Here is a 288,358-nt window from a genome sequence, read left to right on the forward strand (position 1 = left end):
TCTCTGTGATAATTTTTTTTTTATTCGCCATTAACCAAGAGCTTAACTGCAAAATACTTATTTCTTTACAAGAAATTAAAAACATGTTGTTGAATAGGTATCGTGTACTAATACTAATAAGATAATAAAAAAACAAGGCAAAATATAAACCCCGCCCACCCACCCCTTCTCAATTGTGATGATTTATTCTTAGAAACTTAAAATGCATTTAAAATGGTAAATTTTTGTAAGGAAATATGGATTTTGCAATTAGGCTCCGTCCCTAGGTCTGTCAACGAATGAAAACTGCATTACGATACTCAAAAACATGTCATACATGGTAATTTCTTCTAGAGAAATAATAAAGATTTTGCAATTAAATTCCGCTGCTTTGGCTCTGGACGACTAAAAAAAAATCATCACAATTGAGACAAGGTGGGTGGGCGGGGCTTATAGTTTGGCTTTTTTCTTAATATACTTAATCGTCTTTTCAGAACAAGAAAATTAAAACATGTTTAAAGTGGTCAATTCTTATAGACAAATATCGATCTTATTGCAATTATGCCCCGCCCCTCGATCTGACAACGAATGAAAAATTCATCACAATTGAGAATTGAGAAGGGGGCGGGTGTGGGTAGGGCCTAATCTTTGGCTTTATTTTTTTCTTAAAATACATGAACAACACGAGACTCACAAACAGGTTTTTAATTTCTCATGGAGAAATAAGGATTTTGCAGTTAAGCTCCGCCCCCTCACGACGAATAAAAAAAAATCATTACAATTGAAATAGGACGGGTGGGCGGGGCTCCATTGTACGACAACAAGAAACTTAAAACATGTCTAAAATGGTAAATTTTTATAGCAATCAACTTAAATCCTCCACTTTTCTTCTACAACCCCTTTAAATGCGGCAAGAGTTGAACATCAAAGTTACTATCAACGACAACTTGGCAACGGAGTTTATAAATGTCCATCTTCAGTTCTAAAAGTAACGTCAGCGGGAACAGCAACTGCAGTGGGAACTTCAACGTCAACATCAATTTTTTAAATCCCACTTTATCGTTCTAAGTAGTATAAAACATTTTCAAGTATGCGTCAGGGTTCCGTTCTTGGACTTCGATTGTTCACTATGTTTATTAATGAGATAACAAGAGAATGTCTAATATATGCCAATGATAGCAAAATCTTCTTACAAATACCAAGGGCGGCTGGTGCCAAGGGCGCAAGAGCCGGTATCCCTCCCCCCCCCCCCCCCCCCCCCCCAAAAATTACAACGTCTACAAACACATTGTACATAGCAAAATAGTAATTTTCAATATTTAAAAAATTATCCGGAAATTTGTGTCATGATTATCAAAACTACTTTCTTTATCTCGTTCCACGTGTATAAAACGTATCAAAACTAACATCCACTTACATTTAAAAATGTTGTGTCTTGGATATATAATATGTTATTGCTGATGAAGTGCTGATAAAAGCGGAGACGGAGACCAAATCATGCCTTATTTAGACGTTTTGTTTACACCGTTGCTATAGAAACCGTGCGTCTATTCGCGGTATTGCTCTGGAATCGGGTCTTGTTCCGACAGTGTCCACTAGCAGTAACTCAATTGCGGGCTTTAATTTTCATTCTGCGCGATTGAAAGTGTTTGATTTTAAATAAAAATAATTAATTCGGTTAAATATTTAATAAAAAATCATCCTGTGTATCACAACGGCAAATGTTACTGAAAAATTGACCCCCGATTTATTAATAAAAAAAGTGTTCATGGCAAAACTGACAAATACTAAATCCAATTGAGTTCAACGTAATCTAGATAGACTCATTGATCGTTAAGTGATAATAATTTACCACTAAATTATTACAAGTATATTATGTATACTATATATTATTTATATATTATGTTATCACTTATACTAAGAAAGCAAAATAGGGGTTACTTAACTTCAACGCTGAGTGGAAACCCAGTGGGGTAACTAGTTCGTTAAGCGCATAAACCAAATATCTGGTATGTGACAGTTGCGACAAATATTGCACAAATATTTTTATAAAGTAATTATGAAAAAAAAACAAGGCGTACTCATAAACCTCAAGTAAAGGAATCCCTTATTTTATATAAGTTATATAGTATTTACTATGAAACAATTAGGGGAGACATCGTCACATTGTTGATGGGGACGATTTGACAAATTTGGTTAACGTTTTATCACGGACACGAGATTTCTAATACACTTATAAAATTTAACACGTTTCGATACTTTCGAAGATTATCTGTCTAATAACAATCGACACAAACAATAAACGACAGACGGCAGACACCAGACAGACAGACTGGTGGAAACGGGGACCTATTTTTTCACACTCTAGGGAGTCATGAAACGTCGAGAAAACCTGAAAGTAACCATTCCTCGGATAGACCTTATTACAATATTTTCTTAGCTTACACTCGGGAAGTAAAAAGCAAAGCAAATACTTATTGGAACATTAAATTTCTCTGTTTGATTAATTATACCTACTACACACAGTTCCCATCAGCAATTTGATGACGTTGCCTCAAAATTTTCTTCATTACACATTATTTAAATTTTATAAACTAATATACTCCAATATTAGTGGTTTATGAAACCGCCTTGAGTTTTCCCCCGAAGTATCCAAATTTTCACAAAAAGTCCAAACGATCTTTTATAAGCGGCGATTCGACGATGCATCAGCTAAACTCGCCTACCTCAGACTCGCAATGCGAAAACGGTTGCGCGTTCGATCCCCTCAAGAGCCTTTCTTTTTTTTTTTCTTACACTTTTACTGCTACTATCTATATTTATTTTATGTATAGATAGTAGATTTTATATATAATAAATAACATGCAGCAAAATCAAAATTTATAATTTTTTACAGAAGGAGGACCAGTTATGTTACTTTATGTACTTATTTTGGTTATTGTTATTGAATTACATTCTGTTTACAAAGATACTTGTTTTTGTTATTATTACAATCAGCATTACTGGTAAGGCATTATCCGAGTTGCATAATTACGCTCAAGTAGGTATGTTAACAATGCGTCGTCCCAAGTTAGTCTGAAATTTTTGTGTACACCACTTAACTGGTTCATTTGAGCGAAACAGGTTAAACAAGTAGTGCAACTCAACTCCTAAGTCAAACGTATGCGGTAAGTTAAATTTATCCAACTACTTATTATACGCAAATTATGTAAAAACATATAGCAGTATTATTTTGCTACGCTTTGCAAAAATCGTTTTCTAGGTATAACTAACCAGGAAACATAAAACAAAACTATCTACTGAAATTTTGTCGACTTTTTTGCCTATTATTATTATTAGAACTGTTTCAGCACCCAGTTGGTATTGCAGCAAGCATATCCGCCTTTTCTACGTTTAGTTCAAGTTTCCAAGTCGTGTAATGTGGAGACACTTTAAATCATGTGTGTTGAAGAAAACTTCTAAACGAGTTTCCTACATTTATATGAAAACACAACGAATATAAAGTTAACGTATGCCGGCAGAAAACAGGGAGGTCTGGCGCTGAGAACAAAATAATATAAAATTATGGATTCTAAAGAAGAGAAATCAGCTCAAGTATGATGTTCTGCACTTCTGAATTTTCAATTTCCTCGGAATTTATTGGATACAATTTTACTTTTACGGCTTCAGTAGTAAAACGATTCAACGTCGTTTTCGTGATTGAAATAAAAGCCTTAGTAAAGGAAAGATGTGTGTCTATGCGTTTTGAACGATAATCTACAAAGTCTGTTTAGATACATTATGTGCACATGTTCTGTACTCATTTTGTAAAAGAAATTGATGTGTGAGGAAATGTTCAATGTCTGTGAAATGCGACACTCTTCTGAATAAAACAATTTCCGACCCAAACTTACAGTTGTTACGCACTACATTTGAGGTAATGACAGCATAACTTCCAAGACTTTTCCGCACAGGCTTTCAGTGCTACGCAGCATAAATATTTATCAGAAGACGTTAGCAACGTAATTTTAAAAATACACTTTCTACAACCGTTTATGATAATTTTAAAATTAGTTGGTAATAATTTGTTTTAACAGGTACACTTTAGAAACACATATTTCTCCGTTTTGTCTGTATGAAACTCGCAATACAAAAGTTGCTATTTCTAACGCAGCCATTTTATTTGCATGATGAAAATGAAACTGTGATTTAAAACAACCCGCATATAGAGTTTAGACATAAAACTTGGCCTTATATGAAGGTCTGGAACTTCCTTAATAACGCAAAATGTCGAAGTTAATGACATTTTTATGTAGTTTGTTAAACGTTCCGAGGCAGAATTTTATTTTTGTAATTTTTGTTTTAGTGCCCTATTCCCTCTGCGAGGTAAAGTTTTGAGCATTTACATAATTATTTTTGAAATTTATTTTGTTGGCTATATTTCACTCGTGTTCTTTGCGTTCTAGCTTTTATTAACTTTGTTCACGTCGAGTTTTTAATCACACAGAATTACTTTATGGCTGGATAGTTTTCAGTTTTATTAACGTAATTACTAACTTTCATCAAACTTCTATTAAATCCAATTGGAAATTAACATATTCCTCGCTGTTGTTAAACTCAATTTAAACTAATAATTATTAAAAAGATAAATAAATAAATCTGTCAACTGGAGAACTTGTTTTCTGGACTGAAACTGAAATATCCGCGAACAGTGGCTGCATTGGTCCGAACGTCCTGCGATATCACAGTTTTATAGAAGCAAACTTTTATTTATTGTTTCGAATGGCTTATAAAACTCTATTGGGAATCGAACAAGGACACCGCTAAAAAAGTGAAAATGGACCATAAACACCGAAATCGCCGACATTTCTCCGAACATGTTTTAAAATGAAAAACCATAAACCTAAATCGCCGCGCTCTAGGGAAAGTGTTTATGTCTTCCCTTGAATAAATTAAAATCCCGGCGCATCCGCCAAAGTTAACAACTCTTTGAAAAGAAAGCAGTGTTGGTTCTTGTAGAAAAATTGACAAAAAAAATCAAACTATAAACTCGTTATCACAGTTGAACGAACGTTCAATATTTTTTTCCAAAATTGGAATATGAGGAATGTGAATTATGTTTAAATTATGTTTATTGACAATCCATCAGTAATGTGACTAATGTGACAGGTTCAAGCTTTTTAAAAGTTTGAAAGTGAGCTATTACATACTCCGCTTCCATGTTAAAAGTGAAAAGTGGCATATGTCACTTATTTGTCACTTTGCACCCAAGAGATGGAAGTAAATGTCACTTTCCACCCTTGAAACGGAAGTGAATGCCAGTTTCTAACATAATGCTTGTTATAAACGTCAATTTTTGTTTTAAGAGCTTTTTAAAACGAAAGTAATGAGACACTTTCCATCTCCATATACTATTTATATTTATTTACCTTGAACTCACATTTCTTATTTCGACGAAAATAATAAATCTTTTCATTTTTAACATATCCGAAAATGATATTAAGATCATAGAAAATGAAATAGTGTTTATACTTTCTAACCAATTCCAACGCAATCTATTAAATGCAGACAATAATAGTTTCTAATGAAAAAATTTGAACAAATTCTTATGTTTTGAATATGCAATAAGAAATTATTTTTTTATTTACTTTATATCATGTAAGTTTTGTAAGTACATACATAGTTACATTTAATTTTGAGTATGATAGTCCCGGTTGTATCTACCAACCCTTTTGCTTACCTCTGTTTCGAGTATACGGAATAACCAGAACATTTACACGGAAGTAACTCTCTCAAGTCACGAACACTCAAAAAGACAGCAGTAACATTCATTATAGTAAGTTCTGATCATTCAAGCACTCGCTTTTGTAATAAATCACTTGACTGCTAAAATTCGTTTCCTTGTAGCTTGTAGCTACACATTTATGTCCTCACACCTGAACACAGAAATCAAAGCATACGTTATCGTTAGTTATAATAATTATATTAATAATAATACTGACCTAATCAATGCATATCATTTCTTAGTCTTACTTAGTATAAGTCTTGCCTGAACTTCCGGGTCCGTGGTGGGTCTATAATAATATTAATAATTTAATTAATGTATATTCCACTTGATCTTATGGTACCGTAATCTTGCCTAAATGCCGGTCATTTACCGTTCACTGATAGGTTTAAATAATAATAATATACTTTATTGTGCAACAAGAAAGTTCCCAATTACAGGACAACAATATATAATACTAAACTTCATATAAAAATATGTCAAAAAAATAATAATAATAATACAATAAAAAATTAACAAAATATACCTATATTCTATACAATTATTTGCAAATATTGTATGTAAACGTACACGTCGTGGTACTTTAATACGGGCTCTTGGTATCTTAAATATTAATCATGAAATAAAAATCAACTGTTATATTAAAAATAATATGTATAATTCAAACGTAAACCTCTGTATAAAAGAATAATATATCAAGAAAATTAATTTTCATTTTAATTCTCTTTTCCCTACCGGGAAATTAATATAACAGGACCCTGATATATGTAGCTATGTCTGTATGCCAATATTTTTAATTATACTTGTACAAAATGATAACATAACTCTATTGACAATGTTATGTTATCAAACGTTTTTATAAAATAAAAATATATATATATATTTATTTACTATTTTTATAAAAATTGAATTAAAATTGTAATGATTAAATAATTCCTTTTAATGAGAAACCAATCCAATCATTACTGTATGTTATGATATTTGGACAACTGAAAATAACTGTAATCTTCAGGTATTATTTATAGGTATTGTAACGGGTATTCAATTGAAAAATCACTCAGAGTAGGTGTTGGAATATCATTTGACGGAAACGGCATATCTGTTCTTACGACATATAAGATACAACAGGTTATGTCAAATGGATGTTATAAAAACAGACATGCCGTTTGTGTCAAGTGAAATTCCAACGCCTACTTTGAGTGATTCTTCAATTGAACACCCGTTATTTCCCTTCGAAAACACAATACATTGTTAATGATATCAACATTTTATTTAAATTCTTCTTTGAAGTAGAAACTAAAATCGTCCAAAGAAAATATTCAGTCACATACAATATCATAAAATATAAATTAACCAGAGCTCATCAACGTAGCGAAACTTTCTTGTTTTCCAAGCAGTTTACTGCGTGGTAATACGGGTTGTTTATTTTCAAAGAGGGAGAGTAAATGGATTACCGTTCAACCTTAAGGTCTTTTGATATAAGACTCGGATTCCCAAAGCTAGTTCTACTTTAAAAAATTTCACATAATGTTAGGTAGTTGTTGAGCAATAGTCTGCAGTTACATCAACATTAACGAAACTAGTCATAATAATCTTGATAATAATATAATACTTTGGTACATACAGAGATGGCTAAAGAGTCTGGCTTTATAACATTTACTCGCAGAAAATATCTTTTTTATGTTTTTTTGTCACTTATTCATGAAAATTTGCTCTTTTCATTTGTATTGCTAGTTTTCTTAAAATGATATAATATTTAAAATATGATAAGTAAGAGAAATGCTATATTATAAGCGAGTGAGAATGTAGGGTCACGAGAGCGTTAGTGCGAGTGATACTGCTCTCACGAGCTTACAATGATAGTTTGCTCGCATATGATATACCTACGACGTTTTATCTGACAGTAGCAGCTTTTACGTAAAAGTAGGTATAAGATGAATCCAAATTGACACCTCATTTAACTTAAAAAATCGTATTGTCATTAGATGTGTTAGTAATATCCATAGTTACATTACATAACATCATATTGAATTTTTCTCTCCCAAAACAGTTGTATAATCTACCACAAAACCTGCTACTGTAAGATAAAATAGTATTAAGGTATACGAAGACAGTTAACTAAATAAATGTATATACATTATACACGTAAAAACTTAATAATTTCGGTTTAATTTCTATAGTTCAACACAACGCTGACTGTTCATAAAATATCAAACAAGTTTATTTTGTTGTCTTATTTACTTTATCGTGAATAACAGCGTCGCAGTGATGACGACAAAACATTCTTATTATTTTTTATGAATTTATCTGAGCGTATTTCAGAGATAATTATTTACTCGTCTCAAAATAAGGCATTCCTAAAAATGTTTTTCCGACATTATTTCACTTTGCCCCGTTTCTTATTTATCTCGTGTCTGCGGTTTGGATCAAAGGAATGCAGTGAGTAAACGGTAACACGATTGCTTTACATTCAATCGCAGAGATTGCTTTCTATTGGAATGTAAATAATTACATAATCTAAATCGGGTAAAGAGAGCGGTAAATCTTGGGATTCGTCGGCAAAATGCGTATATCAGAGTGAAACTCACGAAATTCTCAAATTTAAGATTGACGTTTTGTTGACTTTTTCTGATCGATTTATCGTTACGCTTCAATACAGTCTGCTTTTTCACGATCTTTCGTCTTCGTCTGCCGAGTGTTTTGGTTTAATCACGTAAAAACAAAATTTATACAGATCGTTAGCTACTAATAATTACCCTTCACGTTTTAATTAGCAATAAATTAATGAGACGTATTGAACCTAAAAGCAAACATGCTGTAGAAATTTACCGAAGACATTGTAAATTAAATGGTGCTTTATTAAATGTTAAACTCGAGCTTCATGGTGCAGGTTATTAATATATTTTTATTTGGCTTGAAACAGTTTGGATCCTTGTTAGTAATTATTTTATTTTATAATCACTGTGCACGAAATGAAAACTGATTGAAATTTTAGAATTTAATTAAAACACAGTTAAATTAAATGTTAAATTGGTAAATGGTTACATTAAGTTCCGACTAATTTGCGTTACACACTATATTCCAATACATATATTAATAAACCACTCAACTGAATTCAGTTTGCTAAACAATAATTTCGAACTCAGTTTTAATAAACCGCATATGATGAATAAAATTATTTAATACTACTCTTAACAACTTGGTACAATATCTAAGTTTAGTGAAAATAAGAACAAAATAACTTGTATAAACAATTGTGAGTTGAAACAGGTACATAATTTTAAGTTGTACATAAAAATACGATACACCTGCCGTTAATACAATGGAATAACATATTGTTATTAACCACTCGTATCTATATAAATCGATTTTGTTCATAAAGTTTCTTAAAATATCATAAATGTAAACAACCTAAAGGAAAACGATTTTATCGCCCAGCATTGAGTATAGAGATATCCACTTACATTACCCATAAGAAATCCATACGCCGTCCCGGTACGACGCCTATGGATTTCCAGTGTGTGCGGGGATAATGGGTGACTCATCATCGGTGACGGCGGCCGGGCGACGTTCGCATAAAGACAAGTCTGGAGCCGGTTACCGGAAGTCTCGATTGCAGGGTCCAGAAAAACCTAGAAGCAGCATTGGCGACCCATCCAGAGAAATGTATGGATTTCAATAGAGGCCAACGTCGGGAACGAGTTTCCAGTTAACGAGTCGAGTCCAGTCAAGTTGGGCCGGAATTATTTTGTACATAATCGCTGTGTAATCAGTCGTGTAAATTTGAGTTATTAAGAAATATATTGTTGAATTTTACCCACACCGATTTTTAATTACCGATCATCGTAACAATATTGTATTAATTCAAGTAAAAACATTAGCCACACACAAAACTTAGTAAAGACGCGTCAGTTGCGTCAACATTTTCAGAAGATTTGTATATTATAAGCTATTATCAGAAATGTGAGCTTAGCACAATGTGGTAACAATTTAGACAAGTGTCACTTAGTTTTCAAGTGAATATTGAAATGCACATCAGATCTGTCACCTGTCATTCTATTTTGGTACTTAAAATGGTGGCTAAAGTTTCAAAATTTTGAGAAATTAAGTGTAGGCTATTGTTGCGAATCCACTTTATCACTAAGTGTCTGCAACTTTATGTGTAAACAGCACCAAACATTAATTTTCACATAGGAATTCTAACTTTCCTCCATTTTTATTTCCCGAACGTAAGCTAAGGAAGTATTGTAATCGAGTCCATTGGACGACTGACTGCTTTAATGTTTTCTAGACGTTTCATGACCTTTAGGGTACCAAAAAATAAGTTTCTCGTTTCCATCTGTTTGCCGTCTACCATCTGTCGATTTTTATTAGACAGATAATCTCCGAAACTACTGGACCGATTGTTGTCAAATTTTGTGTGTACATTATATACCGTGCAGATGGTAAAACGCTAACCCAAATTTGTCTGATCATCCCCACCAAAAATATGGCGTTATTTCCAATTTTTACAATAGTAAATGTTATTTAAATTTTATAAAATAACATACTCCTCCCTTGTATTTTATGAATCCCTGTTGAGTTTTTGCTCTCTCTAGGCATCCAGATTTTTGGAAAAAAAAATAAAAATTAGGTAACAACATTTTAGAATAAGGTTATCGCAATATCGTTAATAAAAATTGATGATGTCGTAAAAAATTAGTTAACACTTTTTTAAATATACACTTGTTTAGAAATTACGAATATAAGAATGATAAAAATGTTTGAAAAAACTGATTGAAAGACATACCACATTTTAAAGAGAAAATCGCTTTATGATCTCATCACTGGATGTCATTCCGACAAAGAATCCAGTAAAGTTGCTTTGTAAAGGACAACACAATTTGCTATATTTTTAGAGAAGAGAAAACGAGGTAAATGTAAAATTTTCAGCCAACAAATAATAAATCAGTTCATGCACTGATTACATAAAACTGCTAATAAAAAACTGCATTTTTGTTCATTGTCTACCTACGAAGTTTGAAGTAACAGGAATAAATTTTGTTTGATTTTATGACTGAAATAAAATACACCTCGAGAGTGGCATAATAATAACAGATCAACTGGGAACAACCGAAGCATATACTTATATAAAACAAAGCATTTCAAGCAGTAATAACGGCACGTGTCATCCATGTTTTCTCAGTATACTAACTAAAAATAGATGTTATCAGCAATAGTAAAAAGAAAATTTCTATGGAATACCTTATATTACATCTGCAGTACGCGGCAGTTGTACTAATTTCAGGTAACACGTTTGAATTATTTTTAAATCCAATATATATATGTAAGTTATGGATGGACGTTATGGTAATACTGCAGCAGCACGCAAATGTCACAAGATCGCAGAAGACTTGAACACAGCGTCTAATGACATTTATATTCTGCTGCTCAGCTTTGATCTTCTTGAATTTTCGATTCTCGGTAAAAAGTAATTTACGGGAGAAAACTAACGAACTTCTGAATTTTAAACTTAGAATAAAACGTAATTTCAACTTGGAATAAATAAGCAAAGTTTTCAAACGAAATCTGCGTAACAGTGTAACACAGTCTGTTTTCCATGAAAAAAATCTGTAAAATTATATACACAGAACCTTCCTTGTTTTTATAGTAGGTACCAGTGTTACTGTTTCACACATAAAGTATCATTTACCATTGTAGGTGAAAGTGCAGTTTTTACACAGCTGGGAGCATTTAGTTATTTATTTGTTTATTAATTTATTTAATTACACTGGATAAGTAATTCTAAAAATATGAATGGATTGATAAACTACGAGTATCCTCATAGAGTCATAATATTCTGCATATTTAGATACATTTTGATTAAGGATTTCCCATTCTTACGATAACCTTAAAACTTTTGCAGGATATCAGAGCATTCGGATTTGCAGTTTCAAAGTTAAACTGCAAAATATTCTTATACAATTTCGAATTTTTTTTTCTAAAACTGTTGTTGACTATGGTGAAAACTCAACACGGATTCATAAACCACAAGTGCAAAAATACGTTATTTTATAAAATTCAAAAATAGCATTTCCTATTGCAAGATTTGGAGATGACACTGTTGGCGGGATCAGCATTTTACCATATACATGATATTCCTAACATACGTAATAAAATTTGACAGCAATCGACACAAACAAACAACAAATACACAGAAATGCGAGGTCTAGATTTTTGTACCCTAAGGAATCACGAACGTCGAGAAAACCTGAAAGTAGCCATTGCTGGATGAACCCTATTACAAAACTTCATCCCTTAACTTACACACAGCTAACACACAGGTAATCAAAATTCCAAATTCTAATATCGCTGTTGTCACTAATCTTATTCAGTTCTAACCAACTGTTTTAAAAGATGACTTAAACATAATATATCTATATATGTACTCCTTTTTAATAACTAATTATTTGTTAGCTGGAATTACCGGAAATACAATTCTATTAAAATTGTCTAGAGAAACAAGATTCCAAGATCCTGATATATTCAAAAATAGTATTTATACTTATTTACAAAACCTAGAGTCATTTTCAAATTATCTTAATATATATAAATCTCGTGTCACAATGTTTGTCCTCAATGGACTCCTAAACCACTTAACCGATTATAATAAAATTCGCACACCATGTGCATTTCGATCCAACTTGAGAGATAGGATAGTTTAAATCTCAAATTATAGTCGCAATTTTAATTTATTGCTAATTATTTGTCTGTTATTATTTGACAGTCACAATTATCTGTTAACTCCAAATGATTCTAACAGATGTCGATACCTTTCGACTGGGTTGAGTAAGTAATCAATAGATGGCGCTGCTATGGTAAATCTACGAACGTGTCATATAAGCTACATTTTAACAGCATAATTACCACGTGTTGTTGACGCTATAAAATTAATTAAATTTATTTTGTAGTGAACGTGTCTGTTATTATTTGACAGTCACAATTATCTGTTAACTCCAAATGATTCTAACAGATCTCGATACCTTTCGACTGGGTTGAGTAAGTAATCAGTAGATGGCGCTGCTATGGTAAATCTACGAACGTGTCATATAAGCTACATTTTAACAGCATAATTACCACGTGTTGTTGACGCTATAAAATTAATTAAATTTATTTTGTAGTGAACGAAATATTGTGTTCAACGTACTTCCCCTTCAAATCTCAGTCCAGTGAATTTGTATACCAACATCAACATTTTCGTCTTTGTTCGTAAATAATTTCATTGTACTAAAGGGTTATAGTAGTAGAAAGTCAAATAAGGAGATCACCATATTTTTTTACAAATACCATCTGTGTGAAAAAGCATAGTGGACTCCGTGACTGATGTTCTCTTATTGTTCCTCTTAGATTGTTTACTATAATGTAATATAACAAAAACTTTAGCCACAGCAACGCGTGGCCGGGTCAGCTAGTAACTACATATTTCTAAGTAACCGGTGAGGTAGGTTCGATAATTATCTCTCTAACAACCTGTAAGCAGACAAGTCAGAGTGACATGGACACAAGAAGTCCGTATTTATATTTTACAGTCTAATAAGAAATTTCAAGACAACATGAAATTAAGAATTTTTTTATTAAAATTATCCTAAAATAGTAAAATCCTTGCATACTAAAAATATTCATCTGGTACCTCTATTTTTCGTGTGAACGAGTTTTAGGTGTGAAATGAGCAAACAATCTATGTCCATCCGAGTCTCTTCCGTTTTATAACAATGTCTTTTAGAGTTGATTTTTCGCTCTGCGGATTCCCGTGTTTATATAACAAATGAAGGACGACAAAGAAAACAATGGGGGGTGTTGAAATAAGGGCTGCATGGGTCAAACGTGGGTTTGTTTCGACTTGTTTCTCCCCGGAGGTGACTCTAGTGGTGTAACGGCTAGGATTGAATACCAATGCCGGTCTCCGAGGTCGTTTATTTCATTTTTTTGTTTGACTATTGACATTCCATTATTCCGGAAAGTGTTTCGACACGTTTCTTTATGCAGCACCACACACACCATCAAATCCAATTCCAAACAATCGGATTTTAATTATAGGGTAGGTGCCCGAGGGAGCAATGCGCTTGCATTTCCGGAGTAATGGCGGTGATGAAGTTAGCAGTTGATTTTTCTGTTTTGTCGAGGAATCTCTGTGAAGTTGGCGAGATTTAATTATATTTTCTTTCTTATTATAGGCATAGCGCATAAAAGTTATAACTCGGTTTCGGTAATGCGAACATCATTGTTTCAAGAGATAAAGCGAGTTGGTAAATGCTGAAGTTGAAAAAGCACAGAGAGACAAAGTTTTTGAGTCGCTCAATCTAAAGTTTGACGTCAAAATGAAGTGTTCTGCAATGTTAGAACGATGACAGGCAATTTACCGTGAGATAGATAAAGATAACCGCCTCAATATCCAAGCTGGAAGGGGATGGATGTGGAGAGTAAGCCATTTCACTGATTACCTTTCCTTTTTACAAAAGAGAGATGCAATTACCCGGGTCGAACTTGGCAGACAGAGACCGACACTGAACTTTACTTCCTTCCATAAATTCCGCCACTTTTACAATATATTAAAAAGTTACCGACGAATGATATAGTATTTAATTTTACTACTGTGTATCCGAACTTTCCAAGAGCGAGAGATCGCAAATTTTCACCATAACCACCCAGCAAAAAATACAAACGCGCCATTAATTCCTCTTTAATGCTCAATCAAAAATCCGAAAATAAAAACGCATTAAATATGATTATTAAGGCAACAACTCCATTACCCAACTTCTAAATGACCCGAAATAACAATTTCCTTTTCCGCATTATCAGTTCCACCCGAAATATAATTTGCGGTTCGTGAATTTGTAAGTAGCCGAATACCGAGTGCTGCATAATAGCCGGGGGACTAATGACGTCATACCTCACTCACGCACTGCTCCGGAGCCGATTCCGGGGTCACAATTCCGGTCAGCTCCGGAAATGCGATGTCGAGATGACCTGAGGCACGTGATCATCTAACTCGAAAATATAACTACGGGAACGACTTGAATATTAAATCCTCAACTCAACTTTTTATGACGTTTCATAACATTTGTACTGTCGATACCAAACGGATATTACCGATAATCCTAATCCCGAGCGAGACGCCGCACGAATCCTTGCAATGCCACCCCTGCAAAAACTTCGGCTTGAATTTTTCATCCGAAAAATACATTACTTTTTTCAAGTATTCAAACCCAAAAACGAAATAAACGCTTTTTAAATCGGCAAAAACCTTAATCGCCGCGTTATTGGGAAACTTTATTGAAGCCCGGGGTGGATTAATTCAATTCTACGGGAGTGCTACGAAATAAAAAATAATTATTTAATTAACACCTGTAGTTTAAATAAATGATTCCTTTTTTACTTCAACTATTTAACTTGTCAAATTCTTAACGTTCCCAAATGGTCAATAAGGAAAAACTCGCATATAACGCTATCGGATATATTTAAACACTTGTCTTTTTTCTCTCTAAACGCAAACTAAGGAAGTATTACAATAAGGTCCATCCGGCCAACAGCTACTTTTATGTTTTCTCAACGTTACATGACCCCTAGGGAATTCCGTTCCCATTTGTCTGTGGTCTACCTGTGTCGATTTTATGTATATGTTAAATATCGTGTAAATGGTAAAACGCTAACCAAAATTTGGCTAATCATCGCCACCAACAATGTGATGACGTCACCTAAAAATGTTATATACTAAATGTTATTTAAATGTTATAAAGTCTGTGTTGATAGATTACTTTCAACGTCCAGAATTTAATTTCCGTAACAACATTTTACAATTAATTAATTAATTGCAAACATTCTACGGTTATAATAATAATAATAATTGACATTGCTATTCCTAACACAAACAACATTATTCAAACATACCACACCAAGATTTCAAAATATCTACAATTATCGATAGAAATGAAATCCATGTTGAATCTTAAAAAAATTTCAATTCTACCCCTAGTTATCTCTAATGTAAGTGTAGTTCCAAATAGCTTAGTTGAGAATTTAAAGTCTTTGCATTTGAATGATTCAATAATTGTCAAAATTCAAAAAGCTGTTTTGTTAGGAACATGTCATATTGAAATTAAGCGAGATATCAAAACTAATTATAATGCTTATGTTAATGATTTGGAGACCAAAATCAAATCAGACCCTAAGAAATTTTGGTCATTTATTAATGATCTGAAAAAGTCGAATGGGCTTCCCTCACAGATGACTTATGGTAAAGATTCACTAGCCAATCCTGAACAAATTGTCAATGCGTTTGCTAAACATTTTAGCTGTAACTTTAACAAATCTGCAGTTACTGTTCCTAGTGGATTATACGACCACATGTCCGATTTGACAATCAATTTACCTTCTATTTCAGAGTCTGACGTCTTGAGTGCTTTAAGAAAGATTAAACCAAATTTCATCTCTGGTCATGATAATATTCCGGCTTTTCTTTTGTCTGATTGTGCTTCTGCGTTGTCATATCCTCTAATGATATTATTCAATCTTATTTTAAAAACTTGCACGTTTCCGAACACCTGGAAATTATCAATGGTATCACCTATTTTCAAGAATGGTAAAAAGGATAAAGTCGAGAATTATAGACCCACCTCGCTGGTTTGCAATTGTGCTAAAGTTTTTGAGTTTGTATTACACAAAATTCTTCTTTTTTCCCTGCACAGTAGAATTACCGAATTTCAACATGGTTTCGTGAATGGCCGATCAACGACCACAAATCTGTGTGCATTCACTCAATTTGTTTCTGACGCCTTTGAATCGAAACTGCAGGTGGATGTAGCATACATTGATTTCTCGAAAGCCTTTGATAAATTGAATCATAATATTCTATTAGCTAAACTACTGAATATCGGGCTTTCTGATTCTTTTGTGAAATTAATTCGATCTTACCTATTTAATCGATCTATGATTGTTAAATATCAAGGCTACCAATCCCATGAAGTTGAAGTTTGTTCCGGAGTGCCTCAAGGATCTGTGTTAGGACCTCTCTTTTTTGTGATTTTCATTAATGATATTATTGTGAACATTAAGTCCAACGTTCTTATATATGCTGATGATATCAAAATATTTAAAACGATTTCTAGTATGGAGGACTGCCTTATTCTGCAGAGTGATCTTACTACATTTCTTCACTGGAGCAATAGTAATCTACTTCCTGTCAATTTTGACAAATCCTATGTAATGTCTTACACAAATAAAAATTTCCAGATATTATACAATTACACGTTAAATAACATTTTCTTATCTCGGGTTGATACTTTTAAAGATCTTGGTGTTATCTTTGATTCGAAACTCACTTTTCATAATCACATTAATGCAGTTACTTCAGAAGCTTTCAAATCTCTTGGCTTTATTATACGATGTGGTTATCATCTAACAGATATAAATTGTCTTCGTATCTTATATTTCGCTTACGTGAGGTCAAAACTTGAATACGCTAGTGTCGTCTGGTCTCCTTTTCAAAAAACCTATATTGATTCCTTAGAAAAGATTCAACGGAGATTTTTAAAATATTTAATGTTTAGGGCTGATGGAAATTACCCTCCTAGAGGATTTCCTCATGTATCCTTGCTTCAGATATTTCACATTGATGATTTGAACACCAGACGGGTCAAGGCAGCTTTAAACTTCCTAAAAAAGCTTATTGCTTTTGACATTGATTGTTCTTACCTTCTTAGTAAAATCTGCTTTTATGTCCCACGGTTATCCTCACGTAATCGGTTTTATTTTTATCTTCCCACTCCCCGTATTAATATTGTAAAACATTCGCCTATTTATGAAATGTGCTCATTATATAATCAAAACTTATATGATCTGGAATTATTTCGTTAAGAAAAACTCCTCCTATCTGGGTAAAGTAGTAATCTTATAGCTACTGACATGATTTTAGTTACTTTCATTGCACCTCCATCGTTACTAGTTGGTCTGTCATTGGGTTTGTTTTCAACCTGTTGACCAACTCACACATAATAATAATAATAATAATAATAATAATAATAATAATAATAATATTGTTCGTAAGTTTCTTGAACAGTCTGATCATGTCAGTCAGATTAGATTAGCACCAGTAGGTCAGAGTAGTGTAGGTCACTTTCCAAGTGATGCGCGGATAAATAGTCGGTAGTTACGCTAGACTTTTGGGGATGGGGTGAGATTAGAGAATAATAGCAGACTAATTTGTATGCTGTAATTCTAGAATCTCGAAAGTTGTTCTGTTAATCTAATCAATGCATATCACTACTTGGTCTTAGTACCCGTAATGATAGAAGTCTTGCCTGAATGCCGGTCATTTCCGGATCAGTGGTGGGTCTTAATAATAATAATAATAAATCCTTTATTTTCCAACCCAATAACAGAAAATATTTAACGACTTAAAAAATTGGTTGAAGATTATTTCTACAGAACTTCCCTCGCCCGTAAAATACAGTCGACAAATACAACTTCGAAAATTTATAAAGGATATATATACAAGCATCTGTGCATCATCAACTTTTTAGCAAAACGTGTATCAGTTTAAATAGGATAGGAATAACATTAATAGTAGTATATTATATCCTGAAATTTTCGGGAAAATGGGATGGGCAATAAAACATGTCTCATTCATAAATTTTTTTGAGTCACCTTGTGTAAGCAATTCTAAAAAATGCGTTGATAAAACACAAGTATTGAGTTTTAAGAATGTGCATATTAGATATATTCGGTAAAATTTTGAGATGACGTCATCAACTTTTTTTGGGAGGGAGTAAACGGATAAACTTTGATTAAGGATTTACTATGCTTACGATAACCGTAAAACGTTTGTTTTAAAGGATTAGATTTTGCAGTTTGAAAGTCAATCTGCAAAATGTTATTACAAAATTTTGATTTTTTTTTCAAACATTTGCATATCTAAGGTAATAACCAGAGCCATGCATTTTTAATCGAGGAGATTCCCATTTTCGGTCACTGTAATCGCCGCATGACACTGGCCTTAACAATGATAACAAGGAGTGGGAAAACTCTTCGAGCGCTTAGACTAATTTTGCCTGGCTCTAGTAATCACTCAAGATGGATTCATAAGTCACACATGCAGGAATATGTTATTTTATAAAATTTCGCCATAACCTTAAAACGTTTGCAAGATTTCAGAGCATTTGATTTTGCAATTTCAAAGTTAAATTGCAAAATGTCATATACTTTTGATTTATTATTGTAAATTTTGGAAGTGACGTCTTCACAGTGCCTAGAAAAAAAAACACAGCACGGATTCATAAACTACAAATGGAGGAGTACGTTATTTTATAAAATTTAAGTAACATTGACTATTGTAAAAGTTGGAAATGACGGCACATCATTCGTCACTAGAGGTACTCCAATTTTAGAACAACATAAAATACTGGAAATAGCAATAGCATATTATTAACTAAAAAGTTTATAACACTACAGTTATACAAACGCAGCAATTATGATAATTATATAAAGCGAATAATAAAAGAAACTACTTAAGTGACAAAATATTGTTATAAATAGAATAAGCAAATTGTGACATTCTGCTAGCAGGAGAGTTCCTGAAAACATTAGTCCATGGACGTGAGACGAAAAAACTTATAGAAAAACGCAAACCCATTGTCGGCACCAAAAAAAAAGACTTCTCTTAATAGATCTTGACAGTCAATTTTGTTGGAAAGAAATTTGAAAACAAATATATATATATATATATATATGTATGTAATCCCGGAACTTTGGCACGGTCGGCACACTATGGCAACACTGTAGTAGACCAAACTCATAAACTAGTCAGTTTCGCACATAAGGAAAATACGGCATAGTTCAGCCCCTCGACGATAGATGGCCAAACAAAATTTAATTATATTTAAAAGGCACTTTGGCATTTATATTTAAAATGTTATAATTAATAAAGTTTGCGGTAAGTTTCAACAAAATTGTAAATCCAAAAAACAAAAGGATTTGTGTTACGTATAAGAATATTCTAAGTACGTCACCCTTAGAATTACTTTTTTAAAAAATAAAACATTTCGACACAATTGTTTGTATCTGGAAATTCAAAGTGGTTTTAGATGTTCCAATAGCCCAAGTCAAGCGGAAATTGAAACCTTTAACAAAAAGAAAATACTAGGGAAGTAAAGGCATTATTTGTTGTCTTTATTTCGCATTTTGCTAACAGTGACCGGGACTAAAGTGTGTGCCAAACTACCTGTTGTATGCGTTCGGTACGCATTTAACAGGGAGTTTCGCATGACATTTATTTTTCCCCAAAATTTTAAATCAAAAAGAAAGTGATTTTTAAGAACAAAACACTCTATGTTACTCATAAGAATATTCTAAGCACGCTGATTATACTGTATTTGCTTAAAAAACTAGGAATTTCTATGGGATAGATTGTATCTGGGTGTGCTAATGGTTTTCGATGTTCCAATAGCCCAATTCAAGCGGGAATTGATATTACCTACAAGATATTCCTAATATAAATACAAAATTTGACAACAATCGGTGGCTCGTAGATTATCTGTATCATAATTCATAAAAATCCGGGACCGCAGACAGATGTACAGACAGACGGCCAGACAGACAGAAACGGGACACCTTCGTACTGTAGGTGTCACGGAAGGTAGAGAAAACGTAAAAGTAGAGAAAACCGCTTTTTTTAGATTTACAGTTTTGTGGAAAAATACAAATCATGCGAAACTGCCTGTTAAATACGTACCGTATGCATGCAACAGGCATTTTGGCACAAACTTATTTACCTGACAATGTCAGCAAAATGCGAAAATTATGACAATTAATGACGTTTTTAGTTTCCAAGTATGCCACTCTTGCTGAAATTTTAAATTTTTGCTTGAATTGGTCCATTACACCATTAAAAACCTCTAATTAGTTTGTCCAATAAATACGTAAATCCCTGGCAATTTAAGCAAAATGCTAAAGTAGTGAAACTTAATTTTGTTTTTACTTCCCTAATCACTTCTGTTTGCTAAAGATGTCAATTTCCGACTGAGTGGGTCTGTTAGGACACCAGCACCCACTTAACATGTCCAGACACAATTCATAAAGTGGAAATATTCTTTTTTTTTTAAACACATTCTGCAGACTACTTACATTTAACTTGCTCAGAATATTCTTATGCGTAATATGAAGCCTTTTGTTGTTAAAAATCCCTTTTTTTGATGATGAAATATTATAGGAAAAAAAAACATGCGAAACTGCATGTTAAATACGTACCGTATGCATGCAACAGGCAGTTTAGCACCAAAGATACCTGTCAACGTCATCAAAATACGAAAATTATTCCAATTAATTACACCCTTACTTCCCTAGTATCTCCTGTTTGTTTAAGATGTAAATTACAGTTTGTATTAGGCTATTGAAACATTAATAAACCGATTATTACGTTCAAATACATTACTTACTACAGAAGTTGCTTGTTTTCGAAAAAATTCAGTAAGTACTGCATTATGCGTACTGTACGCAAGCAGCAACAGTTTGACACACACGCTAAAATTTATCAAAATGTCATTGTCAGCAAAATGAGAAAATTATGACAATTAATGACGTTTTTAATTTCTAAGTATATCACTTTTGCTGAAATTTTAAGTTTTCGCTTGAATTGGACTTTTACACCATTAAAAACCTCTAATTAGTTTGTCCAATAAATACGTAAATCCCTGGCAACTTAAGCAAAATGCGAAAGTAATGAAACTTAATTTTGTTTTTACTTCCCTAATGACTTCTGTTTGCTAAAGATGTCAATTTCCGACTGAGTGGGTTTGTTAGGACATCAGCACCCACTTAACATGTCCAGACACAATTCATAATGTAGAAATATTCTTTTTTTTTAATAACAAAACATATACAGCATAATACTTACAGTTAGCTTGCTCAGAATATTCTTCCGCGTAATATAAAGTCTTTTGTTGTTAAAAATTCCTTTTTTTAACGATGAAATATTTTAGGAAAAAATAAAAATCATGCGAAACTGCCTGTTAAATGCGTACCGTATGCATGCAACAGGCAGTTTGGCACCCAAGATACCTGTCAAGGTCATCAAAATACGAAAATTATTACAATTAATTTTACTCTTACTTCCCTAGTATCTCCTGTTTGTTTAAGATGTAAATTACAGTTTGTATTAGGCTATTGAAACATTAATAAACAGATTATTACGTTCAAATACATTACTTACTGCAGAAGTTGCTTGTTTTCGAAAAAATTAAGTAAGTACTGCATTATGCGTATGGTACGTAAGCGGCAACAGTTTGACACACACGTTAAAATCTATCAAAACATCATGGTCAGCAAAATGCGAAAATTATGACAATAAATGACGTTTTTAATTTCTAAGTATATCACTTTTGCTGAAATTTTTTGTTTTCGTTTGAATTGGACCATTACACCATTAAAACCCTCTAATTAGTTTGTCCAATAAATACGTAAATCCCTGGCAACTTAAGCAAAATGCGAAAGTGGTGAAACTTAATTTTGTTTTTACTTCCCAAACCACTTCTGTTTGCTAAAGATGTCAATTTCCGACTGAGTAGGTCTGTTAGGACATCAGCACCCACTTAACATGTCCAGACACAATTCATAATGTAGAAATATTCTTTTTTTTTAATAACAAAACATAGACTGCATAACACTTACACTTAGCTTGCTCAGAATATTCTCACGCGTAATATAAAGTCTTTTGTTGTTAAAAATCCCTTTTTTTAAAGATGAATTATTTTAGGAAAATATAAAAATCATGCGAAACTGCCTGTTAAATGCGTACCGTATGCATGCAACAGGCAGTTTGGCACCCAAAATACCTGTCAAGGTCATCAAAATACGAAAATAATTACAATTAATTACACCCTTACTTCCCTAGTATCTCCTGTTTGTTTAAGATGTAAACTCCAGTTTGTATTAGGCTTTTGAAACATTAATAAACCGATTATTTCGTTCAGATACATTATTTACTGCAGAAGTTGCTTGTTTTCGAAAAAATTAAGTAAGTACTGCATTATGCGTACATACGCAAGCAGCAACAGTTTGACACAGACGCTAAAATTTATCAAAATATCACAGTCAGCAAATTTTTTTTTTATTTTATTTTATTTTATTCAAATGAGAAAATTATGACAATTAATGACGTTTTTAATTTCTAAGTATTTCACTTTTGCTGAAATTTTAAGTTTTCGCTTGAATTGGACTTTTACACCATTAAAAACCTCTAATTAGTTTGTCCAATAAATACGTAAATCACTGGCAACTTAAGCAAAATGCGAAAGTAGTGAAACTTAATTTTGTTTTTAATTCCCTAACCACTTCTGTTTGCTGAAGATGTCAATTTCCGACTGAGTGGGTCTGTTAGGACATCAGCACCGACTTAACATGTCCAGACACAATTCATAATGTCGAAATATTCTTTTTTTTTAATAACAAAACATATACACTTAGCTTGCTCAGAATATTCTTCCGCGTAATATAAAGTCTTTTGTTGTTAAAAATTCCTTTTTTTAACGATGAAATATTTTAGGAAAAAATAAAAATCATGCGAAACTGCCTGTTAAATGCGTACCGTATGCATGTAACAGGCAGTTTGGCACCCAAGATACCTGTCAAGGTCATCAAAATACGAAAATTATTACAATTAATTACACCCTTACTTCCCTAGTATCTCCTGTTTGTTTAAGATGTAAATTGCAGTTTGTATTAGGATATTGAAACATTAATAAACCGAATTTTACGTTCAAATATATTATTTACTGCAGAACTTGCTTGCTTTCGAAAAAATTAAGTAAGTACTGCATTATGCGTATGGTACGCAAGCGGCAACAGTTTGACACACACGTTAAAATCTATCAAAATGTCATGGTCAGCAAAATGTGAAAATTATGACAATTAATGACGTTTTTAATTTCTAAGTAAATCACTTTTGCTGAAATTTTAAGTTTTCGCTTGAATTGGACTTTTACACCATTAAAAACCTCTAATTAGTTTGTCCAATAAATCCGTAAATCCCTGGCAACTTAAGCAAAATGAGAAAGTAGTGAAACTCAAGTTTGTTTTTACTTCCCTAACCACTCCTGTTTGCTAAAGATGTCAATTTCCGACTGAGTGGTTCTGTTAGGACATCAGCATCCATTTAAGATGTCCAGACACAATTCATAATGCAGAAATATTCTTTTTTTTTTAATAAAAAAACATATACTGCAAAATACTTACACTTAGTTTGCTCAGAATATTCTTACGCGTAATATAGAGTCTTTTGTTGTTAAAAATCCCTTTTTTTAACGATGAAATATTTTAGGAAAAAATAAAAATCATGCGAAACTACCTGTTAAATGCGTACCGTATGCATGCAATAGGCAGTTTGGCACCCAAGATACCTGTCAAGGTCATTAAAATGCGAAAATTATTACAAGTAATTACACCCTTACTTCCCTAGTATCTCCTGTTTGTTTAAGATGTAAACTCCAGTTTGTATTAGGTTATTGAAATATTAATAAATCGATTTTTACGTTCAGATACATTATTTACTGCAGAAGTTGCTTGTTTTCGAAGAAATTAAGTAAGTACTGCATTATGCGTACTGTACGCAAGCAGCAACAATTTGACACACACGCTCAAATTTATCAAAATGTCACAGTCAGCAAAATGAGAAAATTTTGACAATTAATGACGTTTTTAATTTCTAAGTATATCACTTTTGCTGAAATTTTAAGTTTTCGCTTGAATTGGACTTTTACACCATTAAAAACCTCTAATTAGTTTGTCCAAGAAATACGTAAATCCCTGGCAACTTAAGCAAAATGCGAAAGTAGTGAAACTTAATTTTGTTTTTAATTCCCTAACCACTTCTGTTTGCTAAAGATGTCAATTTCCGAATGAGTGGGTCTGTTAGGACATCAGCATCCATTTAACATGTCCAGACACAATTCATAATGCAGAAATTTTGTTTTTTTTTAATAACAAAACATATACAGCATAATACTTACACTTAACTTGCTCAGAATATTTTTACGAGTAATATAAAGTCTTTTGTTGTTAAAAATCCCTTTTTTTAGAGATGAAATATTTTAGGAAAAAATAAAAATCATGCGAAACTGCCTGTTAAATGCGTACCGTATGCATGCAACAGGCAGTTTGGCACCAAAGATACCTGTCAAGGTCGGTCATCAAAATACGAAAATTATTACAATCAACTACACCCTTACTTCCCTAGTATCTCCTGTTTGTTTAAGATGTAAATTGCAGTTTGTATTAGGCTTTTGAAACTGTTAGAATAAGTTTTTATTTGTGAATTTAAAGTTTGCTTGTTTTTGTTGGGAGACGAATGACGTCAGACGCTGCAAAGCGGATGCAGGTGTCTCGCTCCCTACTCTTTGTTTTATGTCGTTGGAATGTAGTCGAAGTAAGTCTCTGATTGTCGTCGCAAGAAGACGTTTCAATAAAGCTAGACAAGTTTATTCTCCTCAATTAGTTTTGGCCAATTCCAATGTATTCACAGTAGTATTCACAGAAACATTAATAAACCGATTATTACGTTCAGATACAAAATTTACTGCAGAAGTTGCTTGTTTTCCAAAAAATTAAGTATGTACTGCATAATGCGTACTGTACGCAAGCGGCAACAGTTTGACACACACGTTAAAATTTATCAAAATGTCATTGTCAGCAAAATGAGAAAATTATGACAATTAATGACGTTTTTAATTTCTAAGTATATCATTTTTGCTGAAATTTTTTGTTTTCGTTTGAATTGGACCATTACACCATTAAAAACCTCTAATTAGTTTGTCCAATAAATACGTAAATCCCTGGCAACTTAAGCAAAATGCGAAAGTGGTGAAACTTAATTTTGTTTTTACTTCCCTAATCACTTCTGTTTGCTAAAGATGTTAATTTCCGACTGAGTGGGTCTGTTAGGACATCAGCACCCACTTAACATGTCCAGACACAATTCATAAAGTAGAAATATATATTTTTTTAATAACAAAACATATACTGCATAATACTTACACTTAACTTGCTCAGAATTTTCTTACGCGTAATATAGGGTCTTTGTTGTCAAAAATCCCTTTTTTTAACCATGAAATATTTTAGGAAAAAATAAAAATCATGCGAAACTGCCTGTTAAATGCGTGCCGTATGCATGCAACAGGCAGTTTGGCACCCAAGATACCTGTCAAGGTCATAAAAATACGAAAATTATTACAATTAATTACACCCTTACTTCCCTAGTATCTCCTGTTTGTTTAAAATGTAAATTACAGTTTGTATTAGGGTATTGAAACATTAATAAACCGATTATTACGTTCAAATACATTATTTACTGCAGAAGTTGCTTGTTTTCGAAAAAATTAAGTAAGTACAGCATAATGCGTACTGTACGCAAGCAGCAACAGTTTGACACACACGTTAAAATCTATCAAAATGTCATAGTCAGTAAGATCCGAAAATTATCACAATTAGGTAATGACGTTTTTAATTTCTAAGTATATCACTTTTGCTGAAATTTTAAGTTTTCGGTTGAATTGGACTTTTACACCATTAAAAACCTCTAATTAGTTTGTCCAATAAATACATAAATTCCTGGCAACTTAAGCAAAACGCAAAAGTAGTGAAACTTAAGTTTGTTTTTACTTCCTTAACCACTTCTGTTGCTAAAGATGTCAATTTCCGACTGAGTAGGTCTGTTGGGACATCAGCATCCATTTAACATGTCCAGACACAATTCATAATGCAGAAATATTCTTTTTTTTTAATAAAAAAACATATACTGCATAATACTTACACTTAGTTTGCTCAGAATATTCTTACGCGTAATATAAAGTCTTTTATTCAATTTTGACATGTAAACAAACGTTATTTTGCCGTCAGTGGCCACTAAAGCTTTGGTTTATCCGGTAGCACCATAAAATTTTTAAACCGCTAGCGAAATAAAATTTTTATTTTGCTGTTTTAAAACCATGGTTACCATTTCTGTAATTTCTCCAGTGTCTTGCTGCTCTTTCCATCTAAGGAACTTTTGATACACTTTCTGATCTGGTCTTTTCTGGGAGCAAGTTTTGTCGTTAGAATCTTGCATGATTTTGTAATTTTTCGATCATTTTAGTTTGTTTAAAATAAACAAACACCGTCGCCAGAGTCACATACTAGGTACACACACACACCTGATATTGTGCACTAAATTCTACGCATATAAAACTTTTATTTGGTCGCTGTCAATTCTGACGTTTCTCGACTCTGAACTTTGAATCACCAATTTTTTCACAATTTGGGACTTGGGGTTGTCAAAATTGAATAAAATTTTGTATTACACTCGCGTTTAAAATGAATGTGTAACTCGCGGTCTTAAGGTGCTCGCGGCATACGCCGCTCTCGCCTTAAACTGACCGCTCATTAAACATTCACTTTAACCGCTTGTATAATAAATAACTATTGTTGTTAAAAATCCCTTTTTTTAACGATGAAATATTTTAGGAAAAAATAAACATCATGCGAAACTGCCTGTTAAATGCGTACCGTATGCATGCAACAGGCAGTTTGGCACCAAAGATACCTCTCAAGGTCATCAAAATACGAAAATTATTACAATTAATTACACCCTTACTTCCCTAGTATCTCCTGTTTGTTTCAGATGTAAATTGCATATATTAGTCTTTTGAAATATTAATAAACCGATTATTACGTTCAGATACATTTTTTACTGCAGAAGTTGCTAGTTTTCGAAAAAATTAAGTAAGTACTGCATTATGCGTACTGTACGCAAGCAGCAACATTTTGACACACACGCTAAAATTTATAAAATGTCATAGTCAGCAAAATGAGAAAATTTTGACAATTAATGACGTTTTTAATTTCTAAGTATATCACTTTTGCTGAAATTTTAAGTTTTCGCTTGAATTGGACCATTACACCATTAAAAACCTCTAATTAGTTTTTCCAATAAAAACGTAAATCCATGGCAAGTTAAGCTAAATGCGAAAGTAGTGAAACTTAATTTTGTTTTTACTTCCTTAACCACTTCTGTTTGCTAATGATGTGAATTTCCGACTGAGTAGGTCTGTTAGGACATCAGCACCCACTTAAGGGGATGTTTGCTAAAAGAAAACTGTGGGATTTTTAATTTTGCCGTGTTATTGTCTTCACAAGAAGTTTGCGTGTAGAAAAATAAAGACGAGAAGTAGTGGTAAGCTGGTTGAAACTCAGGAAAGCTGGGGTGTAATTTATGACACCCATATTCTCTGGTAACAGTTCGGCACCCGCTTGTCGTGTATTATTGTTCAATTTTCGTTCGTCAACAGTTCAATTTTCATATACGAATTTATAAAAATGACCACAAGAAATTAATAAGAAATAAAAATCTGAATGTGTACAAAAATGAACTTCGAAAAATTAAGACAACAAATAGTAAGTTCAAGCAATTATAATCTAATTGGGAAACTGATTGATTTACAACAAAAAAAGCACTCAGCCGAATAATTATAAATGCAGTTATTTTTCGGACACAAAACAATCACTTGCACAACACTTAAAAAGATTTGTGGCAAGTAAAACAAAATCAATTTTAAGTGTCCAAATGGTTCTACTGAGTGTGTCCCTATACTGAAATGCAACGAGAAAGTCACCAATTTCTGCATCAGTACGTACCTATATGTCATGATGTAGTGCAAATTATAAAATAAACTAGAGACCAATAATTTGTTTCGTTTTTATTTATGCGTATTTATAAATATACCCAATTGTTTTACTTAAAACTAAGTACTTCAATTATTTGGTTTACATATTTCAATTATAACTGGTTCCCTATCTAGTTAGTATCGGCCAAGTTCAAACTAAAGAGGTATAGAAACTACCTGTGTATACTGAATGGTTATCCGGCTAATTATAAGGTTTATGGTAATCTTTTATTCAACAAAATAAAATTCTTTCTGGTAATACACTTTGATCTTTGACAAAAAGCCGAGAAGCAATAGGATTGGTGATTATATAAAGTAACAATAATAAAATTTCTATTAGTAAAATTGACTTACAGTTTATGTAAGTGTATAAAAACAGCGGCGGGTCTAAAAAACAATAATATTTATATGTACAAAAATTAGGAAATAAAAGCATAATAATAGTAAAACTAATCAAATGATGATTAAACTGCATTTTTTGTCTGTAGTTTTAGTAGGTTTTTGACATAATACTTCTGATAAAAGTTTTTTCGACTTTTTCGTGGCTTTGAAAGTGGAATCTTCGACTTTCGTCCCATTTCAAAATTTACTCTTTATATATTTCAATGGTCACAACGAGCTCACTAACTACACTGAAGTAAATTTATGCAAAGATTAAATTTGTCACCGAAAAGATGTCGGAAGTAATAAATTATCCCATCGGTCCAAGAACGTTCGGTGGGTGTTATACCCCAATCCGAGAGAGACCGCAGTAAGAGACAGCAAATGGAGCGAATAAAATAAAGCTTCAAACATGATCAGTTTTAAATCAAAATTATGAAGTTTTACAAGTCGAGCATTTTTTTTTCTTTTTGAAATATCATAGTAAACACTTCAAAGAATGTCCATGACTTACTTTAATGTGAATTTTATAACTATAGTCGGCACAGTCGGACCTAATATTAGCGTGATTTTGAGCATATTTGCGATTTTATTAGAGCAAAACAAGTCATTTTTTCTCCAATTTTATAAGTTCCGGACACTAATAGCATATCAAAGATATTGTAAAAAAAAAATTGGGTTCAGATTCCAACTAGTTGTCTAGTATTTGTGAAACAAAATCTACTGTAAATTATTCACTGAAAACTCAACCGATAACATCACCTTAACATGTCCAGACACAATTCATAATGTAGAAATATACTTTTTTTAAATAACAAAACATATACTGCATAATACTTACACTTAGCTTGCTCAGAATATTCTTACGCGTAATATAAAGTTTTTGTTGTTAAAACTCCCTTTTTTTAGAGATGAAATATTTTAGGAAAAAATAAAAATCATGCGAAACTGCCTGTTAAATGCGTACCGTATGCATGCAACAGGCAATTTGGCACCAAAGATACCTCTCAAGGTCATCAAAATACGAAAATTATTACAATTAATTACACCCTTACTTCCCTAGTATCTCCTGTTTGTTTCAGATGTAAATTGCAGTTTATATTAGGCTTTTGAAATATTAATAAACCGATTATTACGTTCAGATACTTTTTTTACTGCAGAAGAGTTGCTTGTTTTTGAAAAAATTAAGTATGTACTGCATAATGCGTACTGTACGCAAGCGGCAACAGTTTGACACACACGTTAAAATTTATCAAAATATCAAAGTCAGCAAAATGAGAAAATTATGACAATTAATGACGTTTTTAATTTCCAAGTATATCACTTTTGCTGAAATTTTAAGTTTTCGCTTGAATTGGACCATTACACCATTAAAAACCTCTAATTAGTTTGTCCAATAAAAACGTAAATCCATGGCAACTTAAGCTAAATGCGAAAGTAGTGAAACTTAATTTTGTTTTTACTTCCTTAACCACTTCTGTTTGCTAATGATGTGAATTTCCGACTGAGTAGGTCTGTTAGGACATCAGCACCCACTTAACATGTCCAGACACAATTCATAATGTAGAAATATACTTTTTTTTAAATAACAAAACATATACTGCATAATACTTACACTTAGCTTGCTCAGAATATTCTTACGCGTAATATAAAATCTTTTGTTGTTAAAAATCCCTTTTTTTAGAGATGAAATATTTTAGGAAAAAATAAAAATCATGCGAAACTGCCTGCTAAATGCGTACCGTATACATGCAACAGGCAGTTTGGCACCAAAGATACCTGTCAAGGTCATCAAAATACGAAAATTATTACAATTAATTACACCCTTACTTCCCTAGTATCGCCTGTTTGTTTAAGATGTAAATTGCAGTTTGTATTAGGCTTTTGAAACATTAATAAACCGATTATTACGTTCAGATACATTATTTACTGCAGAAGAGTTGCTTGTTTTCAAAAAATTAAGTATGTACTGCATAATGCGTACTGTACGCAAGCGGCAACAGTTTGACACACACTTTAAAATTTATCAAAATATCAAAGTCAGCAAAATGAGAAAATTATGACAATTAATGACGTTTTTAATTTCCAAGTATATCACTTTTGCTGAAATTTTAAGTTTTCGCTTGAATTGGACCATTACACCATTAAAAACCTCTAATTAGTTTGTCCAATAAAAACGTAAATCCATGGCAACTTAAGCTAAATGCGAAAGTAGTGAAACTTAATTTTGTTTTTACTTCCTTAACCACTTCTGTTTGCTAATGATGTGAATTTCCGACTGAGTAGGTCTGTTAGGACATCAGCACCCACTTAACATGTCCAGACACAATTCATAATGTAGAAATATACTTTTTTTTAAATAACAAAACATATACTGCGTAATACTTACACTTAGCTTGCTCAGAATATTCTTACGCGTAATATAAAGTTTTTGTTGTTAAAACTCCCTTTTTTTAGAGATGAAATATTTTAGGAAAAAATAAAAATCATGCGAAACTGCCTGTTAAATGCGTACCGTATGCATGCAACAGGCAGTTTGGCACCAAAGATACCTCTCAAGGTCATCAAAATACGAAAATTATTACAATTAATTACACCCTTACTTCCCTAGTATCTCCTGTTTGTTTAAGATGTAAATTGCAGTTTGTATTAGGCTTTTGAAATATTAATAAACCGATTATTACGTTCAGATACATTATTTACTGCAGAAGTTGCTTGTTTTCGAAAAAATTAAGTAAGTACTGCATTATGCGTAGTGTACGCAAGCAGCAACAATTTGACACACACGCTCAAATTTATCAAAATGTCACAGTCAGCAAAATGAGAAAATTTTGACAATTAATGACGTTTTTAATTTCTAAGTATATCACTTTTGCTGAAATTTTAAGTTTTCGCTTGAATTGGACTTTTACACCATTAAAAACCTCTAATTAGTTTGTCCAAGAAATACGTAAATCCCTGGCAACTTAAGCAAAATGCGAAAGTAGTGAAACTTAATTTTGTTTTTAATTCCCTAACCACCTCTGTTTGCTAAAGATGTCAATTTCCGACTGAGTGGGTCTGTTAGGACATCAGCATCCATTTAACATGTCCAGACACAATCCATAATGCAGAAATATTCTTTTTTTTTTTAATAACAAAACATATCCAGCATAAAACTTACAGTTAGCTTGCTCAGAATATTCTTACGCGTAATATAAAGTCTTTTGTTGTTAAAAATCCCTTTTTTTAACAATGAAATATTTTAGGAAAAAATAAAAATCATGCGAAACTGCCTGTTAAATGCGTACCGTATGCATGCAACAGGCAGTTTGGCACCAAAGATACCTCTCAAGGTCATCAAAATACGAAAATTATTACAATTAATTACACCCTTACTTCCCTAGTATCTCCTGTTTGTTTCAGATGTAAATTGCAGTTTATATTAGGCTTTTGAAATATTAATAAACCGATTATTACGTTCAGATACATTTTTTACTGCAGAAGTTGCTAGTTTTCGAAAAAATTAAGTAAGTACTGCATTATGCGTACTGTACGCAAGCAGCAACAGTTTGACACACACGCTAAAATTTATAAAATGTCATAGTCAGCAAAATGAGAAAATTTTGACAATTAATGACGTTTTTAATTTCTAAGTATATCACTTTTGCTGAAATTTTAAGTTTTCGCTTGAATTGGACCATTACACCATTAAAAACCTCGAATTAGTTTGTCCAATAAAAACGTAAATCCATGGCAACTTAAGCTAAATGCGAAAGTAGTGAAACTTAATTTTGTTTTTACTTCCTTAACCACTTCTGTTTGCTAATGATGTGAATTTCCGACTGAGTAGGTCTGTTAGGACATCAGCACCAACTTAACATGTCCAGACACAATTCATAATGTAGAAATATACTTTTTTTTAAATAACAAAACATATACTGCATAATACTTACACTTAGCTTGCTCAGAATCTAATTACGCGTAATATAAAATCTTTTGTTGTTAAAAATTCCTTTTTTTAGAGATGAAATATTTTAGGAAAAAATAAAAATCATGCGAAACTGCCTGTTAAATGCGTACCGTATACATGCAACAGGCAGTTTGGCACCAAAGATACCTGTCAAGGTCATCAAAATACGAAAATTATTACAATTAATTACACCCTTACTTCCCTAGTATCTCCTGTTTGTTTAAGATGTAAATTGCAGTTTGTATTAGGCTTTTGAAACATTAATAAACCGATTATTTCGTTCAGATACATTATTTACTGCAGAAGAGTTGCTTGTTTTCAAAAAATTAAGTATGTACTGCATAATGCGTACTGTACGCAAGCGGCAACAGTTTGACACACACGTTAAAATTTATCAAAATATCAAAGTCAGCAAAATGAGAAAATTATGACAATTAATGACGTTTTTAATTTCCAAGTATATCACTTTTGCTGAAATTTTAAGTTTTCGCTTGAATTGGACCATTACACCATTAAAACCTCTAATTAGTTTGTCCAATAAAAACGTAAATCCATGGCAACTTAAGCTAAATGCGAAAGTAGTGAAACTTAATTTTGTTTTTACTTCCTTAACCACTTCTGTTTGCTAATGATGTGAATTTCCGACTGAGTAGGTCTGTTAGGACATCAGCACCCACTTAACATGTCCAGACACAATTCATAATGTAGAAATATACTTATTTTAAATAACAAAACATATACTGCATAATACTTACACTTAGCTTGCTCAGAATATTCTTACGCGTAATATAAAGTTTTTGTTGTTAAAACTCCCTTTTTTTAGAGATGAAATATTTTAGGAAAAAATAAAAATCATGCGAAACTGCCTGTTAAATGCGTACCGTATACATGCAACAGGCAATTTGGCACCAAAGATACCTGTCAAGGTCATCAAAATACGAAAATTATTACAATTAATTACACCCTTACTTCCCTAGTATCTCCTGTTTGTTTAAGATGTAAATTGCAGTTTGTATTAGGATTTTGAAACATTCATAAACCGATTATTACGTTCAGATACATTTTTTACTGCAGAAGTTGCTTGTTTTCGAAAAAATTAAGTAAGCACTGCATTATGCGTACTGTACGCAAGCAGCAACAGTTTGACGCACACGCTAAAATTTATCAAAATGTCATAGTCAGCAAAATGAGAAAATTTTGACAATTAATGACGTTTTTAATTTCCAAGTATATCACTTTTGCTGAAATTTTAAGTTTTCGCTTGAATTGGACCATTACACCATTAAAAACCTCTAATTAGTTTGTCCAATAAATACGTAAATCCATGGCAACGTAAGCTAAATGCGAAAGTGGCGAAACTTAAGTTTGTTTTTACTTCCTTAACCACTTTTGTTTGCTAATGATGTGAATTTCCGACTTAGTAGGTCTGTTAGGACATCAGCACCCATTTAACATGTCCAGACACAATTCATAATGTAGAAATATACTTTTTTTTAATAACAAAACATATACTGCATAATACTTACACTTAGCTTGCTCAGAATATTCTTACGCGTAATATAAAGTCTTTTGTTGTTAAAAATCCCTTTTTTTAAAGATGAAATATTTTAGGAAAAAATAAAAATCATGCGAAACTGCCTGTTAAATGGGTACCGTATGCATGCAACAGGCAGTTTGGCACCAAAGATACCTGTCAAGGTCGGTCATCAAAATACGAAAATTGTTACAATTAATTACACCCTTACTTCCCTAGTATCTCCTGTTTGTTTAAGATGTAAATTGCAGTTTGTATTAGGCTATTGAAACATTAATAAACCGATTTGTACGTTCAGATACATTATTTACTGCAGAAGTTGCTTGTGTTCGAAAAAATTAAGTAAGTACTGTATAATGTGTACTGTACGCAAGCAGCAACAGTTTGACACACACGTTAAAATTTATCAAAATGTCACAGTCAGCGAAATGAGAAAATTATGACAATTAATGACGTTTTTAATTTCTAAGTATATCATTTTTGCTGAAATTTTAAATTTTCGCTTAAATTGGACCATTACACCATAAAAAATCTCAAGATGTCAATTTCCGACTGAGTTGGTCTGTTGGAACATCAGCAACCACTTAACATGTCCAAACACAATTTATAATGTGATGTTTTTTTTTTAATGAAAAAAATATATATACTGTACGTATAATACTTACACTTACCTTGCTCCGAATATTCTTACGCGTAATATAAAGTCTTTTGTTGTTAAAAATATTTTTTTTAATGATTAAATATTTTAGGAAAAAATAAAAATCATGCGAAACTGCCTGTTAATTGCGTACCGTACACATGCACCAGGCAGTTTGGCACACAAGAAAATAGCTGTCAGTCACCAAAATACGAAAATTTAAACAGTTAATAATGCCTTTGGTTCCCAGTACTAGAATTGTTTGTTAAAAATTTGAATTACTGCTTGAATTGGTCGCCGAACTTTGGCATTATTCACTATTTTCCGATTTTGCTTATGATAAATATTCTCATATTGCCATCTACCTGTGGAAAGAAGAAATTCTGCTTTCAATTAATGATTTTCTGTTGCATGTTTGTCGATCCTTTACCATGTTGCCAGATCACGTGCCGAACTGCCGACCGGGTGCGGTGGTAGTTTGGCACCAGTGCGAAAGTGCACAAAATATGCCAAACTGACTGAAATTTACTCGAAAAATGTGCGGAAAAGCCCACTTTATGAACATATAACTGTTTGTTGATTACATTTTTCTATAAATGATAATCGTAAAGGAATATCTTTGTAATAAAAGTGTATAATCCTTGCCTCTTAATACAGGATAAACTCCATCAACTTTGAATGACATGTATTTAAAAAGAGTTTTCTGCACACGTTCTAACTGAAGTTCATTGTAGTGATACAGTGGGGACTAGATCACAAGCATGTTCTATTCTGTTCAGAACAAAATAATTCATAGTATAGATGAAGGGTTCTTATCACATTACTGTTCTGAAATATTTTAGAGGTTCTTATTATAAAACCAAGTAATTTGTTGGCCATTGTGTAACACATATCAATGTGGCTGGTAAACTTTTTGTTAAAGATCGCACCAAAGTTTTTTATCTTCTCTTTACGTTCTAAGTGAGAGTGTAATGTGTGTTACTTAGCTGGATTTTCTTTGTGTGATACAAAGTAGCATTTTTCATGGCTAAGAGGAAGTTTGTTGAAGATGCACCAGTTAAGCAGTATGTTCATGTTATCCTGCAGCAATAACATGTCTTCATTACGGATAATCGATAAGCTTGAGATCATCTGCATAGGCTGAAATGTTGCACGTAATAGAGGTAAAGAAGTCAGTAATAAATAGATTAAATAGGAAGGGTCCTGTAAAAATGAAAATCTTTTCACAGCAATTCTTTCTGAATAGTGCCAGTTGATCAAGTAGGATAAGAATTTAAGACAAGTTTTTTGTACAGATTAAGACGGCATATTCTAACCATCTAACCCAGCGGATCGCAACCAATGGGTCGCGACCCAATTTTGGGTCGCGAAACTTTAAAAATGGGTCGCCAATATTTGAAGTGAATCAATGTCTATATACATATATAGTAATATACTTGTAATTTCAAAAAATAAATGCTCAAATAAAAATTATTTTTATAGTTATAGTTTGTATCTTATAGAAAAATAACAAATTTTAAAGGCTAAAAATTAATTTTATTCGAGATAGACATTTTGTACCGGTCTTGCAGTTTTAAGTAACCCCATACCTCCTAACCCCCACACCCCTCCCTTTACCATATAGGTCGCCTTATAAATCCTGTTAATATTTTTGGGTCGCTAGACAAAAAAGGTTGCGGACCGCTGATCTAACCTATACTTAATTAGCGAGTAATAAAATAGTCTATTGTAGTGACATTCCCAAAGTTTTTAAAATTTCGGTGAATGAGACCTTAATTTGGAGCCAAATACTCGTACTATACCTAAATCCTTAATTTTATCAAATCGTTTGAATTTAGTGCCATTAATATAGAATAGTTATATACGAAAGGGACAGATTTCCTGGTATGGGTAACTATGTAACACTTGAGTTCATTAAATTTTAGTCTATTATTATTACCCCATCTTGTGGAAGAGTTAATATTAAGTTGTAAATTCCTACAGTCCTTCTGAGTATTGATTTAACAAAAAAAATTAAATCATCCTCAAATATAAGTTTATTTGTAGATGTAACTTCAATGTTGTCATTTATGAATGACTAAAAGAGTAATAGACCACGTTTCGACCCCTGTGGAACAACTGATGTTGCAGTGTAGTGACTAAAAAAAGTTTTCATATTTTATACATTGCTTTCGATTTCGCACATATGATTGGAATAACAAAGTAAGGTCATTTGAAAAACCAAGAGAGCCTTATTTTTTATTATTTCGTGGCGGACAAATTGGCCGAAAGCCTTATGAAGATCTATATAAACGACATTCAAATGACCATGTTAATGACAGGAAATTAAATGTTTTAGCCAAGTGTATTAACTTTTGTATAGAATTATATGTATATTTCGAATATTTTAGCATATAAGAGAAATGGGACTTGTTTGTGATTATTAGGAATTACGTCGAAGGACCAAAATGAACAGTGCGACCGTTATACTTGGGATTTATTCCAGAACTCTGACTACATAATTGTGTGTACCGGTACCGACTAAATGGGGTGGGTGGGACACACCCCCACCTCTCACAACCCCAGGTACCTGCTAAAGATTTTTGGATATGGTTATTTTAGGACCAGGCAAACACAAACTACTTTCCACATTTTTGAAAATGTAGAAATCAAATTAAATAGTTTAAATAAGCGTTTTACAAAAACTATAGCACAGTCCTTAAGAAAAAAACTGGGAATGCCAGCAGCCCTTTGCGTGAAGGAATTTTTGCTGTGCTTTAAAATACTTTCAAGATTACATCTTACGACATCGAATTTAAAGAGTTCTGTGAAGGAATACCATTCAAAGCAGAGTTACCAGAAATCGGGGTAATGGAGATGCTCTCAAAATAGTTCACAGAAGTATTGATTCTGTTTATTGGTGTAGTGAGTTCTTGGTCAATTTTTTAACCTACTTAAGCCTCTCCTGTATTATTCTCAATAACCTGCCGACTGAAATTAAAAATTTCGTAAACATCGAAACAAAATTCAGTGACTCAGCGACAGTGAAAAAGTGAGAATACTCTTATAAAATGTCCAATAAAAAATAATCTTTTAATTGTAAACAATCCATATAACAATCTCGTGCATTTGTGTGATTAGTTGTCAAAATATAAACATTTTAAAAGAATAAAATTAAAAATTCAGATGATAATGATAATTATTTCATCCATTAAATTAGACCTTTCAGACAGCACAAAATAATAACAATTTAGCAATTAAAAAAACGCTTAGTTGTCAAAATATAAACATTTTAAAAGAATAAAATTAAAAATTCAGATGATAATGATAATTATTTCATCCATTAAATTAGACCTTTCAGGCAACACAAAATAATAACAATTTAGCAATTAAAAAAACGCTTATTTCTAATCGGTACTCCATTTTTGTTGCGCACTTCATTCTTCGTGTGCTTTTTTGATGATCATGGATTCTGGTTTGGTAAACACATTCATACCACCGAAGATTGTTAAAAAAGTAGTAAATGGCTTCAACAAGGAAAATAATGATCTTACGCAATGAGCAAAAAATTTAATATTTTATTTGCAGTGTAACACTAATCACATAACGTTACCGTCTTGACGAAATAATTCCAGGAACCTTTTCAGAGATAAAATTTTTCCCATTTTACCTCTTTATTCAATTTTACAAATTGAAAAGTGGATTGTATGCAATATCGGAGCCTTGGCCCTATGTTTCACATATGGTTTTTACCATTTCTATTGAAATACCACTTGTTGATTGTAAATTTTCTAACTAAAAACCACTCTCAATCGATTGAAAGCTGTCACCAATTGCTAAATTTTAAGCAAAATCAACAAGTGGTATTTCAATAGAAATGGAAAAGACAATATGTTTTATATTTTATACAAAATATTACTAAAGCATAAGCAGTGTCTCATCTGAAGACATACATGTCGCTTAATAAATATCTACTAATATGTATCTAAAATAAAGCATCAACTTTTCAACAGAATGAATAAATGAAGTGGGACAATATTCTGTAAATGCTATAGCGAAATGTGCATCTTAAAAAAAACTGTAAAATTTGATTATACAAATTTATTTTTCCGCCTAGGCACAGTTCTGCACGCTTCAAATGAGATTTACTTAACAAAGTTTTGAAATGATGTTATCAGATTTTTAAAGGACGTAAACTGAGAATGCTTGATCAGCATTTTACCCTCTTTGTAAATACATTTAGCACTTTGTGGTTATTAGATGTGGTGGTTTCGGCGATTCAAAAATTGAGTTACAATCATCGCTGATTGATTATTCCTTCTACCATTGTTTCAACTGTCATTAGAAAAACTAATGTGCCACATGTGTGACGAACACAGAAGGCAAATAAAATATAGTGCTACTAACAATGTTATTAAAAATACATAATAAAAAATTTGTATGCAATTTGAGGAAACCACATAACATTTTGTGTCTTAACATAGGAAGTATTGTTACTTAATAGAATATTGCACTCAAAAATAAAAAGCTAGTGGAATTAGATTGAAGTCTGTTACCACTGCAAACTTTCAATGCAATTACTGTTGTATAAGTACTACTCAATATTAAATGTAATCTTATTATTATACTTGCTCTCTTGCATGGGCATGGATCCACAGTAATAAACAAAATATTTTTTATAAAATAATAGAGGAGGCATTCGGTATATTTTGCAGCAATTAGCAAAACATTTAATACACTGCCGGTGTCCAGTTAAACCTGGTCATTTAGATCGATCAGAACTCAGATGGTCGACCCTTTAACGTTTGTTTAATCTTGCCAAATTAATGTACACCCTCTTGGTACATATTCTGACGGTATGTATTTTAGCCAGTTAGGCTATTAGGAAGTTCTGATTTGGAACTCCTGACCGGGATTTGTGATTGAAAAAATTGGCTTTAGTTAGAAATTGCCAACCCTCTTTATAATGCAAATCTGAAAATGCTGTCCCTTGAATTTCCCAGGCCCTTGTTAAACTTTACACACTACGTGTGAGTGCACTAGCATGAATATTCAAGTGAGTATTTGGGGTCCGCCAAACATATGCATGCATACGTGTTAGAAATATTATTTTCAAATACAAGGAGGTGTATAACGTTGCAAAACTGCAATTCGTTAAAATACGTGTCAAATTATAACGATTCTAATCAACACCCTCGCTTAGTAATAAAACAAAGTTGGTTGGTTTAATTAAGCTTGAAAGTGACTTCATTTAGGTTTTTCCTAGAGGAGTATTAGCTCGCATTTTATCGACCTGGTAAAGTTTATAAGGCCACAAACTTAAAACCGCCAAATAAAAATGTTAGAGGAGTAGGAATGAATATTTCACTAACTACATGCTATTAACAAAGTTAGAAGAATGATCGTAGCGCAGTTTATCGAAGTTTCAACAGATACGAACAAAACATCAGACGCAGGATTCTTTTTCAACAAGTAGGAAGAATGTTCAAGAGTAACTTAGCGATAACTCTTTTATTTACATAACAGTTTGCTATTAAAAGTTATGTATTAAAAGAGAGGAAATTATTAGACACTTTTTGCCGAAGAAGTTACGACCGCTAGGAAGTTTAAAGAGATTTTTAGACTTCATAAAACTTCCCCATATATATAGCAACTTGTGGGACAAACTTACCGAAACTTTGCCCCGACATACACTGTGTCATTTATATTTTATACTTCGATTCATTTTTTGTGCCTGAATAAATCGTTTTACTTTGACATATACTGCACCAGAACTCCCTCTTTTAGCTATTACTAGCCGTTTGCTCAACTTACTCAGTAAATAAGAAAATGTTTAAAATCTTTTTGTATTTCCTGATATTTTTTTAAGGCAAGATAATTCGTTTTAAATAACAAAGTTATTTGGAATATGATTTTTCGCAAAATTTGTTGTAAAAATGTTATCGACAATGGCCAATATTGAATTACTCTTCTCAAACAAATTTGATTGGCGTACGCCTGTTCCAGAGTTTGTTCAATAATTCAATGACTTCGATAAAATTTGTGTTGTCGTCATTTCCTCTAATTCTCCCTGAAATGTGTTAATATGCGCACAACGACCGACATCATCTAACAAGTTGAAATATTAGCTATTTAAGCTAGCAATGTTTATCTGCAGCGCGTTATAAAGTAGATATTTTTAATTTAATCATCGCGCAAGGATAATTTTAAAGAGAATTTTAGATAGGAGGGAATCTTCCGCCATTGAAAGTTAATCTCGTTTTTTGCTTCTTTCTTAATAAGACTACATTTTAGAATTTCCGCTCTTACGATGACAGGCCAAAGATAAACGAATTAAGTTAGAGAAAAGTTATGCGAATATGGTAAAAGGTACGCTTTCTACTGAAAAACTATATTATCTTTATGTTGTAAATCAAAATAATGGCTACAATGAATTTGTATGCATCACGGGATAAAGATAATGTTATGGTTTGTAAGTTTGATAAACAACGTGAAAAAACAACCAACTTCTTTATTACCGGCCACAAATTCCAGCTAACTTTATTGAGAAATTCTGAATTGTTCTATGCGAATGCAACTACTTTTTTCTTCATTGCATATTCATATTACATTAACTGTTAAATGAGCACGTGCACTTAAAATGTAAATAACGATAAATACCTTCGTTGTGTATACCTATAGGTATTGATTCATCACAGCTAATATTGTTTTACAGTAATATCACATGCTTACGTTGACATAAATTGTAGAACATATGGTTTAACATAATATCGCATAGTTTAAAAAGACTAACAATAAATTACATGAATACAACATGTTGCAGCCCTCAGACATATACAGTATAATATTAGTATAATCTATATAATACATAACCATATCACTATGTACACATTCTGAACTATTAGGGTACAATTTACATAAGTACAATTTATAAATTACATAAAATGTAGGTTACTGTTAATGCCTTGCTAGTTTTTTTGCTTTACAGAATTTTTCCTATTTGTTCATTTTTCATGTCTGTTTTGATTTAGCTCTTCCTTTCCTTATTTCTGTTCTGACTGCGTACACTGTTTTTAATGGTAGTGGAACGAGGGGCTTGTTGTAACAGTTTTTAGGAAAACGAATATAATTTGGTATCTATTGGCTGTTTGACTATTATAAAAGTATCTGTCGGTAATCTTACTATTCCCCTATTGGACTGAATAGGCAAAAGGTCAAAATTGTTCATATTCACTTCACACCAGGCATTTTCTTTAAAAAAGTGCATTGGTACAACTTGCCCTGTGTTTGGGGCTAGTTGTAACAGCCATGAGGCAGGTAGAAACAGTAAATTAAATCTGATGTTGATACATATTTAAACCCTATTTTTCAAAAATCAGCACAACACTAAACTTTATTAGGTATATATAATATTTATCAGTAAAACTGAAAAAACTTTCAACATTAAAGATTTGAGTTTTCTTTTTCTTTTTCTTAATATATCTGGCATAGGTCAAAATTTTGGCTCACTTTTCGTATGGCACAATTATGTTGTAAAACTTCGGTTGCAGCTAACTCATGCACGTCTTGACTGTGTGCCGTCCTTCCTTTTATACATGTTACAACTTGCCCCAAGATATTGTTGCAACATGTCCCGTAGCACAATTTTCTACATTTAATTACATTTCGACAAAATTGTATCGCTTAGCGTCAAAATGTGTAAGGAATATCAAAGCTGAGTAATTTTTTAACTAATAGATGCAAAACTAAAAGTTTTAAATTAATTAATAACAGATACGAAAAACCAAATTTTACTACAGCAATATTTTACATTATTTGGCCAAAACGAAACACGCACACACATCCACTCACTGCGCTAGCTGAAGGAACAGTGGTTGTAATGGCATGATGTCTTATGGTGCAAGAATTAAATTCAGTGTTACAACTTACCCCTGTTACAACAAGCCCCTAGTTCCCCTACTACTTAGTCATTCACAAATATACATAGGTACTAGTTTATTAAAAAAAAATAACAAGATGAATAAAATAGGTTCCTATAGATAGATCAACGAAAAGCAACGGAAATAAAAGACGTTCATGTCACTGTCATTTGTCCAGTTTTGTTTTTTTTTTTTTTTATATAAATTAGTACACAAAACCTAATAATCCATCATAAGTTAAGCATTAAAATTTTTATTTCAGATTAGCCTTATTATTTTATTAACGTTCTTCATTGCAACGATAATAAAAAAAACTAGCTGATGGTTATTTTGACAGAACTTTTCCATCGCCTATAAAGTACACTCCAACAAACAGGCTTCTTCGTAATTTATTTTGCAAATTTTATCTTTTAATAATAAACCCTATACCCTATACATTATTATAAAGATATGTATGGATTGTTAAAATGTAGGTAAAAGAGTATGCTATGCGTATGTGTGAAGTGAGTTTTTGTGTAATAAAATTTTATAGTGACGTCATCAACATATTATCAAGGACTGTATATCAGTTTGAGTAGGTGCAGTACTGTATACTCACATTTTCAGAAAAATCGAGTTAACCGTTTTAGATTTGTATATATAATATTAAAAACTATAAATCCATTGATAAACCACGAGTAAAGAGTCATAATATTTTGCATATTTAAATAGGATTTATTCAGCAAAATTTTGAAATGGCGTCATTGTATATACCCGTTCATCTACACAGAGACAAAAAAAAGACAAGGCTTTTGAAGTTGCAACAATAGGTAGGTACCTACCGAAAATACCCACTGAACAAGACAAGTTTTAGCATGATAAGTGCTTCAGTGAAAATAATGGTTTTATGACTCTAAATTTCCCAAGACCCTCATTCGAGAACAAAAAGCATTTTAAACTAACTTTGGAAGTTTTTTAAATGAAAGTAAGTTTAAACCAAACAGAATTCGTGTCGTGCAGCAATTAGCCCAAACATTGTGAATTTTTGATTTTGACTTTCGAGCTTTTGGGTCCATTTCATGATTGCCTATTTTCATGTTTTCTTGTCACAAGGTCTAGAGTATGAAAAAGCAGGTCCCCGCTTCCGTCTGTCTCTCTACTGTCTTCTGTTCGCGATTTTATCAAACACATGTAGTCTTTGCCATTTCTATTGAAACACCACTTGTTAATCGTAAATTTGGCAACGTTCATATTCAGACAATTTTCTAACTAAAAGCCGTTGTCAATCAACTGAAAGCTGTTACCAATCGCCAAATTTTAAGCAAAATCAACAGGTGCTGTTTCAATAGAAATGGCAAAGACAATAATCTCCGAAAGTATAATGGTGAAACCTAACCAAAATTTATCTAATCATCTCAATCGAACAATTTGACAACGTTATTTGAAAATATTACTAGATGAATCCTATTTAAGTTTGACAAAATGATATACTTATTTCTATACATGTGGTTTTCTAATTCGCCTTTATTTTTTACCTTAAACATCTAGATTTTTGAAGAATAAATAAAAATCATACAACAGCATTTTACAATTTAACTTAGAAATTACAAAACCAATTATTGGTCTGAAATGTATTTTCGTAAACATGGTAAATATATATCTAATCAAAATTTATCAATGTATCCTCTCCAAAAACTAGATGACGTCATTTCAAAATTTTACTAGATAAATACAAACTAAAATGTGGAAAATATTACAGGTCCAAACTTGTGGGTTGTCGTTTTACCCATATTTTTTAGAATTGCTTATACAGAATGTCTCAAAAAATTAATAAGGTATATCAAACATCAAGTGATTAAATCAAAACCGGTTACCTTAGTATTTTCCTAACATTTTAGAAATGCAGTACTGTTGTTATTACTTTTACACTGTAATTAGAGAAACTGATATATTTGCCCTTCCAAAATTTTGATGGCATCGTCACAAAATTTTATTACGAAAATTTCATTTGAACAGTCCCTATTTTTCATTTACGGAATTGAATCTTATAATACATCTAATAAATTTGAACAAATTGTATCTAAAAAACTTTAGCTCATTTTACATCCCAAGCGCAAGCTAAGGAAATATTGTAATAGGGTTATCACGCGAATAGCTACTTTCACGTCAGATTTCATTTGATTTGTATGATTATCCCCAACCAACGATGTAATGACGTCAACTCAAAATTTTGCATAGTAAATGTTATTTCAATTTCATAAAACAACATACTAACAACAGTACTAATTCGTACTTGATGAACGTCGGACGACGTACTTTGTACATTCTGAACACCGTGCTATATGAATTTCAAACATCGTAATTTTAATTTTTAATGTAGAAAGTTTGTAAATTCTGAGGGCCGTACCTTTAATTTAGAGTTGCTCATTCAAAACTACTCAAAAAAATTAATGAATGAAGCAATTTATTTTATTGATCAAATCAAGAACGGTCACTCCTAGTAAAACCTTGGAATGCTAGCACATTAGTTAACGGAACTGAGCGAGATCATGTACACTATTAATTGGATAAATAATTTTTTCCAATTCCTGTTAATAAAATTTAAAATTCACACTACCTTTGAAATTTCCGTTGCTACGAGTATGAAAAAATTTAGGCAAAAAATGTAAATTTAAATGAAAAGTCTGGAACTTCCACTGCACTTGACCCTGACAAAAGTAGAGTCAACTTTCTTTCTTTAAGTATTCATCGAATAAGTAATAGTACAATTAACAATTATGTCAATGAATTACTTAACCAATATTTTTTTTAATTCTGCGAAATTGGAAACACTATTGTATAATACACGTGAATAAAGAAATTTTATCCACTCAAAACCATTATCGTATTCGGCTTCGGCTCGTACGGTAAACTATTTTTTCGTGAATAAAATTCGTCCTAATTCACTTATATACCATAAATTAGGTACCATGATTAGGTACGTATCTAGTTTTCTTTCTTAGTTCGGTTTCTTAAATTGTCGGCCAAATATTGCATTCCATGGGTCTTGCTAGATCGTTTCTAACTAGTTTCTGCTGTTTTTTATCTAATCTTTAACTTTCTGCTATAAGTCTTTAAACCGTATAGCTAAAACTTAGTTATAAATTTTGAGTTCACATAGCAGCAAATTGGGAATTTAATTGACTTTTAATATGGGTCGTCGTATAATGTTTCTCGTATAATTTTCGAAATGTTTCCAGACGAATAATTATTGTTTTTTAAATGTTGCTTCAAATAAAAATATACTTGTTCTGCAAAATAGTGGCTTGAAAAGTATCATCTAACACATAAAATAGCGAGCCAACTTTATACTCGTATTCTTTTAACGTCACAAATTATGTATATGGTCTCATCGCAATAACTCTCTTGCCCTTCGATACTAAACTTCTAAAACAACTTTGGCAAATTCGTCTGTTTCTTATACTCCTAACAGCATAACCAGCACAATTGTAAGTGAGTTTTTTTCTTTTCTAGAAAGTTGTATTCTATTTACGTTCCAATCCAAAGGTATATTCGGAAGTAAATCACTGACCTTAATTTTTTCTACGCCATCTTTTCTGTTATTTCTGATATAATTTAAAAAACCAGCCAAAGGTGTTAAATATTTCATCAGTTTCATAAGGACTGTTCATTGTGTTATGTCTATTAAAATATAGTGACAAGTACAAAAGTTATAGATTATTAAAATTTAAATTGAATTGCTATCAGCAAGGGATAGCGAATTCGAATTTGTGAAAAAACATTTTCCAAACAGTCTGGCGAAAATCTGCATGTTAATAAGTAGATTTTTTTAAATACATGTTAAAGATTCAAAGTTGAAGTGGTTGTTAATTGTTATTAGTACAGGTTTCCACGAAGTTTTTCCGAATCACTAAATAGATTTTCAAATTAAAATTGTTTACTTTGCTCTTCGATCTAGAACTAATTAATTTAAACCATTTATATACCAGGTCAATAAAAAAGCTGTTATTAAAAATGTATCTTCCATTACTTCGACATCAAATTTCATGTATCATCTGACATTTTTGTTGATAACATTTAATGAAAAGAGAACTCCAAAACTTTAAGGTACTTTGCTCTATGATTTTACTTCTCAAAATTTTTACAGTCTCACTTTTAGGCTTATTAATACATGCAAAATCAGATTACTATCATTCAACAATAATATAATACATATATATAAAAATAACAGTTATTTTAATACAAACATTATATTTACGTTATGATTTAACTAAATAATATATGCCTAACTCTCCCAATAAATATTCATATATTCCACATTCAAATTCATCGTAGTTTTACAATAATATGCCATAAATATTATAATAATATAAATAGTAGGTATATAAGTATAACCACATTTTACGGCAAATAGAAAAAAAGTTTTATTCTGTCGCCTTTGTGTTGGAAGATTATCTAAATGTAAAGCACCGAATGACTTTCTTAATGACGACAAAGCCTCTACATGTTTGGCTGTAGTAAATCTAATAAAAAAAGTTGCAAACAGATCCTCCAGCTTGGAGAAACTTGCGTGCGCCTCCTTTTACTTACAACAAAAAAGTTCTTAGCTGGCCCCATTTAAGTAGGTACTGTGAGAAAATGACAAAGTGTTCTTATTCTCGGCGACATTATCAGGCCCAACTTGCTCATAAAAATGACCTGGCACCCTTAAACGTCATGTGTAACGCCCATATTCATATGTCATAGCGTCGGCAGTCTACGAATAAGGAGTTGATGACATATTGTAGAACATCCAACTTACTCCATGACTTTCATATTTCAAATTAAGTGAACGTTTTATTAGACTTTCAGGTCGAGTGGTTTTTTCGCTTTTCATTTTCTGCCTTGTGAATAACTTATGGTCTATAACTAGAGCCGGGCTAAACAAATGTGTTCACACGTTAAACCTATTATTCAGGTGCGTCTAAGTTTAAATTGTATGGAATCAACTTCCGAGTTTGCATATGAATCTTCTCAAAGAGATAACTTCTAAAACTCAAACACTCACCAACGCCTTTACAGCGTCATGTAATTTTCTCTTTAGAAAGTCGACAGCTTTACTAAAACACTGGCTGCAATTAAAACTAGAGTAAGAAAAAGCGAAATTCTATAGAAAACTGCATTTAGTTTATATCTTTACCGCCATTAAGTTGAGTGCTGTAAGAGTATGTGGAATGTATAATGCCTTATGTTACTTCAGGGAATTGCGAGATAACCCAACCGCGTTGTGTAATGTAATGTAACATTATATGCATACCCTAACACCAAAGCAATAAAAATTGCAATAAATTTTACTAATTAGATAAAACAATTGGTTAAGTTTCTGTTCAACTTCGTATTGTGAAAAACATAATTTGTGATTAAATTATCTATAACACAAATCAATTTTTTTAAATGTTAACGACTTGATCGCTTTTTCAAATATTACTAATTTTAGTCGTTATCTATGTTTAGTTTTTGAAACATAAATGATTAAATAAATTATAAATTCGTCTAATTTTTCAGGATATCCTGCTTGTCATACTTGGCAGTAGGTAATAATAAATTATATTTTTTATAAACTTGAAATAAAATAACCATTTAAGAACAATGTAAATATATATATGTACATGCTTATATTTCTCTATTTTATTTAAAATAAAATAAAAAAAGAAGATGAATTATTTTATATCGTTTTTATCCAACAATTTTAATATGTTACTTCTATGAGTGTAATAAAGCAGGTATGTTTAATTTTAATAGGTATATCTCAAGATTAATTTGCAGCTGCAATAATGGATGCATAATATTTGCCACGCAGGAAAACTTTTTAAATTATATTATGCCTCTAGGATAATAATCACTATAATTTAATTTTATTATAAGAGGATATTCCTCGAACTTGGCGACAATTCGTGTAAAAAGAAATAATTAAGCTCTAAGGGTCAACAGCATTCAAAAAAATAAATAATTCATAGGTCTGGTAAGTAGCTCTACAATAAGAGCGTTTTATAGAAAGTCACGATAACAAAGCAAATAAAGCCCTCATTATAACTCATAATCATAAAACATTACTTAATACCAAATGTGATATAATCTCATACGTTTCTGCTACATGTTTTTTTTATTACTTGTTACATTGACCTACTCTAACTATAAACTGTCATAATAAGTAATGTTGGATTAACTAAGTTAACATTCCGCGGAGTGTTATATCCATACTTTTTATTTAGTTGTAACTTCTATATATGTTGTCTGAATATTAGGTTTTTAAATTGTTTTAATTGTAACTACGTTAATCACGCTTCACCTAATGGAAAAACAAGTGGAAGCAAACTGAATAAAAAACGTAAAACTCCAAAATGTTATCTACAAACACAAAACCAAGGTTATTACAATCTTTCAACTGTCAAATTAGTATCAGGTTCATACCCATCGCATCGCTCGCTAAAAGAAAACACTCGGAACCAGCAACCCTAATTAATACATAGAATGGTGTTTCCAAGGAAATACATTAACGTTATAAGAAAACCTTAACAGAAAAATTTTAGACTTTTGACTGAAACTAAATAACGTGATGATTGGGTTATTGTTTTTTACAAATACTTGATGCAAACATTTTAACAAAATTTTAAAAAACTGCGCTCGCATTGTGTTGTGCAAGTTGTGGGCAGTTTATATTTAAAATTTCATAACAAGAAATTTATTACAAAAATAAAAAATTTCAAGAAAAATTTGTGACAGCAAAAGCAAGGCCATTGCGTGTGTATTTACTATTTGTAAGTGATTACTGATTACTGATTAGAATACACGAGAGGGCAACTTGTTGGTATTTTTTCTAAGGTTCTAATTTTTGTTTATACACTGATACCACAATAAGCAGGCAATCGTATACTTTTTTCGATAGCAGAACGTATTTTAAATTTTGTGTTTTTCTAATCTAACTAACAAGAAATTTTCTATTAGCTATAACACATGAATCAAAATAAAAATTTTATTTGCAGTTTAAGAACAATTCTTCTCTTTTGTTACTTTTGTTTCTAAAGTATTTGATAATATTCTAAAAAATATTTTAATGGCTTCAAAAATAAAATTTTCTTCTTAAACATAATAAAACTTTCCAGACTTTTCAAAATTATTATGTACTTAGTATTTTAATAATTGTTTACAGTATTCTAAGCCCTCCGTCTACTTAAAATATACGCTTTCCCTTTGTTCACTAAACCACATTAAAGTAAAACAAAATACAAATAACATCATCCCTGCTTTGCATACAGTTCACGAGCACGCTTTAACTAACAGAAGAAGAAAAATCGTAAAAAAGAAAACTTTCTTTAAAATGATATGCCTATTTTAATTTATGCTGTCGGTATATTTGGCTAGATTCTATCATATCAACTAAACAAGTTTTATAGAAAAGATACCGAAAGATAAAATACTTGTTAATGATCACTTCCACCGTTTGACATAATCGTTATATCCGTTCTACAGTGAAAATAAATATCGGTGTTTGGACGACCAAAAGAAATTAAAAACACAGAATATTTTTATTTAACGTAAAGTGTACCTATTATATACGGATAGTATAAAACCTAAATTATTTGTTAATGTATCCGACAATTTACTAGAAGCTTTTTATTACAAAAATGCAATAAAGTAAGGTACATAGCTAGTTCAAAGAAATGAGTATCGAAGAAGAAACCTGTTTCAAAGAAGATGTACACTCATTCAATGAAGTATACATTAAAACCACTAGTACATCTCATATAAAGTGAGTGAAATATAGTAGAACATGTGTAGAAAAGTTAGAGAAAAATACAGAAATAAGTTTTAATTAAGTAAATAAGCATGTTAAAAACAAACGTCATTTTCTGCTAAAGAAAGAAATGAATAAACAGAACATTCAAGAAGAGAGAAAGTCTGGGGTTGATTGATAATAATTTAAGGATAATCCCAGCGAACACAAATATAACATAAACATAATCATATAGCAGACAATATAACAAATTATCTGACTTTAATAATTTTATAACACTGTCTAGCAAAAGTTTGATGTCACTTCAAAAATTTGCTAAATAAATCCTATTTAAAATCTATAAAATAATATGCATATACTCGTGCGAATGTGTGGTTTTATTAATTCACCGAAATTTTTTATAAAAATTTTTCTTAAAAGAATTAGAGGGAAGTATGTACTGTCTAAACTCTTTAGACCAATCTTTTATTATATTACAGTTATACAGAGTTGCTAAAAACTATGGAAGTAGTTGAATATCTCGTCTTGGGAAAAGTTAATTCGATCTTCTAGAAATTTAGGCTATACTTTTTAAATACGCAAGCTCCATTTTCTGTAATTTTTTAAACTTTAAACTTCATTAGTTTTTAAGATGCAAGGCTGACTTTTTTTTTTTTTTTAATGCACCACTAGTCAAGTCGTCTATTGTTCAATAGAATAGAAGAAGAATATAATGACAAATAAAATGATAAATTATTATTTATTATGAATAAATTCTGAAATAGAAAACTGTAATTAACTTTGAAAATACTGTCAACGATTTATCAGTGTTTAGTACTGAAAAGCAAACATCTTCATCCAGGTTTAGAAATATTTCCATAGAACACTAAAATGACACCATTAACAGACATTGTACTAAAAAAAATCTTGATAATGGTAGCCTATGGCGACGGACGGCGAAGCAATACTTACTAAAGTAGCAGCACTTTTTAATGAAAGTCATCCCAACCGACAACAAGTCTCTAGGTCGAAACTGGTAATATTAGAAATCGTCAAAGAACCGGAAGATCAAAAAATGTTGCAAATGACGAAAACTCTTTTAATATCATGTTAGATATAACAGAAAATCCAAAAATTTTCAGTGCAGCAATTGGCATTAAAGGTAAGTATGAGTAGAGGTTCAGTTCAAAAAATACTCAGACGGGAAAATATCATCCATACAAAATTCATTTACTACAAGAACTGAGTGAGGATGGCTGACCACAGAATCGAATTTTGCGAAATAATGGCAGATAGATTAGATCAGGATGGCAACTTCCTAAACCAGTTATTATTCTCTGATAAAACTACTTTTTGTTTGAATGAGCATGTTAATCGCTATAACTATAGGTACTGGTTCAATACAAATTCACACTGGATGGAGGAAGTTCATACATAGTACCCCCAAAAATTTAATGTTTAGTGCGGCATTAATGGTCGCCACATTGTAGGTCCCTTCTTCATTAACGGAAATTTATGGTCTGACAAATAGCTCCAACTTTTGCAACAAATTATTATTCTTCGACTTAGACAAATATTTCTCAACTATGAAAACCTAAATTTACCTGCAGAGTCCATCTGGTTCCAACAATACGGAGCACCACCTCACTTCGGATGTCAAGTACGGCATTACTTGAATGAAACTTTTCCTGGAAGGTGGATAGGACGAAGAGAAGCAGTTGAGTGACCAGCTAAATCACCCGATTTAATCCCACTTGACTTTTTTCTGTGGGATTATGTAATAAATTGAGTGTATGTTAATATGAAGCATGGTAGATCTGCAAGAAAGAATATTATTAAATGTGATTGTTGATAGTCCTCCTATAGAAAACTGTAACAGTACTCTAATTTCTAACAGATTCATTTGAAAACTTTGTGGAACGTATTTACTATTGCCAGGATGTAAATAGAGAACATTTCGAACATTTGTTGTAAAATTATTGTTTTTTTAATGTTACTTTGATCTTTTTTTAAATAATGTAATTTTTTTATTTAAATTTCTCTAAATTGTGAGTATTGTTATTTCTAGAATATTTTGTAAATTATTTGGAAATAGCATTTAAATCAATCTGTTACACTGGCACCTTTATTTCAGTTTATATACCATTAGTTCTATCATTTTTACAATGATTCGGTCTAGTATAATTTTTGAATTGTCCTACGCCAGAACTATGAAAGGTGATAGCACTGTCATGGCTAGCTACGATTTTCTGACAATTTATTTTACCATGTTGGGAAATAATAAATAATACACTATTTAAAAACGGAACATTTGACTACTAGTTAGTGCTGTTTAAAAAAAAAAATCAAGTTAGCCCTGCATCTTAAAAAAAATGAAATATGTATAAAATTTGAAAAAATTGCAAAAAATATAACTTGAATATTCTTAGAGACAGCCTTAATTTCAAAAAAGATTCCACATACCATTCTCGCGATATTCAACTGCTTCCATACTTTTTAACGACCCTGTATAACACTAAAAAAAAATTGGCCTAAAGAGTTTGAACAGTACTTCCCTCGCTGTCGGAAACATGACGACTGCATGCCTATTATGTTTTTTTCTCATTACATTTTTGTAGCGTAAATTTTCGGGAAAATGAATTGGGTCGTCTTGAATATTGATTTATAATCAATAAAATAACGAAACAGTTTACTCACGTATGCCGCGTGTATTAGCAGAGACGACTCAAAATCATTTATGTATAAGCATTCTTAATTTAAGACAACAAGCGGTAACACTTGTTGAGATTGTACACGTGAGAGTCAAACAGACAAACTGCAAACAATACCGATGGTCACCCAGACTTTTTTATTGCTTCGACTTCCGATTATTAGGTATAAAACATCGGATTTTATTTTAATTTTTGATGGTTTAATTCACAATTGGTTGATTATAACTTGTTTATACCACATTCACGGAACCTAGTCAGCGCAACAAAACAAATGCACGTCTGTAATGTTAACGTAAACGTAAATAAGCGTGCTACGCCTATGTTTCAAATGAGTTCTTACTTTACAAAATTTTGTGTCTATCAAATTAGGTTGGTGCAATGTAATACTTATAATAACAGTGTTGTATCTCCAAATTTTCGGGAAAATGGAGTGAACTATTCCTGATTTAATCACTAAAATAAATTGACCCATTCATTTAACTTTTTGGGGTGACGTCATCAATTTTTTAGGGGGGATGAGCAAATACATTTTGATTAAAAATTTACCATGCTTATAATAACTATAAAACATCTCCAAGATTTCAAAGCATTCGGTTTTGTAGTTCCTGATTAAATAAATAAAATAAATTCACGCATTTATAATTTTTTTTTAGTCAATCTGTATCTGCAAATCCAAAAAATATGAATGGAATGATAAATCACAAGTATTGTCTCATCATACTTTGCACATTTAAGATAGGATTTATTCAGCAAAATTTTGAGGTGACGTCACAATTTTTTTAAGGGGGGGGGGGATGAGGAAATATATTTTGACTAAAAATTTATCATGCCTATGATAACTGTAAAGCATCTCCAAGATTTCAAAGCATTCGGTTACGTAGTTCCTGATTAAATCAATTAAATAAATTCACCCATTCATTAATTTTTTTGAGTCACCCTGTATATGCAAATCCAAAAAATATGAATGGAACGATACATCACAAGTACAGACTCATCATATTTTATACATTTTAGTAGGACTTATTCGGCAAACTTTTGAGGTAACGTCATCAATTTTTTGGAGGGGACAAGTAAATATATTTTGAATAAAAATTTATCATGCTTATCATAACTGTAAATCATCTGCAAGATTTCAAAGCATACGGTTTTGCAGATTCCAAATTTAATTACAAAATGTTGTTTCATTCAATCAATAAAATATATTGACTCACTGATTAATTTTTTTGAGATACCCCATACAAGCAAAACTAAAAAGATATTAATGCTGTGATAAATCACAAGTAAAAACTCATCATGTTTTGCACATTTCAGATGGGATTTATTCAGCAAAATTTTCAGGTGACGTCATCAATTTTTTAGGGGGAATGAACAAATACACTTTAATCAAAAAATTACCATGCTTATGATAGCATTAAAGCATCTCCAAGATTTCAGAGCATTTTTGCAGTTCCTGATTAAATCAATAAAATTAATTCACCCATTCATTAATCTTTTTGAGTCACCCTATATAAGCAAATCTAAAAAATATGAATGGAATGATAAATCACAAGTATAGACTCATCCTCCTATTTTGAACATTTTAGATAGGATTCATTTGGCAAAATTTTGGGCTGACGTCATCAATTTTTGGGAGGGGATAAATAAATATATTTTGAATAAAAATTTATTATGCTTATCATGTGTTTAAAACATCTGCAAGATTTCAAAGCATTCGGTTTTGCAGATTCAAAATTAAATTGTAGGTGAAACAAAGTTCACCGGGTCAGCTAGTATTATATATACTTTGGAAATATCGTGAAAATCATATACCTATCTAATAGTACTATTGCTAACTGGCCTCAAAAGATTCCGAAAACATAACGGTAGAGCAATATATCGGACCTCTCTGTCTCTCTGTGGTACTAAACAGTACTGCGCATGGACTCGTACTTGGTTGATTTGTAGTGGATAGCGTGACTGGATGCGTTTTGACATTTCGTACTTTCGCTTCTATTTTGTGTACATGCGCACAGACCCTCGGTACTCTTATAGACAGAAAACAACATCTTCTGTCTCTCTCTGTCCGTAAACATCGTTTCTATGTTACTTCTGAAGAGCTAGCAATATAGTACTATTAGATATATGGTGAAAATGGTAAAACGCTAACCAAAATTTGTCTGATCATCCTCATCAAAAATTTGGTTACGTCATCTCAAAATTTTGTCTAGTAAATTTAATAAAATAGCATAGTTCTATACTTGTAGTTTATGAATGACTCTTTGATTTTTTACCCTAGGCATCTAGATTTTCGGAAAAAAAATCGTACACATGGTAAATCACTAACCAAAACTTATGTGTTTATTCCACCACAAAAACTCGATAACGTCACCTCAAAATTCTGCTGCATAAATCGTGTCTAAAATGTGCAAAATATTATGAGTTTTTATCAATACATTCACATTTTATAGAAATGAAAAAATTAAATTCACAAAATAAAATTTTATGATTTTCCAAAAAAGATGGATATATGTATATATGTAAGGACGAGAACCCCTGACCAATTTTCAACATTTTAGTGGTATAGTGTACAGTGGCATTGATTTAAGGATTACAGAACATCACTTAAAATTTACATATTCATATTGTGGTTGTGTTACATATTCTTTTGTTCTAATCACTGGTTCTAGGTTCTACCCATGTTCTACCAGTGTTCTACTAGCAGAATTGCTCCAGATAATACTACATAATTTATGTATTTTTACGTTGTGATTCGTACAACAAGTAGATTTACGTGCGGCGACAGTGTTCGTTTTGCAAGGGTTTCGATTGCCTGCATCTCCACTTTTTTTTATTATTTTAAAAACAACCCATTCTATTTTCCTGAAATTCATAGGACAAAGTAACACGTCATGTAGTATTTGCATTACACATATGTAAGTAGCAATTTGTAATAAACTCTGTTTGGTCATTTTGTGATGTATGAACACTGCTGCATTTGAATTTACCGCCTAATGTCCGTGTCTAACCAACTATTCACACTTAACTCCCTAGAATCAGTATCACTACAATCACAGTCTTTTGTTTTGTTTTAAAAGTTGTGCATGTTCATCATCGAGTCATAGTTTAGTTTCCCTCTGGTTTCCCTGGTTTTGTTAATAACAACAGGCCAAGTGCCAAACCGTGCCAAGTTTCTGGTTACGAGTCAAAATCATAAAACATCATACAATGGCTGCTGCAAGTGTTGTCTTAGGAATATGGGATTCTTTCCAATATGAAAACCTTAAAGTAGAAAATTTGGATCTGGAAGACAAAGTAGAAGTATTGAAAAATGAAGCAGTGAAAAAACTAAATACTTCCAAAGTGGCAATAGGTAAGACGATGACAAAGCAAAAAGTTTTGGATTGTAAAATTGACTTTTAGATTTGATCTACTGTGGACTTGTGCTTGAAGATGACCACTCTCTATCTTCTTATGGAATTAAATCAGGAGTCACAATCCATGTAGTTAAGAAAAATCTCCCGCAAAATGTGACACGGGGACGGGCCCTTACAGAAACTGAAGTTCAGCAGCTGGTAGTAGCTTTTAGAGCTTTCACTTTATCATCAGGCTATCGAGCTGCTCTACAAGTATGTAATTAAGACATTTAATACAGTAGCTGTTTGTCAGCTAGAGCTTATTCCAATACTTCCTTAGCTTACGCTCAGAGAGTAAAAACGTTATTATTTTGAGTGAATGTTTCAGAGACTGGCCCGACCTGAGGTATTAGAAACAATAATTGCTGCAACCCCGGGGCTTGCTGATGATCCTTCAGCTATTGCTATTATCCAAGATCCAGAATTAATAGTACACATGGCAGATCCAGATACTGTTCGTAGAGTGGCAGAAAAACATCCGTCATTGATTGAAGCAGCAAATTATATAGCAGCACATATTCATGAAGAACAAGCAAATGTTGATACCTCTCAAGCTACTACAAGTACTGGTTACTCATATTCACTTGAGGCACTCTCTGATGATGAAGAAATGGATACTTCAATTCGTGAACCACATCCATTGACTCGTAACACATCCTACAATGCTATTACAGCAGCTCAGCTAGCTGCAGCAATTGCTAACGCTACTAACACTGCATTTAACACTAATAGTGCTGGCATGCCGTCAACTCCCACGACTTCGGGCAATGTCATTACAAATGAAATGTTTAGCAATGCAATTCAACAAGCTCTAGGATCAGCTAATCTAGGTACTACAAGTGCAATGACTCCAAGTAGGGGAGAAATTGAAAGTTTGGAAAATATCACAAGGAGACTACAACCACAACTGCAACAGATGCATGAAATTGGTTTACGGAATGATTCTGTTAATATCAGGGCACTTCAAGCCACCTCAGGCGATGTGGAAGCTGCCATTGACTTGGTATTTAATGGTGCAATTGACTGAATGTACTCATGTACTCAGCTATATAATCTCGTTTTTTGTAAATTTATATGCCCTTAGTTTGTAATAAAACACATAATATCTCTCAAATAAGTTTATTGTTGAACTTACATTAAAAAACAAGGTGTTTACTTGAGAGGAATGAACCTAGAACTGTGGGTGGCACCAATACCAGGCCTACCGTGTTTTACAGGTTTATATGTAAGAGAAAACTCTCCTAAGTAATGTCCAATCATTTCTGGCTTAATTTCGACCTGAGTGAAAGCTTTTCCGTTGTAAACGCCGACGATAGATCCTACCATTTCGGGAACGATGATCATGTTGCGAAGATGAGTCTTCACAATTTCGGGTTTTTCTAGTGGAGGTGCTTCTTTCTTAGCTTTTCGCAATTTCTTTACCAAAGCCATTGGTTTACGTTTAAGACCACGACTGAAGCGTCTTCTGGCCCGACAATGCATCAACTCCATAAGTTGCTCACTGAAATCACAGTTTAAATAAACATTGACAGTTTTGAGGTTAAAATACTGACTTTGGCAAATCCAAAAGCTGGTCTAAATCGACACCCCTGTAGGTGAACTTTTTGAAGGTCCTCTTCTTCTTAACCTGTTCATCTCCCTGAAACACATTTTTTTATTAAAGTACGCATTTCTGCACATGCCGTTCAAACAAAAAACATTACTGAAAAACCGCTCAAACGTAAAACAAGTATTAAAATAACATCTTACTTTATCTGCCATGTTGAACTAATTTATAATTACACAACTTTTAACTAACAAACTCTAAAGATGATGCTTATTCTTAAAGATTTTTGCTGCTAGCAACAAAGATCTGCGTACGCCATTAACTTTGACGTAAAAAGACCTGTATTTTGTTTTTCCCCCAGAAATGCCTACCCTGCTAATTATACACGTAGAGCGGTAAATTCAAACGCTGCCAATAGGTTTAACAGTTTTATTTAAAAAAATTCATGTTAGATCAATAATTTCAATTACACTAGGTTCATCTTTTTTTAACATTTTAAATTCTTTTTTCTTTTTTGTTTCCAATTTTCTCTTCTTTGCATTTTTGCAGTACAAATCATACAAACCTTTTATTTGTTTTATGTCACTTTTGGAAATATTCCAACCACGTGTACCATGTTCACAATTCATTCTAGTGGGATCAGTTTGTTGCGAATAATCATCAATTTCCACTCCTAACCACTTTGTAACCTTTTCTAATACATCATCAACATATGTATTTATAATTAGGTCAGCCTTTTTATCCTGAAATAATATTATGTTTAGGAACTCATTACATTGTTGAGATTCTTACATGTTTGGTTGGTTGTAAATTTATAATAACAACTTTTCCTCCATATTTTTTGCATCTGAGTGGCAAATTTCCACTAGGTACAATTTGTAACGTAGTCCCTAAACAAATATTCAAATCTGCTACACTAAAATGAGTTAATTTTATAAATTATATGTACTTCAAATTTATAAATCCAAACCTTGAATGATAATCTGACATTTCTAAGTCTTTATCTGGCAAGTTATGTTCCCAATCTAATATAGTGTCAAATAATTTTCCCCGACATGGTCTTCCTCTCAATATTCTTTTGCAATCTGTGTCAAGACATTTTTTCCCAACTGTTGAAGTTGGCGTATTTCTCACAAACTGGCTGTCACAGAAGTTGCACTGTTCAATAAACATGTTGCCATGCAATTCTGCTATAAATTTTCTTTCAATCCCGCTGCGTAAGTGCAAGCCATCAATGTTCTGACTTATAATATAACGGACATAATTTTCATCAATTAATTTTTTAATGGCCATATGAGTCTTTGTTGGTAGTGCATCTTTAAAAGAAATGTCTATATTAGGCTTTTTGCCTTGTTTCTCCAACGTCCAGACACCACTGGGACCTCTAAAGTCTGGAATCCCAGCTGATGTACTAATCCCTGCACCTGTATGAACAACTACATGCCTGGCATTTTTTATCCACTCTGCCAGTTTTTCACACTTCTCTTGTACTACATCAGGAGGATCGAATTGCTAAACGATTTATTAAAAGATAAGACATTACTATGAGGATATTATGTTATTTTACCTCAGGAACTCCCAGTACGCCTTTATTTTCATAAGGAGACAACCCATCTGCATAATTGCATGACATTTTAATCCTATAATTACTTAACACCACATTCTTATAATCAATGAGAGATAAAATCGTGATGACTGCTCTCTATGCTTGGTACCAAATCTATTAATAAAGTGGTAAATATTGGTTTCTAAATGTGATTTGAGGGTACATTGTTGCCTTCTAAAAAAGGTAAACAAATGCTAGTCCTATTCATTCATCAATTTGTCGTACTACTTACCCAAAACAACAATTAAAACAATGACAAATGGCCAAAGGAATATAATAAGACATTCACAACAGTAAAAAAGAAACAAAAGGTTTTTTTTGATTAATTTTATTTGTATAAAATTAGAGAACAACAACCACTTTAGTAACTTTTCATTTTCCACTAATTGACATTTATCTGAGGTTTTTGACAGTGATCACTGATCAGTGACAGTTGCGTGTGAAGTGCGTGACGGCGTTGACGACGCCGAATTTTTGGTTAAATGGGTCGCAATTGATAATTATCACTTTTTACTCAAAACAAGTGTATTCTTAAAAGTAAGATGAGTCGCAGGCGACCCCACGAAGAAGAGGACGGTTACGGTATTTAACTTACATAACCTACGTCACAATTATCATAATGTATAAACTTCTTCACAGACCGTGCCTATCGCAAACGACGACGTGTATCCGAAAACCAAGAAATAGAAGACCGCTTGGAGTCTCTGATTTTGCGTGTAGGTGAAAAAAGCACCTCTTCCCTCGAATCAAACCTTGAAGGTTTGGCTAGTGTCTTAGAAGCAGACTTGTCGACTTTTCGTATTAAGATATTGAGAATTCTGACTGATTGCGCTATCAAAATGCCAGAAAAATGCACTATTTATACCACATTAGTGGGTTTATTGAATGTAAAAAATTATAATTTTGGGGGTGATTTTGTTGAGTACATGGTTAAGAATTTTAAAGAATCTTTGAAGAATTGTAAGTGGGATGCTGCAAGATATGCTTTGCGGTTCTTGGCAGATTTGGTAAACTGTCATGTGGTATCAGCACCTTCACTTCTACAGTTATTGGACAACATGATTGACGCTGCTAATGAAGATAATGTCCCTCAAGTACTTGCTGTATTACATTACTTCTCTAGACTAATTTATTTATTTTAGGTACGCCGCGATTGGTATGTTTTTGCGATTTTAAGCACATTGCCATGGGTGGGGCGAGAATTATATGAGAAAAAAGAGCAATCTCTAGAACACCTGTTGGTTCAAATTGAAGTATTTCTAAATAAAAGGACCAAGAAACATCATAATGCATTGAGAGTATGGGCAGTTGATACTCCACATCCACAGGAAGAATACCTTGATTGTTTATGGTCACAAATCAGAAAACTTAGGCAGGACAACTGGGCTGAAAAACACATCCCAAGACCATATTTAGCTTTTGATTCAATACTCTGTGAGGCTTTACAACATAGTTTACCATCAATTTTACCACCACCTCATCATGATTCATACCAATACCCAATGCCATGGGTTGTTTTCCGTCTATTTGATTATACAGACTGCCCAGAAGGCCCTATTTTACCAGGTGCTCACTCTATTGAAAGGTTTTTGATTGAAGAGCACTTGCATTCAATAATTGAAATGTATCATCTGGAAAGAAAAGATTGTGCAGCGCATCTATTGAATTTTCCATATAAATTAAAGATTCCGCTCGAATATTGCATAGTTGAGTGTATTTTTGCTGAACTGTTTCACATGCCAACGCCTCGATATCTTGAAATTGCTTATGGAGCCATTTTAATAGAACTTTGCAAATTACAACCTTCAACTATGCCACAAGTATTAGCTCAAGCAACAGAAATGCTCTTCATGAGAATTGATTCCATGAACGTTTCATGTTTTGACAGATTTGTGACTTGGTTTTCATATCATTTGAGTAATTTCCAATTTCGATGGTCTTGGGAAGATTGGGATAGTTGTTTGACGTTAGATTTGGAACATCCAAAACCTAAATTTATAAGAGAGACGATGTTAAAGTCCATGAGGTATGTGAGTATTTACAATGATAACAAAAAGAACTAACTTTATTTTTAAAAAGGTTGTCGTATCATCAACGAGTGAGGGAAATCTTACCAGATTCTTTTAGCTGCTTTATACCTGTCAAGCCAGAACCTGATTACAAATATGCTAAAGAAGGAGCAGGTAAGTTAATTATAATCTTGTAATTTTTTTTTGTATACTGTAAAAGACTTATTCTCCTAAATGTCAAGACAATTGTTAATAGTTCCCTTTTTGTATCAGTTAACCCTCTTTACCGCATTTTAGTGAATTTTATTGCATTTATTATCAAACTTACAGCAAATACTATTTAGGGCAGATCTGTTGCTCATGCTCACCATACCTAATATTTTTTATTTTTTCATTTTCGGCTACATTCCTATTGAGTTTTAACTTTAACACTGTGATCTAATGCGCTGTTTACTGAGTTGGGCTTAAACTGTTGAATTAGAAACGCATTCATTATTTTTTAATTCTTCCTTAAGTTTTAAATCAGTACAAAAACCAAAATATCATCAACACATGCAGTAACGATGATCAGGTTTGGCTCAGTAAGCTTGAAGTAAATATAGTATACAGTAATCTCCCTTTGACTGATGCAGCTTAATGTTCTTGAACACACGCGTCCATTTTCATGTTCCAGTTTCATCCACTCTGCTTTAGCCATACACAGATTTCTATAGTTTGAAAACGTTACTTTTCTGGCGTTTTCACGTAAACTTCTTCTAGATTGTCTTCTAAAAAAACTGATACCGCATCCATGTGATCTAGATCTAGATCCGGGGCTTACGCCAAGTACCAAGCTTGGAATAGCTCGCGATGGCAATATCACGTTCGACATGCATTAAAACTCAAAATCACAACCTATTCTCGACTTTTTAAAATCAGTCGTGGATAGCAAATAAAGTTGGTACAAGGAAAACTTAATTTGGCACAAGTAGTTAAAGTGCAAAATACAATCTGGCATTTCGTTTGCAAAATAGGTACATTTTAGTGAAAATTTTAAAATTGAGGATAGAAGGTGTATGAAGCTACACATTACGCAAAGATCATCGCATTACAAACTCAGTTTTATAGAGGAAAATATTCAGGGAAATGTTAACATACATGGTGTAAATTCAAGCGTAGTTAACCATTACTAAATGCAGCGAGGACGCGAACCTATGGGAACTTGAAAGTTACCCTCACGGATCCGGCTTTGGTAATAAAATCAGCCAAAAAAGTAGTTTAGAATTTCGATACTTTATCTTCACAAATGAAAAGGTTGAGTACAAGCAAAGGTGAAACACCCTGTGTAATGCCCAGTCATAGGGTTCTGGTGAATGAATGTGTTGGGTGAACTACTTCAATTTGATTCTAGTTCTATTTAGTAGCACGTATATGACTTGTAAGTCTTGTGACACACAGAATTAAATAATTTGAATAGTTATTAAAGAATAAAAGAAATAATTAATGAGATTGTGTGTTCATTCATTTCTAAAATGTAGTTAAAATATGCAAAAGGTTAATAATGAGCTGTTAACGTTGCACACGATTTTTCTGATATATGTATTGGCTGAAAGAATAAAAAATGGTAATCAAAATATATTTATTATTTATTTATACAATACATATAACAAAATAAACATTTTCAAATCTTTTCGAAATCTTAAGTTTTTTTACATAATTATTTTTTTTGTCGTTACAAACATCCGCATAAGAAATTAATAGACCTACTAATGATTATTTAGTTGTTATGCGTATCATAAAATTTTTAGTAATTATTAACAATTCCATTTTAAGAATGTGCTGTTTTAAAATGTCTTCTAAAATTTTACAATCTGAAAGAGAAAATTTTAAAATAAAGTTTTAAGATTTTATCACAGAATGGTAACTAGACGTACACTTTTAGTGTTCTAATTATTTCCATACACATTTACGATGAGCATGATATCATAATTGCTTGATCAAATGTGATTTAGATAATCTGTAAGCTAGTCTTTTTTTTTAATGTGAAATGGTATCTATATACCACATTGAGTAAATAACTTAGTTAGAAATAAGTTTAAATATTAAATATATGTTCTGAATTTAGTTCATGCCCAAACATAACTTACAAATTATTTTAATCACATCAACATTATTCGCTTAATTTTTTTTAATGATATATTCCGCTCAAAGTAAATTAAGGACGAAAAAACTGGGACACGTTTCTTACTATACCGTTTTTAAAAACTAAAATCTATGTATCTACTTTTTTTGAGTTGTTATTCTCGTGGACGCTACTTCTCCTCAGACTTCTTTGGGTTGTAAAACTTCGTCGTCTGTATTTGGGTTGTCTAGATGTTTTTTTATGCAAATAATCAATTGTTTTTGCATGATTTACCAGTTGTTGGGCAGCATCATCAAAAACTTTCTTTGTTTGACTTTTACTCCTCTCCGTTGTAATTTTCCCAACTTCCGTGTTTCGCGGTAGTTGTGCTTTATAAAATTTAGGTTTTCTATTACTTCGAACTAAACTGGCTTTAGTTGTTGATTCTAAGGCATTCGTAGATTTAGTGCTCTTCCTTTTATTTACCTCAAAACTGATTGACGTACTGTAACTTTGATCTGTTGAAGGCCTAAATTCTGTAGTACCTTCGAAACCAGTCGTAGTTTCAATTAAACCGTTCCTGGTAAGCGAAGTTTGTATCGACGGCACGTAAAAATTTGAGTAAATTATTTTGGTGGTGTTTGCTGTTGGTGGTCTTCTTGTTATTTTTGAACTAAGTTTAATCTGTTTCGATCGTCTACCACCAAATAGAGCCCTATCTAAATCAGACTGAAATGCGCGTTTTGTAGTTGTTTCTGGAAGTGTTGTAGTTGCTTTAGTTGGTACTTCACCAAAAATATCGTCTTCATTAAAATCTTTTCTCGTGTCTAATACTGCATTTATGTGCGTATTTATTTCAGAATCTACCAAGAAGTCGCTGGTTGTTGTAGAGGATATTTTTTGCTTTTTTGTGGTTCTTGAAGTTATTCCTTGTGTTGAAATCGTGCTTTCTTCGTCTTGATAAGTAGACTTGTTATTCGTAGTCGATGCTAATGTAGTACTTTCTGTTGTGACCGTTGATTTTGGTACATCGGTTTCAAAAGTGTAATAGTAGTGTGTGGTGGTAGTAGGAATCGTATACTTTATTGTTTCTGTGCTTGGAAAATGATTTGTTGTTGAGGGTAACGTATTGGTGGTACTACCAGAATTTCCGGTAGTAGTTCTAGTTATCGAATCAAAATTATATTCAAACAGTGTGGTTGGTTTTGTATAAATCGTAGTTGTTTGAGTTGTTGGATTAGCAATAGTTGAAGGTATAGTTTCTTCTGAAATCGTGAAAATTTGTGTGGTACCTCTATCAAAAATAGTTGTACCGGGAATAGAAGGTACACCTACAAAGGTAGTTGTTTGTGGAATGGAAGTAGTTTTTCTTTCGATTGTGGAAGGTGTGGCTGTCAGCGTGTATATCTTATCGATCACTGTGGTAGTTTTTGGTTGTTCGGTGACACGACCAAGGGGTGTTGTTCGTTCCTCTTGTGTTGAAGGTACGGGTAAAATGACAGTAGTTCTCTGTTCTGTGTATGGAATCTTTTCAATAACGGTAGTTATTTCTTCACGTGCAGATGGAGCAAACGTCGAAATCAATTTTTTTGTAGTTGTCGCTATTTTAGTCTTCTTCGGTGTTGTTGCAGCAACCGTCTCCGTTTTGAAAGTAGGAGCTTGAGTCACCGTGCTTGATATGTATGCTATCGTTGTATCCGTTCCGTTGTCTGGTGGCGGCAGTTGTTCACTTACAGAATCAGGACTTGTTTGTTTCGAACTTTCCGTAACCGGTTTCATCGGTTCAGTTGAAGTATTAAAAGGAAATAGCTCAACTTGTTCTGCTTCAGTAGTTACAGCATGTGTAGTTTTCTGAGCTACCGTACTAGATTTTCGGGTAGTTTTTCGTACAGGCTTAGTTGTGAATATATCGAAGTTATCTATTTCTTGCAAGGTCGTCGGTTTTTTCGGAATTTTGGAAGTCGTAGCGATCACTCTTTTAGGTGTAGTGGCAGTTGATGGTTTACTTGTATCTTCAACAGGAGTATAATAATGAATTGTTGTTGTCATGGGTACTGTAATAGGTTTGGGTGGTTCTAACGTTGGTACCTTTGTTGTCGTTGTATGGTAAAGTTGATCAGGTTCCGAATACTTCGTCACTTGAGCTGGAGAAGTTGTTGGAAATCTCACAAGCGTAGTGGTTGGTTGGAACGTACTCTCTGTCAGTGGTACCAACTGCCCGTCAAGCACCTGAACAAGTGTTGTTTGTAAAACTGGTACAAACGTTGTAGTCAAAACACCAGGCTTCGTTGTTTTCTCAGAGGTAACCGAGAATCTATGAGGCACATTAGAAGTTTTTGCTGCTAGCGATTCGATCAATTTCTTATACAATTCGTATTCTTTTGGATCGATTGTAGTCTGATCGTTATGGTAAGATGAGTAAAATCCGGGAAAACTATGCAATACGTGTTTGTAACCATCAGGACTGACACCTATCAAGATTCCCGGTTTAAAATGCCCACTTCCGTGCTCTTTGTAATCTCGATGTTGCTCCGCAGGCTGTTGGTTCTTGTACCATTTATCACCATTCCCGTTCAGATAGTATGCGGAATTCAAACGAGGGTCACTCTTAACCACGAAAATATGTCCAGGAACATTGTAATTGAAATAGCCGTGTCTTCGTACCAACTCTTCACTAATAACAGACGTTATTGGAGATATTGTGTATTCTATTTCAAAAACGTGTCCATAATGTGGATCCCTGTGTCGTATTCTCTTCACAGTCCACAACGAAAGCAGTTTATGGTGGTGGCCTAGACTCGTCCACAATTGACATTGTGATGATGTAACGCATCTTGGATTGTGACAATCGCAATCTTCTTGATCTGAATCTTGCACGAATTTGAATCCATCAGCTGTGATGTAAAGTTGGCCTCTGGCAAGAACAGCGATGTCGCCAAACGGACTTGCGTTGTTTTGGCGTCCTAGTAGAGGTGCTTGAAGTAGCTGTTCACGAAGGGTGGGGTCTGTATAATGTTCCCTTAAAAGGGCCTGATGGACGGCTTCACGTAGCCCTAATTCCCAATCTGTGAAAGGAGGGGGTCCAGTGTGGCGACGAAAGTTTCGCACGGGTTGATGGTCTATTCTTGTCGTAATGGATGATACTTCACAAGCTCTAATTAACTGAAAGTAAAACTGAGTAAAGTGGAACGAAAATGGAATTATTTAAAATATGCAGTTGCCTTTTAATAACCTTGATATGATATGAATATATGTGATCAAAGTTTAAGTACAATCTTCGAAAGAAATACGAAATATGTCTTAAATTAATTTTGGTATGGTTAGTTATTGCATTTATCAATGCGTGTTATGTTTACAAATTTTATTATAATTATATTTCACTTTGTTTCTTACCAAATATAAAAAAATATAAATTGTGGTAAAGTATCCCATGCTACGTTTAGTGGAGCCCTCGAGAGTCACTCATGTCACTCACGCGTTACTATGATACACTGCTTTTCCTCTTAGCGCTGGAAGACCCATTCAGCAACCCCACCGATGGTACCATGAGCTTTCGACATAATTGTTGATATCTACGCGCACAATTGTCTACTTTTCTGCGCACTGATGAACAATAATTACTTTTTTATGTGTGCAATAATCTTACCTCATTCAAACACATGCCGAGATTATTATCTTATTTTTTTAATTTCTTCTCATCTGATCATCGTGATTAAAATAAACGGTTTTGTGTTAATGCATGCTTGCTAATTTCTACGACAGTAGGACCATAATTATCCAAAAAATGGCCTCATTAAAGATAATTTCGTTAATGTAATAAAGATTTGGTTTTTTTGTAAATTACTATTGATATTTGTGGTGGCGGTTTGTTAAATTTGACCTTCTGTATTGTACAAGAGTAACACTGGGATTTTTTTTAATTATTAATAAAGATGTTTTTCATTGGCTACTCGATTATAAATTTTGTATTGTCGCAAGATCTTGATAAGTTCAAAACTTCATTGTTTGTTAAAACTGTTGACTAATATCGTGTCAGAATTATCGCTCTTCATTTTATAATTAACGTCATTGACTGACTTTTTTAGTGTGTTCTTACATAAAATATTTTGAGTTTGTTTTATATTCACGGGTTGAAAATAATTAACAATTATGTAATCTTTCCCACCTTGTATTTTTGCTAACAAGATGTAAACGTATAAAACTTTATCGTCTTTTGTTATAAATTAATTAATTCATAATTCGCGTTTTAAATACAATAGGATAGGACATTTTTCTAACTTTTATTTTATCAAGACGAATAGTAAATTTTTCTTGAATTAAATAAAACTAAAAAGGCAAGCACTTAAAAATGTAATTGATGATTTTTTCGCTGTTTTTAAAATTAGCATGAAAAATTAATTTATCTGCCGAGATCACTAATAAATATTTTAAAATGTCGCTGATGTAAAAAAAAACGAGAAATATTAATGAACTCAGAAATAATTTGAAACAGTAAGGACCCAAATTAATTATAAAAAATTATTTATGAAATACATACATCTTTGATGTAATAATGAGGTATCAAAGAATAAAGAAAAGATGAAAAGCAATTTGTAAAAATAAATCTGTTATTTGCGCCGAACTTCTTGGACCTCTGAAGTACGAATAATATTAACTGCATATCAGAACAAAATTTTTAGTAAAAATGTTGATACATTTATTTATTTTGATATATATTTTACAATAAAACAATAACCACAGTGTACCATGTTTCCCGAATTTCAACTTAAATAAATCGTAATTGCGATAACCGATAAATAAACTTTCTTCTTTGTATGTTTTCTGTCGAAAAATTGTTTTGGACGGATAATTTTCAAAATCCCAAACCAATTATTCTGAAATTTTTTTCGTCAAGATGGCAAACCGCCAAAAAAATTTTGTCCATTCACGTTGCTCACAAAATTACTGGCGTTACCTTCTTACTAAATGGAATACCAGTCAAATCACGAATTTCACTAACTGTCAAATTTGCCAAATAAATATTTGACAGATTGTTACCTATTGTCTTTGCCATTTTTATTGAAACACCACCTGCTACATTTTGCTTAAAATTTAGCAATTGGTAACAGCTTTCGGTTGATTGACAACGGCTTTTAGTTAGAAAATTGTCTGAATATGAACGTTGCCAAATTTACGATTAACAAGTGGTGTTTCAATAGAAATGGTAAAGACTATACATTACTCGAGGTTGACCAACAACAAAACTTCTATACATTCTACTTTAATCTATTTTTATTTTTTGGAATTTACGAAGCCAAAATAGCGAGCTTGTAACCAAAAAAAAAAATTTCAAACACTTTGTTCGATTTCCAAATAAACATATTTTTCTTTATGGAAACCACGTCCTGCACTCTTGTTACGTTACCTAAAACCCTATTTGCGTAAAATTTAACAGTCCTTTCCCAGAATAAAATATTTTTATTTTTATTGCACAAATTCATTAAATCTGATGATATCCATCTCGTACTTGTGAAACTTGTATTAGTGAAGACTTTCCTTTTTCAAATTTTCATTCAGTAGAAGTTTTTTCTGATGTCTAAAACACAATTTGTATTTAAACCACGTCTGGTCTTCTACCTTGAACTTAATTGCCCCGTTAAGAAAAAACGGACTCTGAATTAGCGTGTTCGTATCTGAAAGTCGCATCTTCACGCTTGTGGGTTTCGAAACGTAAAAAAAAACAATAATGAAAGTGCATGTTACATGATGTAGATTACAATTGTCTTAAGCATCGAAAACAACAAGCGCACAATCATAACAATACGCATTTGACATAACGTCACGGTAGAAAAAGGTTGCGTTCTATAATAATGCGGGAAAAGTTGACAGAGCAAGCATGCTTAAATTTTTGCAATAATTATAACGTTAAAATACAGGGAAAATTCGATTTCTTCGAAATTGTATGTTATTAAAGTTGCGTAATGAAACCGTTAAAGAGAAGATAATCTATTTTGTTTGTTATTAAAAACAATGAGTACTTATTTAGAGTACTGCAATGGACGCTTCCATCACAATTACTTGAAACTGTGTTGTATTATTGGAGTGTTAAATTCCGGTTTTATGAACTTTGTTCGTTTCCGTTTTAATACAAGTTGGTTAGTAGTAAATTCGAGGAAGTAAAAATTTGTTATAATAATAGGCAATTTGTTAGTTTTGTAAGATTACGATCTTTTCTATAAATGTATGTAAATTTTTGTAACAATTTCTCAATAATATTATGATAAATGACATTGAAATGTCTACTCTAGTAAGTAGAACACAGAATTAATTTATTCTGCGCATCAGTAAAATCATAGGAATTGTGAAAAAATGCTAAGCAACAGTAGCTTCCTGCGATGGTGAAATCTTTCCGAAATTATGAAATTTTTGTGATGCATAACGAATCGTCTCTTAGTCGTTTTATAGTTGTGGAAAATGCACAATTCTTTTGTTTTTGTAACATTCTCTGCAATTTAGTGCATAACTCATAAGTCATTGTTTTTAGCATCTCTTCCTGGTACGTCGGCTGCTCATCAACTCGTAGTGTCAATCCGGCAAAAATGCACTCCTGAGGAAGTTCTGGGAGTGTTAAAAGATCTTCCTAACCCACGTTCAGAAGAAGAGACTGACAGCAGATTTAACCCACTCAAAATCGACGTGTTTGTCCAAACTTTATTAAACTTAGGTTCCAAAAGCTTTTCACATAGTTTTGCAGCGATATCTAAATTTCTCTACGTGTTTAAGGTACTTTGATATATATTTTATGTTTTCGCTATTTTATTTTTTGTGTAGATTTTAGCAGAATCTGAAGAAGCCCAAATTTGCGTGTTACGAAACATGTTCGAATTATGGCACCATCACCAGCAGATGATGGTTGTTCTAGTTGATAAAATGTTAAAGATTCAAATTGTTGAATGTTCTGCCGTCGCCAACTGGATTTTCTCCAAAGAAATGACTGCTGAATTCACAAAAATGTACTTATGGGAAGTTTTACACCTCACGATTAAGAAAATGAACAGACACGTCATTAAATTAGGTGGTGAATTGGCTGAAGCTAGAGAAAAGTTAGCTCGTGCCGAAAGTAGCGAGAGTGAATCTGAGGATGACGATTCGAAAAAAAAACAATCTGAAGCAGAAAAACCTACTGAAGAATATGTAGAGAGGATGGAAGAGAAGTTAGAAGCAGCACAAGCGGATCAGAAGAACTTGTTTTTGATCATTTTTCAGCGATTTATTATGATACTTTCAGAACATTTAGTAAGGTGTGATACCGATGGTAGAGACTATGCAACACACTGGTACAAGTGGACCATTGGAAGACTGCAGCAAGTATTTTTGGCGGTAAGACAAACTTTTAATGAAAACAATTGATGTTTTATTGTGACTGTTACAGCATCATGAGCAAGTCCAAAAGTATAGTTCTACTTTAGAGACGCTATTGTTTACGCAAGACTTGGATCCACACATTCTCGAGGTATTCCAACAATTTGTGTCATTGCGGGCTTAAAATTTTTATATATGCTTTGTAATTATAATTATGAAAGAGCGTAGTTTATTAATTTCTTGTACTAAATTTAAAAATAAAGTAGGCGAGTACTTTATTAACTTGTGTATTTTTAAAATTCTAAGCGTATTATTTACAGTAAAATAATGAAAACAACAACTAAAGAAAGACATGGTGCGTGTTGTACCTTCCATTTTTACTTCCCGAGCGTAAGCTAAGGAAATGTTGTAATTGAGTGTATCGGACGATTTGCCACTTTTTTAATTTCGTTTAGAGGTGTTGGTGTGGGATTCTTATTTAATGCGTATATAACTAGTTTGTGTTAAAACTGGCTTTTTATTTGGGTAGAACTGTTTTGGTTACTTAACTTTTTGAAATACGTCTTCATCTAAATCTACACAGACGTAAATGTGTCGTGCATCTTATCATAAAAATTGGTTGAAGGTTGTTTTAAGAGAACTTCCCTCGCATCTAAAGTACAGCGAAACATCCAGCATTTTCGAAAAACTATAAAATTTAATGTTGTATGTTTTTTTATGAGAATTATATTTTGGTAAGTTGAAATAAATATACGTATGTGATGTTAAAGTAAAAATAAAGAAGCGTGCTGCGCGTATGTTTCAAATGAGTTTTTACTTTACAACATTTTTGCAAGGACACGTAACTATATCAGCTTGGATTGGTGCAGTGTAATACCACAGTATATGTAATACTACTAATAATAGGATTGTATTCCCAAATGTTCTGGGAAAATGGAATGAGCCATTCGTGACTTAATCAATAATATAAATTGTTTCGTTGATTAATTTTTTTGGAGCACCCGTATAGGCAAATCTAAAAAATATGAATGCAGTCATAAATCACAAGTAAAAACTCATCATATTTTGTACATTTTAGATAAAATTTATTCGCCAAAATTTTGAGGTGTCATCAATGTTTGGAGGGGATATTTTGATTAAAAATTTACCATGCTTAAGATTTCAAACCATTCATCAGTTTTGCAGATTCAAAATTAAATTGCAAAATGTTATATAATTTTGATTTGTTTCGAAAAATAATTTATACGCGTGTGGGACTATGTAATTTTATACAATTAGAACCCATTAGTAAATGTCATACATTACATAGTAATGTACAATTTTGAGGTGACATCATCACATTATTGGTGAGGATGATATTTATTGTAGCGGTTGACGGTTAGACGCCTAGGGATTTTTGGATCCTTGGGTTTTCGCAGCTCCATCGAAAAGAAAATCCAGTTGGACGAGAGAACAGATCGCTGTCTTGAGTTTTCACCACGACAAGTCGATCCGGCCGTACACCCGAACTTCCAGAATAACCTGTAGTCATCAATAAACCTATTAAAACCCATGACCGGTGACCCCGACGTGATAGCGAAAATGACTAACGGGGAAGATTGAAACAGCCAAAACCACGTGGACCGCGTTATGGCCATGAAAGTACCGCCACTTTGTCCAAAAATCCCTAGGCGTCTTACCGGTAACTCCTCCATTCATAATAGATATATAAAATTTGAAAACAAGCGGTCTAGTAGATTCGAAAATTATCTGTCTAACAAACGGACAGTGACAGACAGAAACGGGGACCCATTTTTTCGTATCCTAAGGGTCATGACCCACCGAGAAAATATGAACGCAACCAGTCGGCCGATAGACTCGATTACAATACTTCCTTAGCTTCAACTTGAGAAGTAAAAATTACAAATGTATTAATAAAGAACAAGAAAAAGTTATTTAAAATATAGTCTATTCCCGATATATCAAAATAACTATATATAAGAGACAATACCATCTTCACTACACTTGTAATTCTACGAAATTGAATGGTAACAGAAAAGTTATAATGTCATTATTGACCACTATTGACATATAAAAAAATGTACGATGCAAATAACCATACGTGTTTAGAACAAATGTTTCTATTTTCTTCCAGTTAATCTCACAGTAGACCAATGCTTAGATAGTGCTGCAAAATTTAGTTTTCGTATTTGATTATTTCTGTGATTTTCAATGCTGGTACGACAAATGTGAGCAAAGACGCCCATTTTTATAAATGGGAGTATAAGGACTTAAAAACACATTAAAATTGTTAAAAATTCTTCAGGAAAGTCATCAAAGTACAAAATTACAGCATTTCCCGGGATGCAAAAGAATTAAAATTCATAATGAAGTCTAAAAAAAGGACATAAAAGTAGATGGCGCGTCCCCACTTATTTTAACTTAACTTATACTATTGTAAGAAATGTCTTGATTTTAAGCTTAATTTTACAATAATAAAAGAAAGATTTTTTAATCTTTTCTTAAGGAAACATAACAGGGTTGTAATTCGTTTATTTTGTAATTCTTTCATCTGATCAAGTCATGTATTACCAACATTTAATGCAAAATTTCGAGAATCGTATAGAAAATCTAAATATAACAGACAAATTGATAAGAAAATATATACATACATACATACAGGCATACATAATCCGTATCCAGTTTGCCACTCAGCGTCAGCGAAGATGGCGAAGAGAAGGCACACACTAATCCGTACAACAGATGGACGGGCGATTCAAGCCTAGTTGGTCACCCATCCAAGTAGTCTTGACTCCAGGTAGAGGTGCTTAACTGGCATGATCTCTACGTCGAGACTTTGACTAGTACCGTACCGCACTCCTTGATAAGAAGATAATTAAAAAAAAGAAATTCATACATATATATACAGGTATTGGAGGTTATTAAAGTCAACATGTAAAGTATTTTAGTCTTTGACTTTTCGTACTCTCTTCTTCCCTTTCCTTGTTGTGCTGAACTGAATGTGGTGTCCTTTGTCGTGAGGAATTTACACAATTCAGGAAGCTTGTCAAGAAAGAAATTCGAGTAGCCTATGGAAATTTTGTGGCTGAAGCTGAATCAAACATAAAATCGGACCCAAAAGAATTCTGGAAATTTGTGAAGTTAAAGAAAGGGAACTCGGGTGTCCCTTGCAATATGACTTATTTGAATAAAACAGTCTCTGGAGGTACCTAATCAAATTGTGTATTCATTTGCTAATTATTTTAAATCAACTTTTCAACCATCGAATATTTTTGGCCCAGTTAACAACGGGGACTCTATGTCTTACAATAACTTTTCTGTCACTGAAATATCTGAAGACGAAGTGTTCTTAAAAATAAAAAACTTAAAATCTAATAACACTGCGGGTCCCGATTCCATTCCTGCTTTTTTGATCAAAGATTGCGTCGGAATTTTTTCTAAACCACTAACATACCTCTACAACATAATAGTGTCAACACAAACTTTTCCTGTTCAGTGGAAAGTATTCAAAATTATCCCCCTCTTAAAAAAGATGACAAGTCGGTCATAGAGAACTACCGTCCTATTTCCCTTCTGAATAATTTTGCTAAGATCTTTGAATCTCTTTTGCATGACACTATCTATTACCAGATTAAACATCATTTAAGTGATGCCCAACATGGATTCGTTCAAGGCCGCTCCACAGTTACGAATTTAATGACCATATCTCAAGATCTCGCTAGCAATTTAGACAATGGCTATCAAACTGGGTACCGCGTCAATTCGTCGTGCACAATTCGTCGCGCGACAATTGATCGCAAACAACTGATCGCAGCGTCAATTGGTCGCAGCGACAACTGGTCGCAACGACAACTGGTCGCAGTCACAATTGATCGCAACACAATTCGTCGCAAGTACAACTGGTCGCATGCGACAATTGATCGCAGGCGAAAAATAATAGCGTTTATAGAGAAATAAGTAATTGTTATGAATGAGGAAAATAAATTAATGTGCTATATTCTCAAAAATTTCATTATTTCTAAAAAAAGTGTCAAAATAAATACATACGAGTTCCATAAAAACGGTAACTATTAGGCTCATTTCCGACTAAACCAAAGTGCAAAAAAGTGAAAATATTGTAAAATATTTTTTTTAATGCTGACACATCTCGTCGGTATGCTACTGTAATGTTCATTTGGATTATTCGTCTTATTGATTAGACGCTCAAGTAAGTGATTCAAGCTTTTCTTCTCACAAGTTTAAAGTTTGTCAATTAAACGAGTGAAAAAAATAGCTTTCAAAACGTGTTGGACGTCATTTTTCTTTAATAAAAAATGGTTTTAAAATTATTACAACTGTCAAATTAAAAAGTTATAGATAAATCGTGAAAAAACTCTCGTTTCAGTTTTAAGTGAAAAAGTATTATTTTCATTACGTTTGTTAGTTTAAAAAATTAAATATATACCTATATTTTTTAATAAATTTGCTGCGTAAAAGGAATTTTTAGAAATAATTTTCTCGTCATTAATCGGTTGCAAAAGATCAAGAGGCACTCGAAGCAAGCCCTGACAAACTTATTAGCGGCGCCAGCGGAGATCTCCAATTGGCTGCGGTACCACCATGGACACTCGCGTAACCTCCTTTTCCAGAATTGTCAAAATGACATTGCCAAACTCAAAGCAATCATGAATTAAGCATTTCATTTTAAATTCTGTTAGTATCAAGTGGTACATGGTATTCGTATTTTGGGTTGCGTAAAAATAATTTTCAGAAATAATTTTCTCGTGATTAACCCTGTATATGTATTTTTTACACCCACATATGGTACAACTGAATTTTTCTTCAGTACAATACTAGTCACATAATAATTAAAAAATAAGTTTTTAGTTGCATAAGTACCTACATTTCTTAGATTTCCCGGTAACACAAAATTATTCTTGACGCTCTAACAAAAGTTTTTGCAATATATATTTACAATACACGTAAACCTTTCTCAAACCCTGTAAAAGATCCGTTGCAATTTACAAGGTATTAAAATAAGTATTATATATCCGTCCAGTGGAATTTATATTCGCTGCATATGGATACTCTAGATGTACTATTATTATTCTGTATCAAAATGTGTTAAAATTTAAAGGTTGTTAAAAATATGATTTTTTAAATAACTGTAATCTAGTTAAGAACAATAAACACTTGTTTTTATGTTGAGTACTTATTATAATGAAGCTAGTTCCTATAATATAATAGGTAAAATAAGAAACGAGATAAATAGAAACAATCTCTTAAAAAAAATAACCAAAATGACAATTTATTAATAAAAAATCTTATGTAACAAGGTGTTTACGCTCGTATTTTTTAATTTTTAAAGTGCAACTACAAACTTCGTCACTTATCTATATTCAAATTGTTTTTAATTCGATATTTACACCTTACCTGGTTGCTAAATTTATTGCAACTTAAAATTCAGAATACAAAATATTTAGTTTTAATAAAAGAAAATACTTCCCGATGAATTTTACCTTGCGATCAATTGACGCTGCGATAAATTTACGTACGATCTATTGTCGCTGCGATCAATTTACGTGCAATCAATTGTCGCTGCGATCAATTGTCGCGTGCGACCAATTGTGCTGCGACGAGTTGCTTGCGATCAATTGTCGCGCGATCAATTGTTTGCGACCAGTTGTCGTAGAATCAACAATAACAACTGATGTTAAATTACGGTACAGTCGAAGCTCTATAAATGACAATGATGCTAAAATATGAACTGCGATTATTACTTCGGGGTTAAAGACAGAAAACGTTAAGCCTTATTATAATCCGTCTTTACGGTATTGACAAATTGTGCCAGAAAATTAAAAACCATATAACTATAGGCATGGGTTGCTAATTCTCAGACTTTTATCCCCGCTTTTATCTAAAGATTTAACTGTTGATTTAAGACTAGTCAACTATAAAATAGCGTATTATATTGGTTTATAATGGAGTTCGTGAAATTTTTTACCACTGCTATAATCCCTCACATTATAAACTCCTTTAGTAATTAAAAATACCAAATTTTTTGTGATAGATTATAATAATTTATTGTCAAGATAAGAGTGATTTTGCCAAATGATATACTTTCTACCTTTCATTTTTTTAGAGAGTAGGTCATTTGCCGATATCAGTCTTATGTTAGCAGCTACTAATAAGACTGATTTTGGCAAATACCCTACTCTCTAAGAACACAGAGGGTGGGTGGACGGGGCTAGTACTTGCTAAAATAAAATTGATATTGCCAAATAGCGTACCTTTGACGAAAATAAAGGGTGGGTGGGCAGGGCCAATACTTGCCAAGATAAAATTGATTTTGCCAAATACCCTCTACTCTTCATTTTTTTAGAGAGTAGGTCATTTGTCAATGTCAGTTTTATTTTTACAGCTACTAGCACGGTCCACCGACCCTCTTTTTTCTTAGAGGGTATCTCATTTGCCAAAATTAGCCTTATCTTAACACGCACTGTATTGCCTGGCTTATAGACGAGCGGCAGCATCGAAATTTCTTCCATCACACTTTCTAAAGTTAAAAGCATATCGCTTTTTTTTCGGAATTCAAAAACATTGTTAGCAAAAGTTGAATAAAATTTAACTGCAAGAATTAATTTGTCATAATTTTGGTGCAGTCTGTACATAATTATTTATAACTTATAACGAATTATGGGCCCAATGGAATTTTTTTTAATTTTTCATTTCGCAAACAGACAGTCGAGTAAAATTAATCAAAAAACGAAAAACTATTTATTTAGATACATGTTAGCAGATTCATCTAACTGGAACTGAATGAACCTGTCTGGTTATAACTATATAGTAATACTGGTTGCATATTTGGAAACGAAAACACATAAAAAATTTTGGCCACGGGTGGCGGTGAGAAATCTCAAAGAAATGAAAGTCCCTAGATTAGTAATATATCATTGGGGACTTTGGAAACGAATAAGAAAGTAATAGTGCAATTGAGTATTGAGTTACTGAGTTGGTATTACGATTGTTACGAAAATGACGTTCAGGTGATAGACATTTGTGACATTTTTAAACAAACTCCGGTATTAGTGGATCTTCTGGAATGTACTGATTGTATCATCAAAAATGTCATATTTTTCACGTGCACTTGGACATTCTCGCATTCTGCCTCGCTCGCTGCAACGGGTTGAAGCAAAAAGAAATTTTTATGTATATTCTTCAAGCTGCTTAACCTCACTTCCATCGGGCTTCATAACCAACTCACCAAAGACATCAGACTTTAAATTATACAATAGTAACTTAAAATTGTCGAGGAATAATTATTTTAACGCAGCAATCGGTGTTGGTGTAAGGTTTTTTAGTTCTAAAGATGATTCTGATGGTGATGGTCGCCCCCCTGAAGAAGACACTTATAACACTCAATTACCAGCCACTGTGGCGGTGCCCGAAGTTTGGCCACATGTACCGGTTATCGCAATAAGTCGTAATATAGTCTTCCCACGATTTATCAAATTAATAGAGGTAAAAGGTTAATGCAGTAAAGTTCATTATTTTAGAAAAAATTTTTAGCTGACTCAACCACAGCTAATTGAACTAATTCGTCGAAAAGTTAAATTAAATCAACCATATTGTGGGATCTTTTTAAAGAAAAATGAAGAAAGTGATGTTGAAGTCGTAAATAATGTTAATGATGTTTACAATGTTGGAGTTTTTGCTCAAATTCATGAAATGCAAGACTTAGGAGATCGCTTGAGGCTTGTGGTAATGGCACATCGCAGAATTAAGATTACTGGACAAATTTTGGACATTGATCAAGAAACACCTAAAGGTATAGAAACTTTACTAACAATGTATTGTATTGCAAAACTTCAAATAAGCAAGATGATATGAAGCCTCACACTGTGCTTACACATACAGTAGCGAAACATCAAAACCTATGAAAAATAGTTGAAAATGTTAACATTTTATTAGGTATATCAATTTTAATGTCATATATCACTTAATTTTGTGTTGTTTATCATCAGAACAAATTAATTTTGGTACGTCATTAACAAGGTTCTTTTAAATAAGCTGTGCTCCAATATTGCCAGTGCAACTTCATCTCTAATCTCAATAAATGTAATTTAACCACGCGAAACGCCGACGAATTTGATTTTAATGTTAATAAATGTCGCTTATTTGTTTTAAATAGTTTTAACAACCACCAATTTTTGTAAACTGCATTGACTATACTGTAAGAAATTACAAAGCAGCCCGTTTTGCTGCAGAAATGAAACTCACCTTTCCACTTTTTAAAACAACAATGAACATATTTGTAGAGGAAAATGACGCAGAGAAACGTCGACGAAAACATAGAAACAATCGCGTTAAGAAAACAGCAGATCCAAAAACACCAGAAACTAGTCAAACCAAACCAGAAGAGAAAAAAGAAACAAAGGATCCATCAAAAGAGATGTTTTTGATGGCAGAAGTTGAAAATGTGGTACACAATAAATTTAAACAAACTGAGGAAGTTAAAGCGCTAACTCATGAAGTTATCAAGACTATACGTGACATAATTAGCTTAAATTCTATATATCGAGACAGTTTGCAGCAAATGATGCATCAAGGTCAAAGGGTTGTGGATAACCCTGTTTACCTGAGTGACTTAGGAGCTGCACTTACGGCTGCTGAAGCTAAAGAACTCCAAGAAGTACTAGAAGAAATGGATGTGAGTTCGATACTTGTTTTTTCTACTAGAGAGATAACTTGCATCTTGTAGATTCCAAAAAGACTTATGTTATCTTTATCCCTCTTGAAAAAAGAGTTAGAATTGTCAAAACTGCAACAAAAAATTGGGAAAGAAGTTGAAGAAAAGGTTAAGCAACACCATCGCAAATACATCCTACAGGAACAACTTAAAGTAATTAAAAAAGAGTTAGGATTAGAAAAAGAAGATAAAGATGCTGTTGGTGATAAATTTCGGGAGAGAATCAAAGATAAGGTTTTGCCGGAAGCTGTGAGCTCTGTTATTGAAGAAGAGTTAAGCAAACTCAATTTTTTGGAGAGTCACAGTTCGGAATTTAAGTGCGTATAGTTGTTTTTGTTTGTACTGCTTTAATTTAGGTATATTTAGTGTCACACGAAACTATTTGGACTGGTTGACATCTCTTCCATGGGGCATATATAGTGAGGAAAATTTAAATTTACAAAGAGCATCAGAAATTTTAGACCAAGATCACTATGGAATGGAAGACATTAAAAGACGAATATTAGAATTTATTGCAGTTAGTCAGTTGAAAGGTTCTACACAGGGAAAAATTTTGTGTTTCCATGGACCTCCTGGTGTCGGAAAAACTAGCATTGGTATGGTAGAGAGTTTTTTGTAAAATAATACCTTATTAATTTAATGATTTTAGCGAGGTCTATAGCAAGAGCTCTTAATAGGGAATACTTTAGATTTTCCGTTGGTGGTATGACTGACGTAGCTGAAATTAAAGGCCATAGGCGTACTTACGTTGGTGCAATGCCAGGAAAAGTCATCCAGTGTTTAAAGAAAACGAGGACTGAGAACCCATTGGTACTAATTGATGAAGTAGATAAAATTGGCAAGTACGTATTACTACACACTATCAGCGAAGCAATATTATAGTTTATAACAAAAAAATAATGGAAAATATCTGACGTATATATGTATTTGAAAAGTTGTAAAGAAATATACTTACTTTACTACATATGTGTAATGGAGGCAGCGTTTAAGCAGTGATGTCTTTTTTTTTTCAACTTGGACCTATTTTGACCTTTAAAATTACATTCAATTTTATTTAATTTTTTCTCTACATGTTATTACATTTACAAAACATTAGCTATTAATATATCAGGAAAACAGTTTTTTTAAGTATTTTTAACAGTAAAAAGTAAAATATGTTATAAAAACTGCACAAAAATGTGAAAATGTTTTTTTGGAATCTATACCTCGTACTTTTTAAATTAAAATGATAGAATGGGGGTAGGTTAATATAATATTTTGTATCTACATATGTACAAAAAACCAACTGTTAGGATTACATCTTACTTGCAGAGGTTACTCTGGTGATCCAAGCTCAGCCTTATTAGAACTTCTAGATCCTGAACAAAATGCAAACTTTCTCGATCACTACTTGGACGTTCCTGTAGATTTATCAAAGGTTCTTTTTATATGTACAGCCAACATTGTTGACACCATTCCTGAACCTTTAAGAGATAGGATGGAAATGATAGATATGTCAGGTTATGTAGCAGAAGAAAAACTAGCCATTGCAACTAAATACTTACTTCCGCAAGCAATGAAAGATAGTGGATTAAATGACCAACATATTAAAATCGACGATGCCGCTTTAAACACCCTTATCAAAAGCTATTGTCGTGAATCAGGTGTTAGAAATTTACAGAAGCATATAGAAAAGGTTGTTAGAAAAGTTGCTTACAAAGTTGTAAAAGAAGAAGCCAATTTTGTAGATGTGTCTGTGACAAACTTGCAAGAGTTCGTTGGAAAACCTGTATTTTCGCAAGAAAGAATGTATCCTACAACACCACCAGGCGTTGTAATGGGATTAGCATGGACTGCCATGGGTAACTTTCCTTTTTTTTTTCTTCAACTATATAATAACTTTTTGTATAGGTGGATCAACGTTGTATATTGAAACAACGACAAGAAAGCCTCCATTTGAGAAAGAATCAGAAGGTAGCTTAGAGTTAACTGGTCATCTAGGAGATGTAATGAAAGAATCTGCAAAAATTGCGCTCACTGTTGCCAGAAATTATTTGTACAAAATAGATAAAACCAATAAATTCTTACAAACAAGGTGTATTTTAGAAATATGAGTAAGTTCTGTTATTACTTTTGTTTGTTTTAGTCATTTACATTTGCATGTGCCAGAAGGCGCTACTCCTAAAGACGGACCTAGCGCAGGTTGTACCATAGTAACTGCTTTGTTATCATTGGCTAAGAATGAACCAATCAGACAAGATATGGCTATGACTGGTGAAATTTCTCTAATGGGTAAAGTGCTGCCTGTTGGGGGAATTAAAGAAAAAACAATCGCGGTGAGTTTGATTTTCATTTTTATTATTATTATTTTCTTACATATCTTTATAGGCTAAAAGGTCTGGAGTTAAATGCATCATATTGCCTGAAGAAAACAAAAAAGATTTTAATGATCTTCCAAAATTTATTACAGATGGTTTGGAAGTACATTTTGTTAGTACGTTTGACGAAGTGTATAACATTGTATTTAATAAACCAACCCCAACTGTTCTTTAATTGTGGTTGAACATTATTATTATATTTCTCCTGTTGAAGAAAAGGTGAAATTTGTTATTCTTATCGCTATTTATACACAGAACTGTTTAATTATCTTGTTCTGAGACCTTAAAAATGTTTGCATTTTGTAAATAAGCAAAACTAATTTGATTATTTTGTTGTTTTGTATGACTCTTTTTAAAATAAAATATTTTTGCAAGTTTTAGCGACTGCACGTTTTCTTTCAAAACCAGCACACATGGCAACAAATAAGTCTATAATTTTATCAACTGTTGCGTGTAGGAAGTTGTTAGAGTTGGTACAAAATTGATGAATTTATTCATACGAAAATTGCTGCCTTTACTTAATTCATAGTCATACACATCATCACGGTCAAATGGAAGAACTTATCTTCAAGAAATATTACGACGTAGTGTTGTTCTTCAGACAGATATTTGCTGATTGTCAAAACGGCAAGGGCTAAGTGTTCAGTGCGCTTTCTTAATTAACAATTATTGTGAGTAAATGCGCTACGGGTTCTGTTTATTTCATATCTGAGGTACTAAGACCATAATCCCTTTCTATGAAGCAATGTTATTGTTTGAAGGACTAAAAGTATTTAGAGATTTATATTGTATCACTAGTAATCCTTTGTTTGTAGGTATTTTTATTCAGTACTGTAAATGAAATTCTAGTGTGAATAGGTACTTTTTGGCTATTGTACTATGCTTACCGGCCAGAAACTACTAAAGGGTAAGTAACTAGAACATTACTTTCGGTTACAGTAATAACTAAACAATTTCTAAGCTAGTGACAAGATTTAACGCCATGCTTATTACAACGAAATTATTAAGGAAATATTTATAACTTTGATAGACACACTGATAATGATTTCATTAAAATAAATTTGTACATATACTTAGTAAGTACATACTTAAATTATTGTTCTCGCTAGTAGGTGTAGCAATGTATTGAAATACGTGTTGTAGTAATTAGATTTTAAACACGTTTGTTAAAATGTATTTAACATAGTTTCAAGTTTAGAAAACAACCAAAACTGATCTTACTATCTTTGTCATTTTTCTGCTAAATTAATCAATATTAATGGATTCATATAATCGAAATCTAATGCTAAAGTGTGTAGTTATGTAAATTTGCCAAATAGTAAAATGTCAGCGTTCATTTTGTCACTTACTTATGCCGAGTTTATTCTGACCTAGATCGACTTAACTTGTGTTTAACAATTAACACAATAAAATTAATGACCAAATATTTACGTCTTCATACTATTTAACTATCTTACGCATTTTCGCCCACAGGCGACTCAACTCACCGCATGATGCTACTGTAATGAATCTAGTTTTCTCGAGTGTTGGAGGTGAAATACTAATTAGCACTTTTTCTTGCAGGTAAAAAGAGACTGCAAAACATCACGTGAAATTAAAACTTATTCGGAATATTAAATCACGGTAAAAACTTATTTTTTAATAAGTTCGTGGCAACTAAATACTTTTTACAATTTCTAGACGTTTTCGCATCGTGAAGATGATAATTGCAACATTAATGTCTAATTATTTTCATCACTGATGTGAGAACATGAAGTGAATTGTATTAATTGAACGCCACCGATACATCTAAACAAGTGTAAGCAAACGTTTATAGAGTTAATTACTATTTGTGATACCTCTGAAGTAGACAAGTGTTTGTTTTTGTTAGTTTAATTAACAGTAGATAACTAGAAAATGAGTAACCGAAAGTACTATAATTCGATAAGTGTAAGACCTTTTGAAGAGATCCCGATAATTGTAGTGGACCCACCACCAATGGATCCTAAAGATTCTAAATCGAGTGATATTTATGAAACAGCTTTGAATGTGGGAAATGATAACGATAGTGATTCCGAAAATGTTGATGGGTCAGGAGATGTTTCTGAAAGAAGATTATCGCTTAGGAGAAATAGCATCTCTCTTCCGAATTTAGATGATTTACAGACCCTTAAACAACACGTACAAGTAAGTGACTTTGTTGTATAGACGTATATATTTATAGTTCCTTAACTGTCGCTATTTGGTCAAAATGTTAAATTCAAATTAGGAGATTTATAATTTTAAAGAAAATAGGAAAACAACATAATTAGGAATTTTGTTGTTAATTTTTTGTAAACATGAATTTGTACGTTACATATAATATCGCAGTAATGTTGTTACATAATAAACTATTTAAGTTTTTCGAGTTCGAAATTTGAACAACTACTGAGAATGGAAATTAAAACATTTTTTAATGGAGTAAAGTTGTTTGCATACATTTTTACCATATGAATCTCTAAACATGTAATAATTTCTTGTTGAAACTAGATTCGTGACATACAAAACTAATTAATAGACAAAGCGAATAATGACTACTCCTATAAGTTAAAATTAAGGAGAGTAAAATTGTTACTTACCCAATTAATGTGTGAGATGATACTTAACGCACGAATGTTGGCAGTTGTGCTTTTCCTTTGCGATGTATTGTCATGTCCAACGTTTTTATTTAATGGTACCTAATAAATTAATTTTTGATCTTCTGATGTCATGGCTGCATGCCATAGAACATATTTATTACCTTGCTGCTACACAACTAGAGAATTTTACATTATATTTGTTTTATTTTACTTTTTAATTCATATTGTTTTCATAAAAATAGTATCAAGAACTGTTTTTAAGCGTGAACTGCATGCTATTTTTTTTATTAACTGAATATTATATCTTTTGTATATTTAATAACGCTTGCAAGCTTAACATAGCTACATTTGCTACGACTTTTTTTTTTAATACATATGAAATTGCGTTGAAGAACCAGATTTAATAGATTTTGTTGTTAATCAAATTTCTAAAGTTATTTGTACTGCGTTTGAAGTAAACCCCAATACATCCCAAAGCGAAAATAAAGATTTATTTGATACATTTTTTTAGATGACATCTTACCTTTCTAAAAATGAAGAAGATATTAATTTTAAAACATATTCATCATTAGGTACGTTACTAACTACTTCCGAAATTCTATAAATTATATTACTTAATAGCTCCGAAGAAATTTGTTTTGTATTTTCTAATACCCTGGGAGTTTTAAATTTTTGCTCTAGCTGGCCATGAAGCGTACATCAGCAGTGAAATTCAAACGACTGGTGTCAGCGCCATGTCCAACTAGAGTAGAAATTTAAAAATTCACCCGATATAAAGTGTCATATTTGATAGCCCAAACTTATTCTTATAAGATTATTGTCGAACACAAAGCAAAAATAAGACGGTATAAAAACACGTACTTTGAAAGAAATTAACACATACAAATTTTTGTTACCGTTTTGCCGTTTTTATGATAATGTTTAGATACATTTAAGTAATTGGCTCTTTATTTGGCATATTCTTTCTTGAATAAATGTTTTGTACTACGCGTTTAAAGTGTATAAGCAAATTTACGAGTATGTACAAATCTTTTAAAAGAAACTTGAATTTGAACATATATTATTTTATAAACGTGTTTTTTAAGCTAGTTTTTACTATTTTACCATCATGATGATGATATTGATACATATTTCCTTAGTGTCACGCAAGAAAAAATAAAATTATTTTCAAATATAGTGCGTGTTGTATTTTTGGGGAGCAACATACAATTGAGTTTTGTTTTAAATATTTAAAACTTATAGGTACCTATATTTTTACATATTCTGATTATTCTTTTCTTAGGCCTTAAAAACATATATTTTATTTTTGAAATTCTTTTGCCTAGTGATTCCAAATACTTGTAAAGCCCAAGAAGAGATCAATTACTAAATGCAAAAATATATATGACCATTCGTTTTAAAAAAATAAGTTGTAGAATATTGTTTCTCAAAAACATAGAGTATTTTATATAGTTACAAGTAATTTTAGTATCGGTTTAATGTATGAAGATAACACTTATTAGAAAAGAAAAATTAGAAATTTTAAAAATGTACGAATTAATTAATTATTAATTGTGTTGATGTTTTCAGTTATAATCATGATTTCGTAACATAGTGAACAATAATTTGTGTCCTATATCGAGTTATTTAATAAAAACGATGAAAAATAAATAAGAAGAATGCCAATGAGGTTTTTATAAAAACTAATATGCATGCAATATAAGATCTTGCGTATAAAATTTTATGGTCTACCTTGACCTTGGTGCGTCTATAATGTCTAGTAGACAATAAACAAAGTTAGATATTATAAAGTAAAAGTTTGTTTAAGTCATGTTTATATTTTTCACAAATAAATTGTGATTTTAATTAGGTACGTAATATCTACTTGCTGACAAAAAGAAAAGGTACTCCAAAGTCTGAAATTATATGCACATTGTCCTTTAACAACAAACTCAAATTAAAATAATATTCTATTTTCCAAAATAAACTCTTCTTAGTATTGTCTAAGGTGGGTAACAAAGCCATCATTTCGAGATATTCTTATATTGTTAAAATCACTAAAATTTTTAATGCAAGAGTAATATTAGGAAGTCACGTTACTTATTATTAGTCCCACAACTTGACGCAGTAGGTAGTAGGTTACTCTCACTCTATCTTTGACTGATGAAGCTTCACATATACTGTCACAATATACAATAACTAGTAGCATTATTATCAATAAAAATGAACTGGGTCAAGATAATCCCAGCAATAAAAAATTTGCAACATCGTCATATAATTGAGATTAATAAAAACCGCTTATATAGTATTTATTTACCTCTCTGCTTTAAATAAATTCATCCTAATAAATCGAATTTATCATACTCGTACTAAAAGTTATGAAATATTATTTTCATTGATTACATTTAAATTTACAACACATTTCTCAGAATCATTCTTATTTACAGTTAAAAAAAATGTGCTGCTGAATCAGGTCTTACACTATCTGAATTTAATAATATGTTTTACAAAGGTATAATTTAGGTGTCGACTTTGGTTCTCTCCTCACATCAAGAAGTGTTGTTATGGTTTGTTAAATTCATCATGACCTTGATTGAGTTGATCCTCTTAAACTGCATTTATTTATCGTGATGAAGTGTTGTGTGGTGAATTTAAATTTTTTTGGTACATGTACCTATAGGATATAATTTTATTACTAAATAATCGAAATAAGTTATCACAAAATGGATTACATAGTGGTGATTAAAACAAATTCGCATTGCAGCGACGAAGGAAACCTTTCTGAAACCAGTGCAGAAAGTGACACTCTTGATTCTTACAAGGTGTATTTTATTTATTTATTCTTCACTGTTGTCTGGAAAAATAATATATTTTATTATTGCAGATCGCAGAGGATGCAGAGGACGATACGGACAGTGACTATGAAATGCCAACTAGTAGGTAACTATCTCACTTTTTTCTGATTTATTAACATTTTATTTTGATATATTGTTTTATGACTAAAAATTTAATTTTATGCAACTACTGATAGGCAGATTTAGATACACTAACTATGTTTCATGCCACTTATTTTAACTGTTGCAACCTAAAAGTGCACAGGAACCAAATTTGTTACAATAATTTCTGTTTTGTGTTTTTTTGTAACCATGTTTTTCTTATACTACGTATTACTTATTTTTCGCTATTGTTGTGATTTAATGTAAGTAGATAAACAAAAAAATAATTTATGGTTTACAAAATTTTTTTCACGTGCGTAGGTATATATAGGTAATCAATCTGCCACATTTAATGGTTACATATAAATCGTATCCATTCTGCACTTAAAACGATGACAGATCAAAAACAATAAAATATATAGTGCACCTTTGTTTAAATACAATATTGGGTAAATGATAAAATGATCTTTTCTGATGATGTTGAAAATTTGCGACCTCGACGGTTAAGTACCTAGCTACATTGGAGATAGGTTTTAATAAGATTGTTTTTGATCACATTACATATTAAAAATATGCGTATTTATTGTTGTGAAAACATATGACTCAAGCTTGGTTTATATTTATGGTGCAGTTAACTGCAAACATAATTTTGGTTATCACAAATCAACTAACTACTTTACGTTCATAAACAAATTTGAATAAACATCTTCTGATGTCACTAACTAACAAGATGAGTACATAAATGGAAGCCAAAAGACCTGAGGCCACCTGTGAGTTTCAATAATTTATTACTTATCAGACAGGAAGTCACCTACATACTTACTATAATAACAAAATCATATGAGTAGGTACCATTTTATCGCAGGGATGTAGTAAGATTAAACCACTCAATCACAGCTCGATGTAATATTTATGACTGACACGATAATTCTAAAAAAATTCCGTTGTTCTGTGCTGAACCTACAATGTTTATTTTTTAAAATGACACATTATCCGCTATCCGTACACTTAAGAAAGAGATAAATATTAGATAAGGAATTAATGCTTGTTAGTCTGCGAGTGTTTTCGTGAAACCGCTGATGTGATTTATTAAATCAGTAATTAGTATCTTAGAAGTCTTGTTCACCATGAGTTTTTCAAATGTTAATTTAGACGAGTTGCAGTATATTGATGACGACGGTAACAACAAAAGTAAAAGAGATGAAGTCAAGTAAGCTAATTTTTTGAATTAAGAGTAAAAATTAAAATGAATCATTTTTCTTGAAAGCTGTTTTAATAAAGTGTGCTGTTAAATCCGGAAACACCTACGAGACGTTACAATATTTTATTACAATTATCTCAAGTGCAAATGCAGTTGCTAGTGCGGATATTGTAATAAGTGTAAGGCAGACAAGGGTCTAGATCAGTGCTGAGTTCAGATAGAATAATAACCTGTGTCAATCTTAATACTAAATAAACGTACTCGGTACTTTCGGTACGTAAAAAAATGAATCTTTCACTAGAAAAAAATAAAAACTGTATTTATTTTTGTCTTCATTGAAATTTTATTTTAAATTCTCTGCGCTTAACTTTTTATTTTTATCCCTTTGTGTAAATTCGCATGTCGAATTTGGCACAATTGAAGCTTCCTTTTCTGTGGTCTCACAGCTTCAGGTCATATGCCTGTGACAAAAGGCAATGCCTCATATATTATATACATTACAAGATCATTTATTACCGTGGTAGACTCTTATTCTAGCACTTAATCTAATGAAAGTGTAACGAATTGTTTAGTGTCTTGATATCTGTCCTGTGTGCTTTACGAATGATTCTCTTAAAGGACGCCTCTGCGTAATGCTAGAAGGAAATCTGTCACAAGCCCACCGAGAATGCTTAAACCACCAGGTGAAGATGAATCCGGAAGTAATTCGCCAGCTAATTCAATCACTTCAATTAACTCGTTGGCGAGTTTGCTCAGGGAGAAAATGCAGGTATGGCTAATTGAATTTATAAGTTTTTCAGTATGAGATATAGCAATGCATAAGTTTTGTTTTATAAATAACGATGGAAAATTTTTTATTAAGTAGTCAAAATGGAATTGGTTAGAAAACAAAGGTAGTAATGAAAGGTGCAAATAAAGAGTTGTTAAAGCAAATACAGAAATTAACATATTACTCAAGCGTACATTGAAGAAAAGGTCATATACGAGAAGAGTGTACTTTTTACAGATTACATTTCATCAACTTTGAATTTTTTTTTACACAACATGAACTCGATTTTTTCGGTAATTGTAAAAGTTATAGTAAGAAAATAATGAATAATATATTTAATACAGTTATTCCTACCGAGATCTATTTAAAATTATAGAATGTTTTTAAGCCATTTTTTTCTTTAATACTGATATTTAAGAAAATTTGTCATTTGTATTACTTCAGTGATTAATAATGTAGCAATTGTTAGTAAATGGTGCATTCCAATTCAAAAGTCGAAGTACAATATTGAAAAGTTATTTGCGTGCACGAGGCTGTATGTAAGAAGGGTCACGAGTAGAATTACTATCCGCAAAACATTCATAACTATCACGACCCTTTACAACATTATTTGTTTACGAAATAAACTGCTAAATGTCAGCGTACCTCTATTACTACTATTATTTAAACAAAACTATTATAATGCAACTTATATACTAAATAACAAAAAACCGTTTCTAAACGCTGTAACTTCAAAAGAGTAAATTTTTCGTTAGTCCATAATGTCCTTTTTTTAAAAAGAAGGCTTGCACCAAAAAATGTCAGCAAGAGTTGAGTTTTATTTTATCTCACATTTCATAAACTATCTGAAAAATCTGCTTGCATAGGTACTTCACGATAATGAGAGTTGTTGTCCACCAATGTACATATAAGATTATTATCAATTTATCTAAAACGTAACAGCATAAATTTTATTTGAATATTAAAAAAAATTTGGCGTAGGTAATATTAATATTGTATAATAATATTCCAAAACCGAAATTGCACACTTTAAAAAAAATAAAATAATTTTATTTAAAATACTTGACTTGTTAAGCTTATTACTGTATTTACAGTGTGCGCACCAAAAATAAAATAAATCAAAAATGCAGTGCACGAGTTAAAAAGAAATTGAATTAGAAATTTTCTGAACACTAATTTTCTGGCAACATTTTTGGCATGACATTTTAAATGTGATTCTTCAGTTTAATAAACAGGAAAAACAGAATTTATTTCAAATAACTAAACTGAACTAATGATTAAATAAAACTGTGACTAAAAGTCAGTTTAGGTGACGTAATATTAGCTGCGAATAAAATTGCAAATCTATTCTTAAAATATGATCTTCTTGAAATGGTGCTTCACCTGTCTAGTATTTTTGTTAATTCTTGTTTCTTACTCATTAATGGAAGTTGTTCCATTTTTTATGGATAAAGCGTACTCTTTAGCAACGTTCTTAGTTTTAATTGAGGTAAAACTGCATGATTGTTGCTCATTGAAAGCTGTGGTGCCGTATAAGCAAAGACAGTATGTAACGTAGCAATTTCTTAAATGAAAACAAAAAATTTGATGCTTAAAGTAAGTTAATTTTGATTAAAGTTTAAAGGAAAATTTTATTTAGTATCAAAGCTTGTTTCATTAATTATTATAATTATATGAAATATTTTGTGGTTGCTAGATATCTGTGCTGCTCAAAAATAACGTGTAAAACTGGTACATTTTGTTTACAAAAAAGCAACCTGTTCATTGGCGGCTCGTGACCTTTTGAAATGGGGGGGACACAATTTTATTGATGAGTTAAATATAAAGATATAAAACAGGTTGTTATTACCAATTAAGTAATAGACGAAATTGTGTGACGGAAATACAAAAATACATTCAATAAAAGTAAAAAAGGATTTCTCCACGTACCTTTTTGGCTTCGGTTAAAATTTTACGTTCATGGTATCTAAAAGTTCATTTTGAACAGTTTTAGGCGTTCCTTTAAAAACCGTTACTTCTTTCAAATGATTTGATAAGGCAGAGTCAAATTCAGCCGTAAAATCAGACCTCGATTTTGTGATTCCCTACTTTCGGCATGTCCACGTAAAGCAAGTTCAAACACTCTTGCGTCATGTGCCCCAATATTATTAATATAGGCGGTGTATAGTTGTTTCCGAATGTCTGTATTACCGAGAAGATTATCTAAGAATATTTATCATACGTGTTCGCGCAGAATGAAAATTAAAACCTGCGATAGTAACTCAATCCTGCCGAGCACGGTCGGAATGGGATCGCAGTCCAGTTGTATCAGACGGCTAGGACGTGTGGTTTCCATGGCAACGGTGTAAACAACAATATCTAAATCAACCATGATTCGGTCTCTGAACCCGGGTTTTATCAGCAATAACATATCATATATCCAAGACACACATCTTTAGATGTAAGTGGATGTAAGTTTTGATACATTTTATATAAGTGGAACGACATAAAAAAATTAGTTTTGATAATTATGACACAAATTTTCGGAAAATTTTTTAAATATTGAAAATTACTATTTTACCATGTCCAGTATGTTTGTAGACGATGTAATTTCGGGGGGGCACGTGCCCTTGTGCCCCCCAGCATCAGCTGCCCCTGCCTGTTTTGCCTATTTCTTACTGCATGAAAAATGTCGCTTTTCTGTTCTGAGTTAAATTTATACTATTGTTTTATCTTTCTGTGAAATACTTACTGTATTTAGTCTTCACTCCAACATAATTATTGGATTCGAAAAATTATGAACTGTTAATGTCAATTTTTTTTTAATAAAAAATGTATAATTTAAGTTCTATTAGCATCTATCTAGGTAGCAATTTGTTTAAAAAGCTACGAAACATTAGGTTGTGCCAAGCTATCCCTTAAAATATTTTAACCGGTGCTGTAAGTGGTATTTCGAAAATTATTGTTAAAAGTAGCAATTACATATTTGTTCATTCTAAAAAAGTGTTTGTTTGAAAGTTTATGCAAACTAATGCGACCTAGCATATTATCTGCATCTAAAATCTTGGATTAGAAAACGTTAAACCATAGTTCCGTGATGTAGTGGTCAGGATACCTGTCTGGCAAGCGCGAGGCGTGGGGTTCGTTTCCCACCGAGGCAGCAACATTTTTCTTCACTTACCTACATACTCATTCATCTATAATATCAACAGGGCCGGCTGGTGCCGGGGGGCACAAGGGCACGTGCCCCCCGAAATTACAACATCCACAAACATATTTGACATAGCAAAATAGTAATTTTATTTTTATCTGGAAGTTTGTGTCATAACTAGGGCTAGGCGGTTGAAATTTAAGCACATTATGAGAAAACTAATGTTACCTACACGTCGCCGTCGGTTGATGATTTTAAAATCCATATCCACGAAATAATAATTGTAATAATTTTAATAATTTTCAAGCGTTGGTCTCGTTGAAAATAAAACTATTTGTGTAAATTACCAAAAATGATGCACACTTGGAAAGCGAGAAACGAGTAAGCAGCGAGTAAAGCAAGGTTGCAGCGGCCGGCACTGCTCGCCCTGATCCGACGGGTAGTGGGGATAAATAAATTTCGACCGCCCAGCTCTAGCTCATAACTATCAAAACTAATTTCTTTAGCTCGCTCCATTTGTATCAAATGTATCAAAACTTACATCTACAGATGTAAGTGGAGACCGAGACTAAATCATGACTCATTTAGACGTTTTGTTTACACCGCTGCCATGGAAACCGCGCCTCTAGTCGCTGTGTTTGGCTGAAATCAGGTCCTGTTTGAGCAGTGACCGCTAGCAGTAATTCAATTTTAAATAGAAATAATGAATTCATTTGAATATTTAATAAAAAATCGTCCTGTGTCTTATTACAATAAAATTGTAGTGAAAACTTTAGGGAGAGCCGTCCGTGATTTATTAATAAAAAGAAAGGATTCATGGCAAAACGAGAAATAAGACATAACACGTATGATAAATTTCTATGGATGTGCGATTGTGAAAAACATAATAAATTGTTTTGTTTTGTGTGTCTCCTCAGTAATGCTAATGAGTTGAAACCATAGCACCGGATTAATACTGGCGTAATCTACGACATCTAAAGAAGAGAGCAACAAAACATGAAGGAAATGCGAAACTTTACATTATGTAGAGGATTACTATCTTCTTGGTAATACGGATATTGGGAAACAACTACACACCGCCTATACATATTAACAATATTCAGGGACAGAACGCAAAGGTCGACAAAAATCGCCATATATTACTAAATCACAAAAACAGAAGATTAGACTTTATTTATAAACAAAATTACAATCTAGTGATAGAGTGGAAGACAGTATAAAATATAAACTTTCTACGCATTGTGACCTGTATTTTTATAAATTCTTAAAGTCTGTGAAAAAATCAAACGTTTCAACATCATTTGAATATAAAATTTTGACAGAAGGCAAAAAGGTATGTGGACAAATATTTTTTTAGTTTTACTGAATGTGAATGTATTTTTGTATTTATTTCCGTCACAATGGAAAGTACAGAGTCATCAAAATTGATTGAGAGAATTGGTACTCCCTGTTTTTGCCGTGAAGTTTGTCAACCTTATGACAGATTTGTTTAAGGTTATATGGCAATGAATTCAGTGGCGTGACAAGAGAACTGGGGGTTGATTGTCGAACTCCCTGAATCAGTTGTGAATACGAAAGTTACCTTCTTGCAAAGTTGCAAACGGTTTTGAAGTTTGTACGAACAGCTTTGTTCGATGCGACCTTATTGCTCCTCGCATCTTTGCGAACAAACTCCAAAAATGAACGAATCTAAAATTCGAAACTTCAAATATGACAACTAATATTTTTTACAAAAAAAAGAGACGCCACTGAGTTTTGAAATTTGAAACTTCAAATCTGACAGCTAATATTTGTATACAACTTAATAAACCAAATTATTCTAGTTCAGGTTTACCAACTCTCTCAATCAATTTTGATGACTCTGTATTGGGAATATGACTTCCATGTCAATGTTATTTGTCAGAAATTTTTTGGAAATAACGATATGTATCTAATAATTTTATAGATTACGAATAACAATTATTTCTGACAACTTGTGATACATCTTTCTCCGTAGCATTATATCAGTAGATTTACATCTGTAACTTAATGCACAAAAAATAAAAATCGCAGTATATGAAGATCTTCAAAATTATATTCTTCTACAACTGTCAAAAAAAAAATGGCAATTTTTAATAAATATATCACTAAGGATATGCAAAATGTGCCATTCAAGTTCTAGTTAAAAAATAATTTATTTTTTCACTGTTACGTTACGTTTCTTTTTTTTTACTGCTACGTTACGTATTTTTTTTACTGTTACGATACTATTTAAATGACATATTTTACAAGCAGAATATGCAATTTATTTCAAAAACAAGTATTGCAAACAAATTTTTATTAACATTAAAATTAATTTGAACACTGGAATAATTATTGCCAATTTGAACCATTTGTCTACTAGACACTTACGTAAATTTTCCTCAATATTTTCTTCTATAATGTTTTTCATAATTTGGTCTCTCTTCCGAGTAGAATCTCCGGCCGATGTAGAGGATTGGTTATCAAAGATTTGGTTATTTATATTATCTTCAATGTACCACTCCGCCACGGTGTTAGATTTTGATCCCCCGTGACGTTTAATAGAAATTAGGTCTCATCGTAGCCGCAGAGCTCTATTTTTTCAATATATTTCTATACATTCAGGGCAAGAAACTATACACGTTCTCTCAGTATTCAGGTAAGGAATAAATTTTGGAAATTTCGTCGCATCAATGTTTCCCTTTATATTCATGGTATTTTTTAACATAGAGTGTGCTCCATGGAGTAAGTGGTTTAAATTTACTAGATTTTCCCTCCAAATATGCAAGAAGCAATTTTTCTGTGATTTTCTCTTTTTCTCTTTTGCTGCGTACCATCCACGAAACTCGCTGTAAACTTTTTCATAATGTCCCTTAGATTTTTCGGGCAGCATGTTTGACACGACAGCATTTGCAGCTTCCCTCACATCATGTGGAGTATCGCTATCACTGCTGTAGTCCTCCATTTCTTGCAGAAACTTACTTCCGTGACACTTTATATTTTTTCGCAATTTTTTATTGAAACGAATACAACAGCTTTTCTTCGTTACACTTACGCATCAGTCAACTATTTTTTTTTAGTAATGAAATTATTTTTAAATCAAATTTTTCATTTTTTTCGAAACAAACAGTTGAAGCGAAAACGTTGTTTGTATTTCCTGCACGAGTTCTGTTTTTTTTCTTTGCATTCGAATGTGCTGTAAGCCTTGACCTTCCGTCTCGGCTACGATTTCGCGCACTTAATACAAAAATAACTATTTTATCATTATTAAGAAATAATGCAAAATATGAAAAATAAATCAAGGTTTTTATATTTTCAGATGCTCCCAGCAACACTTCGTAAGAAGAAAACTACCGATTATAAAACCCGTATTTTCGTAGCTTTGCTCTTTATAACAATCGTCGTTTTAATTTTCTGTGCATACTTTTTGTACCACCAAAAAGTTCTCCAAAAAGCCTATTTCCAAAAAATCAAATTCAATAAAATAAAACGTATTATGAAAATATATAACAACGAAGGTGCTGAAATTATAAGAGCCAGATTAGGAACTACTATTAATTATGATAAAGCATTACCCTGCTTACCTATCGACGAGAAACATGACGGTAGCATCTGTTCGGAATGGATGGGTCATGCACGTCTTTATATGCAACACCACCAATTTAATTCAGAAGTGAAGTGTTACAATTTCCAGTGGATTTCTTTGAAGGATTCTATGGCACCAACCGATTGTTTCGAATTGTCGCAACCCAACGACCATTGGTACGGTGGTGGACAAACGGCAGAATCAGCTTGGCCTTTAGAAAACGGTAACCACGATTTTGCACCTTTTATCACAGGTCGTGTGGACAAACATGAATACGGTAACGTACTGAAACGGTATTTTCTGAGTTCTAAAGGCGTGGCTATTATTGTGGACGATCAGACGCCTCTATACGTTTCAGTAGCAGGTGTTAACACTAAAGAGTTGTGTTTAAAGGCCCAATACGACGACTTTGCTTATGTAAATCGATTAATGAAGACGGCGCAGTTGAATTATAGTATTTGTACGAGTTCGGATATGATGAAACTGCATTCTAATTTAGTCGAGAATGCATTATGGGATGGACTAAAACGGGAAGACATGAATGTGGTCAATTCGTTGTTAACCGAACCACTGTGGGAAATAACATCGTCTTCTAAGAGCGAACTAACCGAGGAAACTATTTCAAATTACACAGACAATGTTGTTAATGTTTTAAGTTTTTTGAAATTGGGCCACGTTTTGATAAATGAGTTTTGGCAGAAAAACGTTGGAGACTTTGAAGTTGATTCTGAACGTTTCCCGGGACTAGAAGAAGTGATAGAAATAATGCACAGACGCGGTTTTAGAATAGTTTTTTCAATTCAACCTTTTATCTCTACAGAAAGTTTCAACTTTTACGAAGCCGTGAAAAAAAGGTTACTCGTTTCGGAAAGATTTAGTGACAGAAGAATTCCGGCACTAACAAGATACAAATCTTCGCAGAGTGCGGGAGTCTTAGATGTTACCAATGATAGAACAATCCCTTGGCTTGTAAACAAGCTGAAGTCAGTATTAGCGAAATATAAATTTGACGCATATTATTTAGATTTAGGTACCGCGTATAACATGCCCCACTACTATCAATGTGAAAAACCTTTGATCAACCCAGATCAGTACAAGACGTTTTTTATAAATAGTCTACAAAGTGGAGTTAGTTTGTTTGGTGTCAATAGCGCCGTTGAGCGACCAAAACCACCAACTTTTGTTTCTTTGCCTCAGTTTGAATCATCGTGGGAAGGTTTGCGTAGGGTAATTCCCACTATACTTACCTATGGATTGCTGGGTTACCCTTTCCTAATCCCTGGTGCTGTTGGTGGCGATGTAGAAGCTCCAGAAACTCTCTTTTACGCTAACTATAGTTCTGAACTGCTTCCTGATAAAGAACTATACATTCGATGGTTACAGTTGGCTACCTTTTTGCCAGTTATTAGATATACTCATCTGCCTAGCACGTTTGGCGATGACAGTGTTTTAGATATGGCGAAAACCCTGACATCATTGAGAGAAAGTAAAGTTACACCGCTTTTAAAAAAATATGCTAAAACTTCTCTTGATACTGGCCTTCCACTTATACGACCTTTATGGATGTTAGATTACAATGACACAGCGTGCCATGTAGTTGCTGATGAATTTTCGATAGGTGATGATTTAATTGTAGCACCTGTTTTGTATTCAGGTGCTAGAGAAAGAGAAATTTATCTTCCCGCTGGTGTGTGGAAGGACGGGATTGCTGGTAGCTTGCGAAAAGGAAGCCGATGGATCCATGATTATAAAGTGGAACAAGAACAAGTTGCATACTTTGAAAGGATGCCGGATAACACCAGATTTTGATATGTACGGCTTAATTAACCGCACATAAAAAACGTACTATTTTCGTTTTAGGGAACTCAGTGACGCTTATTCTTTAAATATTGTATACTTGAATAAATATTTGTACGATTTTATTGTTATTTTTACGTCTGCTTTGGGGTGGTAAACGAAGACAAAGGAAATTGGGAACAAAAGGATGTTACTTTTTAATTTTTTAATCTCATACATATCCCATACATTAATGCGTTTGAATATATTATTAACTTTATAACATTTTAAGCTAAAGGATCAGATTTTTGACTAGAAGCTATATTATGTTTTAAATATATAGATAATTTAAAGTGAAACTTGCACATAAAATTACAATATTTTTCATGTTTTCAACGTAAGTATAAAGTGACTTTTCCTTAAAAGTATATATTTCGGTATAAACCAAACTGGTAAAATGTGCGTTAATAAATAAATAAAACGAATAAATAAATAGACAATAATTAAAACGTGTACGAATAAATAATTTTTAAAGTTTGGTTTAATACAGAAATATATTTACTATCTCAAATATCTTTCATGCTTTAATTATTAATTTATCACACACCAGATGTCGCACATTCGCAGTATTATGAAAATCCTCCAAAGGCATACTTCAGTTAGCACCATCTTACATATATAGTTAACAATAAATCTTTATTGTGTACTAGGTACAAGCTCAAAATTACCAATTTTTTAAGAACACGTTGAACATTTTGGTTTTTTTGAGTTCAGCTCAGGTATCAGAGAGATTTATGGCCCCGTCTACGACAATACGGCGTCTGAACTATCCTAGGCTGATAATAATTTCTTCCAATGAACAAATATTATGTTTAAATAAAATAATACCGTTCGCAAACTATTAACTCATCTAGCATTTGCTTTACAAAATCTGTAAAGAGATTCGAAGAGTATGTATGAGAATAAAAATGGCTACAAAGAAAACCATGAACACCAAACTGAACTCAAAAAAAAGGTATAGGTAATTGAAAGCACTAAATCGTTCCAATCACACCTTATACTCATAAGCTAAATCCATAATGTAGGCCACGAAAGGAAACGATTACTCAAAAAATCAAAAAGATTTTTTGCACCGTTAATACAAGGTAAGAAAATCTATTGCGTGTAACTATACTATCTTTGGCATATAAATAATATCCAATAAAGCAAGTGGAGTATAAAAAAATGCACAAACGGCCTCGATTCTTGTAACCGTCTTTTATCTATATTCTTCATCAAAAACCTAACAAAAAGTCTATGGGTATCACATCAGATATATAGGTTTTTTTTAATACATATAAAGCAAAAGAAATAATTATATAGCCCAAGCATTAACGTTTTATCGTAACTTAAGTCTGAATGTTGTGTGGTCTTATTATAAAGTATAAATGAGCATTTAGCGATCATCTAAAAAGATTGTCTATGGGTCGTTTAGATTCAGTTAATGCACACTATTTAATTATTTCTCGCATTCTATAGCTATTGATGTTGATAGCTCACAAATTATTTTAAAATACCTACTCTAGAATTTAAATTTCTTATACACACAAAATTGACGTTCTCTTTTCGAAAAAAAATCAAACGTCAAAAAATCGGTGCATTCGTCCTTGTACTACACACTGACGTGAAAATGGACAACATGCACCTTGAACAACATTAATTTTTATTTTTTGTTCGATAATTTTAAAATCCTAAATTTGTTTTTGTTCGTTTTGAACCAGTCTAAAATTTTGAAATTTTTCAAAAAGCTAATTCGAAAGTCTAGTCTAGATGAAGAGTGTATTTAATGAAGACTGTGTTTATGTTTATTAACAATTAGATTTTTTTTCTTTTTAATCAAAGAGGTAATAACAAGGAAGATGTAAGGTATATTATCTTGGCGAATTACAAATATATGGACGTTTACTTTTGTAGAGGATAAAATTTTGGCCTTTTTTTCCTTCTTCTCGTCGAAATCTCATTCGTTGTGATTAAATCAATCATTCTACTTATTGCTGGAATTAAAGTTTTGGGATTTTGTTGGTCTAAAAATGTTTACGATTTAAAACTCCAAACGATAAGCAGAGCAAGATGTTTCATGGTCTTGTAAATTTATGGTGCAGCGACTGGCTGAAGGCGACAAATCTATCTTGTACTTAGTTAAAAGTTCTTCATTTTCAGCTACCCAGTATCCTAATATATCCGTATCGTAAGTTGGGATGATGGTTACTTCTGCAAAAGAAAAAACGGAAATGTATATGGTTTATTACTTTTTCCGAGCAATCGGAAAATAAAGCGAATTAGAGTTGGTATGAATCTAGTTGTGTAAGTGGTGCTACTACACAAAAGACACAGACATCATCGTGTCAGTTGACCGAGGTTTATAAAAAATGGAAGACGTGCAGCAGAGATAATGTATTTATTTAGGTCAAAGTAGGGCAGTAGTACCACCAGAAGATTGACAAGCAGTGCCAATTCTAATTAGGCTTATTTTCGATTACGCGGTATAATTACCATACATACCTAATTCTTTATCTTCCCACGTTTGTTTAGCTTCTAATAGGGCATTGTAAACTTCTCTACTAGGCTCAATTCCAGAAAACACATAGTATCTTGCTCGAACTCGTTTGAAAAAATCTACATACGAATAATAAGAATTTCCATGATGAGGTACGTAAGTTAAATCAACATAAACAGGATTAAGTTTCTTATTCTTATACTTAGAAGGTGATTCCGATCTCTTCTTGTCGTCGTTAAGCTTATTTTTAGCTGTAACATTTGATGGTAGTTTTCTTTCCTTTTTAGGAGTTCCTCTGTTGTCGTTAGGAGGGGCAGGACTAGGCAGACCCAGAGGTTTTCCCCAAGAATCAAGAACGTCCTTTTTGGCTTCGCTTGCCGTTGTCGATGTTGGTAAATCTCCGATAAAACTAGCTGTCATTACATTGCTGGATCCATTTTTATTGATTTGATCCAACTGCGACTGGCCACTTGCTGCCTCCGGTTCTGGAATTCTTGTGGAATATTTAGCTTTGGTCAGTTCATATAAATAACTTGGTGAATCTTCTGCAGATGTAACCAAATCTTCGCCGCGGGTTTGACGGTGTTCTGCCATAGCCTTTTCAAAATCTAATTCAGTCTCATCCTCATCTGGCAGAGCTCCGTAGAACGACGTATTCATAGGATCCATTTTTGTGCCTATTCTCTCATCTTCGAAATCGTAACGTGAGGATGATCGAGAATGTGCTACTTGTGACGTTACACTCATTGGGGATCCTGGAACATCGTCGTCTTCATCACTTTCTATTCTTTCACTTTCTAGTAAATGGGGAGCTCTGGATACTTGACCAGAAGAGATATCGCTATGTGTAGAAGCACCAATTTCGTAGTCATCGCTTCCAGGTGTACAGCTCCTAATATCACTGTCTTTCAGAGAAGTGACGGTTGAAGACTTTATTGGTGTTGGAGATGAAGTTTTTGTTTCCTCGGGTTGTGTACTTGATAATTCTTTAACAATGGGACTAACAGGCACTGTGGGTGGAGTAGAACTACCAGGGATATGTTTATCGCGTTTTTCTTGAATTTCTTTCATTTTTTCTACTTCCGCTATATCGGGAGTTGATTTGCCACTAAGATGCAAATCTTCGGTTGATGTTTTTGCTGGGCTTAATGATGTATCATGTAGGGAAGCGGAAGGTCCAGCTATACTTTCTTCTTTTGTTCCCACTGGTTTGGCGGAACTATCTTGATCTTTTAATGTTACTGGTTGCACAGATGACGCTGGTGTGTCAACGTCCTCTGATTTTTTTAATTTAGCTTCGACTTCTGTTCCTATTCCTGAATCAATACTGTCTACGTCTTTAGTCTCTACTTTTTCATCCGAATGTTTAGTGTCTTCCGGAGTTTCTAACTTGGAAAGATCAGATGTGGATTTTTCAACCACTTTTTTTTCTTCAGAGACTTTCACAGCTACTTGAACGTCCGATATAGGCACCATTTTTTCTTTCGTTTCTTCGACTTCCGTCGTTACTGTCTTTGAGTCTTCCGATTGTGTCTTACTTTTCTCCGTTTCAGTCTTTTTCTCTGGAATTGATACTTCTGCAGATACGTCTTTACTTTTCTGGCTTATTTCCTTCAATTCTTCTTTAGGACTAACTTTTTCGGAGTCAGTATGTTCAATAGTCAGTTTCTCTGTTTTTATCTCTTCCTTGCCTTTTTCATCTTCAACAATTTTTTCTTTATCTAATGTAGATATAATATCTTGTTGAGGTGAAATTTGACCGCTTTTTTTATCATGTGTATCTTTATCTGTTGGTGGAACTGGTGAAACTTTTCCTTTTGTTAAATCATCCTCCTTAGTTTCAACCTCCATTATTTTTGAATCTTTGTCTGCTTTTAATTCAGGTGAAAGTTTTCCACTTTCTGCCTTGACTTCTCCACTTAAAGCAGGCGACGTCTTTCCAGATGCTGCTGGTGATGATTTAGCTGACAAAGTTTCTTTTACTTCCGTGGTTAAAACTTTGTCTTTTTCATCTGGTTTAACTTCACTTGGTAACGGTGGCGATGATTTCTCTGAAAGAGAGGATTCTTTGCTGTCAGGTTTCGTATGCTCTGGTGACGATTTATCTGAAAGTAATGAATCTTTGCTTTCTGCTTTGGTGCCCGGTGAAGATCTTCCAGACAAGATAGGTGAAGATTTACCGGATAGACCTGGTGACGACTTTCCCGATAATAAAGAATCTTGATTATCGACTTTAATATGGTCGACATCTTTAAGATCTGGAGTTGATTTTCCAGATCCTTCTTTCGTCACGTCTTTTACCTCGGATGACAAAGCTGGAGAAGATTTACCAGAAAGTTTGCATGCAAGTTCTTCTTGAACTTCTTTGGTTTCTAATTTTTCTGGAGACGATTTGCCGGACATTTTTGGACTGTCTTTTTTGTCATCAGCTTTACTTTGTTCGAATTTAATTTCAGAAGTTGCATCTTCAGACTTGATTTCTACTGCATCTGCTGATGGTAATTTACTATCTGCTTTACCAGAATCTGAAACTTTCTTCTCTTCTTGCATGTCAGATTTTAAATGTTTTTCAATTTGATCTTCTACTTTTGGAATTTCACACTCATCAAATATAACAGATTGAGCCATATCTGACACAGTTTTGTAGTTTTCTTCTACATCTTTCACTTGTTTCTCTAGAACTGCTTCCTCTTTCTGTACTTCGGTCAATGGTTTTTCGCATTTCTCAAACACAGTTGATTTCGCCATATCTGACACCACTTTATAATTTTCTTCTATATCTTTTGCTGATTTTTCTAAAGTTTTCTCTTCTTTTTGTTCTTCACTTAAAGGTTTTTCACATTTCTCAAATGCTATTGATTTTGTCATATCTGTGACTCGTTCGTATTCTTTTTCTAAAGTTTGTGCAGACTCTTCTAGTTGTTTTTCTTGCCTCTTGTGATCTTCTTCCGATGGTTTATCACATTTTTCAACAACTGCTGATTTTGCCATATCAGATACAGTTTTATATTTTTCCTCAGTATCAAGTGTTGATTTTTCTAAGACTTCTACTTGGCTTCCGTCACCTTTGAAAATCGCTGTTATCGCGTCTTTAGTTTCCTCAACGAACTCTTTAACTTCAGCAACACTTTTAGTAACAATACTTTCAACATCACTTTCGACCTTATGCGCCACACCAGATACAATTTTCTTTTCATCTTTTTCATCACACTCAGGTTTAGACAAAACTCCTTCTCGATCAGCTGTTAGAACATCAACGACCATTTTCTCAACACTTTCTAAACCATTGAATAAGTCATACTTACGTTCAGACACATCTGAATCACTTTCTTTGACTGCTTCGGCTACTTCCTTCTTAAGTGAAGATATTTCAGTTACTGTACTTTCAACACTATCATTCAAGCTAATTTCAGCTTTTGTTAAATCATCACTTAAATGTTCTAATTTTTGTGCCAGTTTTTCTTTTTTCTCCTCAAATTTATCTTCAGCTTGTTTAACATCTTCGACGGTATCTTTTACAATAATATCTTCTTTGGTTTTTACTTCTTCTAAAACAGCTTCTGCTTTTTTCTCGATTTCTTTGATTTCGGTTGAAGCTGTATCAGTTATTTTGTCCTTAATTTCTTCTAACACCTTTTTACTTCCATCGACTGCTTCTTTGGTATCTCCCGATTTCTCGTCCATACTCTTTTTCAGGTCAGCAACTTTTTCATCCACTTTTTCTGCAATTAACTGACATACTTCTTCAATTTCGATTTTGGATTTTTCTTTTGATTCAGTGACTTCTTTTTTTAAGTCGTCGATCTTTGTTTCAATATCTTTGGATACTGAGTCTTGAATATCAGTAATTACCCCAGCTGCAGTTTCCTTTTGTGTTGCTAATGTTTCCTTGATATCTTTAATTTGTTCGTCTAAAACTTTTTTAGCAGTACTTACTTCCTCTTTAACTTCTTCAGTTGTTGCTGTAGCATCATTGACTAAAGTTTCTTCAAAATCTTTTACAGTCTCAAGTAAGTTTTCTTTTTTCTTCGTTACACTTTCCTTTACCTCTTTTGATGTTTCTAATGAAGCTTCTTTTTCTTTCATTACAACCTCTTTTATTTCATCCGATTTGGACTTCACAGAATCCATAACTTGATCTGTCGATTTCAACAATTTTTCTGTGTCTTCTTTCACAATTTCTTTCAATTCACTTAATTTTGTTTCAGACGTTTCAACGACACCTTTAATTGCATCTGTCATTTCTGAAGTAGTAGTAGATGTTTCCTTCAAAGCAGTGTCCTTAAACTCTTCAACAGCATTTACAACTGCCTCTTTTTTAGTTGTTATATCTTCTTTTAATTCTTCAATTTTGTATTTTGTACTATCTTTAATCTCTTCCACTTGTTTCTGGGCGCTCTCTATCAGTTTGCATGTATCATGTAAAAGACTTTCACCAATATCATTGACGAGTCCACCGAGAAATGAACGTTTTTCCTCTATTTCTTTCGCAACTGCTCCAACTTTTTTATCAACGTCGACTTCAACCTTTTTTATTGTTTCTTTAACAGTTTCTAACGCAGTATCTGCTTCTTTTGTTAAGGTTTTTGTGAGATCTTCAACATGTTCTTTTTTACTTTCTGTATCTTCCAAAGACTTCACCCCAGCTATTTCAGTTTCCTTCTTTTCGTCTGATGTCTTTTTAACATCTTTTATTTCTTCTTTTATATCACCTACAGTTTTCTTCTCAACGAGATCTTCAACAAATTGAGCACCTTCAGGTTTCTTATGCTCAGTCAACACGTCATCTTTTTGTAATAAGGTATCTTCAGTTTTAATTGACCCTTCTCTAATTTCTTCAGTCGGTTGAACAACTGCATCTTCTGGTTTTGGTTCAATTTCTTTACTTTCTTCAGTCGGTTGAACAACTGTATCTTCTGGTTTTGGTTCAATTTCTTTACTTTCTTCAGTCGGTTGAACAACTGCATCTCCCGGTTTTGCTTCAATTTCTTTACTTTCTTCTTTTGTAATTTCCATCTCTTCTGGTTTTGTAGTTATTATTTTAGCTGTTTCTTTGACAGTGTCAACTGTTTGTGGTTTATCTGCAGCGACTTTGTCGACAACCTCTTTAGTTTCTTTGTCTTCTTTATCTGCAGTTATGGCCTTTTCCAGATCATCTTTCGTTGCTTGTTCTACTTCTTTGATGCTCGCTAATGTTGCAGTGGTTTCCAATTTTTTATCATCAAATTCTTCTTTAGGAGCTATACTTTCCTTAAGTGGTTCCTCCTTAATTTTTTCAGTCACAGAAGTTAACTCTTGTGGCCCGTCAAGTTGTTTTGATGACACAACTATATCTACTTTTTTATCTACTGTTTCCACAGCCTTTTCACTTAGATCTGGAGAAATATCTTTGCTTTCGACAATTTTTTCGGATTTTTCCGGGCTTTTCACACGTTCGGTGTCATCTTTTTTACTATCATCGTCACCTTTCTTCTTTTCGGGTAACTCATCTTTTAGTTTATCGGATACAACAGTGGATTCGATTGATTCATCAACTTTTTCCTCCGACAGAGCTGTTTCTGTCTTTGTGTCCAGTTCTTCTTTAATAATTTCCGGACTCTTTGATTGTTCACTTTCAGCCTTTCCACTCGCAGCAGTTTTCGTTGCTTCACTCACTTTGTCTAGTTCCGTAACATCTTTTTTTATTTCTTGTTTTTCAATATCTTCAACAAGATCTTTTTTTATGATTTCCTCAAGTTCTTTTGTATCTTCTACTTGTTTATTAACGTCATCTTTTTTCTCTTTGTCACTAATTGTTACTGTATCTTTACTTTCAGCTAATTTATCCACTACAGATTTATCCACAATTTCTTCAACTACTTTTTCTTTATCACTAACAGCATCGTCAGTTGCAAATGGGGATTCTTTAACATCTGCTGAATCTTCGATAACTTTGGTTTCTTCTAAACTGGATTGTGTATCTTTAGTTAGAGATTTAGTTATAACTGTAGCTTCTGAAAAAGTATCAGCAATTGAAGATTTTTGTGATAATTTTTGAGACTGAAGTTCAGGAGAAGATCGTCCCGAACTTTCAGAACTTCTTGAAAATGTAATCGTACCTGCTGGACAAATTTCCGTTTCTTCGCCACCGTCTTCACTGGAAGCTGTCACTAACATTCTATGTACAGTCCCACCATCACCTTCTTGTTCTTCTTTAGTAGGTTCCTCATCAATTTTATCATCTTTGGGCTGTGAGTGTTTAATATCTTGAATCATTCGCGAAGTGGCTTGCATTAATTCATTTGAATCTTTAATCATCTTACTAATTTTACTTTCTTGAATTTCTTGTTCTTCATGAATAGGAGCGATTTTTCTTTCTTCTTCTATAAAATAAGTACTGCTAGCTTTTGGACAAACAATTTCTTCAATCGCCTTTATAGTTCTGGCTTCATCCGTTACTGGAGACTCTACAGTCGTTATGTGAGTTTCTCTTAGTTCAGTCGTGTAACTCTTATACGGTATATTGAAAGGAATTTTTCCTTCAAATTCTTCCAGTGGTGCATCTGATTTTAAAACTTCAGCTACACTAGCGACTATTTTAGCTACATCTTCCTCCCTTTCTTTAGGCGATTTTCGTCCTAGTTCAATCTTTTCTTCTATTCTTTTTTCTTCAACACCAGGAGACTCAGGAAGTGAATCAGTCGTAATGACAACCGGTTCGGCGTGTTGTGGTTCTTCAGTTTTGTGTGTAACAACTTCACTTACGGCTTTAACTTGTTCTTCACGAGCTTCGTCTTTGAGTTTTTGTAGTTTTTCATCGATTTTTTCAATGGTAGTAATATCCTCTTTAAGCTGTGTTTCTTCTTTCTTGGGTTCTGCAGCTTCTTCATACTTCTTCACCTCAGTTGTAGAAGGTTCGCTTACTGCAGATTCGGTAATTTCTTTGACTTCCGGCATTTCTTCTTTCAGTTTTTGTAGTTTTTCTTCAATCTCGTGGATTGCACTTACATCTTCTTTAAGTTTGAGTTCATCTGCAGGTTCGCTAATTTTTGATCCATCCGTAACTATAATTTCATCTTTTGGGACCTCTGGTAGTTGTTTCAAATCATCGATTTTATCTTTTTCTTCTGGTATGATATCTTTTGCCTCCTTTTCCTTTATGTCATCTTTTTCTTTGACTTCGGTTTCCGATTTTTCTATTACCTCCTCTGTTTTTGATTGATCTTGTGTTGGACTTTCTTTTTGTTTATCAACTTCTTCAACTTTAACGTCTTTTTTAAATTCATCAGTTTTCGGTACTTCTTCGTGTATGAGTTTTTCACCATCTTTAACTTCTGGTGGTTTTGCTCCTTTTTCTGCAGGTATCTCATGTTCTTTGATTTCAGATACTTTCGAGTCATCTTTTGGTTCTAATTTAACAACTTCTTCCGGTTTAACAGTTATTTTTTCTGGTATATCTACTTTTTCATCTTTGACGGTGGAGTCTTTTACTTCTTTAATAAGTTCTTTTTGTTCTTTAATTGGTTCTTTTTCTTCTTCAACCACTTCTTGTTCTTTCGCAATAGGTTTACTTTCTTCAACAGATTCCTTTTCTATTTTGGGAACTGTTTCCTCTTTAACTGGCTCGACTTCAGTTTTAACGACTTCCTTTTCTTCTTCTACTAATTTGATTGGAGAAGATGATTTAATCTCGGCAATTTCTTCTTTTTTGTGTTCTAATTCATGTTCGTCTGTATCTTTTTCTTCGTCTGGTGATTTGGATAGTTCTTTTTTATTTAAGTCTTCCGGTATCACAGTCTTAACTTCTGGTTCAACGGCTTCCTTTTGTATTGCTTTTTCTTCGGATATCTTCGCTTCTTGCTTGATCTCAGTTCTGGTTTGTTCTTCCTTAACAACTACATCAGTCTTTTTAGTATCACCAACGACATCTTTTTCTATCACGGTTTCTTTCTCCATCTTGTCTTTTTGAACATCACCTAAGTCTTGTTTTTCATTTATTTTTTTATCCTCTTTTTCATATGCGAGTTTTTCTTTCGTATCACCTTTTTCTACTTCTTCCTTTTTTACCTCTTCCAATTCTGATTTGGTTTCGGTCGCACTGGGGTACTCATCATAATGGTCAAATTCGACTTCTTCATGTACTGGTAAGTCAGCAACTTCATCAGGTGTTTTTACTATGTCTCTAATATGAGACTGTTTGTCTAATCTTATTCCTACTACAGGAGGTAATTTCGTAATATTTTCAAAAGTCTTTGGTGGTAACTGTATTACTGGTACATCTTTTTCTTTGGTATCTTCTTTAACATGTTTTTCTTCGATTATTTGGTCTCCGTTATCTTCTTTAATTTCGTCAAGTGGCATTCTTTCATCTTCTGGTAAAGTCGGTGCTGTTGTAGTAGCACCAGATTCAATATTCGCTGAACCTTTTTCATCGGGTTGTGACTCTTGAGCAATCTCCTTTATTTCTTCAATATCTTTTTTATCTGTAGAATTATCAATTTTGTCTTCAGGACTTGTCACAGATACTTCTTTGGAAGCTTCGACAACTTCTTCTTTGGCCTTAACAATATCAGTGGCGGAAGTTATAATTTTTTGGACTTCATCTTGGATTTCCATGCGTTTTTCTTCAACCGCAGTTTCCTTTTCTTCGCTAAGTTTTCTTTGTTTTTCTGATTCTTCACTATCGCGCGCAATCTTCTGAGTTTCTTCTTCTTTGTTCGGTTCGTTAACCAAGTCTTGTTGAATTTCAGTCTTTTCAATAATCAGATATTCTTCACTTTCTAGTTTATCGTCAATAGATACATCTTTGACTTTTCGGAAATCTGACGGTTTATCTTCTTGAAGCTCTCCTTTTCGGAAGACTGCTTCTATTTCTTTAACAGCTTCTTGTTCCTCTTTTAAGTCGGCTAGCTCCTGTGCTTTCATATTTTGAATTTCATCAGAAGTTAATTTTGATATGTCTTTCTTGAGAATACTGTCCTGTTCGGCGGACGGAGTACTAACGGTACTAGAATCTGTGGTTCCTTCTTTGTCTAATTTGCCTCTTCTAGATATACTGTCGGGTTTTTGAACACCGTTGACTTTTTTCGAAGGACTTCCGGCGAGTTTAGAAATATCTTTTGGTCTCCTTGAAATTGGTTTACGTTCCACTTTAACTTCTTTCTTGTCGGAAATAGGTTTAGGTGGTTCTTTCTTAAGAGGCGCCGCCTTAATTTTCGATTCTACGACTTTTCGATTATTTGCATCTTTAGCGCTCTTCGCTGGAGTGGAAGTGGGAGAAGGTTTAGGCTTAGGTTTATGCGGTTCATCGATTTTGTCAACTTGCTTCTTTGGCGTAGTAGGGGAAGGTTTCTTTTCAGCAGTTTTGACTTTTCTTTGTTGTGATTCGCTCCGGGGTTTGCTTCTAAATTCTGATCTAGGTTTGGGTTTCGATTTGTCGATTTTTTCTCCATTTTCGATGATTTTTTTAGGTTTCGAGATACTCTTTTCGCTCTCCGTGGAATCTGATTTTTTCACAGGGACTCCTTTTTCAGTTGGCTGAACACCATTGATTTCACCGTTTTTCATTTCGGTGTCTATAACTTCTGGTGGTTTATGAATTTTTTCTTTTTTGTTATCGAGGGGTATTTTCTTTTCCGGTTGGATAATTCTTTCTATTACAGATTGTTTGGCCTTAATGATAGTCGTCGGCGCTAAAGATTTTTCTGAACACACTGGATGTTTGATAAACTCTAAGCTCTTAATTTTATCTAAACCTTCAAAAATTTTATTCTGTGGACTACTCCCCGGGAATAAAATCCTCGTTATTGTGTCTTCTGGATTTGCAGGTTGCCATACCAAAAGCGCACAAATCGAAACGAGATTTTGAAGGGGGAAAACAAACTCTTTGTTAGTTCTCAGATTGGCAAACAGTTTTTGGTCATTATTGTTCCACTTTTGTAGGAACTCTCTGACTTCTTTTGAGTCTTTGGCAGGACTTAAAACGTACATATCTAAAGTACCGTGACCTACTTTATGGTATAAATTGATGGGCTCGGAATCACGATAACAAACCTGAGGAATGAGGCTTAGGTGCCGCAGGTTTGAGACTATGTCTTGACCTTCCTCTAGTAAATTTATTAGAAGAGGATCTTTGTCTTTATCACCGTCTGGACTAAGGATGGCTTTTCTTTCCTGTAACAAAAGGAATCATTCAGAACGTGGGTTTAATTTTAATTTTTAGGTGATTAATTGAAACTGCATTTTAATACATCTACTGCAAAAGAGGTACCTATATGAGCTTTACGGTTAAGGAAACATCTAAAAATGGTATTTTTATCGTCACAGTTGTTTAGTTTTGAACCAAGAGCGTATTATTTAAGAAAGACTGATAAAATATAAAGAATCACTGACAAAACAAAAGAATTATAAAAAGCTTAAAGATTGTAAAATTGTGATCTAAACTATAAATGCTCAAGGGAATTGGAAACATTTGACGAAGGAGATGGAGGAAAAACAAAACATAGTTTTCAAAGACTTGATCTAAAAGTGACTGCTAACTGAGAGAGAGAGAACAGACATAAAGAAAGATATAAAAAAACAACGGAGAAATTAACAGAAAAAGACTACTAGGGAGTGGAGAAAGCGATAAATTAAATAAATGGAGTAACCATAAACCAATATCTTTTTTTTATGTTTTTCAGATAAAATTTTCAGTATTTCTGTAAGTCCCATAAATATAAACAATTATTCTTCGGTCGGTATTATAATATTAATACATTCATTCCATCTCGAAATTATCAACGATCATACATAGACGAATTAATAAACATTTCCAGTAATAAAACAGAAAAAAATAATGAAAATAAATACTAAGTCTTTTGGAAATAATCCGACAAAAAAAAAACGCAAATACATAGATGAGAAATAAAATATACACTATATTCCAATGAAAATTCATGCAGCTATTCAGTACCGATTCAATGCCTAAAGAAAACCGTTAAAAAGGAGCTTAGCCAGCCTGAACTAGGAGAAATTATATTCACAGATAATTTACGAAATATCTCTATATCAGTTTTTTTTTTTAATGAAACTACTATCAGGTGGTACATGCTTCGTTTGAAAGCTGTTCTAACAATTATTATAATAAAGGTCGAAATCGCAAAGCAATCAAAGTTGTAGTGTAAAATATTGTTGTACAACTTATTTTTTTTTTTTACAAAAAGATACATGTATGTATAAGATTGAACAAAATAGAATAATGTAGTCCTGTAGTTCCAGAGATTATATATCCAATAAAATCGTTAACAGAAAACGGATTACAGATGACAGACAGAGGGGCGGAAACTAGAAACCTACTTTTTCGTATTCTGCACACTAGGAAACTAACTATTCGCGAAATAGATCCTATAACAATACCTTCTGTACGCTTGGGAGGTAAAAATGTACTACCAAAGCAGTAAACTGAAAAATAGAGATAAATTTGTTTGCTTTAGATTTTTATTAACTGCAAAAAAAGTAAACAGTTTCTAATTAGGCATTAACCTGGCGTAATGGTACCTAAGGGTTATTTATAGCATTGGTATTAATTATAAAAAAAAATGTTTCTGATACTTCCCGAGCATAAGTGAGTTTGTTGTTATTATAATTGAATACAGTCTTTTCTATTAGTCTCAGCTGGTGTTGCTCCCGGTATATTCTGTAATTGTTGTCATATTATTTTTTTAACTGATTATCAAATTTAAAATAAATCTTTTGATGATGCAACGTGAAGATTTCGATTTTTAAATTTTGTGTAAAAAAATTAAAAATATTATTTTATGTATGCTGACAGCTTTTAAATGAACTCCTAGAAGATTTAAAAAAATTAAGGCCGTGAGAGGAGCTGAAAGATGGTTGAGAGCTTTTTTTACTTACAAAAATGACAGTTACAAAAATATGCTCATCAGAAAGTCTCGCAAAAATACTTTATAGAAAATAATTAGCATGAAGAGAAACGATTAAGCAATTTTTGAGCAAACAGTAATGAGAAATAGGAGGTTCCAAGCATATGAATCAGAAAAAACACTAGAGCAAGACGAACATGCCATAAACTACGTATAATTTTGAAGAAATACTTTAAATTTTTTATAAGCAGAAATGAGAAATACAAGTTACGGAAGTGCTACAAATTATTTACTGCAAACAAGATAGCTGGTAACAGTTCGTTCCTAGAGAAAGTGAGACAGCAGTTAACGAATGTTCTGAGTGATGAATTGTCTAAATTATATTGTATTGAATGTATTCATTTTGCTGTATAAGGCAGAAATTAAAATTTGTAGTTTCACCTGTATGTTGCAAAAGAAGTGGCCGATTTGAGGGTACAGGGCATTCTGTCTTTTCCTTCGCAAAACAGCACTAATTCCATTAACGTTACTATTATTCAGTCTCGTGAGTAAAACGGCATCCAGTCTATCCAGATGTCTTACGAAGTCCCAAAAACACGCCTTCCGGGAAAATCCGCCATCTAAGAGCATGTTGAAGCCGTTGATTCCGAACAAGGCAGCATCTCCTTGTCCTCCAGGAAAGACATAGAGCGTGGGTCTCGAAAACCGAATATTCCCAACAACATCCGAACTTTCTAAGATACTATCCAACTCAGCCGACACGAGGAACGGCTCTAAATAATTGATAAAACTGCTGATAGACGGTGATCCTGCCGTCAGGACATCATTGGGATTCACTCGAACCTTGCAACCTTTCGCGAACGGCTCTTTAGGCAAACGAGTCCAGTCGCCTTCTGGTGCACAATGGAGGTCTAACGAGATGCCGTTCTCGTAGGCTCGTATCACTCGAAGGACTTCGATTTCTTGGAAAGCTTCCCAAAAGTCTGTGGAGGAAAAGGTGCCGTCCTGAAAAAGGCCAAGTAATTGGGTTATTTTTTTCCGGCAGGTGTTGCGAAGGTTGTACCTGCAATACCCAAGAACCGTTATTTGCAAATGTGTATCCGGCGTGAATAATATGGCGATGTCGTGTGAAGCTGCTTAGAAGGTTTCTCACGCATTGCGCCAACGTGCTCACCACCGGATGAATCAGAATTTCCGTCACCAAGTTTTCTGATGCAAACTGGATGAGGCGCTCGCCTGTAAACAAGTTTACTGAATCAATAACGGGAGGAAGCTTTTACTTTTTGAACAAAAGCCAAGTGGAAAAGCGGAAAATTTTATATCTTAATTGCTTCAAGAAGTAAACAATTATTGCAGGACGTATAAATAGTCAAAATGTTTGAGGAAAGTTTAATATGATTAGATTATTATCGTATGAATCAATTTAAAACGACTCATTTAAACATGTAATGTTCCACAATTTTTAGAGGAACTGCTGAACAATATTATTGCTTAACAAAATCTGTTAATGTTGTCAAATTTAATTTAAATCTTGTTGAGTTTTTTATATTAATACATTTTAAAACGCAGATTGTTTAAATTTCTAATTTTTAAAACGTAAGTTTTCGTATCATTTATTCACAATTTTGGTAATTTGAAGAGCTGTACAAAAATAACCAAAAGATTATGGTAACATGAAGAAGAGTCTCTTCAGTCTATTGGATTTAAATATATAATAGTTCCCACTTACGATGCAAACATTTTTTACGATTACAAAATATCAGTGTAATAGAAGATCAACGTCACATGCATTAGATTTCTTACCGATGTCCTTTTTCTAGTCTATATAAATGAAAAGCAAATGACAATATTGCAAACCACGAGTGAAAAAACTCACTTTTTCACGTTTGTTGAAACTTCTTGTCATTTTTAATGATAGAATGTATTTATTTCTGTATCTTATAACAAACTTTAAACCCCCAATACATATTTCGATTTGACTCTGTCTGCACAAAATACTAGACAAGATAAGATATTATCACTTAGTAAATCTGAACCCAAGAAACAGAACAGTTTATTCAGTTTTTTTATGTATTCTGAAAAATACAAGTTACTAAAAAATATTCTGTAACAACATTACTTAAATTTAAAAAACCTGAAGGTGACTTAATGTACAAAATTCAATCCTAAGAACTTTATAAATTTTACTACATTCAGCACAGTGAAATAACAACATTATAATAAAAGATAAAACCATAAAAAGTAACCTGAGGTCAGAATGTATTAATGTTTTTTTATTGACAAAAAATGAATTGTTGAAACAACCAAATTTTGTATTTTATCTAAGTAACTAACTACACTTGTTTGAAATTTTTGATAATAAATATTGTTTGTGTTTATGGAATATTAACAAAATTGCATTTCTTCCTCCTAAAAACTGATGACGCCTTAAAATATAAACTCATTACAGAAGATATCTAAACATAATGAACATATATACAGAACCGTAAAAGATGTGACATTTTAAGTATTGGTTTAAACTTTCCTTTACACCTTAAAATTTTTCGTTTCAAAATATGCAACGAGCTATTACTAGAACCTATCACTTTCAATGGGGTGGATTGGCGGATTGTGTACTCGGTGATAACAAGTTAACAAGGATCTAAGCTTTGTTGCTGCTGTGAGATAGACAATTGCAAACAATCCTGTGTATCTATTTTGCATCATTTTAAACATGGGAAAGGAAAATCAGAATTTGCAATGAAATAAATTTCAAGCGTAAATGATTTCAAATAAACGTTACCCCTGTTCTTTCTCACAGAATCTACGGTGATATGTGGTTTATTGTACTATGGTATTGTACAGATTATATAGATTATATATAGGCGACAGATGATACACGTGCGTCCCCTAAATTTGGCGAATAATTGTGTTTTCCTGATACGAGTATATTAAATGGATCTCACTGGTGACGACACTGAAAATCGTACGACACAAATACAGGACAATAAGAGAATAGAATTTAGGACTGTTGCCGCAGCAACCAAAAAATTTCCTGGAAATTTTTGTCGCCTTACTAACCTAACAGAAATTAATAAGTGGAAATTTTTTGACACAATCACAATTGAGATAAAATTTATTGTTGATTTAAATAAAATATACAAGCATTGCAATTATGAATAACATTTTTGTTAGAACGGTCTGTGGTATTAGGGATTTGAATAAAATGGCTCAAATTAGGGCTGTTTGTGTCTTGTACGAGTTTCTTACCGAATACGCCTTCGTGCATTGATTAATATCATGAAATTTTATTCTCATGCATTTTAAAAACGTAATTAGCCCTCGTGTTCCACTCGGGCTAATTAATACGTTTTCCAAAGGCATTCGAAAAAATTTCCGGAAATAATCAATGCGCCAGGGATATTATAAGTGAAAATTACAGATTGACTTAAATCTTCAGTTTATGGGATCTGGATCATCGTGTTATAGTGTAGGAGCTTTTATATCTTCAAATATTTAAGCAATTTCAATGTCTTGAATACTACAAATAACGGAAGACACAAAAATCTTAAATATATGTAGTCTTTATGTGGCATACATATCAAGATTCTATAAACTAAAAGTGATTTAAACTTATCGATAAATGCTCATTATATTAAAAAAAAAAAAATGGTTTGTATTTTAAATGACTTAAACCACAAACTATTGTGTCATTTTTAAGTTTTCGACGATAAAATAAGTAAAAATATTCGTTTTAGAAAAAAATCTGATTTGTACCCTTAATTTTTTAAAATATGGTTAAATATGACTTCTTATTCAATTTATCTAAGTTAAATAAAACAAGGTCTGAAATTAAGAAATCTAACCACATCTTCACGAGTTGCAGAAAAACACCACGCATTTTGGTGGATGCGCTGGGTTAATTTCCGCTAAGATCGCGATAGTACAACCAACAAAACCTGAAAGAAAAAATGTCTCGGCGAAAAGCATAAATAATTTGAGAAACGCACTTCTCCTCAGCAAACAGCCTTTACAATAATTCGCAACTGGTGCCACGTTTAGTGTACATATTTTATGGGGAAACCGTTCTATTTTTTCTACAAGGAAAGAGAATTCGAGACGATGGCTGTTTAGGGAAATAAAAACTTCACTATGCTATTATTTCACCTAGTTAGATTTTTTATGGCTACACTTTTCTACAAAGTTGTTGCCATATACGACGGTCATGTTTGTACGTTATAACAAATGAACACAAACCCATTTGCACTTTTGTTTTATGCGGCTATAAAATATAACTACTAATCGCTTTATGTCGGAAATTCACAAAGCATATCTTTATTGCAATCGATACGCTTCTGCTGACCTTTCTCTGCAATTTTCGCCAATAGTTAATCATTTAACAAAGCGTGCAGGAAGGCCGTGAAAAAAGAATCGAAAAAGTCTATACAGAGGAAGTTTCATTTGACATAGGCTTGAAATGGCCAACAATACACTTCTTATCACCATCTCGGTAGATTACTCTGAAATGCTACAATGGCAGGTTTCGGCGCTTCGAAACAAGAAAAGCCGTAAAAGATAAGCAACGACCACTCGAAGAACGAGTACAATACAAATTGCTGCTGACGTATAGATCACGAGTTAACTTCTGGAAGTTATTCACTGCGAACATTAGAGCAAATATTGGTGTTTTGCTGTAATTAGATCATAATGAAACGAAGTTGGGTATTCTGATATGCAAGAGTAGTAACATGCATCTAAAGAGGAGTAGTTAAAGTTCTGATGCACTTCTAAAAGATGTTATACAATAAGATTAATCTTGTTTTTGCGTGTTTTGGGAACTCATAACGTGCTATAGGTTCTATTTAACTCATAAAAAGCTGGTTGAAGGACGAGAGCTCCCAAAGCAATATAGACGCTTTGTATGTACTGTGGGGTCTGTTTGCTTTCTCCGAGTAATATTTGATCCTTTAAAGCTTCCGGAAAAGCAGGAAAGATCGGGAATGTTGTTGCAAAGCGATCACAAAAGAAAAACACAACTTTGTTGCTAAGTAAGGAAGAACCGTGAAAGCAAACATAAGCAAAGAAAAACATATTTTTAATAAAACTGTGTCACCATGACGAATTTTAAAGAAGATCGATAGAAATTAAAATTAGTGTGCGCAAGAATTGGACACAATGTATCTCAGAAAGTTTGTTAAAAAAAAGATCTCACAAAAGATTACGGTCAAAAATGTTGAATTATATGTCAATGTTACGAAATTTCTTTCCCTCTGTAATCAAATTACTCGTTGATTGTATTAAGCTAATGTATATCGGGCGATTTTCTAATTCTAATTCAATTGGACTGTTGACGTACGTGTCATGACCAACTAGAACAGATTTAATTAATTAAGTAGACTCTTCTCAACAGTTAATATATTTTTTATGTTTATGTAGCAAAGAACAAGTGAACTGATTTGCTTAACAAATAAAAAAAAAATCGATGCCATTAAAGCCCTAATCTATTTTTGCGAATTAAATATTCTGAAATTTCCTTCACTTTTTTAAATATAATACATGTCAAAACAAATACGCAGGCATTCAGTTTATAAAACCAATAATTATTACAGTTTCAGACATAATTGTAACACTAAATGATTCAGTATGAATTACCAAGTGTGTTCAGTAGTTTTTTCGTGTTGTTTAGAAAAAAATTTCATTAAAATGATCAAGAATACATTTTGATCAAAAGATTGTGTTACTCTCTAACAAAATATTCTAGTTTTACATTTTTATTTATTAGTTTTTGTTCCTTTAAATTGTTTTCAAGTTTTGGACGATGTAGACATGATTATTGAAAAAAAAAAAGATTAAGATTTATTAGTCCACTTAATCCACAGTATGCTATTTTGCTTTGACTTTACATTACAGCGTTCATGAACATGATTTTTTACGTTAAAATTTACTTCACTTTCCTGGTATATTACAAAATGTAAAAAATTTAATATATGTTTGGTGAATGTTTATTGCTCGTGAAACTGTATCTGACTTAACACCACAAATCAGCTTGAAGAAGAACACAAATAACAAATCTAATGCGTGCACTGAAACAAAAATTATTTCACTAGGATTCACTTTTCTTTTCTTCCCTCTTTTCTTCATAGAATATAGTTTAATGTCTTGTAAAAACTTGGAAACTAAAAATACAATTCTTGGATGAGTGGATGAACTCGTAACAGAAAAATATTTGAATTTGAAGCATAGATAAACAGAGGATGAAAAAACTGCAGAAATTAAAAAAAAAATCCATCCAGTCGCAGGCAAAATTCCAGGTTTAATATTATAATTTTCAAGTGCAAAGACATTCGTTTTGTTTACATTTTTAAATTATCCGAATTCTTAACCTGTTCGACTCGCTATTCGATATTTTGAGTGAGAATGTAACGTTTAACCATTATGACAAATTCTTATCACAATCAACCCGCTAGCTTTTTTTCAGTGGAGCTTGATTCCCACTCGCAGCTTAAAATCCGTCAAATTGTCAGTTTAATGGAACGTCTGAGTATTAAAGTATTTGCAAGTGAATTTGCAAAAGCTCGCTCGAACGTTACTCGAGCTTTATTTAATCCAAAACTGTCTAATTAAATCCTGTTAACGATTATTAAAATTTTACTGTAAGACTTTCCGAAACATTTGTCCGTGCCCCTATTCCACTAGCTCTCAAAGAAACATCTCGCATCAAGAAGTTTTTTCAAGCAGAACTTTCCAGATAAAAAGAACAAGAATTTAGAAGTTGGTTGGAGTTATGAGAGTCTACAAGTATATATCTCCTCTTCCATTTTATAAATTCGAGTACATTTAATGGGCGTAAATAATGTATCGAGATAACTCTAAACTGTGTACGTGTCAAAGAAGTATGATTTGATCCTTTGAAGTGTATCTGATGCGATATTTATGCTATAATTTAGAGAAGTGCTTGTTGCTTACCATATCTGGCTTCCTCTCCTTCGAGAGCCTGTTCGGTTATTATAGCTAACTCCTTTTCTAGATCGACGAGGCAGTCGTTTACGTCCCAAGACAGTAATCCTGAAACAAGAAATATAATGCTGTTAAATTGATGTTTGGGGATAGAATCTCCCACAAAATACATTATAAAATTTCATTTTGAAAGCCACAACTAATTACTTTCCACTTTAACGACACTCATAAATTTATAAATACAACCAAAAATTTTTCCGTGCAATCTTAGCCTGGAAAAGCTTTCTTTGCTTCTTAATTATTGTGTAAATGCGGTTTCTCCTTTAATTAAACTTTAATTAAATTGACGCTAATCAAATTAAGTTACAAGCCCTCTAATGAAACCAGCTTGTTTAAATAAGTTTCTGTGATTTCTTTAAGGAAATGTTTGTATCTGACAACTCGGAAGTCTTTGTGAGAATACAAAGAAATCCAGGGCTATTGCTCTCTTCCGCGTGACCTTTCAACTGTAACATCTGAAAAATGCGTTAACACTGTGGAAAAAAGATATGATTTGAAACATCAAAGATTCGTTTCACAGCCAGTGAGATTAGTAACAAAAAAAAATCTAAAGATCATTATTTTGTATGATCCGTCAGACTGGTAAGGCTGAAAGCGTTACCCTTCCTTCGAATTCGAAGTAAAAGTTCTATTGCTCCTAGAATATCAAATCGAAGTCGTGATCCGGCTTTAAATATGTGACGATCCATAATATTACATTTTCCAATAAAATCCGTTTTTGGCAAGTTGAAAATAAATATTTTGACAGGACAAGAATTGGGACATCTAATTCATATACTTCCACAAGTCTATCCACTAAAGTTCGGAGGTGATAATTTCGTGACAGCTGGAAGAACGAGATAAAACTAAGAAGTTGTGGCAAAAGTCATTCTCACTTTTGTGTGAAAACCTTCTAAGTGAATTAGATCAATAAACTTTTTGTAACTATATATAGATTGGTTATCGGCAGCGGTTATCTTCCTTGTGACTAAGAAATAATAGCAACCTTGTTAGGGTGATGGAAATAGCTACGTGTACCTTATATAATTTCATTAATGCTACATTACTATTCAGTTGGTATGCAAATGCGCAATCATACCCACCATTACTGCAGTTAACGTCGTTAATAAATCTGTTGTATCTGGAATAGGTTAGACATGATGTCTGCAAGTTAGTTAATATGAGAATTTATTGTGTTTGTTTGTAAATGAGAACTACCCAGAGCAAAAGGAAAAGTTAAGTGTATGATGACGGTTCGCAATTAAGCTTAACTTTACTGTGTTCCATACGTTTCCTTATATATGCTTCTTGTGTTAACAATTAGACATATCAGTTTTTGTATTTATCTAACTCGCAACAATTAAAAATCTTAAACTTAAGTGGTTAGAAAAGAGAATACAATAGTTACATTTGAGATAAGCACAAAAATTGCAAGGTTTTCCCAAGTTTTGTATTTCACTGATTTATTATCAACAGTCAACAGATTAAGTATATTTTCCAGAGTTGGAAACTTATAAGTAATACATCATACAATACGTCTGAAACGATGTTGTCAAATTGTTTCAAAGTGTCGAACTGTGATCAAGTTACAGTCTTGCTCATGCGGTTTCTAAGGTCTAAAAATTATTTTTTAGTTATGAAAATTGAGTTGTATGTATATATATAAAGATAATTTTAACCAAAATAACACCAATAGAGATAGTACCAAAATCGTAGGACAGCCGAATATAATGGACACAGTTTTTCCGACACAGTTCTAAAGGGTTGTAGCTTTCAGCAGTAAGTGAAAACAGTTTATGAAACATTTAAAACCTTCCGCTGGAGGATGTAATTTATTAACTCCTCCATTACACATCGACATCAAATATTTATTCTTTCGCTCTTCGCGCAATGAATAATCAAAATACACATAGGCACGCACGTTTTCGATAAATTCCAATAAAGGAAACGCGTTTTATAAAAAAAGTCGTTTTTGGTTATTTGTGTCTGTCATAACATACGGCTTTCAATAAGAGAAACTGATATTCTCGACCTTATTTACAAGAAGCTATTAATACACCTCGCTTGGCATTCGAAATATTGATTTCACTGACAACCGAGATGGTAAAAAATGTTTTCTCTTAACTGTTGTTAAATATTTTCCCATCAGAGAGCTTTCATCGACTAAAATGAAGTGGAGAGTGGACATGCCGATCCAGATTCAGAGATTTCACAAGAAGAATAATTAAGATTTTATCGTCACCATTACAATGGACGAAGAAAAATAGCGCGGTTAGCCGGAGTTCTCTGAGGAAAAATATTTCAAACTTTCCGCTTTATTGGAAAAAATATCAGGCTTTCATCTGGACAATGTTGATGAAGGACGCATTACTCATTTAGAGTCGGAAAGCTGTGGTATTTTATTTCTCTTTGACGTTTTGATGGTGATTAGATTAAGAAATGGTGGTTAGATTGGAGCTCACCTTTTGGCAGGGGAATTTAATTAAGGCTCCAAATGCTTCTTATCACTTCTGCAGCATTTTTAGAATACTAATTATGTATTATTTGTATTCAGAATTATAAAACTGTTTCATTGAAATGTGTTGATTAATAGACTGATATAAGTAAGTTATTGAAATTTCGTGATCAATATGGACATGTGAAACACGTTTTAATTATTATTATTTTTTAGTGTTTATGATCTTAACTTGGAAACTGATAGTTTTTAATGCTCTTTTCTTGGACATTCGTTCTAATTTTATGGAGTTGTATGGTGGATTGCTGATTTGTTATTATTGAAATCTTTTTCCCCAACGAAAATTTCATGTATCTAGGTTAAAAAAGACAAAATTTATAATTACAATAGATTTTTATGTACCTGCAAGAATAATTACATTAACTATTACAAAGATTTTACCAACAAATAAAAGAAATCGGACTGCAGAATGCTTGGGGTTATAGTTTTAATATTTTCAACAACCTTTCTTCTAATTTTCCAGGCACTGGGAAAGTACCTTCTATTTCTGCTTTGGACTCTGCAGTTCTGGATATTGATAACTGGTTGTTTGGAAATTGGTAGCCACTAGCGTTTGAGGTTTAATTCTGAATGGTTAAAATATCAATAAATTTAATCATTATGGTTTCTAGCTATATACATATAATAGTATGTTGCTGCGACGAATTTTGAAATCCCTGATTAAATAAATTGTTTAACATTTTCAAATAAAATAAAGTAGCAATTACCTAAAAGTGTATTTACAGTTGACTTCAATTATGTGATAGAGATTAAAAAATAATGACTTCATGATTCTGTAATTTCACTTCTGGAACGAGCTAGCTCAATAACCCTAACTATAACTATTTTTAAATATAAGGTTTCCTTTGTCTGATTACTCCATTTATTGGATGAATACAATACGCGATACGAAAAATTTTGAAAAATATCGGTACTTCGTTCTCTCCAACATGTGTAAGTCAGAGTGCATTCTTTGTTTCATAAAGATCGACTATCAAAGAAAACTTTATGAGAAAATAATAGTATTCCATGCATTTTGAGAAAATTAGGCAAACAATTTTTGGTGTAATCAATAAAACTTAATTAATAAATGTTTGCGATGACGTCATTAACTTTCAAGAAGACCCTAAAACAACGACCATTTTTTTTCAGAATAACTTCAATTGGAAGAATAGTATAAAACTGTTAACACTATAACAACATTTTATTCTTCCGCGTTGACCCAAACCAGTATAATGTTACAAGAATAACTGTTACACTCGCAGTGCTTGCACACGATAAATCGTAACAATTCAATTAAAACTGAAAATAAATTTCGAAATTTATTGGATGAAAATCTGTTACGTGTATGTACGAATTCAATTAAACATTCATCAAAATTTCTGTAAACCTCCCTATTGATCGATTATTGGTGAGCTTGCGCAGTACTTTTAACCAGTATAAAAAATTAATTGACTAAAATTTTTCTTCTTGTCGGTATCTAACAATTAACTTATTGACTATATAATTATTTAAGCGTTTCCGCGAGTGAGCTTTCAATTTTGTAGAAATAACAAATGCACCGGTCGGTTTTTTCAGAGTTCTGATTTGTACCTACTTTGTAGTTATTTCTAATTACCTCAAGCGAAGAAAATTCCAGCAAAAACTGAAGCAACGATTTCTAATTGTTTTCAACCCCACGGCGACTACACAGGATAACATTTATTAATTAACTACATGATTGCCTGTGCTGGGAGAATATTTAATTGGAGTTCTACAAGCTTTTAATTGAATATTATTACGCGAACAGCGGGGATATAGCATCAACTTACAAAATTTCATCAGGTAGATTCTCATCAGACGAGCACTCGCTAAAGCAGACCATTAGAGCCAAAATTACTTTTTTCAGATCTTCTTCAGATTAATGGTATTGCTCTTTTTTAACTAAAACTTATCCTAAATCCATCCATCAAAATATGTAAAAAATTTGAGTTTTCATTTAATCCTCACATTTAAATTAAAGTACTCAGGACAGAATTTTATCTGTGATGAACGCTTCGATGAAGTCATCAGGGAAATTTGTGCTTTCATTAAGTAATTACAATCAATTGTGGTTGATTGGGAGAATTCATTTATTAATACACGGATGAAAATACATGGCTTTTTCAGCTGACTTTTGTCCAGTTGCTAAGGGCAGGAGGGTTATTCGGGTAATTGCAGGTGTGCTAAACTTTGGAAGTGGTGCAATGTCGTGACCATAGTATTTGACCTTTGAAACTACTGGTACACTTATGTTACGTATTTAACCTCGAATATTGTGGTTCGATAATAACCTCATTTCATGCTGTTTTTTTACTGTTGCAAAAATAAGGAGGAAATTTTAGCTACGAAGTCTCAAACTTTTCCATTTTGTGTAATCTCAGCCATCTGTAAAGAATGAACGAACTGAATCTTCTCAAGCTCATTAAGAATGTAAAGCACGAAAAGTAATACCTCCCAAGTTTGAAGAAACTGGGGTACTTTAATAAAAAGCGTTTTATTTAACTAAAGTATTTTCAGATAATTTCGCCGAGCATTTAGTGCCTTTAATTTCAGGAAATATTAGAGTTCTTTTTCCGTTCACTTGTGGTGCTTCGTCCCACGTATTTTCGGTAGAGCGATCTTGGATTAAGTTTCACAGGCTTCCATTTAAAATTCGTTTGTCTAGACGCGTAACATAAAAAATTTAACATCTAGTCTGGTTACTGCTCAGAATCGAAATAGATACTGAAATTATTGAACCCAATAATACTTTTTTTATGTTGTGTGCTGATGAAATATGAATTGTACACAACAACTGTATGTGAATTGTACGTAATAAACGTATTTTAAGTTGTTTCATTTTTATTAAAATAATAAATCGGCTAATATAAAAAATATTAATTTTAAAAACAAAATATTGTGAAAAATTTTGAAATTATAACGAACTTGTTTTTTTTCATAAGCTCAAAAAATTACCAAAAATATTCTTAGCAATTACGAATCTTTATAGTAAATTCAACGTTACATTTGTTTTTTATTTCTTTTATTTACTTCACGTGCCTGGTTATATTACGTGAAAATACCGTTTGTACTTTACTATCTACATTTATAAGAATAAAAGTTATTAAAAAATGCTAGGTATTTTGTATCTGTACTATATATTACATATTTACACTGTAGTGCATTGTGTTGGCTGCGTAGTATAAGGAAATACTGTTTTCCTTCGACCACAAAGAAAGTGATCGACATAACACAATGAAGTATATGTACTATGTTTTTTTGTTAAAGGTGGTGCACCTTTTTTACAGCAGTTTATAACCAGGGTTTGTTAATTTTTTAAAATAAAAATTATAATCGAAACTGGTAGATTATATTTGCAATGTCGTCTCTTTTTTGTTGTCTACGTCTTCTAAGAATTGTTTCTGTAGGTTCTAGCTCTTGTTTCAGCTTTTCGTTATCATTATTTTCCACGTCTAAATCGTCTTCGATAAATGGAAAGTTATCATTTAGAACAGCACAACTACTTATTACCCGTTTTTTTATGAACTTTGTAAAACGCAAATCGACTTGGCGTCATAGGTTGTCTGATGAGTGTAAATAGCCATGGTGTGATTCCATATCCTACATTCCCTAATACCCCACAATCTGACTGTATCCTCTTCATTGATATATATAAATCCAGCGTTTAAGAATATGCTTATCATGTACAGATCCTGCCCATTGAGCCTCCATACTTGTAGCCTGCAAATTTATCCTACAAAAACCTTTTCGGTTAATGGATTCCACTCCATGATATGACAGTTTCTAAACTTTCAAATGAGTGCAGCCAACAGCTCCAAGCTTCAACAGTTCTAGGAAAACGGATAGTTTCTATGTTATTTGCTTTGGGAAATGTAATCCACATATAGTATTATCCTTTTAGCCTTTTACATTATTTTTGGTAAAACCTCTGTTACTGTTTTAGATGCCGTTGTCCATTGGATTCCTTCTTCACTTCCACTTCTTTGTTGAAATCCTGGATCACTTTGAAAACGTAAAAATAGTTGTATTATCTGTCCAGAGCTTAGTGCACCTCTCACCTCGATCTTATCTCCTAAACTATAGTCTGCCAACCATTCAACATTATTTTCGGTAAAATGATAAAGTTTACGAAAATCACGGCTACAATAATTGTTTGCTATAACAACAATACGCATGACGCTATAAGGATAACCTTTATTATTTTGTTGTCATCAAAGAAAATCTTTAACCATGTTGCCACTTGCATTTCCGAAAAATGTGTAGGGTTGCTGATTCTTTAATAAAAAACACACTATACGTTCATCAGCTAGATTTTAAAAATTTCGACATCACTTTCGACGGTTTCACCAATCAGACGCTGCACAGCTTTTTTGCTTCATTGTTAGAAAATTCGAAATAACGTGGACGTTGGCAGGGATTCATCGCTGTACCCCACCGAGTATTGTAGAAGTAGTACATATGCAAAACCAGCACTTATTACCTAAAAAATTGCACAAAAGGTACGAAATATCGCATGATTAATTGATCGACTGGCACAAAGACATCAAATTATCGTCTTCGGAGAACGTCCAATCTCATAATATTTGACAGTTCATGACAAATTGCAATAAACTGTTAAAGAAAGGGTTGCCTGTTTGTAATCCTACGAAAAATAGTGTACAAAATTCGCTGGAAAGTGTCTATCCTTTGCTTGTGAGATTTCAAAATTCTCACTGACACGATATCACTCACTTTTGATTATCGTTATGTAATATACTATGTACTATTTGTTTGTATATATGGTAATATTACCTAAAAACGCTCTCATGACAAAATAACCTATTGTTTTGGAATAAAATATGTCTTGATTTAACTACTGTAATTTTTCTCCGTAGTTGCAACTTTTCTCTCAATATGCGTTGGTGGTTTGAGGTTAAAAAATATTATGATAAACATATAATTTTTTTCTAGAACACCTCAATTTTTTTTTATAATTTGTTACCATTAAAAAACATTCACTAATGCTCTGTCAAAAAAAGCAGAGTCGAACTAAACAATTTACAATAGATGTTAGGACACGAAAATAATATTCATACAAAACTAGCTTACAGCCTAGGGAATTATATTAATATTAGACGTTAATAGACGTTAAATTTTAAACTAATGACACATTAAGAAGTTAAATTAATTACTCAAAAGCTTGCATATCATAAAATACAACACTGACGTTGCTTTCAAATTATATTAAATTTAAAGTTAATTATTAATAATGAATCTTAATAGTTATTAATTAATGACCATAGCAGTGGCTACGACCATAAACCTCTTTTTATTAAACTTTAAAGTTATAATTCAGGTCAGTACCTACAGTAACGTAACACGCTAAAGAAATGATCTTAAATCTTTGTGTTTTTTATTTGTAAAATTCACTCAAATGTTGTGTTCTCTACAAAAATTTGTACTTTTTGGTTTTTAAAGGCCAGTAATCCATAACTTTTTTTTACAAATCACACTATATGGGAAGTATTTTCCTACTTTCCCCTGTTATAATAATATATCGATTTTATAAAAAAAAGTCAACACAATATGAAAATTAAAGAATAACATGTAGGTAATGTATGTAAACACTCAATACACTCACGTAACGAATATTATTCATAAACAGTCGATTTACAACGATGTAGTTTGTTTTCTTTATAATGTAACAATAGACACTTCAGTTTTTGATACGTACTTACATAAAGGAAGGTGAGATTGAACATTAAAAGACGTTGCCTTTAAGTGAAACAAATTGTTTTTTTTTTGAAATATCTTCGTTCTAACTAAATCCCTCGTTTAGGAAGGTTTTTTTCTACACCTCCAAGAAATTGTTTTATGCATTTCGTATTAGACGTACTTTATCTTTTCCCACCTTCCCGTAGACGCTGTTAACAATGTCACAAGCAAAATTTTACAGTGATCATAAGTATTATAACTTATAAATCAAATGGCGAGAGAGAGTGAGAGAGAGAAGAAATAGTAATTTGTCACCGTCATTACGAGTAAATATTGTTGTAAGAATCATCATCAAATTAGGTTGTCCGTTATGACTATACAAATGTGTTATCAAATTATCATAATAATATCGGTAAATTAAAATTAAAACTTTAATTACAAGCAAGCTTTAAAATGTCAAAATCCAAAGTGTCGCTTTTATTAAGATACTTTTTAACTTCTGCTAATGCACGACATTACATTCTTCCGACAGAAACATGCTTGATTCGACATCGAATTGTCGACACCGCTATGCTCTAGCTCTACTAGGCAAATTCCGGACGTTGCAACATTTCCGGTAATTTGCTATTTCAAGTTACATCTATGCAAATACCTAATGTTCCGGGTTCAGATCTGGAAAACTAAGTTCACAACCTTAAACCACACATTCGCCGCAGTATGATGATATTTGTAACAGCTGCTTCAACATTAATTACAACTCCGCAAGAACGAACATGACGCTTATCCATAAATTCCTTGTAGTTCACCGGAGCGGAAAAACCACACTAAACATAAGCAAAAAGCTGAATTTTTTTGCTCTTTCTCGTGCAGCGTGCGTCGAGATGATAATAAACTGTCGGTTCCAGAAAAAAAAATTAATAATTCAGTTGTAGTGTGAGAACAGAGTTTAGCGAAAGTTAAGAAGTGTGAAAGTCTTTTAATTCGGTTAGTTCCGACAATTGATTGTGTTAAAGGGATGGCTTCTTTTGTATGGAAAATCATAAAAACAAGAAAATGGTATGGAAATGACAGAATTCGATTATGGTTATTAAATTTGCTAGTACATTGTGTAGTTGCTACAGGACTCGTCGGACTTTATTTTCTTTTTATGTTTGCTTTTAACTTAAAAAAAAACTCATTACCGTTGTATTCTAAAATTAAATAAATCCTCTGTCTGCTTCCATAAAATCCAATGTTTACCTCCCCCAGTGTTTTGTCAAACTGTCAATAGAGATTTAAACGATGAATATTTATGGTTGCTACGCTAGATCACACTTTACTTTTTGTTACGGAGCCAGCTCCAGTGTCCATTTAAAATGATACTCCACACACTGAGGTTTGATTTGATTCACGAGGTGACAGAATTCAAAGTAATCGAACTTTAATAATGCCTTTCAGAGTGTGCCTACTTTAAAATCAATACCAAAATTCATGTCAAGTTTGCAAATACCAAATTACTTGGAGATGGATATTTAATTCTAAATCTTACCCAACGACGTATTTTTAGGCAAACTCTCATAAAATATTCATGATTCGAAAATAACAAGGCTTTTTAATAAAACTTTGAAGTTTAGTGGGAACACCGCATTCATGAACCTTGCAATGCGTATCGATCAGGACTGAAATACCAAAGAATAATGGTCGAGTCCAAGACATCAGCTTTGTCCTTCGGACAAACAATATCAGTGGAAATATTAACTCAAAATCATTTTCTACCGGAAAGAGAAAAACTAATATATCACATCAATCATAATTTGCACCAGCAGAGTGTGAGATAATTTTCTGAAAAATTAAACACAAGAAACCAAGCATGCTACAATATAAATTACTCTCTTCGATTAAAGAGAATTGGCTTGGTGGTTCATGTTTCTGCTTCATGGCCTCTACGGCTTGTACTGTCTGATTAAATTGGGTCATATTTACTTTACCGTCTGCGTTGTAAGGGTAAACACGATATTTCTTACCCTCAGGTGTCTTCATTTTATCGATGTGTTTCGTCGGAAAATGACGTTGATGTGGGAATTTAGCGCGATTTATTCCTGAAGGAACGCAGCTGTGGTGTAAATAAAATGTTATTAGGACAAATTACGGTCATTATTTATTAAGATATGGCCGTTATAGCAGTATACCTAAAAATAGTAGAGTTATTAATTTCACGGGAAATGTGTAGGGTTCCGAAGAAATGAATCTTAAAAAATCCAAGCGTTTAATTCTAGTCATTTGCCATGATGTTGTTGGCAAAAATGTGGTATAGCTTAATCTTGATTACAGGGGCTTCATAATAAGTGCAATTTGCTCATTTTTTGTGCTGTGGACAAATTTAAATAATTTTTAATATACTTAGCATTCTACCTACGTATTCTTGTATCAAAAGTCAATTAATCCATTAGACGAACTTCATCATATTACGTCACTGTAATTTCTTAATTGTAAAACATTTACTAATTTAATTGAGATTAAACTCTATTTTCATTGAGAAAATTATCGTAATTCACCATAATTTAGTCATAAAGATAAATACTACAATTATTCTAGCAATTTGTGCATAATTTCAATCTAATATTTTGCAAAAACCTTTATTTTCAGCATTACTCCTCGAGCGTAGTGAGCTAAAGAAGGACTTCATCCGATGAATGGTCACTTTCATGTTTTCTCGGCATTTCATGATCTCTAGAGTACGAAAAAGTAGGTCCCGCGTTCCCGTCTGTCGTCTGTGTCGATTTTTATTAAACAGTCTCTGAAACTAGCGGACTGATTGTTGTCAAATTTTAATTGTGTGTTAGGAATATCATGCTAACCAAAACTTGTGTGATCATCCCCACCAACAACCTGATAACGTAAAGTCAAAATGTTTAATAGTAAATGTTTCTTATACTTTATAAAATAACATACTCCTACAAGTGTGGTTTATGAATCTAACTTGATTCATTGACTAGATATTCAGATTTTTGGCAAAAATCACAATTGTACAACAAAATTTTGCAATTTAACTTTAAAGCTGCAATACCGAATGCTCAGAGATTTTATACGAGTATTTTTATTTCTTGAGCGTAAGCGAAGGAAGTATTCTAATCGATATAAGTATTGCAAATATTATGTAGACGGTAGAATCCTAAGTAAATTTTGACCAATCATGCCCACCAACAATTTGACGACGTCTGCTCTTTATATTGTGTAATTAATATTATGTAAATTTTAAGAAACATGTACTTATGCTTTACGAATTTACTTTCATTTTGTTTATTTTTATGTTTTCTCGACGTTTCATGACCCCTAGAGTACGAGAAAAGTTCCGCCTCCTTCTCTTGTCTGGCTGTGTCGATTTTTATTAGACACGTAATCTACGAAACTACTGGACCGATTGTTGTCAAATTTTGTACAGAGTATAGAATACATGTACTTCTATACTTGTGATATACGAATACGCTTTGAGTATTTTCCCTAAACAACCAAATGTTAAAAAAAATTAGCACATTAACAAAGCTTCGGCACCACGGAAGTGATGCTCATTGCCGTCCGATTGCCAGCGTTGTTGCAGTCATGGCCACGTTTTCTGCTACAACGTCAGGAATTTATAATAACAATTCCTACTTTTTCTAGGTTTTCCTCAGTTATGTGAGTTTTCCTGGATGTTAAAATTGCTTTAAGAATTAAAAATGACTGTTCAACATCGCAATTTTCGTGATGATTCAGATAAACCCTGAACTGAATCAGACGCCACGGAGTTTGAGTCGGCCAGCCAAATTTATCGCCTGACGTCGTGCCGTGGTATTTAATGTATGTCTGATTGATTCCCCATCACTGCGACTTTGCCTAAATCTGATAATAACACACAATAACGTACAATAATATTTTACCACAGACTCAGGATAGTGTCAACATGCGGACCAGCGGTGGCACGTTCAATATCACACTTGGCCGTCTGATTTTTTTTTATGACGTTATCATAAAACAAACATCGCAAAATCTAATTTTATAATTTTTCAAAAAAGCGAGATTTCTTGGATTTGTACTTCAGGAGCGAGTGAAGTTCTGTCTTTCGACCAATTTTTAAAAATTGGTAGCTGTGAGGTATTTACTATATAGTTTAAAGACTCTTTTATGTTTTAATAAAAGAAATAAAATTTGTAGTATTGTATAAATTTAACACATTTTCAACTGCGAACCAAGAATTATTTGAATATTAAGTAGCAATTTCCACCCATTTACCTTATGGTGCTCCTGTCGGGCAGAATACAAACTAAAATAGTTCACAAAATGTATGTTTCGTACTTTCTTTAATAACCGGTATAGTGAGTATTTAAAAACTGGTCTAAGATTATTTAGACAGAACTTTGCTCATCCCTGAAGTACAGATTTTTTACGAAAATCCGGATGCTTATGAGAAAAGAAAACGTTAAGGCGGATTCATAAATCACAAGTAGATGAGTATATTATTTTATGAAATTTGACGTAACGTCCTTAGGGTGGAAATGTTTCGATAAATTTTGTTAGCATTTTATCATCTGCACCGCGATTTATATGATATTTCTAACAAACATTAAATGTTACAACAATTAGTCCAGTAGTTTTGTCTAATAAAAATCAACATAAACAGACGACAGATAGAAAAACGGGAGACCTATTTTCTTGTGTAGTTTACGAAATATCGTTGTACCCTCTAAAGTTTTATTGACAATAACGAGGCGGACAGTAGTACAATGGTAAGAAATATTTATGGTTCCCACCAGTTCAATCCGAATTTGTCAGAGAACATTTAGCAGGTAGTAGTACTCGTAAAATAATGCTCATTTTCGTTCGTGAGTAACAATGGTCCCTGTTCGGACCTGGATTATTTTGCTTTCTAACATCTGCGGATTACCGCCACGCGACAGCTTTAAGTTGTAAATATCTCTTGCTATTGTACTACTGTTCGTCTCGTTATTGTCGATAAAATTTTATAGGGTACAACGATATTTCCTAAACTATACCTACTTTGTAGTTATGAAACGTCGAGAAAACATGCAAACAGGTAGTCGTCCGATTATTACAATACCTTTTCTTACGCTCGGGAAGTAAAAACCATAAAACTCAAGAAAAGAAAAAAATCATCTTTTAGCATATTCTAATTTTTGAGACATTCGCAGCTCAACTATTACTTGTAGGTATTGATGTACCAAAAATAACTTCCTCATAGACGGTAATGTTTAAATTTTATATTAAAACATAGCGTGATAAACTTGTAACTACATTGATTATTATTATTATTGAATGTGTACTGATTTAAACTTTCTAATTGGCTTAGATTCGTTACCTGATCGGTAATTAGTGGCTGCAGCGAAGCGCGCACCGCACTCCATGCTGATGAACGAATATCAAGATCAAAGTAAAAATTTCATCGGGCTTTGTGATTCAAAATCGAAATCTCATTGTCCCTATAATAAGGAAACCTTGAAGTATAAATTTAACTTGAACCCAACGTTGGAAATGTTAGGCTAGGTTGACACCCGTAGCCTGCTGGAAATAACTTCTTATTTATAACTGCTGGAAGACAAGACGTGTTTAGACATGGAGGAATGTTTACTAACATTTAAAAAGTGTGAATCCTTCCTGCACCTAACATGACTATTTCCGAACCGAGAACGTGAGATATGAAAACCATTTGTTTTACGTAACTGTAACAACTTTGTCAGACACCTTTTGTTGAATGTTTAATTATTCAACCGGTAGCTTGTAATTTTATTCACAATTATAAAACAGTTGGAAATGTTTCAAACGCTCTCTTAATTGAGTCGCATTCAAATACTTCCTTTGATTAGCATGCCATTCGAAATCATACAAGTATCAAGTAAAGCACAGATTTTGCGAAAATGAAAGGGTGAAAATTGGATCATTCCCAGGTTAGAGAGAACACAACAGCTTTGGGAACAATGGGATACTTTGAAAGCTGGAACTGCACCAAATACAGTTACTATTGTTTATATTTTAGCTAAGAGCAATATATTTACCACGTTAATGACCACAAAGATAAATACAGTACTTTAGAAACTTACCACAGCTTTGTGGAGTATTGTTGTCTATTGTTGTAAATTCTAAAAAGGCTGACAAAAAGTGCACGAACGTTAACAACTCTACGAAGACTTGGAGGCAATTTTTATTTTCCAAATGTACCCCGTTATACGGGACTTTGTATATTATTTATTTAATGGGTAGTATGTTATTTATTATTAGCAGATCCATATCGATTTGAGATAAAAAAAAACTTCGATCCCTACCCTAAATTAAAAAAAAACAAGTTCAATTATATGCAAAATCTAAATCTGTACTTACCATTTTTTTGCAAAAACATACTTGATATACACTTCTTAAATGCCATGTTTGCAAATTTTACATATTATTAATGTATGAGGTATATCAAAACTAGTGTTATGGATTATGATACGTGAAAACTATTTGCCAACTCATTTAGCGGAAAACTATTTAAGATTTGTAAATGGAATCGTTTTAAACTTTAACTTTACTTTATGTGAGCTTGAATATACCATATGATCGAAAAAGAAGTTGTCTAGTAGGACATGAAATTTATTTTTAAAATAATGATTTTGGCAACACCAACGCATTCCTTGTTTGCTTTGACAGTTATGGTCAAATAACTGCCAAATAAACTGTTAAATAACTGCACTGCCAACATCATTATTTTAAAAACAACTTTTATGGTCTAATACAGAACTTTTTAATCGTAATTTACTTTGTTATGTAAAATTGATGTAACATGTTTAATTCATTCTGTGTATAAGTTTATTTATACCGCTATTGTCACATGTGTCAGATGAGTAAAGCACGTAATATTAATAAATCAAAAACAAAAATAAATAGGCATTTATCAGTGTTAGTGTAGTCCCTTAATCAGACAAACTTACTTTGCAGATACTTTTTCGTCATAATGAATTGTAGTCTTTTTTTAATGTTTATTGGATACATGTCATTACGTTGTCTTCGTGTTCAGGTAAGTGACAACAGAAAATGGTACAAATAATTTTGTGTAAGTACTGTAATAGTACAATACGACAACTGGACTAAATGTAATGAAATTTTCCATGTATTTTAAGAACATTGTGAGGAGGTTAAAGAGCTAACCAAAAAATATCTGATTATCCCCACCAACAATTTGATGACGTCACCAGAAAATTTTGCATAGTAAAAGTTACTTATTTTTTATAAAATATCACACTTCTATATTTGTAGTTTGTGAATCCGCCACTATTTTTAATCATACACATCTGTATATATTTTTCGAAAAAGAAAGTCAAAATTGTGTAACAACATTTTACTATGTAACTTTGAAACTGTAAAACTGAATATTCTGAAACTTGCAAACGTTTTAAGGTTATTGAGAGCATAGTAAATTGCTAATCACAATTTATCCCTTTATGCCCCCATAACCCCATAAACTTAATGACGCCACAAATTATAAATTTTGCCAAATAAATCTTATCTAAAATGTGGAAAATATAATAAGTCTATACTTGTGGTTTATCAGTACATTGATATTTTTAAAAATTGCTCATAGAGGGTGACTTAACAAAACTGATGAATGAAGAAATTTTCCCGAAAATTTGGAAATACAGTACTGTTATTATTAGTATCACACTGAACCTATTCAAATTGATATATGTGCCCTTCCTAAAATGTTGATGTACTTATAATAAAATTTTGTTGAAGAATGACTCACTTGAAACATAGGCATAGTGTGCTTCTTTACCTTTACTTTAACAGTCCACGCGTATCTATATTTTAACGTATCATAAAAAATAAATAAAATTTGCAAAAATCAAATTTTATAATTTTTTGGGAAAGCTAGATTTGTTCGACTGTACTTTAGAGGCTAGGAATATTCTGTCTAACTAACCTTAGATCATTTTTTCAAGTTAACACTGCAATAGTCTAATCATTAGTACTTGGCACATCTATGTTTACAAAAGAAAATAATAGTTATTTACGTGGCAAGCTTAGTAAATTAGCCTTTACGGGCGAGCCGGAATGTTTGCAGGGCGAGCGACGTAGGAGCGAGTCCTGTAATCCGGTGAGCCCCAGTAAAGGCTAGTTGCAAGCGAGCCGCGTACAACGTTTTACTTCCTCTTGCTGAAAATCCTGAAAATGAACAACTTTGGCATCGTCTCTAGAAATTTTACTTGAAATTACAGTCATAGCAATTGTAGTTATTTTTCATAGTTTGCTCCGGTAACTATGGAAAATTGAATTGTTTGAAAATAACGGGACTGTCAATTTGTAAATTCGATTAATAATTTAAATAGTTTAATTTTGTTTCTGAGCTCTGTTAATTGTGGAATTCGATGAAGATGAAGAGTTTGAAGGTGATTTTAACGTTAGTATTAGCACAGTATTAGTGAGATTAAGAAAAAGGCCGACGCAGCGAATGTGTGTTTGATTCCGGTGCTGTCATGATAACGTTTTACAGGCAAGGTGCCTGTAAAGCTGCCACGGTAACGCTTTACAGGCAGGGTGCGCGTAAAGGATAATCTACCGAGTTAGTTCAGACGACAGTAAAAGAGCTTTAACAAGACAAGAGGAAGTAAACATCTAAATGAGACAATATACAGAAAATATTATTAAAAAAACTGTGTAAAACAAAAATGACATTAAAAAATTTGTCTAAGGTTATTTCGTCAGGACTTCCCTCTCCTAACAAATCCCAATACTTCAAAAAAAAAAAAAGATTTTCCGAACATATATATATGATAACTTCTATACATAAAAACCAATATAATAGATTACTTAATGCCAGTAACTGTATAAGAAGCTAAATGAATCCTATAAATGTGTTTTGACATTCTAATTTTTTTGTTTGTCTAAAACATCAAACTTTTTGTTAATGATGCTCTATAGATTTTTTTTTTTTAGATTTTCGTAAAGCTTGTTTTTCTGAATTCATTGATATATTATACTTTAATTACTCATATTCTGCCACTTCGCATTCCAGCGCATTATGTTCCAAAACTTGTTAAATTTAAAGGATGTTAAATTACAAATTTCCGTGGTAACGACTTAAATTCGTAAATCTGATTGGCTGTTTATTTTTAACAACCTTTAAACTTTAACATACAGAATTGGGCCTTCTGCCTGTGTAGTGAGTTTTTCCATTTGAAAATGTTTCGATCAATACTATTTCTGCAAAGACACATCTGTCAATTCGGACATGCAGTGTATTAGTAGTAATAATAAAACACTGGAATGTAGTGTTTTTGAAATTTGATCAATAAAAAAACATCATAGATAATAGCATAAAAAACAATAGATTCTATGCGACATTCGAAGCGTAAACGATTTTCGCTTTACAGGTTTGAAATCAAATACTCGGCGTGCCCGGCCACGCAACAATCTTCTAACCACTCCGCTTATACTAGTTCGCGGTACATTTTTCGATTTTTTTGCGAAATTTGGATGCTCGGGAAAAAATCTGAAGACGGATTCATAAAGAACAAGTAGAGGAGTATTTATAAAATTTAAATCTTAGTCACTATGAAAAATTTTAAGAGGTTATCATTATCACATTGTTCGTGAGAATGATTAGAAATAGGTGTCTAATAAAAATTGATACAGACACCAGACAAACAGACAAAAACGGGAGATCACGTTTTTCGTACTCTATGGGTCATGAAACGTCGAGAAAATATAACAGTAGAAATTCATCAGATGGACTCGAGTAGGTACTATATACGCTTACGTTCTGGAAGTAAAAAGACTTTGTACAGGATGCATTTTATACGCGAGATTTCGTGATGGTCTTGCCAATCTGGTAAAAAAATACCTAGAATCTGCTAAAATAGATACATGCAGTACAATTTATCCATTTTTTTTGTCCACATATTATATTAGTTTTATTAATATTAAAATTCCACTTTTTTTCAATTTCATATTTTTACTTCTCGAGCGTAAGCAAAAGAATATTGTAAAAGGGTACATCGGGCGAATGATTGTTTTCATGTTTTCTCGAAGTTACATAATCCCTAGAGTACGAAAAAATAGAGCTCATTTCGGTCTGTCTGTCGCGTATTGTTAATATTTTAAAATAATATTTTACTATTATTTGTTCTGTCATATTTCATAGTGCATTTGAAATTTTGTTCCTCTGAACAATATAACTGAATACATGGCAGCAATGTTATCACGTCAGTTCAAATTTGTTAATTTTGAATAAGGGGGCGTAACAAACGTGATGTACAGATGGCAACAATTGGTTTGGTGAATAAAATTTTCATTTGACAATCAGGTATGCCATCATATATTATCATCAACATCATATTTTGAATATGTTGCCAACGTGACAAAAAAATCACAAACTTTCATTGTCACTCGATATTACAGATTCGAATAAGACAATTTCTACAGCATTAGCTTTATCTTTTAATTTTTGTCGTTATCCTGCATAATATCCTGTATATTCAATAACTCTTGCCTCCGAATTAAAAATATTTGAAGTCGGGCGGTAAGTAAAAACGTAGAAATATTGCATTTTACATACATACGACATTCATACGCAGTTATCTAATATTCAGTGTCTTATAAAATATTCAGCAGGCAGACAGACAGACAGACAGACAACAAGCAGTTGGAAGTGGAAGACCGATATTTTTATTGTACAAATCATTGAGAGCAGGTAGTGTAAAAGTAAAGTTCTTAAATACGACATGACAAATTACAAACAAATATATTTATTAGAAAATGTCAAAATTCAAGCAAGTTAAATTTCGTACTGAAATTTTGTTACAAAAACGAATTTTGACCACAAAAAAAGTAGAATTACAGAAACCATATAAATTGCACAGCATTCATATGTAGATTTTTTTCAGATAAACGGACAACACGACCAGAAAATTGTATTGTATAAAATGTATTGTTTGGGGGTTGCACGGGCTGCCGACTTAATTTGAACTGGATAGTATTTTCAAAATTTACATAGTTTACACGAATGTTCCATGCCAAATTTACGTTAAATAAAAGTGACGATTGCTAATATATACAGAGCCCCTTTTACATAATTAATTCATGCTCCTGTCTTTTTGTGCTTTATTTGAATAAAGCACAAAATTAATGAATATTTTGAAAATTGCTGGCATTCGTTTTGCTATTAACCAAATTGATATGCTATTTTTGTTACCATTTTTTTAGACCAAAATAAAACAAGTATATATATAACATATAAATTTGTTTTTCAATAATTAAAGATTAATATGTGTCAACTTTTGCGACACCATAATATTGATCGTTTGATTTTTTTAAAGGACAACCACTAATCTGTACATTTTTGTAGTAACTAATTTCACACATTATTACTCAACAGGACCTTAAAGATATGCAAAACATACACGAAATTAGAAATTTAAAAAGATGTTTATTATAGTAAATGAACAATAACTTTGTTTTCTCGTCTTCGATCTTTCCCAAAGGAGGTTTGGGCAAACGGATAATAAACGCATCTTTAATTACGAGTGTAAAGTTTGTACACAACGTGCTCATGTGCAGCATAAGTATACACAAAATTTTATGTACGATATTAAATTAGTTAAAAATCGATTTAAATAATGAAGTTTTTTTTCTGTGATAGACACGAAGTGAGCTGATTTAACCTTAGTGCTGTAACAGATGTGATCACAAATTAGTAACATTATTGTTACTGTTCTCAATATCATCAACAAATCTGACCCATTCAAATGTGCTGTTAATTTTTTAAAGAAAGACAGAATAAGACAGAAAAAACTAGAAATTTAAAACTTCAAGTAACAATATCTGCTGGAGATATACAGTTGTGTAAACGATGGACTATAGATAATCTTTAACATTCAGAAGAAAATTGTGCCGTTACTCTAAAAAATGTAGGCAATGTCGCCCCAGAATTGTAAGCAAAAGTGCATTTAAACCCTCTGTGATATAACGACCTTGCTATTGCGCAAACTGTTAAGTCCTCGGTTGTTTCATACACTTATAACATAACTACGTGTGCATTTAAATCAGCGTAAACTGTTAAGTCTTAAATTACACAAAATCCTGTTATAACAATAGAGTTGTATCTTCATTTGGTTTCCTCCTAAATAATTAACGCTGACCTTTCCATATTTTCTGCCTTGCTTCTTCATTAATCGATACACATTTCTCCACCCAAGCACAAAAGCTAATACGAAACTCTTGCCAACAAATTAGATGTATGTTCTGCCCTTCCAACAAAAACCCCAACGAGAAAACAACGATTAAGCCTCAGCCACGAAGAAATATATTAGGACAGATTCATCCGAAAAAAAAAAGCTATAATTCATTTTTGTATAGTTTTTTAGATGCTCTGTCTCGTCTCCACTTGGATCTCCAAATAAGTCAAATTAAACTTTCCGAGTCGTTATCTCGAGACAAACTTTCCAATAAACAGCGAAGAATCCACGTGGCTATAATTCGCAAGGACTAATGATACTCTAATGAGTTCTTTTCATCAAAGAGGACTTGAAGTAAGAAATTGAGAGAAAATTGCTTTGGTGAAAAAAGTGCGTCGGAACGAGAGAAAGGTTTTCTGTGTCCTGTGACAGTAAATTTCGACTGTTATCAAATATTTTCACCCGGCATTCGCATTCTCTCGTAAGTAAATACGATAAGGGGTAAGCCGTGCGTTACGAATTACTGAGCTCATGTCATGCATGTTTAATGAAGAAAGGACTGACGGTGGTGAGAGGATATGTTTTTATGCAGGATGTCGGAAGGATCGCATTTGTACTGGCAACTGGCAACTGTCACCACGTTTGTTACTATGGGGAACGGTGGTGAAATTACAATTTTTACATAGCATCAAAACAACATAATATATTAATATGAAACGTACGTTTGTTGTGTCTAATTACACAATTAGTCCTGTCATTTAAAGTGTTGTTAATTACTAATGTCTTCTGAACGGCAGGAAGCGTGTTGGAGTAACATTCATTATCTCGGAAGTAGACATACTTATTATTTGTGATAATAAAAGGCTGTATATTTTTGATGTTTATATCTAGTTATTAATAAAATTGTTATTATGATTGCAGATCTCATAAGTTGTATCACCTACAGCTGATAAACTACAGAAAATATATATTTATTGTCAGTAACAGACTGGTCTTCAACTATGCTTGATATCCTTCTATGCAGCCAATACAATGTTCATTTCATAAGGCCCTTTTTATTACTTATGTCGTTATTTGGCTTGACCTCAATCAAAATTACACACTTTCGAGATAAAAAGCCTGCAGAACACTGCAGGTTTGTATGAACTTGGTCTTAACAAATCTACATTAACAGGAAAATTGGGCATTACCCCTAATACTCACATATGTCTCTTTTCTGTTCGCATTTTTGATTTTAAATTAAATATAATTTTGAAATATACCAACTTTATAACTTGATTTATGGTAGATTTATATAAAAACTCATGCTGATACTATGAAAAGTTTTAACAACAAATTTTCTAGTAAGAGGAAACTTTCCGAGTCGTTCGTTATCTCGAGACAAAAAGTTGGATATTTTTTTTTATCCTGTTTGGTACTTTCATCTTCAGCCTACAAAAATATGTTTATTGAACAAATTAGATTAATAAAATTACGTTACCATTACGTTGGATGTTCTAATGTAATTACCTAATCTAACTAATTAGAAGATCAAACAGGCCAAAGTTTTTTAAATTTTTTCTCTGTTTTAAAAAATTGTAAGATGAATATCTAATACTCTAACCGTTACAATCCAAAACTATGTTTTTCATATACGGAGTAAAATCACTGCATTAGTGACATTATTTATCGATTGCGTAGTTTGTTTCGCCAAAGAACATATTTGCATAAACATTGGAAATACTTAGTACCAAAAAGATTGCGTAAAGAAGGACTACACATCATCAAATTAAAATTGTATATATACAGAGATTTTTTAAATCTCTGAACATAGGGCTGTGCTTAGTTTTAAAAGGCCAGTGCAGTTAATGCATTAAGAGTGTTAGTTGATTATGCAACTACGTAGTCATATCAAATTTTAGCAGTGCGTTCTTTTAAAGTTGAATTAGTCCATGTTCAAAGATGCAACAACTCAAAAACAAACTTATGGAAAATAATCCTTGGGTAGACTCGATTTTGCAGGCAGATAATTATTAAATTATCTACAGATTAAGTTTCACTTAAGTTGGGAGAGAGAAGAGTGATTAGAAAAGTAATTTCTTCCTAAATTTTCTTAGTAGTAATTTATAAATATAAAGATTTGTTTTAAATTTTCATTATATGTAATTTCATAATTTTAAGATCTATAAGATAATAATTTAATACAGTATAAAATATTATTTCCAATATTTGTGCTTGGGTACATTGCCGTCTAAACTGAAAATGTAACAAACTGAAAATGAAAATATTATTAGTAAACCCTTCCATTCTAACCATAGCACAATTTTAAAAATTCGCTTTTCAGGTAACTAAGATAATTGACCGTTGCTGGATTTTTTGAGCAGCCTGTATATTACTTATTAATCAATTATTAATATAGCCATTAGGTGGTATATGAAAAAAAAAAAATTAAAACAACTTAAAAAAATCTTAAAAAACCTTTGTGATCTCGTAGCTTCATAATTCACGTTTGACGCATCGAAAATCATTTTATAATCTGCCACATTACGGCACGATTTCAGATTATAGTACGATTTGTCGTGCCATAAAGCGGTGTCATATAAACACAATGGTACACCATAGGGATTTTTTACAAGACAATGGAATTGTTTGAAAAAACGTCATAGCAACCAACAGGAATTGTCATTTGTATTTTTATTAAGGTGAAAATAAAACTGGGACTTAGAAATTAAAACCGATGGTCTATTACTGCGACCACAAAATAGCGTATGATATTCGTCTATAATGCGGGATTATGGCATTCATAAAAACTTTCATTCATGCCATAATCCCTTGCATTATAAACAAACTAATATCATAATATACTATTTCATACTCACATTATAGTACCAAGTTAATAATATGGCTTTACTGATAGGTTATGAATGAAACTTATATTATACGATAAATACTACGTAAAAGGGTTAACAAATTTTCCTTTTTCACAAAAACTTAACGATATTTATCGATGATTCTGCCAAATGTGTTGCACGTTGCTGTAAGAAAAGTTGTGCAAGAGCTATTTGAAATTGGTTATTTTATTTTTGTGTAGTTTTAGTTAAATTAACCGAAACATGGGGGTGCTTTTATAAATAAGATTTGTTGTATATTTAGTTTTAGAAGAACTTCATCTTTTACTAAAATTGCATTGGCGGATTCAGTGGATCGTGTTTTTGTAATTCCGTTTATAAAGGCCGTAGAAAAAGTATTGCTTATAATTCGAATCAAAGTAATTACGCAATTGTCGCTTCCTACTCGTGCGTAACTTTTTGAACTGATGCATAGTATGCTTGTTACAATTCTAGTTGTGTAATATACTATTATTGGTATCATTAAATTATTATTATTAAAATTGTATCCATTTTCAAATTTTATTTAACATAAACAGCGAAACATTAATGGCATATGTTTCAAATATCGCAAAATATTTTTAAGGACATGTTGATACTTTTTTGAGAATTGTGAATTTTTGAAAACAAAAAATAATGACATTGAAAAGTACGTAGATTGCATAAGTTTGTTAAATACAAAAAATGTGTACAAAAACATACTATTTTAAAATGTTTCGGAACAAATCTGATACAAAACGCAATCTGGATCTCTTATGGATTCATACTAGTCATCTGAACACGCATACCTTTTTGTTTTTCTTACAATCAAATTTTTACATAAACCACATTGTGATATGCACTAAGTTTTAACATGCAAGCTTACACTCAATTATTTAACTTCCACGTTTTAACAGTTTAACATGATCAGAAAATATATATTCTTTACACGATCTAAATACGTTTTAAATATGGTATGAAAAATAAATCAGTACATATTTACTCTAAACAAGAGTGTGTCTCTTTAGTTTCTAAGTTGACGAATAATAGTTGGCCTGAAAATTTCAACACCCCCATTAAATTAAAAAATGCTGTAAAATACCATCCAACATAATTAACTAAGGGCACGTCGGGAGGTTGCATAGAATGTAAGCCTGGTATACGTATTTACGTATTATACTTATTAAAGTAATAAAATGTTTTATTCTACATATTGAACATTATCTCTGAGATTTAATTACAACTTGATTATTCAGATTCATGGTTACGACAGCTTTCATTTAATTATTCCTTGGAAAATTGTTCTACACTATCCCAACAGCAAAATCTACATAATATTGCCTAAATTTCATCTCCAATTCCATTTGAGTAAACATATATAGACGTATTAGGGAGTTAAATCAGAATCTACGTATGATTTATACCGCAGATAATCTGTTTACACCCACACGAATGAAATATTTACGTGTTTACACTTTTGTCTGCAATTGGCGTATAACAGTTTATAGCAATAATATTCTGGCTTGGATGTAATGATGACGTTATATTTTACAACAACCGCACTCAGTAATATATTCCCAAACGATCTTCTGTCGATGACAGTTCCGTTGAAGTTGTGCCAAATCAAATCTCTCACGTTTATGACCTACCATTACACCACCAAGATTTCAAAGGCTTCATGGTAAATTACATTTCAAAAACCGCAACGTGTGTGAAGAACTTGAAAGCAGATCCCTGTCTAGCCCTTTTTATAGATATTTTCCCCCACGTAGACAGAATAAACACTAAACTGTAATAAAGCAAATGTTGTCTTTCGCGACTGAGCAATTATTTAAGGCTTCACTTGGCAAATGCGACCTTGGTTTCAAAAGCATTTTGGTCTCGGATGTCAGTGCACATCATATGTGAATCGATTTTATTTATGACCTCGTTCCAAAATTTTATCACGCCTTAATAATTCAAGAGCTAAAGTTAAACAATCAGATCTAATACGCAGCGGCTATAAATTATAAGAGTAAACTTGGGCTTAAGCTTATTAAAAATTAATGATCCGGGTAGTGGACAACGAGAGGGTTCAGAGGTTACTTGTAAATTTAACAGAAGGGTACTGAAACATTCATCAGTGCTCCTGGAGAGTCCGTAACCTGATGATGTACGCTTGAATTTCAGTGTTAACCAGAGGTTTCCCTGCGAATTATATCAGGATTCGCTGACCTGATACATAATGCCCTTAGAAATTGTATCCCCATGCAGTTTTTTGTTGGTGATGACAATCTGTTGTTGTCAGGGAGAATAATTAACGGTTCCAGCAGAAATGACTCTTTCTAGAGAATAATAATATTTTCCTTGTCTTCTTAATTGAGAGGTGAGTCGAACAAAGAATATGAAGCGCGATACAGATACAGTTACACGAAATGAAAAATGAAAGAGATTTACTGACGAGATTGTAGGAAAAACAAGTGAGAAATCTAAAATAAGTACGTCAGTGAAAAAAAATTTCATTTATATTGACCTCGAATTTCTTGTTAGTTGTACTTTAATTTTCCTTTAAGATTTTTTATAGTTTCCGAGCAAAAACAATACCATTTTCACTGCAGATATAATACGATGTAGTTTCATTTTCAGTTTTAAGTTACAACCCACTCAGTAATTACGTAACAAATTGTTTTTTTTATCGTGTATTGGTTGTGGAAAAATCTGTCAAAGTCTTCACAGGGACATTATACTGAAGAAAAAAAATACTATTTCATTTTAGAAAAACTCGCCTTCTAAAGAAAATCGAAGAAAATTTCCCATTAGAACTGTAACATCTGATGAAAAATATCTGTCCAAAAGTCTCACGGTAACAAATATGGACCATAAGAAAGACCGGTGCTAAGTGTGTATTATACATTACAGATTTTCCCTGAGGGAATACTCTTTTGTTCAGGCAATTACTGTCATAATTTTTTTGTGAAAGTCAATCGAGGAAAGTAAAACTTAAAGATGCATAATTAGCTTGGATTAAATGTTTCATCACTATGTTCATTGCTAATCCAGTATCGCTATGCTAAAAGATTTTGTCGAAATTAATTGACGAAATTTCGTTCGCCCTCTTAACCACAAGTAAGTCAATAGATGTAAGAAACATTTATGAAAACCGTTATGTTATTTGCCTCTTACAAGAATATGAAAATTTGTGTATCTACCTCTATAAATAATACATCCATTTAAACAAAATCCATATCTTACGAAATTTTCATAATCGGGTAGTCTGCAGTAAGTCAGTACTACAACTTTTTATTTCAACAATTAGTTGTTCACAATGGACATTTCAAGAAAATAATTAAAGTTCTTCAGCACAGACGCTCTTCAAGACACTAATTACGTCTTTCCTTTCTTTTCGAATTGTGAGATAAGTTCGAGAAAAGCCTGAATTTTTTAAGACAGATATGAAATTTTATGATTACAAAAGCTGATGTAAATTTTTCATTGGAGTATTAAATAAAGCTGGCTCTTCTTTCGGAAAAGGAATAGAGAAAGGGAAGAAACATTCCCTCTTATGTGAATAATTTATTCAAAGAAACAAGATCTTTCAGCGGAGTTGACTTGAAAATATAATCCCGAAAGTGTCTGAAAGACGAACGACTTTAGTACAGACGATTATTAGAAATGTATTTGTGTCCTGCTGATTTATCGGTTTCTAATAAACGTTCTTTGTGCGTACGAAACATAAAACTTTGATTTCTTCTGTACGTGTACAAACTTAATTTAACAGAGGTTCTGCAATCATCAAGAGTTTCTTAGTGAGATACCAGAGCGTTAGTCTTTTTATTGACAATGCCACACACTCTCACTATCGATCTTACTTTTATAGCAGTCATCGCCCTTTAGCTCCAACAGTAAAAGCGGAGCAAGCCCTAATGGATTCTCTTGGAAATGTTTTACCTGTGGGAGTTTAGCAGGTTTAAGAAGAATGGAGGTGAAATAAGCACCATCAATTAATTTGGGAGAGCCCTTAGATTCAAACATGGATTTATATTAAAAGCACGAAGTCGGCCTTTTTACAGCGAATGAATTTTACTGGAGAATTTTCGCAGGCAGTTATGAAAATTACAAGTTTAAATTGCTGCAGTAACGGATAGATTCAGACGGATCCAGACAGACGTCTTGGCGCCTGATAAGTACTTAATTCAACGGGAAAAGGTGTGGCGCTTTTAAAATTATGATTCATTCCCGACGAGAAAACAATTAAAAAGATCTGTGCATGGGTAGTTGCTTGTTATAATAGCAACATTAACATTACTCGATACATCCACGCAAAACACCATTGAGTATTGTATTAAAGATTGAAGATAAAATACTGACGGTTCATTTTAGTAAATTTAATATCGTTTGACATTTTTATATACTACAACATATAAATATTACTACGGTGATTTGCATTTATTAAATCAGTATGGGTGGACTTGATAGATTTTCATTCCATAATTGTCAACTTGCAAGGACGACTTGAAATCTGTGAGTAATAGTTTTAATGGTAAATAAATTAAACCACAGTAAACACTTGGTTGCGTCAAGTACAAACAAAAAAGAATTATTACAGCTGGTGTAAAACTGCTTGCAATGATTATTATCATTACTCATGCTTCCATTAAATTCCACTGGCTGCCAGACAGTTTTAGCACAAACGTTTGTAATCTAATTTGATAGAATTAAGTATTGCAGACCGGGTTCTTAATTGAAGTTCCAAATAATTAGATAAGTAGAGTGTAAAATAACTCCTCAAAATTAGGAGGAGGTCGAGAAGCAGACTTGCTACAGACGTTTACGGTTTATTAAAGTTGCAAAATTAATTAATATATTAAAAATGTTCATAGCTGGATGAAACTGTTACTGAAAATTTAGTGACTTTTTTCTCATGCAGATTTGGTCTGTGAAATCTTACGGTAATATGTATGATCCCATTAGGATTCATAAGAGTGGTTGCAGTACCAAATTAGTTCGCAGTGTCGGTTTGAAGGGTAGAAGTTGGTTAAAACTTCTCTGCGATAACAGAAAACAACATTATAGGAAGTTTGGTGAAAAGTTAACACTGTCGCATAGTGGAATTTATTTTGGAGATTTATAAAACCACTTAAACCAGTAAAGTTAAAATGAAATATGAGCACATATACATTTTGCTTCTAGAAAATGTTAAAACATAAAGATAAATAGCATTATACGGTATTCGGTATTATAGGATTCATGGCAAACATTATTGAACTACTTGTATTTAAAATTTTCAAGTTTATGGTGTTACTTACTGTATTTTACAGAAAATCGGTTTGTGCGTCATTGATTTCCACGCGAAATAAAAAAAAACAAACAGGAGCACTTCTAACTCATGTAAGCTACCCAAAAAAAAACACAGCTTAACTGGAAACAGTTAAAAAATATTTATTGCCATATTACTTACTTAAAGTAATCGAGGAAGAGAAATGCCAGAATAGATATTATACAGATGATAATCAGGGATCGTACGTGTACATCGGGATGGTTCTGGAAAATCTGCCGTTGCATTTTTGATAAGAATTTACACTCTGAAATACATGTTCACAATAGTCCCGATCTTTCTGCAAGCACATTTTGATACTTAAAAATGTTACGGTATGTTATGGTTCACGTTTGTAACAGGCAACGAATAGTCATCAATCATCACAAGGAGGCGCTAAAATTCACGAAATTTCAAAGCCAACTTGATGTACGATCCTTTATAATCACTTGTATAACATTTACTTAAATCTATATATTACATACTTGTCACTTACATAGTTATATGCACCAAACCCCTTCCAAATTGACGCTGTGACATTTTTGATCAATGCTTGACTAATCGTGAACTTTCAAGAGATCGACAGCATAAAAGAAAGAAATAGATACATCCAGGTACTTGTTTAATTACAATTGAGAGGAAACATTATTTGTGTAAATAATTATGTAAATTAGAAAAAAAAATCTACAAACGTAAAGAAAATAATATGTAGTTTAAAGGTTTGATAATTGTTATTTAGGTTGCAGAAATGTAGAAAGAAAAAATGAAAAAGTATCATTACACGATCACTGTCAAAGTCGTAGTTAATATGTAAAATAGACAAAAATAACGCAAGTAAAATGGAAACAGAATCTGAAAGTGTCATAATTAAAAGACACCTGAGTTAAATTTATTTTATCGGTATAATAATATAGTAATAACAAATAGAATATACCAAGGGTTGTTTTCTTTGTGAATAAAATTTCCCTCGTAAGAAGATACATACGTACATATATTATAGGGGAGTAATTATGATATTATATAAATGTTTTAATAACTTTCACAAAAATACATGTGAAAAATAATTCAAACGATGTACTATGAGTGTGATAGAATAGACAATTAGCGAAATTACGTTCCGTACAACGTATGTTACTATAACGTACACAATCCCCAATAGAGACACTACATTTTCTATGTTTCTATAGATATAACAGTTTTTTTTCTACGTTTTGCGTGCTGTACATTCTACGGAACGTGGTTTCGCTAATTGTTTAATATAGTTATCACTGCCGAATGCACCTAGAGGAAAATAAAACTTCTCAATATATTTTCTGTTCCTGACCAGTACTTCTTAAATCTGAAGTCTGTAGTCTCATGATATTCGCGATGTATGTCTAGTTTGTAACTTTATCAAAGACACAAGATTCTTGTAAGTTGTGACCTAAAGAACCAGGCATACAGTAAGCCCCCTCAAAAATTAAACGTTACAAATCTAATGCTCAGTATTATAATTAAACGCAAAGTACACTTCACGGTACCTTATTTATTTGTTTATAAAATACTACACACCTAACATAAAAATATGTTCAGTATTAAATCTAATAACTGGTGGGTAAATTCGTGAAAAGCTTAGTAAAATATCAAATGTTCGATAACTTTGCTATATCACGGGATACAAATTCTAAACGCTTAGTAAAAAATACTAAGCACTCATTAAAAAAAGAATATGTTGCGAACTAAAAAAAAAAAAACTAAGGGAGTGCTTAGGTAATACGCATATAATAATACACAGATAATATGTATAATAAAATGTAAGGAGGAGATTCTGGAAACTCCGATAATAAATTTACAAATCGCTATCCAGACTGCAAATATAATGCAACAACAATGCAGGTTGCTATGGTTTTGAATTTGCATGTCCTTGCAAGGCCTTATCGAGTTTCGAGAATCTCCCCCTAAGTAATTTAATGTTTGAAAAAACACTGCAAAGTTTGAATGAGAAGTGTTTTTTTTTTCATTTGAATGGCACCTACAGTTTCTACGTCTTTTGGCGCCAAGTGGAACTGTTTTTGTTTCATTCTTATAAGGCGAGACCCGCAAATTTTTTACTGAAAAATGCTGGGCAATCACATGCTCCCTTAATCTAGTTCTATCTTCTGCAACTGTAACTGTCCAAAAACTAAACATAATTTTTTATAGTTATCAAAACTGTCAAAACAGTGAACAATCGCGGTTTTTTATTAGGAGTCTTTGTGTTTAATACGTTACACTGGTTACTTCATAATTTAAATATTTTGCCCCTTTTTTTTTAAATACTGAATTTAGTATTTTTTACTAAGCAATATGGTATAAAAAATACTGAACATTTAAATGCTGCCCAGTATGTTTGACGATTTTTTCTATCCCAGAGCAAGAGCCGTTGCAAAATAAATCTATACTTTTTTATAATAATGTTGTCACGAGTTATTTACATTACAACTTTGTTGTTTGAACTAAAATGTTTTATTTTCCTGTCCATTCTGTCCACGATACTATATGTAGCAAAAGTAAATAAAATATGATTTTTAAAATTTTTAAATGAGAGGATATTCGGGTACTGATTGTTTTTAGATGAATTCTGACACTTGATAACATTACAATTACATTTAAGCCGGAAATGTACAAGAATGGTGGTTAATATAACATGGCAGAAATAACTGGAACAAAAATCAAATAAATCCACAGCAAGAGGAAAAGCTTTCGTAACGGATAAGATGCCTTGTACACTTGACGTTTTTATAGACGATTGAACCGATGGACCTTTTCACTAAGAATTTTACAATGAAATAACATTTCCACGTTCAATTTCATTACAAGTAAAGCTGTTCCAGACGTTGCACATTTAAAGTTGATTGTACATCGCTGTGTAAGTTTAAATATCAACTTACTATGGTAGACGAAACATAACATGTAATTATTACATTGCCAACTGTAAGCGCGAAATTTTTTACTCTTGAATTTTTCCAACAACTGAAGGCGTAAACTTACACGAAAAAGTGTATAATAAAAGAGGTAACAATTTTATAATTGAATATAAAGAACGACTCACTGTATTACGATCCCCACCTGGAACCACTGTTCAAATGCACAATTGCACATTTACATACACAGAGTGTATGTAAATGCAAAAATGTGTATCTCCAAGTGTATTTAGAATGGAAAAATTTTATAAATTCTCCATAGTGTTTAGCTAGAGGAAAAATACGATATTTTTTGAACTACTGTAGTTTAACAATACAATAATGTTGCTGGATTGATTTATACTGATATATTATTAGTTTATTTTGGATTTTTTACTTTTAATCCGTAAATAAAGAGAATTTAAACAAAAATAACCTAGGGCATCATTCCAGATATGTAAAGTGAATTATAATTGCTTCAACTTATTTTGTAAAATAATGCGTGGTAACAAAGCTGTCTTCACGCATACGGAAATAGCAAATATTTTCTTAAAGTGTTTATAAGTTTTCTTGTATGTGTGCTATCAATGTGCTAGCAGGCAGCACAAGACATAAGATAATTAATTCAACTTTTCTGAAAGAAAAGCAATGCAACATCTGGCACAACATTTGAAAGCATGTAAAATAAAGACGGCCTTTTGTAATTGTTTTTATAAGTGGAAATAAAAAATCAAAGTCATTATTTAATGAATATGCAGAGCATATAAATAACAAACAAATTAACGAACCAACAAAACATAAAAAGTAAACCCGTAATGGTAACTTCAATGTTCATGACATATTGTATCTAAGTAAACTATTAAAAACACACGAAATTTTAAACAATAACTTAAAATCACACTTGATTATAGTGAGTGTTTGTTATGGTTTCCAAAATTGTTTTTTTGTCTAAAGATAAACACGAAATTTTTTAAACATTTGCACTTTATTATAAAAGTTCATGTAAAATGAGGCACTGATTAAAGTCTAAACATATAGGTACCTTACTACTTGTACTTTTCAGAACTTTTCACAAAGAATATCTCACAAAATGTTTTGATCTCAGAAACAATTCATCCCAATTCTCCAAAGTTTTGAGAACACAGTATCTTCATGACTTTACACTGTACCAGATACATATGAAAGTAAATAATATTCATTGTCTACAAAAATAAAGTGATGGCGTCATAAACCACTATTAAACAAATTTAGTGCAAAAATGACTACCCTAAAAAGCCGTTCCCATATTGTCGCCGCTCCAAATTCCCAATTTATCGCTGAAGCGTACAATAAATTTCATCGAGAAACGAAATTTTTCACAACCGTCGCGCTATTCTCTGAAATAGTCCATTCGACTTAATGTTGGTGCTTGATTTGTTCCTTTATCGTCTAAGTTATAAGCGAATTAAGCTTCTTTACCATTATGGTAGATCTGTGCTACGTGCAAATTTTTTTTTTCGTATATGAGTAACACAAAGAGGAATAATAGAATAGGTAATAGTCTCCTTTAGGTATATCTCCTTAGAACTTACATATCTAGCTCAAAATGTTTAGTTGAATAAGACAAGAGAAGCGTAGATAACTAACTACACGTATACTTAACACACTAGCTAAATTTTGATTAATTACAATGAGTTTTTCTTCAAACTTAAAATTAAAAATAGTTATAATTAAAAAAAAACTAAAAAACATGCTTTTAACGGTAAATATTACAAATAACTTTTATCACTATAGTGTCAACAGTACGATTGCACTCAAATTTTGTAACATATGGCATCATTTAGAGAGTAGAGTGGACCCTCACTGCTCGATGGTCCCAAATTATTGTATTGTCATCCAAATTATACACCGTTGCAAAGTTTCAAATCGATGCGATAATTAGAAGTAGGTTAAAATCAACTTCCTAGATTTGTTTACATAGTTTGTTAGTTACAAGTGAAGCTAGTATAAACATGTTATAATAAAAAGAAAAAAAAAATACAGGTGTTTAAAACACTTTATATTTCTCGGAACAGTGGAATTAAAAGGGATTTATTTCTGCAAGTTCTCTCTTTTGGTGCAAATGAATTGTGGAATTATGCTTAGTAACGATTACCGCTTCTAGGTTAGATACCTAAGGTAAAGTGGCAACGAGAGACGATGCCAGAAAGTGGACTCTTTTAAATTTTGTTTATTTGAAGAATCAAAAGTTAATTTTTAAAAAATTTGGGACCCTGTTTATAGAAAGCGAATTAAAGTTAATTCGCAATTAACTTTTAATTGAGGTCCGTTGCTAGGCAACGCGCATGTTTGAACCAATCTCGGGTTCATATTCTACATTTGAATCCTCTGTTAAATTAATCGAGGATTAAACATTTAATTCGCTTTAAGTTTTTTATTATACTTATCTTTAATAAAATGTGATTAATTACAATGTTACATTTTATAAAATAATTTCATTAAATAGTAATAATTATGGTTCACTTTTTCCACTGTCGCATATCCGAAAAGGAAAACAATGTCGAAATATCACATGTATTTAAGAGACTATGCAAAACGGTGACCAGTGAAACTACTATTGTTTTTATAAGTATATTTTAACTACGACTCTTGTTTATGTCTCTATACTAGACACTGAAATTAGTTTCAGTTCAGATGATCGCAACCAGTGGCATTTGTCTTAAAGTGAAGAAACTAAAAACTTTAATCTTCATTATCGCTACGATTATCAGAATTAGATACAATCGCTACAGCATAGTGAATTTGAATGAGTGGAAACTTCTATAAAATATCATTTAGAACTGCGTTTATAAAATCCTTGAGTGAATAAAAGAGGTATTTAAGAAAAATCCAAAAACAATTGAAATAATCTGTTGTTTGACAATTAGCACAATAAAAAGGTGTAGTGTTTTTGTTTATTGCAACAGTTGGATAAAACATAGACTGTCCATCAGACTACCGACGACAGACACGGAAGTGGAAATTAACTTTTTTATATTTTAGGAACTTCGAAACGTCGAGGAAAGATGAATTTAGGAATACGTCGAACGAATCATTTAACAATACAAAGCTCTTCAATACCAAAAAAAGACTTCAGGAAAACTGCTTCAAGGATTTTTATAAATGATCTACAAACTCCTACAACATAACAAGGGTGCGATTCATGGTAATCAGATCACAGAAATAACCTTTATGTCGATGTATTAAACTAGCATCACTATTAGGTAGGTAAACTTTACATGTATTGCATTAGTCTTTACCTAATGTAGGTCCGATTACTCTAAAAATTGTTCCTAGTCATTGTGGCTGGTTTTACGTATTGTTTTCATTGCCTGCTCTAGTTCACCTTTTATAAACATTGCAATAGAGGACATCCTAAGCGATGAGTTAACAAAAGTATTGTAATTTGATCCTAGACAAATACCTAGTTTCAATTTTCTTGCAAATCTTAAAATATGAAAATACACGTTTTCTGTTTCCGTTACTTTGAAAATTATTCTGAACTATTATGATAACCTATCTATCCATCACATCCTATCAAAATCTGTAAAATAAGTCCTGCTTGAATTATTATGTATGGTTTAGTAATTCAGTTACATTTTTAGTACCTATTGCCTATCCCTGTCATAATAATATATTCCTATAATATATACAACTGTACAACTATTTAAAACTGTAACTGATAACTTTGCTTGATGTATTACTTTACGAATTATAGAATATTAACCAAAAGTCTTCAGTTCTTCAGAAAGTTAAAAATTTCATTTTTAAATTTCTTGTATAATAATGATTAAATAAGCTATTTATTTTATCGATTTATTACTAAAACGATTGATTCATTTTTTACGACATTTTGAGAACACAATAGATTAGATTACACCGAACATATTAAAATGAATATATTTATCTCTACTAGAAGTAGAGATATCGAAAAATAATAAAATTAACTTTACTGAAAAATGCGTCGTGTTTGCATGTGTGTCGTGATTTAGTGACGCGGCAGGTTATATGTAAATAAGTTGACAGATTTTTGGGGATATTTTTCGTCGATTACGTTTCAATTTAAAATACTACTTTGTCATTGCACCCGAAATTATTAGTGTGGATGCTTCATCCTTGGCAATTTTCCCATCCTTTATTATAAAAATGACCATCATCAAAAGTCATCCTCCTACCACTGCTTCAAATTCCCGATTTATCGCTATCGTGCAATAAATTTCGCAAGCAATCGAAATTTTTCACCACTCAACATCGCCGTCGGCATACAAAAATTGGGTTAGACTTCCAAATATCCCATTCCGCCAATATCAGTTCTCGATCTGCCCCTTTATCGCCTAACCTGTTCTTGATGGCTCACTTTCGCGAGGCGTTTTCGGGCAATTAGCCCCCTTCGTCATGGCCGCGCGACAGACGTGTGCTAAGTGCAGAACCGTCTTCGGAAGGGCGCAATTTCGCCCAGCAACCGAAGGAAAATTGCAAATTCGGGCAGAGGGTGAACTGCGTTCTATTGATCGAGAAGTCGGTGCGCCGTCGATGTGACCCTTGCCGACGCGCACCAGGTCACAGGACGGTGCGCACACTTTTCGAATACGTTTTGATTTATTTTGTTTTATGCTTTTCGGAAAAAAGCAGGTGGCTTTAAGAAGGATTTAGCGGTGGAGGCCTTATCCGTCGCGAACAGACGCGAACTTTTTCGGAGGTGTATAATGGAGGAATTTATGGCTTGGGAGCGGGAGTTTGCTTAAACATGGACTTGTGAGAAGTCGACATCGAAATCACGTTTGTGTGACTCAAATTAAATTATAGCTCGAGGGTTTTACGGGAGATTACTTCTTGTCTTAATGTCGCGTGTGTGGCGATCGATAGGTATTTTCACCCTTTACTGATGCCGACGTTTAGAGGCTTTGCAAAGGTCACGGCAAAGTTGCGGATTTGTTCGACAAAAAGAATGCATTCTGAATTCAGGAGGATTCTTTGAAAGTTACCCGGCGTGTTCTTTTTTTTTTGCTTAACCAATCGCTCTTTTTGTAATAAAAGCAGTTTGATGTTAACTTTGGAAGAAAAAATTCTAATACGCCCAACAACTTTCTCAACTTAAGTTATCATTTATCATACAGCACAATTAGGAATAAAAATTAGAAAAAATAAAGAAAAAGACACATAAATATTGTAATACTTATTTATTATTTACACCAGTTTCGGCTAAGTATGTATAGGTATTTTAATACTTAAAATCCTTTTGGCGAAAGTCTAATTTTACGCTGTCTTGATTTTTTTGTCTCTAATTTGTAGCCCCACCAACCCTTGTATTTTATACATGGAATCAACAACTGTAACAACTCCAACTAAATAGATACAGTTAAGCATTCTGTAAAGCATCAAAAATCGTTGCATCTGAGGTGGGCATAATTTTTTTATAACAGTTATAAATGTCAAAAGTATCACATAATAAAACTAACCAGTAGTCTAATAGGAAATCTAAGTACAAATAAACTACCAATTTCTTTTTTTATGTATTTGAATATTTCATTGTGCCATGCTGACTGACATGTAAAAATAGGTTCTGGTGTAAACAAGTTTGTAACCTAATATTTAAAAATGTAAGCCTGTTGTAGAGATCTATTGATTTAACGGTGTTATCATTCTGTAGACAATGACAAGTATTTTTGGTTTTGAAACAGAATATTTTTGTGTATTGCTTAACTTGTTATTAGATTTACTAGCGCATATGCATATCTCAGTTAACAAGGGAACAATTACCTAGAAAACAAAATCTATGATTTTCAGTATACTTTCATAACTGCAATATGTATTCAAAAAACAATAGCTAATCATACGGTACTGAGGAAGAATAATGTGATCATATAGGTAAAAAGAATAAAATAAAAAGAACACGTTGTCGTAGGTGATATATTGAATGTGTATGTTAGTGAAACTGGGTCATAACGTGAAATTTAATACCCAGTTCACCTTATTTATAATTTTATAGTTAATTTTAGTGCCAAAATTAAAATAATGTATATACATATTTACACCATAATTAATTGTTGTAAATTTGTTCTATTGTTTCATTGTTGAAATTTTTATTTTCAGAAGTGCTGCACATGAATATCCTGAAATTGCACATTACAAATTACTAACATTTTAGTTGTCGAGAAAAGGAATAGAAGTAGATATCCAAGCATACAGGGTTCTATTTCAATAACACGAAGTTCTGCTATAGTTACATCCTAGCGAGGTCTCCAAGGATCCAACAACTTATTACTTCAGAACTGTTAGACGTACGAAAAAGCATCCTAGAACTATGATGAGAAAAGTTTTACTTTGCGGGTGAATAGTGGACAATGAATTATACGTAATAATTTCTGCTGAAGTTTTGTTGCGTGATAAGTATCTATTTATATGTATGCAATATAATAAAACAGTACGGAAAAATACTCATTAAAGAATTGTAACGAATATCTAACAGAAAACTAAAATTAAACCGAACAATAACAGTAGGAAAGCAAAATATGTTTTTATAGGAATGCGTCAATATTATTGTTACTTTTACTTCTGGAATACACAAGGATCTACATACAATTAATTTGTTTGATAAACACGGAGCCAAAACCAACAAATAACGCTTTTTCAAGATCGTTTCCCCTTTTCATGATGGTTGATATTATTATGTATATTTGTATTAGACTAATAATTATTATTATCAAACAGGTTGCTGTTTATGCAAGTTTTCATAATTGTAGTGTAATTTTAATTTACAGCAACATCTACGAGTATTTGAAATAACGAAATCCTCAACTGAAAATCGCTAGTGATCAACCTTTATAAACGAAGCAATAAAAATAACAGGAAAAATAAAAATAACTTCATAGTAATTTTAGAAATAAAACGTATAGGAACAACTACCCTGGTGGTTGTTTCTTTGTTTACCCGATGAGAAAACGCAACTAAAAATAATCAGTTCATTTGCGATCATTTATCAAACGTCGGTTCCGGTTAAGGTTTCAGTAACACGACAGGCAAGTTAGTTACTATGCAATAGTAAAACCTCGCCTGAACCCTTTTTGCACCTCTGTTTACTATTAAGTAACAAAACTGTTTCTTTGTTTATTAACAAATAAAATAATGTTAGCACCGTTAGCTACTTTCAGCTACCGCTCTAATTCATCAATCATCATACACTTTTGTAGTTATATTCTTTTCAAAAGCAGTTGCAAAATGAAATTTAAGCATTTAAAACATCTGTGATATTACTTGTATTTAGTTATTTACGCAGAGTTTTCCTTGCTTCCAAAGCATAGCAAATCCGGCATACGTTATTTTTTGAGACATTCTGTATATCAGTTTTAACAAAAAATATATTTAATCATTTTCAATAAAGAATTACTTTCAGAATAGTTTTTGAAATATAATTTTCACTTTTTGCTTGGAATAAATGTATTTATTTTGATCGGCATCAGATGTCAAAAAAATTTTGGGGATTTTGATTACATATTTGTTTCCGAGATGATGTAAAAAGTAAATATGTTGATACGATAAAGTTGTTGAACATCTTACAAACAGTTGTAACATGTAAAGGCAGACGTACAATAATATTGCAAGAAGATCGTGAGATAACAATACTAATTTTATAATTTTTTGAAGTTTCAACATGAAGTTTTTGGATAGTAGAAATAAATAAATGGTTGTTAATGTTCCATAACTTCGTAACGAATATTTTTGGCAAAATTATAAGTCAACCTATAATATCTGTCTATTCAAATTTATTTTCATTTCGAGAACATCTTCAGAGAAATTTAAATATGAAGATGGATTATTAAAGTGCTAGCAAAAAAGCGTATCTTGCTGCGCACAATGAACCAATTTTTATTGGGGTTTTATAATATATACGACAATCTCAAAGTGTACCGACCATTCAACAAGTTGTCATGAAACATGAATTCGTAATTTGTCAAAATGATAGTGATAGAACTGATAGAACAGTTCTTTTAAAGTAAAACCTACTTATCTGGGATAGGTACTAATCCCGAAAGTATCCCCGTTAATAGGCAATTGCCAGTGAATTCGATAAAAACCTTCTGCATATACGACGTACAAAACTGTCTGCCGGCCATGAATTTTACAACTAAAACAAGTGGTTCAAAAACAGTTATTAAACATTAATTTTCTCTGCTTAGAAATATTAATGGTAATTTACACATAGGAGACATTTAATGAATTTACAAAAATCGGAATTGCTGACCAGTTTCGCTATCCGATCATAAGCTAAGAATGTATTGTAATATGATCTGTCCGGCGAACGGCTACATGTCATACTCCCCATCAACAATTTGATGACGTCGCCTGAAAATTTTGCGTGTAAATGGTACTATACTTCCCCTTGATTGTTTACAAAATCTGGATTGAATCCAGATTAAAAAAAAATCGAATTGTGACACAGCTCACTGGCCGATTACCTCAGTTGGTGAAACGTCATACTAATACCCCGCAAATTCAAATTTTATAATTTTTCGAAAAAGTTGGATCAAATTTTTGTGAATTTGTGATCTAATCTGAACTGAAAGCTTCGATTTTTCTATTTTAAGATTTTGCTTGATTTGTCGTCCATATTGTACTCTTTTAGTACCTAGTGTTAATTTATTTTGCAATTGTTTTTTTTAATACCTCATACTATCAACTAGCAAAATTTTCTGAATTTCAGTGGATTATGTGACCAATATATTTTTCTTGGTGTTATGGATTAAAATAAATTGCTCTGTTAGGAAGAATTTTAAATATTATACCAATATACCTAGGTTATGTTATCAATAACGAAAAATTAGTGGAAGTTTATTTCAACAGAACTTCCCTCCTGAAATATCAGTCCAATAAATCCCGCTTCTTTAAAAAGTTGTAAAATTAGAATTTGCGATGTTTGTTTTATGATAACCTCTATAAAGTAACAACCAGTGGCAGAAATAACCTCCCTCAGCCACTGCGTCGTGGGACAGCAACTTCCAAGGCATTCTGTAAATTGCATAAGTATGGACATCGTAAAATATGTTTAAAGCAGAAAACTAACGGGGAAAAATGGTCTCTCAGCAATAATAAGCTTAGCTTCAACTCTTTGCCTATACATGGGAAGAATGTAACGTAGAAATTTGTTTTATTTGAATAAGTTAGTCACCCCAAAGAGTCGCACAAAATGTTCTGAATATTATTATAATAATTCTTTTTAAATAAAGGCGTGTGCATTTTCACCTTTTCGAGAAAGTGGGGTGACTCGTTCTTAATTTGATCAATAAAAAATTTGTTATGCCGTCATAAACATAGATAATACACAGAGTAAGAGAAAAAAAGAAACGGTGAGGTTTGGCATCGAACTTGGAACCCCCGGTTCGCATTCTGACGGTTTAACCATTTGGCCATAGTCGCTTATATTTTGAGTTAATGGTAACATGTTACTGTGTTAATTTTTTTGTGAATATTTAGCCGTTTAGGGAAAAACTCAAACAGGATCGTACACCACGAGTATAGGAGTTTATTATTGTATAACATTGAAATCATTTTAAAATAGAATTTTTTAAAATGACATCATCAAGTTGTTGGTAGGGATGATTAACCAAATTTGGTTGGCGGTTAACCATCTAATAAAAATCGACACAGACGCCAGACAGACAGGCGGACGAAAACGGGAGACTACTTCTTTTGTACTCTAGGGGTCATGAAACGTCGAGAATACATAAAAGTGGCCATTCGTCCGATGTACTCGATTACTATACTTCCTTAGCTTACGTTCAGGAGTAAAAATAGGTGATAGTCTACTTTTTTAATACGTAGACCCGGTTTATAGAAAGCGAATTCGCGATTAACTTTAATTGAGGTCCGTTGCTAGGCAACGTGCATGTTTTAATCAATCACGGGCTCATATTCTACATTTGAATCCTTTACTAAATTAATCCACGATTAAATATTTAATTCACTTCCTATAAACCGATTCTTAGTTTCAAAGTTAAAAATACTGAACAAAATATCTGTTTGCACGATATCATTCTTATGAATAAATACTCGTATGAATAGTGTTTTATCTTATTTGCCACACAAACAGAACTACAAAAGTGTCGTGCATTCTACTATGGGGTGTTATCATTATTTATTAACCAATTTAGCCTATTGTTAGGTAACATTTAACTTTATATCGTCATTATGAGCAAATTGGTGTACTAGTGCAAAAACGAAATAATGTTGATAATATGATAATTTATTAAGGATTATATAGTTATTAAAAACAAGTTTGCGACAAGCTGTCGCCTGCATAATTAATAGCTTCTGAGCTATTCTATTTATTTCGCTGTGTTTAAAAATTTACTTCCAAAACTTTCGGCATATACATATCTACTCACTTTTATTGCAAATTTTAAATTATAAAATATATTCAGACAATCTTAACTGTAAAATGTTTGTATACAACTGATCGAATAGTTTCCCTCATTTCAGTCAATTAGAACTATTATTAAAGCTCCCTCTCTCTTTCAGCCACTTTTCAACAAATTCTTGCCACCAAATATGATAAATTTACAATTTTTTATTTGTAAGGAAAATGTTGCATCACATAACACAGAAGAATATGTAGAGCATACAAACTTCCAGAAGCTTCCCATTGTGCGATAACAATACAAGCAATACCAACTTTGATATATTGGCAAAACCCTCAAACTAACTTATCTATTCCCATTTCATGACATACTCAATTTACTCAATACCGGATCAATAATTTGCAATTAACTAGTTGCGGTTGCCATTACTAACCAAATTATTGTATACTTTCCTTCCATTTCGCTGCCGCATTTTCAACACACTGCCGCTTAAAAATGATATATAACCCCATTAGCAAAATTGAATTTGACTGTATTCTGTGATTTAGGTGTTACACTTTAGGCAATCTTGCCAATTACGATCAGTTGGGTCGATAACCCCAACCCTTGCGTGAATACATTACGAGAAGGACTAGAGGGGATGAGACATCGCCCTATGAATTTTTAACGATTGTGCGATTACTCTGTCTGGGACGAAAATATCTATCACAATAAAGACATACATTCTGAGTGTTGATCCAACCCTAAGAGGGGATAGATATCAGCCCTTACATCATCACGCGGATTTGTTTACTCTTGAATTTTATAGCTGATGTTTGCACAGGATTACAAAGGGGGTGTAAATATCTCCAAGAAAAATAAACTACTCACAAAATAAGAAGATTTTGTTTTATGTGTAATAATAATAAACGAGGTTCTTCAAAAAAACTTTTAAAATGAAGATGTGAACACTGAGGTATGTACTTCCGTTTAATATTACAATGTCAACTCGTCGAAATGGAGCTCATTTTTTTAGAACTTCACTCAAACAATAGTGTCTGTCTTTTAGAAACAGTAGGGACTTTTTATTTGTTATTATCACTTTCGACAGGTTTATTTTTATATAAAAAAAATACCGGCACATATAGATAAAAATTTTGTTGTCATAAGAATTATAAGGAGAATCCATCATTTTTTCAAAATATATTTGAGAATAAACGTATTATAGAAGGGTTGGGTTGTGTTTACATTTTGTGTTTTGTTTAAGTCAGACAAAATGGTTGCGTACCTTGAAGTTTCGTAATAAGTAGTGATTACACATCTAATTCTGATTATTTTTCATATTTCACGCTTGTCTGTATGTATGTATGCCTGTTTCCCGCAGCTTCCTATTCCCTTCCGGCTATAGGTAGGTAAAATTTAATGCTTTTTTTTTGTAAACTTAAATTCACCTATGCAGATAGACTGAACGGTTTGATAAACGGCTCCCCAGACAAAAAGACACTTTTAAAAGAAAAGATGTGAACACAAACGTACTTGGGTTTAGCATAACAGCATCAAACCCTTCGAGAAAAAGGTCAATTTTCTCAGCACTCCTCGCCTGAGCGCAAACAAAGTTTAAATGTCTCCCCATTATTTTGAATGGTGTTCGCAACGTAAAAACATTTGTCTCTATGCACCCACACTCAAAGCCCCAAATTCGACCAAAAAACTTCCAGCTGTGTCAGCATCACTCGAAAATTAACATTGTCGAGATAAGCGGGTAAACAGCCAGATGGCGTACGATGCGGTTTTAATTAAAAGTGGATTTACCTCATTTTACATTTAGAGGACTCAATTACGTAGCGGCTGATAAAATGATATACATTTCCCTATTAGTGTAGCAAAATTATCAGTTAAATTTAACTGATCATCAGTTTAATGAACGAACGATGTGCACAATGAGGCAACTTTATTGCGGAAATCTAAGGGCGGCAAGTCTTAATATTTTCCCCTTCTTAGGACCATTCCAAATAACAAATTGCTAGCAAGTTACGTAATAGCATTGGAAATGAGCTCGTTGCCAATTCAAAAGGGTCATATTCTAGAATGAGACGAATCAATGGGTCGGAAGTGTTCCTACACCCCTGGCTGTGGTACAAGAAGAACAAGAAGAAAACATCCACGTCCTAACCCGTACTAATCTGAATTGATTGATGTTCATTTTGGTGAAATTCGATGATGAATGACGCAAATCCTTTCAAGACTTGGAGAACCGCAAATGTGTTTTATTTGCGTCGGGAATAGACTGGAGATGAAGCAAACAGAAAACGAATCACTGGAATTTCTGTGATATTGTTCTTTGTGTACTTAGAACCACATAATATAATCTGAAGACGAAAGCATTTTACTGTAGACACATGTTTTTATTCTATTTTCATGTCTTGGGTTTTTTTAAGAGATTACAATATGAAAATGGTTCTGTTCGTCATTTTTATTTCAAGGCAAGGATTTCAGTGCCCGTCGATCATTTTACACAAACAGAACAAAAATTATAGTTAAAATGTAGCGATTTAAATAGACAGAATTTTATCTGGGAAATACATTCATTTAACTTTTTGTATCTAGTTATATTAAAATTGAATTCTGAAATTAAAAAAAACCTTAACACAAAGGTGTAAAAATTTGTCACTTTTTTAAAACATCGTGTAACATATCTTTGAAGTGAAATATATTTGCAATGGGACTACGTTGATGTAAACAAGCTTTCGTCAGCCACTCAGTACTTTTTCATCTATGACAAGAGACGTCAAATCAGCCCGAACCAACGTCCGATTAGTATGCGGGATGCGTTCTAAGTAAATTCTCCCCGGATTAGGAATAGCACGTAGCAACTTCAATCAGCAACTAGTTCTTATCTTGTAGTTGCAACTTTATTAGCAACCATTATTAGCGGCAATTATTCAGTAACCCCAACATTTCATATCAATTATTCCATTTCAGCTGGCTTTGAGCTCGGTAACTCTAACTTTCATAAAAGTTTTGATTTATTGTGCGCATTCATTTAGGAAGGAATGCAATGGAGTAAAGATATTCTAATTTGTTAATTCGCGGATTGTTACGAGAGTAATTTTAAATACGGCTATTACTCATTTTGTAAGTGAAATAACATCCATTTCTGCAATTTCTGGCAAATATAAAGTACCGCTACTTCAGAGGCACGAGCCAAATATTTGCATCGAATTAAGTTTTAATAAATCATGATCGAGATTTCCTCAAACGAAAATAAATGGTTCTTCCTGTTTATTGAGTTTATTGATTTTTTATATAATATATGGCAATATTATGCTTCAGTTGTAGAGCCAATTTTGAAGCTGGAACAAGAAAGATTTGATTGATTTCAAACATAATATTCCCCAAAATAACCGTCTAAAATTTTATACAAAATTTAGATTATATGCACGAAACAGAAACATTTAGATTTCTATCGAACTTTGTCTCGAAAAACATACGTGTCGACGGTCACATTCTTTAATATTTTATCTTTCATTTTATTTGTACATTGTAGCTATAAATCAGACATTTTTTATTCTTTTATAATTTTATTAACAAGATTAAAAAGGTACACATGAAATGAAAAATATACTCGTACATAAAGATATTTTTTTGCTTAAATATTTTACACAAGTTTCTTCAGTGAAAAAAATGTTAGATAAATCAAAGAACATTCTATTTGGTATAGATAAAAAATCTGCTCCTGTATTGTAACCTATACAACTACAATGTTAAAAATAATACTCATTAAAGTTTGTCATGAGGCGGGGAAGTTAGATGCTAATAAATTGATTGCTTGTATTTTCCTTAGCATATTAGTGTGAAATTATTTTTAAATGCCCAGTAGACACAGTAAGTTTTTGTAACAACAACACTTTTTCTGGAAACAATAACAAATCTTCTTATTCTCTGGAGGAAACATAATTTTTAGATACAAAAACAAATAAAAATATAAGCTAACTTCATTCGTAAATAATACAATGTTTGTGTTAAAAAACAGAAATCAAAATGTTATACAGTTCTGTTGTTCGAATGTAATGTTACCATTGTTACCAGGTTTATACAGGGTCATTATAAAATATTGTAGTCGAAGAAGGCCATGATTTTGGTGACATTTTGTGCCGCCTTTTTCAGTTTTGTGGAAAGGATTACACTAATATTGGAATTTTTATTTTTTACGCCACATTAGTTGACATTAGCGGCTGCACTGTTTCAACGCTTCATCAAATTCTGTCAGATGTCAATAATTTTTTCGTTTGTACTGGTACGTTTTCTCTCACTTTGTGCGTTAATTGACTTGTCTTGTTTTCATTTTTGCTGTCTTCCCCTTTGTTAGAACTTTAATAAGTGTCTCAAAAAACAGTTTTTATCAAAACTGCAGATCATTGTGGAATAATCTCAGGTAATGAACACAGAGGAATAACTATGGTCAGTGTTACAAATGATTTTTTTAGTTCTTTGGCGCAATCATCATGCCTATTACCGTAATGGGGTGTTAAATGAGGATGGGGATGGAGTGTACTCTGTGGAGGCGTCTAAAAACGAGTATCTAGTGAAATGTTCTGTTGTCATTGATGAAGAATCTTTGAAGACGCTATACGGCGAATTATGGCCAGATTTAACGACACTGGTAGCATTTCTAAGTGAAAACCGACGGGGAGGCCTCAAGTTAGTGAAGACGTTGTTGAAGATTTAAGGATGAGAATGGAACAAAGTCCGAATAAAGCTTTGTCAAAAATCTTTACTGTCCGGAGTACCATACAGCCCATGTCAGAAAATCGTAAAAGAGAAGTTACATATGCATCCATACAAGATTTTGTTGGTTCAGGAGCTGCAACCAGCTGATTTTCCTTGCCGCGTTGGGTATTGTAGTTGGTTTCAAGCTGATATGGATGATAACGGGATTCTCGATTTGTCGTTCTTTTCTGATGAAGCCTGGTTTCATCTGTTAGGCTATTATGTCAACTGACAGAACTTCAGAATTTGGTGTATAGAAAATACTCACGCTTTTGAAGAAACACCATCACACGCAATGAAGGTTGGTGTGTGGTTAGCTGTTTCCAGACGACGATTCATAGGCCTGATACTTTTTCAAGTAAATGAATGTGATCAATAAACAAAATTAGATGTAGAAAGTGTATGTAGGTACTGCAATAAAGTTTTTTATTTTCAGTAACTTTCATTTTTCTTTCGGTGTTAGTTGCATTCTCTTAATTTAAAACTTACTTCAACTTACTGTTTAGTAAGAATTGTAATTTTACTATTAGGAAAGTTAAAAATCTTTATTAAACATTCTGTTGTTTCAAGAGACCTCATAATCATCTACAGAACTCTTAACACTATGCTCCTGAAATTTTATTGGTTTTTTCATCTTTTTTGTTATAGAAATTTTGAAAAATCTTGATATTAGGATGGCCATGTGGGCGTGTTTTGGGTAGAACCTCTTTGACATTCCTGTTATGCAGATCTGGCATGTTTCAGATATCTAGAAACTGCAAAGCTGAAGGTAATGTTTGGACATAGCAGTTTTCACCTATTGTAGGGATGAAGATCAAGGCTTTCAGTTGTGTTTTTTCAAGAGAAAAGCACCGGTCACAAACCATGTCTGCACCAATATTTTGACGATTCCTTACAATTTACAAACAGAACTTTCGCGGGATCACAACTTTGGCAAAATTATTTACTGCAAAAACTCATTAGGTACTCATAGTGTTCGTTAACTGTGATAAGACTTGCTCTGCCATTGTCAATTACGTGATTTTTCACAATTTTTACCTTCAGGGTACCTATAAAAATGTAATTTTTTAAATAATTACCGTGTTCATTGGTTTCGACAAACTTAACCTCACTTTTTGGATTTCATTATTTGAAAAATTATTGCTTCTTTGCAAAACAGACCAGATGATTTATTCTGTTCAACTCCAATCGACTTTCCAAGGTGTAATTCATGACAAAGCCCTTAAACATTTTTCTGACAATTTACAATTTTTGAAACTGAAATGTATTGCAGTGGCGTTCACAAATGCTCGATAACACTGCAACCCTTAATGCTCTGGCCTGGCGTCTTTTCGTGTCTATTTAAAATGAAATTAAACCGCGAACCGGGCATTTCAATTTTTGACACATCTGACAGATTTGTTTGGACGTTCGTGACATTTCAAAACAGTTCAAATCATTTTGGTGATCAGCGGCACGAGAAAAATTTCATTTGTTTTTCATAGGTGAGTTGACTACAATATTTTATAATGACCCTGTATAACAACAGAGATCTATGATTTTTTATTTAGTTTAGTATATCTAGTTTGAAGTTTCCAAAAATGTATAAAAAGTACTTAATAGCAGGCTGACTTTGTTATAAAAAGTTACTTAAAAACTGAAATCTCTTTCATGTTCAAATAATATAATATGTCTAGGAAAAGATGAGATCAGGTTTAGGTGACATGCGGTTTAAAATTTAATGGAATTGCAATCACTTAAGCAATTAAACAAACTTCAAATAATAGATGTCCACATAATGTTCTTTTTCTGTAAATTTTGGCTCTACAAATTGAGTTGTGTCACAGTATTTAAATATTTCATTTGATTATTTGAATCACTATCCAGGGTATTGACTAGTCTTGCAATTGTAGCGCAGAGTAGAACTAAAAGATTAATTACTTTAATTTCAAACAAGACCGGATTCTAGAACCATGTAACATAATGCGGAAAACACATGTCCACGTCAATAAATACTGGACTGCATACGAACACCTACCTGACTTTCAAGTTAACTGTAATAATTACTTCAGATGGATGTTAGATTATTATTATTGTATAAATGACAGATAAGCAAACCAATTTATTAAACATGAAAGGCAAAAATAAAATAGTAAGAACGATAAACTAAGTAAACAGCACTATTTCTTATGTCTTTACCGTAACAAGGTTTTCCAGATTGTGAAACCAAAGAAACCTATTCCAGTTACGGTTATGTCTATGTGTCTACATAAAATCCAATTACAAACTTGTTACGACGTAACCTTTTCACCCATTTCAACAACTTTTTCTAAAAACTTCTTTGAAGTAAATATAATACATTGTGATCCAGAGACACTAAAACTTTCTTTTGTTCACTAGAACATTATTTGCAAGTGCTTTCAGATTAATATTGTCTAGTCCAAGCTTTTCAACTGCAAGGATTGTTTCCTTCGATTTTTTCCTAATCTTTTATTAAAATATGTATTTTGTTTGGTATAAAAATGGAAATCTCAACTCTTAAGTTCGCATTAGCACATTTTATTCCTTATCGAAGTTTATGTTCGCAAGAAGCTATAGTGAAGAAGTGAAAAAATCCACCGCACCTCATTATTTCCGTTGATAATTTAATTCACGCAAAAAAATTAAATTTTAGCTTTAAGTTTTAAAAAGAATAAAACGTTAGTGACTTCACTTAACTTGACAACATTTTATTTTCATATATGTTGCCATCGACATAAAAACATCATGATTTTAGAGATAAACAAAATTTGTCAAATTATCGAATCCAGTTACACAAAACTTTTTTTTTAATTAAAATTTAGTTTTTTATTAGTCCTAATAAAAAGGTGGGAGTACTTAGTGTCATAAAATGTTTATGTTTTATTGTATAAAAGAAAAGTCGTATCCCTAAAGTCGAGCTCTAAAAACACATTCATGCCTTATTTCCATATAAATTCAAAATGTCAGGCCCACAAATAATTTAGCTTTTCGGTCCAATTTTAGTGGAAATCGTCAAAAACTGTAAATTTCAATAATTACTTAATACAATAATATAATAATTATTATTCTAGTTGTAGTAACTAGCAGTTTAGCTGACAACTTCAATTTTTTACATTTAAACTCGTCAATAATTGTCAAAATTCAAAAAGCTGTTTTGTTAGAGAAATGTCATGTTCGTAAAGTTCTCAAACAGTCTGATCATGTTACACAGAGTAGGTTAGCATAAGTATACCAGAGTTGTATAGGTCAGTTTTCACATAATGCGGGCAGTCACGCAAGCTTTGTGGGGGTGGGGCTAGTTTAGAGAATAATAGCAAATGAATATATACCTATATGCTGTACTTCTAAATCTCGAAAATCTTTTTACTTCGTCAGCATTATCAGTATCACCAATGCATTGCATTACTAGGTTTTAGTACCCGTAATGATATATGTTTTGCCTGAATGCCGCCTATTTCCGTACTTTCTGGGTCAGTGGTGAATCTAGTATACCTGTTTAATAATTATTATGATAAAAAATATACCTATAACACTTACATTCCGACTTAACTAGAAAATATATTAATACACTGAAATGTAATACCAGAAAAAAAGTCGTCTGGCAAGCCGTGATATTCATTTTTAAAATAGTGACGTTGGCATTGCAGCTATTTTACACTTTCTTCAATAGTTGATCATAACTGTCAAACTGAACAACGAACAAGTAAGTGTTACCAACATCATTTTATTTTAAAATCTTTCTTTTAATCCCTTCCAAAATTGACTTATAGTAGTCATACAAAGGACACCAAATTAATGACCCATATTCCATTTTGGATAAGGTAAATGTCATACAGAGTTTAATACATGCAAGTATACATTCAAAAGATTTAGTGTTACCGTTTACAAGACCTAACAACGATGACGTAGTTGAAACTAATTCTTAATATGATAATTAAAATTAAAAGTTATGTAAAAATAAATATCCTTAGTTTCATCAATTACAGTTACATTATTTTTACACACTGGTAATTAAAACAGAATATATTTTATACAGAATATATTTTTCTTGCTAACTGAGATTTTTGATAGAAATTGATGGCTAATTTGTTTCAGTTGATCATTTGGTTGAAACATTATTGCAAGTTGTCTAGTGAGTTAATATGTTTGAAAATTTTAACATCGTCTGCGTAATATACACAATTAGATACCATGGAAACAATGTCCTTTACAAAAATAAAATCTCAAAGTACCCAGATTTAACCCTTGTGGTACTCCCGAAGTAACTTCATACTAAAACTAAATGAACCCATTATAACATTTTTTTTGTGATTTGCCAGTCAGGACAGATTCTAAAAAAGCACATAGTGGTAATATTAATACTTGGCTAAAAACAATACATATAATAATATAACAAATTTATCAGGAAACCACAAACTAACGAGAAAATAAAAAATATACCTAGATAATTGGCGTAATTTTTACTTTTCGAGCACTAGCTAGAGAAATATTGTAAGGGAAGGAATTCAATTGGTGAACGGCTAACTTCATGTTTTCTCTGTTTATATGGAATGTCTATAAGACAGATAACCTCTACACATCGCCAAAAATTTTATAAACGTCATCTCAAAAATTTTACCAAGTAAATCCTGTAACTGTAATTTATTAGTCCAACCTTATTTTTAACTAAGAATATACATATAATTTTTTGGAAAAAAAAAAATCAAAATACTACAACAAAACTGTCCAATCTAAATTAGAAACGACAAAACCGATTGCTCTGAAATTTTGCACACTCTCTAAGGCTATAATGAACATGGATAATAATAATTGACGACGTCATGTCAAATCTTGATTAAAACTTTAGTACTTTAATAATACATTTACGAGAACTGGTTATTTAAAAAAATATTTTTGAAACTGTTACAAGATCTAATTTTGGATTACACATTTTATTTGAATTGGAAAAATAATCAACGTCACCCCTAGTTTGTATGTATATTACGTTGCATAATTTTGTCTGCGAAACTAAAAATGAACTCTTAACATTAATTGCATGATTACGGAACAAAGATATTTATTCACGCCTCTAGAAAATTAGTTTTCTTAATTGGAATAAAATTATAAGAAATCATCAAGTTTTTGAAAACGAAATTAATAGTAAGATATTCTGGAGGGTCATTTACTCACTTTACTACAATCTTAAGGCGATGTTGCAGTTTGTACGGTAAATAGTAAAATTTTGATGTTTTTACCATCTAAATGCATAACATTAAAAAAATAAGGCCTGATTAATAAAACACACATACAGACACACTGTATTTTGTACAATTTGATTAGGATTTACCTAGCAAAATTTTCAATGACATCATCAAATATTTGCTCGGTATCTTCAGACAAATTTGGATTAGCATTTTACATTTGTAGGTATGATATTTTTGAAATGCAACTAAAATTTCACAACAATCACTTCAGTAGTTAGAGACATCATTTGACTGATAAGTGCTATTACCAGTTTACGCCCGGGAAGCAGGAACTAAGAACTAATATAATTACAATACCTCCCTAGTTTGCGCTTGGGAAGTAAATTTTTTGTTTGATTTTTAAGCTAATAAAGAGGATCATCATACAATGTTCTACATATTTCTCAGCACTGCAGGTTCGTAACTGGAACAATGAACATTCTAATTAACACTTCCAATGTAATTTTGACTTGCAAAAACTTTCAAACATAATAATTTTAATATACTTTTGTAGCTGTTTTTACCAGCTCGATTCACTCAAAGTCAGAAACACATACACCGCAGTGGTATAACTTTATTACATTATAAATTATAAACAGAAATCTATACTTCGTGCCCAGTCAAGGATGATTCTACGCTTTCCATATACCGATGTTAATTTTAATACACCCGTTGAAACTAAGCGACACAACTAAGCTCCAGTCCAGCTTTTGTTTGGAGCTTAGTATAATCTATACCTGTCTGATTTATAGACATAATAACGTTACGTTGGGAGCTTTCATCTCGAGTTATAAGTAGCGTACGTAGTCTCGTGTTTGTAATTAATCTTACTCTTGTGCTTCACTTAGTCACTGTATGTGCTTTCAGATGGAGCGCACTCGTGAAAACGGAAGTTGCGCGACAAAAAAATGTTCTATTTAATCGCACTTATTTTAGTAACTACACTAAAATCGTCCTACTAGAATGAGTCAAAGTGATTTTTTACTAATTTAGATAGTTTATTTTTGTCTGGAAGCCTTAATGCGTTCGGTAAAAATCCCCAAATGACAAAGTAAACAACTATTTATTTATAAACTAGTGACAGTAATGATCTGCTGTAAATGTATTTAATATGTTGTGAATTTAATTATTTTGAACACAATTTCATTTTCGATATTTCAGTGATGTAATGATTCAGCCACGACTGCGTGAAAATATTTGAAGTAAAAATTTTAAATTTTCAAGATTAATATTGGTTTGTAGCCAACTTAACTTTCTTGCCTATGAGACAAAATATTTTTTGTCGTATAAAACAATTTTTTTTTACAATGAAAAAACTCCGAAATATTTACAATTTACAATAAAAGAATTTTAACTTACCTTAAATATGATGCAAAAAATCCATCGTCATTAATATATGGTCAATATGTTTGCCTATTTGAAGACTCCGTTAACAAGATTAATCACTGTACTTGTGATTAGCAGAAATAGTGATTGTGGTTTCGAAAAAGAACTATAGTTAACATGGAAAAAATAGAACTGATGTACGCAGGTGTGACATACAACGCTAAAAAATACTAATACGCCCTATTTGCAATATTAATCCTGAATTTTCCCACTGACCATAAGTGACATATTTTTTTTGTTTCGCTACAATGTTATCTATTAATCACAAACAACAACATAAACTTGTTCCATAAAACACAAAAATGAATCACACTTAAATGTATTTATTACCGTTAAACGCAATAAAGCAGAATTTTAAAACTCAGCAGAGGATTTTGTTATCCGCATGTAACATTCCACGCGAACTCATATAATTTTTTTGCGAGGCAGTTCATGCATAATAGGAAATACGTATATGGAAGCTGGGAATTTCATCGTGAATGTCAAAGAATTTCACCGAAATGGCCATAACATATTCATATTCAATTTCATACTGGAAGAGCTGTATTAGGCCTACTACTTTTGGAACACAGAAAGCCAATTTGAAAGAATTCAAATATTCATCGTTAAAAGAATGTACTAAACTTTATGACGGAATGAATAACGGTATTAAAACAATGCTAAACAAAAGTAGGTGTTACTATTTGGAACGTTTTACTGGTGCACTAGTCATAAAATTGGTTAAGTTTCAATTGTGTTTATTGTTTTAATATAGCCATCAGCTATCTGTATCATTTTTATATGAAACTCTGATATCTTAAATAGCGTGTTGCGTGTGGATCATCACTGGGATCGTAACTTTTGAACTGAAAGCTGAAATTGTGTCTGTCGCTCTATTATACCAATTTTGTTGGTCTAATATTGATCGGTAATTTTTTTGCGTTCTGTTTTGCTTTTTTTCAGCTCATATCACTTGCCAAAATATCAACAACAATGCGACTAACCAGCGCAAATTTGTATATTGTAAATATTTTTACCTTGATGCAATCTGCTTGTTTAAGATAAGGTACAATTTATGACCGCATTTGCATACTTTTATCCTACTGCACTAATTTGTACACAAGATAGATCATAGAAAATTTTCAAAAACAAAAAAGATTTTAAAATAAAAAATGATGCGTGTGCATACACGAATATACATACGCACGTGTCTGCTAAAATTAACTCATATCCTGTGAGTGCATTGTCCCAAAAATAGTATCCCCAATAATATTCCAATCACATCAAATCTGAACTTTTTCAAATTGAATTTTTGTCAATGCCTTGCGCAACATGACATTACGAAATCGTTTTGACAGTGTACAGAACCGGTGCGCATGTCCTAGAGTAAAAATCGAACACCACTATTGAAAAAAATTCTGATTAAGAATAGTAACCAATAACAACATTATTATTCATTAAAATAGATGGAAGGGGTTCAGGCAATAGTAAAAAAAAGTTGTTAACAAGGTTCATTCATGCGCTGATATTAGATAAGAGCCGTAAAATTTACACGGTGCATAGAAAATTATTCCACTTTTTTAATGACTCGTTTACAGTTTGAATTTCTTATTTATTGCACGCTAAATGAATGGGTTGTATATTAATAAATTTGAAAAAACAGTTATAAATAATCAAAGTGGAACACCTGAATTTTTATTAGGTGTGTCGCAGGATGTAACGTCTTAATCAGCAGGCATCTAATTCACGCCGGATTGGCAATCGATAGTCAATTCGTCAATCCTGTTCTCTACATTTTTAATCCGGTTTGTGGCAGGGCGCCGGTAAAAAATGCATAAATATCGAAAATCGCGAGAAACGTCCCCGGCGAAAAATTATCCTGCGACATCCTGCAAAGTCCTGGGAGAAGAAGAGGTCGCTCACCTTTCGCTACTCTCTGGAGTATGATGTCCTTGTGTTCGTTGCAATGCGGTTCCCCGATGACGATGAGGAGGTAGCACCCGGTGAGGGGGCTGGGGGGCGGCGGCCCCCCCTTGTCCCCTTCGGACACCCCGTTCACAGCCTCCATCCGCCAAACCCTGTACTCCTCACAGCCCCAAAAAATAGTTTGTGTAAGTTTGAATCGACCGCTTAGGGTCAGGTCACACTGCTCCGGAACGCACCGGAGGCCAGACGACTCGCGAATGCCGGCCGGCGGTGCGCTATGCAGTAGCAGGAGCCCCCACCCCTCCCGCCCTGACAGACAACACCCCCACTCAGCTGACTGGGGGTGCGATGTGGGCCAGGGAGCTTTGGGAGGTGGAACTGGAGAGGGAGGAAAGCTGCGACTGGCCTAATTTAGGCACGTAGGAAGGCCGAAAAAGACGAGACGAGACCGACTACTAAGTGATCATTTAATTTATTATATTCTGAGGTGGCGAAGGGGAGCACAGATTCTAATCGGACATGAATTTTTTACCAGAAGGAGGATCGGGAGGCACGGGATGAAAATTAGCAGAAATGAGCAAAGGGGCATTTTGTGGTTTGCGCCTAATTTTGGGGGAAAATATCATTGCAAAGACAACTGCCAAAGTGTTGAATTTTCTTCTTTGTAAAAAAAATGAACTACTGACCTAAGAGACGTCGTAGCCCTAATGACCTTCCAGAAATCTTGTAACTTCGTCTTTTATAGTGAATACACCTACTTAGTTTCAGTCTTTAAATGTCCTAGTGGTGCCTATCCAGGTGGTATTTTTGGCGTAGACTTCCTAATTGTCTTAAGAAGATGGTGCAGCAATCCAAAAATTTTAAGCAGTACTATAAAGCAAGTGCTGAATCTATTGATCACTGTGTTATTAAATTTTCCACAATTTTAAAGATATTTAATTCAGTTCTTCAAAATTTCATTTAAATAATGCCGTAAACTGTTAAAATTTGCATATATTTAAATAAATTTGAATACTGTGAACTAAATGCAAGTTTGTATAGTTTTGGAAATTTCATTCTACCCTATAAAATTTTATTGACAATAACGAGAAGGACAGGATGGTAACAAATATTTATGGCTCACACCAGTTTACCCGAATTTGTGGGACAACATTTCGCAGGTAGTTGTACTCATAAAATAATGCTCATTTTCGTTCGTGACTAACGATGGGCGATGGGGCCTATTCTGACCTAAATTATTCTATTTTCTAACATCTGGGGATTACCGGACCAGACAACTTTAAGTTGTAAATATCTCTTGCTATTGTACTACTGCCCGTCTCGTTATTGCCAATAAAATTTTATAGGGTAGAATAAAATTTCCAAAACTATACCAAACATTTTCCTTGAAATAAACATAAATTAACTTCATTTCAAAAATTATTTACCCTAAAATAAAAAAATACTTTCAAACGTAAAGAATTTTTACTTTCCAAGTTAAAGCTAGGAATCAATTTTTTCGATAAAGACTGATTTTACTGTATTTCATTTTCCACAAAAAAAGTGAATAATGTTCCTTGGGGTAGAGTTCTATAAACGTTCCGAAATTTCCATAAATAACTGAGATAGTAATTTTTAAAAATGTCTAATGAAAAATTTGATCAAAATGAATAACTGTTTTTATCCGATCGTTACAAATCTAGTCGTTTTGTCTCCAATCATTTAAATGAAGTGGTACTTGTTTGTATTAAAATATCAAAATTACTTTTTTGGACTCACTTGTCACTTTTTCGGATTGACTTTTTTTTGTACTCAGATATCGAAAACTTATTTTTACGTCATTGCGGCTCTTATATGTATTTTTTCCCAACTTTTTTTTAAAAAGCAGCCAAAAGCGCCATTATTTGTAATCCAACTTTACTGAATGTCGTTATGAAACATGATGGTACCAATTTTTTCTTAGTATAGGAGCAAAGTAGCATTTTGATTTTTATGAAATCTGTAGGACTTTTCCTCCAACAACGAAAAAAGATTTTCTAACCTAAAAACCACTCACATAACCGATTATTCTTCGGTATAGTCGCCTAAAAACGTTGTGTGTACCTCGGTCAAGGAAACTTTTTCGGCTTCACCTAATCTGTACGTCTTGGCTACGCCTCGGCCTTAAACTTCAGATCGGCTGAAAAAGTTCTCTTTATGGCCATGATACACACATAACTATTTAAAAAACTGCTTTTGGATTATGGAGAGCAAATTGTAGACAGGTTGTAATCAAAATTTCATAACGTAAGTCTGCTTACAATGGAAATATTACGTTCCGAAAAATGTGTTGAAAACCCTGTGCGCCAAACGTAGGGACTCCTCTTAAGGCTATGGCAGATGATAGACAAGAAAGTCGCTGGGGGACCACGGGTATGTCAGTAACAAAATAACAATTCAACACTTTAAATGATAAAGCAGACATTTACTTGTTTAAAGTTCATCACAATAAGTAATTGAAAACTCTAACGACTTCTGCTTTTTCTGGTTTCATTCCTATGAACAGATTAATTTTAGATGATATATAAAAATAAATAAAGATGAATTTTAAAGATTCGGGACGCAATGTATTTGCTGTTAAACAAAAATTGGTATAAGTTGTTTAAACAAAATTGTCCTCGCCCCTAAAGCACAGCTGAGCACATATGAACAAATGAAATGAGGTAAACTATCAAATTTAATTCTGTAAGTGTATTATTAAACTACAAACAAAAGATCATAGTGAAATTTTCTTAATTAAATTTTGTAATTTTTATTATTTAAATTTTCACTGGGCATAAACATATTGTTACAAAAGAAACCCATGTGCCGCCTCTATGTACGGCCATGATGACTCATCGTCAATGACGGGTAGCCGGGCGGCATTCGCTACAGAAAAGCCTGGAAACGGAAGTCGCGATAGGCAATCCAGAAAGACCTCGACTGCGGAACTTCTAGAAGGGAAGTATGGCTTTAAATAGAAGCCACCTTTGTGATCGATTATTCATTCAGTCGAGTCCAATCCAGCGAATGTTGAGAAAAGCCAGTCAAGTTGCGCCGGAATTATTTTGTACATAATCGCTGTGTAATTAGTCGTGTAATTTCAAGTTACTAAGAAATAATTTGTTGACTTTTACCAACGCCGATTTTAATTGCCGACCATCGTAACAATATTACTTCTGATACATTACTAATAACAGTACTGCCTCATTAGAAAATAAGATAAGCCATTTTTCGCTTCACACATATACTACTTCATTCAAAAATTTTCTAAGAGACTATGTCTAAACAGTTCTAAAAAGTAGTGTACGAATAAACTGCATGTACGGAGGCAGGTTTTTTTGAATACATTTTAAATGAAAACAAATTTTTGAAATGAATTTTGAGTTTTTATCCAAAAACCTACACGCACAAAGTTAAAAGTAAGGCTGAGTGATAAACCGCCAACATCGCAGCATTTACTTAACAAAATTAAGTCGTCAAATTTTTGGTGGGTATGAACATGTAAATTTTAGTTAGCCTTTTACAATTTACACAATATGTACTCTCAAAATACGACTAAAATTTAACGAGATTATTCGTGTAATAAAATCACCAACAAACGGCAAACAAACGACAGATGAGAGGCGACATGGGACAAAAACGAAAAAAACACCTATTTACCAAATGTATCATGTTACAATACTTCCCTAACCTACGCTTGAGAATTATAAACCATTCATTTTAGAAACTCAATGTTTTTACACCTGACGAAGATACTGTCCATTAAAATTAATGACACTGGACTTTAATAAGAGAGAATACCAACAAGAATATAATTTTGAAAAAACTATGCTTTTGTCAGTTAACTGTAAACTTAAGAAAAAAACTGCTATCCGCAGAACAAATTAATTAAATCATTTGTACCAAGGTACTTCAGCTTTTTTTGGAAAGATTTGAAATTTAATTTTAGAATCATTGCTTAATAGAAGCGATAAAATCAGAACCGTGAAAGGCATCTATTAATTGATTTCAATAATCAGCCAAACTTTTCATAAAAAAAGGAGTATAAACAAATAATGGTTATTAACGATAACATCACAACAATTGAAAATTTAATGACTATTGTGCTATTATAAACACACATATGTATACTGTTATGCAAGGATCAACAGTTCGAGCATTGCCAAAAATGGTAAACGACATGAGTAACACTTGGAATTTATCGAGCAACATTGGTATCTTAAACCTAGACTTAAATGCATTTTAATCTAATTGTCCCAGAATTATAATGTTTTCAAATAATTCATAATCTACAGTAATTTAGTGGGTTCAATTGATTAAACAATTAATAAAACTAATTTATTTCAAGTTTAAAGAGGCTAGTAAGTGAATTATAATAATTTAGTCATAACCAAACTATAGTTTTTTAACCAAAAAATCCATTACAATTTATTAATCATTGAAAAAATAAGTACAAGGCAACTAATTGTTAATTTCGTTTAAGGTTTGCTTTTTCTCCATGTACTAGTTTCGCAAACTATAACTGATCTCAAAGAATATATATGTAGCCAACATTATTAGTGGTGTAGTCTTGGAGATTCTCTGTCAAAATTTAACAGACGAACAGACGGAAATTTAAACCCTATACTTTTGTATACTTACTATGTACTACAAATTTCGGAATGTTAGGAAAACATGTGGTACGACATTCGGCAAAGTGGTAAATGAATAATTAAATAAATAAATGTTATTTACAATATTCTAAAATGGATATGTTGTTATTGTAACACACTATTTCTTCTATTGTACATACATATTTCAACTGTAAAATTTCACATATATGTATAAACTAATTTTTAATACTTTACTTTTAAATAATATTATTTTTCAAATAGATGTTCTTCATAAAAATAAAAAACAACTAACATGATGATAACAATTTTTTAAGATTAATTTTTGATCTATATTTGCGTTTTTGAATCAATGGCAAGTACGCCCCCCTTATGAAGGGCGTGAATCACTATAAACTGCAAAACGAAAAAATGTATTTAAAAAAAAATCATAATATTACAGGAGTGGTGACCTGACTTCCGGAGGGTAGAAAGAGATAAACGTTGCCAATATGCTACACAAACAACAAAAACGGACACGGACATTTTCCAATCTTTGACTAGACAGCGGTAAGATAACTTTTTGTCGTAGGGTGCCTGTACAGACATGAAGCCATTACTGACAACAGAAAACGTGTGAGAAATACTGTCAAAATTGCAAAAGTGGTCAACGTATTATTTTGATGTGTGTTTTTCAATTTCAAGAAAAGAGCACTAAAGAACAATGATAATTTTCTATGTATCGAACTTTACATGTTTTCACTAATATGGTAATGTCAGTTTATAAATTTCCAAAACAAAAACATGTATTACATTTACGTTACTTTTTATTTGTTTTGTTTTTACAAATCCTATCGTTCGTATCTGAACCATAGGTACTGCAGGCATCCTTATTTTTCTATCGCCTCATTCTCGTAGTAGAAATTATACTTTATTTGCAGAAAGTATAATTAAATTTTTATAAAAACCTCTCTTAAATATAATGTCACCTAATATTGACAAGGGTCTTAGGTTCGCAGAACGCAAATGCCAAGATTACGTCAGTCACCATACTTAGTATGGTACTGCCATAATATATCCTGTTCCAACAATGATTGTTTTATTTGCTTGTAAATTAAAAACTGAAACAACAACAATACGAAATGGCTACCTGTACACTATGCGGACGTGTATAATTAAGTTTTCATGAAGTAAAACAAGTATTGCGTACACCAGCTCTTCGATATGATCAGAAGATCACTTTATTTAGATGTCCTTTTCTACAAAACAAATTATATTATAAACAAATAGAAATGGTCTCACAAAAGAGTATTAACAAATATGAACAATTTCCGGTACCCGTATACCTTTTTACATCATTATGAGGAACTTTTCAAAGCGACATATTCCTAAATAGTATTGCATCTATAGGTATCTTACTTCAAGTCTACATAAGCAATTATTGTCTACATACAGCCACAGCTACATCAAGCGATGATCTTGAAATGGTTGAAGTGATTATCATCAAATATAGCCAAGAACCAACCAGATTAAACCAACTGTCAAAGAAAAAAAAACATTGAAATTGGTACATTTGTTTGGGAGCTACAATGCCACAAATACACACAGAGAAAGTCAAAGGGGTTAAAGTTATAACACCTCTTTTTGCGTCGGAGGGTAATAAAGGTATGATTAGAGGTGAACAATATATGCTTAAAATATTCCTTTCACCGCGTGTTTTAAAAGAATATAGAATTTGATACGACTTTCTGCAATCGACGGAAGTAACGAAGGTTTCGTATACCATTTATTATTGAATCAATCATCTACTTTTACAAAACTACAGATGGTCTGTTTGACAAAATTTTAGTATCTACGCTCTAAATCAAAATTCAAGACATGCAACAGATCTGTTTCAAAAATTAAGACAACGATAGTATCATACCTGAGCAGTTGGTCCCTAAACCACGTCATCTATTTCATGAAAAAAGAACACCAACAAAAGACTTAAGACAAAGGATGTATTTTTTGACATACGTATAAAAATAATTCTACTTTATAAAATGCCGAAGCCAGAGGGCCTACCTTACCAATGAGATAAATCAATAAACCTAGTTTAGCAAATTTGTAGACTACGACCTAATGAACTTGAATGAACCCATATGACGAAACAGTTAGACAAACAATTTTATTTTAGAAAATCTTACGAGGATGTACGAAATGCTTTCAGTGCAATCAAATAAGCTTTACGACGAAATATTTAGACGATTATCTTTTTAAGTTAGTAAGTTTCATTTATTTATTAGTGTTCTAAAAGTTATTGTCCGTTTTCCTACCATCACCAAGTCAAGATCTCAGTAAATGTAGGTACTCTTGGAAAGGTACCATTGTAAAAAGTCCCTTGTTAACAAATAGTGTATTATTATACTACTCCAATAAGACGTTCTATTGTAGCATTAGTTGTTTGCTTGTTCAAAGGAACGAGTACTACAATATCTCTTATTAAACCAGTGTAATATAAAATTTTTTCTACTTTGATCATGATTTCATGAAGTAACATTATCTATGTAGTTGGCAACATTGGCAAAGGACGAACTATGGACGAAGTTATGGTTTTGACCGGTTCGATTTAGCGCGCATGTGACGTTTTAGAATACATGGAACCTACATAACAAAACAAACTGGAACCAAAAACAGTTTCACAAAGGCTTTCATTGTTAAACTGTTATCGGTTTAAAAATGAGGCCATTGTTAACGCAAAGGAGAAAAAACACATTGTACGATTGTTTTCTTGACGTCCACAGTTATATTAAAAACGTTCCATTTATGTACAATAAAATTTTACAATGTCATTACGAGGGCTTGGCTAAGCTGTTCCCCACTGAGGGTCCCACCAGCTTGGCATGCGCCGCTTTTATTCAACCAGAAGAAGGGTAGCTAAGAACCGCTCGGATTACTGCTCTTCTACTTGTCCGATTTTAAAATTGCAATTTATGGTGGGTATGAACCGCTATGAAGTTAACTGGCTTATATCATCATAAAATTTTATTGTATACAAAAGGAACGTTGTTACTGTACAGTATTTCATCTAAAATTGCTCCTCAAATACAGAATATACTATAGCTACATTAGACAAAAACTGATGAAATCATAACCAGAAATTTAATAAACACTTAATGGATGTGTTTTAAAAAACATAGGTTTTAATAAGATGATGTCCACACTTCGCAAATCAATTTTAAGGATTTAACAACAAAGATCCAAGACCCCCTCCAAGTTGAAGTCTCAAATAAAAAGTAAATATTGATTTAATTATGCCATTTTGAGAAATTTAAGGCTATATTAACTGGTCCATAACTGTGACTTAAATATCTACTATAGGAATAAAAAATTGTAGTAGTGTTCATTGGTTGAAAACGGTTAAAATTAAATGTCAAATTTTAAGCAGCTTTTAATGATACTCCTCAGATTAAGTAATAGACAACATTCGCTAAAATTAAGTTAGAGTAACATAATACCCTCTATATTGCCCTTACCGCAACACAGACTGTGGAAACTAATTTTTAAATCATTTACTCTCTTCATAACCATAACCAAATTAATTAAACGTTCCCAAATTACTTTATCATTACTGAACCGATACCACAGTTAACTAATTAATTAATAAAGATCTTAAAGTTTCCTAATTACGTTGTCTTGCTTACTCATGAATGTAACGATTTTAAACGTTCACGAGTACGATAACATTTGAAAACAATTTTTAATGGTAGGACAGTGTAGTGCATAACACGAGTATGACCACTTACAACACAGTAATTATGGTTAGTTAAATGAGTTTCTCGTGTTGTTCTGTGCACGCCCTATATACCATTTTAACACTGTAGCGCAACACATTATTTTAATTTGCTACATTCCCCTCAGGAAGACGTCTGATCAGTTCGGCAAACTTCATTAATAAACTTCGTTCAATTAAACTCAACAAATTCTCCTTAAAATACTCAATAGCGATCTCTAAAGCGCTTCATATCTGTGATATTAAAATTTCTAAATTAAAATAGCGTCGATGGTGACAATTTAATAAGTTTTTTTTTTTGGCTGGGGTTAAAAACGTTGCACAGATGAATCTGAAATTTACTTCAATGGCAACGAAGGTTAATAAAAACGTTTTACTTTATTTGCAGACGTTATTAGTTTGCTGTGGTCTTTTATTTTTCAATTCGCTTTTGGGGTATCTTCTTCAAAGTCGCCTAAATTTTTAAAAAGGGGGCTGGATGAGACTTGGAGTGTGTCACACACTTTTATTCTCTTGATAATAAAATACGTCTGTCATACTTTTTTGTTCAAAATTAATGGTAAGGCTAATTTAATATCAAACACTGAGACAATACAATATTTAGAAGAGAAAACGATGCCTGCTGCATAACTAATTTCCTTTCACTACCCATAAAGCAATTACTCTTTTCGTAAAGTCATTAGCACAACAGACATAGTGTCTCGATGTCAAGGACAATTACTCAAGCTGAACGTAAAATTTTGCTTGACGTAACAATACAACTTTAATATACTAAAAAAACAACTTTATAAAACAATTGTAAGAACTTAGAAATTCAATATAAAATAATTTTAAAACCTTCAACATTTTCCCACCTGCTGTTACTCTAAAATCAACATATTTAACCCATTCACAAACACATAAGACCAGTTTCTCGCCACATTTCACTTACATGCATCTGCAAGAAACTCATATCATAATGAAATTTCTTCACACAAACGTCAAGTTCACACTCCCAGATGTTAGGTTTCGAGCTGAACTGTAAACAGAAAACCGAAATCATCTCGGCTAAAAGCAATCGTTTCTCCACTTGTTTTATGTTCCTAATGTGCCTAGAACTCCATTTACTCCTTCTAATTATTATGATCATTATTGTATATTTATCTAACAAATATATATTTACAATAAATGCAAACAGTCTGTTACCAGCGTCTTTTGTAATAGGACCAAGGGCCAGTTTTATTAGGAAATTAATTCAAGAATCTGATCGCAAGAAATTAAAGTAACAGTGCCTTTATACACCTCCTTAAATTTGTTTCTTTTTAATTCCTGAGTGTAAGCTAAAGAAGTATTGTAATATGATCCATTCGGTGAATGGCTATTTTCATGTTTCTTCGACGTTTAATGACTCCTAGAGTATGAAGCAATAGGTCTCCCGTTCCCGTCTGTCTATCTGTCGTCTGAGTCGATTTTAATTAGGCAGATAACCTCCGAAACTACTGGACCGATTATTTCAAAATTTTATATGTAATTTAGGGATATCATGTAGATGATAAAACGTTAACCAAAATTTGTCTAATCATCACTACCAACGATGCGATGACGTCACCTCAAAGTGTTTCATAGTAAATGTTATTTAAATTACATAAAATATCGCTCCAACAGGTCCGTTTTAATTTTGATTTTTGATCCATGAGATCCAGATTTAAAAAAAAAAATGCAGAATTATATAACAGAACTCTTCAAGTTAACTTTGAAGCTGTGAAACCGAATCGTAAGCATTTATTAAGTACGTAAGCAAAATTTATCCTCCCCTCCAAAAACTTGATGACGCCATGACAAAATTTTGCCTAATCAACTGTTATAATAATCTGTAGCTTTACATCAAGTGTTAATACTTCAAAACTCCCTATACAAAAAAACCCATAAAAAGTTGGTTAAGATTCGCTGCGACAATCTAATCTACACACTGTCCTCACCTTCGCATGAACTACACTGACTTTTACATCAAGTGTGTTATGAGCTGATAATCTAGCTGAAGTCAGTATCATAAAAGATAGCTAAAAATTATCCCGATTAAACCAGCTTTCAAATAAAAAAAAACACATTGAAATCGGTTCATCGGTTAGGGCAGACAAAGGCTTCAAATTTATAGCCCCCCTTTTTGCGTCGAGAATTAAAAAGAAATGGAGATGGAAATGATATAAAAGCTATTTCTTAAAAACAAATTTAATAATGAGGATCAGTATAGTGGTTGCAGTGGATATAATGTAATTTTTGTTATAATTAACCAAGGTGGAACGGTTAGAACTAACTGCAAAAATGTATATTATTTTAATAGACTAATCTAAAATTCAAATATGCTGTACTGATGAGACATAAGGAGGCCGAAACTGCAATCTACAACAGTTGACAGTTTTGGCAAGAACATTTTCAAAGTACAGAATGGGGAATCCTTTGAAATTATTTTGTTAGAAACCGTTAGAAACCGAATGAATAAAATTCGATTTTTAATAATTTTGTGATTATCAGTTTCATCGTAAGATTGCATAAATATAAAATTTGTAAACCCTGATATGAATATATGATATGAATATCTAGAAATTCTATACATCTAATCGCTGATAAAGACGATTCCGACATAGATCTACAAATATAGGAAGTATATGAGGGTCTTTAATTCCAAGAAAACCGAAGGGAAGGTGCGAAAAAGTGTATGAATGCTTCAAAAAGTCTTTGATCAGTGTATTCTACACTTAAAAGTACCATAAACTTAAATAATGGTATTGATATATCACAGTTCAAGAAACTAGTGACATTTCTACAGAATAAAAATATTGGACATTAACCAAAATAAATCTAAGGTATTTACCAGAAAGGAGATGAACAAATTTCTGTTGGAAACGCCTGAAAAAATCTAGTGTTAATAATAACAATAGTAATAATAATAACTTTACTGCACAACAGTTTCCCATTAACATAACAAAATACATATTTGTGTAGATGTACAATAAGTTTAAATTAATAGTAAAGATACTATAAGAAAATAAACTTAAATAATTACAAAAACATAAATTAAAAAGTTACTGGTTTGATGCCATTAGCAAAAATATTACCATATAACTTATTAATACAACGATATAAGTTAGTTATTGGAAATTTTTGTAGTTAGTTTTTTTAGGTTTGGATAAATAAAATGTCACCGCATGACAATTATTCAGACGTCGCACATAGAAATTGATCGTCAATAGGATGTGAGGGCAATCAACGCTAATATAATTGTACATGTACAATTTTCCAAAAAAATTTCGCATTGCCAATAATTAAAACTTGTACTGATACGGAAGAGCACCATATTTCATATTTCTTTGAGGGTAATAACGATACAATTTAAATGACAGAAACTTCAGAAATCGGCGTTGAATACGTTCAATGATAAGTTCGTATTGCAAATAATATGGCGACCATATTACCACAGCGTATTCGAGTTTACTAATTACAAAACAAAAGTAAAATGGTTTCACTAAAGCAGGAGTTCTAAAATATTTAGAAATGCGTATTACAAATCTTAGAGATTTTGAGGGTGTTGATACAAGAATTTCAATTTGTTCTGATAAAGTTAAATGTAAATTAAAGATTAGGCCCAGGTCTTTAACGGTGTCATTTTTAATAAGATTTTCATCATTGTCAAAATAAGTTGAAAACGAATAATGTATTCTGCTAGTATAAGTCACAAAACAACTATAGCTGAGTCGTACATTGAAAATTCCGTTGAAAACAAATTGCGAATATCTTCAAAAATAGTAGGCGAAAAACAACAGTGTAGTGAAAAAATAAGTGAAACATTTAAGAAGGTATCAGAAGTATCCATGCAAGAACATAATGGAAATGTCTTCGACACGAACGATAATTCACCCGTTAATTTAATTCGAAATTGTTCTAATTTTGTAGGTAACATATATAAAAATTAGATTTTGATATTGTTTTGTTTTATTTTTCCGCTCTAGTTATGAAAAATTTCATTTTTCCAAACCCAAATGAATGTGGAAAACTTGAACAATTAACAACCGAATTTTACAAAATATTTTATGTCGGTTTTTATTGGAAATTGTACCTTTCAACACATTTTTTACTTGAAGGTTGCTAATAATGCTACTCAACTCAACAAATCGTCTACGCGAGCGAAGCCGCGGCCGAAAAGCTAGTTAATAATACATGGCAATGTATTATTAACTAATGGGCGTTGATAGGTCCTAAACCGCTAATGATAGAAACTTGAAATTTGGCGAGGATTGTTCATTTTATACTGGAGGCATCATTTAAGAAGGGATTTCTCCAAATTCATAAGGGTGTGAAAATTTGTATAGCACTAATCTTTCTACTATAAATTTACATTTTTACGTGAAATCTGGTATTAATGTTCTTCAATACAAATAATGAAATACGTATTTAAGCATTTTCCGAGATTCAACCCCTAAGAGGGTGAAAAGGGGTGTCTAAGTTTAGGTGGCTAAGTTTGTGGAAGAACAATATTTCTACTATAAATTGAAATTTTTACGTGAAACTTGGTAGTAATGCTCTGCAACACAAATAATAAAACACGTATTTTAGCATTTTCCGAGATTCAACCCCTAAGGGGGTAAAAAAGAATGTGGCGCAGTTTGTATGGAAAAAAACTTTTTTGTGATGTTTACTTAAAATTTGGTATTATATAATAAAAATAATAAAACACGTATTTAACCATTTCAAATTTTAGTAATTTCTCGGGTATATAGTTCCAATTTATAATATTTTTTGTTAGTTTTTGTTTAATAATGCATCCCACTCCTTCTGCCGCTCTGCATTTTGGTTTAACACTACTGTAGAGTAGCATGTGTCCTCCTTCCAGTGCTGTTATGCCTTGCCCTTTTTTCTTCAGTTCAGTTATTGCGAGGATGTCTATGTTTGGTTTTTCGAACTCTTCTATCAGTTCCTGTTCTTTACCGTTAATGCTCTTATATTCCACGTGGCTATTTTAAGGTTTAGTTTTGTGTTTTTATTTATTTCTCTAACATCATTTGTTCCGTTTTTAACTGTATTCATAACCTCTTTCGGTTTTCATGATCGTGTGATTTTTGTTCCCATGCTTTATCAGTTTTTTGAACCCATGTTTTCTAGCTGGCAGTTGATTTTGTTTCACTTCCAGATATCTTCGTTTATTGTCAGTTTGTTGTACCCACTTTTTACTGTTTTTCTTTTTCCTTTTTTCTTTCTTCGCCCTTAAAGGCGAATCTGTCTGTACTTGATTCTTTCTTCTGGAGTTTGCTCGTCGTTAATATATATTCTTTTTTCTTTAACGTTCTTTAATTTATACTTACTTTGCATGACTAACTGTTTTGTCCTGCTCTTCTTCCATTTGTATTAAACATATTTTTCCAGTCACTTGGTAGGCATTTTTGATATTTACCTTTACTTCTAAATATTGCTCTAGGATTTTTGTTAGTCTTTCTTTTAGCAATTTTGATTCACTTGGTATTAATGCTCTTTCATACAAATAATGAAACACGTATTTAATCATTTTCCGAGATTCAACCTCTAAGAGAGTGAAAAGTGGTGGCTAAGTTTGTATGCGAAAAATATTTCTATTGTAAATTTTCGGCGTGGTATTTAGTATTAATGCACAATGAAACACGCGTTTTCCGAGATTTAACCCCTAAAGGGGTTAAAAGTGGTGGTGAAGTTTGTATGGGAACAATATTTCTATTGTAAATTTGAATTTTTACGTGAAACTTGGTATTACTGGTCTTCAACACAAATAATGAAGCACGTATTTAAGCATATTCCCGGATCCAACCCCTAAGGGGCTAAAAAATGGTGGCGAAGTTTGTATGGGAAAACTATTTGTACTGTAAATTGGAACTTGCTGTTAATACTCTTCGACACAAATATTGAAACACGTATTTCAGATGTTTTCGAGATTCCAACCATAAGAAGAGGGGGTGACAAAGTCTGTATGAGGAAAAATATTTTTATGGCGATTTTTACTGAAAATTTTGTATTAATGCGCTTCAACGCATTTTTTACTTAAAGCTTATTAATAATGCTTTTCAACATAACGAATCGTCTACGCGAACGAAGCCGCGGGTGAAAAGCTTCATAAAGGTTTAGCCAAGACGTTTTTACAATCACGAACCAAAAAGGGTATCAGATCATCACCTGCTGTATTTTTGTTTGAAAGGGTTGAAAAGGTTATTTTTATTTTTATTCAATCCTCTTTACATACCTTCTGTAAATTGAAAGTGTTGTAAGAAGTGTGAGTGTCAACAATTGGAACATTTGATGGATGACTAAATGAATGAGAGAACGTGCTTGCAAAAGCATTTACAATTTCGCTCGCAGAGTCATACATTAGATCACCATGTTCTGTCCGGAATCCTGGTTGTACCTTGCTTCGTATATTTAAATACTTCCTTGGGATTCGACTGAATGGATTGTTCACTTCGATTCATAGAACAATCATAAGCTATAGAGATATCATTTTTGCAATGAAGGCGTAATCTTTTCAAATTCTCTAAATAAATAACATTTTTAGTAGATTTCCACGTCCGCCTGTAGCAGTTTTTGAGTTTTAATTTAGAAATAATACTAAAGGAAAACCAAGAAGGATACTGAAATTCCTGTATTTTATTTTGGGGAACAAAGTTTTCCAAAATTCTGTATAGAATATTATACAAAGTGTGAAGTGCTTGGTTTGCTCCAAAGTACATTTGTACTACTTTCTAGACAGGACCCGTCCATGTTAAAATGATCATTGCGTAATGTAATAAAGTTCGCTTTCCTGAAGTTGAATCGTTTATTTTGGGCAGACGGGAACGGAAGTGATTTTAGAGTGGCCGGGATTGGGACTGAAATTGTCAGGACAGAGTGAAGGTGGTTCTCAGTTATAAATGGTTGATTATCACGATAAACCTTACTAGTATTTTTGTCAATATAAGAAATTATATTAAAATCTCCAATTATTATTAAGACAGATTTGTTAGCAAGAAATAATATTTCAAGTGCTTCAAAAAAGATTTGATAGTTATTAGATGATACAAGCGGGTATATATACAAAACAACAAGGAAAAAAATTATAGTAGACAAGTGACATTCACCTACAGCAGTATCAATCAATGGTACCAGTTGAGAAATGTGTGAAACGTCAACAATTATTAACCATGATTCAGTAGTATTAACAATATCATTTGAGATACATCACAGACGTCAAGATAACAATCACGCGTTTTAGATCGAATACTCCTTGTATTTTGACAGTAAATATTAATGATGGTGGAATTATTGTTGGGCGCGTTTAGTTTAAAATTGAGACAATGCCAGGACGTCCATTGTATATTTGATTTTAAGATTCAGTTCTCCATTGGCCAAGCGGTTAGTTAAATTATTTTAAGTTGTATTGGTGTTCGGTCGGAAGAAATAGAAATATTGCTGTAATCAGGAATAAGTTTAAGCTTAAAAGAGTTACGCGAAATACCAGTAACATTATTAGTCGAAACCAAAAATACCTTCACAGCACGACAGCGCTTTTGTTTATAAGAATCAAATTTCCCCAACCGTATAAATTTTAAATCGTTTTCAGGTCATCATTATTTGTCTTAAGATCCTTGTCTTTTTTGAGATCAGAGTCAACGATGGTATATCGGGTGCCGCATCCAAGTTTAGACATAAGAAGTTAACATGGTGAATTGGTTTTTATTTTATAATATCTCCCGCGATCACTTTGAAGCTACTATTGGGTGATGCATTTATGGAGGTGAAGGAGGGCTATCGACCAGAATTTTTTTCAAATCGTTGCATTCCCCATGTTAATTATCTATGTTCAAGCTTGGATGCGGCACCCTGTATTTGCGTTCTCTCTGTCCGTTACCTATTGAGCAATTTTTTCAACATCAAGTAAATTGGCCTGTGAATTTACAGCATCCGGCGTCAGCATTTTTGATTTTAAGTCGTTGATATCATTTTTAGTGTAATAATGATTTTATTTAAACTATTAATATCATTTCCTAATTGGGCACAATTCCTGGATGTTCAAGTCAGAACTTATTAAAGTGAGTTTTTCTGGCCTCCCCTGATGCAATATTCACACAATCTATCTTATAAGGTTTGTTACATACGTAACAGTTTAAAATTTTATGAGGTTCTGCAACATTACAACAACTACAGTTTATAGTACTCATATTTTGAGAAGTTGGAGATAACAGGGGCACTTTTTTGACACTGGCGGTGTCGGTCGCAATGACTTTATAAAAACATATTCACACACAAGGAAAGATCGACAGTAGGAAGGAACAGCGACTGAGTGAAAAGGTCAAGCAAATCGAGAAGAAATCTTAAAGGCACTAGTGATAAACCATGGCATTCATTAACATAGTGATGGCGCAATGAGAAATGAACATAAAAACATTTAGTGGTACAAGATGTGAATTAAAGTGTTCACCTACAAGTCAAATTACCAGACTATTTCAAGTCAAGGAACCGTAATTGAATATGTAAATTTTATAAGTATAATAATTCGCACTATAACTAGACCTATGAAAATTTCACCACCAAAAATTGTACGTCCGTACAATTAAGAGCTCACCAGAGGGTTCAATGTGCGTTGCTGGAACCCTTAGGCGTGACAAGCTTAGAAACTGACGACTGATGACAATACGGATCAAGGGTCCGTTGTCATTTTTAATGTACCTGATGTACAAAGTCATTGTAGGCATTAATACCTACTATAGGATAAATACCCCAAAAAGTTGTCCAATATTTAAAACTCCAAGATCCAAAATCTTACACATTCAGAAGGATGGCGGCGACTTTGTTGGCAAATATTGGAGTTGACGTTATAGCGCTTAAATCTCACAGCGGCTGGAGGTTGTAATAAGCATATTGAAATACTTATTTATACTGTAACAAAAACTCTATTTGCAGGTCGTCTGGAGTCGTTGAGAGATATGTAGCGGATTCCTTATTAACTGAGATAACTAAGATTTTACATACTAGCAGCAGCAGTGCCAATAACGTTCCTTCCGCCCCGTTTATGACTCAAGATATAGAAATACGAGAAGACAAGTAGTCTACTGTAGTTTCTTCTAACTCAAACACTTTTATTTTAAAAACAGGTGATAAAAGCGAAGGAAAAATTGCTAAACTTCATAGTTGTACAAATTGTACGTTTAATTTGTATAAATAAATTCGTTAGTAAAAGTTCCCATTGATTACTTACCGAAATCGTGCTGTAAGTAAATACTTAGTATGACAACATAGCGTTGTATATTCAACTTACAAATTGTGTCAACAATGACAGTAAATCCATAATAACAAACCGATTGTACGAAAACGTCATTTTAAAGACATAGTAGATAATTTTCCACATGGTATTAACAAAAAAGTCACAAATTTTCCTTAATTTGTCAAATAAAGTTGGAAAATAATAGCCAGGTCCAAATATCCCTTTGTTCTTAATAATATGTATAATAAGCAAAGCGCGGATTACAATGGGTTCTTTCTACTCCTCCATGAGCTCCCGCCCTAGGCCCTAGCTGCATGCAGTCATATTCAGCTGCAGCTCAGTTTAGAATTAAAAACAAGTGTATACTATCCTCAAACATATTTGGCGTTTATGACTTCACATCAATTTGACTCCCATTATAATTCAATAGGCCGTCACAACCGGATGTCTTAAACCCGCTCACCGATACCTACCTGAAAAGACCTTTTCTGGTAAAAGCACAGGGCAGGACTGAGTTTTGCATTTACCGACAACTGCGCCTTTCGAGTTTTTTATTTTAAGTAAAAACAAAGTAACTTTGTACTCAATCATTTTTTATTACAGCACAACTATTTACTTATTAACTACTACTGCTTATTTATTGATCGAAATAGTCACTGTCATCATCACTCGACTCTTCTAAGTTAATAATTAACGGTGTTATCAACCGTGCCCTGTACTGGTCTTCTTCTTTTGTGGAATGTCGTACACAATTGGCCCACATTTCGGCAGTTATTTTGGAAGCTTCTTCCCTAATTATGTCAATTGTTGCACTACTAAATTTTGGTGCCGTATTATTCCTTCTTATATTATTTTTCATTTGCGACCAGATTAGTTCGATGGGGTTAAATATACAATGGTACGGCGAAAGTCTAATCACCCTAAATCCACGATCTCGCGCCATAGCATCTATTTTATATTGTTTCTCAAATCTTTGAGTGTGTAACACTTCTAATAATTGTGTCTTTGTGTAATTTTCTTCAAAGTATAAATCATGTTCTGTAAGGAAATTTTGAAATTTGAAAATTTTAACAAACAAAATTACTCTGAGTCCGGTCCTTCGCGTCTCGACCCTCCCTGGCACATCGAAAAGGTCTTTTCAGGTAGGTATCGGTGAGCGGGTTTAAGACATCCGGTTGTGACGGCCTATTGAATTATAATGGGAGTCAAATTGGTGTGAAGTCATAAACGCCAAATATGTTTGAGGATAGTATAATATAAATTTTGGTTGTGTCATTAATAGGCTACTTATTTCTAGAGAAGGGATTCCAGCGGGTAACTTAGCAAATTATTATTCCTAACTTATTAACCTTCAGGTGTACCTACTGTATAGTACAAAAAGGGTAGTTTTTCCTTCAAATTCATTAATATTCAAAGGCGCCGATACTACACATTATACGTAAAACGCAACGATTATGGCATTACAAAGTCAGTAGTTTAGAGGACAATTTAGAAAAAACAATAATGTTAAACGTATGTAACGTTAACTGAGATTTAGTTACTTGAGATGATAATTTTATAATAACAAATATTTCATAAAATTCTGAAGAAGCTGAAAAAAAAATCAACAGAGAAATAAACGTCGACATAATTTGTGTTATCTTACGGTAGTAGGTTTTGGGGTAGTTTATGCAACTGTTTTACGAAACACGAATTCAGTATTATTAAATTAAAATTCTCACAACTGATGTACTGTAAGAATAGATATTACTGATACATCTCTATGGATACTGCTAATACATCTAATCTTTTTTCTTTTCTCTTTTTATAATACATGTAGTCGATTTTAGTAGGCATGTTATAATTATAATTATAATACTACAATGCATTTATCCAGTTAGACTGTCTGTCTGTTGGATAATAAATACATTTATTTATTTATTTATTTATTTATTTATTTATTTTATTTATTTATTTATTTATTTATTTATTTATTTATTTATTTATTTATTTATTTATTTATTTATTTATTTATTTATTTATTTATTTATTTATTTATTTATTTATTTATTTAATAATGCGATTAAATGACCTTTCAGTTCGGATTCATCATATTCTTACTTGTATGTACGTTGCTACTATAAGATAAACCGTCGTATATCATACGTGAGCAAAATGCCATTATAAGCTCGTGAGATCAGTATCACTAGCGCTAACGCGTTGGTGATCCTATATTCTCACTCCTGTCACTTATAATACATTTTTTTTTTCATTTACAGTTTTTATCGCAATAAGTGACAATGACTCATTTAAAGCCGAAATTACATACCGCTTAAGGAGTCGTACTTTTTTTTTCAAATTTTGGAAATTATTCAAATTAATAAGATTTCAGTCTGCGAATATTTCTGCCTTTATGAAGCAAAATTGTTCAAATATCTGTCCGCTCTCAATTTCTAATTGAACACAAAGAAGATTTACATAAGAGAATAATGAGTGCCTGTTTAATATTCTGAAAAGTAATAATTTCCGGCTAACTGTTTGATTTCTTGGAGGCGATATGCTAATTCGATTGTTAGATTCCTAGTGATTTTTTATACTTACGTAAAAAGCAAAATACAACTATACAGCAAATTAATTATAGTTGTTTCTACGCAAATAATTCCCAACTCCCAAAACAGAATTATTCAGAAATGGGCTATATTGTTCCCAAATCCCTAACAGCCCTCGAATTCCACTACTGCTACTTCGGAGAGCTGATTTAATTACCTCGAGTATAAAACACACGACTGATGAAACGAGGAAATTCCTACAAATCGAAGCTAGGGAGAATAAAATCTTGAGTTTCGTTTACTTGTTATCTGAATCTGTCTCAAGCAGCTGTAAGACTACAGTAATAGGAGATTAGACAACATGAGTACTTTTCTTTAAATTGCTCACAAAACTGTAGATCTAACAATGTTTAATGTGTGTGTCTCCTAATAAGACAAAAGATTTATATTATTTAATTTCGAGGGTTGCTTGTTACATAAGGAAAATGGAAAACTGTGTGCACGAACGATTATATTCCAAGCTTCGCGGAGCACTTGAACATGAATAAAATTGTAATAAAATATACCTCCGACGTTCCAGAGATATGCATTAACATTCCGTTCGTGAATTTGAAATGAAATTAATTTTTTCCTACATGCGAAATATTTTATTTCGAGAAGTGACGGAGTTATAAATATTGTGCATGTAACGAAATGTGGTTTAAAACCATTTTATTTCGCAGTTATTCTTTGTCAGCTGTTCGCATTTTATATTTTTCATTTTTTAAATGAATTGTTAGCTTGGATCCTTGATGGATTATGGATTGATAAGATACGATTAATCAAATTCGAGCCGACGCAGTGCATGCTTTTTTTGAAAAACTGAAACAAAAAAATTAATTACACTTTCAGTCATAAAAATGGTTATTGAACGAACGACCGGAGAACGATATAAAATGTGAGCGGTTTCCGGAAATTGATTGGTTGTAAGCTTCTATTTACATGAAAATACGTTTCTTAGGGCTTCACAAATTGATACAGATTCACTTTGACATCGCGTAGAGAAATGCATGTGGTAAAGCGACTCCGCTATATTCACTAGATTCAATTTTTGTATTTATTTAAGTTATCGTTAGAACTTTGTCTACATGACACAGGGTTGCGGATATAAGTTTTATGTGTAACTATATATGTTATTATATAGGTGCATAAAACAGAAAATAAAACTACCTTTGTTCTGCACCGGATCTAAACATTGCTGTGGCATATCTTATGCAGCTTTATTAAAGGTATAGTTTACTCGCAAAATGTACTCTCAAGTCAGATAAAACTTATCTGGGAAAGTTTTGCACGGTTTTCATTTTTCATAAAATAGGAAGTTGGAAATATTGGGGAACAAAATTCAATGACAATTTACAGCTTCAAGCGTACTTTCTGTATAATCGAACTTTTGTCGAAAGCCTTCATTTTTACACATACTTATCTGACGCATTCTCTGTTATAAAATTTTTTCAACATTTGCCAATTTTTCTTAATTGCTGCTTAAAAGTCGTTTCAAACATTTTTTTTAGACAAGGTTTGGACAGTAAAATAAGGTTTATCAAAATATTTGCCAATGCGTTTCGCTAACTAGGTACGTTGACATTCTCTAGACAAAGCAAAACTAAACGTAAATTACAACTAGGCGTTTATTTACACCCTAACTAGGACTCCAACAGACAAAAATGTCCATAAGTGGAACAGAATACTAACATTTCTTGTTTACCTATAAACAAAACTTACTTAAACTTACGAAATATACTATTATTAACAAATAAACAAAGACAGCAATTTCTCCTTCTCACCCTTCCCTGAAAAATTGTGATAGACAATACCCATATCTTCCGATATAACACCATTGTACGGGGTTTCTATAAATGATTATAGGGTCGCAGTAGGTCATGGAAACGTGCCGCCTTTCAGTTTTGGACTTTACTAAATCCCCAAGGACTCACGATAAATACCACACGCATCTGCATAACTGGTTGCCTAAATGCTTTATATCTTATTAAAAAATAAAACTAATTCATTAAACAAATTTATTGCGGTTAAACATCGCAGTAAATATTGAAAATGTTCACCATTTTGTTCAAGACACATGTTCACTCTCTTTTTAATTTCAAAAAAGTTCTGTAACATCCTTTCGTCAATACTTTGGACCCATTGTTCAATTTCATGTTGTAAGAGGAACTTCTGACTGCGGAGGAAATCTTGTCAAAGAAGTTTGCGGATTCTGCTCAAGTCGTCTCAAATCATCAACAACTTCCTCAGATACTGAAGGTCTTTCAAGAGATTTCTCTTTGTCGACACTGCCAGTTCGAACAAATCTGTTGAATACATCTCTAATGTGAGCCTCTAATGTGAGCAGTTACAGAATACACAACCCTTCGTTTACGAATGTCCCATTGCGATAATAAGACATAACAACGAAAGTGTCTTCTTCAACAGAATAAACTATTTTCACGGTCTTCACTTCGTAGCATAACAACAAACATTTTCGAACGCACTCACCAAGAGTTTTGAAAACGACTATTTTGTTGTTTTGAGCTTGGATCAACGCGAATTACTGTAATTCACATTTGTTAAACGTTAAAATAATAAAAACGATGACTTTAAATGACAAGTTACAAATGATATTAATGACAAGTGAGAACTGTCATAATGAGACATAATTTCAGCTAAGCGAGATTTTTGACATCCATGGCCAACCACGGCCTTATAAACATTTATAAAGACCCCGCATAATCTTAAACTTAATGAACAATGTGTATCAGATATTTCATAATAAAAAAAAACATTTGCCCTGCTCGGCAATCTTGGAACACTAAAGTTTATGCCTTCAATTAAGCTAGGACATGATATATTGCCATTAAATTATTTTCGGCAAAGAAATTAAAACGTTCATTAATTTCAACAACAAATTCTGATCACAGTGACGTTGTGACTAAGCACTAAATATTTTATAATGAAAATATTTACAAAATTTACATAATACGTTTTCCAGTACATTTATATGTATCTGTTAAGATGGATTCCATATCACACTACAACAATATTCTACTTATTTCGGATAAAATTAAAAAAATAATTTAATGCAATGTAAATCAGAAAAGTCAGAACTGTTTCTTATTATAATAAAGCCTAAGATCTTCGTAACTGAGTTTGTAATATACTTATTTTATGTTAGGTATAAACGTCAAAGTTCAAAGTTCCCTTATTACACCAAGAATCTTAAACATGTCACAACGTTCCATCAAGGCAGCATTCATATTATATGCAAAATTTATATTATTAGCTTTTCTCGAAAAGTGATAATATTACATATATCAAAATTTAGTTGTAATTTATTTTTCACTCATCCAGAAGCAGTCAACATCTTGTTGTATAAGCAGGCAGTCTGAATAGTATTTCATTCTATTTATTAACTAATTTAAAGTGGTTGACATGAATAATTAAATATATCCTTTACAACTGATATTCCAGAACATCATTGAAAAATATAGTGAAAAGTATTGGACCAAGATTCGATTCCTGGGTGACGCTACTCCTCACTTGGAAAGCAAAAAACCTAAACCCATCACGTTCAACATATTGATTCCTGTCAGTCAACAAAGCCTTGACTAACATTACAACTTTGTCACATATACCGAGGTTAGCTAATTTATGAATTAATATGCAGTGGTTAACTTGTTTAAAAGCCTTTGTTAAATCAACGTAAACCACATCCACTTGGCATCTGTTGTCTAAAGCCTGAGAGGTAAACTGTGTGAATTCATCCAGATTTGTTACTGTGGACATAGGACCTACCCTATTTTTTGTCGATCAATAATACTTACTTTTGCACTTACATTTACAAAGCCAGCTTGAGGTCGTTTTTATTTGAACGCTCGTTACGTATGATGTCTGCTCTCGTGACTGTAATATTTAAGTCTGTAAGTACTGTGTGATTTCAATATATGTAACTGTCTTAACTACTTGTATTGGGTGTTTTCAAGAAATATAGATGGAATGCAAACGTAATAGGTATCTTGGTTCAGATTTGCTAATCCTTTGTGAATGACTTTGGCTGCAGTGACGTATCTACCTTTATAATCTGTTTATTATATTATACTTATTTTTATTATTATTAGTGACCAATGAGCATACTTTGTTTGAATTTTCTGCAAATGTAATTCATGTCAGTATTGCTGGAATTGATTCCTTCTCCTAAAATTCACAAAACCTTCAAGATAAAATTCTATTTCAGTATTTTTCTGAATCAGCTGACAATGACTTTTGTTGCCCAACTTTGATGATTTTAATATTGTCGCGCTGTTGGATTTTTAAACATGTCTCATTCTTGTGGAGCGTCTCCAATTACTGGCCTACTCATTTAAATCCGTCAGTAAACCAATCCACCAGATTTCGATCCAGTTAGCAACCATTTACCCTAGATTATATCTTCGGACGATGATTAATTAACCAGTCCAGAATATTTTGATCCAACAAGTAACTGACCATTTGGCACTCAGAATTAAATGTAGATTTGCTCTCTTCCGAAGCAGGAACGAAAACCATTATAAATCACAAATCGGCTAACAAAGGTTTAGCTAAGATATATTCATGTTCTTCATTCGATTAAGCAAAACTTTCATTTAAGAACAAACTGCATAACATAATTTCAAAATACTCCTCCAGTCTCACTCTTAAAATATATTCTGCTAAGTGCTAAGGCACGGATAGATGCCAAGATTCTCAAACTTGTAAGTATTAAACGAGCTTTATGACGAGATTTCAAAAGAACCGACGATATAAACGAATTTAACGTTCACAGAAATTTCTGCAACAGACTTTCAACTATAATTAAAGATACCCGCCCCGAATACGAGAGACGATTCGCTGATGAACGAGACGTTAAGCAATTTTACAAACATGTTCGTAATAAATTGTGTGGGAGTATGATTTTGCTACAGCTACAAGATGGCAATGATCACGTCCTTGACAATTGTGCTGCTACTTAATCACTAAGTTAATCGGTCCTAATCACAATATTCACCTTTGTAATGTTGGGTTTCCAGATTTCCATAATATGCACGAAACTACATAAATTAAAAAGTTCTAAACCATCTCGATCAGATGAAATTAGTGCATCGATTTTGCTAAACTGAATTGACTCTCTTTCCAGGCCCTCAAGCCTTTTGATAAAGCAGCCCTTTTTTGGAATTTTGCCAACGACTTAAAAATTACCACTGCAACCCTATTTTCCAAAGATTCGACAAGTTTAATCCCAGTAATTACCAACCTATTGGTTTGACGTCATTGATTGTTTAGGTCATGGAATTAATAATTTGGCATTGCTTAAGAAAAAGTCTTGCAGATTTCTTGTCAACGTTTCTCAAGACAACAATGCGATTTTGTTCCAAGTAATTTGCCCATCTCTAATCTCATTTGCTTTCTCTCTGATTAGACAAGAAGAGCACATGATCAGAGTAAATCAGTTGACGACATTTCACTGGATTTTTCTAAGACGTTTGGAGAGTGTGACAAAATGTTGACATAAAACTATACATCCGCAACATCGGCATGAACTCAAACAATTAGCTCAAGATATTTTCGCAGAACCTGACTGGGTACTTAAGGACACTTAACATTCCTGAGTGGAATGTTTTGTATGTTGGGGACACAAAGTCGAAATACATCTATTTGATAAGCGACGTTAAACTGCATAAATTGGAATCTGTCTTAGATCTAAGGATTTCTGTCACTTGTAATGTTTTATGTTAGCGATATTTCGTATCTCACGTATTATTTTTTTTGCTTTTTCAGACATTTAATTCATTTTTAAATTTTTCAAGCCTTAAGCAAAATAATGTTATACTTAATTATAAATTTAGAATGTTGGACTTGATACTCACTTCTGTAAATATTGGCTGTACAACTGTACGCAACACCAACCCTTTAGTAAAAGAAAACGAACACCACCCGTCCCTATTGATTGTATTTTCATTTACTGAAACTTCAGCAAGTAGCATTGTACCTGACACTAATACATTGGTTTACAATTTTCGCAAAGCTGATTTGATGGGTTTATACCAAACTATTAGTACTTGGAACTGGGATGAACTTCTGTCAATTCAAGATGTGGAGGCTGTTTGCTCCTACATTAATGATACTATTTTTCATCTATTTGACATGTATGTTCCTAAGTATAGAAAAACTTTCAAAAAATATCCAATTTGGTTTACAAAGGACATAATAAGGTTGTTGAGGGATAAAGATAAGCAGCTGAAAATATTCAGAAAGACTGGTTTGTTATCTCACAGAGAAAGATGTCGAAAACTAAGTTGCGATATTAAAATTTTAATAAAACTAGAATTCTCCAAGTTTGTTACTTCTTCCCAAAACGAAATAAGGTCAAATCCATCTCAGTTTTGGTCTTATACATATTAATATGAAAAAGAATACCTCAAGAATTCCCGGGAAAATGACATTTGAAGAAAGTGAACTCTCTATTGTAAATGGCTTTGCAACATATTTTTCAAGTGTTTTTAAAAGTGATTTGACTTCGACTCATGGTACTATATCGTCTTCTGATAATAAATACAGTGCAAATAAAGTCTCTTCTTCGACAATTGATAAAAATATAACCGACTGCGGCATAAATGTTCCTGTGTTACATAAATTTGTGATAATTGAAAGTGATATCATTAAAGCTAGTCGTAGAATAAGACCAAATTTTACAATGGGCTGTGATTTTATACCTTTTTTCTTTGTACGTGATTGTATTTCTTGTATTGTTAGTCCTTTGTGTCATTTATTTAATTTAATTGTTAAGCTTGGTGTTTTCCCGTCTCTTTGGAAAGTGGCCAAAGTCTGTCCTGTATTTAAATCTGGAAGTAACTTTAACATAAAAAACTACAGACCAGTGGCTATCATTCCAAATTTCGCTAAAATATTTGAAACAATTGTTTTTGATGTAGTATACAATCACGTTTCACAACAAATAACGACTTTTCAACATGGCTTTGTACAAGGACGTTCAACTTCTACTAATCTTTGTCAGTTTACACATTTGGTTTCAAGTGCTTTAGATAAGAGACAGCAAGTCGATGTCATCTACATGGACTTATCAAAAGCGTTTGATAAAGTTGACCATAACATCATGTTACGTAAATTAAGTTTAAGTGGTATTTGTGATCAATTGATGACATTGTTTAGGTCGATATTGATTGGTCAAAACCAATATGTTGAATATTGTGGGCATAGGTCATTTGTTTTTGAATGTAATTCAGGTGTAGTGCAAGGATCAAACTTAGGTCCCTTGTTATTCACAATATATATAAATGACTTAGTTAAGTGTATTAACTTGGACTGTTATATTTTTCTGTATGCCGATGACGTAAAACTTGTAAAGATTGTCAACAATGTGACAGATTGTATCGATTTGCAGGATAATATCAATAACATATTAGAATGGTGTGGCAGAAATTTGTTATCAATTAATAAAGAGAAATGTCGTATAATGACCTACAGCCGTATACACAGTAATATCATTTTCGATTATAAAATGTTGGATGTATCACTTATTAGGTGCTATGAATTCAAAGATTTAGGTGTTGTTATGGACTCCAGTATGTCGTTTGTTTCACATATTAGCTACATGACTAATAAGGCAATGAAAATGTTAGGATTTGTTGTAAGAAACACTACGGAGTTTCATAACACTGACTGCATACTTTTGCTATTTTATTCATTTGTCAGAACTGTGTTAGAGTATTGTTGTATTGTATGGTACCCTCATTACAATGTTCACGTAGCAACTATCGAATCTGTGCAAAGAAAACTGTGTAAATACGTTTATTTCAAAAAGCATGGTGTTTATCCAGCAAGGAATTATCCACGAGAGGAACTACTTGATGAATTAAATTTAACATCGTTGTGTAATCGCAGAAAATACAATTCTGTTATGTTTTTATTTAAGATTCTGAATAATATTATCCTAGATAGTAGCATATTGGCTGAGATCAATTTTCTTGTACCTCGTACAAATGCTCGAAATTCACTGTTGTTTCATTACGGTTGTACTAACACGAATCAGTATTTTAACTCTCCTATAATACGTATGTTAAGAGAATATAATAAGCACAAATTTGGTTTAGATTTATTTGGGATGAATTTTAGAAAATTTCAAAGTAAATGCAAATGTATATATTTTAGTTAACTTATTCAGTTACTCTCAGTTATAATTTCACTTTGCAATTATTCATTAGTGTTACGTAATTTCGTCTATTGATTAGTAAGTGTTTCTTGTATTGTAATAATTTATGTGTACTATATTTTCCTGTAAAGGCCTCTGGCCGTTGGATCTATTAAATTATTATTATTAAAAAAAAATAATTATTATTATTAGATTATTACTAAAAAGACCATCAATGATATTCCTGTTAAAAAAATTGTAAGCATCAATTTTTGTTTAATGTTATGTTATTAAAAAATCTTTTAACTGGCCTATGGCATGTGTTAATTGTACCTCATTTAAGTAGTGAATAAACAACTTATCATTGGTAAACAAAGTATTTGCCAAAAGCAATGTAACTACTGTTAGTACACTTGATAAATCTTATGTCAGCTCGATTCTTGGATTTACTAAACCCGTCTGGATCCCTATACTGCGACATGATATTCACTTCCTAGAATTTGTGCAAAAAAAAAACGACGACAATACTGTTTAGTCGCATTCTGCCTCACTACACACACAGATCGTCGTGTCCCACAATTCTCGGAGCCACGTAAAGGGAGATCTACGATAATAATTTTCACTTGTTGGTCTCTCAAATGTTCGAAATTATCCATTGTGAATAAACACATGTTTGCTCTTAATGCTTGTAGTAGGACTAGAGGGCATTGCCTAACTGAAATTGCTAAAAGACAAGTTTGGAAATAACTAAGTCATGTTGTCTGAAGTGATTATGTTCTAAATTATAAAAAATGGTCGAAAAATGTTTTTCTATAGGACTTCCCTCTCACCGAAAGTACAATGGAACATATCCAACATTTTCGAAAAACTATAAAATTTCATGTAGCGAATTTTATTTTTTTTTATGAGACATGTACATAATCTTAAAGTAAATGTAAAGAAGCGTAATATTTTGATTAAAACGTCTCCATGATTTCAAAGTATTCGATTTTGCAATTCCAGATTTATTCAATAAAATGAATTGACTCATTCATTAAATTTTTTGAGTCTGTATAAGCAAATCTACAAAATGTGGACGTAATGATAAATCACAAGTATAGATTGGTCATATATATTTTACACATTTTAGGTAGGATTTATTTGGCAAAATTTTGGAAGGGATGAGCAAATATATTTTCATTAAAAATTTATCATGCGTATCATAACTTTAAAGCATCTGCAAGATTTCGAAGCATGCGGTTTTGCAGATTCAAACTTAAATTGGAAAATGTTATAATTTTGATTTTTTGTTCCAAAAATCTGTACGTTTCGGGTAAAAACACGGATTCATACACTACACATGTAGGACTATGTTATTTTATACAATTTAAAAAACACATTTACTATGTACAATTTTGAGGTGACGTCATCACATGATTGGTGGGAATGACTAGACAAAGTTTCGTTAGCGTTTTACTATCTACATGATATTCGTAATACACGTATAAAATTTGACAACAATCGGTCCAGTAGTTTCGTAGATTACCTGTGTAATAATAATCCGGACAGACGGCAGTCGGACAGACAGACACGGGAGCCCTATTTTTCCGTACTATAGGGGTCATGAAATGTCGAGAAGAAGTAAAATTAGAGACTCGATTACAATACTTCCTTCACTTACGCTCGGGAAGTACGAATATGATACCTACTCTAGGTTTAGATATGTTAGTTTGCAACACTAGTCCACTCGGTAGGTCGGGCATAACAAGCTAAATCTATTCGATTGCATAAATTGATAGTAATAATAATAATAAACACTGTGGTGCGTATTATGCCACCAACAGCTAGTCTGTCTTACCTTGTATGCATTAATTTATACGTACGACCCTGCTGGAGTTAATTGAACTGATTATTTAATATAATAAGCTTATATATGAAATATTTAATTATAATCATTATTATTTAGCCATGCCTGATATTACACTATTTGGACAAAGTAGCTTGGTTCTTGTGAACCAAAATTTTATGTGGCATTTGTAAAAAGGTGTTTGACGATAACTGTGCCAACACTCTCAAATAAGAAGTACATACACCTATTGTCTGATTCCAGCACGTCTTGGAATCGTGTAACTTGCAGTCTGGTAAACATGCTTTCTTTATTCCTTCATTCACAACCTGAATTCTTAAATACTCTACACTTCAAGCTTCTTGTAGACATTTAGATCCTGTTAACTCGTGATACTGCAAGTATTAAAGTCATTCAAAATAAACTTGTTGCTGAAATCGCCAAATGTAAAACTACCCTTAAAATACATTCTAAAACATTTACAGAACATAGTATAAATTGAAACCCTCATCTTAAAACTACTACAAAACTTTTGGCTTTTTAATGAAACCATGCATGATGTCTCACGAATTTGAAGCTAATAAGCAACGAATCTCCTCCATTAATCTTATTTCCCATGCCGAATGTAATTTTGCAACTATTCGCTCGATACTGCAAAAATCTGCATTTATAAGCACATAATTTTTTAAAATTAAACTAATCGACGAGAAAACATCTCATTAATTCCAAGCACTAAATAAACTAAGGTATATTTTTCTAGTAACAAGATATTTATCACTATAAAATATATTAAAACTTGCACAAAAACCTAAAATGATATCTTCTGATCTATTTTATTATTTCGTATACCAATCTGTGCTATACTTATCACCGAAATTTAATGACCTTTGTATTGTTATGGAATCCTGGAAACCTGCGTGCCTATTTATTATAGAGTTATGACTTAAATCTGATTTTTACTTTGCTACTTTAGCGTAAGGAAGAATCGAGTCCATCGGACGGACTTTTATGTTTTTTCGTCGTTTCATGACACCTACAATACGAAAAAAGTAGTCTCCCGTTTCCGTCTGTCTGGTTCCTGTATCCATTTTTATTTGACACGTAATCTCCGAAACGATTTCTGTCAAATTTTGTATGTATATTAGAAATATCATGTAGATGGTTAAAAGGTAACCAAAATTTGGCTAATTATCCCCACCAACAATTTGATGACGTCATTTCAATAAATTGTATTTTAAAATGATTTGAATGTTATACAAGTCCTATACTTGTAGTGTACGAATCCGCTTTCAGTTTTTTCGCTAAACGTTTGCAAGGTATAATAACGTTATATTACCAACACGGGATATAAGTCTTCGTAGAGCAGTGGCTTTCTCGGGGAATGGCGACCTGCGGTCATGGGTTCAATGTCGAACTTGGTCTTTTACATTTTTTTACTATTGCATTGGGAATGAATGCACTTTTCTTTTGTATTGTGACTAGTATTAACCATGCTGATGACGTCATCACAAATTTATTGGTCAAATTAAGAACGGGTCACTCCACTTTCTCGAAAATGTGAGAATACGCACGTCTTTATAATATAATAGCGATAAAATAAGAAGTATAATATTTAAAACATTTTGTTCGATTGTGGTGTAATTAACAGATTTAGTCCTCTGTTTTGAGTAGACAAACTCATTCAAATCAAACAAATTTCTACGTAAGATTTTTTCGATGTATAAACATACCTAAATAAACACTTGAGCTTCAGATCGCTGTTACCTAGTGCTGAAGGCCATTTTATCCGTTAGTTGTGTGCTTTAAATATATTTTACATTATCCGTACGGCGCAGGAGCTGCGGAAGTGTTATATATGCCTCTGGTTTTTACTTTACAGAGATTATTACAAAACCAAAGACGTAAAATCAAATTTTATATATTTTTTAAAGAGCTGGGTTTGTCAGATTATACTTATAACCTTCAAACAATTTTTTATTGATCGAATTAAGAACCTTATTTTCTAGAAAATGTGAGAATATCTACGCTTTTACTTAATTATGATCAAGTAAAAATAAAAATAATAATCATATTTTAAACATTTTATTCCATTATGGCTTAATTAATAATTTTAGTTATCTGTTTTGAGGAGACAACTCATTCAAATTAAACAAATTTTTATGTGACATTCTTTCGATGTCTAAACATAAACAATCGAAGTTAAGCTTATATACTGATAACAATACACTTTTTTCCGTTGGTTATTTGCTTTGAATATATTTCATACGGTCGGTATGTCTGCGGACGCCACCCCCCTAGAATTGGCGCCCCCTCGTTTTTACTATATAAAGGTTTTCAGAAAACAAACATTTTTTATAATTTTTCAAAGAAGCGGGATTTGTCGGACTGTACTTCAAGGGCGAGGGAAGTTCTGTCCAAGTAACCTTGTACAAATTTTTTATTCTGTGTATAAACTCCTTGAATATAAAGTGAGTCAAACCGATCGTTCCGGCAGAGCAGGCAATGGTGTTCGTACATATCTTAGAATTAATGATCTTTCCTCCATTCTTATAACTGTACAAACAGTTCCGCTGATGTTTCGGAAGATTGTGCTTTACAGTGTAAATTTCAGTATGCACCTGTTCAACTTATCTATGTTGTCAGCACAGTTCTCACCTCATGATAATTTCAACTTTCTTTGCTTAACACTATTTTTAACATATACAAAAATAACACTTTCTTGATGTTTGGAGACCTTTACTCCTGGTATGGACGTGGTCACTCTTTTTCTGGACTTTAAATGAATACAACTTATTTGGCTAGTCGAAAAACCAACTAAATTTAGATTTGGGGATTCTACAGATCAGGATTCCAATTACAAAATATTTTAATGTCCAACCAAAGCATACTAAAGTTTAGTGTAATCAAAACTACGAACTACTCTAAGGGAAGATAAAAAAATTAGTTTAAGGTTATCTGAACAACACTTGAAGCACAGTACAACAAATCCAGCTTTCTCGAAAAATTGTATGATTTAATTTTGAGAATTTTATTTTTTTTACGATAACCCTTACAAGTCACAATAAAGTTATATATGTAATCTTAAAGTAAAGGTTAAGAAGCATGCTATTTGTATGTTTCAAGTGAGTGTTTCCATTAGAATATTTTGTGGTAACGTCATCAACATTTTGCAAGGACACGTATATCAATTTGGTTAGGTGCACTATAAAACTAATAATAATAATAGTTTTTCCCAGATTTTCGGGAAACTGGAGTAATCCGTTCCAGAATTAGCAAATAAAATAAATTTACTGATTCATAAATTTTTTGAGTCACTCTGTATAAGCAAATCTAAAACATGTTAATGCAATGATAAGTCACAAATATAGGCTCATGACGTTTGGCACATTTTATGTAGAATTTATTCGGCAAAATTTTGAGATGACGTCATCAATTTTTTGAGGTGATAAAAATATGTATTTTGAATAAAAGTGTATCATGTTTACGATAACTTTAAAACGTCTCCAAGGTTTCAAAGCATTGGGTTTTACAGTTTCAAATTTATATTGTGAAAGGTTGTTATAAAATTTTGATTTATTTTCCGAAAATCTGGATGTCTTCGGGAAAAACACAACCCTGATTCATAAATTAGAAGTGCAGGAGTATGTTATTTTCTAAAATTTAAAATCCATTTGCTATATACAATTTTGAGGTGACGTAACTACATTGCTGGTGGGGATGATTCGACAAAGTTTGGTTAGCGTTTTATCATCTACAGTACACGATATTCCTAATAGATATACAAAATTTGACAACAATCGGGCTGGTAGTTTCAGAAATTATCTGTCTAATAAAAATAGACACAGATGCGCACAGACGGCAGAGGGCAGACGGTAAGTGGCAGACGGAAGACAGATAGACGGAATCGACATACTTATGATCTACTTGAAACAGATTACCCATTCGGCACATGGTAGCATCGGTGAAAACGTGCCAAGATCTGTTCTCGGAACTGGCAGATGAAACAATTCGTAATGACCAGACAAAAGACCTCGCCAACCTACATTAAATGTAATTTGCGATAATAATATAGGAGAATCTATACTTTTATTAATAAATTTAAACAAAAAGACCATTTAAAATCATTCAGAGGTATCCAAAAAATCGGTAAAATTGTGTCGATTCAATAAATCCAGCTGAGGAAAACCAATTAGAGGATACACCCTTTATGACAAATATTTCAAAAATTTACGAATAATACGTTTCAAGTTAGTTACATAAATATTATGTGCATAATATAGTTTGCTTTCAACGAAGGATTTAAAAAGACATATGATAGTGTGATGGTTTAAGAAATCCCGAGCATTTCTTATTGTAAAGCCTATCGTTTTCGTGCAGTCGGAGACAAGTTATCAAATGATCCCCACATTATTATCCGCTCCCCCTACCCTAATGCAACCAATTGTTAAATCTGACTAACTAGTAGCAGGGAAACAACAAACACAGTACAAACAAATAATTAGTTTTGAGAATATAAATCATAATTATGAAAATATCTGTTCCGTATTGCTGAGGCTTCTTAGATACTTTAAGTCGGATTAAGCAACTCTTCATAAAAAACGGACTATTTTTTCGGTAAAATAGTGGTTTGGAGTTACTTCCGAACTGACAAAACATAAACGTTATTTGTGTTATACGTTCCAACAAACTCATATTTAAGTACATTATTTTGAGCATAGGAAAAATTCTAATCAACTCATGGTTAAGTGAAAATTTTTCGCCACTATTGAATAATAGAACTTTACTAAAAAACAAAAAAAAAAAAAAAGTAAAGGTCTAAAGGAATATAAAATTACTCTTTACATTAGTTCTCGGATCTGGTTATGGTACCAATTCTTGTCTTTGGATGCAAAGAAGTTGTGGCTTGTGGCATGCCGTTTCGATCTCCTGTACATTTTAAATTTTGTCCCTCGGAGAAAATGCCGCATGCAACTCATAGTCCGAAGAAGCAACACGGTAACACGGAACATTGTCTTGTTGAAGAAGCACCCACTGTCGATTGAACATTGTAGGATATATTTACACATACGTGTAGTACGCCTCTTTGCACTTACGTTAACATTACATATTTATATATGTTTATTTCGACTTATAGTTCTCATCATAAAAAAATCCCAAAATGAAGTTTTATCATTTTTCGAAAATGCTGTTGGTCAGGAGCGAGGGAAGAACAATTTTTTCCGTTGCTATTTTTACCCCAGAAGTTTTTAAAAAATATTTAGAACTTGGAGCAATTATAAAGTACGTAACTACGAGTATATTTAATTTAATGACATATGACATAAATAAATTATATCATAGGTAACTATGATAAACTTTCAGAAATAAAGTGGCGAAAACTTTTGACTCAACCTGATATTAGACCGATTTACTCAATATAATAACCACAAAACATTGTACAAATATTTACGTTAAATTTGCGTCCCATAGCAAAGTATCCAATCCTTTTTGAAAAAATAGCAGTTGCACAATAATTGACGACCATTCAATAATATAACTTATACAGGAGAACCTACTGATAACTATCCAACGAACCTCTTCCCACGTTCAACTGATTCAATTGCACTGATATAAAATTACATTTTATGAGTAATTACCAGCTAACAATTTATTTACTTAGTGTACCGATTGTGCTTGGTTGTTGCCGTTGAATATATCAAACCGTGAATGTGTGTTATTCTATAAATTGGTAAGAACAATCCAAAAGAACCCTATTTATTGGATGACATACAAGAAACTTACATTCGTCAATTCTCATTTATATTTTTGGATTAAAAATACAAGGTCTGTGTCCTGCTTCTCTCACATCATGAATATTTGCAATTAAGCAAAACTTAAACTATTTTTCTTATTTAGAACTTTTGACGATATTTACACCTTAAACAATCTTCATTATATAGAATATGTCTCCAGCAACCTTCTCTAAATTACTTTTATTAATCTTCTGTCCACTAATCTTGGACATAGAGACCCTGCGTGGAAGACAGAATGAAAACGTGATCACACTCTTCTATAGACGAAACCGTCCCCCAAAATTATGAGTTATGCACGATAAGAACCCCTTGGACTTCTTGATAGTAGTGAAACCTGTTAGCTGCTGTATTGCATCTAACAATGTTAGAAAAATCCAGTTTGAAGATATTAAAGTCGTCTAATAAATATATCGATTTATTTTCTTTTTTTGCATTGTTTTAATTTTGGCTTCGTGTGTAGAATAAAATTAGCTCCCAAAGGAGGGATCATTCAATCCCCATTCCATTTAAATTTTACCTACATATGTGGCATAATTTTGACATTTCAAAGACACAGCGCATCACTATGAACATCATTTGATTACTCGCCTATTTAAATTTCTAAGTTTTACCTTCAGCGGTTCGTAAGTTATAAGAGAGGGTTGACTTTAAAACCTCGCTGTATAATAAATATTCAAAGTCATGAAGAAGATACATAATTACCACGGTCCACGTAGATTTACTAGTTGGCTATATTATGAGCATGGCAGTCTAAACTTTCCAAACAGTGTGGTTTATTTTGAAAAATTTTCAAATCCCATATTAAGAGAAAAATTAACAGCAGCATTTAGTCCACCATGGCCAAAGCAATAAGTTTAATGCATTCTAAGAGTCTGGTCTAAGTCTACGAAGTTTCATTAAGAAAATTCTAGCGTGTCGTATAGACTGTCCACTCATCTTTTGCATTAGTTTCCCGCTGATTCGACGAATATAAGCTCACTCTTTTAAGAGGCGTACGTACACTATTTAGATATTCAGCAACTTTTCGTTAATTTTGCCCGGCTTTGAGGCTTATTTTTGAGTCAATCTATTTTCACGAGCAATTTTTAAATTGGCTGTTGTACCTTAGATAAATAATAATTAAATATATATCTTAATACAAACTGTGTTTTTACTATTTACACTTTTCAAAATATAGACAACAGCCTACTGAAAAACGAAACATTAATTTAATATTCTGGTACCGGTATATATTGCAAATGAAATTGCAAGTTAAAATGGTAAAAAAAATAAACCGAAACTCATTTTAACTTAATTACGTTCTATAAAACCGTAAAAGGTATTTCGTACTTGCGCTTTTTTTTTTTGCTTTGACCTCCATTTGGTACTAATTGAAATACATGCTTGAATACTTGCAAATATCTTAATGTATATCACTCTAGAATAAATTGTCCTACACCTCACAATACAAATCTTCTCTGTTCGAACCATTATTCTGCGTGTGCTCAAAGTTCATCAACCCCTTTCGATTCCCCTTTTTCGTAAAAGATTTGCTACTAAAACTCCATAATAAACGCTCAAGTGAATTACTGTATGGCCATTAATCCGCATAAATTGTTGGGTGTGTTCAGTTTTCATTCTGCTCTCTTAGTTAAGTATTTCAATATTCAAATTCCTCGCTAATTAAAGGCAATTAGTAAAGCGTTCAATAACCGTTTGCTTTGGAACAAAATCTGCATAAGGTTTTCACCAGAAACTGCATAAACTCTCGCTTGTCCGTGACGAATGCATAAGAAGGCGATGACTCCGAGGTTTTTAACGATTTAGCGTACAATCATGCAACAACACTCTTTGTACATTCTACTCCATTTTCAAATGAATGAATATTACGGTCAATGCATGAGAAACATTTGATGCAATTAAGCAAAAAAAGTCCTTATAAAATTCCAGGAGGGGAATAGTTTACAGGGAGGGGATAGTCTGGCAAGTATTGAGCTGGCAGCAACACGCACGCGTACATACGCTTACATTCTCCGGATTTCCGGTTGGCTCCGGTCTGCACACTGTTTTATTGGGCCAGCTGATCCTGGTTTGAAGGAATGCCGCCTGATCGCTCGCATTTTGTTTGCCTCTACCTTCCTCTTCTGGACGTAGGGTTTGTCGAAAAGCGTAGAGCTGGAAGCAGAAACCCATAATGTAGAAGAATAGTAAAATATTATGTTCGTACGTTTGAACGAATACAAGAATGAGAGCTCTAGAATTGTGGAATAGAGCAATTTGCTGAGTCGACCTGTATGCGTAGAGGTGGAATTATACGGTAATAGAATCTTTTGTGAGATCCTACTGCGACGTCCCGGAAAAACTCCCGGATCAAGAAAATTGTCCTTCACACAATGTGAACGTCATTTGGGTTACACGAACGACCATTTAGGTGGTCCTTAGGGTCTGAGCTTTTATTCACGTGATCTAGATAGTCCTCGGAGTGTTGCAGAAATGACCGAAACAAAATATATTGCTTGGAATAATTCAGCGTTTGATTTAGGGTCCTCTGTCGTCTGAATATTAATCTTAAGATGAGTTCACAAATGAAAATGGATCTGAACTGTTTTAAAACTACTCTTAATGAAATCTAATGATTTCTGATTGGGAAAACCTTAGAAGAGATAATCTTTCTGCCAACCCTTGTTTATTTTTTCAATTTCTACCATAAATATTTTGGGATATAATGAATATACCCTTAGATAACAACATTTAACAATTTATTCTAGAGCTTACTTAACAGAAGGATAAAAATCTCAATATTACTTACTTGATACTAGAAATCCAGGCTACTGAAACAACAATTTGCGACCACTTTTAAATGTAACTATAAATTTTGCCTTTATTTCAACATTTTTTTTTATACTTACTTGCTATTTCTTTAATATTGTGCAGAATAGTACATTTTCAAAAGACATTTCTTAACTTCTAATACTTTCATAATATCATGAATTTGAAATTCAAGTCGGGACGATGCTTCCATGTGGGAATCATAACAAACTTCGTACTTTGACACAGTTTACAAAAACGATTAAAAATCGATAGAGACAACATGAAATTCTACTCCATGGTACACTTCAAAAATCGCAACAACTTTTCGTAATTCGGCATGACTTATCGTGAGTAAAACCATAAAATTCAAAAATTTGAGGACAAATTAAAAATTTTAAATAGTTAGACTCTTTGAACGCAATAATATATACCGAGATGGAAAATATTTTATTCTTTTCAAGAGAAAATACTTTATAGAGGGATGCAGACCCGACAGAACATAAACTAAAGTTTATCTATTCGTTTCTTCCAGAAAGTTCATGACGTAATCTTAGAACATTATTAAATTAACAAATTGGTGAAATACATCATACACAATATGCAGTATTATTTGTGCTTAAAAATTAATAATCGAAGCAATTTATTTCACTGAACAAAAACAGCTTACTTCATTTTCTAGAAATTCTGAGAAGATATCACTATTGTTATTGGCATTACATTGTGTGTAATTTAATTATACAATAATGAGTAATCCACATTTACAGTAGGGCTCAAAAAATCTGAACACTCGATTTATTTTGAGCATGATTAACTATAAAAACTGTTCCTAAAAATATTACGAGTTTTGGCACAAATGGTTTTGTATTTCGTAACATTACACTGGTTCCTTGTAAGTAATTTCAAGCATAGCCCACGTACCAGTTTAGTTGTGCTTGATCGCAGACATGATGTGATATTGAATAAATTCGGAATATCCGATTTTTTTTAGTACTACTCCATATTATTTTAAGGTGTTTCATACATCTTATCTCAAAAAATAAAAAACTTCCAGAACCAAATTTTACAACTGACTTAAGAAACTGCACTTGTTTGAAATTTGTGGTAGTAACTAATAGATATTATCTTAACGAGTACAGAACATGACAAAAATTGTATTTGCCCATCTTTTCCAAAAGAATAAAACATATGTCTCAAAAAAATTTACCTTGAAATGTGGTCTCATAGCATTTTAGTAATATGGTTTTAGTTTTTACAAAAATAACGAATGTATAAAATCTTTCACATATACTTTAAGTTTTTTCAGATCTACTAGTTGGTCCAGTTGTTTCTTATTGTTATCGGAAAAACAGCATGTTTTTCCTTGAAATTTGTAAAACAAAGTAAAGTCATAATTTGCAATACATACCTATACCTATTATTGTTCCGAAATAAACCCATATACCTCCCGGGTACGACGCCTAAAGGTTTTCTAGTATGAACAGTGATGAGCGGCGATGACTCATCATCATCGACGGCAGCGTTCGACTAAAGAGAAGCCTGGAAGCGGAAGTCGCGATGGGCACTCCAAAACAACCTCGATCCCGAAATATCTAGAAAAGAGGAAAGCATAATAAGTTACTATATGTATATCTTTATTCAAGGGTACCCTCTAACATCAACAGAGTTGAATGTACTTTATGGGTGAGGAAAGTTCTTTCGGAATAAGTTTAGATTTTTTTCTAATTTATTCAGTATTCTACCTAACGACTTGTAAAATTGCAGTGGTAAAAATTGAAGAATTCGCTATTTTTATAAAACCTCCCATTATTATCTATAGAGTAGCAAGTTCCAAAAAAGCTCCAAATAACAAATAATAAATTTGTTCTTATAAGTCCCAAGATTTTACCGTTTGCTAACGCTCTAGAACGTATAAAATAATCATTAAATGTGACCTTGTTAGAAAAAAATCGATAAATGTCAATTGTATCAACGGCTTGTTAGTACAAATATTATCATTTCATATGCGATAGATAATTAGCAAATCCCAATTTCCGCCGCTGTAAGAATTTAAAATTGGAGCTTTTTGTCATTAAAATATGTATATGAGATACATATGATATTAACGTCGACAGTGAATGCGTTCTGTAATTTATTTTAACATAAACATAATGTACCATATAGTTACATAAATTTTAAAAATAAATCACCGCTGCACTACCACTTCTCGTAGCATTATTTACATTTTGAAGAACGTTGAGAATCTTCCTATACTATAGGTGAATATTTCTAGGTTTCTACCCTCAAACCACGTCTTCACTGTCTATCAATCAATGCAGCACGAGACAAGATAATACAAAAAAGATGTAGGTTTTCAAATAATGGGACCATGAAAAACGCGTTAACGTTGCAGATATTAGAGAAAACTAATATTTAATTGGATCGCTCATAGAACACGCAAGAAAATCAGATGATAAATTGGACAGGCCGAGAAAAAACTATGCGTACAAAAAACTGGCAACAACGTAGCAATATATCATTTTTGTCAAAATACAAAAACAATTTCAAACTTCGACTTCAAAATAAAAATGAAAATATTAATATTCTAATTTCGACTTTATTACATATTGGACAGCTTCAGGCAACTAATTTTTCCGATAGTTCTTATTTGCGACTTCCAAACAAATGTCTTACAGAACTTTCATTTGAGTGTAAGCAAATGGTAACAATTACGCGACCTCGGAAATACTACAACTCCCATCAAAATCAGAGAGCTAATACTAGACTTTGTTATAAAATCCGTATTAGTTGCGTCATAGTCCGTTCGTTACATACACAACGACAACCTTTTGTTCCGAGCTTTGAACCTAATGTATCCCACAGCTTCACCACATTGTTTCTTGCTGATGTTTCTCGTTTATAATCCCGTGAAAAACAATAGGTGCGGAATAATATTCAGCGCAATCATCAATTCAGTCAGGATAATTTATATTTTCCATTATTAAAAAATTTTATAGGTCACTTGGAAGGCTTGAATTTTTAGTGTAACCCTTAAAACGGGAGTTAACTGCTTTTATAGGGGCCGTAACAATTAAAACCCGCATTTTCTTTCCGTATTTATCTCTCGAAAAATTCTTGACAGGTACTAAAAGTATTTCAGATGGTATTTTCATAAAATTCTTTAGGCGTTGGAACGTTATAGATTGAAAGAAGCTAAGAAAAAGGTTGCGAACGAAGCTCGATTTACATTCACGACATACATAACCTAGAACTTGGCTTTATTGGCAGCACGACCAGACTATTTTCATGTTTATGTGTGTTTACTTTATTTAAATACTTCTGTCCAAACATTTCCACATTTTACCTGTATGTAATGAAACGTTATTTTTTTGGCAAAAATATAGCAATTTTTTTAAATCAACGTTTTTCCCGATGTCGAGATTTTTACAAAACAATCTTTTTCATCATTTATACCTAATACTTCAGTAATTTTTGCATATTTTATTATCAAACTTATTCTGTACAAGTTTTGATTATGTTTTAACAATAGATATTGTAGATAACTAACATTCGCTTAATTATAAATTACGGATCTAATTCTCACAGGAAAGGCCTTTAATCCGACTGAAATAGGGTCCCTAATTAGTTTAAGAATTATCGAGTTTGTGAAATTGTTTTACTAAAACTGTAGGTATTATCTCAACTGCTAATAATATTTAGATTACTTTCACTAATTAGAGAAGTGTTATTATTACATTTATTTCAAAACTGAAAATTTAACTTAAGTAACCGTCACAACATAACACTTTTGATGTTAGCAGTTATAAATGAAAGTATATCTAATGTCCTTCAATTTATATGGCGTAATTTTTTTTCCAATGTGATAGAATGTGATAAAATTGGCAGTAGAGCCACATAAAATATACAGGATGAGTCACTAAATGCTTGGGCCTCGATATCTTATTAATCATTATCCTTTCAAGAGGTGTCCTACTTTATTTTGGCCGCCACTGTATATAATTCTACCAACGCATTCGTTGTCTAAATAAATAACTTAAAGCATTTTCATAAATCTGAACGATGTTTTACTAATAACCGACAAAAACATGGGATTTTGAACACGAGTTATGGAAGGCCATTTTTTAAACAGCACAATAATTATATGTGTTGATATTTCAATATGAGTCAAAAGTTAATCGACTTCATAGATGTTATTCAACATCCTGAAGCCTTGAAAAGCTGAGGAACTACGTAGATATCATTTTTTATGTAATACCTCATTTGCTCAAGTGTACCTATACCATACGCAGCGCCAACCATTCGTATAAAATAAACAGTGATTCGACATTATTATTTTTTCATATTCTTGAATTTATCATAATTAAAATATGTAGATTATATCTCAATTTTTACCTCCCGAACTAAGCTACAGAAGTATTGAAAAAGGATCCATCGGGCGACTAGCTACTTTCATGTTTATTCGACGTTTCATAACCCCCAGAGTCTGTATTTCAGCTGCCTGTCGTCTATATCAATTTTTATTAGACTGATAAGCTCCGAAATTATTAGACCTATTGTGGATGTAAATTGGAAACATCATGTAGATGGTAAAACGCTAACCAAAATTTGTCTAAGCTTCCCCACCAACAGTTTTATGTCGTCGACTCAATATTCTGCGAAATAAAGCATATTTAAACTTAAAAATAATGTACTTCTCGTGTACTTGTGGTTTATGAACCCAGCTTGATTTTGTTTATTATTATTGCAATTTTTATTATTTAATTCTTCGTGTACTAGATCATGATATGACAAGCGGGTATCGTGATGGAATACGTACTCGAGCGCCAGCTTTGCAAATGAAAAGTCCGAGAACGAGCTCGGTCCTGGATATTTCCAATTTTTTTTATTGATCAAATCAAGAAGGGTTCATCCCATTTCCTTGAAAATGTAAGCATATACAGGAATGTCTCGCCCTATATTTACTAATAATAAAATCATAATTATCATGCGTTATTATAGGAAAATTTAATGTAAATTTGTTATCAACTAAAAGAATTGTTTTAATCCTTCATTTTATGTTTAAGTTAGTTGACAACACCATTGATTGCCCTCTATTGTTGTCAAAATAAAACTTCGTAGTGCCTAGATATAACTCCCGACGACATATTATATTTTACCCAAAATATGTCGAGCAAGTGTATCAAATATTTGTAACCAAGTAGCTAATGAATGTGATCTTAACTTTACATTATTTAAAAATGTTATGTTATTAAACATTTTCTTTAATTTCTGTGTTGATGTTATACGGGAGGTATCGTTTAAGAAGAGATTTCTCGAAATTCGTATCTTAAGGGGGTGAAAAGGGGTGGTAAATTTTGTGTACGAACAATATTTCTATTTTAAATTTTTACGTGACACTTTGTATTAATGTTCTTTAACACAAATAATGAGACACGTATTTCAGATTATATGAGACAAAATATTTTTATGACGATATGTACCTACTTGAAACTTTGTATTAATTCTCTTCAACACGTTTTTTACATTTGGGTCGAACAAACTTGACTGAACTTTAAAAGACGAATCGTTTAGGCGAACGAAATTGCGGGTGAAAAGCTACTAGTATATATTTTCCTGTAATGTAAACCTGTATGTTATGTTATTATTATAAGTATGACAATAACAGCTACTCAGCCAAAGTAATATTAGGACCTTTTCGCTCCTTTGTAGCTTACTTAATTAATTAATTAAAAAATTAGTTAAATCAATCAAATTTGTTTTTCTTTAACACATACAAATGCATACTGTAATATAATAATGGTCGATTTTTTCGAAATATACACATAAACATTCGAAGTTAAGTCTGTCCGGAGAATACATTTTTCCCGTTGTTCATTTGCTTTAAATTTTCATATTATTACCCGCACTTGTGTGTTCCACTCCCCCTTGGAATTTGCACCCCCGCAGACGCTATAAGGGTGTTATTTATGCTACTGGTTGTTACTTTATAGAAGTTATCACAAAACAAACATCACAGAATCAAATTTTATAATTTTTCAAAAAAGCGGAATTTATTGGATTCTACTTCAGGGACGAGAGAAGTTTTGTCAATATATGTAACTTTCCACCAAGTTATAAAATAAATCTTTATTTAAGAGTACCTGCACCTTGCAATGCAATATAGCTCCAGCTTTTTATTTCTGAGAACTGATGAACAAAATGTTACAAAAAAAAATCATAATTTGTGAACCTTTCTATCACCTTATCTCAGTCCAATAAAACATGTTAATAGCACAGTAATGATAAACTTTCAGTTACACTGTACACATGAAAATCCGTATAAGCGTATACATCTCCCCATCAAAGAGCTAATGATGTCGATTCAAAAAATCATGAAACAAATGTCTATATTTAAGAAGATATTCTGACATCGACTGCATACGACATTTAATATTTGACAGTGTGATTATCAAAAATTCGTGAATATTAAAAAATCATTCCACCTTCCTCAAATAATTTCACAAGTATGCATACCACTGGAAAACATTTAAAATTACTCAAAGTTTACAAATACTTATTCCAGAACTTATTAATAAAGAATATGCAAGTTTTCCCGTTTTCGTCCGTCTGTCTATACATTGTGAATGCTAGTGGTTAAATTAAACATGTAGATAATCCCCGAATTATGGCGAAATTTTATGTATATTTCAGAATTAGCTGAAGACGGTAACATGTCAACGAAAATTTGTGTACTAATTTTTCAAAATGTTAATAATAATATCCTCTCAAAATTTTGTCAAGTGAATTTTACTTTCAACTGAAGTGTAGACAGAATACTCACCTTTTTTTTTTAGAGTAGAGGGGTTCTCGGGTTATCATTGTTATTATTTTTAGCCTCACAACTTACCCAGGAATGATCCTACATCGTGCAAAACTTCCATCATTACAAATACCAAAATTAAGTAGTGGTATTAGATTATAACAAAACGAAACGATGTGTGAGATTTGAAAATTGCAAAATACTGATGGGTCACTCTTAACCTACTATATATAGGCTACTCTGATCTAGGCTCCTTAGAGTTAACCTTCGAGCCTACTCTGAGCAAATTATCAACAACATGACAGGTTTCTAAAAGAATCTTACATACTTTACGTACGTTTGAAATAACTAGAGATAACATTAAAATTGTATTAAAATTTAAAATGAGCTTACATGGGTCGTTTCTTTGCATGGACAACTGTAAGTAAATTTTGTTTTGCATACATGTTTATATACCTATAAATGTTTTGTATTAGAAACCGCAGTTTCAGTGATGATTTGATGTGTCTTTAAATATTTGTCAACATAGTACTAAATCCGTTGATTGTAATGTGCTCATGAGTGTGTGGAGTAAATACTGTTCTATCCCAGTATAATTTGTAATCAATGTTTTCGAGAAATGGTGACGCCGTGTAAATATTGTTATAGTTACACCTACAACAACCGGCGTTCAAGATTTCTGTTATGACAGGTACCAAGACAGCTATGATGTATGTATAATAATTATTATTATCATTGTTGTTGTAAAGTTTCTTAAACAACGTTAAAGATTTTTGACCGAATGAAACTATTATTAGTTGTAAATGGTTTACACGACATAAATTCACCAAGAATTATACTACTCGAGAAACGTTGTGTAACTAACTGCCCCATAACAAATTCTAACTTTCCATTAATAATCCTAAAAGACTCCTTATCTAATCCCTCTTCCACAGCATTACAATTCTCCAGTTCCTAGTGGAGATAATTGCCTGAAAAGCAACAACCATAACTCGCCTATTTATCCTACCCGGATTTTCCGGGCACTTTCTGTAATCCTGTCAGATTTGTCCCTTTCCAACACATTTCCGCTTTCCCTCACGTTCCCAGAAAAAGTCATATTATGCTTTATTACTCTCCGACTACAAACGAAATTTACCAACCATAATCCAAAACCCATTTTCAGTAAATAGCAGCTTCGCCACCTCTCCCGCCCAATATTAATCAACGTTAAATTTTTCGGTGAACTTATTCACGAAATGAAAAAACTTTTCCAATTTACATCAATTCGTCCTGATTAAAAAGGCACATCTCTGTTATTGATTTTCCCGTAGGAGTGTAAATGACATAGGCAACCCAGATGGCGGCAGAGCGGTTGGCGGTTTTTATCTCTTTTCATTCCTGTGTTCCTGGTCGAAATGGCGAAGATGGTGCGCAAGTGCCGCGCATTTGGTTTCCTCAAGTTCTTCACGCAGCCTCAGAAATCTTCGTGGGGATGTCTGGCGTTGTTAACACCTACCAGTGGTCAAAGAAGACATTAGCAGGAATGACCAGAAGGAGGGGATTCGGAAGACAGCTGTCAGCCGTCTATCATCCATGCCACTGCGACGTCACAATTCTCCGTTTTGGAACAGGAGGGTAGAACATGCGAAGAGGTAAACAATATGATATAAAAGAATAGGTAGCACTTGGAAAATGGCGTTTTTATGACCTGATAAAAAAAGGTTTTTGGAACTGCAGCAAAAAATCGCAGTACCTACTGTTTTATTGCGATAACATTAAATTATAATATTATGCTTTATTGTTCCACAATAATAAATAACATAAACATTAGAATGGGCAATTAGATGTAAGTTGTTGTAGATGCAAGAAGCAGTATGTCTTCTGATACACATTTTGTGTCGTCTAGGATATAATTTCCCTCTATAACTTTTTTATTTATTAACAATAATCTAATTAATTAGTTCTTTCGTCTTTCCTAGCTCTCCGAAATGGGGTTAACACTCGTGCATGGCAGGGTGAATTTTTTACAGACACGTTTTTTTTTTGATGTAGCACTAATCAAAATTACGGCACCCTAAATCTGATGCCGAGAAAACTTGCTCAGGCATTTAAGGCCTTCATTATCACGAAGCAGGTATATAAATTGCCAGCTCTTTGAACACCTGTTGTAAAACGGAAGTTGTTCCTTGTGTAATTTTAATTATTTGTTTTAATTAACCTGAAGGCACAATTAACCATTTTCTTTAGGCGCACCTACACCTATACAGTAACTCTATAAATAACGATATTATATTACAAGAATTTCAGAAAAATTAAAACATTATTTATTTCCTTTGACACCTATAATGTATGCTACACTTAATTATACAGCACCTTTTTAAAGTCAGCCGTTCTCCTTATAATGTTGGAGCCGCTACAAATTTTAAATGTAATTGAAAGTCGAGTGACCCCTCTTTTGAGAACTAATAGAAGTCATAATATATGACATATATGTTTCCCAGTTAAAATTCCGCTGCCTTACTTTGGAGAATGGACAGAGAATTCGGCATACGCCATTGTTTTTTTGAAAGGGAAAGCTTAATTTAGTACATTGCAAACATGACGCATGTGACGTCCGCGTCGCAACGCAAACCTGTATTTTTTAAATTGATAGATACATTTTTACTTCCCGAGCCAAGCGAAGGAAGTATTGTAATCGAGCCCATCTGCCGACCCTCGACTTTTACGTTTTCTCGAGCCTTCATGAACCCTGGAGTACGAAGAAATAAGTCTCCCGTTTCCGTCTGTTTGTCGGTTTGTCGATTTTTATTAGACAGATATAATCTCCGAAAGTGCTGGGCCGAGAGTTGTCAAACTTTGTATTTACGAGTATATTAGGGATATCATGTAGATGGTAAAACGCTGACCAAAATTTGTCTAATCATCTCCACCAATAATGTGATGACGTCAATTCAAAATTGTATGTACTGTTACGTTTGACGGGCGAATAATTAATCGGGCGTAGGTAAAACTCAACGATTTATTTCTTAATAACTGGTATTTACACAACTAACTGCGATTACAACTTCACAACTTAAATGCCCTCCACTCTTGTCTGAATTATGAATGCCTGGTTCTCGACGGTGGCCTCTATTTAAATCTCCGCGTGCCTCTCGATTCTCGATGGATCCAGAACGCCGCATCGGAGTTTTCTGGACGCCGCAATCGAGAATTCTTCTCGGCTCGTCGCGACTTCCGCTTGCATTCGCGTGGCCGATGAGTCAGACTACATACGAGAAGCAACGCGTAGATGCTAGAAGACGCATAGGCGTCGTAACGGGGCGGCGTATGGGCTTATTTCGTAACAGTACATAGTAAATGGGTTTTAAATTTTGCAAAAATGATTGAAAATCTGCTTCATTCTCGAATATGTAATCACGTTTCCACTTATTTGTCCTAAAATCAACATGGTTTTAGAAAGGGAAAGTCGACATGAAAGATATCAGTATGTGTATCAGGGGTTTTACTCTAGCAAGTTTCGTCAAACCTCGGGGGTACCGCAAGGATCTGTGTTGGGTCCTTTACTATTCATACCTACATAGCTGATGTTGAACAACAAATTGATGTTGAGTATCTTATATATGCTGACGATCTCAAACTAATCTGCGAAATTAAAACAATAGATGACTGCGTGCGCCTTCAGAATAATCTAAACAGATTGTATAACTGGTCAGTCAGTAACGAACTCCTTCTAAACAAAAGGTAAATGTTTTGTTAAATCCTATTTCAGAAAGATACATTTTTTAATCTACAATTACACAATAATTGATGATTCTATACTAGAACGACCAGAATCCATCAGTGATCTTGGTGTCACCTTCGATAGAAAGTTAAAGTTTGACAAATATATTGCTAAACAAAATTTGTCTAATCATCCCCACCAATAATGTGATGACGTCACTTCAAAATTGTACATAATAGTAATAGTAGTCCTACACATGTAGTTTATGACTCCGTATTGAGCCGAATGCTTTGAAATCTTGCAGATGGTTTACAGTTATGATAAGCATGATAAATTTTTAACCAAAATATATTTACTTATCCGTTCCAAAAAATTGATGATGTCAGCTCAAAAGTTGCCGAATAAATCCGAATAAATTGTATAAAATATGATGAGTCTGTACTTGTCAGTTATCATTCCATTCATATTTTTTGGATTTGCATATACAGGGTGACTCAAAAAAATTAATGAATCAGGAACTATAAAACCGAATGCCTTGAAATCTTGGAGATGTTTTAAGGTTATCATAAGCATGGTAAATTTTTTATCAAAATGTATTTACTCATCCCCCCTAAAAAATTAATGACGTCACCTCAACATTTTGCTGAATAAATCCTATCTTAAATGTGCAAAGTATGATGAGTCAATACTTATTAATAATATTTCCTAGATTTCCTTATACGGGGTGTCTCAAAAAAATTAATAACCGGGTCAATTTATTTTATTCATTAAGTCAAAAACTAAAAACTGAATACTTAGAAATCTTGACGTTTTGACGTTATTGTATGCATGGTAACTTTTTAATCAAAATGTATGTTTATCGACTCCAAAAATTGATTACATCATCTCAAAATTTTGCCGGATAAATCCTTTCGAAAATGTGACTATACTTTTTTTATTTATCATTGCATTCATATTTTTTGGATTTGCTTACAGGGTGAGTCAAAAAAATTAATGAATCAGTCAATTTATTTAAGTTTCTCCTCTTTTGTCACATTGGTACACGACTCCGTAAACTAAGCGTTATGGGTGTAAGACTTGCTTTCCCAGCGGAAGTCACAAGTCCCGAGTAAGGTACGAATCCTACAGCTTTGCAATTTTTTTTCCCCATCAAAACAAAAAAGGCACCCGATTTTATCCACAATGTGAAAAAACGATAGATAAAAAAAATCTCCATAAGAATCTCCAAAATAAATTCATATCCATTCATTTGTTTATCCGTGAGTTCGTAGGTCGCAGTGAAAGAGTATATGTAAACAAACTCATAGACAAAACAATCGTGTGGAAGTAGGACATGTGGAGGGCGGCTGCAGAGAATCACTCGACCAGATGGAGAGAGGATAGCAACAATTGTGAGACCAATACGAAAAAAATTTTGCTTACTGAGGTTGTGTTTTCTATGTTTGTTACCTGAGCCTAAGCTAAGGAAGTATAGTAATCGAGTCCATCGGGCGACTTGCCACTTCCATGTTTTCTCGACGGTTGAAGACCCCTAGAATACGAAAAATGTGGTCTCCCCTTTCCGTTTGTCTGTCGTTTGTGTATTAGGAATAGCGTGTAGATGGTAAAACGCTAACCAAATGTTGGCATGAAACGATACTTCTGCACTTACGGAGTGTGGGTGCGTGCTGCGTTTTCAGCTTTGACACCCAAATTTTTGGGGAAAAAAAATAAAATTATATAACATGTTGCAATTTAACTTTGAAACTGCAAAACCGAACGTTCTGAAATCTTGCAACCGTTTTAAGGTTATCGTAGTCCTGGTAAATCGTTAATCAAAATTTATTCGTTTATCCCCTCCTAAAAAATTGATCTCATCCCAAATTTTTCCGAACAAATTCTAAGTATTTCAAATCTGCAAAATATTATGACTCTATAGTCGTGATTTACCAATGGATGCATAGTTTTTAGAATTATTTATAGAGGAGCACTAAAAAAAAATGAATGAGTGACACAATTTATTGTATTGATTATGTTAAAAACCACTCACTCCATTTTCCAGAAAATTTGGCAATACAGTACTGCTGCTATTAGTGTTACACTGCATCTCTGCAAACTGACATACAGTCCTTGCAAAAATGATGATGACGTTATCACAGAATTTTGTATTGGAAAAAATCACTTGAAAGAAACGCGTAGCACGTTTCTTAATGTTTACTTTAATAGTACAGACATATCTTCATTTTAACTTATAAGGGTTATCGTAAAAAAATTAAATTCGCAAAATCAAATGATTTTCGAAAAAGTGGACTTGTGGCGAGGAAAGTTCTGTCGAAATAACTTTCGACCAATTTTTTTTACATATATTCCTACTATCAAGTATTTAATAATATACATATAATTGTAGTAGTCTACAGGTCTGCTTTCTATGCTATTTACGTACCTATGTATGGATTTTAAACGTGTAACTTAAAAGTGACAGCCAAAATTTATGCAAATTGTACAATCGCTGCTCTTATCGGTTTCGACAGGAGCTAAGGCCCTCCAATATAACGAGATATGACCTTGGATGGAAGTTGATGATCGTCGCGAACGTTAGATTTAGATATGGATATAATAATTATAGTCTTTATAATACTTATGTAATTTTAAATAACACTAAGTACGACCGTTCTTAATACGAATATATATGTACATTTTCTTTTACTCCAGGTTGCACTACCAGCATCTAATGACTGATTAAAATTAATATCCGACTTACGTAAAGACTATGACGCAAATGTTCACGGCATGTTTTATAATAACGATCCTATTTAAAATTTTCGTAAAACAATAACACTAATACGGAGCTTACAGGATAGTTATCACCGTCTTCAATAAAATTAATGACACAGAGTCTTAAAAGCTTTGATGCGGTATTACTTGTACTTCCCACACGAAGGGAATTCTGTTTAAATAGCTTTGCAGATTGCTATTAGAAGAGACCGTATCTGAGAAACCAGCGACTGAAAAATTGTGTGCGGGTCTCAGAGCCCACATTTAAAAATCTTCAATACGTACAGCAGACTGTTGACTCTGCACAAAGTTACAATTGCGGAAAACGCCACATAATCCAGCTTCAATCCCAGTCGTGCACGTTTAGTGGAGACAATTCTGTTCAGTGATTAGATCTGCTGGTAGTTTTTTATCACCGAAGGATTAAATTATGTTTAGATGGGGTAAAGTTTTAATAATATTTATTAAATTCAGAACAGATGTGTTAAAAATATAAAATCAAAAATGATTTAAAGTTATTTAGGCAGAACTTTGTTCGGCCTTAAAGTACAATAAACAACGTCTATAGTTTCTAGCCAAATTATAAAATTTGAGCTTACGAATTTAATTTTTATTTTCCAAGCGTAAGTTAAAAACACGAATGGCCATTTTTATGTTTTCTCGGCGCTTCATGATCCCTACAGTACGAAAAAGTAATCTCCCGTTTCCGTCCGTCTGTTTGTCTGTCTGTCTGATGTCTGTATCCATTGTGCTATTTTGATATTTTTTCCAGAATATTGATTGTGCTTTACAATCAATAAATTAATAAAATATGTACGAATTTTTTTCTAATGCAAAATACACTGCCCGACAAAAAAACCCGGACACTTGAATATTTGTAAATTTACGCTAATGTTTAGTGTTACAACTTTTTTTACTTTTTTTCTGTTTCCACAAGTTATAGAATGAACTTATGTTTTCTGTTAATGAATACATTAATGATTTGTTTCCTGGAATATTTTTCACAAAAGTTCGACCAGTTACAAGTAATCACAAAATGTTCAAGTGCACGAGTTTTTTGTCTAGCAGTATATTTCAGTATTTTATTGGAGGCTTTTTCACATCACTGCAATTTACTTTTTCATGCTTAGGTACAAAACATCTAAATGATCAATAACATTCGTTTATTAATTTCTCTTGACTATGGAATGTAAATATAATGACAGTAAATCAGAAATTTGGTATTTTCTCATTCTTAATATACATTAACTACAATTTTTTGAGAAAATTAAACACAAAACTACAATAAGGAAATGATAAATTTTTTATAACGAAGCCTTCATGTTCCAATACTTCAAGAGCTTCGTTCTTAAATGACGCTGTAGTGGTTTGCATTGTTGCCGGAGGCGTTGGAGGACATCGTATTTCAGTAGGTATTTCCGCTGTGAGAGAGGTCCAAGTATCGACTACAGTTTAAGAAGTTGACGGCATCGGCGCTTAAAGAACTCTTGTTGTAGGGATCTTGTTGAAGGTACGGGATCATGACATTTTACGTTGTCAGGATTTTTCTTGTACAATATTTTATAGTATCTAATTTATTCTTAACTGACTCCGCTACACAATTTTCGGCCACTGTAGACGATTTCCAATCGGCGTGTCTTTTTAGGCCTAAAATGTTTTCTCCAGTGTCGACCAGTAAAGTGGCGGAACAACGCCTAAAGCAATGTCTAGTGTATAAATTGGCGTCTGGTAAATTTAGAAACCTCGAAATAACTGATGGCATCTTAGCGAAAGTATGCTGCCCCACAGGCTGATTGCAGCATTTTCCACACTGTTAATGCAAAAATAAACGAAAATTGTTTGCTCTCCTTTTCCGAATTTCGTAATACTTTTTGAAAATTTTTAGATACTTAGGTCTTACTTTCAAGATTTTCAACAATTGTGAACTTTCGTACTAGGTACCTACGTCATTTTTGGAGTGCCGAATTGTTATACTTACGTATTTTCCATGGTCAGTAACGTCAGCCATTTCCATTTTACAGAAATCGTCTGTCCTGTATGCCCGCGCAATGCCTACTATCATAACGGTCTAAAACAGATCAAAAAATCGAGTTTAATTTTAATAATGAAAAAAAGGACTTACCTTAATTAAGAGATAAGTTTCATCTGCAGCGTGTTCTATGAATTTTAAAATTTCTCTCTTGTTAATGCTTGACTTCTCTGGCTGATAACATTGATGCTTCCACTTCAAAAATTCCACTAGTTTTGAAAATTTCGAGATGTTGACATTATCTTTGTAGTTCAATCTTGTTTTCAACATAGAATACTGGCACCATAAACTGCCTGATAGTTTTGGCTGATGGCTACATATAAGTCATGTATGACGTTTTCTGACACAGATTTCACACTTTTTTTGGCACACCACCTTTATTTAAAAGACTTGTAGGGGTTAAACTTGACAATACTTTCGTCAGTATATCATGATAATTTATCATCACAATAATAAAGCACCGACTACAGTGAATTTTTGTGAATTCGCGTGAATTGTGTGGACGAAATTCACGGTCCACCACCGTACGGAAATTCGTACCCCGTTCTTGATTTATTAAGTAGCAAACTCTGAGAAGCAATAATAGCAGCTTCATTAATATCCATTTTTGGATTTGTGATGACACTTTTTGAATATTTTTGCCTTGCTTGAATTTTTTGTATTTCGTAACATAGTTCCGCATACATCAGGGAATTTAGAAACAAGTTAGAAAAATTGGTCTAAAGAGTTTAGACAGTACTTCCCTCGCTGTCGGAAACGTGATGACTGCATGTCTATTATATTTTTTTTCGCGTTAGATTTCAAAGCATTCGGTTTTGTAGTTCTTGATTAAATCAATAAAATAAATTTGCGCATTCATTAAATTTTTTGAGTCATCCTGTATATCCAAATCCAAAAAATATGAGTGGAACGATAAATTAAAAGAAGAGGCTCATCATATTTTGTACATTTTAGATAGGATTATTCGGCAAAGTTTTGAGCTGACGTCCTCAATTTTTTGGAGGGGATAAGCAAATATATTTTTACTAAAAATTTATTATGCTCTTTATAACCTTAAAACATTGGTGAGATTTCAAAGCATTCGGTTCTGTAGTTCCTGATTAAATCAATAAAATAAATTTACCCATTCATTAATTTTTTGGGTCACCCTGTATATGCAAATTCAAAAAATATGAATGGAGTGATAAATCACAAGAAGAGACTCATCATATTTTGTACATTTTAGATAGGATTATTCGGCAAACTTTTGAGCTGACGTCATCAATTTTTTGGAGGGGATAAGCAAATATATTTTGACTAAAAATTTATTATGCTCTTTATAGCCTTAAAACATTTGCAAAATCTCGAAGCATTCGGTTCTGTAGCTCCTGATAAATCAATAAAATAAATTCGCTCATTCATTAATTTTTTTTTGGTCACCCTGTATATGCATATCCAAAAAATATGAATGAATTGATAAATCACAAGAAGAGACTCATCATATTTTGTACATTTTAGATAGGATTTATTCAGTAAAATTTTGGGGTGACGTCATCAATTTTTTGAGGGGATAACTAAATATATTGTGAATAAAATTTTATTGTAATTATCGTAACTGTAAACCATCTGCACGATTTCAAAGCATTCGGTTTTGTAGATTCCAAATTAAATGTCAAAATGTTGTTTCCTGATTTTGATTTTTTTTTTCAAAAATCTGGACGTTTCGGGTAAAATCTGAATTCAGAGTCTTAAACTACATATGCAAGACTATGTTATTTGATACAATTTAAAACCAAATTACTATGTACAATTTTGAAGTGACGTCATCACATTAGTGGTGGGGATGATTAGACAAATTTTTGGTTAGCGTTTTACCATCTACATGATATACCTAATATAAATACAAAATTTGACAACAATCGGCCCAGTACTTTCGGAGATTATCTGTCTAATAAAAATCCGGGACGGCAGACAGACGGACAGACAGACGGACAGACGGACAGACGGACAGACGGACAGACGGACAGACGGACAGACAGAAACGGGAGACCTATTTCTTCGTCTTCTAGGGGTCATGAAAGATCGAGAAAATGTATAAGTAGAGAGTCGGGAAGTAAAAATTCATCACCGGTATGAGAACAAACGTAATGTTTGCAAATTTAAGGGAATTTCGACCGGCAGCGGGGGACAAACTTAATTTGTAACACGAAATATACAGACGTATCAACATCCTCGACAAGCGATGAGCCTCGGTTTTGCCGCGGCTCGTACTCGCTTACCTCGAATGTTAACACGCCTTTACATTCCTGATTACTTAAATAACTATTATTATTAATTTCGTAATTCTAACCAAGGAAACAGCAGCTAACTAAACTCTTAACCTATTGCAAGTTATCATAAAAATTCATGATTATTTGTTCCTATTTTCTGTGTAGTAAAACTACTAAATTGTTATTTTCGCACACTTTTGCATTTTGTTAACGTGGAAGATGCAAGAGGAAAGAAGCTAAACTAAATCTCTACGTATTTTAATTAAAAATAACGTTGTTTCATAATGCGACGAGAAATATCGTAACCAGGGCCCTCATTCTGTTCTTGGTTTTCACAAAATCAAAGGATACATAATCAAGATAAAGGGTAAAAAAAGTGTATTTTTTCCCTTCAGACGCAGACAAAAAACTTGCAACATCAGCACTTTTATGATGGTAATAAAATCAGACTCAGCATAAAAACAATATTCAAAAAGCCCAGCCTCAGAAACTAGTTTTGACAAAACAGTATCCTTTCATTTCTACTTCAGGCTGTAGAGTAGTCAAAATTTCCTTCCTACGTCAATAATCCCGCATTGTGTCCAAAGCTCCACATATGAGTAAAGGCCGTCCACATGTCCCACATATGACGTAACATTTATGGTTACACATGGTTGCTGAATAGCGAGCACAGATAGCAGGAAAACATTCAAGCGAAGAGGTGAAGGTACTTTTTCAGCAGGATAGCGTTTTGCAGGAACCTGTAAACATTTCATAAAATTATATTTGTTTCTAAAAAAGACTCTATATTACAAAACATCGCTGCTACTTAAATCCGTACACTTTTTTTTTCATTTTTCCATTTGTAATTTCGAAGAAATGAAGACAAAACTGAATTACTTGAGTTTAGTTTAGAACTTTTCCACTTGATGGCACTACCACGTTGAATCGTTCTTACATCTCTTTCTGTTTGTATTGCTTCAATTGAAATATCGCGTTCTTGCTTTTACTTGTAGCTTTAGCATCTTCTATTCCACTTCAAGGATTGAATGGAGTAAAAACCCATTCCGCGCGTACACATACGAGTTGTATTGTGTACCGGCACACGTCCAACAAAAAAGTGATATTATTTTATTAGTTATTTTATTAATATTACGGCCACTGTTTCCTCGAAAGCGAATTTCTGTTTTCTGGCTTTTTCCAGAAAATTTTTATATAACGTATCAGGATCACAGGAACGGAGGACAAGTCGACGGTAGACTATAGGAATTTGTGACGTTCCTAGCAGAAATATCCCCATGGACACTCTCTAATTGATAGGAGAATAATCCAGAAAACTCCACTGGAAAATAAGAAACAAGTCGCGATCCACCGAAAAACGGTTACAATTAAAAAACTCTATTCAAACGATCTATTATCATAATAACACACAATAATAACAGCAATAAACAATAACAATAGCAAAAATGTTGTGAAAGTTTTGAATTAAAGCTGTTTTGAAGTCTTTGAACATCATTTGTCACTCTAATGGCTTTCCCTCATGAAAAAATAAACAGGTGTCAAAAACTCGATGAAAAAGAATGAATAAATACAGCTGTATTTCATATTTTGATGCCCAGACACTGCTTGAAACGTTCTGCCTTACTTATACTCTCCTAATATAAAGTGTTCTTCATTTGCATAAAATTGTTAAATGGATTCAGAAGAAACCAAGTTGCTTGGTCGGAGGAGATCGGTAATGGGGTCTTTACAAATTCTTTTCTTCTATTTTTCACACAAATGTGTTAGAATTAATAAAAAAAAGAGGCTGGCCAACCATCAGCTTCATTTGCATTGCCACAAACAGTTTTCAAATTCTATTTCTAGTTTCCATTACCATTACTATTACTATGTTGAAAATTAGAGGAAAACCTTGATCTATCCATTTGCACTTCGAATTAATATTTTACTGGGTGTATTTCTCTCAAATGATGAAAATATTCTTTGTCAAGATCCTGCTTTATTTTGTACTCATTCCTTCGATAAATCTTCAGATTTCATGTGTCATACAATGAACGGTCTCAACTTCACATTTTTTAATGAATTTCCTTCGCTAGTCATGTTCAATACCCATACACATTGCAAGAATGAACACTTGTTACAAATTGTATGATGCACACGCTAACATATCAACTTTTGCAGGACTGCGAAGCAGGAAAGTAGAAAACAATAAATATCGTTAATGGACACAGCAGTATTTGAAACCTCTTCACATGTTCTGAGACTCTGATACAAGAGAGCTTGCAAAGGCGGTCCTGGGGGTTGGCTGAAATGCTGGGGCGTAGCCCTATCACCTTGTGCACACTCCCTACAGCTATCATTTATTCACTTTTACAGTCTGACAGGCCCTGGAATGCAGGGAGTAACAGAGAGAATTAGGCGGGGATAAATGTCTCGTGGGCTTTCACAAGCAACACGATCTGTATTATTTAACGTTAGACTAATTTTTGACAGTTATTATCATTATTAACTACTAAAGGTTTTCTAGTTTGCCACTTCTCATTTGATAGGCTTACGCACTAAATGGATCTATTGTGTACCAATAAAATAGTGGCAAATACACTGACGATGATCACTTGACGATGTGTTGATGGATTCGTAAATATCGTTCCATTACCAACTTAATAAACAATTATTTAAACACATTTGTTTTAATCTAAAACGTCCTAACCTCCCAGTTCCAAATTTTGCCCTTTTTTAGATACAGAAAGCGTCGTGTCAGCAATAGGGAATAGCAGTCTGCAGTCTGCTGAAATTTAACTGTGATCGATTTTTTTCTCAAAAAAATCATTATGTCTTACTAGTGTCCCTAGATATACTTTCCAAAGTATATCTAGGGTCTCTATGTCCTACCATTTATTGTTATGGTGACGTCAGCATTTTTTGAATGAGAGCGAAGGCGTTGTTAGTGAATATTTAATCAGGGCCGGCTCTAAGGGACCAGGCGCCCCGATGCAACTTACTGTTCAACGCCCTTAAAAAAAAATTGTAAAAAAAAAAAACAAATAAAGTTTTGTAATCACATATTTTTGTAGAGAGATACTTTTTATTAACAAACATGCATAAAATTATGATGAATCAGTCTTAATATATAAAAGTGTTTGTCTTAACTGACAGACTGACTGATTCATCAAAGCCTAAACTACTGAAGCTGCAAACATGAAATTTGGACAATAGGTTTCTTTTGTGTCATAAGCACCCATTAAGAAAATATTTCTGGAAATTCCGCTCCTACGGGGACAAAATAGGGGATGAAACTTTGTGCATAAATCCCGTGAGTTTTTAAGTCAGACGGGTTCACTGGGGAGGGAGGCGTGAACGCGATGAAAAATGATAATGTCGGAGGTTTCCACGGTCGGAATCAATACATGATCGGTTTTCGAATTGGAACCGTGTAATTTCTCAAAAAAGTTTCGCCTCTGGTATGGTTGACATACTGAGTTACCGTGCTCTTCTGCCTTATTCTTAACCCTGCTCCTGAAGATAGCACTTACGAAAGTGTGCGAAACGTTGAGCCCAAAAACTCAATTTACACGGTTCCAACCCGGAAAACGATCATGTATGAAAAATGGTGAGTCCTAATTGCGAATTCCACGCAAACGGAGCTGCGGGCAACAACTTTTCTATAGTTCAGGAAATATCGTTGTACCCTATAAAATTTTATTGATAATAACGAGACGGATAGTAGTACAATAGCAAGAAATATTTACAACTTAAAGTTGTCGCGTGGCGGTAATCCGCAGACCTTAAATTTCTAAAGCAGCGGAAGTCCGACTCCGACCCTGATATACAGAACCAAATTCGGCTACAAACAGGAACAGTGAAAAATATAACAAAACTGTTGAACAACCACCCCAACCAAAACCAACCGACTAGACTTGGAAAATAAAATTTTTAAGTATGCCTACATGGACTTTTATGATAAAAACAAACCTGACAAATGTTAGGAAAAACATCTGGTTGTGGTCATACCGCTGTCTCGTCAAATTGTTACCCAGATAATGCATCAAAAAACTAGTTAATTTTTGTCGATATTGATCTAAGGTCCCATCACCCAACCCAAAGGCGCACTCTTTTTCAATTATTACAGTTTGAAAGTGCCAGGAATTGACTTGGGATCTGTTTTGGTGTTCATAGTGGAATGTTAAAATGTAGCTTTTTCTGAAAAGTTTTCGATGGGCGCCTTGGTCTGTTACTGCTATAATATTTTGTTGGTAGTGATTCAATGCAAATCTAATATTAATTTATTTTTATAGAGTTAATATAAAAGCATAGGCGGCGCTAGCCGCCCGGCGCCCCTTGTCACGGGCGCCCCGATGCGGTGCATCTTTCGCTTACCGTGTTGAGCCGGCTCTGTATTTAATATTATATTCTTTTTAGTTTTATGGGTCATCATTCATCACTCATCACAGAATAGGAAAGTTCAAGTTTTCACTTTCCATTTGTCGCTGAAATAATTACAATTTACATAAAAGAAAAACTCAGCAGAAGAGTTCTTTGGAAGTCAATAAGTTCAAGAGACGGGCCAGCAAAAGTAAAGTCACTGTTATTTAACATAATAATATTATTAATATTAATGATAATAATAATAATAATAAGGCTTTCTTAGCAGGTTTACAAGGAAAACTAAAACTTAGGCTCAAAACAACCGCAGACAGTAAATACTAACATGCAATTCCAAAAAGTCAGTGAACTTAAGTATAACATAAGGCATTATTAATAATAAAAGCTCCCACAAAACTACAAACTATAAATCTTACTACTTATACAATGAGTAGATATTTCATTAAACTTATTAGACATAACAACTACTTACCGGAGATTTACGTAGTACGTTTGTCATATATGGTGGACTACAAAAATTTTGAGATTGGCGTGAATTAATACGAGGTACGACCAAGTTAGATTTGTCCAGAAGACTCGGACAATCTATTTTGTTGTTAAATAAATTAAAAACAAATTTAAGAACAATAATATAGCGCCGATCCTGGGGAGCTAGAAATTCAAACCTACCCAGTAGTGCAGCATGATCATCTATCCCTTTTCCCTTTTCAGGATAAACTTTATCTACACAGTCACATAAAAATTTTAGAAATTTACGTTGAACAGCTTCAATATTCTTGACATGCACATCATATATGTATAAGGAATACCAAATTATAGCATCATATTCCAACCTAGATCTAATAAGCGGAAAATATAAATTACATAAAGTTCTTATATTTGAGAACCCGCTACAATTTCTGTAAACAAAACCATACATCCTAAAAGATTTTGCTATTACATCATCTACTTATATGTTTCACAAACTTGAGTTTAGAACCAAACGTAATGCCTAAATCTTTAAAATTGTCACAACGATGTAACTTAGTATTGGTTATGGTGTAAGGAAATATACTAGGAAGTTTTCTTGTATAGAACATAACGAAACATTTGTCTTGGTTAAGAGATAAACGATTACGAATACACCACTACAGAATAATCTGAATATTAGCTTGAAGAGTCACGCTATCGTTAATATTTTTAATCTCCAACAACTTGAGGTCATCCGCATATAAAAGTTTCTCGCATGATAGACCATCAACAATATCATTAACAAACAGAAGAAACAATAATGGACCTAAGTTCCGACCCTTGCGGCGCACTAGAGGTAGGAGAAAATGGTTGTGAATAAAAGTTACGATATTTAACGACTTGGACTCTGTTCGTTAGATATGAACGGAAAAAGTTGATCAGAGGAGTGGAAAAGCCAAACTGTTGTAATTTAGCAATCAAGATGTAATGATCAATTTGGTCAAATGCTTTACGAAACGTTAAAATCTCCTAATATAAGCAACTTACAGAATTTAAAATCTTCAATGGTATTTAAAGTGTCAAGAAATAATTCAAACTCCTGGAATGACGTTTGCGGTGGAATGTACACTGAAAGAATAATTAGGCTCTGACCCTTGAGCAGCAGTTTGACACCTACAACATCAACATTGGGAATAATCTCATAAATAGCTGATAGATCTAATGAAAGTGTTTTAAAACATGCTCGAATAGCAATTAGAACACCTCCACCTCGTGAAACTGCGAACACTCGAAAATTTCTATCTTTTCCAGAAACAGTAAAGTAAGAAGGAAATAATTCAAAATTCACTATTGACAAGATCGCTAGTAAGCCATGTTTCACTTAACACTATTGTATCAAAATCATTCTGTGAACAAATACAATTATAGAAATCATTAACTTTGGATCGTAGTCCTCTGAGATTCTGATAGAAGCAGCGAAGTGTATTAAGTTTGTTGTTACTGGGTGTATTCTTCAGTTTAAAGAAACAATTTTCGGTGAACCCTTCACATATCGTATTTTCAGATCCTTTCACCAGTTGCAATCCTAGCATCGGGTTGGTGTTTCAGCTTCAATTTGTTTCGTAGTACGGTCAAAAGATAAAGAAATAGCACCGAAACTTGGATTACCCTTAAGCTTCTTGGCTTCACGTATAAACTTGTGAGGCAAAAATCTTCCTAGTCTCTGCAATTTAAACTCAGGAACAGCAGGATCAGGTTTAATGCCAGAACACTATTTACAGCAGATTGATCTAAATCAGCGGGTTGACTATTGTTGAGGAAACTAGACTGTTCCGGCACTCCAAAGATGATTAGATTATTCTTGCGTTTTTCTCTCTCCACCACTTCAGCAACTATCTCCTCAAATTGGTTGTTAGGTTGGTTGATGAGTGATTCTTTTAATGTTGCGACTTGATTCTCCAAATCGGTTCTCAATTGGTTAAGTGAAGCTAGAAAATCAGTCTGTGTTGAAGTTAACATTGTAAAGATAGGCTTGGTCCAGATTATAATCTAAAAAAGAAACCTTACAAAGCGAATAACATGTTTTGTGCATTAACTGCTCAGTAACTTATTTTAAAATATCATGTTTTTCATGCTTTCGTCCATTATTGACGGTTTTGTATAACTCAAAATCGTCCAGAAAGCTCAATTCCCGGCGTTAACTTTGCAAAAGTAACCACGGCAACACCCTAGAAATCGTGGTAACACTGATTCCAGTGTCAAATTAATAATTGTTATTTTGTCATTTCTAACTAAATCAAATGTGCGTTAAGTGTCCATTATTATCACCGAAGTATTAGGTACTATTCCGGACAAAATATTTCAAACGGTTTCACATTACATTGACATTAAATTGTAAATGTGGCTTCATGAACACCGAACTTTACCTTACCCAGTCGCTGTCCACTTGCGAACAATTGAGTATAATGAATGGTAGCTTTTCCATTACCCAACTAAGCCGAAATTTGTCCATATGACATACTAATTTCGCGAAGACATAATTCTCGGTTTATCAATACGAAATGCTGCCGGCATTTTGACAAAATAATTTCAAATTGCCAAAATTTGAAATTCATTCACAAACGTTTGTCAGAATGACAATAAAGGGTGATTTACAATGATGGTTTTTAAAATGACAGAAGCTGATCGTTTGAAATTTTGTGTCCGGAATAGTACCTATTTTATTATTTAACGAAATGTCAAAATTGAATTTGCAAATCAAATGTGTAGTACTGTAGTGGATAGTGTCAACCACAAAAAAAATTCCGGCGGTTATTTTTGATTCAAGAATTTAGTAATTTTTAAAACTTTTCAACAAATTTAAAGGTGTGTCGACATGAAAAATCGACTAGCGTCTTTGCTCCGCAACATAACTCATACTCACAAAACGTTTTTTTTCTGGACTAGTGATTTAAAAACTATTTGCATTCCCGTCATAGTAACCGTACCATTATTATCTGGTTTTACCTTAAAGGCGATCGTGTTTTCAGTGTTTTTCAGGGAGCAACGACAAAGATGCAGCATTTACTTCGTCTTCAATGGTCGAGATGCTCATATTAGAAATAATATGTGGTCGCTTGAGCAAAATCGCCACTAACAGTGCCACAGTTACTGTCAATGTTTATAAAGAAAAAAATGGAATAACATGGTAACCGTAACCGCTCAAATTCATTGTGAACTATTAATACTTTTTAAAAATTTTTAACTACATGTATTCTTAATTTCTTAAGATTTCGGGAATTCAGCTGATATTTTTTTGTCAACTCCACGTTGCGTCTGTCAGCCACCAAAATCTCGTTGGATGCAGAAAGAACAGGATCTTCTTCGTTTGCTGAATGAACGGCAACTTCGAAAAATACAAATTTTATTCGTTGTTTCAATTTTGTTGGTCAGTGAGTCTGCCACGTAACGTTCAGTAATATTATTAGAAGATTTTCAGTCGCCTATATAAATATACTTAGTAGTTATTTTTACTGAACTCCTTTCTTAAATTACACCCATTTTGCCCATTGGTGGGTAAAAATAATTCCCCAGTTTGATAACTCATTAAAAAAATTGGTCTAAAGAGTTTAGACAGTACTTCCCTCACTGTCGGAAACGTGACAACTGCATGCCTATTATGTTTTTTTTCGGATTACATTTTTGCAGCGGGGCATTTTAAAATAAATTAGGTATTAATTTTTTTCACTAGCAGCCATGACGCATGCAAATCTCGACTCATTTAGAGGTAGCAAATTCAACTTTTGCGACCACCGGTTCAAAAAGAAACATTGAGGTTATGTAAGCAATGTTTGATGTGATTATTTCTTAAAAAAATGAACAAATGTGTGCTACAAACATTACTTGAGTATACGCATGGTAGTTGGTAGACGGTAGAAGATAAAATGATTAACTCAGCGACAAGTATAAACGGTTTTCTTTCTGTTGAAGATTTAGATTAAGTTTGATTAGAAATCAAAACAAAATCATGTTGCGTCAAAAAATTGAACGTTTATTTTTTCAGTTTATTGTCTTATGGTTTCTACTAGTGAAAAAAATAGTATATTAACCACGGTTGCAAAGCCACTTCTAGACCTCGCGCTTCAGAGCCCTCGACGCTGCGCGTCTCGGGTTCTAATTTGCACTCGGTCTAGAATGCTTGGCTTTGCAACCTTGGCTAATAATATACTATTTTCGATTTTGTTATTATTTGGCATTGACGTTTTTGACATTTTTTTTTTAATAAAACACTACATTTTATTTTGTCAGACTCCCCGTATAAGCAAATATCAAAAATATTAATGCAGTGATAAATCACGAGTACCTATAGACTCATCATTCTTTACACATTTAAGATAGCATTTTTTCAACAAAATTTTGGGGTGGCGTCATCAATTTTTTAGGGGGGGGATCAGAAAATACATTTTTATCAAATATTTACCATGCTTATGATAAATTTAAAACTTCTCCAAGATTTCAAAACATTCGGTTTTGTAGTTCCCGTTTAAATCAATAAAATAAATCCACGCATTCATTAATATTTTTGAGTCATCCTGTATATGCAAATCAAAAAAATATGAATGGAATGATAAATCACAACTACAGACTCATCATATTTTGTACATTTTAGATAGGATTTATTCAGCAAAATTTTGGGGTGACGTCATCTATTTTTTAGGGGGATGAGCAAATACATTTTGATCAAAAATTCACCATGCTTATGATAACTCTAAAACATCTTCATATTTCAAAGCATTCGGTTTTGTAGTTTCTGATTAAATCAATAAAATAAATTGACGCATTCATTTTTTTTGAGTCACCTGTATATGCAAATCCAAAAAATATGAATGGAATGATAAATCACAAGTACAGACTCATCATATTTTGTACATTTTCGGTGGGATTTATTCGGCAAACATTTGAGCTGTCGTCATCAATTTTTTGGAGGAGATAAGTAAATATATTTTGGTTAAAAATTTATCATGGTTATCATAACTGTAAACCATCCGCAAGATTTCAAAGCATTCGGTTTTGCAGATTCCAAATTAAATTGCAAAATGTTGTTTCATAATTTTGATTTTTTTTTTCCAAAAATCTGAACGTTTCGGGTAAAAATTCAATACGGAGTCATAAACTACATGTGTAGGACTATGTTATTGTATACAATTTAAAACCCATTTACTATATACAATTTTGAAGTGGCGTCATCACATTATTGGTAGGGGTGATTAGACAAATTTTGGTTAGCGTTTTACCATCTACATGATATCCTTAATACATATAGGTACAAAATTTAACAACAATCGGCCCAGTAGTTTCGGAGATTATCTGTCTAATAAAAATCCGTGACACAGACAGACGTCCTGTAAGTGTCAAGAAAGGTCGAGAAAACGTAAAAGTAGAGACTCGGCCGACGGACTCTATTACAATACTTCCTTCGCTTACGCTCGGGGAGTAAAGAACACATAAACATCTTGAACGATTATACCTAATAGTTTAAATAAATTATTGTTAGTTATCCACCAAAACAAAACCAAATTGTTATTATATGTGATTTGTTTCTGGATGCCATACATTTTTCAAACTCCAAATTTGGTATATTGTATTTTACCGGTTTGTGTCTAATAAATACGTGTTTATATTTATGAAAGTTGGCTGATAGGAAAGCCATAACTGTATTCTGTATGTAAAATCACGGTAATGGTAAAATCGGTAAGGTAACATATTACTTTACCGAAATGTCAATTGTCAACATTTGTTATAACATTTTATTGTTGATTAAAAGTCTTCACTTAGTAGTAAAAGAACTTAATCTTCACTGTCTAATTTTTAATTGAGCAATTTTTAAAAAACCAACACCGGAAAAAGGAATATATTTAAACATTGAATTTGTTAGATTATTATCTAATATCTATAGTTTGTTTTGGATTTGGATTTTTTGTTTGCGGCTGTACTTACTGGTTTTTCAAATTAACCCACCAATGCCGATGAACTGCCCGTAATTAGGAAGTCAAGTATAACAATTAACCCAGAAGTGAAGTTCTATTTATCTTTCCTTTTTATTTCTCTGCTGCAAGTACGTATGTACACACCACATAACATACAGCAAAGTGTAAAATTCCCCGTTATTGCTGGCAATTTTACCTACGAATACACTAGGGCTTCATAAAATGAAAGAGGTGGTTGCGATAACTGCAACTTTGCATTTGTAATTTGGACTTAGTATACTGTGTGTTAATTTGGTTGCCTATACTAAAAAATTACAATTATACATTGCAAATAGGTAGGTAATCGAAAATAATTTCTTCCACTAATTAAGTATATTATGGTAAACTCCCAAACTTGTAGACACATTCAAAACCATTTTCAATTTTTCTATAAATCTTCGTCAGTTCTTAAATATGATAGGTAAGAAAAAAACTGGAAAAGGCTCAACATTAAAAATTACCTAGTAGCCATATGAAGTTTAATTTAGCAAAATTTATTACGTAGAAATGTAGATTATTGTATGGATAGAGGCGGAGCTCTGCGGAAAAAAGGAGTTTCGCCTCTGGTATGGTTGACATACTGAATTACATTGCTCTTTTGCCTTATTCTTAACCCTGCTCCTGAAGATGCCACTTACGAAAGTGTGCGAATCGTTGAGCCCAAAAACTCAATTTACACGATTCCAATCTAGAAAACCATCATGTATTGATTCCAACCGTCGAAGCCTCCGAAATTATTAACATTAAATTGTTTGCCCAGGTATTTTCTAACGATATCATTATGAACAAGCGCGCCATCACGTAATAAAAAATCTCTCCACAGAGCAACTGGCAAATCTTTCAATTACTGTAAGAATGCAGCGGCATTTTTGGCTACCGTCAAACTGACACGTTGACATTTCTATCAAGACCACACACTCGGATCCAAATTGATTTTAAAATGATTTTTTATTGCAATCCAAAATCAGCTGTAATCGGTATTTTGGGCTGACACCGTATACCTACAACATCTTAGCTGAATAACCCTGTATATAAGTTTTAAAAATAATTATTGGAGAAAATATTCTCGATAATTCAAATTAAGGCCAAGCGACTACATATTAAACTCACCGGTTAGATATAGGTACCACGGTAGTAGTTAACATCTTACGCCAATAACACTGGTCAACAACGATTTTGTCCACATACAGGGAATATAAGAATATCCACAGTTATTTAGTATCAAGTGAGTAAGATTTACCTATACCACAGTATATCCTATACTATCAGTTTTTTTCGTGAAATAAAATAAGCGGTGAACGTTTCCACGCTGGAACATCTTATAAAAGAAAATCCAACATATAAGCTCATTTTTTAGGAAAATTTAATTAAACTCTACACAATAGCTAAAAATGTTTTTCTAAAAAAAAAAAAAAAAAACTCCAACTAATTAGGTTGTTAGATTAGGACCTGTTCTATCCGATTTTGCATATAGCATTTTATGGACAAACAAAAGATTTATTGAAATTTGTTGACCAGTGTAATACTTAGTTGTTCGTATTGCAAACAAGTATGCCATGACCTCATGACTATTGCACAAATTAAAATATACCATACCCCCGTCAATCGTTCAATTAAAGCTTTGTATTGTCTGGGCATATTGGTGGACCATTATTGAATCAGAAAGTTGTGTCATAATAATATAGGTACGCAGTACTTTGTGGATTCAGTATTATTCCAATGATTGCAGTGGCAAGTATTAATACAATTCCTCAAAATTCTTTATTAATTCTTTAAGGTTACCTATTTAAAAATTGTATGGCTGTAATGTTCTTTAAGTTTGCTTCTGTAAAATGGTTCCGAATATATGTTAAAATACCTTTAAATTATGAAAATGTGTCGTAGCTATAGTCACAGACCCAAAATAAACACACATATAATTAATATTCAGCAGGAACTAAAACAGAATATTTTTTGCACAATGTTTCGTTGGTAAATGAACTCGAAATTAACTCTTTTACTCCATGCCATATCTGAGTCAGTACTTTGCTGTCTTATTTGATTATTCCAATCTGTTTTAAATGTTTAGAGAATCAGTTTTTTTTTAATAAGTGTAATAATCCGATGCTCATTGTTATTATTGCTAATCAAGCTATTTGTCTGTATGACTAGGAAATACGTAAAAGCTTCATTACCTTCTTACTGACGACGCAAATGAAAATTTTATTTCTTTCGTAAAGTTTATGCATATCAATGATAAATAATTGACTTTTGCCGCCTTAATTAGACCAATAAAAACACGATCAGAGACAGTCATGGATTTCTGAAAATGTGTCTTTGATCGTTACACTTGCCAACTGCAACTCAACCTTTCAAAATTATCGGTAATCTGACAACACTTGAAAATTCTATCAAAGACAAATTTTCAAAAATTTATGGCCGTCTTTGATCGTGTTTTTATATATAATATAAAATAATTGCAATTCTGATCTGGAGATGATCATAATTGAATAATGAAACCCACGCTGCATAAATAGATCCACCTTGATCGTCTTTATTTGACGGGATTAAATCGTAGTTTTCTTGAAGTATTACACCAGTATAATTGCATAATGTTGAATTTTGGGGACAATTGTTTGGAAAATAATCGAGCAACTTTGCAGATCTACTTAATACTTAAAATTTTATTGCTACCCGTTACCTCAACGCGAAATTTCATAAGAGCGTTTATGGTTGCCTATCCTTAACGGTATTTATTAATTTGTTCATTAGTATAAGATTTGCCAAACTGTTTTTGACTAAACCTTATTTGCACCAAGGCCGGTAATTGTCATTGTTAAAATGCAGACATTTTTGGACCTATGGTAAACAGTGTAATTAGTTATCAGTATAACTACATGTAGTTTATACATACATGCAGTTTTTGATCATAGCATATCTTTCACATCTCAATTCGTTCTGCAGAAAAAGTTTAAATTGCAGACAATTCAAAACCCTAACTGCACTAATATTCAGTGGTATTAACTAGCGTTTGTGTGTATATTGCAGTTTTGTGTATAGATCCATCACTAAAGAAATACCAATATGTAATAGTGTATTGTACGCCAAGGTAGTGAAAACAATCATTATAGACCGGAGGCGGATTTAAGCCCGAGATGCGTACCGTCGAGGCTTCTAGAGGGCGGATTTCTGTCGGCCTACGTCACGATTATAGGTAGGGACGCGTGCATCGCCGAGAATGAGTAGAAGGCGATAATCAGTGAATTTAATCGTCACTTATTTCGTAAATACAATTAACGAAAACTTAATTCATAAGACGGCTAAGTAAATGAGGACAGAAGCAGCGTTATTCTATTCTAAAATAAACGAAGTACAGCCCGTAATTGCACTGAATACCCATCCCGCACGAGCCGTACCGAGTTTGACCTTCCTGGACCCGACGGTCATCCGCTATCTATATGATAGTTAAGCGTGAGGTCTATAATGATCTTCACTACCATCGGCCGAATTGCCATCACTTTCATGTTTTCTCGAGGTATCATGACCTCTAGAGTACGAAAAATGTGGTCTCCCGTTTTTATTAGACGAGTAATCTCCGAAACAACTGGACCAAACGTTGTCACATTTTGTATGTAAATTAGGAATATCATGTAGATGGTTAAATCCTAACTAAAATTTGGCTAATCATCCCACCAGCAATGAGATGACGTCCAAAATTTATAATATGTACAAAGTTGTTTTAATTTATTATAAATAAGGTACTCCTGCATTTGTATAAATCTGTATTAAATTTTCACCCTAAACACTCAGAATTTTTGGAAAAAATTCAAAACTGAATAACAATATTTTGCATTATAACTTTGAGACTGTAAAACCGATTATTCTGAAATCTTGTAAATAATTTAAGGTTATCGTAATCATGGTAAATCGTTAAGCAAAATTTATTCTTTTATCCTCTCCCAAATAAATGAATGACGTCATCTCAAAATTTTGCCAAATAAATCCTATCCAAAATCTGCAAAATATGATGAGTCTATATTTGTGATTTATCACTGCATTAAAAGTTTTTAAATTTCTTAGACAGGGTGACTCATAAAAAGTAATGAATGAGTCAATTTATTTTATCGATTAAATCGGGAACGGCTCATTCCGTTTTCCCAAAAATTTGGAAATACATGTTATCACTAGTATTACACTGTAGACTGTACCTATCCCAAGTGATATACGTGTTTCTGCAAAACTGTTGATGACGTCAACACAATATTTTGTTAAGGGAAAACTCATTTGAAACGTACGCTCAGCACGCTTCTTTACATTTACTTTCACGTTTCATACACATATTTTAACTTATAAGGGTTCTTATAAAAAATATAAAATTCACATAATCAAATTTTATAATTTTTCGAAAAAGCTGGATTTGTGTTGTTGTATTTCACTTCCATTATTAACCTTGGCCAAATTTAATTATCATCATTGACTGTGGTAGAGAAAAACGAATTCACAATTGGATTTCTACGCTACAAGTGAAAAAAAAATCTTATTTTGTAGTAGCTGACAAAGCTATTAGCAATATTTGTTTGTGTTAAAAAATGCTTGTACTACATAAAACTATGTAGTTTTATATTTACCTACTGTTTTTGAAGATTTTTTGTAGAAAATGACAAAAATACAAAAGTACACAAAAAAAAACTGATACAGTTGCTGTCAGGTATATTGTGCTTGCCGCGACCATTGAAAGCACAGCTTCGCCGTGGTTGTATAAAACAACTTGTTCGTAAATGATTGTGATATCAAGCATGACTCTGAAATGTCTTGTTAATTATTTTGCCGCCTTTTTACCATAGTGAGACACATTTTTGTTCGACATTTTAAAGCTGTCCTTGATACTAGAATCACATATAGACTCGTTGTGCGTAATAAATAATTAAGTACTATAAAATGAAATAAAACAAAATATTATACACTACAATAAAAAACTTATATACTCGTAAAAGATAATCCATTCGTGACTAACATCACTCGTGAATTAACATCTTTCACTTCTAGATAAACCATCTCTTTATCTTCTTGTCTAGTAAATAACTTTCACTAATTATTATAAATATCGCGAAATAAAAAATAAAATGAATTAGAGTTGGTTGTAGGTTCAGTTGTACAGGTGGTACTACTGCACAACTGACACGTAATATCAAGACCACGTTTGCATTTTTTGTCGTTTAAATATTAGCTGTGCCAGGAAAAATATCATCTATTGGAAAATGGTGGAATAAGTACATCGTCCAAACTTTACTAAAGTTGTAAATCCTAAAGCTACACCTTATAAACAGAAGTATCCAAGTATCGTTTTAATTTAAATACTGTGATAAGACTGTTAACATGGGCATTGTAGATAAGACTGCACCCACCTACACAGGTTTAAAGATATAGTGGTAGTTTGAGATGTAAGAATTTTAAGCTATTTGCGAATGAGTTCTACACACTGAGCTGTCGTGTAGACGTAGAAGTCGAATAGGTTTGTTTCACTATAATAAATTTTAATCCGCAATTGACGTCATGTTTCAGTACTCCCTACACATGTCCAACTCTTATTTTATCAGCATGACTCAGATTTAAAAGCTTTTGGATTAACTTTGTTATAAATTTTAATTCTGTGTTATCATGTTTAACACAAATACCTCGGTATTTTCCACATCTCCAAATATGCTCAACGAACCATATTTCACCTGATAGTTTTGTTTGTAATTAAAAATTGTTCGTAATTGTAAAAATCCAATAAATTGTCAGATATCGTCCAGCTGCACTTCGAATATTATTCCATATTCACTGACGTGTGAATTCGTTTCACATCAGGAACTACAGTATATTGAGTTAAACATACTCAAGAAGCCTAAATATTTAATAATTTCTAATATTTATAACACTCCCAGTGTGACTACGATCAACATTTCGTAAGGTGCCGACTATATTTACTTTCTATCACGTTTGAATAATAAAGCCGTCGTTATGCCTTTAGGGATAGATAAATGTAACATGTCCTGTGTAAATGTCACTTGAAATACAATAAGTATTATACTATTGTACACTAATTTATATCACCCTGGATTTTAGGTGATGCATTAAGATATATTTTTTTTACCTTTCTAACATATTTATGACTGCATTCTCCTATATGTCACTTTCAGCTACATTTGAGAATCGTCACCCTTGATGCCTTTTTAAAGCCGTGAATTCGGCATCTACATTAACTTGTAATGTAGTTGTTATTCGTCATTAACAATGGTCTTTATAATATTTTTCATTTGACAAATCTACATAAATAGCTACTTTTTGATCAGTAGATGACATTTTTCATTTTGGTATTTAATAAATAAATATCTATTATTCCTATTTCACGGACGGAGGGAGATATATTTTCTACGTTCTCAAGTAAACGTCGACTACGAATGTAAAGAATGTGGGTTATTCATCTTCAAGCTTCAATTTGTTGCATAGTAGTGTCCCTGTTACGCCAAAAACCACAGCAATCTAAAAAGTTTCTATGGATAAAACCACACTATAAATAATTAACATCGGTTTTCATAACGCTCGTCAGATCAGAAGCTATTTACTTTTCAAATGTAAGTTTAAAATATTTTCTAATATCGATGTATTTTTTTCTTTGTTAAAACTGATTTTATCAGTAAATAATGGTCCCATAACATGGATAATAATCTAACTTTCGTAACCAAAGATAACTAACATATGTATGGTACAAAAAAATCATAAAATAGATAGTTTAGTTGTAGTTTAATATTTTTCTTACACTAAAGTATATCGTTTACCTAATATCAAACAGCAGTTACATCCATAATTTTATGAAAAATAGAAAAATAAAACAGATGTTCAGTTTCATTTTTCCAGAGACCATAAAATATCGGTTTACGTTACACAAGTGTAATTAAAACATAATTATATCGTGGTGTAGTAAAAATGTACCACATACGTGTACATATTTACCGTTTCGTAGACTAGAATTCAGAGTCCGACATAGTTTAATTAGTTATCAATTTGTCAAACGAACAGCGTCAGTGTAATATTATATTATAACTATAGGGGCGTAGTGGTGCCGTCACCGCGTTCATGAAAACTGTTATCAGTCGCGTCGCTGAAAAACAGTCCCAAGTGAACATGAATTAATAATATTAACAAGTTTCAAGCTGTAGTAAAAAGTTTAAAAATTAAATAAATAAAAAAAGAATAATATCAGTAAAACATGATAGTAAGGGTGGTACTAATAACAGTAGTTCTTACTATAAATCACTCACAAAGTGGAAGAAACCTTAGAGAACTACACATTTTGCAATTAGAAAAAATTATTTTTTTGCCGTTTTGCCGAGAAAATCAACACTGGAAAAACAGAGGTTTAAAATTTTAGGTACATATAGGTAAAAGGAGTCATAAAAGTGTTAAACAAAACCAAAATGCTTGGATCAAGTGTTATAATAATTATTGAACTTTTATTTCTCAAATCCTTATCGTAGTGGTGCTACTAAGCCCACGAAAAGTTAAGAAAACATAGAAGACAATGGTTGAATGATGAATTAAGAACCACGGATTAGAAAAGGTGGAGGAGAAAAGTTAAACAAGGGTAGACTAAACAAAAATCTGCACACAGACGGACTTGGGTTATAAAACATGCAACTTTTCTAAAAAATTTCGCGTAAAATTGCATCTCAAACATTGTTTTAGAAGATATTGAGTAATGAGATTAACAATTAAAAGAAAAACGACATGCAGAGAAAATATTCAGATATATTTATATTTTTAATGTTTAAGACTGGGCATTGTTTGATCACAGTAATTCCATTGGAATTTACTAGTTTACCTCCAGTTTAGCGATCCACCCCTATTTTTAATTTATAGCACTGTCATAATTTGGTTAAGACATTGGACGTGCTTATGGGTTGTCCTTCAATTGAAGGACAACCCATAAGATCTGAGGGAATTTTTCTCTAAGAAATTTTAGATTAAGTTTTGGAATTTTGCTCCTTCGCATCTATTTTCGTGGAAGTAATGAACAGCGTTATGTCCGAACATTTACAAAAAAAAATTAATAATATAATAATAATAAAAACCACAATTCAGAATTGTTGCCTAAAAGTCCAGGGAAAATGTTGAGTCTTTTATAATCGTTTACACAAGAGGCGATTTCATAAATGTGGTCTGCTAGTTATACTCGTACGTACCATTCACCCATATACGATATCGTTAATTTTAAAATTTTTATTATCAATTGTTGTAGATTAATTACGTCATGATTATTTTTGTTAAATTTTAATCTTTAATGAGTGTAAAATACTGTTCTGTTTTTCGTGATTTACGTCAGTATTCCAAAACAAATGGTAATAAAAACTTTATATTACCAGTAAAATGTATACCTACTGTAATAGAATAAAAATGCATAATCTAAGCTCTTTTTGGTAAGGTAGACGTTTTGATTTAAGGAATGTCCCTTAATTTTGTAACTTTCTGGATAATCTATGTAGGAACATATTTTAGACCTATTTTGTAAACAAACATAGAAGAGTAACGTAAACACCTTTGATTTTTCTACGATCAACTGCATCTAATGGTTAAATTTATTTGCTGATTGGTTGTTATATTTAGCAGACAATAGCTTTTGCAAAACCAAACTTTAGTTTACCTCTTTACTTTGATAGCTAGTTTCACCGATGTCCATGTGGCCGAACTGTGATAATGATATGATACTTAAACCGAAAAAGTGATCAGTTCAACTTTTGATCACTTCAAGTTTTTGAAGTTTTAATCATAATAATAATATTTTCGAACAACCACGTTTGACTATAAAACTGTCTCTGGTTGTTTTGTTTCATGATAAAATATTTCGTTTCGAGAAAATTGTTTGTGAACATATATCCTTAAAAATAAAATTATGATGATTTGTCTATATTCTTTAGTAGGTACAAGTTTGTGAAAAATAAGTACAACAATGAACAAGTTTAAAAAGAAAATTGTACATGCTAAGGAGTACATATATATCATTTCATTCTAATGTTACTCAACTACCTTACTGCCCATTCACAATGGACATAAGACATAAGACATAAGAACGAGCGCATAACATAATTTACGTTTTTGGTTTGTGTCTGGCTTATGCTTATCTACGTTCACAGTGGACAGAGTGAACTCTGTAAGAATTGTTAAACTGCGCAAACGCAGAACAGAATAACTCCCGGCCATAGACAAAGCAAGAGAGTTTGTCTATGCTCCCGGCTAAACATAGAAACGGCTAACCTCAAACTGAGTCAATCAAAATATCTAACCTACAATTTCGTACGATATTCGAACTTGACAACTCGCAGTACAGAACAGACTCGCAGTGTGAAGCTTTGATTATATATATAATAATATATAAAACTATTCTTACTATTATTATTATTCAATAAAATATTTGGAAACTTAATAAAAAATTGGTTGAAGTTTATTTCGACAGAACTTCGTTGGCTTCTGAAGTAGTCCAACAAATCCCGCTTTTTTGAAAAATTATAAAATTATATTTTGTGATGTTTGTATTGTGATAACCTCTATAAAGTAAAAATCAGTGCCATAAATAACATCCCCTCAGCACCCATGCCATATAAGGTAACTGAACCCCATATGGCCTAGTGCCCAATATGGCATACTGGCTCTTTCTCATATATTTCAAACAAAATCTGGTAGATAGCGCCTGGAATACATTCTGGAACGTTTTTATCCCATATAGGAGCAATCGATAAAGTAATACTCCGTTTCGTTTACTTATAATGCAATTATTTATGATAGTGGTTTGACGAGTCAGTGTGCGCTCTTATTTTATGCCGGTAAATTTTCTCTGGATAGTTTTAATCTCAATTAAGTTATCAGTTTCATCTTTCTATAATTATGTGGCTTATTTTTTCCGCTTTTAAATGATCTGCATTAGTTGCACTTTCTTAACAGCTTTTCAGTTGCAATTACTGATAGCAAGTTCGCTTGTAATGTGGAGTCAATATGGTCTAGCGAGCTGTTGGGTACATACTATCAGTAGCGGCTCGTGGTCTTTTCGTTAGGTGAGGCAACAATTTCGTTTCAAAATCAGCAGGTATTAATTAACATGTTGGCAATTACTTTTGTTAAAAGACAGATTGTTTATTCGTTTTTATGAAAACAATACAAATAGAGTCAGTAACATATCTCTATTCTATATGGGTACACTTCTCGAATAAAAAACATTTAATTGCTTCAGACAAACCAACGAGAAGGTTTAAAGACTACAGAATTTGCTTTATTAGCATTATATATTAATTCGTATGATCTAGGGCTAATTTAAATATATTAATCAATTAATTAATAAAGTTCTGCTCAAATCTGGATGAGAGGTTCTAAATCTTTGACATACAATTGTTCGACGTAAGAAAACCGTGCTTAAATATTTAAACTTTATAAGAAATTCTGGAGATTATGGATTCTTATGTTGCTATCAGCATTGCAAAACTGACATTTTCATTGTCCTACTGTGTTCAAGTTAACTTAAAAGTTTTAATACATAACTTTGGCAATGCACATGCAGTGAACACCTTTCCTTGCGTCTAATTAATGCACAACATTCAGCATCCCTGTTCAGCATTGTGCAGTTTCACCGTGAGATTAAAACATTCGATCTGATTGGCTTAAGGACGGTAGGCGTTGGTGCCTCCGCTGGCGCTTTGATAAAGCACTGACGACTATTGTCTTACTCAAAAACATATTAGCACCACTGACTAATCATACTGAAGATATACGTCTATCTGAGGCATGCCTCTGTCTGAAGCTGGCCTACACGGCGATGATCAGTTCCTGTCGACAGCGCGTACTTCAAAATATGTTACCAAGACGCGTTTTAATAAATCACAGTGTTCCATATTTCCTATATCTTTAAAATATATTTGAAGTTAACAGATATTAAAACAAAAACTAATAGTCAATTTTTCCAGGGGAGGCACTGCCTCCCCTGCCTCCCCTGACGAGCCGCCACTGCATACTATAGTTCTCATTTGAGTTTTTTTGTGAATAAGCTGTTTTAAATTACGAAGAACAAAAAGCAACCTCACGGAAGAAGCAAGAAAATTGGTTTTGCAAGATGTGCCAAGAAGATGTGGTAAAAGATATGGGAACGTACTCAGTATATAAGAACACGTGCACGAGGAGTGCGTGGGTCTCAGTAAAAATGGTAAAGATAGATATTTTTATTTGTACTTATTGTGAAAATTAACAATTTGTTTGTCAATAAACTTTTTTTCGTATTAATTTTTGTTTTTTTTTTTCGATTTTTTAAAACAGGCCATATAGGGTACATATTGTTATGAAATAAACTTATACGCCGCCCCGGTACGACGCCTATGAGTTCTAGTATGTATGGCAATCATAACTTATTGTCGGTGACGGCAGCCGGAGAAGAGCCTGGAAGCGGATGTCGCGAGAGCAAGCCTAGAAGCGGTGACGGAGACCTTCGAGAAGGACCGCGTGGTTGTTTAAATGGGAACCATCGTCGGGAGCAGTTTGAGTTGTCCAGACAATGGGAGAAATCTAGTCAAATCGATTCCAGTCGAGTCGGAATTTTTCTGTACATAATCGTTGTAGAGTTAGTCGTGTAAATTGGAGTTATTAAGAAATAAAATTGTTGAGTTTTACCCACGCCGATTTTATTCATCGATCAACGTAACAATATGTAGTCAATTTGGCGTAAAGACACACTTTAATTATAATCGGGTACTGTTCGGCTTTACAATTTTGAAAATGTCTGAAATTTGAAAATTATGCACAAAAATGTAACCTCTTTCAACTCCCCCTATTACTCCATTTCAAGTTCTTACAAAAATTACAAAAATTCCCAAAGCTTAGGTATATAGGGTACAGTTACCTTATTTAAAAGCAGATAACCAAGGGGGAAAAATAGCCTGTCAGTAGTAATAACAAGCTTATACATCCGAATAATTTCTCGTACAAATTTGTTTGATTTGAATGAGTTTTTCGTCTCAAAGCAGGGGACAAAAATTATTAATTAATCCACAGTCGAACGGAATGTTATGATTATTATTAAATAAAGACGTGCTATTCTTGTTCTCACCCTTTCGAGAAAATGAGATGACTCGTTCTTAATTTGATCAATAAAAATGAACGGCCAAGTTTGACATCGAACATGGAAGCGCCGGTCCGCGTGTCGAACTGCTACCCACTCGTACACCACAACTGTAGAAGTATATTAATATTACTGTATAACATTTATATCATACAAACATACAATTCTTTAAAATGACGTCATCAAATTATTGGTGGAGATGATTAGCCAAATTTTGGTTGGCGTTTAACCATGATTTTTCTAATATACATACAAAATTTGACAACAATCGGCCAACAATTTCGGAGATTACATGTCTAATAAAAGTGAAAATAGATGCCAGACAAACAGACGAAAACGGGAGACTACTTTTTTCATACTGTAGGGGTCATGAAACGTCGAGAAAACATAAAAGGGGCATTCGTCTGATGGGCGCGATTACAATATTTCCTTAATGTTGCATGTAATCAAATTTCAAAAGTTGGGGTTAGTTATGCTATAAAGTTATAAAGAAAATGTTAATTGTTAACGTAGTTAACGTTTTGACTAAATTTAAAGTAGTGTATGTAAGTATGTTATCCTTTCTGTTGCGAAATCTCCACTGACTGTTATCCGAATAACGTTACTGCAACTGAAAAACACGTTTTTTTCTGAAATTTATCGTTACCGTTGTTTTACTTTGAAAAAGTCATCTAGTCGCTGACTTCCAGTTGCAAAAATGAAGAAATCCGAATTAATCGCTTCAATTTTTCTCTACTGACTGCGTGCGAAAAAACGTATAAAATCGAGTGCAAAACAGCAAAAAGTTACCGTGGTGAATCAGTGCATTAGAAGCACACAACATGGAGAAATCACAACGGAATGTTGTTGGTTTCAGCCGCACGAATCTAGCGAATGTACTTTACCTCCACTGTTACCAAGTAACCACGTTCATAACAACTCTATGATAAAACCTGACTCATTGTTAATCAGTTGTCCGGCGGATTCGAGCAGGTAGAGGCGCGTTGTGCTCGGCTCCGACTCGCGGCGTGTTTTCTCAACATCCACAAGTGGTTATCTTCACGTTTTTTATTGTTTACAAAAAGCAGCCGCACAGGAATTTGATAAGAGCGAGGAAATCTACCTACCTGTGAATAGTGTGTGTGTATGTGCGTTTGTAATCAATGTTTATCTAGACTTCCAATCGATATCGATTGTCCTTGGTCAAAAATTGGATACCTGCTATGGTAAGAAAATTTTTTAAGTTTTTTTTTATTTTCAGGAAGAGGAAGTATATGTATGTAGATGAACGATAAATGTACTTTGACTTCAGGTGTTTTGATAACGTTGTGTTAGCGTGCTTCTTGTTTTTTCTTTGTTGTGTTTTTGTCATGTTTTTGTTTCCTTGTACGTCATACGCTGGATACGGTGTGTTGCAAAATCAATGAGACTTTCATCAGTAATTAACCTAAATAGTGAACGTGACAACTAATGTTCGTGCTTCGAACTGTTCTTGTGATCAGTGAACGACTTTTGATTGACTTCTGAGTAATACAGTTTGGTTTGAGTTGACGGATAAAATTTAACAGATTTTGTTTAGTTTTAATTAAACATCTATGTACTTCTTTTTGTTTGGTACGTTAATTGCAAAAGTTAGAATTAAATAGTAAGTCTATGGAGTATTACATTTTGATTAGTAAAGTAAAAAACTTTAAAGAGTTTAAATTATGTTATTTCTAGACACTACGAGGTAAGCGCCAAATATTCTCGGCCTAACAAAGAAAGAGACCTGATGGAAAAAAATTAAATATTTATATTTCAACATAATCTCTGTTAACTTCAATACATTCAAAACTACGTCCAACTAACAGCTCTATGCGTTTAAAAAAATTATTTGAATCTTTATCACTAAAATGATGTAGTACTGCCGTTTGCACCTCTTTATCCGTCCAAAACGTTTTCCTTGCAAGTCGTTTTTTAACTTAGAGAACAGTTAATAATCGTTCGAAGCTAAGTCAGTACTGTAGGGTGGGTGATCAAGTTACTCGAAGTCACAGGCCCCTATAGCAGCTTGAGAAAGACATGCGGTATGAACGGGCGCATTTTCATGAAGCAATCGAACGCCTCTTGTTAATTTTCTCGGCCTTTTTTCCCAAATACGTTCTCCTAATTTATGCAGTAAGTAAGCATAATATGTAGCGTTGACAGTGGTATTTCATCCTTTAAAATTAATCAACAACATTCCTTTACAGTCCCAAAAAATTGTGGCCATGATTTTTTTGGAAGATTGGTTCGTCTTCAAGGGTTTCTTACCCCATGCGAAATAACTGTGATCATTTTTTTTAGTAAAATGTGAAGGACAAGCTTCAGCAAACACAAAAACCATCCTGTCCTTAATACCCTTTAGAGCAATTCCATCTTTTGATAAGAATTTGATTGCCGTTCGATTTTCAATTTTAAACAGGCATGATGAGTCCATAATTTTTCAAATATTACTCCTCAAATGTATCAAAACTAATGGGCAGTGGGGCTTGAAATTTTACACACATACTGCGGGGACCCTCTAGTCTTTTATGAGTTGTACAAATTTCTCGACGAGCAATCGCAAATATATCAGGCCGAGAATATTTGGCGCTTACCTCGTAGTATACACGTGTTTCGCCACACAGTTTCTCTTCTGCCTGAAAACGGTACTGTATACCGAAACACGTGTAGCAGTGTCTACAAATAAAATAATTTAAATTTTTTAAAGTTTCTTGGTTTACTCATCAAGTTAATATGGAGTTTAAACAAGTAAATGCCCCATCAATACAAATAGGTGATCTTAATTTCTGAGATGAATACTTGAAATGCTACTGAAAAATGTGCGCAACAATGAAAATAATGAGACGTAAAGTCAGATGGATGTAAATAGATTACATTTGTAATAACTAGTTCAATTGTAGCACAAAAGGTTTAAAAGTGTAGGCTCTGTCAATTCCGTGTCATAACGCCGGACGAAGAATAAAATTTTAGACGAGAGGCCTAGGAGAGATCTACTCTGCTTTTTGGAAAGAAATAGAATAAGCTCACGTGCATTAAACACAGCCTCCCTTTATATAAAATTTTGTTGTTCATGCGGTACATCCTATTTTAGACCCAACTTTACCAAAAAATGTGAGGTATACAAACGAAGAGCAAAATTCTAGATATTTAATACCCAAAAAGAAACGATTTTCTGTTAACAACCAACATTTAAGTTTACGTTCAACTTACTTGGTATGTTTTGCAATTTCCGTGGTTGTTCGTTTATTATATTTATGGTTGGTTTAAGTAATGTAAAACGTGAACCCCTAAAATAATTTTTACTGGAACGCTTCTGTCTGTATATACTTTGACCAAAACTCTTGTGCGGTGTCTGCCTCAGGGGTCTATTGACTTCCACTAATTTTTATGAGGGCTGAACTACAGTAAACTCACTTGACATACACCTTGTAAATCTTTTATGACTTAAGCGGCTTAAACAAAACCACCCTTATAAGTCAAACTGGCTATTGTAAGCTTTATGGACCCGAACCGCAAGGATTATTACTGTCCATTATTGCCATAACTAAGCTGTGAACTGAGTTAAGTTATACAATAGTCACTTTGAGTTATAAGGGTGCTTTGGCTTAAGCCGTGTAAGTCATAAAAGTTTACAAGGTGTATGTCAAATGGATTTATTGTAAAGACCCTTGCAAATTCGTTGCAGTCGAGATGGCTGGGAGGGGGTTTCTTGAGATGGACTGTAATGAAAATTTTACTGCCATCTGTATTACTCGGGGTAAGTAGACAAGTTTACAACGGTGGGTGGTTAAACCCTTATAAAAATTAGTGGAAGTCAATAGACGCGTGAGGCAGACTCTGCACAAGAATTCTGGTTAAAATATACCACAGCATGATAAATTCATGAATAAATAGATATTTTATTGAAATTCTTAACGAATGTCAGAGTAACTAACATGAGTTAAGAATTTAATTTTTTTAGTACTGTAGTTTTTCCTTGCATATATTTTTATTTTTCAATTTCAATTTATTTTTATATTTATTTTCAATTTCTATTTATTTCTATATTTATTTTCAGTTTCTATTGTGTGTATCATATACATTTAAACAAGAGAATTTAAAGTGAAGAATTTCAATGTTAATCCTTGTAAATGTCGCATAAATTGAAAATGTTACCTTCGTTTCGCGATATTGTTGATATACACAAAACAAGTAGTTTGGTAAAGATTATAATGACAACATCAACATAAACATTCAACAAATATTCGGTATAAATTGCAATATTAGGTAATCAGCAGGATACAACATATATATCAGGTAATAAGCAGGATACAACAAATTATCGACCTATAGCCATTATAAACAATTTCGCAAAGATTTTTGATTGTATTTTAGCAGATGTTTTATACGTACTCACACAGCCTCTTCTATCATAAATAGGCAACACGGATTTGTTAAAGGCAAATCACCTTGAACAAACCTATGTGAGTTTGTTCAAATTTTGTCGAATGCATTAAATGACGGTCTACTAGTCGATGTAATTTTTACTGACTTATCGAAACCATTCGATATCGTCTATCATAATTTGTTAGTTGATAAGCTCAGCCAGTTCGGCTTATGTGATGGCCTAATTTCGCTTTTTAAATCCATACCAACTGATCGTACGCAATATGTAGAATATAAAGATTATACATCGTCGCAATTTTCCACAATTAGTGAGGTTATACAAGGATCTACTTTGGGGCCAATTTTATTTAACTTTTTTGATCAATGATGTAAAACAGCATATTGATGGTAATATTTTTCTCTATGCGGACGATTTTAAAATTTTTAGATTATTAAGGGTGCTGAAGACTGCCGCAGATTGCAGCAAGACACAAATAAGTTTACAATGGAGTCAATGTAATAAATTAAGAATCAATAACAAAAATTGTTTTAGCATGCGTTTTTCGCGTTAAGATAAACCAGCATATGCACTTTCCTTTTGTAGGTATATGTGCAAAATATAGAACAAACTATCTAAATATTGTAATATAGATATATTTTACAGCAATTTTAACAATTTTAAACATAATTACAATAACAGTATTTTAAGAATATCTTCATATCATATTCTGCTATGAGTTGCTGACCCTTAACATTCTCCATATTAATATGTTAAGTTATTTTTAAGAAAGGTAAATAGCTAGTGATAATGTACCATTACTGTGTACTAGTTGTGATTTATATATAAGATCTGTATACTCTGTACATGTTTTATCCAAATTTGGACCTTGGCTCTGCTGGATAATAATAAATATTATTATTATTATTAACAGAATATTACAGAAAAAGATTAAACGTAACTATTTTTAAACGAGTAAGAGCAAACTGTTAACTTTTTAAGAGTAACGGTTAGATGGATGCCTAGAAAAGCTGAGAATAGCACGAAACCTCTCTTGTTATATCCATCGGTTTTACAGTAATAAACGTTTTACAAAATTTATTCAGGACAACTTGCACATTAAAGACGTACTTCTGCAGTTTTTTGATGCAAACTAATGCAGTATTTTATTCTTGGGAATCCACAAGAAAGATATCAGAAATTATGCAGTAGTATAGTTCGGCTAAAAATATAGGGCGGTTATGGCTAATTGCGACTCTCCTTGCGGTAATTTTTACGAGAAATATGAAATTTTATGCGGGATCCGTTATATCTTTGGTCGTTGGCTACTCTTTTCATAAGCAGTTTAAGTAGTTCTTGTGTATAAAATTTCAAATTTCGTGATCTACATAAATCTTGGGAGGTTTTTTTGCAGATCCTTAATATTTTTCCAATAGTTTTTGAAGTTGACTTATTGCAAAGCAATTAAAATTATAGTATTTTGCTTCGAGTTAAAAATATTTCCAAATTTTAGATTTCGTTGAAAAATTTAAACGTTAATTACTGTACAATTCGAGTTTTTGTGAAAAACTGAAATGTACAGTGTAGTGAAAACGCAGCATGCTAATATTCTCAAGTTTAACAATCTTTTGCAAGAAAGTACATTTTTCATGTTGCAAAATGAGGAATCTTTAATTAGTTATCTCCGTCGTTTGTCTATCTTTTCGCCATACAGTACAAACATCATCTCCATTATTTGAAATTAGAGGTTTAATTTAAGGTTATCGTCAAAATGATCAAATGCCAACCAAAATTTGTCTGTTTATGTTCTCTAAAAAACTGATGCCATCATCGAAAGGTGTTTAGTTGTACACGTACGGGTTGCTCTAAAAAGAATAATTGGATAATCGGATTTTTAAGATAAATTGTACAAACAACTACATTCAGTGAGATAATTAGCATTGAATGCATATTACAGAACATTATTTATCCGCTTGGGAACATTCACGACGTCATTTCAAAAAATGTTTGAATTCATTTTTCCTGAAAAATATATCCCGAAATGAGATGTCACTGGTGTTTCGGAAATGATTTTAGTTTCTAAAATTGCTGTCACAGGATGTAGATTGTATGAATCGATGTAATGTATTGATTATCTCAGATACGGTTTATCTAATTTCTCTGAAATTCTTCATAACTTTGCAACCCGGTACCCGATTTACAAATTAACGTCAAATACCAAAGAGAAGAGTTTGGACATATGTATTAAAAAATGATTTAACAAATATTTGTTGAAAAATACTTTCTCAAATTCATGAGATTGCATTACAATTATTTTCCTGCGGTTAACAATATACAAAGATTATAAACTATGTTTACAACCTGATGCTAGACAAAAACAAAAACATTATTTTTCTTACAAAGTTGGTGTGACGATTATGAGTTAAGAAATCTGACTTTATTACAAATCGATTACTTATTAAATTTGGCAAGCAACTGAATCGGACAAAGCATGAAGGCGCACTTGGATACACTTTTTTAAAGTCACACAGGAATTTAATCCTTTTGTTAGAACACTCGCCAGATAAAAGTGTAGTACAGTGAAGACAGAGTTCATTTTTTCTCAGCAGAAGCAAATATCATTTGGAAAAGCTTATGACAGCCAACTCATGTGAACATATCCCCGACTTACGTATTTTTGTGGTTTTTAGGAGTAATTATTAAACAATTGTAACGTTTTAGTTAATTGAAATTTTAACCATAAACCAGTTGCTGGACCATTTGCTAAAGTAAATACTCACGATTTGAGGAAATGAAAGTGAAAGCGACGTATGATGACACTTTTTAAATGTTTTTACGCTAATTATTTGCTATTATTGTGATTAATCTCATATTTAGTGAAAGTAATGCTAAAGCTAAATTCAGTCATTTATCTCAAAAAATGTTATTCATCCAGTTACAACAAATATATGTTTCTTCCATTATTCCGGACCAGTTAAATTTCTTATCGAATTGCTCTTTTGAGGTATACAGTTAGTTGGTGATAGTGTACACAAATGAACTGTTTATAATACTCATGTCTATATGAATTTATAAAACCTAAGTCTTATCAGTGGTTACAGATATTTACGCTCAGAATTGTCAACCCTAAAATGAAAATTTAGTCTAAATAGCGGCAATGCAAACATCATTATTTTAAGAATAAATTTCATGGCCTACTAGACGACTTTTTTCAATCATGTGGTATTTCCTATATACATACATATTTTTTTAAGTTATTACCTTGAAGATAATAAGTATTCTATTTTAGTGTGTACAATAATTTTATCAGAAAATGTTGCATTCGGGTAACATTGTCTAATTATGATTAGGCAAAAAAAGTAATATATGTAATAAAAAGTCCGTGTTTGTCAGTATTTTAAATTGTTTATTTCACGGTTGAGGAATCTAATAGCAGATTTACAACTTTTTTAAATAGTATGAAGTAGATACACATTACACGTGTAGCCAGCTAAGTATGATATAACTAATAAACGTAATTAGAACTAAACTTTAACGAAGGTATTTACAGGAGGGCATTCTGTTTAACAGCTCCATTTACAATTATTAAGATATAATTAATAATAATCAAACGATGGAAACTTTTGAATTGCCATCTTTAATAAAACCATATCAGCGGCTGTAATAATAACAATATATTATTTTTGTAAATATTTATTATTACATTATATGAATAAATAATAAGTGTAATTATTATTTTTGATAGGCTTTTGAAAAGCAATAAAAAATTACGTCGACCGTTTTATACGAAACAAAAGGTTTATTTCACCAGCTATTCCATTTCAAAATTACCGTTCGTTGGGTAATGCTAATGAGCAATGCTTAGCAAAATATTGATGACTAATGTTTACCCTGAACGACTTACTACACTTGTCACACAATATTTTTACCTTGTTTTTGAAATTTCATCTTGTGTTGCATTTTTTATTTTTTACTCTTTCTGGGAACCGAAAATAAATGAAAAACATATTATAATTTGGTCCATATAATTTAATTTTTGTATATTATAATGTTATTAACATAAAAAGAGCTAAATTCTCGGAGAATATTAACAACTGGGTCGTTGTATGTGGACAGTAACAGTATACAATTATGTACCTGAATCAATTATCACTGGCTTACTGATTTTAAAGATCGAGAATAAATATTTTTTAAACGCGATAACCCGAAATACGGACAAACATTCCATGAACACTTAAAAAGTGCAAATATTTAAACTATAGTTCACTTAACCTTGTAAAAGACCAATGCTGAAATTACCATTATGTTGGTTTCCGATAGATTAAATTGCATTCGCATTTTTGTAATAAATTTCAAAAAACTTACGCAAGAGTTGCGTTATTTAAAAAATAATAAAAAATATAAAAAACCATATTCGGCTTATATAAAGAGTAAAAAAATCGCATTTCATGCTCACTGGTCCACGCCTTGTGATGGAAACAGAGCAGAAATTCACCTAAGACAGTTTCACTTTGTGCATTTTCTTGCAGTGTTACCCTAATTGCGATAACAATTCAAAAAGACAAAAAAATATGGATTTTTATTTGCGCAATTAGAAAATAAATTTTCATGCTTTTAATGTAAGTCAAAGCGTTTTCTGTGACAATAAAGTGTCGATTAATCATTATGACAACGGTTGTTATAAATTGTTTAATGCACTTTCACGATTTGATGTCGTTTTCCTGATGTTTGATCCGTTATAGTTTCAGTTTTAGTGCCATTTAAAACACTTTCTTTATTATTTCAGTAATTTTCGCTATCTTTATTGTGATGCTCTTTTTTGGAGCGTAACTTTCATTGAAGCCAAAACAGTGCATTGAATTGATTAAATCATCAATTTTTGAAAATTATAAGGTTCTAAGTTTTTGAAACATCCTGTAAACATGTCTTTGAACCACATAGCTTGCCAAGCAAATCATTTAACCATGGTCATGTAAACTTGCAAGATCGAGGAGATAATCATTATGATAGTGGGTAGAAACTAATTAATGTTTTTGCGTTGAAATAAAAGATAAGTGACATCAAAGTCGTGATTTTTTGAGTAGTCGGAGAACTTTCACATTTTTACTAATGCGTAGGCTACATTTTAGCAAAGAAGATATTCAGTGTTTGTCTCAACTCTCATAATTAGGAATGTTTCAGCTTCAACCACGAAAAGACATTGTATCCACACAGTACAACCTCTATTAAATCTTGTGGCTTTTTCTTGTCAGATCAAGCATTGGCATGGTTATTGTTTTCTGGATGGATAGATCCTTGTGACCACTTTTTTCATTACTACATTATAAAATGGCCTTTATAATAATGGCCAATGGCCTTTTAAATCAAACGGAAACCACACTTTCCCTTGAGGCATCCGTCACAGGTTTAATACGACTCGAAGACTAGGTCACTCTTCTCTAACTTATCAATTTAGTCACGTAATGGCCAATCATTTCAACGTGCGATGCGTAATTTTGAAATGTTGCGTAGCAAAAATATCTCCCAGTTCAGTAAACTTGCAGCTATCATGTAAATGAAAGCTGAAACCTTGAATATGTTTCGATTAACGTGTTCTATAATGGTTGGTTTGTTCATTACTCAAGAAATTAGCACGTTAATAATATCTCATTACAATAAGCCGCCCATCTTGCCTAATTTTAGACAAGAATGGTTCGTTTGGGAAGGATAAACAACAGTTCTGAGATTGACAGTTCATCAGTTATGCAAAATGTTGGTACCGTTGACGTTTTATTATCTACTTGCGGAAGTTATTTGAAAGTAGTTACGGTTAACAACTCAAGAGTAAATAAAAGAAGTCGGTTTACTCTGAAAATGGAGATTTCTCCTCTAGGAAGATAGGAAATGTTAATCACTAACTATTAAATGGACTTAACGAAGCATGGACGAATCGTACAGCGACGATTATGTAATTTAATTAAGTTATTTGTTTAGTCCACCTTTTCGACACACCTACCAGCGAAATTTTCTTTCATACGAGACTGTCAAAGTAGGTTTGGATCCTGTTCGAAAGTGGAAAATGGCGAACTGTGACTAATAACAAGAAATGTACATTAATAAATTATTATCCTGTTCATTATTATGCGTAACCTTGGTAGATCCTCATTAACATTTACCAAATTAAATTGTAAGCACTGTTCCAATGTGAATAATACACGGAGGCAATTGTCAAAATATTGTAACAGATATGTTTTGCATTTAAAATTTAAAAGATGGGAATAATGAATTTATCTGATGTATTTGTCGACAGCTTTACGTTTTATTTAGTTCTACCATACAATTTTTGTCCTTCTGAAATTCTACTCTCTGTAGCAACAGACACTGCAAAATATTTCTTAATAAGGTTTTCGAGTGAATATTACGAAAATTATGTAGTAATGGTATAAGTTGAAGGCGATTTTTTTGTATCAATGAAATAGTTTTGTGTCCGGAGCCTTTACCCGTTTCGTGCCTTATCTACCAAAACAAACATCGTGCTTGTTACCATTGAGTAGGCGGGAGGTATCGTATGATTCTTATCAATGTATGCACTATTGTAACAATTTCGAGTAGAATAATAAGATGGATGTACATACATATCATAATATTATTGCATTAGTATTGTAGTTTGTAGTATTAGATTACTTTTGATGAATAGTGCATTCGCCCGTAGTAGCACCTACAATTCCGCTTGTAAGTGATTTGGGAATACAAATGAAATTTGCTATTTCAAGTATAAAAGTCAAAAATTGTTCATATTAGTGCCACAGAATTAAAGTAACTTACAATGTTTTTTATAAATCGAAAAATATTACAAAAATGTCAGAAACAAAAGCTTCAGTTGATCGATCACACTTGAATTAGATAAAGTAGTAGATATAACTTCGAATCCGCTGATTCTTGTTGTTCTATGATGTCATTTTAGAAAATACTAAAGTTTATAATACAGTGGTAACTACTATCCCATCATTCTGAATAAAAGAAAAACGGTGAAAATTTGCTGCTTATTTATATGCTGTTTCTTTTATTCCTTCTTTTTTAATACACATACATACCTACCTATTGCCCTTGCAAATATTTTTTTTGGAGAATAAGAAGTAAGTTACAATAATTTTCAAAACAAGTCAAGCGATAGAATTACAAGATCTTTATCTTCGACGCATCACACACTTTGACGTGATTGAATTAACTGTTACTTACTTGATTAAACACAGCATTAGATTAAGATCCTGAACACTCTGCCTTAATACGAACATGGGTCAAGACGACGCGGCAAGTCACATTTTCGGCGTGGTATAAATATTAAAGACAATAATCTAACGTTAAATGACATTTTGATTTTTCAAGTGCGATACTTAATAATATATGTAAAATTTATTCAAGACAGTTTTAATTAGTTTAACAGTATGAAATAACACTCCTGTTTCTTATCAATATCTAGATGAGTAACCAATGAGTGATTCAATTAAGTGTGATCTTAATCTGTTATGCAGTAAAAATAAATTCAGTATAGATATGGATTTGACAATTGAATGACAATTCTCTAGAAGTGTTGTTTAATTCATTAAACCTAGGAAATTGCGTTCATTTTTAAACAATTCAAACTCCAGAAAATGTGGAATTTCATATTGCTAACTAGAAAAATAGTTGGAGATATCAAAAGATGGATAGGTTATACATATAACATATACATAACATTTTTGGCGAAATGTCATGTAGCATATTTCATTTTACCAAATATCATTCTGTTATTATATTGTTATAGATAGACAACTGAGCTCGATAGTAAATGAGAAGACTGAGACCTGTGGGACACCCATGCTACTATTTTATTCAACGCCTAATATGAAGATAGTTTTTATTTTTGAGTGATATTAATCCAAAGTTTTCTCTACCTGCTTGCCGAAAAATTAATAAAATCGTGTCAAAATTTTGTTAATTTTGAATCTCACTTGATGTGTACCGCGCGGAATGTTCTACTTACTTACAAATTAATAGTCCAACTCCATATTTATGTTTACTTGCATGGATTACGGATATCTTAAAAGAAATCTAATAATCTATACATGTTTATATGGGAAACTACGTCACAAATTTCCAGGGTCAGCGTCTGATGCTAAGAAAACGAGGTGGCCAATGTAAAGGTGGGCTCACTGCTTTACGAAGGTGCAAAGTAAAACACCGCAAAAATCATTATATGTAAAGGGGTAGAATTTTTAGGTTGTGCCTTAGATTGTATATCAACTTGAAGTTGACCCGAAAACTATCGATTTAGTTACAGAACATTAACTTACACAGCGATAGTCTTGAATGGCGTGAAATTATTAAATGTTATAATTTCAATATTTTAAATGATTAAGCAAATGTTAGTAATCCATATTTGTTAAATTAGAATTAAATGTAGCAGCACAAAATTACTAAAAAATTATTTTCATTTCACAGACAACAACAGAACAGTATTTCTTTTTGCACAGTTTAATCCAACAACGTATTACGAAGAATTTAGAATTAACATTGTATTAATTTTCACAAAACATGGGTCCCCGAAATTATTTCAGCGAAGGAAGTGACAAGTGAGCGGTATCAATACCTACCTTGCCTCTCAAGGGTACCTACTCAAATAGGTAGTATTTCGATATCGTGGCTTGTATAACAACTACTGCACATATTTTTTAGATTTGCTTATACAAGTTGACTCAAAAAAGTTAATCAATGACTCAATTTATTTTATTGGTTAAATCAGAAACTATAATATGTATAAAGTCGAATGCTTTGAAATCTTACAGACGTTTTGAAGTTATTGTAGGCATGATAAATTTTTAATCAAAGTATATCTGTTTATGATTTTTTACTTGTAATTTGTAATTGCATTCATATTTTTTGAATTTGTTTACCCAGGTGGCTAAAAAAAATAATGAACGATTCAATTAATCTTATTGGTCAAATCAGGAAAGGCTCACTTGATTTGAAAAATTTGGGAATACAATGCTGTAATTATTAGTATTACACTGCACAATCTGCAGTTGGTATACGTGTCCTCGCAAAAATGTTGATGACGTCATCGCAAAATTTTGTAAAAAATCATTTGAAACACACGCGTAGCCCGCTTCTTTACATTTACTTTAACATTACATACAAATGTTTATTTCAGCTTATAGGGGTTTTCATAAAAAATAAAATTCGTAAAATCAAATTTTATAATTTTTCGAAAATGCTGTTTCATTGTATTTCAGGGGCGCGGGAAGTTGTCAGTGACTTTTATGATTGTTAGTTGTCACGATATTGTTTTTATTGACTTTAATTTTAATTTTGCATAAAATTAATGGCCGCGTTTGGTATATCTTGGTTTCGGTAAGATTTTGTATACGAAATTTGCACAAAAAATCTATTTTTCTAGTGTGGCAACTTCATTGTTGGAATGCTAATATGTCCCTTGCATAATAACCGCCAAAGTAAAAAATTCGCTTCTTACATAAAAAAATAATGAACCATGAAAATGAAAATTCGACTTTATGTAATGTGCGAGTAGTTAGATAATGTTGCTTCACCGAGTAAAAATAAAATTACAAGTGTTATATTAGTGTTTGGAACACTTTCGTTAGTTCCATTGTTCGTGAGAATTTCTTGTGACTTATTGTGGTAAAATGGGTGTGAATGGAGTCATGGATTACAATCAAACATAGGTTTCCTGCTTATTACATACATATTATTTAAGTTAAAACAACTATTCGACAATTATATTGCGCCATTCTTGCTATAAAGCGATGAAGCGAATCGTGCCTTACGAGTGTAAAAAATTCTTTTGTTACTTAGAATGAGGAGTGCCTTCAATCAAATAATAATAAATCAGAAGAGGTTGAAAAATATAACTCGTTCTGTGTATTATCATGAATTTTAAACGAAAATCGTGACTAGCTCAAGGTGTGCGACATTTGCAACGTGAAGAGAATGGATGATATTTAAATTGAGCTTTGTAGTTGCAGTTTAAATTGACCGCAATTTGCTGCCAGGGAATTATGAATGCAATCAGGTGCGTTTTATATGTTTGCAAAACGTGCAGGTTTTAAACTTACACACGAATTAAAAAACTGGATTTTAGTCAATATTTTTTATGTAGGCATTTTATATATGACTCACAAGTGACTCTACAAATTCTTTCTATGCGATGATGATTCAACGTCTTAAATACGTAAAGTTCTTGAAACCTTCGATAGACTGGTATTCCATTATGAAACGAAGGCGAAAATTTATACAAGAATATTGATACACAAACGGCAAACTTGTGTGGCACTCTTTATGATCTACAAAAGTTTTCATTACCTTTTCATTCCAAAGTGTTTCCCATCAGTTGTTCGATACACTTATAGATGTATCAAATTTTTTGCTTTAAGATTTAACGCTGTTTTACTCTTGAAAAACGCGGCGCAGTAAGTTTTTTTTACTATTATCATCACAATGTGTACCCATAACTTCGCAACTCACAGTTTATAGGGGACGGTCACTGTAATTTTACTATTTCCTACCTAGTACCTAATAGACGGTTTGTCAGACAGTTACGAAGTTTTTGAATATTGTTTTAGCAAGCCTAACAACCATTTCAAAAATTCAGTTGGTTCCGGCAAACAATCCAAAAATTAATATACAATAAGAATCAAAAAGTGCACGTGGACTGATTTATTGTAGCTTTCGTTAGCGCTTGTTATCAGGGGTGGGATTTTGTTTCTATAACGATAAAATATCGGTACCGATAAAATGTGGTTGTCTTTTTCTTTCCCATCTGAAATTTATATTTTCGTCCTTGTCATTTATCACTTCGTATGGTACTGGTAGAAACAAAATCCCACCCCAGGGATCGAGTTGCTTTGGCAAGTTTTATTATATTGAGAAATAATATTAATTGCTCCAGATAGTATATGCGCATAGTGAAAATAATAAGGTAGATAATAATCTGTTATATATATAAAATATAAGTTAAATAAGATTTTATCAGTGAATGTAAAAATTATTCATTTGGAATAACGACAAATTTTTACGAATGAAGAGAATATTTTTATTCATGTGTACAACTGTGTAATGAGTAATCATGTTAATCCAATTTCGATTTTTTCACAAAAAATCCACATGCACAAGTTTAAATATAAGGTTGGATTAATAAGCCGCGTCTATGTAAATACATATTTTACTATACACATTTTCAAACCAGAGATCGGACTAGTAGGGGTAACTTCAAGTGGCCCATAGGCTCGCGTTCCCGCTGCATTTAGTGATGGTTAGGTTGCAGTTTACTAAACATGTCTTGTACGTTAACAGTTATTGTCCTCTCATTTTTTTTTTCATGAAACTACGTTTATAAAGTCATATATCCAATGTGTAGTATAAACGTGAACACTACTTGATATGCCTGAATTTGATCCAGTTTAAACAGTACAGGTAGCCCTCTGAAAGTTAATCGTTCCCACACGAGCTTCAAGTGCACCATCCTTCTGGCGGTTTGCCTTTTTGCTCGCACTCGTTTGGTCTATGGTAACAATAACTTATAAAACCGCCAAAAGAGAACGGAAACGGGTATCTAATTTTTCATATTCGACGCATTACTAAAGTCGAGAAAATATAAAATTAGTCATTCTCCAAATAGTCCCTATTTTCCTAGCTAGGTAAAGAATGTATCAAATATTTTGTTAAGAATAGGTCGATAGCAGTGCTATGGTGAAACATGAAATACATTAAATTACCAGTGTACAGAATATAACATAACTTAAAGAAGTGAGCGCATATAAAAACAAAATTCTAAAATGTAACCTTTTATCCTTCATAACGAACAAAGGTAACATATTCTTTAAGTAAAATTTTTCAAATTTAGATAACATTTTTGTTCAAAAATTAGCATTATAGTTTACAACTACATATTGTAACCCTTTGTTACTCCACATTTCAAAGTATCAATATTTTTTCTTTGTAAAAACCAGTTGATCTGGCACTGTGAGCACTTCTTCACAGTTAAAATATGTAGTACACTTGTTTATCAATTAATGTAAATTTTAAAGTGTTTTTTCAAAAATATGGTTCATACCTATTTCCTTGCACTTATTTCACTTACAGAAACAGAATAAATTCACAAAAATTCTTCAATCGCCGCGCGCAGCCAGCCTTTAGTAAACTAAACATTTGGTGTATTTTACAATTTTATGAGTTGCTTAAGAGAACTGAGCATCAGATCAGTATACATACCCTACCACATCTTGCAATAATTTTTATGTTTTATATATTTAGGTAATACATATATAAAACATGATATCAGAGAATTTCTAATATATGTAAGTAGGTATGCACATATATTTTCATTAAAAAATATATATCTTTTTGAAAATGAACGACGGTGTCTTATTTCAACTATAAATTAAACACACTTAGGTACAAATTTTCAAGTCAAGTTTTAAGTTAGTGTTGAATAAATTTGGAAGTGAGTTTTACGTGATGAGCCCACAATTTTAAACGTTTTAAATGGCAAAGCTACTGATATTGAACACATTGATTTGGTCTTACACTCTTTTATTTTTGTTGCGTAAGATGGAAATGTTTTTATTACATTAAATACATAAGAGTGTGAATGTTGTATCATTGTCGGTGCTCAGTTAAAATTTTGGTGTTATGGTGTATTGTTATGGTATACATAGGTTAAATTACATTCCGTTTGAATTTTTTATCTTTCAACAAGTGAGTTGTTGATGAATGCTAGTTTATCATTTTAGTACAGTTGATGCAAAGTGTAAGCACACACTTTAACTCAGCTTGAAAAATAGTGCGACATTATATATTTTTTACTATAAAACAACAATAAATGGTGTTACTAAATAAACATGACGTTAGTGTGACATTATGATAAAATGTTATGGTTGAAAACAGGAGTGTTATTATTTTCAATGTAATACGTGGAATACCATTATTATTAATATATGGTTCTGTAGTTAATTGGTGAAGACATCACTTTTTTATGTAACAGGAAATTCTTTTATAATAAAATTACTACAAAATTACAAAGTTTTCAAATGTTAAAATCGATATAAATTAGTCAACCTACAGAATTTTTTTTGAGCAGTTTTAACGATAATAAATTGTTTTCACAAATCCCTCAGTGATGTTATTTAGGATTGGAATAAACTATTATTTTGATATTTTGTATCTCGCTTACGCTCGGGAAGTATTGTAATCTACTTTTACGTTTTTTCGGCCTTTCATAATCCCTACAGGACGAAGAAATAGGTCTTCCCGTTTCTGTCTGCCATCACGGATTTTTATCAGACAGATAATCTACGATAGTACTAGGCTGATTGTTATCAAATTTTATATTTATATTAGGAATATCAAAATTTCTCTAATCATCCCCATCAATAATGCGATGACGTCACTTCAAAATTGTACATAGCAAATGGGTTTTAAATTGTATAAATAACATAGTCCTAAACATGTAGTTTATGACTCCGAATAGAGTTTTTACCCGAAACGTCTAGATTTTTGGAAAAAAAATCAAAATTATAAAACAACATTTTGCAATTTAATTTTGAATCTGCTAAACCGAATGCTTTGAAATCTTGCGGATGTTTTATTATGCTCCGTAAAGAGCGTAATAAATTTTTAGTCAAAATATATTTGCTTATCCCCTCCAAAAAATTAATAACATTTATCTAAAATGTACAAAATATGATGAGTCTGCACGTGTGATTTATCATTCCATTCATATTTTTTTGGATTTGCATATGTAGGGTGACTCAAAAAAATTAATGAATACGTAAATTTATTTTATTGATTTAATCAGGAACTACAAAACCGAATGGTTTGAAATCTTGGTGATCTTTTAGAGTTATCATAAGCATGGTAAATTTTTTATGAAAATGTATTTGCTCATCCCCCCTAAAAAATTGATGACGTCACCCCAAAATTTTGGTGAATAAATCCTATCAAAAATGTACAAAATATGATGAGTCTGTACGTGTGATTTAACATTCCATTAATATTTTTTGGATTTGCGTGTGCAGGGTGACTCAAAAAAAATTATCATTGTATTTCAGGAACGAGGGAAGTTCTGTTGAAACAACTTTCAAATTCATGGCGAGATGAATTCATTATCAGTGACGATTTAACTAATTGATTGCAATCTACAGATTTGTATTTGCCCCTAAATATGATGGTGTAGTGCAGGTTCGGTATTGCGCCCTCAAACATAAATATGAAAATCGACACACCTGATTTATCCGTCGTCAGTAGTTCAGAATAGGGTCACTCACCACGGGGTCTTCACCTCCTAGCCCATCCGACTCACAGCGTCGGCTTCAACCCGCGATCTTTTGGTGTTGGCTCTTCAAGTATTGCGACGTTGTTAGGTTATCTGAAATCGCACATTCAACGTATGTTCTATTGTATTTGGTTGCTATTGCTACTATTACCTGACCAGCATACCATCCCTGGCTCTGCTTTTTTCCACTGACTGTCTTAAAATTCACCCTGGGCAGTTGGGACATGTGTCTTAAGTGATTAACTTTGTCGCCTTTAAGACCTATACTGAAATTCTTGCTTGCATTTGTGTGATTTTATTTTATAAGATTAAAGTCGTATTTTTATTACTTTCTTTAATGAAGATATAGAGCTAAAATATTCAATGTTTTGGTTAATGAAGACATTGTAGTTGTGTATTAGTTATGTCCGAAAGCGAAGGTTTTTTTTCTGGAGGGGAGTAGTGAACAAACATACAAAACAAAAATATGTTGGATTTTCTTTGGTGCATACTGAAACAAAATATGGAATATAGTCTAAACCTGCTTTTGTGTTTTTATTATTATTTTTTTAAATAAGGGGAGGTAATATATTTTTATTTTAAATAATGTTGATTATTGGCTGGCATAAAATCATGCTCATCTAGGAGTAGTTTATGCATTTTCTTTTAAATCTTTAGACAAAACATTAGTTTTAACGCATTCGATCAAGTGGTAGATTTTCTTCGTATTTTTAGGAGTAACATTATGTACAATAGGTACACATTCCATCTTTCTTTTAGTAAACAATGCGTCTTAAAAGATTAGGGTTTCGAAAATTACATGGAAATACGATACAATATAATGATTTCTTTTATTAATTGATGCAAAATTTGTTAAATAATCCAACCAAGTACTGCTTCTTGCTCTTGAGAAAACGTTTTCTTGTCGATTGACTCACATACTTGAAAACCTTGTTCCGTTATTTAAATCAATAAATCGAAACTTAAAACAATGAATAAATTTAATTACATAACTGCAATCAACTCCGGTATTTATGATTTTATTTCGCGGCAGTTTTGTAAAACTTGGTGAAAATATTTAGCACACAAGAATTCGACAAATTTTTATGACGTTGTAAACTAAAATCACCTTGAGTAACCTCGGAACCAACGTCCATTGAGCTTCCAAACTAAAGATTTGAAGGTAAATATCTATTTCAGTTTATCTGCAGGCAAATTTTTTAAAGAAATCTCATCAATAAATTTATTTAAGCTCGGTACTTTTTATCGTCGATTTCGAGAAGCAATTAATCTTGTCCGGCTTTTTCCGTGTTTACTTTTTGCCTTCTTCATAAACTAGTCAGCTTGAAATAAAATTCGCTGCTGTGTTGTAATGCTAGAAGATGGCAATTTATTTACAATGGATTATTCTTAGTCATGCAAAAAATGATTCTAGCACATTACAGTTAATTTTCAGATGGTTGACTATGACAAGATTGTGTAACAATCTGAAAACTAATCAGAAATTTAATTTCTAGTAATAATACAACAATTAAGATTTTTTGTTTGGATGGAGAACTACGCTCATCGGGAGAAAACATGAGGTTACAAAAGGGTAGTCAGTCATCTTGATCGTGTTTTAAATTTGTGTATTATGCAACGAAACAATAAAAACTCCGCCGTGGAAAAATTTCCATAATGAATTCCGTTGAACTGAGTTGATAATCTTCAGAGGTAACTCAACATTTAACCTCATTTAGAAAAGTTTTAGCTGGTGATATTCTCTCTTAATAGTTCCGAGTTTTAATGACCACATCTGTTAACTGCGGGTCTTAAGACAGATAATTGTCTGCAATTAATTTTAAAAAAACTTTCAGTACATTTTCTAGACGTAAGAGAAATTCCGTGAATTGACCGCAGTCTCTCACAATTTGGTGATTTATAGATGCAGTGTGAATAATAAATATAACGACTTTCCACTATCGAACAAATGTGTTGATATAACAATTACAATTTAAGCACAGTTTTTTGTTATCTTGCGTATTTCCGCTATATTATTACCTTGCCGATATCATCGAATATCATTCGCAATAGGATAACTAGTTTCGACACAAAATTATTACGAAATTCGAGAACTGCCTGAAGAAACCTCTTGCGTTCTAGAGAGAGAAAACATTAAAGGTTAGTTACATTGTACGTTTATAAATGCAAGAAGACCTCTTTGAATAATAAATGCAGTGAAGGTGGGGCTCTCCATCATACAAAGAAGGTTGTTTTACATACAGACGGTATGGATTTTTAGTCATTTTTATATATGGAATATTTTTGCATCGCACTGTTTACTTGCTTCAAATCAACGGAAAAACCCAACAACCGCGTTATATAAGCATAAGCACACAAACAAAATGTTTGTCGCAAATAAATCTGTATTTATTATAATCGCAAAAAACGTGTATGTTAAAAAATCAATTAAACGTAGAGGCCCAAGGTTATTAATATCATCTGTTTTGCAGCAACAATTTCTTCTTGGAACATATAGCTGACGCCTCAAGGATCTCTTTGTATCCCGTCGTACTGGCATTAAAAACCATTCACTCTGTAAATGCCAATAATGCTCATTCGAGGATGCGTGTTAACAACGTGCCATTTTATTTATTTCTAATAGCAAATAATCACTTAATATTACTCACTTACTTTAACTGTAACTCGACACGAACCGTAAAACTCAAATTCCTGCTCTATATTTTTCCGTACTTTCTCTTTTGCGCATTTTTCGTACATTAAATAAGCGCAAATATAGTTGAACTGTTCCCGATTACGCAATTTGCCCAAAAAAGACAAAGAGTTGAACGCATTCTTCGGAACCATCGTTGCTCATAAATCGATGATGCGCTTACATAATGAAAGCGCAAACAAAACTTTAATGCTATTTTAATGGTACTTTCCACAACATGTATTTTTACAAAAAATGTAGTTTCTAACTCTCCAGCTTTCAGAGCAATTGAATCATGAACGCGAAAATGATGAGCACCTAGATATATTTATGTCAAACATAACGGTATTATTTTCGCCTGTAGCTGTTGATTCAAAAGGTATTGATTGCTCGCGGATGCGGAGCTCTTTCTTTTGGAATAACAGTATTCTAGGAGATCATTGAATAAAGAACAACATTTCATAGACTTGTAGGAAATGCAGTCTAAGCGTAGTCTCGAATAGAAGGGAATTCTGTTTTGTATGCATGAAAAAATTTAAATGTTGTCACCTACATACTGATACGGTAGGAGGAGAGAATGGAAGAAGTGGGACATGGTTGCAAATTGTGTTGTGGGTGTATTACTATTGACATTTTGATGTAGAAATGCAAATCAAGCAAGTTGATGGTCATTACCGTGGAAATGACAATACACGTGATTCTTTACTTTTATTGACGAATTTGACATTGACTTCAACACGTGCAGACGTGGAAGTGGAAATGTGCATTCTCTAGTATCTTAAGCGGCTGTCTTTACGTTGGGTTACTGAACGGTTCTTGATAAAGAGGAGATACGTTTTGTAAGCATCGATCATAAGGAATCTACTCCGTCGTTTTGGACAAATAGCTCCGAAGCGGAAAGAGGTAAAAAAATTAAATTAATTTCAGCTATAACAAACAGAATTGTGTCCTTTGAGCCATTTATAAAGTGTGTTAATTTTGTTAATTTACTCTCTAATTGTAGAAATGTGTCATCTTTTGTGTACAATTGCGAACCTGGAATAACGGACACAGTACAGTTGTTATCACAAAAACACCGCACTGCAAATGAGAAGTGCATGTTTTGATTTACGGTTACATCACTACTAGAGGCGATATAAACGTCAAATAAACTCAATTTGTTGCACTATTTTAGTATTTAAAAGAATAATTTTCGGTGACTGACTTTGATAACATTTTAATTACGTCAGCCATAAACCAATTTACATGATTAAAGATATAATAGTTACGTAAGTGAGCAGGAAAAAACCTCTTCGCATTTATTCAATTCAAACTAATTATTTTATTAGTGTATGAAAAAATTTGCATTTGAATGATGCGTATTTAAGCCACATTGGCCTTCGAGTTCTTTATTTGAAGTCAATTAAAAGTGAGTACGGATATTGATGGCTGTTTTTGACAAATACGTCAAAAGTAAGTGGGTAGAATACACATTGTACTTAATTACTGAGATACTAAGTTAATATGGAATGTAATGTCTACTTTATATATATTGTTCTATCTAATCTTATCAAGAATAATAATATATTTTTTTTACAAAAAACTTAGTTGAAATGAATTTATTTGGTTTCAGATAATCAACATTTGGTGATCGTAGTAACAATGCCAGCATTATGGGTTTCACGGTTCGGTTCATGCTAGGTATGTTTTTAACAGCTTTTATCATTCTGATTACGCTTCTGATGTACTTTATTTGACATTTGACATTCTGACTAATTAGAAACTTACTAAATTAGCAACGTTTGTGTTAACTGCTCATTTACAATTCAAATGAGTGTCCAATTTATATACACAAGCACATCTGAGAAAATAGTTTAACTAAAATCTTACCACGTAGTATCCTTATTTAATCTGCATAGCCGGTTTTAGACTTAACTTTAATTGATATATGTGCAAGAACATTTTGCATTTGTTTTTCTGTTGTGTCGGAATACTGCTTCCTTAAAAATATACAGTTTATGGATTTAATGAAAAAGTTCCAGCTACGTCATCCACAAATTTATCAGCAGTAATTACTGTTGAGCTGTCATTAAATGCGTGTGGAAATCCCTATAAATTGCAGTAATAACGTCAATTTTGAAATCTATTTCACTGCACTGTACATTCGCCTTTGCATAATTTTATACGTTTGTCTTGCGATCTTTGATGTAATATTCATTCCTTTTATTTACTATTCTTGTGTGAGAACGTTTTCTGGTCAGGGTTGGAATAACAATGATAATGAAACCTGTCATGGAATTCTGCACAATTTTAACCCACAATTCAAAGTCCTTATTAACCACAAGAATTGCTGTGTACACGTATGGTCATATAGTTCAAGAACCATACTAGAATAGACATGAAATCAGCTCGAGAGTAATATAATTAACTGTACCGTGTCTGCAGTGTCATTGTCCTAATCAAAAAGAATGAGCTTAAAAAAGCGTATCAGACGCCATGTCGATACAGTTAAGGTATTTAACACATACTTAACCACCGCTTCCGTCAATTCTTCGACTTTGGGGACGGCTATGGCTTTACGTTTTCCGAAGAGAAAATATCTTTTTTTTCTGTTTTAGGTACGGTCCTGGTTTTGCTATGCTTTTGGTCAATTCAAACCACACCATTAAACCGTTCAGTTCGACAAGTCAGTGAAAATGGAAACAATCAGACCACTGAGAAACTTCAAGAAGCTCAAACTGAAAACAGAACTCAAAGTGTCGTAGCGAATCTCACCGAAGATGATAACAATAAACCAAAGACTGATTTTAGTATTGATCATAACACAACTATAGATAAACAAAATAGCGTAGTAGGTAAATTACAGAAATCTGAATCTTTTAAAAAGGCAGTACCTCAAGCAGAAATTGGGAGATCAATCGACATAGAAAAATTTGTATCGAAAGACTTCCACAATAAGAACAATGTTTACACGGTGCCTGTTTCACCAGACACTGAAAAATACATAGATCCTGATTTTAATTTTCATGCAACTACACACAAGCATTCCGACTTTGTGCATCACTTTGATTTCGATGCGGAACTAACAACCCCGAAGAGCACACTTTTTGATCAAAAATATAAAGAAGCGGTAGATAGTATAGAACAGAAGCTGGAACATATTGATGATTCGCATGAATTGTCGTCTGAATCTGAATCCAAAGAGAGTATTAACCTCGACAAACTTTACGACGAAACGCAGAAGAATGATACCAAAGCCAACTTGAATTACATAAATTATAAAAATATCGTTAGCAACGATACAGGCAGCAAAAACTCTTTGCACAAAGATCTTGTAGTCGAAGCTGGAACAAATTTACATTTTCGATCTTTCTATAATCACACAACTGTAACAGATGAAGATGATAGTGGAAATAACACGATTGTTAAAGATCCAGATGATGAGAAGAAAGTGGAGAGTTCTACTTTATCCAATTTAATACCGGCTAAAGGTGATTTGGATATCGCGGAAAGTTCGACGAGTAAAAGTATTATCTTAACGACCAGGAAAAGTTTTACTCTTACTAAACCCCCATCAAATAAGAATTCCAGTCATATTTCTATTTTGAGTAACAACATTGAGACAGAAACTCTTAAGGCTGTTAATCCTGTTGTCACAACAACAGCAAGACCTAAAGGTGAAACAGAAATAGTTCCCGAAACACTTTCCAAAGGAACACCAATAGAAGTGGGTAAACGACTGTTTACTTTTAATGATGTTCCAAGAACTGAATCTACCATAGACACTAATCATATTAGCAAGAAATCTGAACAGTTGTTGCAAGAAAATCAAGTTATTCCAGTTCACGTAGAACCTCCACCCTCAATGCGAAACACCACCACGGAAGCTACACCTTCTGAAGATATAAGTCGAGTTATGGAAATGCCACCAAAAAGCGTAGTGCCTTTAAAAGGGCAATTAAACCAAAGTGTAGAAACGTTGACTCCGAAAACGATAATTTCAAATGAGGAAAAGGATTTCGAAAAGAATAACATTTCTGTGAATACAGAATTCTCAATAACAACAAACGTGCCACAAGAAATGATAACAACAAATGTACCAGAAGTTAAAATAACTTCCTTTTCAGAGGGTAGTACTGAACCAGTAATACTAAAAAAAGTAGAAAATGAAACAACCCTGCTAACAAAACAAGAAGCAACGACATTCTCATCAGAACCAGACACAGAAGTTTCGACTTTAGATTTAGGATCAACATCAATGTCATCAAATATAGAAATAACAACAATTTTGCCATCCAAACAAGAAACAACAACAATTTTGCCATCCAAACAAGAAACAACAACAATTTTGCCATCCAAACAAGAAACAACAACAATTTTGTCATCCAGACAAGAAACAACAACAATTTCGTCATCTCAACCAGAAGTAACAATAATTTCTTCATCCCAGCCTGAAGTAACAACACCGTCAATTCTAGAACCAGAAACAACGACAGTTTTTCCAAAATCGGAGACAGTCACATCTGAAACAACGACAACATTGCCAACAAAATTCAAAGAAATTATTAATGCAACGAAAGAAACGGAAGTTGAAACAATCACTTCAATTGTAACTGAAACAAGTATTTCGCCATGGCAGAAAGTTACTGTCCAAACAACAAATATAGACATTCAGACCACTTCTTCTCCGCAGTACGAAACTGAATCAACGACAGTTATTGAATCTGAACCAACGACAGTTATTGAAACTGAATCATCGACCATTGAAATTGAACTGTCCACAGTATCGGAAGAATCTGAAAATACAACATTTGCTTCCACATATCTGTCCGATAGTACAGCGGCAACTGCTACAGAAACAAGTGAAAATTCAATTACAACACTGAAAGAAGAAACTACTACCGAGGTTGTGTTTAAAAAGGATTCAGAGTCTGAGGTTGGAAAAAATACTATGACTACAGAAAATACTGTGCGAACATCCAAAGAAATGGTATATAAAAACATTACTACACCTTCAACATTTGTAATAACCGAGGAAGTTACCACAGTTAAATCGTCGGAGACAACTTTGCTGGAGACTACCACAGAAAAAGTCATAGAAACAACTACTAAACAAATAAAAGTTGAAGAACCTGAACCAACTGCGGGAGTTGTTACTCATACACCCGGTGTTCCTGAATTTAAACATATCGAACACACTGATTATTCTGTCGATATAAAAAATACGACAGAATATAATGCGATGGCGTCCGACTTTTACGAACACAGTACTAACAATACCGATCCACCTGAAGATAATAGTGGAACTATTGCTGCTATTACTATTTCTTCAATAGGAGCTGTTTGTCTTATACTTCTAGCAGGTCTTTTGGTATGTATTGACAGTAATGTACAACCTTTAATTTATATGTTCTATTTTGTACAGGTTATTATGCGCAAAAGACAAAAGCGGTTTAATTATGGTCAAAGATGTACTCCAGTAAGCCTCGACGATTATAGTATGGATAATGTATCAGTTTACAACAGTGTGAGAAGGAAAGGAATGCTTAGAGGCTCGAAAAGATCATATGGAAATCCTGCTTTTGAAGACCCTGTTTGTGTTAGTCATCCATTAAATTTTCCTGCTCTTGGAAAATTTGCAACTAACTTGGAGGACATTAAGGCTGAATTTGAGGAAATTCCACAAATTACAGCAAGAACTAACGAACTTCCGGAAGGGTGTGACACTAAGAACAGATACGCTAATGTTATACCCCTTCCTGAAACACGTGTTTTTTTGAGTTTGATTGATGGTTATCCCAACAGCGATTACATCAATGCTAATTATGTTACGGTTCGTTTTAAATTTTGTTGGGAATTTTTATAAGTTGTGTAATTTTAGGGACCCAAAAATACAAAAGGGTATTATATTGCCTGTCAGGCTCCTCTACAAAATACAGTTGATGATTTTTGGAGGATGATTTGGGAGCAACAGTGTAAAGTTGTTCTAATGTTAACTCACCTGTTCGAAAACGGTGTTGTAAGTATTTCCGCCAATAAAGTAAAAACCATAGTAAACACCAAAATTTTTTCTTTAGGAAAAATGTGTAGATTACCTTCCGCCATCTGAAGTTTTAGATTGTCATCGACTTTTTGGAGACTTCCAGGTAACTCTGAAGAAACGCGAAGTGAAAGACAAATATATAATTTCCAGTTTACAACTAAAGGTAGATATCTCCATACCACAAAGCCAAACATCAACTTTATTTTTTAGAATATGGTTTCCAACAGTTGGAGAGAAGTCACGCATTTCTGGTATCTGGGCTGGCCTGAAAAAGGGGTACCATTAGAAGCCAACTCTCTAATAGCTTTCCTCATCGAAGCCCGAAGTTACATGAAGTCGTCTTCTTTAGATAGGGTAAAAAAATGGTCGTTTCTTAACAAATTGTTTTAACACAGTTTTATTTTCTTATTCTGTTTTCGTGTTAAAATAAAAACATAAAAGTTCGTTGCATAATATTAATACATTTTCCAGAAGGAAGTTACGAATGGAAACTTGACCAATGGTATGACCAAAAACGAACTGAATCCTGTGGTGGTTCATTGTAGCCCTGGAACGGGACGTACAGGGGTGGTGATAGCTTGTGATATTGCTATAAGAGAATTTGAACAAACTCGTCTTATTGATGTACCCAGGATAGTGTATAAGATTAGGAGAGACAGGGCTAGTGCAGTACAAACGAAGGAACAATATGCATTTATTTACAAGGTATGTAAATAAAAAATACTTATGTACTGAGCTGATTTATTGTTTGTTGCAGGTCATCAATCTTTATGCAACTAAACTTACAGGGGGTGCTTTAGATTCGTTATAAATATTTTATTAAAAGAAATTTAAAGCGTTTGTTTGTGATACATGTATTTGTTTTTAAGATTTTGGTCACTGAGTGTGTGAATTGTCAGAAGGATGCTTACATGCTAATAAGATTAAAGTGTGTAGATAAAGATATTTATTTTTACATAACTTTAATAGAAGCGAACGAGATTACATTTCTGGATATTACTATCTGTTAGGAATTGGGTTTCTGGAATAGTGACCAACAATTTTATGTGTTGTTCAATTCTGTTTCTAATTTGGAAAACAAACACAATTCTATGTAAATATGTATTTTCATGTATATAAAGGTCATATTGCTCTCTATGCATGTATTATTTAGTTGATTTAAAGTGTATTATTTTTGTATAGACAGTTTATTGTTATTGTATAATATTAAACTATTATGTAGTGAAATTTGTTGAGCTGTTACGTTCTATAGAGATTTATGTTGTTGAATTCACAGAAGCTTGTGTTCAATGATTAAAAAGAAATAAAATTGTATGAATGCGAGTATATTTTACTAAATACATATTTATAGAGAATGCATATTAATGGTACATTGATACCTACTTATGTGAACACTTTTGTAAGGTAGAACAAATCGAGACAGTATAATTTCTATTCAGGACAAATCACTTTTCTCGTAAATATCCTATATTTCACAGCGACGTCAAGACCTAACGATTAATAGAAAATAGTATTTTCTGCGTTTAAAAACCATATGGTTGTGCATATGTTTCGGTACCTATATTATAACAAAAATTCGGTGACGTACGACAAAAATTAATGAATTCACGGAAAAGGCGGGTTTTGCACATTTGAGGAACACGTGTTTCTAACGATAAGACAAAGAGTTAATTCTGATAGTGAATGTCGTTTAATTTGTCGGACAAACTCTCTCATTACAAAATAGTAATTAGTTCACTTAAATGACGGTCTTAAGTAGACTTTCTAAGTGAATAGCAGGAAGATGTATCCTGTTGATCGTTTCACAGCAACTCTCAAGTAATAAATATAATTGTTAATATTAATCCTTTATTCCCAATAGGTATTTCTACACATAGTTGCAGGGAAAAATTAATAATAATTATGAACCATTCTCTGATTTGTATTATAATGCTTAGAGTATCAGCAATTTTATGTCACAAAATGTAGATATTTTATTAAATTTGTCTTATACATAATGATGAGAATTGTAGATGTACGTAAATATTAGTTCTACTTACAAAGTATGTGGAAACTGGCGTGAATGAAAACGAGATACAATGAAACTGAGCATTTCAGAAACCTTGTTCAACAGATTTTACACACTATTTTGAATACGAATTTGGTAAACTGTGAATGGTAGGTACAAGTTGCAGAGGGTCGGAAAATCGGAAAAATCAGTGCACTTTCTGTAAATGAGAGTGTACATCTTCTAACCTTTTAACAATTTCTGTCAAGTGTTTGCTAAACCCAAGTTTACTATGAAATGAGTATGAAATAAAAACACCACAGGCCTCAGTAAAAACTAAAAGGTCTGTACCCGCCAAACGAAACATTCTGAGAGCATATTTACGAATATCTACCTTATTTAAACAGATTTTCTCTTTTTTATAGGAACAAGAGTAACATGTACTGAAAAATGTCTCCGTCACAGTATGTTCTCAATTTTTAATGTTCAGATTACAAGTTATCTCATCACATAACTTTTAATTGTACGAGACTTTTATTGACGTTTTGTTTAAATTTTTGTATTGTTGTGCCAAGCAAAGATCAGAAAAACTAAAAAGTAAATCCGCATCAGTTTATATCCGACGAGCAATATAATTTGTAATCGAAGATAGTCATCCTTAGCACTGAATCCGCATGGTTTCTCTGAAATAATGCATTTCGTTTTCCAGGGTTGTGATTAGTCCGTGTCAATTTTTGTTTACAATTTTCTTGGCTGTACTACCTTCCAGATCATTTTTGTCATGCTATACACTAAGTATAGTTATTTTGGGGGAGTAACATGATTTGTAATAGAGTCGTTCTTGCAAACGAATCCGTATGTTTTCTCTGAAGTAGAAATTTTTTTGACAACCGGATCATTAGTCAAAATACAAAGAATATCGGGCCCCCAAGATCTTTTACCATCTTATTTCTGCAGCTTTTTTGGGGTTTTACTTAAAGAACACCATTTATCGAACACCTGTCAACAATTTGGAGGAATTAGCTTTAGGAATAGCAGAAAAAATTAACGACATAAGCAATAATGCTTATGATGTAGGGCCATATAATCATAAATGCTTACAACAAAATAGACATCGTTTTCAGCATTTACTGTAATTTTACTTTATTTACTTAATAAAATTAATTAATGTTGTACAATCTGTTTGGTAACTTGGCACTTATATTTTATTAAAATCATTAAAACGCGTATCTGCCATTTTTGCTTTTACGTATATCACCTTTTCGATTCGATTACAATTTGTTTATTTATCCTTCTTAATAAATTTTGTAACAAAAATTTTAAATGTGAAAATTTGCAAAGTTTTGCAAATACTACACAAACATATTTAGTTTACAGTTGTAGAATAAATACATGCTGGGGTATTATGAAGTCAATAATTTTTGAGGTAAGTGTTTCCATGTACCTATTATTTAAAGTGTTGTTAGAAATCATGCACCATCCAAAGTACCACAGTCATCTTAATTTAACAAGCCGTGCTGAAGTATAAGTGGCAACACTGTACGTAATCCTACTAAAAAATATATATTATGAAAACGGACCAAAGAGTTAATATAAGAACTTACTTAACCTAAGTTCATGGTTTTAGATGTTCCGACACTGTGTGTGCCTGGTTGATTGTAAATCAAATTACGGCACAACGTTGAAAAATAAATCTAAAGTTTCAATTTTTGGTTTTCCTAAAGATGTCTTTCTGGTCAAGAGAAGCTTGGGTTCGTTTCATTTCAACGCAATAGTGGACTCGAAAATCATGGGACGTTGTGTGCATTAATCATTTCAGTTCAGATAATAGTAAGATTGACAAGCCATATAGAGAAAAAGATGGAAAAGAAACGAAAATTTAAGGCAGAACCACATCTTTTCAAAATATATGAGAAATAAGTGAAATAACCCAAAACGCCATCCAAAATTTTAACTTTATATGAGCATTTGAAGACACGGACGATGCGTCTACTTGTTCGTCACCTAAAAATCTCTGGGGCTTCCTTTTTAATTTTTGAAAATTGCTACTAGTTTATTAAACAAAAAAAATAAAACATTAAACTTTGATATCGGATTTTGCAGGAAGGTTTTGTAGTATTTTGATCTGAAAATTAGCTCATCTTGTAGAGAACTTTATTTTGAATGGAGCTATAATTTTCATTTGCTCATAAGATTATCATATTTTAAGTTATAACAAAAAAACGGGAGAAACAACTTGCAAGATTTTACTCAAATCAGACCTAAAATGATTTACAACCCGACTCAGAGGAGCTGGGAACCACAAATACCTGGTTCGTCCACAGATAGATAATGGCAGTTTTGTTCATTGAAGGCAAAATCTTGATGTAGCTTTCAACACCAGGGTGGGCTAGTTAGCATCATGCTTGCCCGCTACACCTTGGGTCGTGGGTTCGATTCCCGCCATGGCTCTGGGTGTAACGTGTATGTCCCGTTCCCCTGTAATTGGGCCTCAGTGCCTGTTGGGGGACGTAATTAATAAAATAAAAATAAAATAAAATAAAAAAAAACACCAATTTTTTATTACTAGGGGGTTTTTGGGAATGAAGACCGATGACGACTTGGCCCTGCGGGACCGCCAGAAGAGCACGCTGAGTCACTTTCGCTCTTCGTTTCTTTTCCTCCTAAGGAAGGGGATAGCATCCCCTCCCTAAATTTTGTCTATTATTTCTTGCGCTCTCGACTCACACGCAGTGTATGCACTTGTATGAAAGAACGTCTTCCCGCCATTTTTCAAAAAAAAAAGAAAATACAACGTAGGTTCCCATTTGTTAGACGATCACAGCCAAGGCCAAATTTTGAATTTTTGAATTTTTCGCGGACCTTTCAAACCTTTTCAAGGTCATTTAAAGGCGGGAAGTTTGGGTTCTCACAATACTGTAATCAGAATCAGCACTTTGTGCGCGCTGTCTTTTCTTCGTAATTTTGTCTTACTATTTTTTTTAATTTATTACCACCCAATTTAGCCGTAAAAACACCAACATCATCGTTTTGCAACTTATGCAATAACTGAAAAACAAAAGTATTGTGATAATCCAAACTTCTCGCCTTTAATTGACCTTGAAAAAGTTTGAAAGGCCCGCGAAAAAAAAAATATAATGAATTTTGTTTAACTGCCGTAAATGAACTATTAGCAATCTTGTGTGAAGAATTAAGAAGTGTTATAATATAACACTTACCTACGTATATGCATCCAGAAACCTATTTGTAATAAAACAACAAGGTGTTTTCTGACTAAGTGAATGTCATGAAATATTCTAGCAAGTGGTTTATTTAAATAATCCTGATTGTTAAATTGTGTTTGCACTAGCTGACGATTAAGAAAAACTAACTTGATTGGTGAATTTACAAACAATAAAACAAATTTACAGCACGTGTTGCGCGTTGAACAGAAGTCCGCACTTTTTCGATTAAAAGCCGCAAGAATTAGCCGCGCGGTTTGGGGAAAACTGTGTCATTATAGAAATTACGATTGATTGTCGTTAAACAAAGGCTTCCTCCCTTTTATTAACTACCAAACCAACTAATTTAAACTAGTTCTTACCACGTGTTTACACTTACAAAAACACATTCATACTGACGCGCCGCCATGCTGCTTCTGTCTAACCACCAACCCTCTAACTAAAATCCTCTAGCGCTACTAATTATCCGACTACCCTGCAGCGTTACCGTGCATATTTGGTTGCGTATGTTTAACGATTCCTTTTTTTGTGATTGATTTTTTTTTTCAAATTCAAATTATTCAAATGTGATTTCGCGCCGCTGCTAATTAATTTCAGCGCGAAAATTTAGATTTAAATTCGGTCACCACAATCTCTAGTCTGAAACCAGGTAAAGTTTCGAAATGACTTCGCGTGTATGTATAAGGTGTTGCATATATACCCTGCTAGTTATTGTCTGTTTTGATTTAAGGCACGATCAACAAATATCCTGATCAAGTTGGCACCGGATCAGCCAGATGTCTTTTTCGTCGTCAACTAGGCAACGAGTGATGAGAAAAACACTGAGAACGTTTTTGTCTATCGCACATTGTAATATTGTTCGAGGTGTTGTTTTTATGAATTTAATGTAATAATTAATAATTTTGCTGTAGTAAATGATGCTAAGTGCTTTAGAACTTTTTATCTATTTTATTAGTTTTCCACTGTAATGTATAGTTTACTATAATTTAACTTAAGAATATACAGAAAGAGAATATTACGATTATAATTATTAATATTTTATTATTTTATTATTAAACAAAATAAAGTTTTTCTTTGCTTTGCTTAATGTTTTCTCATAAGCGGCATAAAAAATAAAGTAAACGACTAGAAAATTATCACATTAATAAATGAGACTTTGTACGAATTTATCTTTTTATTAAAATTATACTTCTTTTGAAAAATATTAGTCTACTTATTTTTCACATTTTATTACCTGATGACAATGTAAAACCTGACTATTTCTAACTGATATAAATTTATAATAATATTTACAAGTTTTTTAAATATTAATATTATGTTTATTTATGTCAATATATGTTCTATACATATGTTTGCACGCGTCACAATTCAATTATTCGATCATTCAGGAATTCATAGTAACTGTAGTTACTTTTTACTCTTAGGAAGGATTTATTAATTTGCTTTTTGAAAGCATTTGTTTCTAAATTTCTAATATGTTTAGGTACATTATTGTAGAATGTAAGGCCTCAGTGGTTGACATTTTTTTATTAACATAATGGAAGTTAATCGGTAAGTCAGCACATTGTCTCAGATTTAAGTGATGACTTTCATCACATACTTTAAACTGTTCCAGGTGAGAAATAGCCTAACACTAGTCTACTTCTTGGGTTCACCAAGAATAATTGATTTAATATAAACATATCTACTATTGTTTTTTTTTGTGACTATAGATGACTGTGGAACGATATTCTGTTGATTTACTACTAATGCGAAAAAATTATACGCTAAACAAGAATAAACAGGTGGTAGCACG

At 32.6% G+C, this 288,358-nt stretch overlaps 10 protein-coding genes and 2 long non-coding RNA genes across 26 annotated transcripts; 7 read left to right on the forward strand and 5 right to left on the reverse strand.

Annotated features, from left to right (window-relative positions):
• Positions 1-56,311: 56,311 nt before the first annotated feature.
• Positions 56,312-57,818, forward strand: LOC135126687 (ubiquitin-like protein 7). Its single transcript, XM_064052760.1, has 3 exons — positions 56,312-56,658; positions 56,709-56,914; positions 57,030-57,818. The coding sequence occupies exons 1-3, from the start codon at positions 56,514-56,516 to the stop codon at positions 57,726-57,728; spliced, it is 1,050 nt and encodes a 349-aa protein (XP_063908830.1). The 5' UTR covers positions 56,312-56,513; the 3' UTR covers positions 57,729-57,818.
• Positions 57,805-58,588, reverse strand: LOC135126689 (small ribosomal subunit protein uS19). Its single transcript, XM_064052762.1, has 3 exons — positions 58,451-58,588; positions 58,255-58,340; positions 57,805-58,202 (listed from the first exon to the last, which is right to left on the reverse strand). The coding sequence occupies exons 1-3, from the start codon at positions 58,460-58,462 to the stop codon at positions 57,854-57,856; spliced, it is 447 nt and encodes a 148-aa protein (XP_063908832.1). The 5' UTR covers positions 58,463-58,588; the 3' UTR covers positions 57,805-57,853.
• A 74-nt stretch (positions 58,589-58,662) lies between these two features.
• LOC135126688 (NAD-dependent protein deacetylase Sirt6) lies at positions 58,663-60,225 on the reverse strand. Its single transcript, XM_064052761.1, has 5 exons — positions 60,086-60,225; positions 59,815-60,027; positions 59,218-59,759; positions 59,040-59,163; positions 58,663-58,990 (listed from the first exon to the last, which is right to left on the reverse strand). The coding sequence occupies exons 2-5, from the start codon at positions 59,878-59,880 to the stop codon at positions 58,691-58,693; spliced, it is 1,032 nt and encodes a 343-aa protein (XP_063908831.1). The 5' UTR covers positions 59,881-60,027; positions 60,086-60,225; the 3' UTR covers positions 58,663-58,690.
• Positions 60,226-60,257: 32 nt separating this feature from the next.
• LOC135126686 (nuclear cap-binding protein subunit 1) lies at positions 60,258-71,586 on the forward strand. The gene is made up of 7 exons (XM_064052758.1): positions 60,258-60,435; positions 60,493-60,947; positions 60,996-61,879; positions 61,933-62,036; positions 70,487-70,725; positions 70,774-71,322; positions 71,375-71,586. Exons 1-7 carry the CDS (start codon positions 60,396-60,398, stop codon positions 71,486-71,488), a joined length of 2,385 nt encoding a protein of 794 aa, XP_063908828.1. The 5' UTR covers positions 60,258-60,395; the 3' UTR covers positions 71,489-71,586.
• On the reverse strand, positions 63,800-67,552 carry LOC135126685 (mucin-3A-like). Its single transcript, XM_064052757.1, has 2 exons — positions 67,357-67,552; positions 63,800-67,125 (listed from the first exon to the last, which is right to left on the reverse strand). The coding sequence occupies exons 1-2, from the start codon at positions 67,393-67,395 to the stop codon at positions 64,114-64,116; spliced, it is 3,051 nt and encodes a 1,016-aa protein (XP_063908827.1). The 5' UTR covers positions 67,396-67,552; the 3' UTR covers positions 63,800-64,113.
• A 6,667-nt stretch (positions 71,587-78,253) lies between the features above and the next one.
• Positions 78,254-82,769, forward strand: LOC135126692 (lon protease homolog, mitochondrial). 2 transcript variants are annotated; one of them, XM_064052766.1, is made up of 10 exons: positions 78,254-78,804; positions 78,853-79,111; positions 79,551-79,993; positions 80,045-80,349; positions 80,399-80,628; positions 80,682-80,874; positions 81,344-81,873; positions 81,923-82,106; positions 82,158-82,347; positions 82,400-82,769. In XM_064052766.1, the coding sequence occupies exons 1-10, from the start codon at positions 78,409-78,411 to the stop codon at positions 82,562-82,564; spliced, it is 2,895 nt and encodes a 964-aa protein (XP_063908836.1). In that variant the 5' UTR covers positions 78,254-78,408; the 3' UTR covers positions 82,565-82,769. The 2 variants fall into 2 exon arrangements, with proteins under 2 accessions (XP_063908836.1, XP_063908837.1); XM_064052767.1 differs by having other exon boundaries at positions 78,255-78,804; positions 79,602-79,993.
• Positions 82,770-82,922: 153 nt separating this feature from the next.
• On the forward strand, positions 82,923-98,509 carry LOC135126693 (myogenesis-regulating glycosidase). 11 transcript variants are annotated; one of them, XM_064052773.1, is made up of 7 exons: positions 83,210-83,296; positions 83,953-84,012; positions 84,070-84,187; positions 84,353-84,555; positions 87,850-87,905; positions 89,721-89,871; positions 96,321-98,509. In XM_064052773.1, exons 4-7 carry the CDS (start codon positions 84,367-84,369, stop codon positions 98,394-98,396), a joined length of 2,472 nt encoding a protein of 823 aa, XP_063908843.1. In that variant the 5' UTR covers positions 83,210-83,296; positions 83,953-84,012; positions 84,070-84,187; positions 84,353-84,366; the 3' UTR covers positions 98,397-98,509. The 11 variants fall into 11 exon arrangements, with proteins under 11 accessions (XP_063908840.1, XP_063908841.1, XP_063908843.1 ...); XM_064052770.1 differs by lacking the exons at positions 83,953-84,012; positions 84,070-84,187 and adding an exon at positions 82,923-83,158 and having other exon boundaries at positions 83,205-83,296; XM_064052771.1 differs by lacking the exons at positions 83,953-84,012; positions 84,070-84,187 and adding an exon at positions 82,923-83,102 and having other exon boundaries at positions 83,205-83,296.
• A 65-nt stretch (positions 98,510-98,574) lies between these two features.
• On the reverse strand, positions 98,575-175,043 carry LOC135126690 (microtubule-associated protein futsch). 3 transcript variants are annotated; one of them, XM_064052765.1, is made up of 7 exons: positions 174,798-175,043; positions 119,688-119,786; positions 113,806-113,978; positions 113,184-113,747; positions 106,998-111,051; positions 100,905-106,892; positions 98,575-100,613 (listed from the first exon to the last, which is right to left on the reverse strand). In XM_064052765.1, exons 1-7 carry the CDS (start codon positions 174,940-174,942, stop codon positions 100,444-100,446), a joined length of 11,193 nt encoding a protein of 3,730 aa, XP_063908835.1. In that variant the 5' UTR covers positions 174,943-175,043; the 3' UTR covers positions 98,575-100,443. The 3 variants fall into 3 exon arrangements, with proteins under 3 accessions (XP_063908835.1, XP_063908834.1, XP_063908833.1); XM_064052764.1 differs by having other exon boundaries at positions 100,905-104,141; positions 104,205-111,051; XM_064052763.1 differs by having other exon boundaries at positions 100,905-111,051.
• On the forward strand, positions 165,832-166,726 carry LOC135127427 (uncharacterized). Its single transcript, XR_010280227.1, has 2 exons — positions 165,832-165,952; positions 166,005-166,726. It is a non-coding gene; the product is annotated as an uncharacterized LOC135127427 (long non-coding RNA).
• Positions 175,044-237,244: 62,201 nt separating the features above from the next.
• LOC135126701 (uncharacterized) lies at positions 237,245-272,887 on the reverse strand. Of its 2 annotated transcripts, XM_064052793.1 has the most exons (4): positions 272,814-272,887; positions 272,655-272,755; positions 237,648-237,917; positions 237,245-237,591 (listed from the first exon to the last, which is right to left on the reverse strand). In XM_064052793.1, the coding sequence occupies exons 3-4, from the start codon at positions 237,885-237,887 to the stop codon at positions 237,454-237,456; spliced, it is 378 nt and encodes a 125-aa protein (XP_063908863.1). In that variant the 5' UTR covers positions 237,888-237,917; positions 272,655-272,755; positions 272,814-272,887; the 3' UTR covers positions 237,245-237,453. The 2 variants fall into 2 exon arrangements, with proteins under 2 accessions (XP_063908863.1, XP_063908864.1); XM_064052794.1 differs by lacking the exons at positions 272,655-272,755; positions 272,814-272,887 and having other exon boundaries at positions 237,648-238,051.
• On the forward strand, positions 251,674-253,070 carry LOC135126599 (uncharacterized). Its single transcript, XR_010280077.1, has 3 exons — positions 251,674-251,712; positions 251,831-251,914; positions 252,897-253,070. It is a non-coding gene; the product is annotated as an uncharacterized LOC135126599 (long non-coding RNA).
• Positions 254,881-282,678, forward strand: LOC135126698 (uncharacterized protein). Its single transcript, XM_064052788.1, has 9 exons — positions 254,881-255,193; positions 276,946-277,013; positions 277,931-280,683; positions 280,738-281,145; positions 281,194-281,331; positions 281,390-281,518; positions 281,566-281,709; positions 281,827-282,060; positions 282,113-282,678. Exons 2-9 carry the CDS (start codon positions 276,986-276,988, stop codon positions 282,164-282,166), a joined length of 3,888 nt encoding a protein of 1,295 aa, XP_063908858.1. The 5' UTR covers positions 254,881-255,193; positions 276,946-276,985; the 3' UTR covers positions 282,167-282,678.
• The last annotated feature ends 5,680 nt before the right edge of the window (positions 282,679-288,358 follow it).

The sequence above is a fragment of the Zophobas morio genome, unplaced genomic scaffold (assembly GCF_036711695.1).
Source record: "Zophobas morio isolate AGI-343-1 ecotype UQ-CSIRO unplaced genomic scaffold, CSIRO_AGI_Zmor_V1 ptg000011l, whole genome shotgun sequence".
Taxonomy (NCBI): Eukaryota; Metazoa; Arthropoda; class Insecta; order Coleoptera; family Tenebrionidae; genus Zophobas; species Zophobas morio.

Coding starts and splice junctions, on each gene's coding strand:
- LOC135126687 (XM_064052760.1), top strand. CDS start 56,514: ATGGCTGCTGCAAGTGTTGTCTTAGGAATATGGGATTCTTTCCAATAT. Junction 56,659..56,708: donor TACTTCCAAAGTGGCAATAG/GTAAGACGATGA, acceptor ATTGACTTTTAG/ATTTGATCTACTGTGGACTT. Junction 56,915..57,029: donor GCTATCGAGCTGCTCTACAA/GTATGTAATTAA, acceptor TGAATGTTTCAG/AGACTGGCCCGACCTGAGGT.
- LOC135126689 (XM_064052762.1), bottom strand. Junction 58,203..58,254: donor CAGCTTTTGGATTTGCCAAA/GTCAGTATTTTA, acceptor CTGTGATTTCAG/TGAGCAACTTATGGAGTTGA.
- LOC135126688 (XM_064052761.1), bottom strand. CDS start 59,880: ATGTCATGCAATTATGCAGATGGGTTGTCTCCTTATGAAAATAAAGGC. Junction 59,164..59,217: donor ATGTCAGATTATCATTCAAG/GTTTGGATTTAT, acceptor AACTCATTTTAG/TGTAGCAGATTTGAATATTT. Junction 58,991..59,039: donor ATTTACAACCAACCAAACAT/GTAAGAATCTCA, acceptor ATATTATTTCAG/GATAAAAAGGCTGACCTAAT.
- LOC135126686 (XM_064052758.1), top strand. CDS start 60,396: ATGAGTCGCAGGCGACCCCACGAAGAAGAGGACGGTTACG. Junction 60,436..60,492: donor CGAAGAAGAGGACGGTTACG/GTATTTAACTTA, acceptor ACTTCTTCACAG/ACCGTGCCTATCGCAAACGA. Junction 61,880..61,932: donor ACGATGTTAAAGTCCATGAG/GTATGTGAGTAT, acceptor ATTTTTAAAAAG/GTTGTCGTATCATCAACGAG.
- LOC135126685 (XM_064052757.1), bottom strand. CDS start 67,395: ATGGGATACTTTACCACAATTTATATTTTTTTATATTTG. Junction 67,126..67,356: donor TTTATATTTTTTTATATTTG/GTAAGAAACAAA, acceptor TTTTACTTTCAG/TTAATTAGAGCTTGTGAAGT.
- LOC135126692 (XM_064052766.1), top strand. CDS start 78,409: ATGTCATATTTTTCACGTGCACTTGGACATTCTCGCATTCTGCCTCGC. Junction 79,994..80,044: donor AAGTACTAGAAGAAATGGAT/GTGAGTTCGATA, acceptor TGCATCTTGTAG/ATTCCAAAAAGACTTATGTT. Junction 80,875..81,343: donor GAAGTAGATAAAATTGGCAA/GTACGTATTACT, acceptor TCTTACTTGCAG/AGGTTACTCTGGTGATCCAA.
- LOC135126693 (XM_064052769.1), top strand. CDS start 84,286: ATGAGTAACCGAAAGTACTATAATTCGATAAGTGTAAGACCTTTTGAA. Junction 84,556..87,849: donor CCCTTAAACAACACGTACAA/GTAAGTGACTTT, acceptor TTATTATTGCAG/ATCGCAGAGGATGCAGAGGA. Junction 87,906..89,720: donor TATGAAATGCCAACTAGTAG/GTAACTATCTCA, acceptor ATTCTCTTAAAG/GACGCCTCTGCGTAATGCTA.
- LOC135126690 (XM_064052763.1), bottom strand. CDS start 174,942: ATGGAGGCTGTGAACGGGGTGTCCGAAGGGGACAAGGGGGGGCCGCCG. Junction 113,979..119,687: donor AGGAGAGGAAGCCAGATATG/GTAAGCAACAAG, acceptor ACTTGTTTACAG/GCGAGCGCCTCATCCAGTTT. Junction 100,614..100,904: donor GTGGGAAGATAAAGAATTAG/GTATGTATGGTA, acceptor TTTCTTTTGCAG/AAGTAACCATCATCCCAACT.
- LOC135126701 (XM_064052793.1), bottom strand. CDS start 237,887: ATGTTAACTTCAACACAGACTGATTTTCTAGCTTCACTTAACCAATTG. Junction 237,592..237,647: donor CTGATTTAGATCAATCTGCT/GTAAATAGTGTT, acceptor TTTAAATTGCAG/AGACTAGGAAGATTTTTGCC.
- LOC135126698 (XM_064052788.1), top strand. CDS start 276,986: ATGGGTTTCACGGTTCGGTTCATGCTAG. Junction 277,014..277,930: donor CACGGTTCGGTTCATGCTAG/GTATGTTTTTAA, acceptor TTTCTGTTTTAG/GTACGGTCCTGGTTTTGCTA. Junction 280,684..280,737: donor TACTTCTAGCAGGTCTTTTG/GTATGTATTGAC, acceptor TATTTTGTACAG/GTTATTATGCGCAAAAGACA.